The 288,358-nt window shown below is 37.3% G+C and overlaps 3 protein-coding genes across 5 annotated transcripts in view; all 3 read right to left on the minus strand.

The window, feature by feature from the left end:
- Positions 1–40,579: 40,579 nt before the first annotated feature.
- On the minus strand, positions 40,580–119,687 carry ABCA8 (ATP binding cassette subfamily A member 8). 3 transcript variants are annotated; one of them, XM_025362788.1, is made up of 39 exons: positions 119,514–119,687; positions 111,097–111,197; positions 109,907–110,111; positions 105,549–105,713; positions 101,735–101,838; positions 100,860–101,086; positions 97,750–97,891; positions 97,230–97,415; positions 96,097–96,244; positions 92,823–92,991; positions 90,322–90,380; positions 89,454–89,564; positions 88,044–88,219; positions 86,850–86,969; positions 86,469–86,607; positions 85,778–85,868; positions 76,398–76,537; positions 74,725–74,844; positions 72,026–72,224; positions 71,437–71,603; positions 63,777–63,910; positions 63,079–63,216; positions 60,856–60,963; positions 56,881–57,051; positions 56,562–56,675; positions 54,740–54,859; positions 53,872–53,937; positions 53,333–53,424; positions 52,140–52,245; positions 51,399–51,516; positions 50,656–50,747; positions 47,042–47,202; positions 46,149–46,224; positions 45,981–46,075; positions 45,134–45,253; positions 44,771–44,911; positions 43,315–43,394; positions 41,587–41,642; positions 40,580–41,468 (listed from the first exon to the last, which is right to left on the minus strand). In XM_025362788.1, the coding sequence occupies exons 2-39, from the start codon at positions 111,190–111,192 to the stop codon at positions 41,370–41,372; spliced, it is 4,851 nt and encodes a 1,616-aa protein (XP_025218573.1). In that variant the 5' UTR covers positions 111,193–111,197; positions 119,514–119,687; the 3' UTR covers positions 40,580–41,369. The 3 variants fall into 3 exon arrangements, with proteins under 3 accessions (XP_025218573.1, XP_025218574.1, XP_025218572.1); XM_025362787.1 differs by lacking the exon at positions 119,514–119,687 and adding an exon at positions 113,278–113,431 and having other exon boundaries at positions 40,582–41,468; positions 52,140–52,260; XM_025362789.1 differs by lacking the exon at positions 86,850–86,969 and having other exon boundaries at positions 52,140–52,260.
- A 17,646-nt stretch (positions 119,688–137,333) lies between these two features.
- On the minus strand, positions 137,334–215,011 carry ABCA9 (ATP binding cassette subfamily A member 9). The gene is made up of 39 exons (XM_025362786.1): positions 214,812–215,011; positions 205,079–205,187; positions 203,350–203,557; positions 198,601–198,765; positions 197,926–198,029; positions 196,919–197,145; positions 189,107–189,248; positions 188,691–188,876; positions 187,174–187,321; positions 185,558–185,726; positions 182,641–182,699; positions 182,003–182,113; positions 181,102–181,277; positions 180,788–180,907; positions 180,434–180,572; positions 179,839–179,929; positions 177,663–177,802; positions 175,247–175,366; positions 173,834–174,032; positions 171,899–172,065; positions 171,143–171,276; positions 169,744–169,881; positions 165,490–165,597; positions 161,611–161,784; positions 161,307–161,420; positions 155,395–155,514; positions 152,519–152,587; positions 151,669–151,760; positions 150,350–150,470; positions 149,319–149,436; positions 148,533–148,624; positions 146,359–146,519; positions 145,255–145,330; positions 145,087–145,181; positions 144,254–144,373; positions 143,907–144,047; positions 142,728–142,807; positions 138,628–138,683; positions 137,334–138,506 (listed from the first exon to the last, which is right to left on the minus strand). The coding sequence occupies exons 2-39, from the start codon at positions 205,172–205,174 to the stop codon at positions 138,408–138,410; spliced, it is 4,875 nt and encodes a 1,624-aa protein (XP_025218571.1). The 5' UTR covers positions 205,175–205,187; positions 214,812–215,011; the 3' UTR covers positions 137,334–138,407.
- Positions 215,012–230,928: 15,917 nt separating this feature from the next.
- ABCA6 (ATP binding cassette subfamily A member 6) overlaps positions 230,929–288,358 on the minus strand; it is a 60,131-nt gene continuing 2,701 nt past the window's right edge. The window contains exons 3-39 of the mRNA XM_025363642.1: positions 288,164–288,358; positions 286,956–287,117; positions 285,520–285,623; positions 284,527–284,753; positions 280,512–280,653; positions 279,522–279,707; positions 275,726–275,873; positions 274,072–274,240; positions 269,046–269,104; positions 266,493–266,603; positions 265,869–266,044; positions 265,538–265,657; positions 265,146–265,284; positions 264,106–264,196; positions 262,565–262,704; positions 259,493–259,609; positions 257,842–258,025; positions 257,284–257,450; positions 254,671–254,804; positions 252,623–252,760; positions 249,757–249,864; positions 248,468–248,641; positions 248,100–248,213; positions 243,321–243,440; positions 241,692–241,769; positions 240,397–240,488; positions 239,584–239,704; positions 238,860–238,977; positions 237,837–237,928; positions 237,293–237,447; positions 236,709–236,784; positions 236,538–236,632; positions 235,456–235,575; positions 235,119–235,259; positions 233,329–233,408; positions 231,438–231,493; positions 230,929–231,301 (exon numbers count right to left, since the gene is read on the minus strand). The exon at positions 288,164–288,358 is cut by the window's right edge and continues 10 nt beyond it. Of these exons, the coding sequence (XP_025219427.1) occupies positions 231,200–231,301; positions 231,438–231,493; positions 233,329–233,408; positions 235,119–235,259; positions 235,456–235,575; positions 236,538–236,632; positions 236,709–236,784; positions 237,293–237,447; positions 237,837–237,928; positions 238,860–238,977; positions 239,584–239,704; positions 240,397–240,488; positions 241,692–241,769; positions 243,321–243,440; positions 248,100–248,213; positions 248,468–248,641; positions 249,757–249,864; positions 252,623–252,760; positions 254,671–254,804; positions 257,284–257,450; positions 257,842–258,025; positions 259,493–259,609; positions 262,565–262,704; positions 264,106–264,196; positions 265,146–265,284; positions 265,538–265,657; positions 265,869–266,044; positions 266,493–266,603; positions 269,046–269,104; positions 274,072–274,240; positions 275,726–275,873; positions 279,522–279,707; positions 280,512–280,653; positions 284,527–284,753; positions 285,520–285,623; positions 286,956–287,117; positions 288,164–288,358 (4,751 nt within the window). The 3' untranslated portion in view covers positions 230,929–231,199. The remainder of the gene's footprint in view (positions 231,302–231,437; positions 231,494–233,328; positions 233,409–235,118; positions 235,260–235,455; positions 235,576–236,537; positions 236,633–236,708; positions 236,785–237,292; positions 237,448–237,836; positions 237,929–238,859; positions 238,978–239,583; positions 239,705–240,396; positions 240,489–241,691; positions 241,770–243,320; positions 243,441–248,099; positions 248,214–248,467; positions 248,642–249,756; positions 249,865–252,622; positions 252,761–254,670; positions 254,805–257,283; positions 257,451–257,841; positions 258,026–259,492; positions 259,610–262,564; positions 262,705–264,105; positions 264,197–265,145; positions 265,285–265,537; positions 265,658–265,868; positions 266,045–266,492; positions 266,604–269,045; positions 269,105–274,071; positions 274,241–275,725; positions 275,874–279,521; positions 279,708–280,511; positions 280,654–284,526; positions 284,754–285,519; positions 285,624–286,955; positions 287,118–288,163) is intronic.

Genomic DNA, 288,358 nt, shown 5'->3' on the forward strand with positions numbered 1-288,358 from the left:
TAATGTGATGTTCTGTGGAATGTCACAATGGTCTCATCCCCTTGTACTATGAGATGACAGAGGGTATGGCAATTAATGCAGCCCTGGGGACAGACTTTAAGTGAACGTAATGTGCCTCTGATCCTTCTTCCAGCTAGAAATGAAAGAGAATGCAGGTTTACCAGCACACTCCTGGACAAGACACTTTGTCGGCACCAATCCCTCCCTCATTCCAACCTCTAACCACTGCCTTCTATCGTGATAATATCCTGACTTCTATTAATTACTTGACCTACAATCTATTTATGCGACTAACTTTTCACGATTTCTCTCCATTTGCATGTCATCACTTCATTCCTTGCCCAGTTCACATGGTTCCACCATTATATCAGTCCTTGCATATGCCCTTGATATCCTTGTCTTTCTTCCAACTCTGCCTTCTGCACACCTGCTTTATGCACTAGAACATGACTCTAGAGAATCATGGAATGTGTTGAAAGTCTCACTCTAAATTCATGACCACTAATCCCAACCTGGGCCCTAGTGCTGCCGAGAAATCCTACCACCTTCAATTGTATTAGTATTTTCACTCTCCTTATCCTCTTCTTCCAAATTTATAGCACCTTTTCCCTTCTTATTCTCCTTTTCTCACTTCACTGAGGAAAAAAAAGCTAGCAGAAGAGAATTTCTGTCATCTCCCATCCCCACATCTACTCACTTACTGGATCTGGATCCCATGCCTGTGTTCTCCTTCCTGCTGTTATGGGCAAGTATCTGTGCTTTTAGCTAAGGACATCTGAGGACAGCTGAGGATAACTACTTGTATGCCAGATTCCATCCCCTCTCATTACCACAAGATGTTATGTGTAAGCCTCGCTTCTCTTCTGCTTCATCATTCTTCTTTCTTCTAGACCTTTTTTTTTTTTTTTTTTTTTTTGGAGAGGAGTCTCACTCTGTTGCCCAAGCTGGAGTGCAGTGGTGTGATCTCAGCTCACTGCAACCTCTGCCTCCCAGGTTCAAGTGATTCTCCTGCCTCAGCCTCTTGAGTAGCTGGGATTATGGGCGTGTGCCACCACGCCCGCCCGGCTAATTTTTGTATTTTTAGTAGAGACAGGGTTTCACCATGTTGGTCAACTCCTGACCTCATGATCCACCTGCCTCAGACTCCCAACGTGCTGGGATTACAGGCCTGAGCAACCGCACTCAGCCGGTAACCACCTTTCTACCCTCTGTGTCTATGAGTTCAATTTTGTTTTTATTTTTAGATCCCACAAATAAGTGAGAACGTGCAATGTTTATGTTTTTGTGCCTGGCTTATTTCACTTAACATAATGATCTCCAGTTCCATCTATGTTGTTACATATGACTGGACCTCATTTTTTTTTTTTAATGGCAGAATAGGACTCCATTGTGTATATGTATCACATTTTCTTTATCCATTCCTATGTTTGTAGACATTTAGGTTGCTTCCAGATCTTAGCTGTTGTAAACAGTGCTGCAACAAATAAGGAGAGCAGATGTCTCTTCAACATACTGATTTCCTTTCTTTAGGTATATACCCAGCAGTAGGATTGCTGGGTCATATGGTAGCTCAATTTTTAGATTTTTGAGGAACCTCAAAAGTGTTCTCCACAGTTGTTGTATTCATTCACACTTCTACCAATAGTGTATAAGGCTTGTCGTCTGGATATAAGTCATTTTAACTGGAATGAGATGATAGCTCTTTGTAGCTCTGGTTTGCATTTCTCTGATGATCAGTGATGTTGAGCATCTTTTCATATGCCTGTTTGCTGTTTGTATGTCTTCTTTCAAGAAAGGTCTATCCAAATCTTTTGCCCAGTTTTTGGATTATTAGATTTTTTTCCTATAGAGTTGTTTGAGCTCCTTATATATCCTGGTTATTAATATCTTGTCAGAGGGGTTGTTTGCAATTATTTTCTCCCACTCTATGGGCTCTCTTCACTTTGTTGATTGTTTGCTTTGCTGTGCAGAAGCTTTTTAACTTGATGTGATCCCGTTTGTCTATGTTTGCTTTGGTTGCCTGTGCTTGTGGGATACTGCCAAGAAATCTTTGCCCAGCCAATGTCCTAGAGATTTTCCCCAATGTTTTCTTGTAGTAGCTTTATAGTTTGAGGTTCTAGACTTAAGTCTTTAATCCATTTTTGTTTGATTTTTGTATATGGCGAGAGATGGGGGTCTAGTCTCACTGTTTTGCCTACAGATATCCAGTTTTCCCAGCACCATTTATTGAAAAGACAGTCTTTTCTCTGGTGTACATTCTTGGCAACTTTGTGGGAAATGAGTTCACTGTAGGTGTGTGGATTTGTTTCTGGGTTCTCTATTCAGTTCCATTGTTTTATGTGTCTGTTTTTATGCCAGTCCCCTGCTGGTTTGGTTATGATAGCTCTGTAGTATATTTTGAAGTCAGGTAATGAGATTCCTCCAGTTCTGTTCTTTTTGCTTAGGATAGCTTTGGGTATTTCCTTTTACACTTTCTTACAAAATTGTTGTTTTTAGAAAACACACACTCAAGAATGATCAAAAGTGCTTGCTTTTTTTTTTTTTTTAATTATGTTTTGGAGTAATGTTCCATAGTAAGATTCTGAATCAGTACCAGGAATGCCTTTCTTTTGTAAACCAGAAAAAAATGCAAAAATGGGAAGTGGAAAAGAAGAACTGGAAGTCCACAAATGCCTTCTCAAGCATTTTTTTAAGTAAAGTGGTCAAAAAGAGGTTGTGTGTCTAGAAGTTGAGTTCTTTAAAGCTTCTCATGCTCACATATACTCTGGAAAATCTTGTGACCCCAGGGTATGTATGGCAATGCCCTATATCAAATAATGTGCTCTAAATTATTGGAGGTTTACACAATCCTCTTATTTGAGCAAAAAAAGATGTATTTGCATGTCTCCCAAGATATTTGACAAAAGTCACCAAGCATTCTATTATCAAAAAATATTTTAATTGGTGTATCACCTGACTATTCACCTAGTTTCTGTTATAATTCGGCTGAAAGAGAACATGGAGAGAGGTGTGATAAGATCCTCATGGCAAGGTAATTGAAAAGTAATGAGCACTGACAGTCTTTACAGATAACAGCATTCCTGGGGAGGAACATTGTTGTACCTTTGGGATTTTGGTTGGTTCTATTCAAATCCTCAGTTCTGCAAAAATCCATAAAAGTTACTTCTATGTGAGTCACCAAAGGATAGCACCAAGATATCTTTCCATTTAAAAAAAAAAACATAAAAATTTAATTTTAAATTTTCTTTTATCAAAAGACTCTATGTGATGCAACGTTCTGCAGTATTGGGTTATCATTATTATTATCATTCACAACTTCTAAAAAACATGTATATCATACAAATGTTAATATATAAATATTAAACATTAAAATTAAATTTTATTGGAAATGTGTATCTTAATGAGGTGAATTGAAGTTTATTTTTCTTTTAGTTCACTTATTCATGAATGAATATTGCTAATTGCTGGAATAAGATAACTCTTAGAACAATAACTGTTCCTTTTTTTCATTATATATACCTAAATATCGAGAAAACTAACTTACACAAATAAGTAGATAGAAATAGAATGTCACTGTACTGTTACTAAATTATTTACCTTTCTCCCAAGATATTTGACAAAAGTAATAAAGCATTCTATTAATAAAAATTCTTTTAACTGATGTATCAGCTGGCAATTCAACTAGTTTCTCTTATAATTTGGCTGAAAGAGAAAATTAGACACCATGTGACTCCATGGTTTTCTAATTGTTAGCGTCATTCACCTTCTCAACAGGGACACTGCCATTTTAGTAATCCCACTGTTTGGCATTCAGATGTTTTTATACCCAGAGCAATGCTAATGGTAAGATTCATAAGGGGGTGAGGAGTGACTACAGTTTATTAAGTGGGAGAAGAGTTGTTACAAAAGAAACATTGAAAAGCAAGAATCTGCATGTTCATCATTGAAACATCCTCAAATCTAGTGATTTTAGGAAAGCAGGCATAGGGAATTGAGGACTTAGGGGTCTGTTTCCTTATAACTGTTTACTCCTTGGATAGGTTTGATATAGCCTGCTCTAATAACTGCCTGTTGAGGGTGCCTGACTCTCCCAGTTTTCCTCCTTCCCTCCCTGATCATCCCTTTTGAATTTCTTTTGCAGGCTCTTCCTCACCCTGGAATGCTCCAACCAATCCTCAAAAAGCTACATTCTTTCTCCTAGGGAATCTCTAGGGAATCTCATCCATGACTTAAGTAGCACAAATAGGCTGACAGCACCCAGAGATTTTTTTTCTATAGTGGAATCTTTTGGTGAGCACTCAATTCATATAACAAACTCTCTCCATAACATCTCTAGTAAGATGTCTAGCAGACATCTTAAATTTAAGTTGTCCTAAAGCAAACTTCTAACCTGCTCCCTGATACGGTTTGGCTCCATCCTCTCCCAACTCTCGTCTTGAATTGTAGCTCCCATAATTACCTCGTGTTTTGGAAGGACCCAGTGGAAGATAATTGAATCATGGGGGCGGTTTTCCCAATACTGTTCTTGTGATAGTGAATAAGTCTCACAAGGTCTGATGTTTGTATAAGGGGTTTCTGCTTTTGCTTGGTTCTCATTCTCTCTTGCCTGCTGCCATGTAAGATGTGCCTTCGGCCTTCTACCATGATTTTGAGGCCTCCCTAGCCACACAGAACTGTGAGTCCATTAAACCTCTTTTTATTTATAAACCACCCAATCTCAGGTATGTCTTTATAAGCAGTGTGAAAACAGACTAATACACTCCCCCTCCCTAATTTTCTTCTTCCGTAGGCTTCCCCATTAAAGTTAATTTGGAGCATTCTTTAGCTACCAGCCAATGCTGTTGGCTCTACCTTCTATTTCCAAAATTTGGTCTCCAATACTGTCTCTTATGGGTTTTTCCTGATACCGCAGCCCAATGAATTCTTTAAAAACACACAGAGAGGAGAAGAACCCTTCAGCACCTATTTCTCTCTCTCTCTCTCTCTCTAAAAGTAAAAGACAAACTCCTTAAAATTTCCACTATCCCATACATGGTTGGTCCCTACTTTTCTAAAGGCATTCTGGACTGTTCTGCTCACTCACTCCATTCCAACTCCACTGGCCTGCTCAGACATGTCACGTGGGCTCCTCCCTCCAGACCTTGCCATTGGCTGTTCCTTCAACTGGGATTCTTATTATCCAAGATATTTATATGGCTTATTCCATCCCCATCCTCTTCTTCAGGTCTTTGCTCAAATGATCAACAGTGAGGTCTTCTCCAACTTCCAACTGAATATTGCATCCAATCCTTCTTCTACACTCCCAATTCCTCATTCTTGAATCATTTTCTCTATAGCACTTTTCATTCACGATGTACTGCATGCTTTACTTGTTTATTATTATATTACTTTTTCTGTTTTCCTTCACTCTGTCTCCTATGAGGATAGCTATTTTTGTCTACTGCATCTCTAGGGCCAAGAACAATGACTGGACTCATAGTAAAAATTCAATAAATATGTGTTGAATGATAAGTAAATGAGACAACGATGCCACTAAATTGTACAACGTAATAATGTGCCTGGAGTGTATAAAGGTAAGGAGAGAAGGAGAAAAGGAGCAGACTCTGCCAGTATTTATTGGCTTCTTTTAACATCGTTTGCCTGAGCAGTCACTGATCCTGGTAACGGCTCTTCAATGTGAATTTCTCTCTAACCTAAATATACAACCTTATAGTTACTATCAGTATTGATTTTCCACTTTTCATCAGCTTCTTGCCCCTCAGTCTGCTTTTCCATGATTTGGTCATTTACTTGATTACTGTTTGTCCAAGGTGCTGGGTGCCTCACTTTCTATACGTCACCATGTAGAGATGGTCACTTTGATCTCAGACCTGGGAAAGTCAAATTTCCAAATGTTAGGCTTGCTGTCACAGGCTAGTTCTTGGCATGATATGGCCAACTATCATCTGATGTTCCCTTTGAATGGGCCCTTGTGGTATGAAATGTTTATTCTTAACTTTAAAAAATAACATTTAAAAATACCAGCTTATTATTCATTCTCAGTTGATGTAATACTCGACTCAGTGAGGCTAAACGTAATCAGAATCTCAATTCTAATATCATAGAGTGACTAGCAAGGATTTTGTTCTTTTTCCACCAGTGACTTGCCCTCCTGAAAGTTTAGCCCCGACCCACAGTGGCCTTAGGACCTGAAGCTGTAATCCCACAGTCTCAGGAATACACCCATATCCAACAGCCATAGAAGAACTAATGGTCCCACTGGAGGCTCAGTCCCTGGCTTTCATGGCATTGAGGAAAGAAGCCACTCTTCTGGCAAGGTGAGCGAATTATCCATCTAGCAGAGGCCAATGTGAGATTGCTGGTCTTGTGTTCTAAACCCTGCATGCAAAGCCCAAGCCACCCTCACAGAAATGCCTTCTGTGGCTCCAGAGGGTTTTGTATTCTGCTGTCTCATCATAGATTCTGCATTTTCTTCTGCAGTTAAGACATTTCAGAGATTTGCAACTCATTACTTCTCAGAAGAGAATAAAAGATTTAGAATATTTTCTTTTTAATTATTCATGATAAGGTTTGAGAGATGGGCCATCCTGCAAATGCAGTCAGCATATTCTTTTGGGACATCCACTAAGGTACGTGTATAAGTATTTTTTTCTTGCTTTCCTTAACCCTGTTTTGTCCCAGATCAAAAATACTGACCCTGAGACTTGCTTCCCCTATTGGGTCAGCTGCCCTGCTTCCTCATCTTGTTTGCTGATGCAGTTTTAGTCTGTTTTTCTAGGAAGAGTTGGCTCCTCTCCTTGAGGAATTGGGGCCTCTAAGAGGAGTAACCCTATGTTTGCAGCCAGATGTCTGGCCACATCTTCCAGCTAGGTCAGCATGGTGGAGCATGCAAAGTCCAAGCCGATGTGCTTGATTCCACAGCAGAAGACATTGTGACTTTATAGTCCCTATGAGTTATCTAGATTGACTGAGAACCCTAATTCTTGCATTGGTTTCAAGGCCCCTCAAGGTCCTCTATTTGGAGAAACTAATTATTCTTAATGGGGCATTGTGTAGAAAGTTGTTTTCTGTCTACTGAAGAATAGACCACAGTCTCCTTTTCCACTCCTCTCTCCACACACTGTCACACACACCCCACACTCAGGAAAGGCACGGTGTGGTATTTAAACGTCCAGAGTGAGACCATCAGGGTGTGAAACTGGTTCTATCATTTACAAACTGTAAGAGCAAAGCTTAATCTCTCTGTGCATGAGTGTTCTCATTTGAAAAATGAGAACATTCTACTTACCTGGTAGAACTGTAATAAATTAAATAATACATTATAAGCACTTAGAACTATTCCTGACAGTAATGCTAAATAAATGTTAGTTATTACTTTTATGATCACAATTTGAACTGTATTATAGGAAATTACACATTACCCATGTCTCCTGTAGTCAAGGCAACTAGGCCACCAACCTTCCAATGGTGAAAGTTCCCAGTTGGCAGAAGGGAATCGTCCTAGTGCTGATTTAAGTCTAGCATTCATTCACCTTGGCAGTGGTATGGTTAAAAGCCAGAATTCTTGGCTTCAGGTCTTTTTTTCTGCCACTACCCAGCTCTATGAACTCAGGCAAGTTACTTGACCTCCTGTGCCTTGTCTTCCTGATCTATGAAATGGACTCACAAGGTAGTCGAGAATATTAAATGAAATAATATGTGGAAAGAGCCGAACCATCAACACTGTAAATCTAACATAAGGAGCCCATTGTTTTCCATTTCCAGGTTCCTCTGGTTCCATTTGGCCCCCTTTTCTTAGTATATCTGGACTGCTTGGATCCTTCCTTATGACTTTTCCACTTCTTGGCTCTCTCAGATGACTGGGGTCAAGAGGATAGAGAATACCAGGCAAGGAGTCCTGGATTCTCCATAAAACCAAACAGTTCTAAGTCCTGGTTTGCTGGAAGCTGGAGAGTTGGAGAGATACTAATGCAAAACTCTGCCTACTTCTCATGCACTTGGCAAGTGCTTTCAGTCATGGGATCCAGTAGAATTTCTAGCTCTATGTGCCCAGCGGAGGTGGAAGAGAATGGTAGCGACTGGGGAAGTGGCTAAAGAAGGAGACTGTACTCAAGTCCGCATGGTCTTCCTACACTTTCTGTTCCAGGAAACAGAAAGTTTGAGCCAGGCACTTTCCATCACATAAAAGAGTCCCCTTTTCATTGAACCATTGGCCCTGCTCTATTCTTCAAACTCTTTGTCTTCTTCTCTAGTTTTCCAACTTCCCAACTTTCTACTCTTTCTTCTAATTTATTCTTTGGACTTAGATGTCCATTTCTCTTTTCCTAATGACAAGCCATAATTTAGAATTAAGCATATGTAAACTTAATATGTATAAAACAAGGATAACTTTATCTGCTCTCATAAATTTGGTAGCACTTATCAGCAAAACTATCTGCGTCTGGAGCTTTTTGAGTGTAAAGGATTTAATTATTATTACTATTTTTTGTGTGGGTCAATTTTGGCATTTTGGATAATTTTTCTAGAGGTGTATTTAATTTATCTTCCTTCCTTCCTTCCTTCCTTCCTTCCTTCCTTCCTTCCTTCCTTCCTTCCTTCCNTTTCCTTTCCTTTCCTTTCCTTTCCTTTCCTTTCCTTTCCTTTCCTTTCCTTCTTTCTTTCCTTTCCTTTCTAGAGGTATATTCATCTAATTCCCTGCCTCCCTCCCTTCCTTCTTTCTTTCTTTCCTTTCTTTCACCAGGTCTTGCTCTGTCACCCAGTTTGGAGTGTAGTGGTGTGATCTTGGCTCACTACAACCTCCACCTCCCAGGTTCAAGCGATCTTCCCACTCAGCCTCCCAAGTAGTTGGGACTACAGGTGCACACCATCATGCCCAGCTAATTGTTTTTGTATTTTTTGTAGAGATGGGGTCTTACTGTGTTGGCCAAGCTGGTCTGAAACTCATGGACTCAAGTGATCTACCTGCCTTGGTCTCCCAAAGCACTGGAATTACAAGTGTGAGCCACTGAGCCCTACCTACTCTAGGGTTTCTTCTCTTTTGTTTCCATTGTTGATTAGCATTAACTCAATATGACTCATGCATAGATTTATTTTTTTTTTACTATCAATTAAGGTTAGAATTTCTATGTTTTGTCCTAAAATGGTTAAATTCCTGAACCAACTCTGCTGCCTCTGTCTGCTCTCTCCTCCTGCTCCCTCTTTGTTGATGTCCTCCTGAGTTTAGCTCTGGAATGTTATAAATAAACTTGTGGGTGTGCTGGGATGGGGTGTTACCGGTTACTTAAACAAAAATAAACTGTACTGAGTTATCCACTTACTCTCACTTCCTGTATCGTTTTGCTTCCTCTGGCATTATTTTCCTCTAGTGGTTTAATACTTCTTCCAAGAATGTTCCAACAACGCATTTGTTTGGTAAACTTTGAAAGGTCTTGGATACTAAGAAAATTTTTATTTCAGTGTCATTCAATTGATAGTTTATTTGTATAAAATTCTAGCTTCGGAGTTTCTTTTTTGCTTCCACACAACCACAGTATTACCCATTATCATCTCATGTCTAATAATCCTATTGAAAGACCTTTAATAATATGGTCTTCATACTTTCGTGGTTCTGCTTGTCTTCACACAATGTGTTTCAGTTTTCTTTGTGTATCTGATGATCTGACGTTTCGTGACAATGTGATTAAATGTGATTTCATTTTTCATATCTCTCCCGCTTAGTGTTTTATGCACTTTAATTTTGAATCTTCCATCTTCCTTTAGTTCTAGAAAATGTCAGTTAATATTTCTTCAAATATTCCCTCCCTTCCTTTTATCTTGTCCTGCCTAAGAGGGCCTATTCTATTATTTGGACATTTCTCTTTTAATCTTCCAAGCCTCTCAAATTTAAAAAAATTTATTCTTATCTGTTTATTGTTTTCTGGGGCTTTGTGGGTGAGTTCCCTGATTGGACTAACGGGCTTCTTAGTTCATTTCTCAGCAGAACCCTTTCTGTCATCCAGCCCCTGTGTGCTGTTCTTTATTCAATCTTTTATTACCTCAACTCTCTAATTGGCTCTTTTTCTATTTTATGTTTCTAATATGTCTTATTTTCTCTTTGCCTATTATAATTTTTGTTATGTTTAATCTATTAATTTTTATTTCTCTGGAATGACTGTGCAGTTGTCATTCTTTTCTAAAACTTACAGTCTGCAGAATATTTCTACTTTTCCCTCTGATCTCACAGTGTCATGACTTGTAGGGAGTACCTGGGATGGCTGGGAGGAGGGGAAAAGCCCAGGTCCTAGCCTATGCTCTTTGCAGAGATATGGTGGGTACAGGGTAGAGAAGGCTCTGGGACTGGCCTGCCTGTCTCTTCCTAAATCAGGCTGTAGTGCTGCCTTGATGTTTCTCTGCCACTGCTTATTCCAGGGGCCCTGCAGTTTTTACTGTCCCATGTATTTTGCAGGAGAGAGAAAGCAGTATAACTGGAGCATTCCTTGCAGTCTAACATGAGCATTCCTTTCTAACCTATCCTCTTGCCATTGCTGTCTTCCCATTACAAATGACTGTGTGCTGCTTGAGTGTGCATTCCTCTTACCTCCTCCAAAACCAACCTCCTAGCCACCTTCTGCTGCTTTAAGAGTTTCTGAAAGTTGTGTTTCTTTTTTTTTCTCTATTTTTAGTGTATGCATCAGCACTGGGATTATTTGAAATGCATGTCAAATCTGTAACATCCCTAGGTTTGGCTTTAAGAGAGGAAGACAGGCCCTGATGCCAAGCTGCCATCTTATCTGACACTTGCAATTCTGCATTAGTTCTGTGTCTTAAGAAGGAGCTCATGACTGGAAAGATGGGATCCAGGAATGGGTGTGGAGCGTGCCCCAGACAACCGCAGAATGTTTGAGGGGAAGGTCTCATATTTTCTATTTTGATGTCTCAGAAACTGCCATGAGCCGCTAGAGGCTTCTGTTCTCTTTTCTCTAATTTTCTTCACTGTCAACTCTGACCCTGTTGATTTCTATGGATATCTACATTGTCCTATCCAGAGTGACTCTAGAACTCCCCATGTGTGACAAATACGTCACCTAAACAGTAGTAGGGTGTGCATAGGTCCTCTTTTGACACCAAATTTCTCTTTAGCTTCTCAATTAAGAGCATCAGATGTATGGCATTCAGGTCATGATCATTCTAAAACTTGTGTTCATTGAACGCCACCAGTACTTAACCTTCGATTCTTGCTAGATTTTTCTATATCATGAAAGAGAAACTAATGAATGCTAATGAAGCTAATGAATGAATTAATGTAGGAATGAGTAAGTGCATTAATAAAATGCTATTTTGCTTCCCAGATGATTATGTCATTATATGAATCATTGGTTATAACCTTAAAACCCAAGGAAAATTTCACTCTCATCCTGGAACATGCTCCTCCAAGATGGTCCATAAGTTGCCTGTGGAGCATCTGCAACCTTTTCCTGATGTTAAAATGTTTAGTTCATTTAATCATGAATTCAGTATTCAGCATTTGCTCAGTGAACATAAAATGATGGCAACTGTTTACGTTTTTGTTCGGGTCCTCCTCTACTTCTCAGAGTTCATCCAGAATCCCCCATTTTCTGAGGTTGGCACATGATCCTCTTGGAGCGAGATGTTCAGTAAATACTGTCAAGTCCTCAAGCCACTGTGTGTTCCCAGGAGCCCTCCGTGTGCCAGGGCAAGAGTGGAGAGCTGGCCATGTCCTCTACTCTGTTATTCTTTGCTTTAAGTGCACGAAAACAGTTCTGCTTCATCTGTTTCTTGCTGGGAGTTCAGAACAAACACAGCCATATATTCCCATTTAACATCTCTCAACCTCCTTATAATTCAGATAAATCTAAGTAAGAGTCACCGTGCTATACTCCATTCATCCATTTGTTCATTTCAGAAGCCACTTACTGAACCTTCTAGGTGTTAGCCATTGGGTCAGCTCTATAGGATACAATGATGATACAGTAGATAGTGTGAAAAAAAAGTAGACAAAGAAAAGAGGGAGGATTATAGAGAGTGAATGAGGGCTGCCCAGCCTGGGAAGGGAGAAATTTGTCTTGGATAGAGCTCTGTGTATCTACGGCGAGGAGGCCAGACCTGGAGTAGCCTTTCCACAGCATTTCTTTAGGTGATAGATGGGTATGAGTGACAGAATTGAAATGAGACCCCAAGGAACACACATGGCACTCCAAAATATCAACAGTACTATAAATATATGTATGTGTTAACTAGAATTAAAGCATTAAAATTAATTAAAATTAAAACTTCTAGTGAACTATTTCAAAAATTCTAAAGGAAGGAGTGTGGTAGTAATAGCCACCAAAGTATCTGCAAGTATCAAATGCTGTGTTTATATAAATGAGAGAGGGCATGGGTATTGACAAGATATGCACTGATAACAAATAATTATCCATTGAGAGCTAGGAATTGAAAAAATAGTGTGAAACTTTCTTGAGAATCTCAAAAAAGCATTAATTCCTGAAGAATTGTTGAGGTGACATTTTTTTAAAAAGATGGTTTTGTTTAGCTGGGGACCTGTAAGTCTCAATGAAATATACAAGATAAATCATGATTATCACTAAGGAAAACATGAGTTCAGAGCCCTTCTTCCCTCTCTCCTTCCTTCCTTTCTTTTGTACATGATAGAATTAGTGAATTGGAGAATTCAGTCCACACTTTGGGAAGTATTTTTTTATAAATGTGTTAATTAAATAGTGGATAAAGGCATGTGTAGAACTAAGTAAACATGTTGTTGTGTGGACTTTTAACACTCTCGCCACACTGGTCATGTTCAGCGCTGGCCACGCTCTGACTGATAGCCATGTGGTATCTTTGTTGCTCCCTTTCCTCATCAGAATCCCATTACATTGCTGAATATATTTGTTGGACAAATGAAGTCCATTTTTTAATTGTATCATTCTTATAAAAAGCAGCCTAGTTCTAGAACAACATTCTAAAGATCACTAATGTAATAATTATGGCAATAAATATAGTTGGATGAGAATTGATCCTGTGTAAAGTCATTTTCAGTGCTTCTTTTTATCCATTTTTTTGTAGCCCTTCTCTTGCTATATCTCTCCTGAGTCCCTCATTCTTCAAGAGCTATGATTGTGTTGTCTGCTCAATCTAGCGTCTGCTTCAAACAATTTACAACATTGTCCTGAGACACTGAAACAACCAGCGCTGTCGAGGACCTCAGGGTTGCTGTTTATGAAGCAGCTCCAGCAACCCTGGGCCTTTCTCTCTTGCTTGCTTCCTCACGTCTCATCAAGACTTACCTGCGAACCAGGCACAGTGGCTCACGCCTGTAATCCCAGTACTCTGGGAGACCGAGGCAGGTGGATCATGAGGTCAGGAGATTCAGATCATCCAGGCTAACATGGTGAAACCTCACCTCCACTAAAAATACAAAAAATTATCCGGGCGTGGTAGCACATGCCTGTAGTCCCAGCTACTTGGGAGGCTGAGGCAGGAGAATCGCTTGAACCTGGGAGGTGGAGGTTGCAGTGAGCCGAGATTGCACCACTGCACTCCAGCCTGAGCAATACAGCAAGACTCCGTCAAAAACCAACCAACCAACCAACCAACCAACCAACCAACCAACCTCACCTGCTACCTGTCTATGTCCTGATGGGCAAGCAAAGTGACTAAAGACGATCTCACAAATTAGTCCATAGTGGGGAGATGTTGACTGCATCTGTCACACTTCTTTCACAGTCAAAGTATACTTTATTTTTAAACAAAGTCCTTCTATGCTTTCAGTGGAGAAGGGGTAGGGATTTTAAGCAATTCCGAAGTTTCCTGGGGGCACTCAGATCCCACCCCTTAGACTGCCATATGCTCACTGGAAGGATCACACTGAGGATCCTGAAGAGCCTGAGGAGGAATTGCATGCCTTCTTCCATTGCTGTTCGCTGGGGATTGAAGTGTGTCTCTCCAAAATCCATATGCTGAAGCACTAACCCCCAGTGCTACTGTATTTGGAGATCAGGCCTTTAAGATAGTAAGTAAGTTTAAATAAGATCATAAGAGTGTAGTCTTAATCTAAAAGGACTGGTGTCCTTCTTTTTTTTTTCTGTATAGACAAGGTTTTGCCATGTTGCCCAGGCTGGTGTCAAACTCCTGGGCCCAAGGGATCCATCTGCCTAGGCCTTCCAAAGTGCTAAGATGACAGGCATGAGCCACCGCACCTGACTTAGGATTGATGTCTTCATAAGAAGAAGAAAAGGACACCAGTAGTGTGCATGCACAGAAGAAAGCCATGTGATGACACAGTAAGAAGGTGGCTGACCACAATCCAAGGAGAGAGGGAAGAGAGACCTCCCCAGAATTCAGCCTTGCCCACACCTTGAGCTTGGACTTCCAGACTTCACAACTTATTAGAAAATAAATGTCTGTTGTTCAAGCTACCTGGTCTGTGGTACTCCATTATGGCAGCCTGAGCAGACTAATACACTTGCCATTTTGAAAACAAACTCTCATGTAGGTTACACATGTATTTTAAAAGTTTAGATCATTAAATTAATTCAAATAATTAATTAATTTTAAGCTTTTACATTTATCTAGGGAAATCTGGGGGTTTAAGTTTCCCACAAAAAGCCCTTTAGAAAACTTGTTATCACAAACTGCTAAGAGTGATCTGGGCCTTGGGAATAATTGGCAATGATTGATTTATCATTAATTAGGTTCTTGAATCAACAGGCAATGACTTGGTGTTTTCTTTTTTGTGTAAGACTAGAGCTGACATTCGCACTGTAGGCTGGCTCTCCCAGCTGCTTTGCTGTCTCACTCACTGCACATTGTCCCATCCTTCTGGATGTGTGGCAGCCCTCGCCATTTGGCACGGGCACAGCTGGCTAAACTGGCAGCTGCGCTTTGGAGTTCATAACTGATGTCTATTGAGAGTAAAGATGAGGAGATTTATTAGAAAACTATCAAGATTTTGGAGTATATTGGTCACTTTTGGAAGCCTTGAAAGGTCTTGCCTGACTCTCCCTCCCCAGGGTCAGAAGCAGAGCCCTAGAAGAAAGCCAGCAAGCCTAAGCGGGGTGGGTGTTAATGGCAGAAGCCCTCACATCTGTGCCAGGCTCAGGTTCAGAGACCAAGACACAAAATGCTAGAGGCTTCTTATACCTTCCCTAGAAATTAAAGCCAAAATGTCTAGCAGCCCAATTCTCTTTCAAGGAAGCTACTTCGCTGAAGAACCTTGTATTAGTTCTCACACTGCTAATAAAGACATACCTGAGACTGGGTAATTTATGAAGGAAAGAGGTTTGATAGACTCACTGTTCTACATGACTGGGGAGGCCTCACAGTCATGGCGGAAGGTGAAAGGCACGTCTTACATGGTGGCAGGCAAGAGAGAGCCAAGTAAAAAAGGAAAGCCCTTAGAAAACCATCAGATCTCGTGGGACTTATTCACTAACATGAGAACAGTATGTGGGAACACCCCCCGCCCATGATTTAATTATCTCCCACCAGGTCCCTCTCACAATATATGGGAATTGAGGAAGCTACAATTCAAGATGAAATTTGGGTGGGGACACAACCAAACCATAACAAACCTTTACCAGGCCTGAGAAAAAGTGGCTTATATTTGCTGACTACCTCAGATGGGTCCTGATCACACAAGCTACCAACAACAGAAGATGGGCTGTCAAGCCTGAGCGAACTTTGGAAGAGAAAAACGAAAAACCTCCTCAGTGCTGTTCTCACACATGGCCATGGGGGAAATATGCAAGGCACAGAATTCTGGGGCTGCTAGATGGGTTAACCAGGATGCTCGCTCGTATGCCTGGATTGGGGACCTCCCAACCCTATTCCTGTCTTTGACATCAGATCAATGTGGGTAGAAATTAACAAATCTCCTTGCAAAACAAGACATATACATTTGAAATTAAAACATTAAATCATAAGTGAGTGTAATTTTATTGAAAGAATAGCACAATATGAGGGAATCTATTAATCTGGTTTGAAATATTAAAAAAAGCAATCATATAATCTTCTCTTTGGTCCCTTAAAGAATGCATCTGAAGAAATTCAATATCCATTCATAATTAAAGCACTTTTCTAGGAATTTAAATATAAGGGGAATATTTCGTTTTTAATTTTTTTTCTTGAGATACAGTCCTGCTTTCTCACCCAGGTTGTAGTGCAGTGGTGCCATTTCAGCTCACTGCAACTTCCACCTCCTAGGTTCAAGCAATTCTCATGTCTCAGTCTCCCAAGTACCTGGAATTGCATAGATGCACCACCTAATTTTTAGTCTGTATTTTTAGCAGAGATGGGGTCTCACTGTGTTGCCCAGGCAGGTCTCAAACCCCAGAGCTCAGGTGATCCACCCACCTCAGCCTCCCAAAGTGCTAGGATTACAGGTGTGCGCCACTGCACCCAACAGGGAGGAATATTAATCTTAAGTGTGCCTTGCTCACTTTCTACCAGAGAAACAGAACCAAGAGGATGCACGCACGCACACCCACCCCCCCACCCCCCCTCCCCCACAGAAAACCTTTGGATTATGTGATTGCTGGCATGGGCTGGCCATATCTGGTACATCTGAGCTAGGGAAGGGAAGGCTGGAAACTCTTGGGCAGGATTGCATCCTGCAATCCACAGGCAGAATTTTGTTTTCTTCAGGGAAACTTCAGTTTTGCCCATAAGATCTTTCAGTTTATTGGATGAGTCCTATTCCAGTTATCAACAATAACCTTTTTTACTTAACGTCAACTGACTGTAGATGTTGATCACATCTGCAAAACATCTTCTTAGCAACATGAAGGTTAGTATGTGTACGAATAGCTGGGTAGTATGGCCTAGCCTGTCATCAACATGTGAGGCACTTTGAGCTTTAAATAACAAAGGACTTTCAAAATAGCTTTTTCTTTTGCTGATCCGAGAAGCCTAAAAAGGCTTGTTCTGCCTAAGAAAACAGCATTCAGAGCCTGAGTGATCTTGGAGGTGAGAGTAGGGACGAGAACGGGGCCAGAAAGCTGCAGTGGCTGTGGTCAATGATAGAGGTAGGAAAAAGGAGAAAATATGGCACCTGCCTTGGGAGGGTTTTGAGACGGGGATTTCAATATGGAGTTTGAAGAAGCTTTGCTATGTGATAAGTGAGGCACCATCTCTGCTCCAGCTTCACAAAAATACCTTCCAGGCTGGGCACAGTGGCTCATACCTGTAATCCAAGCACTTTGGGAGACCGGGGTGGGTGGATCACTTGAGGTCAGGAGCTTGAGACCAGACTGGTCAACATGGTGAAACCCCATCTCTACTAAAATTACAAAAGAATTTAGGCGGGCATGGTGGCATGCGCCTGCAATTCCAGCTTCTTGGGAGACTGAGGCAGGAGAATCGCTTGATTTGCTGGGAGACGAAGACTGATCGTTCCATTCCACTCCAGCCTGGGAGTCACAGTGAGATTCTGTTTCAACAGCAACAACAACAACAACAACAAAAAACAAAAACAAAATAAAAAACCAAAAACTTCAGTACACATCTCTCATAGTCTCCAGCACTCTTGGAGTGGGACTTCACTCTTCATTTACTGACACTCTGGTTGTATGTCACTATGGTAAGGCAAGATCAGGATAGTCCCAGGACAATTACATTAGAGTTGCACAAGTTTACAGGAATCAATGAATGAAGACCAGTATTGGAAACATACATGATTGCTATGTTTGTATTACAGTATTATAGTCAAGTTTAGGTGGCAGTAAATTGAGAGGATGCTGATACCAGGGTACACATAGTCTGGATCAAAGACTAACAGCAAATAATAGATGCTTTTCCTTAAGGGATGATCCGATGAGTCTTGGTCACGTGACCTGAAGGTTCCAATTCAGACCTAATTATATTGTCTCCTTTAGCTCCTATAATTTTATTTTTACAATTCCCCAATAGTAGAACACAGAAGTATATATTGTCTTGGTTCTTAAAGCAAAACTTTCTTAAAGTTAATTTTGAAGCAAAATAGAACGATCCTTTTGTTCATCTTATTTTCAGAATGACATAAATTTGGATTTGTTAACTTTAAAATTGCCAAACCAGCTGGAGATGTGAGCTTATTTGTCATTTCCATGCAGCACTGAGAAGCAAAATACTAACGGTAGGGTCAGACTCCTCTGGGTCAGACTCCTCTGGCCGCCAGTCAATGTTAATTAGAGACTTTCAACAGCTGCAGGAAGTCAACAATTTAATAAGAAACATCACAAATACCTAATTTGCTCAGCATGACCACAACACTAAATTCCCACATCAACAGAGAGACAAATACTGATTCAAGCAATATGAATCAAAGCAGATGGTAGCTGGCTTCCTCTGTTAAACTGATTCAGAAATGTAGGACATAATTGTAAGACAAGGTTACTCTTGGTTGCACATCAATTTAGTTAGGTGTTAAGAGGGAAATTTATAGCACTAAATGTCCACATCAGTAAGCGGGAAAGATCTGAAATCAACATCCTAACATCACAATCAAAAGAACTAGGAAACCAAGAGCAAACAAATCCAAAAGCTAGCAGAAGACAAGAAATAACTAAGATCAGAGCAGAACTGAAGGAGATAGAGACACAAAAAACCCTTCAAAAAATCAATGAATTCAGGAGTGTTTTTTTTTTTGAAAAAATTACAAAATAGATAGACCACTAACTCAACTAATAAAGAAGAAAAGAAAGAAGAATCAAATAGATACAATAAAAAATAATAAAGGGGATATCACCACTGACCCCATAAAATACAGACTACCATCAGAGAATGCTGTAAACCTCTATGCAAATAAACTAGAAAATCTAAAATAAATGGATAAATTCCTGGACACACACACTTTCCCTAGACGAAACCATGAAGAAGTTGAATCCCTGAATAGACCAATAGCAAGTTCTGAAATTGAGGCAGTAATTAATAGCTCACCAACCAAAAAAAGCCCAGGACCAGACAGATTCACAGCTGAATTCAACCAGAGGTACAAAGAGGAGCTGGTACCATTCCTTCCGAAACTATTCCAAACAATTGAATTTGTTGCTTCCTAACTCATTTTATGAGGCCAGCATCATCCTGATACCAAAACCTGGCACAGACACGACAAAAAAAAAAAAAAAAAAGGAAACTTCAGGCCAATATCCCTGATGAACATTGATGGGAAAATCCTCAATAAAATACTGCCAAACCAAATCTAGTAGCACATCAAAAAGCTTATCCACCACGATCAAGTCAGTTTCATCCCTGGGATGCAAGGCTGGGTCAACATACGCAAATCAATAAACATAATCCATTACGTAAACAGGACCAATGACAAAACCACATGATTATCTCAATATATGCAGAAAAGGCCTTCAATAAAATTCAACATTCCCTCATGTTAAAAACTCTCAGTAAACTAGGTGTTGATGGAACATATATCAAAATAATAAGAGCTATTTATGACAAACCTATAGCCAATATCATACTGACTGGGCAAAAGCTGGAAGCATTCTCTTTGAAAACTGGCACAAGACAAGGATGCCCTCTCTCACTACTCCTATTCAACATAGTATTGGAAGTTCTGGCCCGCACAATCAGGCAAGAGAAAGAAATACAGGGTATTCAAATAGGAAGACAGGAAGTAAAATTGTCTGTGTTTGCAGATGACTTGATTCTATATTTAGAAAACCCTGTCATCTCAGCCCCAAAACTCTTTAACCTGATAAGCAACTTCAGCAAGGTCTCAGGATACAAAACCAAAGTGCAAAAATTACAAGCATTCCTACACACCAACAACAGACAAGCAAAGAGCCAAATCATGAATGAACTCCCATTGATAAATGCTATAAAGAGAATAAAATACCCAGGAATACAGCTTACAAGAGACGTGAAGAACCTCTTCAATGAGAACTACAAAGCACTACTCAAGGAAATGAGAAAGGACAGAAACAAATGGAAAAACATTCCATGCTCATGGATAGGAAGAATCAATAGTGTGAAAACGGCCATACTGCCCAAAGTAATTTATAGATTCAATGCTATTCCCATCAAGCTACCATTGACATTCTTCACAGAATTAGAAAAAAGTACTTTAGATTTCATATGGAACCAAAAAAGATCTTGTATAGCCAAGACAGTCCTAAGCAAAAAGAACAAAGCTGGAGGCATCACACTACCTGACTTAAAACTATGCTACAAGGCTACAGTAGTGAAAACAGCATGGTACTGGTACCAAAACAGAAGTATGGACCAATGGAACAGAACAGAGACCTCAGAAATAATAGCACACATCTAAACCATCTGATCTTCGACAAACCTGACAAAATCAACCAATGGGGAAAGGATTCCCTATTTAATAAGTGGTGCTGCGAAAACTGGCCAGTCATATGCAGAAAATTGAAACTGGACCCCTTCTTTACACCTTATACAAAAATTAACTCAAGATGGATTGAAGACTTAAATATAAAACCCCAAACCATGAAAACCCTAGAAGAAAACCTAGGCAATGCCATTCAGGATATAGGCATGGGCAAAGAATTCATGACTGAAACACCAAAAGCAATTGCAACAAAAGCCAAAACTGACAAATGGGATCTAATTAAACTAAAGAGCTTCTGCACAGCAAAAGAAACTATCAGAGTGAACAGACAACCTACAGAATTGGAAAACATTTTTGCAATCTACCCATCCGACAAAGTCTAATATCCAGAATCTACAAGGAAATTAAAAAAATTTACAAGAAAAAAACAACCCCATCAAAAAGCGGGCAAAGGATATTAACAGATACTTCTCAAAAGAAAACATTTATGGGCCAACAAACATGAAAAAAAGCTCTTCATCACTGATCATTAGAGAAATGCAAATCAAAACCACAATGAGATACCATCTCATGCCAGTCAGAATAGAATTACTAAAAAGTCAAGAAACAATAGATGCTGGCAAGGCTATGGAGAAATAAGAATGCTTTTACAGTGTTGGTGGGAATGTAAATTTCTTCAATCATTGTGGAAGACAGTGTGGTGATTCTTCAAGGATCTAGAACTAGAAATACCATTTGACCCAGCAATCCCATTACTGGATATATACTCAAAGGAATATAAATCATTCTACTATAAAGACACACGAATTTGTATGTTTATTGAAGCACTATTTACAATAGCAAACACTTGGAACCAACCCAAATGCCCATCAATAATAGACTGGATAAAGAAAATATGGTACATATACACCATGGAATACTATGCAGCCATCAAAAGAAACAAGATCATGTCCTTTGCAGGGACATGGATGAAGCTGGAAGACATCATCCTCAGCAAACTAACACAGGAATAGAAACCCTAACACCACATGTTCTCACTCATAAGTGGGAGTTGAACAATGAGAACACCTTGACACAGGGAGGGGAACAACACACTCTGGGGCCTGTCTGGGGCTGGGGGGAATGGGGAGGAAGAGCATTAGGACAAATACCTAATGCATGTGGGGCTTAAAACCTAGATGACAAGTTGGTAGGTGCAGCAAACCACCATGGCACATGTATGCCTTTGTAACAAACCTGCACATTCTCCACATGTATCCCAGAACTTAAAGCAAAATAAAATAAAATTTTTTAAAAAGGACATCAACAACAGACATTGCTAAGAACAAAAATAAGTATGTGAATTTCTTGAATGGTAGAAATGGATTTTTTGGAATTCGATATAATTGTAAACAACAGTTTCACTTCATAAAAAATATTCAAGTAGAAAAGGAATAATGAATCTTTTTCACTTTATAATTATTCAAGAATTGCTAGAAAGGTTCACATGTATATCAAAGATGATGAAATAAAACATTATTTGCCTCTATATTGATTCCCTGATTGGGGAACATTGTGGTTTTTTTTTTTGAAACATTAGGCTATTTCTGTTTCATGTTATGCATCTGAGTTCCTCACACATTACTTAGATCCAAGGAGGGAAAAACAAGTACAAATTTTTACAAGGACCTTTCCTCCACAGACTAAAGGCATGCCTACAAGCTGTATCATGCCAACTCTGGAGATCTTTCTTATGATTGTATTAGATACCTAAAATGTCTACATTATCCTAGCTGTCTAGGAAATGTGTTATAAATGGCACATGTGTAATCTTAATTAATTTATTTGGAGGGGAGTGCAGTTAGAAAGGGAAAAAACTCCTTGATAAATTATGAAATTCCTCTTTAACTTTGTATCTTTTTTCTGTTTCTTTTTCACAGTTTGTTCTTGCCAGATGAATTAGTGAAGATTACACACACACAAATGCGCACACACACACGTCTGTGTATATGTCCTGATATATACACATGTAATATGTAATGTTACTTTTGTGAACCAAGTGTCAAATTTCACTCACTGGGTGCTCTTCACTTTTATGGGTCATATTCTGTTTTAGAGAGAAAGATTTATTAAGGAAGTGACTTTCACTACAGCACACCTGTTGGCTGCCCATTCTCACATGGGCCTTTCTTTCTAATTGCTACTCCCAAAATAGCCTCATCTAATGTAATGCAGTATCCTGTGTACAACTGAAGCTCTCTGATCTCTCCTTGGCTCTGCATACTAACTTCATTTCCTCAAACTGCTTTTTTCTCTGACTCTGGAGCCGTATCTGTGGACAACTCCAAGCTTTCACCTCCTTAGCTTAACTATCACAAGGGAAGTGGACTCCTGCTTCAATTCTTAATACTGGAGTGCTGAATTTAGGTATCCTCTCTTGGATCACAGGTTCACTGCTTTGAACCAACTGCTAGAGAGAGAGGGGTGAAGTTCATGACTGTCTCAGCTTGTCAGGATCAAATAGAATGCCGCAGTTGTCATGGAGGAGATGAAATTCCTTCTAGAAAAAGGGCATGGTTAAAGAATAAAGGGGAGGCTGGGTGCGGTGGCTCATGCCTGTAATCCCAGCACTTTCGGATGTTGAGGCGGGAGGATAGCTTGAGTCCAGGAGTTCAAGACCAGCCCGGGCAACACAGCAAGACCCAGTCTCTATTAAAAAAATAAAAGAATAAAGGGAAAAGAGATGCTAAGAAACTAAAAATAACAGCTGTCTACTTGTCTTACTTAAGTTTCAAATATCTTAAACTAAGCCATTGCAAACATTTTAAAATATTCATAACATAAAAGACAAAACAATAATACTGTTTTAGGAAGGAACCTAGAAATTTTTAACCGGTTTTAAATACTTAACTAAATAATAGATATTGAGAGTTTAATACCTAGATTTATATTTTACCAAAAAATAAAGTTTTTCTATAAACCACTAACACAGTCTAAGACAAAAGCATTACAACCAAAAGAACTAGTTCAACACTTGATCATGCTAATGTGAACACATTATTCCAAAATAAATGAAAAGGCCAAATTCTTGATGAAGCTGACACAACTTAAGTCATTTAAGGGTGGACAAAGATCAAAAGTTTAATTAGAAAAAAGAAAATACACGCAATATATCCCTAGCACCTCTAATGTCGAAAATAAGTTCCCCAATGATCAGGGTTCATTTACATTCATGCTCTCAGGAAACCAGCTATTAAAACTGTTCTTTGTCTAACTATGTCATAGCATGGGTTATGCTTATTATGAACCTTAGACTGTTTCAATTCCAATCTACTTTTTAAATGTTAAGAGGAGATGCTACACTCCTGGGTTCCCCTAGCTCATTTCTCTCCCATCTGTATATCCCAATAGACACTATGTTTAAATCTGTGCCCATGTACTGCTGAGGTCCTTTAGGCATGAAGAATTCCAGTGCTGGGGAATTCCCTGTAAATTTGCATTCTGAGGGTAGAAGGTAGGGGTCCACACATGGCAGAGGGTGTGAGCCATTGGGGATATCAGGGCCAGAGATGCTGGCAGGTAAAGATTGGCAACATGCCAGGTCAACATGCCCAGGCAGGAAGTGATGCTGCTTGAGCTACCTTTTCAGAGCAGTCAAGACTGGAATATCCCCAACAAACCAAACAATCCTTGAAAAATCAGATCAGAATAAGCTAAAGGAAAAAGAATCAGGCTAGGGAAAGAAGAATGAATGGCAAAGCTTAATGACTTCAATGGTAAGAATTTATCAGTAAGAAGCAGAAACAAACCGCTCATGTGGAGAGCAGATGTTGTGGACTTGATTTAAGTAGGACCAAGTGAGGGCGAAAGCTTGCAGGAAGACATATTCAGGACCAGTCTATTAGAAATGCAGTTTTAGTCCCAATACATCCCTTCACTTGTCTTGCCTTTTTCTCTCTATTATTCCCCAGCCACGTTGCATGAACATTAGTGGTTCAAACAAGGGATATTGTGAACGGTCGACCCACTGAAAAAAAATTGTCCTGTAATTTGCCCTGCCCCCTGTCTGCAAGTGTTAAGCTGAGGGTGGAGTACCATTCCAGGCCAAGTTTCCTTTTCAAATGTGCCCTTGTTAGCCTTTTTTTTTTTTTTTTTCCAGGAACTCTTCAGTTTCTGGTTCACCATGCTCACTATACAGTTGTTTTTCCATAATCTCTGAAGATTAGAGTGGGAGGAAAGGACACATTTATCTTGAGACCTAAACCTTTCATTTAAGTTGAGATAGCAAATAACAAGGGAATACAGCATCAGCCTCTTCTTTCTCTTCTCCCCTCTCCACACTCACAAGAGTCACTGCCAACTGAAGTAGCTTCTCTGCAGGAATTCTCTTGCTTTCCGCTCCAGGCTCATTGTGGACAACTCCATACTTTGCTACTGCACATGACTTAGAATTCTACCTTGTTATAGTATACTTCCTTATTACAAGCTTCAGAGGGGATGTACATTGGTTAGGGGCAGATCACATATTTCTTACTTTCCTTCTCTTTATTCCCCCAAAGATTCCTCATAAAGACTTTACTGAACAGTAGGGGGTAACCAAGGAAAGTAAGGCCCCATTCTCCTGTTTAAGCAAACTCCTGAGCATGCATGGGAAAGATTCTTCAAGTCATCCCAGGATAGGGTGAAAACTGGATTTACTCTATGCCCAAGTCTCAAACACAAGCAAAAGATAAAATGCATTGAATTGCTTTAAATTTAAAATTTGAAAGCTAATTTATGTAAGAATCCAAGTGATTTAGTTTTCTTTCAGCGCTTATCAAGGATGTTTAATAGTTCAAATCTGAGCTTTTTTATGTATAAAAAGCAAAAAATAAGTTATACCAAGTTCTTAACGACATGACTACTGAGTTTCCCAGTTGAAATAAGTTAAAAGCAAATACGATTGTGAAGATTTTCTTTCATTTGTTTCTAATATTTAATCCAAAGTTGATGAAACGTTAGATTTCCCTCTTGACCTTGACCTTAGCTCTACTTGGCAAAGAATTCAAATTGTGGAGTATTTCTTGTTGAGGAAAGCGTTCAATGTTTGACTCAAAAATGTACAGGCACTGCAACATTTGGACTTAAGGGAGAAAAGCTCCAGGATACAGCTTGAATAGAAACATGGAATCCAATCACATTTTTGGTGTTCTGGAGAATCTCAACTCTGTATCACTGTTGTCATTAGAGATGCTCAGGACTAGAAGAACAAGGTGGCCATCAACCTTGTCAACATACAGGAAGTTATTTGAAATATTTGTAATGTCTCAAAAGCAACCAATAAAATGGTTTACAAATACAACAAAGTGGATAAAACCCATTATTTCCTGAGGTCCTTGCTCATGATGTTGGGAACTCTCAATTAACCTAAGGAATTGGTCAGCAGCATATGATTTTTTAAATTCTTCTTTCTATCATTAAAAAAATAGAGTATTAAACTAGAAAAGTTTCTGAGGTGAGAATCCTATGGCAAGTGGCTTTGTTTTGGTTCAGGGTATGTTTTTGGGTAAGAAAGAAAACCTTTTATGCAGTCTGAATATTTAAATATTTAAATTTAAGATTGATAATAATGGATGCATACCAAGAAGAGTATGGAGATCCTGGAGTAGTGACCAAAACAAACAAACAAATTAAAAAAAAAAAAAAACCACACAGCAAAGAATAGAACAAGAAACTCCTATGATAAATTTGATTCTGTTCGTCATCGAGCAATTTTTCTCTTCTCCTATACACTTCCACAGCTGTTCATCTTCCAGATGTTCTCTCTTGTGAAACTTTGTCTTTTAAGGGGTTCATGTTCCTTCAAGATAAATCATTCTTTTCCATTCCCCGAAGTATTACTTGCTTAAAACAAGCCATTCTTCTAAGCCTCATTTAAACTTTCCTAAATTTAGCACAACTCTTTTGGACACTAAACTGAACAATTTATAAAGTTGAAGTCTTGGTGGAAGGCAAAAACTGGCTGTCACTGTGGCAGCCAAATGCACCAATCTCCCTTCTTGCCTTCTCCTGTTAACCTGGGGGCAGGCAGATTATTCAAGCCCAACTAGTAAGATGCTCCTGCTCAAGTCTTTGGAAGCAGAGGAGGAGAGGTAAAGATTAAAGATGGTAGAGATTATTCACAGTAGCAAAGACATGGAGTCAACCCAAATGCCCATCAATGAGAGACTGGATAAAGAAAATGTGGTACGTATACACCATGGAATACTACGCAGCCATCAAAAGAAACAAGATCATGTCCTTTGCAGGGACATGGATGGAGCTAGAAGCCAGTATCCTCAGCAAACTAACGCAGGAACAGAAAACTAAACACCACATGTTCTCACTTATAAGTGGGAACTGAACAATGAGAACACATGTACACAGGGTGGGGAACAACACACACTCAGGCCTGTCAGGGAGTGAGATGGGAGGAGGAAGAGCATTGGGAAAGTAGCTAATGAATACTGGGCTTAATATCTAGGTGATGGGTTGATAGGTACAGCAAACCACCATGGCACATATCTACCTATGTAACAAACATGAACATCCTGCACATGCATCCTGGAATGTAAAATTAAGAAAACAAAAGATGGTAGAGATACCGTTTCATGGTGTCCATACTAAGAGCTCAGCAGTAATGACAGCTTCGAGAATTCAGTGGCCGCATCCAGTGCTGTTGGCATTGATAATCCTGTGGTAGTTGTCTGGCACTCTGACCTTGAAACAGATTGTCTCTGCAATGTGACATTGGTTGTATTTTCCAACTATCTAGCTTCTTCTAGTTCTTGACCACATTTTGAGGCTAAGTCTATAGCTTTCCCAACATTCCTGTGAACTCAATATTTCTTTACAATAACGCCTTTAACAGCTGGCAGATTTGACTCCTATTATTTCAACCAAGATTATTACACTATCTGCAAAGTAATTCTTCGAGGCTTTGGCTTATGAGTGGGACCTTTCTTGTGTTTCTGGTTTTGGCACCAAGGCATATATGTATGTATTCATGGGTCATTATGTAGAATAGTTGGCTTCTCTTCGCAGAAAGTTGGCAGAGAGAAAAGGAGATTCAGCGTGTCAGTGTACTTTGCTTTCTTAATTCAGATTCTTTTTCTATAAACTGCACTATGTAGATTAAGGGAATCAGGAAGGCAGAGGGTTATGTGTGCCCACTGACCCTTGTTGGAGCCTGTCTCCAACGAGGAACTCTTCTGATTTAGACATTCTTGTGCTTTTCTTTTCCCAATGGGTATATTTGCATACCATAAGCTGTTCCAAATTCCTGAGTTCCTGGTGAGAACCACATGTTGCCTTGTTCTGTGTGTCTTCACTGGGTGTATTTTTTACGGTGCATGCCCATCACTACCCATCCCTTAGCTCCTGTTGCTCAGACAGTCATGATTTGTAATAAGCAACTCTGTTCCTCAATCCCAATTGCCTCAAAGCAACACGAAAAACAAGGTTGAGTTGGAGCCAAGGGAGAGAGAAAACCCGCAGTAATGGGTCATGCGATAGGGCAAAACAGGCACGCAGATTATCGCTGGCTTCTTAAGGGCTTCTTCTTCAGATGCTAGGCTGCTGCTGCTTCTCCCCAGCATCTTTTTGACTGGGAAGTCAGACAACAGTTTTGGTGGAGATTACACTCTGGACACTGCCCTTATAAGACTTCTTCCTTCTCCTGCACGAGCTGTGTTTGAGTTGAGGAATGCCTTCACAGAACGGGCAGATTCTCAAAGAGCTCACATTTTGCCAGGCTCTCATGGGCATCTTGCGTGCATTCATAGGTTTGTAGAGAGTCAGGTACGTATGGAGAGTTAAGTTTCTCAGATTTTCTATGCTTGTGGACTTCCACGGTTCCTCCATTAAATTTCTTGCTGGTCTGCTTACTGCTCCGATTGTATTCCGTGCCTCCAGTTATAGAGCTGTGGGTCTTTGCTGTCAGCTTCAATCTGGCATCGCCATCTCTCCCCACCTGTAATGATGCAGGTTCTGAAGCCTGAGTGTGCTGGAAAGGATGAGAACAGCTCCAGGAAAGAAGGCCACATACTCACCACTACTATACCAGATACAGGAGCACCATTTCAAGAGGAAAATCTTTGCTATTTCTTGAATCTCATTTGTTTTTGTTAGTCATTGTTTTCAGTACCTCAAAATAATTGTTTTAAATAATTTAGTCCAGTTTTATGCTTGTTTTCTAGGCACAGGAATTATCTGACCTCATGCTGCCTTTACTGGAAATAGTCTTATAATTGTTCTGGGAAAGAAGACAAATGAATTTTTATGGGACTTTCAGTTCTCATATATGAGTGTTTATTATATTTCTCACAGAAAAAATAAAGTTGCTCTTGATAGAATGCCACCACTATGGAGTTATTTTCTGACCTACCTACAGGGGCTATTTTTAAAAATTTCCTTTTTGTTTTGTGGGGAATGTTCCAGACTGATACAGCTGTCTCTCTCTAGAGGTCTTTTGCAGCTGCAGTATTTTCAAGGGTTCATTTGTTGTTAAATCTGGCTGTCCAGAGTAGGTTAATCCCTTTGAGATACAGCTGCAGTGATTTTTAATGGCAGAAAACGACACTATTTTCTTGTAAAATCATTAGTACAAATGGAGTATCATTTTACATGTTCCTAAATTTTTCTCCATCCTTTTCCTCCTTTCATTATGTGTTTTCTCAGTATTGTTGCTGTTTTAGGTTTTTTTTTGTCATTTTACCCTTGTCCCAATAGTTTGGTTGTATGTTTTTTAATAAGGTATTTGAACTCCTTTTTATCAATATGAGAGGGTATGAATAAAAAAATGAGAGCACTATATTTAATAATTCAATCATTTTCTTTTGAAATTCTTCCATGTTTACGTTAAGAGGCACATTCATTACATGGGGCAACTAAGAACTGTGGAGTAACCCACAATCTGCTTTCTGCATCTGATACAAAAATCTCAAGAGAGTAACGGAGAAGGAGCAAATAAACGCCTCAACCTGTGTTTCTCAGTCTTTTAAAATCTGAGATCCCTTTAAATGAGAAAACATACTCTCATTGTGCTATTGATGTTATGTGAAATGTACAACAAAATATAACAACCTCAGGTAATTTGAGAATATCTTAATCTATAAGTTTAACAGTTTAACTTTTTTTTTTTTTTTTTTTTTTTTAGACAGCGTCTTACTCTGTTGTGCAGGCTGGAGTGCAATGGTGCAATCTCGGCTCCCTGTAGCCTCAAACTCCTGGGCTCAATCTATTCTCCCATCTCAGCCTCCTCAGTAGCTGGGACCACAGGCACGCACCACCATGCCCCGCTAATTTTTGCTATTTTTTGTAGAGATGTGGTTTTGCCATGTTGCCCAGGCTCATCTCAAACTCCTGAGTTCAAGTCATCTGCCCAGTTTGGCCTCCCAAAGTGCTGGGATTGCAAGCATGAGCCACTGTGCCTGGCCCAGCTTAATGTCTTTGAACCTCAATGGAGGAGGAGGTTAAAGTTCTACTATTGCCTCTTGGAACATGGCTCTACTTGTATTTTAATTCACAAATGTAATTAGATGTTCTGCAAAAGAAATGTAGCTAATTTGATTTAAGGCATCAAAGTTTCAAATGCAACGTGAATGCATTGGGAGGGGCTGAGAACCCAGATCCTTACCTGCTCAAGTGACCTGTTAGATTACTACTAACTCTAGACTGGGCGTGGTGGCTCATGCCTGTAATCTCAGCACTTCGTGAGGCTGAGGCGGGTGAATCACCTGAGGTCAGGAGTTAGAGACCAGTCTGGCCAACATGGTGAAACCTCGTCTCTACTAAAAATACAAAATTAGCTAAAATTAGCCAGACATGGTGGCTTGTGCCTGTAATCCCAGCTAATTGGGAGGCTGAGGCAGGAGAATCACTTGAACCTGGGAGGCAGAGGTTGCAGTGAGCCGAGATTGCGCCCTTTAACTCCAGCCTGGGCAAAAAGAGTAAAACTTCGTCTTGAAAAAAACAAAAAACAAACAACAACAACAAAAAACAACCAAAAAACCGAAAGATTACTACCAACTCTGTACTTACCAATACTCTATACTCTATCCCTACTTACTATTATTGCCATCAAAAAGTAAGGAAACGATTTCAGACTAAGTGCTTACCAATTCCTTGTCCTGGAACCTTTGGAGTATACACTTAAGCAGTGTGGCTTAATAAAAAACACAAACAAAAGCAGCATATTTTTTGAAGTCTGGGTCATCAGAAATAACTTGCATAGTGGTTTTGAGTAGAGAAGCAATAATGCTATTGTAGTTTTACCTTAAATTGGAATATTTATGTTAATTGCATCATCAGCTCATCGTCAGTAGTATTAGAGGTTCCAATAGCTTAATAGGCCTTTCCTGCTTCTTTAAATTCAAACTTCTCAAACTTTGGTTCTTCTCGAGGGCTCTGGCAAGTTTTTGTTGTGACTCAAAATGGCAGCCAACCAGCTCCCTTCTTCTCCAGCCTGGGATCCCTTAGCCCCATACTGTCATCCCAGGGCTCATTTTCTTCCTTTCTGGGTTCTTTGCCAACACTCTTTTTCTGCCCTGCTGGGATTTCTTAAAGGAGCCAGGCTTTTCACCTTTCTGAACTGCAGAATCCCTATTCCCCGAGACACAACAATATTGAGATTAGACCAGATAATAACCCAAATAATAATCTTACAGGGTGCAAGATTGGATTCAGAAACAACAGGGTGGAGGCTAATGCAGAAATCTGGGTACCAGGTGATGGCAATTTGGACTAGGGGGGTAGCAGCAGTTAAAAAGAAGTGAATAGATTTGGGATACCTCTTGAAAGCAAAGTCAGCAGTACCATTGGATCACCCAAGGGGACTGAGGGAGAGAGAAATAAAGAATAGTTCCTAGCTAAGCAACTAGGGTGTTTCTACTTATTGAGATGGAGAAGGCAAAGAGAAATGTTAAGAGTTCTATTTTTGATGCATTTTCTTTGAGATGCCAACTAGATATTCAACAGGAAAAAACATCCAAGTGGTTGGATGTATGAGTGAGGCTCAAAAGAAGGGTCTGTCTGCTATTTGAAAGTTTTGCTTTATTTAAGAGATTGGATTTCAACAATTCTGCCACCCCTCTTCCTGTGTGCTTTCCTGTATTGCAGAGACCTGGAATTTAAGGTGCTACAAAGCCTCCTCTTCTTAGTTTCAGAACCACCACAACCATTCCAGGGAGTCAGGTTTCAAATCAAAGCCAAAATAATCAGAACTTCTAGAGTTTGCTATGTTTTACCCTCAGTAGTTCTCTGACTGGTGGTAGCAAAACAACCTCAGCCAAGTTAGAACTTGGATACATGCCGCCGGGCACAGTGGCTCATGCCTGTAATCCCAGCACTTTGGAAGACCAAGGTTGGTGGATCACCTGAGGTCAGGAGTTTGAGACCAGTTTGGACAACATGGTGAAACTCCATCTCTACTAAAAATACAAAAATTAGCTGGGCATGGTGGTGCACGCCTGTTGTCCCAGCTACTCGGGAGGCTGAGGCAGGTGAATTGCTTGAACCCAGGAGGCAGAGGTTGCAGTGAGCCAAGATCATGCCACTGTAGTCCAGCCTGGGTGACCGACTGAGACTCCATCGGGAGAAAAAAAAAAAAAAAAAAAAAAGGACTTGGATATACGCTACCTCTCAATCCCAGCACCAAGACTTCAATCACTCAGGCTCCCAAAGGCTAAACTCTCAACTCCAGAACTTCTATTTAGTTTATGGGTAGACCTTGTTTTATTATGCTTCCCAGATACTGTTTTATACAAATTGAAGGTTTATGGCAACTCTGTGAAGAGCAAGTCTATCAACACCATTTTTCCAATTGCATAGGCTCACTTCATGTCTCTGTCTCACATTTTGGTAATTCTAGCAATATTTTAAACTTTTAAATTATTGTTGTATCTGTTATGATGACCTGTGAACAGTGATCTTTGGTGTTACTATTGCAATTGTTTTGGGCCACTACAGACCATACCCATGTAAGACAGCAAACTTAATGATTAAATTTGTGTATTCTGACTGCTCCACTGACAGGCTGTTTCCCTATCTCTCTCCCTCTCCTTGCACCTCCCCATTCCCTGAGACACAATGATATTGAGATTAGGCCAGATAATAACCCTACATGGCGTCTAAGTGTTTAAGTTAGTGGCAAAGTCACATGTTTCTCGCTTTAATCATAACATTAGTGAAGAAGGCATGTTGAAAGCTGAGATAGGTTGAAAGCTATGCCTCTTGTGCCAAACAGTTAGCAAATTTGTGAATGCAAAGGAAAAGTTCTTGAAGGAAATTGAAAGTGCTACTCCACTGAACATATGAATAAGTAAGCAAAACAGCCTTATTACCAATATGGAGAAAGTTTTAGGGGTCTGGATAGAAGAACAAACCAGCCACAACATTCTCTGAAACCAAAGCCTAATCCAGAGCAAGGCCCTAATTCTCGGCAATTCTGTGAAGGCTGAGACAGGCGAGGAAGCTGCAGAAGTAAAATTGGAAGCTAGGAGAGGTTGGTTCATGAGGTTTAAGGAAAGAAGCCATCTCCATAACATAAAAGTGCAAGATGAAGCAGCAAGTGCTGAAATAAGAGCTGCAGCAAGTTATCTAGAAGATCTAGCTAAGATAATTGATGAAGATAGCTACACTAAGCAATAGATTTTCAATATAGATGAAATAGGCTTCTACTGGAAGAAGCTACCATCTAGGACTTTCCCCATAGCTAGAGAAGAAAAGCTACTACCTGGCTTCAAAGTTTCAAAGGACAGGCTGACTCTCTTGTTAGGTGATAATGTCGCTGGTAGCTTAAGTTGAAGCCAGTGCTCAATTACCATTCAAAAAAATCCTCAGGCCCTCAAGAATGATGCTAAATTTACTCTTCCTATGCTTCATAAATGGAACATCAAAGCCTGGATGGGAGAACATCTGTTGACGGCATGGTTCACTGAATATTTTAAGCCCACAGTTGAGATCTACTACTCAGAAAAAAAAGATTCTTTTCAAAATACCATTGCTCATTGGCAATGCACTTAGTCAGTCAAGAGCCCTGTTTGAGATATACAAAGAGATGAACGTTGTTTCCATGCCTGCTAACACAACATCTATTCTGCAGCCCATGGATCAAGAAGAATTTCAGTTTTTATGTCTTATTAGTTAAGAAAGACATTTCATAATGCTATAGCTGCCATAGATAATTTTTTTTCTGAAGGAGCTTGGCAAAGTAAATGAAAACCTTCTGGAAAGGATCCATCATTCTAGATTAATTACATTTACTAATTACATTAATAATATTTGTGATTCATGGGAGGAGGTCAAAATATCAACATTATCAGGAGTTTAGAAGAAGTTGATTCCAACTGTCATGGATGACTTTGAGGGGGTCCAAGACTTTGGTGGAGGAAGTTACTGCAGATGTGATGAAAATAGTAAGAGAACTAGAACTAGAAGTGAAGCCTGAAGATGTGACTGAATTGCTGCAATCTCATGATAAAACTTGAATGGACAAGGAGTTGCTTCTTATAGATGACGAAGAAGTGGTTTCTTGAAGTGGAATTTACTCCCGATGAGGATACTGTGAATGTAGTTGAAGTGACACAAAGATTTAGAATATTACATAAATGTAATTGATAAAACAACAGCAGGGTTGGAGATGATTGAGTCCAATTTTGAAAGAAGTTCTACTGTGGGTAAAATGATATCAAACAGTATTGTATGAGACAGAGAAATCTCTGTCAAAGGAAGAGTCAATTGATGCAGCAAATTTCGTTGTTGTTATTTTAAGAAACTGCAACAGTTACCCCAATCTTCAGCAATCATCACCCTGATCAGTCATAGCCATAAATATTGAGGCAAGACCTTCTACCAGCAAAAAGATTATGATTTGCTAAAGGATCAGATGATTATTAGCATTTTCTGTTTAGCAATAAAGTACTTTTTCATTAGGATATGTGCATTTTTTGCACATAATGCTATTGCACACTCAATAAACTAGAGTGTGAACATAACTTTCACATGCACTGGGAAACCAAAGAAATTGTGTGACCTGCTTTATTTTGATATTAACTTTATTGCAGTGGTCTGGGATGAAACCTACAATGTCTTCGAGGTCTGCCTGTAGGTCTCATCTATATTTTTCTTAGTTGGGAGGAGAAGGATCAGGACTCAAATTTTAAAATATCAAAAAAAGAGTAAGGACATTCTGGAATTTATAAAAAGAATGTTAAGCCTCTCATCTTTCAAAATATTGCTATTTGCCCTCTACTGTGTGGTGGTGATGGTTTACTTTCTTCCCTCACTCCTTTCACAGCTGGAAATGGTCTTCTTATTGAAGAAGAAAAAGGATGTATCTTGAGGCACTCAGTTCCCACCATTTAAAGACATTGCATATCACCCCTGTTCTCTTTAGCATCTCTTGTTCAATGTATTTCTTGTCCTCTCTGAGATCTTAGACAATTGTACATATTTTTTTAATTGCAAGAAAAATCCTCCCTTATAGTTTTAATTCAATGAAGTCTTTAAAAGACTTTGTTGAAATTTGCATAGGCCTAGAGAGAAGGAGAGGTAAGAAACATGAAAACAGAAAAGCAATTTAAAGCACAGAAACTGGAATAAGCAGGAGCCCAGGACAGAGAGACGTAAACCATGTTTCCTTGACCCTAGTTTACCTGGTTGAAAAGTGAAGAGTTGGCTGGATGTGGTAGCTAGTGCTTGTAATCTTAGAAGTTTGGAAGGTCAAGGTGGGTGGATCACCTGAGGTCAGGAGTTCGAGACCAGCCTGACCAACGTGGAGAAACCCTGTCTCTACTAAAAATGCAAAAAAATTAGCTGGGCCTAGTGGCGCATGCCTATAATCCCAGCTATTCAGGAGGCTGAGGCAGGAGAATCACTTGAATCTGGGAGGCGGAGGTTGCGGTAAACCAAGATTGCGCCATTGCACTCCAGCCTGGGCTACAAGAGCAAAACTCCATCTAAAAAAAAAAAAAAGTGAAGAATTGGTTCATTAGGCATCAGAATTGTTTCCATCATGCCAATAAATTAATTTTAATTGCATGTATCTTTCAAATACAATTTGGTATAGTATCTACACAACCAGAGTAAAAAGAAAACAAAGAGAAGTTAAACTAATTTTATGGAAAATGAGAAGAAAAAGAAGGGTGGCATAAGACTGGCCATAAGAAGCAAAAGGAATTACCTTTCATGCAGCAATATGTTTACTGCCTTTTGTGGCCTATAAATATAACTAGTTGTGGCATACTGGGGGTAATATAATGCTTTCAGTTCCAGGTTTGCTCACTGGCCTCTGAAATGAAATCTGCCAGTCAGTCATCAACTTTTTACGGTTCACCATGCTCTGTGTGGTTCTAGGTTTGTAATAGTGGATTTCCTTTGCAGATATATCAGGTGACATCAGCACCAGACCTTGGGCTCACATAAAGCCACATGAAAAGTTGGGCAGGCTTTTCCTTGCAAAAGAGCAGGTACAAAACATCAGCTCATTTGACACAGTTGTTAGTCTCATTTTTCCAAAAATGTGTTTGTCTGTGGTATCAATGCTGGTTGGATCCCTAGGCTAAATAAAAATCCTTTTTGGTGCTGAAACTCTGCCTGCCCTGGGATGTCTCTCCCACTGACCTCCCAAATACCTTCAGATAACAAAGATTGAGCTAGTTTATACTGTTTCTTTGGATGACAGCATGAATTATTCTATTGAAATAAATTTGTTTAGCACATTATTTGCAGATATCTCAGTTGGCCGTTGGGAAATGAAGTAAAAAAAAGAAGAAGAAAAAACAGGTGCATTTTGATGTGTCACTGAAGAATTGAGGGAATAGGAGCAGGAAGGGAACCATCCAGGATGTGAGAGAACTTGGAGTTCTGGGAACAGCCAGGGAGCTGCTTGGTGCTGGTATTGCTTTTGTCATTCTTGGTTGCTATGGTCACCCTCTGAAGTGGGTACTGATATCTCCATTTTCTGGGTGATGAAACAAAGTCTGTGTAGATGATAAACGGCAGATCCCAGATTAAATTTAGGTTAAGATCTTAATCACTGTGCCATTCAGCAGCATTTACTGCAAGAAGAAAGTGAATTTTAGTCATCTATTGTTTCCCAGAAGAAAGGGTGTGCACAAAACTGGCAGAGAAAACTCAGACAATCATCTCCCTGACTCAGAAAATCTTGCTTAATTATATTTCACACATGTAGATAATCATGTATCTTGTACTTTTAGAGGATTATTCTAAGAAGTGTTTCTGCTTTCCACCACTTTTTACTGCCTTAATCATGATGCGGTGTTTTCTTTGTTTATATTTTGGTAGAAGATTGATTAAACCAGCAAACTAGCTCTAATTGTGTACTTATAAATATTCTTTAATCTTCCCAAGTGTTTACATTTTCTCTTCCTAATTTGATTATAAACATTTCACAAAGCAGAACTACACATCCAATTCATATTGAGTTCCCCAAAAAGTGTTTAATAAATGCTTGGAAGCAAAATGGGCTAATGGAAACTTCATGAACTTCAGGCTTGAGAGAGAACCCACTTGGTTCTGTCTCTTAGAGAATGTCTATGGCGATGACCTAATTTTACTACTATTGATCCTAAATAACCTCAAGATACAGTAGAAACTGTGGTCTTATTTTTAAAAAGAATAGTCTGAATGCAAATTTCAAAATTTGACAGATTCAAATACACACCAGTGTTAAATGCTAGTTTAACACACCACACACACACACACACACACACACACACACACACACAATTATGGTATTTTAAGATTCACTGTCTGTATGATCTTCATACTACTCAAGATAGTGGTATTAGAATTAAACCAGTAAAAGTTTAGCTCTTTGGAAACAGGTATACATCTTATCAGTACATAAGAAGGATTTATGACTCTGGGATAACATATTCAAAGTGCTGAAAGAAAGAAAAGAAACTGTGAATCAGATATTTGATATCCATCCTACCTACTATTCAAATGTGAAAGTGGAAAAAAATACATTTTCAGATAAATGGAAACTGAAATTATAATTTATTGCCAATAGACCTGCCATAAAACAAAACAAAAACTTAAAGGACGTTATTTCATCTGAAGGTGAATGAGACTAGATGGCATTTCAGATCTTTAGGAAGAAACAAAGAACACCAGGCTTTGTAAAAATATAAGCAGATAAAATAAATGATGCATATATTTTCTTTGTTTTCTTAATTTTGTTGATATAATATGGTTTTTTAAAGCAAAACATATAACATGATTTTGATGGTTTTTTATAATGTACATAGTTGAGATATACAACAAAATGTGGTGCAAGGAAGGGAATAAATTGAAATATACTATTGCAGAAGTTCTTTATTATGCAAGAAGAAAGTCAGTATCAACTCTGTATAGATTACCATAAGTTTAATATGTGTTGTAATTCCCAGAGCAACCACTAAAATGTATGCAAAGAGAAGCTGCTAGAAAGCCAATAGAAAAATTAAAATTGAATGCTAGTAAAAGGCAAGATAGGAAAAAAACAAGGCAATAGTAATAACTACAATATCTGAAAAAAGAAAAGAGACACAAATATTAAATGATACCATCCTATCAATAACTACATTAAATGTAAATGAACGTAACATTCTGATCAGAAGATAAAGCCTCATACTTGATATGAAAGCAAGAACCAAGTATATGCTGTGTACAAGAGATATATTTGAACCACAAAGACACAAATAGACTGAAGGTAAACACATGGAAAAAGATATACCATGAACAAGATAGCCAGGAGAAAGCTGCAGTAACTATGTTAATATTAAAAAGAGACTTGAAGATAAGGAGGGACACTACAAATGATAGAAGGGTCTATGCAGTAGGAAGATATAACAATTTTAAATGTGTATTTGCCTAATAACATGGTGAAAATATGTGAAACAAAATCTATGACAGAAAATAAGGATAAGCAGATAAATCCACAAACGTGGATGGAGACTTTAACACACTCTCTAAGTAGCTGACAGAATAATCAGATCTAAAAAGAGAAAGTCTAAATGATGCTGTCAATGACTTTATCCCAATTGACATTTACAGAACACTAAAACAGCAACAGCGAAACACACATTTTAAAAAGTGCATCTATATAGATACGCATAGTTAACACCCAGTATTTGCACTCTGAGATGCCTAGTGAGGTCTACTTACATAAAAATTAAATAATGCAAACAATGGTGAGAGGAGGAAATTATCAGCAAAGGGTTTGAGAGAACTTTTGTTGCAAATGGCAAAGTCGTATACCACAATTGAGGCATTGGATGATATACATATAAATTATATATATATACACACACACACAATTTGATGAATTTTGACAAATGCATATATTTGTCAAATGCATATATTTGTCAAAAATATATGTATCTGTGTTTGTCAAAACTCATCAAATCATGCATTTAAAATTGCTGACTTTTATTGTATATAAATTACACTGTAATAAAAATACTCATCCCCTAAAACCCAATGATGAACTCTTGTGAATGTTAAAAATGGAAGGAATAAATGGCTACAATTCATGTCTACAAAAATATCATCACCTTTCATTTAGCACATATTGCATACCTACATAGCTCCCATTTTCAATAATTGCTTTATAGGTATTTTTAATGATACTGAGCAGCCATTACTCTTAATCTTCTCTCAAGGTACTTTGCCATCAATAAGAATAGTCATTCTTAACAATTTTAAGAAGGTTGTATTGATTATAGAGTACTGTATTTTTACTTGATATTCACAAAAGCAGCCATGGGCTATAATCTAGTGGTTCTCAAATTTAGCATGCATTAGCATTACCTGGAGGGCTTGTTAAATACAGATTGCTGAGTACCATCTCCAGAGTTACTAATTCAGTAATTCTGTGTGAACCTCTGGGTTTTGCATTTTTAGCAAGTTCTCATATATGGTGATGATATTGGCACAGGAACTTTATTTTGAGAACCAATATTATGAAGACTATGGAGAATAAAGGTGATCATGGATTTTTCATGTACGTTCAAGACAGCAATTTGAAGCTATACATGGGGGGCAACATAAAGCACAGAGAAATTATTTTTTAGTCCAAGGATCTCCAGAGTCACTCACCTTATTTGAGAGAGACTGTTAGCCAAAATATATTGTTGTTATTTTAAGTATTTAATTACGTGCCTTTTCCAGGAGTGACTCAACAAAGGAATAAACTTCTTTGCTCAAGAAATACATGTCATTATAATATTAATTTCAACATTTTTTCATACTCTGGATGAAAACTCCACTAACATAAAAACCATGTCTTCTTCTTTAGCTTAGTAATACAACTAGAGTAAGCAATCCTAACTATCAATGGTGAATTACCCTATATATTGATGCTCTTCAGTTTTTCTTACTCAGAATGTTATTATTTTTTTTCCCCTTATGAACTCAATGTTTTCTTTAAAATCAAGCTTAAATTCCTTTTCACTCATAAGAATCTTCATTAGATAACCTTAGTTCAAAATGGATCTTAATTTTTGTAGACAGCACCTTTGTTGATAGCATGCCATGTAACATTTGATTATATAATATTGTTATATTTTTGCTTTCTACCAAGTATATGTAATTTCACTTCTGATTGAATCGTAAGCACATCAAGAAGCTTCCGGGTTTTCTATGTCCACTGCCTTCTGAATTAAGCTATCAGTAAGTGCTTGAGTCAGCTTGAGGTAGTGGGAAAAACATGGGCTTTGGTATCAGACGTTGTTGAATGCTGGATGGGCTAATGACCAGTTGAGTAATCTTGGTTAAGTTACTTGTCCCTTTGAACACAGATTTGCATATCTAAAAATAAGAAGGGTTTAATTCCTGAAATCCACCCCAACTAGCAGCAATGGAGTACATTAAGGCTTGACAGGGTTGTAGGATTTACTCCAAATGTATATATAAAAAATAAGACTTATATTTCTTGGTATTCCAAATCCCAGCATATTTCTGTATAACACAAAAGTTGAATTAGACAGACAAAGTTAAGCCCAAGCAAATAGAAATGTGAGTATTCTTTTCTATGTTAACTGTCTGGTTTTATGGCTGTAAACGTGAAGGAGTGCAGTACCAGGAAGTATGTAGAGTTGGTGTTTCATTGTTATACTTGGTAAACAAGGGTAATAATTAGGCTAATATCCCAAACGTTAGCTTAAATAGTATAGCAAAAAATTCTATTATGGGTCTTAAAGTCCAGTAATTATGCTTATATTAGAAATTATTTTTAATGAAATTTGTAAGTAGGAGGCCACCGAGTTAAGAAAAAGACACATGAAATAGAAAACATATTTCAAAACTACATATATGAGGTTTATTTCACATTTTATACCTACTCAGTCATGTGACCTGTTGCTACATTTATGAACTTTCTGAAACCAAGTGACACATATCCACAAAAGATCAGTTACAATATAGACATCTATATTTAAAAGTCCAATGAAAATGGCACACAGTTGGCTTACAGAAATAAAAAAAGTACAATATATTTGAAATAGTAGGTTTTTGGTTTTCAGTTTATGCCTACATCTGGTGTTAGCTGTGGAAATGTTATCAACTATATTGATATCCGATACTATGACCCACGACATTTAGTATTTTTAGCAATAAGAAACACACTTAAATCTATTTCAAAAAGTATGACATGTTAAATTCTTAGGAAAATATCAACTTTACAAAGTATCAAACACCCAGAAGAGTAAACGCATGAATTTCTGTCTAGGTTAGAAAAAAAAATGTTTAAAGATTTTTATTTAAAAAATTTAAACAAAATTTGTTTAGCATATCTACAAACTTATACCATCATATAAAAGTAAATTTGTTTATTCGGTATGAAACAGAAAAATGGAACCAGGGTGGCCTGCAGAGATACAGAGGCTGTGAGAGGAGGTTGGCTTAGTCAAATGCCTCTGTCCACACTGACACGGCACTTACCCATCACCCATATCTCCTTCCACCACACGAAGAACCATTTCTGTACTTATAATATAGTTTCTAAAAATAGAACATTGATGCTATAAAAATAAATGTATTAAAAAAGAACACCATGGGTTTAAACAGGAACACAGAATTTGGGGTTTTAAGGCTCTTCCTTGGGGAGGAGCTTCCACTTCACCGAGGAATCAAAATCCTCCTCAAAATCACCCAGCTCCTGCTCCTTGGAGAGCTCCAGGAAAACCTGAAAGGGAGGGAAGAAATAAAGAGAGGAGAATAATGCCATACTGTCTTTGCAGCTCCAAGTGAATATATTATACACATATACCATGGATGATACAGAATCACTAAGAGTGACCCACCTGCTCCAGGGTAGACTGTGAGAGGCTGTACTCCTCTAGGTCAAAGCTCTGTTTAACTGCATAGGGATGAACATGTATTAGTTCACATATTTCATATCTAGAGGTCTCATACACCAGCATATAGTGCAAAGGATATGTATTTTTAAAATCTTCAATAAATAGGTTAAGGTAATATTCATTCATGTCTTAAGTACATCATTCAGTTAAGAATACACCAATGCATTTATTTAGGTTTGGGAAAAAAAGTGCTTGGACTATGCTTGTATGTGGTGCAGTTTTTGTGAACTGTATTTAAAGGATAAAATGGTACTGAGTAAGCTTTCTTTCCTGCCTATGAGCCAGTGGGTTTTGCACATTCAACACAGAAAGAGGTGGAAGCCAGGCACATTTTGAAAAGGCTTGCATCAGAAGGTTATAGAGGAGGATTTGTGAGCTGTTTTAGAGAGCAGGTATCTTCACGGACCGCTATCCAAAAACCATTGCAGCTTCCCCTGATTGGGTTAGAAACTGTTCTTATTGACCAAAATAGACTGGGAGAGGCAGTTAGGGCTCTAATAGGAGCTCGGCAGATTGGAAATATGCCACCATAAGTTTCAGGTCAGTACTGGGCTTGTTGCCAACCTGGAGAGTGCTGTGAATGACCACATGGCCCAGAAAGTTGGATTGCTCAGATCCATCAGAGCATGAAAAGAAGATGCATTACTGTGACCACAGATGCTCTCAAGGAGAGAATCAGACCATTCCTGATGCTCTAGGAAGTTAGACAATTCCTCTAGAACTAGAAGACCTGAATCTCTTCCTTAGGGCAGGGGATAAGCAAGCAAAGATATATCACTGAGCAGTGACAATGAAAATAGCATAACAAGGGGGTTCTGACTAGCACAGTTCAGAGTAGCAGAGTTAATGAGCTAAAATTGCAAGGAAAACATGAGCCTGTGATGACAGATGCAGGGCAGTTAGTTTTTTTTTGTTTTTTTTTTTTGTTTTGTTTTGTTTTTTTGAGACGGAGTCTCGCTCTGTCACCCAGGCTGGAGTGCGGTGGCGCGATCTCGGCTCACTGCAAGCTCCACCTCCCGGGTTCACGCCATTCTCCCGCCTCAGCCTCCGAGTAGCTGGGACTACAGGCGCCCGCCACCACGCCTGGCTAGTTTTTTGTATTTTTAGTAGAGACGGGGTTTCACCATGTTAGCCAGGATGGTCTCGATCTCCTGACCTCGTGATCCACCCGCCTCGGCCTCCCAAAGTGCTGGGATTACAGGCTTGAGCCACCGCGCCCGGCCGGCAGTTAGTTTTAAAATGTGACAGATGCGAGGAGATTGTTTCAACGACCAGACAGGAGTCAGTTTCTTAATATACAGCCTAAGACAGTAAAATAATATGCTGGTCCATGAAAATTTAATTTTACATATATATGCATAGACATTTCGAAGAAAAATTTTCTTAAATGCATATATAAATGAGTTTTGACTTAGGTTGTACCAATATATGTGAAAAATATATGACAAAACCCCACAAAGCAAGTGAAAACAATCACTCTCATTATCTCCTGGCACAGCCACAGAGAATCCCTCTAGTTCCTTGATTTTGGTCTTACTAAAATTCAATTTGAGACTGTAACTTTAAAATTTAGTGCATTTTGTCACATTTCATTTTTGTCATAAAGATGATTATTTTACAATTCGAAATTATCTTCTTTCCAGGGTCTTATTTCAAAGTCATATTTCTTACCCTTCTCTAATTTGAAGAAAGCTTGGGCTAAAGGTCTCACATCTTCCACTGGCAACTTATAAACCATCAGAGAGGAGTACCTGAGAGGAAAGATCAATGGAACAGAATAGAGTGCCATATTGTTTTGATTTGTGTAGCTTTGTATATGGGTTGTTATTTCTATAAATGAGAGTCAGTTTGGTGTAGGAAAAAAGGGTAAGGTGAGTCGATATTAATCAAAAGGAAGCAGTTCACAAGGAGAACTGGGGGAAGGGAGTGTAATACTCAGACAGTTTAGTGTTGTTGGCCCCTTGGATGGAAGTGAGTAGGGACTGTCCAGATGATATTTCAAGATTTGCAGAAGTCACCTTCCACCTTATTTTCTAACTGAATACTTGATCTTCAACTTCAGCCTTCAACGAGGAACTTATACTGCATAGTTTCTTAAAGTTCCTCAAATAGGGTGGAAATCTAGATATATTTCCCACAAGTCAAATATCTCTCCTTCTCCTCCATCCTACTCAAATTGCCTACCTAATATAGGATAATGTAATTGAGCCTCTGGTTAGAAGAGCAGGAATTCAACACCAAAAATGTAGGCAACAACAATTTTTAATATTTTGTTTCTCGGATAAATGTTTGTCTTTTCATCATTTGAAAATTAGGAAGATGTACATTTCATTTCATAAGACATCACTACAAATGTTTATGGTGCATCATTCTCACCTATTTTGCTTATTCCTTGTGGCTTCATGATGTATTTCTATACAGCCAAGAGCTGGACATTGAATTATAGCATTGCTTTTCCATTTATATTACACTGTAGAAATATATTTTCCCATATTGTTATTATTATGACTTATTTCTCCTTGTTGTTATTTTTCTCACCTAACTCCTAAATTATCTATCATCTGCTATAAATTCTAGGTGTTAAAAATGATCCTAAGGCTACTCTTTAATTTTTTTCTGTCTATGAAAATAAATACATCGGGATGGTGCTGTTACCAGAATTTACATAAAATTGGAAATGTTAATTGATTTGAAATAAAATAATTAGGTTTACCTCTTGGTTCTGCCACTTGTTAACTCCTTATGTGACCTAACCTGTCTCTCGGTTCATTTCCTCTTAATAAAGATGGTAATCAATTTCAATTACAAAGGTCCCTGTAAAGGTCCCTCACAACCCTTTTTTGAAGTCCACTCACTTTTTGCTGGAATAGTTATGTCTACACTGAAAAATCTCTGTAAGTTTTGGATAAGATAACACAATACCAGGACAGTCCCTGGCACATAGTGGGACCATGACACTTGCTATATCAGCTCTTACGTCTGCTGTCTCTTCTCTGGTTTACTTCCTGCAGAATCCAACAAATAATCCCTTTCTTTTAGGTTTTCCTTTTGAATGACTATGAGTCAACGTAACTGACAAGTAACATTGAACATTTGGTACCATCTCCAAAACAACAACCACGTTTACCTTTCCTGTCGAGCAGCCTGGGGGAAAAGCCTCAGGATCTCCGCGTGGAGGGGCTCCACTTGTGCCAGGTTCTTCACCTTCATCTCCAGCAGGTAATCTTTGCCAAATTTGCTTTTCAGGTGTTGGATGGAACCGATACATCTGGAGGTAGGAGGAGGATGAGGTCATATGAGAAAGGAGAAAAAAAAAACATTCAGTATAATGTTTGAGAACCTTGATTTGCTGCTAGCATTGTCTCAAGGTCCCTATTGTTAGACCTGGCACAGTCATTTCAGCTGTTTTCAGTGATCTCTCCCTGCCCACAGACAACATTTTCCAGCAACGCACCTTGGGCTCAAGTGTGGGTCCAGGACAGGCACTCACCTCAACCTCCCGGACACCATGATGGCCACTCGGTCACACACAGCCTCAGCCTCTGCCATGTAGTGGGTGGTCAGGAGGGCGCCCCTTTCCGTGTTTCTAAAGGTGGCCCGGATGGCCTGCCTATAATGTCAAGAGATGATTTGCAATTTAGGAAATCCTCTAATTAATCAGAAAGAGATAGAGAAAAGAATTTTTAACTGGCATGCATGTGAATAATTAGCAAAAAGAGATTAAGCAAAAGAGGGTTGTTGGTAGGGCAGATAGGATGAGGAAGGGCAAGCTAGGTGAGGGCTGTTAAACTGGAATCATGCATTGGAAGAGGGGTGTTTACAGAACACAACATTCATTACAGGGTTGTATTCAAAAAGAAGCGCTAAGCAAGAGAGGCTTGTTTATGAGAAGTCTGTGTGAAGGGGAACAGAATGACATAAAATTTAACAACAGCATCTCACGACCTAGTGAGAAGAAAATAAATGCACAGCAAACGCACACAATGACAATCACCTTTACACCTTAATGAGAACTACTTTTCTCATGCTCAGTACGGAACACTATGTGATTGTGATCCAGAAATGCACCTAAAAGATCAACTGAGCACTTATGAAACTCAAGAGTGAGACCTACGGGCCCTAACAATGGTAATTCTTTCTTCAATAAGAAAAGTTTATAAAATATTATCAGGGAAAGATTTTTTTTTCAAAGTATTGGTTTTACAAGTGACATTGATAGTTTTTTTTTTTTTTTCCTCCACAAAAAAGTTTAAAGGACAATTTTTACAGAAGAAAAATGGTTCACAAACTCCATGCAAGTCATCCACGCTGGCCCTGACCGTGGTAATGTTCCTCACCACATTTGCTGCTGCCCCTCGGGGTCCATCCCGGTCGACGGTTCATCCAGAAGTACCACTGATGGGTTCCCCAGGATGCTCAGGACAAAGCACAGCTGCAACGGGAGGAAGAGCCCATCTGGTTCCCATCTATGGCACTTGCAGAGCAACACCAAGCCCTGCCCGTACCTTTCGCTTTATTCCCTCTGACAAGGTCTTCACAGGAGACTTCAGCTGGTCCTGCAGCTTGAGTGCATCCACTAACCTGAAGGAAACAGGAGAGCTGTACAGTCTTCTTGACAAGGCAGAAGTAGATAAGAGGATAACCCAAGCAAGGGTAGAGGAGCAGAGCTCAAAAACGCAGTTCTGGAAATACATGTGGTGGTGTTGGGGGCAGTATGGGGGAAGGAGGGGTGATATTACTGGCTGACTTGCTCCTCCACAAAAGATAACGTTGCCTTTTGAAGAAATAGAAGGACATGTCATTATATCCAAATAGTTGTTCTATGACAGTCCAAATTTTAGTATTTTCTATACATTTTAACAATGAATAATTACTTTTTAAATTTTAAATTTTATTATTACTATTATTTTTGGGGACAAGGTCTGACTCTATCCCCCAGGCTGGAGTGCAGTGGTGCAATCTTGGCTCACTGTAGCCTCTGCCTCCTGGCTCAAGCCATACTCCCACTTCAGTCTCCCAAGTAGCTGGGACCACAGGTGCACACCACCATGCCGGCTAATTTTTGTATTTCTTTTTTTTAAGAGATGGGGTTTCACCAAGTTGCCTAGGCTGGTCTGAAACTCATGAGCTCAAGCAATCCACCTGCCTTGGCCTCCCAAAGTGCTGGGATTAGAGGCATGAGCCACTCCGCCCAGCCTTTTTAAATGTTCTTATTTAATATGAGAAAGAAACTTAACACTTTGACATCCAGGAAAGGAGTTTCTAGTTGTAAATCTACCCAGCGTGACCTGGGTCAGCATTCAGAGTCTCCCATCCTGAATTTCCTGTGAGGGTCATCACTCCCAACCTTCCCCTCCACCTCCCTTGGGTATAGAACAGATGTGGCTCCTCTGTGTACCGTGTGATGGCAACGTCGGCATCCCCTTTCCTCAGCCCTTTCACGGCGGCGTACACCTCCAGGTGCTGCCTCACTGTCAGGTTGGGCCATAGTGCGTTCTCCTGAGGGCAGTACCCCAGGAACTCCAGGGCATCCCCTCCGCTGCTCCCTTTCAGTACCACCTGCAGATGAAAGTTCCCTCTCAGAACCTACATTATGCACTCCTTCTTTGGTTATATCCATGACATCTTTCTCTTCACAAACCTAGAAAAACTAGAGGAACTCTAGGACCTCATTGGATTTAATAATCTGTAATCATTTTGCATTGGAGAAAGGCTGTCAGAGAGCAAATACATGAAAATAAGTGTGTCCACAGCCAACAATCCTATCTCAGCTGAAAAATCCAATATCCCATAAATGTGGTGCCTGTCCATCCTGGCCAACAGTTGATATCAATTTTTTAAAATCACTGTCAAAATGAAACATATTGATTGAGTTACTATTTAACTTCACTCATGGATCAACATCTTTTGAGTACCTCCTATGTAACGAGTGCTATGTTGCCTGTGGGTACAGTGGAGGGTGGAATAACTAGTGCCTCTGTTATCAGGAGTTTTCATTCTACTGAATGAATCAGGCAATAAACAAGTAGAAAAATCAATACACAGAGTAAAGACAGATCAAAAGTTGTGCTGTTGTGGAAATTCAGGAGGCTGGGGTAGAGAACAACTGGGGAAGTGACAGTAGGTAGGGTAATTAGAAAGAGCCTGTCTGCTGAGGGGCCATTTCAACAAAGAGGAGAAGATGCTAGTCATGGAAAAAAGGCAAAAGGCAAGGAATTTGGGGCAGAGCAAAAAGCAAGACCAAAGCCCTGTGCAGGGATGAAGCTTGATGTGGAAGCTTGACGGGGAGGACAAAGATGAGGCAGGAGGGACAGGGAAGCCAGCTCCTGCAGCTACCCGCAAGACAAGGAGGGTTGTGTCTTTCCAGCCATAGAGCAGCAAGTGGTCACTGAAAGTATTTAATCAGGAGAATGCATGGATTAAGACAAACTCACACTGGCTGATCCAATTAAGCTCATTTTGTGACACTCAAATGGCTGGCTTTCTAGTTCAGATCAGACTTACATTTTAAAGGATTTCATTCCAATGTATTAATGAGCAGTTATCTCCTTTCCTCCCATGCTTAATGAGGAATAAAATACCGACTTAGAGCCCAGGTGGTGACTGAGTTGGAGGGTGTCCATGATTGAAGTTAAGGGCTAAGTTAGAATTGGCCAAGCCACCAGCAGAGAGGCATCTTCATGAACATCTGCTCTCACCGTGGCTACAGAGGGATTGTAAATGTCCGTTTTCTCTTCTTTGTTTAGTGGGATATTTGTCAATAGCATTCCAAGCTGTCTTTTCCTTTCTTGCCTTGACTACTAGCCCCTTTCCCATGGTACAGTTCCACAGCTATCTGCCTTATATTCTGTTCTGTACTTCCTCTGGACATTCTTTGTAAAAGAGTTCTTAAGGTTTTCTATTTTCTGCCATAGAATTTGGGAGAAAATGTTTTATCTCTACCACATGATGTCTCTCTTAGATAAACCTGAGTTCTTTTTCTGTTTGCCTAGCCACCTTATACAACTAAATTGCAAGTACAATTAAAGTCAATTTCACCTCCTTGTATCTCATTTTTGATATATTTCTTGAAAACACTCACAAGAAACAGTTGCATTTGCACAAAAATGTATGTTCCAATAACTAAGCACTTTGTGAAGGACAACTGTCTAATACAGGTTTTTTTTTTGTTTTGTTTTGTTTTAAAGTTTTACTAAGTATTACATACTGGAAAGACAATGCTCACTAAAAGTGCAAATCCATGTGACTGATGGCAGTATAAATAGGATTTTATGAATTCTGGCATTAATTTCATCTCTGATGCTGGACATTCTCTCTTAATGCCTTTAATAATTACCCCTTGAAGGTGGCCACAGCCTGTCTGCAGCTGCTGCTGTGAAGATGCCATCTGCAGCAAGGGAGACGTCTTAATGCCTTTAATAATTACTCCTTGATGGCAGTGACAGCCTGTCTGGAGCAGCCACAGCGAAGATGCTGGCTGTAGCAGGGGAGGTGTGACGGGGGCTGTGTACTCCAGTGGGCTGGTGGGGGCCAGAAACAGGTGGGAGCCTTGCCCTTTACTGAATTGGGGCATCCTTTACTGAATCTCAGGGGCTGGTGCATGCTCCAATTTTGGAGCAAAGTTGTGGCTGAGCCCAGGTGCTGTTGCAACCCTGCTTGGTGTGTACACACCCAGGGTGGCACCAATATGCCAGCCTCCTGCCACCTCAGCCCCCTCTGGACTTTAGGCCCTGACAAGTGTGAGAGGGAGGCCAGGGGGGTGCTGAGGGCAGCTTGGCACAGACCTGCAGGTGCCCCTCAGCACAAACAGCCTGGATGCTATAGATGGCATGTTGATGGCAGGAGGCACACAGGCTCCTGGGTAGAAAGGGGTGGTTCTCTGGTCAAACCCCACCTTCAAGACAAGGAAGGCCTGAAGTCTGGGGGCCAGGCTGCCAGTTCTAGGTGGAGTCTGTGGCCCAGAGTGAGAACTTATGGTGCTTTTTCCAGGCCTGCCCAAGGCTACTCATGGACCAGTTGGCACATACTTCCTCGTTTCTGAGCCCATAAAAATCCCGGACTCAGCCAGATTCACACAGACATAGGGACTACCAGCTGCAGAAAGGTGCTACCCACTTTGGGTCTCCTCTCTAGTAAGGGCTGGACACTCATCAAGACGACCTACCTGCAAATAGGAGACCCACTTTGGGTCTCCTGAGAGCTATTCTGTCACTCAGTGAAGCTCCTCACCTCCAGTTGTCCATATACTTCATTCTTCCTGGACATGGGACAAGAACTCAGGACCTGCCAAATGGTGGGACTGAAAGAGCTGTAACACAAACAGGGCTGAAACACGCCCCCTGCTTGCCATGTTGTGGGCAATGAGGAGAGAAGAGCTGCAGCCCTTCAGGGATCCCAGGCTTAGGGGCTCCCCGAGCCAGGGCTGTGACACCCTCTTTAGGACTCTGTGGTTCCTGGCACTTCCAAGCTTCTGGGTGCCACCACGTTTTTTGGTGCCTGCAGTGGAAGCTGCTTGCAGTATGCCTGGTCCAGCCACAGCCTTACATGGAGGTGGTGCCTGTGCCTGTGCCTGGAGCTGCCTGCCCTGCCACAACCAGCATGCCTGGCTGTGTGCAGCAACCAGACCCCATGCTTGCTCACACACCCATCACCACTCTATGCCTGGCTCACTCTTGGCAGGCTTGGGATCCAGGCTGGTGGCATGAACAGAGTGCAGCCTGCTGAGCTGAGTGGGCAGAAAGAATGCAGTGGGTCTGAGCCAAACTTGGGCAAAGGCACCACCAGCTCCAGAGGTTTTGACTGGAAAAGCGACACCCTAAGGATTCTGTGACACCCTTTCAGTGCTTAACTTTTATGTGCATTTACGTGATAATTCATGAATTTATTCTCCTGTGTATTCATTAATCACTTCAGTTATCTAATGATTAAGTGATATTTGTTGTTTTTAAGGTCATCGAATCTTATAAGTCTATTTCACCATTAAATAACATATTTTCCACATAATTCACCTACCTGTCCAGCAGTTGGTTTTGTGTCTCCAGTTATCACCTTAATGGAGGTGCTTTTACCAGCTCCATTGTGTCCTAATAATCCTAAAACTTCACCTGAAAAAAAGGTTACACTTAATATTAATCTATTTTAATGGTAACATTAAGAGTAAAACATGGTTGAAGTCTCACAATGTGACAAGCATTTGCTATTAGTTGTCATTTAATTGTTACAACCACCCTGAGAAGTTATTGTAGCGCCTTCTTTTGCTGTTGGGGCAGAAACTCTCAATGATGGGGTTACCTGTGCAAAGTCACACTGATGGGAAGTGGCAAAACCACTCTTGGAAGCCAGGTGTGTCATATTCTGTCTCCTGTGATTCTAACTTTGGTGCAATATTGGCACAAACTGAGGTCATCTAACACTTGCTGGCCAAGCCTTCAGAGTGTGCTAGTACATCTTGTCAGTTCTCTTGTGAAAAACAATGAACATTAGGAAATCGATTGTGTTCATTTAATAAAAATGTTATGACTTCAAAAGTTCATCTTATTAGAGAACTTATGGTTTCATTGTAGATGTGACTAGGCTCCTCTTCATGAGGTGAGTTAATTTAAGTTAGAAACGAAACATGTAAAGGAGGCTATCATTGTCACTCTCCTCTGGGTCTGCATGTGAACCAAGAGGTGGTATCCAGAATAATGCTCATTAGGAATCAGGAAGCTCTAAGGAGGGCTCTGAGCCAGCAGTGGAAGATCCCCATGGCCAACCTTTTCTAACACAGAAGGAGACATTTCTTGTGGCTATCTTATTCTTCCTCTTGGAAAAACAGCCTTTCCGCTTCCCCACATACTCCTTGCGTAGACAGCTGGCAATGATGACTGGCTTCTGTAAATGACAAGAAGTTATGTCAGACCTTAATTCTCTTCATTAGTTTTGAAACAAAATTCCATCTTCTCATTAGTTGGACCCTTTGTTGCCCCAGTCACGCATCAAAGAAGACCTTCTATTTGGTGACATGCTTCTTGGCCATGTCCCTAGCCTAACACTTGGTTTTGGAGAGGAGAGACTGTCATTTTCCTCTCCTGCAAAGCCAGTTTTTTTAGGAGCACATTATATTATACAGCTTGCCTGTCCTTTCAGAACAAACAGGGGCCATGAGACTTAGAGAAGCACTGATTATCCTCAAACAACAAAACAAATGCTGTGGGCTGGACCTGACCCTGAATTTGTACTGTGCACTTTCTCCAACAAGCAATGATGTTTGTTGCTTAGTTCAGTTTCTGAAATTCTTTGTTGGCTTTAATAATTTCTATTGCACTCTATTTTTAATTTATTCTAAGAAGAACAAAAGAGTTAATGTGACTTTTAGTCTGCTCATTTAATTGTAAAAATGATGACTACCTACTAAAATAGTGATCCTCATTTGTAAGGAATAGAGAAACTCAAAATCATTAAGAGAATTAGACTGGTAGACTGACTAGTGAAAAAACCTTTGTGTAATGTTTTACCTCATCAAAATTAGTAGAATTCAAGGCATTTGCTGTTCTCACTCTTTCCATCTGAACATCTTCATCTTCTCCTTCTGGTTCTTCTGGATTTTGACGCACATCACTGCTTCTTGGAGAAATTCTAGAGTCAAAACCGTCCATTTATAATTGATTTCTGGCTTTCATTTTTGTGTCAAAAGTTGCATTCTTTAAAGCTTATGTTTGAGCAGTACGAGCAATTAACAAACCATCATAATCTCCCTTCACAACTCCCATCCCCTTACAACCTCCTTGCTTATCTTATCTATAGAAATATGTTTTTTCAGTATCAGTTTTAACTTGAAACCTAATAGCTGGCAAAGAATTTTTATATCATAACTCAATGGAGTAATTTTTCTGGGAACCGTAGCTTTGACACCAACATGTTGACATCATTATGTTTTCATGGGGAAAATGGGCCAGAATATTTGTAATCAGGAGTTTCTAGCAAAATACAAGTTAGATGCTTGATCCCTCATTTCTTTGGAATATGTGGCATATTGACCTTTCCTCTCCATTCTAAGTCTGATCATAGCCAGGATATACTTATTCTAGTCTCTCTTCCCTTAAGTGCCTCCTTCATACTGATCTCAGAAGATTAAAGGTCTGCTCTCATCTTGGCAGTCTCCCATCCAACTTTCTGTAATAGCGAAAGATGAAACTGATGTGGTACGGGAGATACAGAGGGAGTAAGATGCTTATGGTTGCTCTTCTTTGTATGGTGCAAAAAATAGTCTCAGCTTTTAAGTCTCATTAATAACCGAACTGGTCTGTCATCCACCGGCTGGGATGCTCACTACCAGGAAAAGAACACAGCTATTGCTGTCCTTGGCCAGTGGATCATTCTGTTCCTTCCTCCTGGATGGACAGCATTTCTTCCACTGGCAATATACTGTTTGTTAGGTGGGACCGGCCACATTTAACTTTCCCCAGTGCTCCACTGTGGACAGTGGCAGACAGAGCCTTAATACTCCATGCTTCAGGTCTGTTTCTTCCATTAGATCATAACGTTCTTGGGTTTAGGTATCTGGATCTGCATTATTTGTATGCGTCCATGGTTCCTACTCCAGCCTATCCTAGCACACGGCACCTCTTTGTTAATGAATTGATTTATGCATGAAAAATATTTTATGATATTGATCAACAAAATAAAAATCTGATTTGTTTTTTCCAACCTAAAGAAAGGATCCTTTCTCATTGATTTCTTTCCAAACTTCCATTCCAGACATCGAAGAATAAAAAGAAAAATGATAAAATGAAGGAAAGGCTAGGAATAAAGAGAGACACATGATTAGAAACATAAAAAGATAATTGTTCAATATCAGAGATGTGCTATAAATAACTGGACTTCTACAAAAATGCATTCAGTGAAATAATTACAAATTTCTAATAACCTATCTAGCAAATTATGAAACTATCAAGTTCATTTTCAATCTTTTTTATAGGAACATAGGAAACAACTATAGTTATGTGATATCATTACTTTCTCATCTTCTCTAACAGTTGTACAGTGTCCTTAAAATTTGGGAGGCACATTAGCTAGCCAGTTGATCTTTGTAAAAATAATTCTTCCAGATTTTATAAGCATTATATCTCCTTGGGCTATAGATATCTGTATCTTTACCTTAATAAAAATGTTTCACAGTGTGTACAGGAATGAAAATTATTAAAATTAGTAAAAAGCGATAATTTTTAAAGAAGAGTGTGTTCTTACAATTAGGAATACCAGAAATGGCTGTACATCCATTCGTTCTTCAGACAAGAGAGAAGAAAAGAGAAGCTGCAAAAGAAAAGACAATTGCTAAACTGGGAGATTTTTGTTTCCTGAAATTTGTCCACATATATGTGAATTGGCCCTAAACAGCCCTGCTAACATTTGACCATGAATATCACATTAAGTGCCCTTTCTAAAGTGTAAAGCAAGGGGCTATCTTCTTTCCTCCCAAGGTCTATGAACTTTCGTTTGAAGCAATAGGATTTATCAATTACTAATCACATGGCAAGAGAATCCTGGAGATCCGTGCTAACCTCCCCAAACAGTGAGAGACAGTGTTCATTCTTCTCACACAGAACTTCACACACCTTCCCGTGCCTATTGTTTCTCTTTGTGAGGCCGCCTTCTCTACCTTTCCCCTTCCCATAGATACCTCTTCACTCATGTACTGTAACTTCCTGCCTTTTACAGAAGTACAGGTATCAGTCAGCCAGAAAAAAAGACTTTGCTTATATTGGGTGCTTCCTTAGAACTCTGAAATCCCAAAGATTAGGGACATTTCATTGGTTCCTTCTAAAGCCAAGCATATCAAGGAGGAAATAAGTCCCCACATGAGTGTAAGAACTACTCTATTTCCCACCACCCCTTAAACCCTTCCTCCCCATATATTAAGCATGACCAGATTTTCCATTACCAGTCAGCTGGAACATATTGTTTTATCTGGGAGAAAATTAATTGTATTCCATGAGGTAGAAATGTTTGAACCCCATGCACTTTAAATATGTTGTAGTAGACCTTCAACACTGGGCAAAGTTTCACAGTTGGTCATCAGTTTCAGGGGACTGGGACAGACTGTGTCATTACTTACGTGAGAAGATAAGAACAAACAGCCAATCATTGTGGCAGGTGGTATTAAAAAAGTGAAGATAAATGGAATATCACTTTCAAAGACAATGAACGCAAATCCAGCCACAGAGAATACAGTGATCTAAAAAAAAGCAAATATGAAGGTTAATCACCCTGAATTTCAATGTAAGTTCCAAATCGAGAGGCTCATCTTGAAGATATTAATAATTTCAACTTCAATCTCGCTAACCAAGCTGAAATCAGTATATCTCCATTAACAGTTTATTTTAGTGACTTAGCCAAATTCATTTGACCTAGAATTTCACAAATGAGATATCATTTGATAAATCTAGGATGTGATATGTAGAATTTCTTTCTGTTTTTTGTTTGTTTATTTTTTGTGATGGAGTCTTGCTCTGTTGCCCAGGTAGAAGTGCAGTAGTGTGATCATGGCTCACTGCAGCTTCAAACTCCTGGGCTCAAGTGATCTTCCTCCCTCAGACTCCCGGATAGCTGGTACTACAGGTGCATGCCAACACACCCAGCTAATATTTTTGTATTTTTAGTAGAGATGGGGTTTCACCATGTTGCTCAGGCTGGTCTGGAACTCTTGGGCTCAACCGATCCACTGACCTAGGCCTTCCAAAGTGCTAGGGTTACAGGTATAAGACACACCCAGCACCCATACATATAATATTTTAATTAAAGTAGATAAACTTTAAAAAATAAAAGTAGATGAGCAAAAATCTAAGAAAAAAATTGAAATTGATATCTAACAGGAATAAAACAACAAAAATAAAAGGTAAGACTTTGGTAACTATACCAATGGGGAAATAAAAGTATTTAACAACATGGAATGGCTTAAGCAGAAGTACTAAAATAGAAAATTTAGGGATAACAGGAAGTGATAGGTACACTGGAAGCCCTCATATTTTACCTTCTAATACACTGCAATGACTACTTAAAAGTTTTTGTACTTCTAATTTCTCTGCGTGCAAACCATCACCTTTATGGCTATCAAAGTATTCTTCCTGCAAGTTTATCTCTAATCCTATTTGTGTTCTGCACTATGAGCTTTTAAATTCTTCAGCACATCATTTAAGGGCAGCCAAGATTTTATTTTTTGCCATAACCAGGACCATGGCCATTGTGCACCTTGTTTTTTGTCTATATTTAGGCGAGATTATTACCAGTTCCTAGGATCAGCATGGGCTTTTCCTCTGCTGGATTTCTGTTCATTATTTCTATTTGTGCCTCATACTTCTCTCGGCTGAAATTTTACTCTTTTTCAGATTTCACCTTTTAAACAAAATCTCTACTTTCATTTTCATAAATGAATCTCTGTTTTTCATGGACCTCTTTATTATTCAGTTGTATAATAGACTTTTAAGATGGAAGATAACTCATGACTATTTTAATAAGTGGCTGCTTACTCGTCTGTTTATCTTCTGGGAGCTCTTTCAGGATTGAAACTGTCCATTTAATCTCTTTCCTCCCATTATCAGTCTTAACTTGGACACACTGCAGAAGTCAACAATTATTTATTGAATTAATAATTTACTTTTTGGCATCCTGAAATCATGGGAAATTAGAATAGATACTCTTAAATTATACACATTTTTCCTCCGAATTTAGACAAAAGAAGGGAGGCTTTATGGAATTAATTCTCATTAGGGTGTTTGGTGAAGCAATTTCTAGTTTTAACCATGCCAATAACTGAATTTGTACTCTTGTGTTTATTATAGGCCATAATATTATCATTCTACAGAGGGCAAAATTTAAAGGATTAGCTCAGAATTGTATATTAAATATATATAGTATACATCCACAATAAACATACTTACGATATAGAAACAAAACGACCAAATGCCACTATTTTTTCTCCCCTTGTGAAAGATGAAGGAGATCACGTATGTCATGAAGATAAGGGAAAAGGAATAACCGACAGCACATGGGATCTAAAATCAACAGGCATGTGAAGCTTAGTTAAATACAAATGCAATCAAGGAAAACATTTGGGATTCAAAACATTGTCATAGCCCAGAATTTTATAGTTATTTAATTTATGACCATATAAATATTGATAGAAATATTTCAAAATTTCAAATTAAATCACACAATGATTTTGTGAATATTGTCACTTACTTGAATATTGTCACTTACTTGAATAATATGAATTATTGTAAGTAGCATGTCTTCGACGTTTGAAATGTAGCTCATTAAATATATAAAAACGAAGACCAAGAAGTACAGGGAAACATCCACCAGCGCCTGTCCAAACCAGTAAGCAGAAGGGGAGAGTCCCGAAATCCGTAGCTGGGACCGAGCTCTGTTCTAATTAGCAGACAGCAAAGATACAAAGTTTGTGGCTTAAGAAAATGTGGATCATGCAAGGAACTATTCAAGCAAAATCTTTATTTGTAACAATTCTAGATTATGTCTACAAATGTAATCTGGACTAAGGGATGTGGATAGTTACAAACATAAATAACCAGTCTGCTGCTTTAATGAACTACACTGATGTTCATCACACACCTGGTAGAAATATGTAAAAGAAGACCTTAGAATAATCAAAGCATTGAACACTGCAGCAAACAAAGTAGTGATTTAATGCCTTACAGGGGGATAGGGGTGAATGGGATGGACAGTTTATTCCCTTAAACAACTACATTCTCATCACAGTGATTTCTCTCTCTCTTTTCTCTCCTTCACACACACACACAGACACATACACACACACACACATAATTGCTTTATCCTTTAATTGGAATAAAACAAATTGGGTTGTTCTGCCATAGTCCACATTCAAATATTTATCACTCATTCAAATATTTCTGTGTATCTACATAAATATAAATACATTTATAAATGTAAATGTATTTCACATTATTTGTCATTCTCTAAATAAACATACTAAATTACGTATTTTAAAACTACTTATGAAGTGATGTGGTTTTCAGTATAATCAATAGGTTTATACATGAAACTATTCTAACAGTTGTGAATTTTTTTCTTTTAAAAAATACTTAAATTGATTTGTTGATAGGCTTTGATGAGCTAAATGATGCTCCTGCCTGAGACATAATTTGACCTAAAGATTCATATCAGAGCCTGCCTACATCAGACACAGGTCTATGCAGGTAGTTGAACTGGTAAAGAATTGATGATTGACTCAACACATGAGTGGAGGCAAGAGAAGAATTAAGGATGATTTTGGGATCTTTAGGAAATGACTGAGCACGTGGTGCTGCTATTTATGGAGAAAGTAGTGAGGTGGGGGAATACATTCAAGTAGCTCTACATTCCATTCTGTTTTGGAAGCATGAAACTTGAGACATCTGTGTTGCCTACAGTGGAAATGCTGAGAACAGAGTTTGTATCAACATTGGAGGTCAAATTAGATACAATTAGAGATCTGGGGTAGAATCAGATCTGGGAGTGACCAGCTGGTAGAGGGGATTCGAAGCCATAAAGCTAGATGGGTTTGTCTAAGACAGAATGGCATCTAACATGAGAAGACAGCCAAGGGCCAATATCTGAGGATTTCCGAAATTAAGAGATTACATATAGGAATGAGAATCTCCAAAGAAGACAAACAACGGACAGTCTTAGGATAAACATGGTGAAATTACGGCATCACAGAAGCCAAAGAAAGAGTTCATGTGTCCTATGGAGGAAGTTTTAAAGCTTGGATTAACACCAGAATGACTTATAGTTATATCGTACTAGTAAATAGAATTTCTTGAGATTCCTGAATGTTCCACATGAAAAGGGAACATTATATAAATCGTATGCTCTTTTTGTGGGCACTAGAGAGACAGAGAAAACGAAACAGACGAAGATGACACAGTGAAGATGCTTACACAAGTTTTCATAGATTTTTCTCATGAAGTCACAAAAATGGGAGTTGGCCTGGGTTGATTAATCATATAAATTCATCGCCTGTGATTGCCACTCAAAATCTGGCTCCACTGCAGAACTACTGAATCAGAATCATCTTTTAAACAAGATGCTCAGGTAATTTGTGAACGCATTATAGATTCATTTGGATTAATGAGTGTCTGTAAATAAACATTTGTAAGTTGTCAGTTCAATATTGAAATTTTCTCTTATCTTTTCAAGTTCTCATATTTCCAAAAATATCATTTCCTTTTATTTCAACAATCTCTTTTTAATTTTGGGGGGTGTAATTCTCAAACAAGAAAAAGTACCCATATTAAGTACATAGTTGAATGAGGTCTGATGAATGCATATGTTTCTGTACCACCATCATAGGCAAGGTGTAGAAGAACCCCTGAAGTTTCCCATGATCCTTTGCAGTCAATAGCCTTTACCACTGGTTACAGGTGACCCCCCCATACCCCGAGCCTGCCTTCTGTCACTACAGATTAATTTTACTTTTCTAAGGATTTTCTATAAAGTAAATCATCCTAATTAAAAGTACCTAATTATTTGTGGTTATCGTTCCCTCAGTGTAATGGTTCTGAGACTTACCTGTGTTGGTGCATTTATTAGTTGTTCCTTCTGTTATACTGCTGAATAGTATTCCATTGTATGGCTATATTAGAATTTGTTTGTCAGTTCACTGCTTGGGGGACACTTGGGTATTTTCAAGTTGTTGGCTGTTATGACTAATGCTGTTCAGAACGTTAATGCTCAAGTGTTTATGTGGAAAGATGTTTTCTCTTTTTTTGAGTAAATACTTAGGAGAAGAATTGCTAGGTCATAAGAATAAGTATATTTTTAACTTTATAAGAAACAGCCAAATTATTTTGCAAAGTGATTGTACAATTTACAATCCCACCCACAGTGCATGAGAGGTCCGGTTTCTCCACATCTTCATAAACTCTTGATATTGTTGGTCATTCTAACATTATTAGTTTTATTGAGTGTGTAGAGCTATCTCATTGAGGCTATTTTCCTGATTACTCGTGACATTAACCATCTTTTTACGGGAGTATTTTCCATCTGTACATCTTCTTTGATAAAGTATATACACAAATACTTTGTCCATTTAAAAAATCAGGCTATCCTCTATTACAGGGGAATGAGAGTTCTTTACATATTCTTGATACAAATCTTTGTCACATATATAAGTATTGTGAATATTTTCTCCCAGCCTGTGGTTTGCCTTTTATTTTATTTTATTTTTAAATTAGTTAATTAATTTAATTTTTGAGATGGAGTCTCGGTCTGTTGCCCAGGCTGGAGTGCAGTGGCGCAATCTCAGCTCACTGCAACCTCCACATCCCAGATTCAAGTGATTCTCTTGCCTCAGCCTCTTGAGTAGCTGGGATCACAGGCGTGCACCACCACTCCCAGCTAATTTTTGTATTTTTAGTAGAGACGGGTTTTTGCCATGTCGGCCAGGTTGATGTCAAACTCCTGACCTCAGGTGATCTGCCCACCTCGGCTTCCCAAAGTGCTGAGATTACAGGCGTGAGCCACCAAGCTCAGCTGCCTTTTATTATTTATTGGTGTTTTACAAAGAGCAGAAGCTTTTAACTTTGATGAAGCTCAAGTTATCTTTTTTAAAATGGAATATGCTTCTTCTTCCCTATCTGAAAAATATTGCCTATCACAGGATCTGTGATTCATTTCAAATTAATTTTGTGCATGGTGTGACAGATGTTAAGAACATTTTTTTTTTTTTCAGAATGATACCAACTTGTTCCACCACAGTTTGTTGAAAAGTCTAATCTTACCCCCATTTAAGTCATTTGGTAATTTTATTGAAAATCAGTTGATATATGTGTGGGCTTATTTCTGAAATGTCTATTTCATTTAAAATATCTACATAATTATTCTTAATTAATACAACACATTCTTAATTTCTACAAGTTTGTAGTGAGTCTTGAAATCACAAGCATATTTTCCAGCTTTGCTTTTTTTTTTCAAAGTTGGTTTGTCTATTCTAGTTTGTTGGCATATCCAGATAAAGTTCAGAATAATTCTCTATTACCTATTTATCTATATATTTCAACTTATAAAACTTTCTTTTATTTTTATACCTTAGAATTTATGTCTGAATTGGCTGCTCAATTAAGCATGTATAAATATTCTTATGAAAAATCCTGTAAAATTACCTTCTGCTTCTGATTATGTAAAACAATGGAAGTTGCAATTACTCATTATTACCTTATAATCATCGATGCTGCTCATGGCAATGTAAGGTGGGCAACTCGATGTTAAAACCAGCCAGAACATGATATATGCCAAGAATCCGATTGGATTGGCCTGTCCATTCTGAAAAATCCAAAGAATACAATGAACTGAATGAAGAAATTTAAAGTTCATTTTCTGGAATACATTTTTAAAATTTTAGACTAAGTTTACATAATTCTGCCGTAGGTCCCTTTTGAGATTCCCAGACTCTTTCAATATCCTTCCAGTTTTGACACTTAACTTTTGGCTTTATACTCAAATTTACAGATAAGTGACTGAAGAAAATGAATGCACTGATAACATCTGGAAAACAATAAGAGCAAGATTTTTCTCTTTTCTTGCCTTATGATTCTAAAATGTATTTTGGTGCTAAATAATAAATTATAATTCACAGTTGACACATTCAATTTCTTAGCTGATCTTTATCTCAAATGTGGCAGCTTGACTCAACAAATATCTAACATTTTACGGCTACAGTGATGATAAATTTTTAAGTACATCATGAGATAATAGTTTTTTAAGTACATCATGAGACCTGATAAATATTGGTTGAAGATGCAAAAGTAGAGATGAAAACACTAGAAGGGAGAGCAAAAACACCAAGAAAACCTTTGCCCTAGTTCCATCTGTTGTTGCTCCTGTTTGTAACAATCTTTAAGGATAAAAGACCACAAACTCTCTTGAAAGCCAGTCCCATGTTATTTTCATGATTCACATAGTTGCTTCTTTGATTAAACACATCACTGAAGAAAGTTCTAACCAGAGCCTGGTGGTCTTCAGCCTGGTCACCAGAAAGACACTTGCTAACCATAGATGGTAAGATTACAGCTTATTGTCTGGTTGGTTCCAGAATGTTCTGAGCGCTGGGTAGGTTCAGCACTTAGTGGCTGAACTACTAAGTATATACACAAATGGTATATACAAATGGTATATATATACAAATATACAAATACTTTGTCCGTTTAAAAACTTAGGTTATCCTCTATTACAGAGGAATGAAAGTTCTTTACATATTCTTGATACAAATCTTGTCACATATGTAAGTATTGTGAATATTTTTCTCCCAGCCTGTGATTTGCCTTTTACTTTATTTTAAAATCAGTTCATTAATTTATTTTTTGAAATGGAGTCTCGGTCTGTTGCCCAGGCTGGAGTGCAGTGGCGCAATCTCAGCTCACTGCAACCTACGTATCCCAGGTTCAAGCGATTCTTGAACTTTGGGCAGGATAGAAGCAAGTTCTGAAACTCTGGGAAACTCTGACTTTGGGGGCAATGAGCAGGTAAAGTAGAATAGGGAATAAAATGAGTTGCTGGGGATATTGGTTAAAGTGACTATATTAGGCACATAAACACAAAGTCAGCTGAGCTGGTTGTTATCTAATTAACTCTAGTTGAAACAGGATATCTTGATAGATAGAAGTCTGAGGCAATTTGCCCAATTATTGTATACTGCTCTCAGAAACCAGAAAATTGAAAGATGTTAAAAATACATGATCTTTGTGTTCAAAGAACTCTCTGAAAGGGAGAAATGTATGTATACAATAACTAAAAAGGAATCATTATGAACTGTGATAGTTATTCTGGTTCTAAACTTAAAGGGCTGTATACATTTCGATTACTTGGACCTTTTTTAAAAAATAGATTCCCTCCTCTCACCACGCCCATGAGGAAAAGTGGTTTGATTGCTTTGGAGTAGGCCAGGGGAATTAATATTTTTGACAGGAATCTGCAGTAATTCTAATGTAGACAGTCTGCAATTCTAGCCTGAACTTAGTCATGAATTTCTTTTGTAAAATTTCTAAAAGTAATAATAAAGCCCCTTCCTTCTTTTATTCTTTCCTTCATTCTTTCCTTCCTTCATTCATTCCTTCCTTCGTTCCTTCATTTATTCTTTCCTTTCTTTCTCCTTTGTTTCATTTGTTCACTATTCTTGTGCTGGTCACAGTGATGTGTGATTTCATTTTTATTGCTTCATATTCTCTTTGAAAAATGTTTTGTTCGTTTTATTTTACTTTAAACAAATTGAAGCTCTGAAAAGGCATTGATTTTCCAAAGTCCCAGAACTAGAATGAGTCCAAATGTTAATTTATTACGCAGTGGTTTACTCAATTAAAACAAGATTCCAGCCCTTAAAAGGGTGATCTGGGAGATTCCTGTAAGAGGAAAGTCAGGAATTGTACCATTATATATACTTACCTCCAAAAATGTACTTCTTTCAGTTTGGATATGTATTGATGGTTTAACCATTCCAAGTAGCCCATTACTAACAATGTCCATAAGAACTGGGAAGCAATTCAATCTTTTGGCATTGCATGCTAATGAAAAGCTGTAATTCTAAAATATAACAAGTAAGGATATAAGTTCTCAAATATCTTCATTTTGTTCTCTAAAAAAGTCAAAATTTGACATTTAAGAGGTTATACTTTTCTTGTGGTGTCAAATAATCAAAGTAAAAAGCCAAACACTGTGTAAGTAAAACCAAACACTGTATAAGTAAATCAAAACATGTATATAGTAAAACTAAATCATGTAACTGATATTTAGGACACCAGATGTCTTGCTTGAGGTTAGCATCATATATTCAGTGTTTATTGTTTAAGAACAAAACAGAAGTTTTGGAATACATGTATCATAAAATCTTTGAGGGGAAACATGAAATTTGTGAACTTATGTATGGTCTTGATAGTAGGTATTCTAGAGTACGTATTTTGCTAATAGTTTGTGCCAGTAGACAATGACGGATATATGAATTATTTACACCAGTGAATACAATTCACTAATAAATGAAAACAGTATTTGCTTTTCATTTTTATTTCTTAAGTTGGAGGCCTGAGTATATTGATATTATGTTAGCTTTTCACATTTTTCAGAAAGATTATTAGAGACCTGCATACCTTTTCACTACCACACACTGTGATGGCTCCATTATAAGATGGGTCATCTGTGCCATTTCTAGTTCCAAATGCATCCACTTCTAAAGCTATGTTCTGGTGCTCCACAGAATGTATAAAGTCATCAATGCTTGCCCCTAAGGTGTAGTTAAAGATATTAGGTATCACAAAACTAAAAAAATTAATGTTAAGTTGTGTAGTCAAATTACAATTAATGTCATTAGGTGATGCAGTAATATGGACCATCAGGATATTTTCTACATAACATGCTTGTTAATGTGAATTAAAATATCTATTTATTTCTCACGGAATTCCTTCATGATATTTTTATTTGCTTATGATTATTATTAATGTGAAAGATTTTTTTTTAGTTCCAAATGTCTTTCAAAATAGATTTCTTTCTAGAATCTTGCAATGAATGGCCATAACCGATAAGGCTTTAATGATACAGATAACTTCTATTGATTAACCACCAAATTTGCTAAAAGTCATTTTACTACTGCTAGTTTATGAATTAATTTTCAAAATTTTCTTGATGCAGGAAGACAACATGTAGACTAGCAATGTGAGGAGCTCTGTAGACCTTCTCCCCAGAAAAACAATGATAATTATAAAAATTCCTAAAAAACCAACGAATTAAAATCTTTTGAAATTGTTCTAAGAGCATACAGCAAATGATGACACATTTATTTAATAAAATTTATTAAATCTCAGTAAGAACACTGAGAAATTGTGGCATTTGAGCCACAGCCTGATCCCTCCACTCCCCACTTCCTTCTCAGATCTGTGTAACAGAAGCTTCACTCTGAAAGGGTGTCAGCAACCATGCAGGGATCCTTCTTCCCCAAGTCCAGTTCAGGGCTATAGTATCTTCATGGGAGGGACTTCCCATCAACTTTTCTCATTTCCCCACATCTATGTTGCAGAAGATCAATACCAGGCAAGAGAGGCTAAGAGATCTGGAGTTCTCTTCCTCCACCCATTCCCTGATCCTAAGGTGGAAGCTCTACCCTAGGAATAAGAGGCCAAAAACACCGGGACACAATCATCCTTGTGCCATCTCATGTGTAGGACAGAGTTTCCATGACAGGAGAGGCAAGCTGAGAAGACCAGAGGCCACCACCCCTGCCAAGTACCCTGCTCATAAATCAGGGGCTCCACACCAAGAGAATCAGGCATGATCCATGCTTCCAGCTCTGAAGCAATGGTGAGATTCTTGTTTCAGGGGCAGTGGCAAGCCATAAGAACAGTACGTGCTGAAACTCTCCCTGAAGAAACTGACTTTAGTTGGAACAGAGTTTGGGGAAGTTCAGGCCTAAGAGTGCACTAAAAACCATCAAGATTTTGTTGGTAAGCAATTGACAGGAGATTGCAATTCACTCGGTTAAACCATACACCAGCTAAAAGTTTACTAGAGAGAGCAGCAAAACAGAGAGTTAAGAAGAGCCATTCTGTGGAGAGGACAAACCTCAACAACTGACCTCGAAAACTTTTCCTACAAACAAGACCATATTTATAGTAGTGCTCCCTTATCCATGGTTTCACTTTCTACAGTTTTAGTTACTTTTAGTCCACTGCAGCTCTAAAATACAACATGAAAAATTCCAGAAATAAACATTGTGTAAGTTTTAAATTGCACGGCATTCTGATCAGATGGATGAAATCTCATATCGTCCACTGTGCCCTGTGCAGGATATGAATCAGCCCTTTGTCTTGTGTGTCCACACTGCATATGCTACCTACTTATTAGTCACTTAGTAGTCACTTCTGTTATCAGAGTGACTGTCAAGACATCAGAGTGCTTGTGTTCAAATAACCCTTATTTTACTTAATAGTGGTCCCAAAGCACAAGAGGAGTAATGCTGGCAATTTATATATGTCAAAGAGAAGCCATATATTGCTTCCTTTAAGTGGAAAGGTGAAAGTTGTTGACTTAATAAGGAAAGGAAAAAAATTGTATGCTGAGTTTGTTAAGATCTACTCTGAGAGCAAATCTCTTCTGTAAATTGTGAAGAAGGAAAAAGAAACTAATACTAGTCTTGCTGTTGCACCTCAGACTGTAAAAGTTATAGCCACAGTGCATGATAAGTGCTTAGTTAAGATGGAAAAGGCAATACATTTGTGGATAAAAAACCTGAACAGAAATGTGTTCTCATGGATGGCCATTAGGTTTGCTGCTATCTATGACTTCAGACATCTGCTGGGGATCTTGTAATGTTTCAGATGAGAGGGAATTACTGTAATTGGATCAAACTGTGGAGCAATTTATGCATGTGGGCGTTTTTGAAAACAATAGGCCAATCAGCTTGCTACTGGTGGTGACTAACAACTGAATGTTATACCAGTGGAGTTAGCCAGTTTAATGGAGAGATCAGGGAAAGAGACAAAGAAAGGTCTGCCAAATCTATTGCCATCTCAGGGGAACAATGCACATGGCCAAAGTTGTGTCTCTGAAGAACAGCATCAGAGTTGTATAAAGTAAGGGAAATGAGCAAACAATAATAACAAGCTTCAAGACAAGTTGGTGATCATTATCCAAAGTTGTTACAATGTATGACTTTAAATGTTCAGTTTTCAACCAAAATTATGAGACATGCTAAAAAATAAGAAAGTGTCACCCTTATACAGGAAAAAGGTAGGCAACAAGAACAGCTTTTGGAAGACTGAGATAGCAAACTTGAAAAACAAAGACTTCAAGGCAGGTATTGTAAGTATGCTCAAAGAACTAAAAGAAAGCAAGTTTACAGAAGTGAAGAAAGGTATGATGACAATGTCTCATCAAATAGACTATACCAATAAAAAGTTTTTTAAATAATAAAGAACCAAATAGAAATTCTAGAGTTGAAAGTACAATAATTGAAATGAAAAATTCACTGAAGGAACTCAACAGTAGATTTGAATGATCAGCAGAATTACAGAAAACCTGTAAACTACAGACATGAAGACAGATTAAATGAGATTATGCAATCTGAAGAACAACAACAAAAGAAAACAGAACCTCAGAAAAATGTGAGACATTATTAATCACACTATTTCATATGCAGTGGAAGTACCATAGGGAGAGGAGAGAGATAAAGAGAAAAACAACCACTGAAGAAATAATGACTGAAAACTTACAAAATTTGATAAAAACTTTATACATTCAAGAAGTTCAACCAACTCCAAGTAGGATATATGCAAAAAGATCCAAATCCAGACACATTAGAGTAAAAATGGTGAAGACAAAGGCAAAGAAAATGTTTCCTTAATGATGTATCAGGAAACAGCAATAAGAACCCAGCTGATTTCTCATCAGAAACAAAGGAAGCCAGAACACAGTAAAATGACATATTCAAAGTGCTGAAAAAAAAATTCAGCAAAACTAGCTTTCAAAGATGAAGGTGGTAATAGATATGATGTACACTGTTTGAGTGATGGTTACACTAAAAGCCCAGACTTCACTACTACACAATATATCCATGTAGCAGAACCACACTTTTATCCTCTAAATCTATAAAAATAAAAATAATAAAGAATAAAAAATGGTGAAGGTAGAACTTTTTTTCCTAGATAAACAAAAATGAAGAATTTGTTACTAGCAGACTTGCCTTATAAGAAATACTTAAAACTGAAAGCAAATAACCCCAGATGGCAATTTGAATCCAAGTGAAAACGCCAAAGAGGTTCAGCAAACACAACTATATACTTATGATCGGTAGTACAAATGCATATTTCCCTCTTGTATTAACTCATTTTAAAAGCAATTGTATAATGCAGTATCAAACAATTTTATTGTTGAGCCTGTAAAATATAGACATGTAAAATATTTGAAAACAATGGCACAAAGGAGGCAGGTGGAAGCCTAGCTGTACTGGAGTAAGGACATCACATAGGATGATAATATGAATTCACAGGAACAAATGAAGAGAACCAGAAACGGTAAATAAACTTAATTTCAACGAGCTACAGACTCTTTCATCTTATATAGCTGTATTCACTCTTCCCTGTTTTGATGTTATCATTGCACATATTATTACACATCTAAATGTTTTAAAACCAGCAATACATTGGTACAATTATTACTCAATATGATTTCATATCTTTTAAAGAAGTTGAGAGAAGGACAGCAAGTATATATTTGTAGACTTTGTTACATTAATCTTAAATTTGTGTAAACTTTAAGTAGGTTAAAATAAGATGTATATTCTAGGCCCCCAAACAACCCCAAGAACATAATTCAAAAATATAATAAAAAAATCATTAAAAGAATTAAATCATTAAACTAGAAAATACTCAGTGCCAAAGAAAACAGTAAAGAAGAAATAGAGGAACAAAAAAGACATGAGACTTTCAGAAAACAAACAATAAACTGGCAGATATAAATCCTACATTATTAGTAAAAATATGATTTGTGAATAAAATAATACACACAAAAGGCAGAGATTGTTAGGTTGTATTTAAAAACACTATCCAACTATATACTGTTTATAGGAGACACACATTAAATTACATTTACAGGAGACACATATTAAATTTCATTGAAACAAATAGATTGAAAACAGAAGGTGGAACAAAAATACATACAAGACCATGGGAAAACTGGAGTGGCTCTTCTAATATCCAACAAAATAGATGACAACAAAAAATGTTACTAGAAATAATAAGAGACATTTTCTAATGATACAAGGGTCAAAACAAGGTCAAAACAGCAGGAAGTTATAACATTTATAAACATATACGCACTTAACAGAGACTCAAAATACAAAATAGCACTGAAGAGTGAAATATACAAATTTTCACTCACAACAGCAGAAAGCATATTCTTCTCAAGTGCACAAGGAACATTCTCCCAGATGAGCTAAAGGCAAGGACATCAAACAAGCCTCAATACATTGAAAAAGGTTGAAATTTTATAAACTATGATCTCTGACCACAGGGGATGAATTCAAACTTCAACAACAAAAACTTAGAAAATCACAATTTTTTGGAAACGAATCTTCTCCTAAATAACCAATGAGTCAGAAAAGAAATCACAAAGGAAATTAGAAAATATTTTGAGAGAAATGAAAATTAAAACATGATATACTGAAACTTATGCTTTGTAGCGAAAGCATAGCTTAGAGGGAAGTTTATAGCTGTAAACACCTATGTTAAATAAAAGAAGAAAAATCTCAAATCACTAAGTGAAACTTCTGTGTTAAGACACTGAAAAAGAGAGGAACAAGCTAAACACAAGGCAAACAGAAAGAAACGAAACCAAGAATATTGGTTTGGAAATGAGTGACATAGACAATAGAAAAACAATAGAGACAATTAAGCTAGAAGTTGGTTCTTTGAAAGCATCAACAAAATTGATGAACCCTTAGTTAGGATGACCAAGAAAGAGTAAAATAACATGAAAATTACTAAGATCAGGAACAAAAAGAGGGTATGAATACCAATCTCATAGATTAAAAGATAGCTACACTGGTACATTTCTACCTAATAAAGAAGAATTGTCAATCCTTCACAAGGTCTCAAAAAGAAAAAAAAAATAGACGAAGTGCAGGGAACATTTGCCAACTAATTATATGCAGCAAATATTACCCTGATATCTAAAGACATTAGCATAAAATAAAACTACAGACCAATATCCCTTATGAATAGAGGTGGAAAACGTTATCAACAAAACCCTAGAAAACCAAATCCGGGAGAAAATGGAAATGATTATACATCACGACCAAGTAGAATCTATCCTATAAATGCAAGGTTGGTTTAATGTCTGAAAATAACGTGGTATAAAACCCACATGATCATCTCAGTAGACACAGAGAAAACATTTGACAAATCGAACATCTGTTCATAATGAAAACAGACAAAAAAACCTAGAAAAAGACATGTCACATGTTTCTAAATGCCTTCTTGCATTTAGAAACACTAGATGACACTTCAGCACTATTCTTTGTGTCATTTTAAACAGCAAAATCACCACAGAAAAAAACACACAAAAATGTGAAAAATGTAGCATGAAAGAGACGGCAAAAAAGCATTTGTTTATAGTACGAGAGCTAAAACAAGAAAGCAGTGTCATTTTGTTCAATCTCAGTTGAAAATGCGTACATCAGGTGACTAAAAATGTTCACTTCTCTGAGCATATCTGTAAATATCATGAAAGTGCAACAGATATGTAGTTGGGGGTTAGCAATAAATTTCAGTGAATAGGCAAATTCTTAGATACAGAATCTGAATATGAGAACCTATGGCATCTGATAAAAGAATTTTATCTACAATATAGAAATATCACTTAGAATTCAATACAAAATACAATCCATTTTTAAAAAAGAAAAGAGACATTTCTACAAAGAAGATGTACAATTGATCAGTTATCACACGAAAAGATACTCAACATTACTGGCCATTAGCAAAATACAAATCAAAATCACAAGATACCACTTGACATACACTATGTTGCATGTAATAGAAAAAACAAAAAATAGGTGTTGGCAAACATATACAGAAACTTGGAATCCTCAAAAATTGCTGGTGTGGGGCCAGGCACAATGGCTCACACCTATAATCCCAACACGTTGGGAGACCAAGGTGGGCAGATCACGAGGTTAAGAGATCGAGACCATCCTGGCCAACATGGTGAAACCCCGTCTCTACCAAAAATACAAAACAATTTAGCTGGGTGTGGTGGCACGCTCCTGTAGTCCCAGCTACTAGGGAGGCTGAGGCAGGAGAATCACTTGCATCTGGGAGGCAGAGGTTGCAGTGAGCCGAAATTATGCCACTGCACTCCAGCCTGGCCATAGAGTGATACTCTATCTCAAAAAAAAGAAAAGTGAATATAAAGTGGTACAGTCACTTTAAAACACAGTTTGGCAGGTCCTTCAAAGGGTAAACATAGTTACCACATGACCCAACAATTCTACTTTTAGGATTACACCCCACAGAAATGAAAACATATGTTCAAACAAAAACTTGTACATGAACATTCCTAGCAGCATTTTTCATAATATCCAATTATTGGGAAAAATATATCCAACTGCTGATGAATGATAAATAAATTGTGGTATAACCATCAATAAAATATTACTCAACAATAAAAATGAAGTATTAATACATAGAAAAATGTTACAACACAGATCAACTTTGAAAATATGCTAAGTGAAAGAAGTCAGTCATCAAATATCAGCTATTGTATGAGTCCAGCGATATTACATGTTCGGAATAGACAAATCAATAGAAACAGAACGTAAATTTGTGATTGTTTAGGACTGGGGGGAAGGACTACACGGGAGTTATTGCTATTCAGTATGGGGTTTCTTTATGGGGTGATGAAAATATTCTAAAATGGATTGTAGTGGTGGTTTCACAATTCTGTGAACACACTAAAAACCATGGAATTGTGCATTTTAAATGGATAAATTGTATGGCATGTGAAGTATACCTTAATGAACCTGTTAAAAATGCTATTTTGGTACAAACTCTTTCATTTCGCAAGTTGCCACCAGATGTTCCTCCTTTAGAAAATATCTAATTCCTGCTTCTTTGGGGGCCTGTATTTATTATCTTTAAGTTTCATAAACTGTTTTTTAACACATGCTGAGTAAGTGAAAAGCTATTTTCTTTCATGATTATGTTTTCTAAGTACTGCTCTGAACAGTAAATGTATTTGGAAATCAAGTATCCACCATTTTACCTGTTTTATTGATGATCAGTAACTGAGTGAGAGGGTCATGTGGTTGTTGTCCAGGAGCAAGGAAATATAAATGAGGAGAAAGTTCCCAGGTGTAGCTGTTGTAATATATATTCACCATGGTATACTCCACAAGAAGAGGGCAAAATCCAGCCATTAGAATTAATAGCCTACACAAAAGAAAATTGCCAGCATGAATGCCATGTCATTTCCTAATCGAACACTCTCTGAGCAGTTTATAATGTAATGGGATAAAGAAATTATAAAAATTAAACACACAATTAACTGTCACATTTATTGAGCATTTCGTCCTTTTGCTACCTCCAAATTCAAGGTGATAAACCATAGATTTGTCCTTTGTTCATTTCCCCTGTTGCTTTCTGGCCATTGAATCTCCCATTAAAATTCATGAGATATTTGTCCTTCGGATGTCAAGCTTCTACCTCTCTCCTGTGCTTCCACTGTGATGCTTTCCCTGTCTGCTGCCTCATTCACCATATTTTTGTGTTTTTTCACTTGCCTTTATACCTTCGATTTGCTTTTTAATGCATTGACTTAAAAAAAAAAACCCTATGGCAACTCTGATACTTACAGTGCTAAAAGAGCTTTTCTTTCATACTTTAACTTTAACAAGCGAACTCTTGCAATTGCGCAGATTTGCTGTCGCCAGAGAGCCATACCACCTATTGTCTTTCCCATCTTGTTAAGTGAAGAGAGGACTTGTTGCATCTCAACAAGCCTTTCAGTGTCGTCAGCTTTTTCCACTTGTACTTCTCCCAAAATAGCAATGTCTGCAAAACATAAAATAAGCAACTCATATGTACTTTATATGGTTTACTATAGGGGATTTGCTCTGGTAAGGATATCATGATTAGACTCTTCTGTGTTACTATAGGTATAATGTGGTTTTGCTGGTTATTGCCTTAAAATAGAGAAATAGATGAAATATTTATTTCTTGAACAAAAGGAATAGAAAGGAGACCTTAGGTAATTTAAGGTCAAGATAAATAGGCAAGGTCTTCACAGTGCTTAGGAATGACTTGGAAAATTAGTAAAGGAAACAAATATCTTACATGTTCAATTAAGCTACAAATTGACATGCTCTGAACAGGGAGTAAACTGTAAATGGCAAGCTACAAACTGGGAGTTAGCTACAAATTGTTACTGCAGATATTTCAAAACTATTCAGTTTTGAATAGTTTCTGAGACTGCATTCTTTTGTGTGTTCTCTGTAATCTCTGGATACCCAGGATACTGTCCATCGTATAATGCTAAAATAAGCCTAGTATCAAACCTCAAAAAGCACACACCCATAAATGTATAAGTACAATGACAGGACGCAACAACACACTGTGAATGAAGATATAAGGATCTTAAGACAGTGGTCAAAAGTCTATTTAAAAAAGTAGCTGGGCGTGTTGGCGGGCATCTGTAGTCCCAGCTACTTGGGAGGTTGAGGCAAGAGAATGGCGTGAACCAGGGAGTAGAGCTTGCAGTGAGCCGATATCGTGCCACTGCACTCCAGCCTGGGCAACAGAGCAAGACTCCATCTCAAAATAATAATAATATTAATAATAAATTATTAATATTAATAATATTATTATTATTCAGGGATATTCTGCTTCTCGTTAGTTGCAAGAGACTATCACCTGTCTTACCAAGGGAATAAATATTAGTTATTTTTAATCCATCAGATGGGTGAGAGCACAAAGAAAGCTAAAAAATCTAACATGTACAAAGGAAGGAAACATTTTTAGGGTGAGAAGATTCCTGTGGAAGCTTTCATCTTTAGGGAAATGGCAGAAAAAGGAGAAAATCACCATAGGTAGGCTAAATGAAAGCAGCCCAGATTAAACAAATTCTATGGTTATATGTGGGCTGAAACAACTGACTAGAATCATGTGGTACCTAAGTCACAAAACGAGTTTACAGCATCTACCAACTTTTTTTCATGGAGCCCTTCCTAAGTGCATAGGACCAGTACACCAGTAGCTGGGGGCAGATACTGAGAAAAATGGAGAGAGAAACACAAGAAGCTGCATAGTGTCTTGAGCAAGACATCATCAGGGTTCATGGGTCTTTCCTTTTGTGTAATACATTAGTCCACTAGGGTCCAGTCACTGAATGAGAGAGTGGAGACATATATACTAATAAATAAATAAACAAAAAGTGACGGCAGGCTGAAAACCAGTGAGATATTTGATAGCAGGACTATAGAGAAATATATAGAATTTTTCCAGTGCTATAATTCAAAGTCATGTCTAAGGGAAAGACCTGATTCTACCTTTAAAACTTTCGAAGCTGGGAGTGGGCTGAATCTAATAAAACCTGTGCTAAAGCTCAGATACTTGCCAAATACAAATTAGATGAGTTCTGCCATCCACATCAGCAGCCTCGCAGAGGAAGAGTCGCGCCATTTGCTAGCCACTGTTTACCTCAGTGTTCCTGTTTTGTTAAAGTAATGTCCATGATAAAATACAAATTTCAAGACATATGAAGAAGCAGGGAAATATAACCCATAGGGAAGAGGGAAAAACATCAGAGTCAGTTACTGATAAGGGTCATCAGTCACATGGCCCACATGTTAGAATTAAAATACATGAGTTTAAAAATAACTATGATAAATATGTTATAAGATCTACTGGCAAATATGGACACTATTGGGAGCAGATGAGAAATAGTAAAGAACTGAAACTCTAAAATTTAAAGAACAAATGAAAATGTTAGAATGAAAAAGTACAGTATCAGAAAGAGAGAGTTTATTAGGTTCGGCTTCAAAACAGTCTGAACACAAGAGAATAAGTTATTTGTGACCTTGAAAATAGGTAGATAGATACTGTCCAATTTCTAACATAAAGAAAAAAAAAAGAAAAAACTGACACCAGAGAATCTGAGATCTGTGGAAAAGTACAATATGTCTGATTAAGACTTTGTTCTTTATCTTTGGCCTACAGGAATTTAATAGTTTCATTTTTAAAGTATTGTTTGGGGTTCTTAAGTGTTTTATATCTGTGGGGTCATGTTTTATATAAATTTGTGATTTAGAATAAATGTTCTATCTGAAATTGCCCTTAGAAGCCTAGGGCTAATATGAGTGCAGTGAGCCTTGGATGTAGAAAAATGGATTATTTTTAACTACAAGGCAATGTTGACAAGGATGTGTTTCACTTTTCCACAAGCGTGTCTAAGAAGAGCCTTAATCATGGACCCCACATTTTGCAATCCATCTTTGGAACAGTGTGCTCTTGAAACATATGCTTTTACATAGTAATTTTCATGCATTTTATTTACCTGATTCATTAATTGTTGATTTTCCTTCTAGCTTCAGGAATACTTCATTCAAAGTTGTCATGGAAACACCATAATTCTCAATTCCTAGGTCAGGATAGCTATCAAGATCCTTGTAAAGTTCTAAGGAATACATACACAGCAGTGAATTAAAACAAGAATCACAAGTGAACTGGAGACAATTTTTCAAACTAATAAGCACAAATCTATGAAATTATACTTGTGATATGTCAAAGACATTTGAAAATTAGCATTTCATAATAGATCAGCTTATTCTGCAAATTCTATATATTATTTTCTATTGTACATCATGTGTTACGATCCACATATTTCTATATCAATATTAACTTATATTCATTTGCACTTCTAGTAAAGTTTAATCTTAGTTTTTTCTGACTTCTTTTTAAAATTTAATTAACTGTGAAACTCTGGGTTTTTCAACTCTAAGCCTAATTAATTCAAGAGTCTTTTCTAGAGAACAGATATAAATGGGAGCCATTTATGCTGTAACTGACAAAAGGAAAGGAATTGATTTTTTGAGAATTAATTGGATGGTGCAGAATCTTCTATAGTTTAGAAAATATTTGTTAAAGGGAAGTCATAGAATATAAACCATTTAAAAGTTTTCTGTTTCTAATAATGGAAGATCACAAGACCTAACAGGCAGAGAATGTGGAATTGAATCGGGGAATTTTCCTGGAATTGTGACAGTGGTTATTTCCTCTGGCAATTTTATATCTCTTCATTCTTTAGTTCGTTCATCAAAAGATACCTATGCATCCGTCATTGTTCATGAAGCAATGAGCAGTACCCCAGCCTGCACAGATTGAACTACAGTGGTTAAATTGAGCTTACATAAAAACCTAATTCTAACCCTAGGGTGATTACAGAAGTCCTGAGGCTTCGATCTCGAGCTCCTGCTTGGGCAAAAGGATAAGTTAAAAGCTTTTGTCTTGACTAGAATGCCACATACAGAAAGGTAGAAAAGAAGTAAGATTTAATATGCGCCATTCTTCATTCTACCTAAAACGTTTACAAATTTTCTTTAAATTGTAATGACTGTTAAAAAGTGCTAATTAGAGTTTGCTTAACACTTTACCTGATGATTCTAAGGAATGCTTGTGTTGTCACCATAAAATGTGTATTTGAATGAATGTATATGTCTTTGTTAACCACATATACAGCAAGGTTAATTGTTTCAACCACTAATGCGGGTCTTCATAGTGCCCCATTGTTAAGGAACAGGTTCCCTGAACAACAAACATAATTAGTACGTTTTTATGCATTAGCCTGAAAAACCCAAAGTTATTGCAAAATTCTCACCGAGAGAGAGAGCCACATCACAGGGCTGTTTAACGTAGTGCGTAAGCCAGAGGTTTTCTACCATTTGGGTTTGTGTACATTTATGAATACTAGAATATTATGTCACACACTGCTAGGGAAGAAGGATTAAAAGAAGCCCTCTAAAATGTCCATGCATTACAATACAACTATTAGAATATAATTCTATTTCCCACTATACAGAAAATAATTCAGTTATTGTACTATTCTTTTGATTATGTTTCAGTACCTGAGCATACTGTAAGACCTCGATAAATGTTAGTTGTAATAATAATAATTATTATGATGATGACTATTATTTACATATTTTATTTCACAGTGTTCATATACATTACCTGGAAATTTATTTGTTCTTTCTAAGGGTAATGTATAAACAAGTTTTCCTTCACTTTTGGCTGATAATTTGGCATCAGGGATGTGCTGTTTAACAAGTGATGTTATGTTTTCCTCAACACATACTTCATTTAACTGCAAGCTGGCATTCAGAAAAAAAGACATATGTTTGACATAGTCTCCAACAGCAAGAAAATAATTAACTAGTCTCTATAGGACAAAGAAAATCAATTAAAATCTCATGCCAGAAATAGGTCAGACAAACATGAAATAAGAGGACACAAACCCAAGAAATAAGAGGACAAAAACCCAACCAAATCATATAAATGTGATGGACAAAAGAAAAGAATGAGCTAATGAGAGTTACTGGTGAGGTTACTCAGGGGTGGTGCCCAGAGAATTCTGATATTGATTCAAGTCTCTGAAGAGAGAGTAGTCACAGACTGAAAATAACCAGGGTTGCAATAGAGCAAAGGTCAGGACTATGCAAAATGGGTAACGTAGCAGATGATGTTCAGTTTTACGTTGACTAAATAGAATTGTTGTATTGCTTCAAAAGAACAGGAGATTTGTGATAAGTATAGATGCCAAACAGTTTCAGTTATTCAGTTTAGACATCCAATGCAAATTTACTAAGTTCTTAGTATGTGACAAATGTCATACTAAGTGCTGAGGATACAATGGTGACTAAAACAGCATTATTCTGCTCTTATGGAGTTGATTGTCTAGTGGGGGAGACAGGAAGAAAACATGTAGACAACTAGATGAGTAAAATAATTATCAATAGTAGTAAGTGCTATGAAGGAAAGTGGATTATAGACAGAAACTAATAATGAATGAATATGGGTTTGCTTTTCTTGTAATGCTAAGCCCAGAACTTTGACTAAGGACAAAGAATCATTGAGAAAATCAGTTTATCCATTGAAAAACACCACAGCTATTTCTCCATTATAGAGAAACAGACAAACACAATAATCTATTAATTAAGGTTATAAAGCATACAGTGGGCAAAATATCAGTAGTGACTTGGCTTTGAAATATAGTTTTGGCATTTGGAATGTGTTATTTAACTTCCCTAAACAGTTACTTTATTAGAAAACTGGAATAATGATTCCTAGCATCTAGGGTTATTCTAACAACTGAATAATAGCAATGTTTATCCTTAGCCCTTAAAAATGATAGCAATTTTATTTGACCAAATGCATAAGTCAAAGATTATTCCACTGACACATAAGGCATGTATGAACGTAAAAAATATATGCTATTTTTTAGAAGTAGTGAAATCCACTGAAGGAATGATGCAAAAAATGTCATAGTTGTTTTCCATGACACTGACTCCTGACATGAAAACAATTTAAGAAATATTCCTTGGCCACTTGTAGGAACTTGTGCTGAGTGCTAGAGGGGAATGAATGAATCATGTAGAAAGTCATTCCTTGAGGAGCCTACAGCTTGAAAGGGGAGGTTATAAAACTTTTCCTGTAAAATGTGTACTAGATAGTACATTTTCTAGGCTTTATGGACTATTAGAACTCTGTTGAAACTCTTCCACTCTGCTGTTGTAATGTGGAGGCAGCCAGAGCAGTGTGTAAAAGAATGGGCATGACTGGGCTCCAACCAAACTATATTTACAGGAAGAGGAAGTAGGCTGGATGTGGCTCATGAGTTATAGTTTGTTGACCCTTTGATTAGAAGAAAATAAGGCAATTGCACAAATAGGAGTCCATGAAGGGACTCACAAACTGGGCAGGGATCCTGACTAGCACTTTTTATTTTGAGAACATGTTATGTTTCCATGCAATGTGCCAGGCAGTCTCTTATTTATTTTTCTATAACCTTTACTTGTAAGTAGGAATTGCTATTCTCACTTTGTAGGTGAAAACACTGAATTTCAGATAGTTTAATTAATTTCCAAGAAGAGATTCAAGCAAAGTGCTATAAGAAAAAAAAAAAATTGGGACATTACACAGAAGTGGAAGATTAATAAACTTTACGTGAGATATTTTTCAAATAACTTTCTAGGACTTAAACAAGTGCAGATGAGTTAAGGAAACTGTCATCCTATTTTCTTTGTCTTGTTGTCATCATATGTTTGTTTTCTTTCTTAAGTATAGATGGTATAAATTTATAAAAACAACCAATCATATAACAAAAAAGTAGTTAAAAATATGGATTTGACTACTAGATTTAGAAGTTAAAACCATTCAGGTTCAATTTCTGATTCCAGCACTTCTTAATATAGGGAGTTTGTAATTTCATCCATAAAGTAAAAGTAACAACACTTCTATTTTAAACAATAGAAGATTTAGGAGGGGAAGTAGAGCAAGATGGCCAGATAGAACCCTCCAGAAATCCCCCCCTCTGCAGGAACACCAAATTGAACAACTGTCTACACAAGGAAGCACTTTCATAAGAACAAAAAATCAGATGAAAATCATAGTGATTTTAACATCATATAAGGAAAGAAGCACTGGAGAGGATAGCAAAGACAGGCTTGAATTGCTGACACAACTTCCCATCCATGGCAGCAGCTGTGTGGCACAGAGAGAGAATGTTGTATGCTTGTGGGAGGGACAGGACAGTGATTGTGGGACTTTGCATTGGAACTCAGTGTTGCCTGTCACAGTGAAAAGCAATGTAGGGCAGAATTCAGCCAGTGCCCACAGAGGGAGCATTCAGACCAGCCTTAGCCAGAGGGGAATCATTCATCCCACTACTGTGGACTAAAGTGCTCTGGGGATCGAAATAAACTTAGAACCACAGGGACTGCAATTCCTGGGCAAGTCTTGATGCTGTTCTGGGCTCAAAGCCAATGGACTTGGGGTGCAAAAGACCTAGAGAGACACCAGCTGGAGCAGCCAAGGGAGTGCCTGCTTCACTCTTCCCCCAACACCAGACAGCGCAGCTCACTGTTCCAGGGGAGACTCCCTCCTTCTGTTGAGGAGAGGAGAGAGGAGTAAATAGGATTTTGTTCTGCAACTTCCATACAAGCTCAGCCACAGCAGAACAGGACACCAGGCAGAGTTCTGAGGACCCTATTTCAGACCCTTGCTCCCAGATGACATTTTTAGACATACCCTAGGCCAGAAGGGAACCTACTGCCTTGAAGAAAAAGAGCCAGTTCTGGCAGAATTCATCACCTCTTGACTAAAGAACTTTCGGGCCTTGAATAAACACCAGCAGTAGCCAGGCAGTATTTGCCACAGGCCTTGGGTGAGGCCCAGGGCTCTGCTGGCTTCAGGTTTGACTTAGCACATTCCCAGCTGTGATGGCCCTGGGGAGAGACTTTCTGCCTGAGGAAAAGAGAGGAAAGAGTAAAGGGGACTTTGTCTTGCAGCTTAGGTACCACAGTAGAGTAGAGAGCACCCAGGTGGACTCCTGGGGTGCTGGATTCTAGGCCTTGGCTCCTGGATGGCATTTCTGGACTTGCCCTAGGCCAGAGGGGAGCCCATTGCCCTGAAGGGAGCTACCCAGAACTGGCAGCATGTACTACAAGCTGCCTGAAGGCCCTTGGGCCTTGAGTGAACATCAGTGGTAGCCAGGCAGTACTCACTGTAGGCCTGAGGCAGTGGTGACTATGGGGAGAGACTCCTTCTCCTTGAGGAGAGGGAAGAGTGGGAAGACTTTGTCTTCTGGTTTGGGTGTCAGCTCAGCTGCAGCAGAATACAGTGCCATGTAGATTCCTAAGATTTCTGACTCCAGGTACTTGCTCCCAGATGGCATTTCTAGACCCACCCTGGGCCATGGGGAAGCTTGCCACCATAAAGGGAAGGACACAAGCCTGGCTGTATTTGCCACCTGCTGCCTGAAGAGCCCTTGGGCTTAGAGTGAACACTGCCGGTAGCCAGGCAGTGGTCGCTGCGGGCCTTGGGAAAGACCCAGTGCTGTATTGGCTTTAGATCTGACCCAGCATAATCCTAGTGGTGGTGGTCACAGGAGTGCTTGTGTCACCCCTCTGCCAGCTCCAGACAACTCAATACACACACACACACACACACACACACACACACATGCACACACTCCATTTGGAGAAAGTTAAGGGAAGAGAACAAAAGTCTCTGCCTGGTAATCCAAAAAATTCTCCAAGAACACCAAAGTGGTACCTCTAAGAGTCTGCAAGAATCACAATGTTACTGGGTTTGAGGGTGCCCCGTAGTGCTGATAGAGCTGCAATGACCAAAGACTTAGACCATAACGTTCTATTCCCTTTGAATACTTGGAAAGCCTTCCCAAGAAGGATGGGTACAAACAAGCCCAGACTGTGACCTAACTCCTCAATGCTCAGACATTGATGAACATCCACAAGCATCAAGACTATCCAAAAAAACATGGCCTCACCAAATGACTAAATAAGGTACCAGGGACCAATACCAGAGTGACAAAGATACGTGACTTTTCAGACAGATAATTCAAAATAGTTGTTTTGAGGAAGTTCAAATAAATTTAAGATAACACAGAGAAGGGACTCAGAATCCTATCAGATAAATTTAACAAAGAGATTGAAATAATGTCTAAAAATCAAGCAGAAATTCTGGAGCTCAAATATCAATTGACATACTGAAGAATGTATCAAAGTCTCTCAATAGCGGAATTGATCAAGCAGAAGAATCAATGAGCTTGAAGACAGGCTATTTGAAAATACTCAGAAGAGACAAAAGACAAAAGAATTAAAAAAGAATGAAGCATCCCTACAAGATCTAACAAATAGCCTCCAGAGGGCAAGTATAAGAGTCATTGGCCTTAAGGAGGAGATAGAGAAAGAGATAAGGATAGAAAGTTTATTCAAGGGATAATAACAGAGAACATTCCATGCAAATAGAAAACAAAAAAGAGCAGAAATAGATATCTTTATGTTAGACAAAGTGGAGTTCAAGACAAAAACCATTAAAAGAGAAAAAGAATGTCACTACATAATGATAAAAGGGTCAATTCAGTAAGAAGATACAACAATTGTAAATATATGTGCACCCAACACTGGAGCACCCAGATATGTAATGCAAATGTGATTAAGGCTAAAGGCAGACAGAGAGAGAGAGAGAGAGAGAGAGACCCAATATAATAATAGCTGGAGACTTCAACACACTACTTTCAGCACTGGACAGATGATCCAGACTGAAAATCAAAAACATTGGACTTAATGTGCACTATAGACCAAATGGACCTAATAAATAATTATAGAACATTTTATCCAATGGCTGTGGAATACACAGTCTTCTCCTTAGCACATGGATCATTCTCAAGGATAGACGATATGCTAGCCACAAAACAAGACTTAATTTTGTTTTTCAAATTGAAATTATACCAAATAGCTTCTCTGACCACAATAGAATAAAACTAGAAAGCAATACAAGAGGAACTTTGGAAACTATACAAACACATAGAAATTAAATAATATGTGTTAGAATGACCAGTGGGTCAAGGAAGAAATTAAAAAGGAAATTGAAAACTTTATTGAAACAAATGAAAATGGAAACACAACATGCCAAAACCAATGGAATACAGTGGAAGCATTACTAAATGGAGAATTTATAGCAACAAGTGCTTATATCAAAAAGACAGAAAAACTTCAAATGAACAACCTAACGACATTTCTTAAAGAATTAGAGAAGCAAGAGAAACCAAACCCAAAAGTCACAGAATAAAAGAAATAATAAACATCAGAGCAGAAATAAATAAAATTGAAATGAAATAAACAATACAAAAAGTTGAAAAGTTTGAAAAGTTAAACAAAATGGACTAACTTTTAGCCAGACTAAAAAAAAAAAAAAAAAAAAAGCAAAGACAAAAATAAATAAAATCAGAGATAAATAGGAGAAATAACAATTGATGCTGCAGAAATTCGAATGATCATTAGTGGCTACTGTGAGCAACTGTATGTCAATAAATTAGAACACCTAGGAGAAATGGACAAATTCCTAAACACGTACAGTCTACCAAGATTGAACCATGAAGAAATCCAAAACCTGAACATACCAATAACAACTAACAAGATTAAAGCCATAATAAAAAGTCTTCCAGCAGAGAAAAGCAAGGAACCTAATAGCTTCACTGCTGAATTCTACCAAATAGTTAAAGAATAACTAATACCAATCCTACTCAAAATTATTCTGAAAAATAGAGGAGGAGGGGATACTTTGAAACTCATTCTATGAGGCCAGTATTGCCCTGATCACCAAAGACACATCAAAAAAAGAAAACTACAGGCCAATACCACTGGAATATTGATGTGAAAATCCTCATCAAAATACTAGCAAACTGAATTCAACAACACATTAAAAAGATCATTCATCTTGGTCACGGTTGGATTTATCCCAGAGATTCAAGGATGGTTCAGTGTATGGAAATCAATGTGATACATCATATCAACAGAATAAAGGGCAAAAAAGATATGATCACTTCAACTGATGCTGAAAAAGCAATTAATAAAATTCAACATCTCTTCATGATAAAACCCTCAAAAAGCTGGGTGTAGAAGGAACGTGTCTCAACAAAATAAAAGCCATATATGGCAAACCTACAGATAGTATCATACTCATTGGGGGAAAGCCTTTTCTCTAAGATCTGGAACACAACAATTATGCCCACTTTTACCATTGTTATTCAACATAGTACTGGAAGTCCTAGCTGTGGCAATCAGACAAGAGGCAGGAAAAAAAAAGGGCATCCAAAACGGAAAGGAAGAAATCAAATCATCCTTGTGGGCAAATGATATGATCTTATATTTGAAAAATCCTAAAAACTATACCAAAAAGCTATTAGAACTGATAAACAAAGTCAGTAAAGTTGCAGGTTACAAAATCAATATACGAAAATCAATAGCATTTCTATATGCTAACGTGAGCTAGCTGAAAAAGAAATCAAGAAAGTAATCCCATTGACAATAGCTACAAATAAAATAAGATATCTAGTGATAAACTTAACCAAAAAAGTAAAAGATCTCTATAGTGAAAACCATAAAACATTGATGGAAGAAATTGAAGAGGACACAAAAAAGGAAACATATTCTATGCTCATGGGTTGGAAGAATCAATATTGTTAAAATGTTCATACTACCCAAAGCAATCTACTTATTCAACATAATCTCTATCAAAATACCAATGACATTCTTCACAGAATAAAAAACAAACTACTATTTATATGGAACCACAAACGGCCCAGAATAGACAAAGCCATTCTCAGCAAAAATAACAAAACTGAAGGAATCACATCATCTGACTTCAAATTATACTACAGAGTTATAATAACCAAAACAGCATGGCACTGGCATAAAAACAGACACATAGACCAATGGAACAGAATAGAGTATGCAGAAATAAATCCATACATCTACAGTAAACTCATTTTCAACAAAGGAGCAGGAACATACCTTGGGGAAAGTCTCTTCAATAAATGGTGCTAAGAAAACTGGATATCCATATGCAGAAGAATGAAACTAGACTCCTATCTCTCACTGTTTACAGATATCAAATCCAAATGGATTAAAGACTTACTTATAAGTCCTCAACCTAGGAAATTACTACAAGAAAACATTGGGGAAACTTCCCAGGGCGTTGATCTGGATAAAGATTTCTCTACCCCACAAGCAGAGGTGACCAAAGCTAAAATGGACAAATGAAATTACATCAAGCTAAAAAGCTTCTGCACGACAAAGCAAACAATCAGTCAAGTAAAGAGACAACTCATAGAGTAGGAGAAAATATTTTCAAACTATCCATCTAACAAGTGATTAATAATCAGACTATATAAAGAGCTCAAACAACTTAATAGGAAAAAATGTAATAATCCAATTCAAAATGGACAAAATATCTGAATAGATAGTTCTCAAAAGAAGACATACAAATGACAAACAGGCATATGAAAAAGCCCTCAACACCACTGACCATCAGAGAAATGCCAATCAAAACTACAGTGAGATATCATCTTATCCCAGTTAGAATGGCTTTTATCCAGAAGACAGGCAATAACAAATGCTGGCAAGGATGTGGAAAAAAGGGAATCATGGTACTCTGCTGGTGGGAATGTAAATTAGTGCAGCCACTATAGACAACGTTTGGAAGTTCCTCAAAAATCTAAAAACAGAGTTACCACACGATCCAGCAATCCCACTACTAGGTATATACCCCAAAGAAAGGAAATCAGTATGTCAAAGAAATATCTGCACTCTCATGTTTATTGATGCACCATTCACAAGAGCCAAGACTTGGAAGCAACCTAAGTGTCCGTCAACAGACGGTTGGGTAAAGAAAATGTGTTACATACACACAATGGAGTACTATTCAGCCATAAAAAGAATGAGATTCTGTCATTTGCAACAACATGGATGGAATGGAGATCATTATATTAAGTGAAATAAACTAGGCACAGAAAGACAAACTTTATATATTCTCATTCGTTTGCGAGAGCTAAAAATTAAAACAATTGATTTCATGGAGATAGAGTAGAAGCATGGTTACCAGAGGCTGGGAAGGGTAGTGGGGTTAATGGGTACAATAATATTGTTAGTAGAATGAGATCTAGTATTTGATAGCACATTCTTCACAGATTATATTACATGTGAATATAATTATATTACTGTGACATTCTTCACAGATTATATTACATGTATAATATATTAATATGACTATACAGACTATATTAATATGTGCAATATATTGTTGAATACAGTCAACATATATTAAAATAACTAAAATAGTATAACTGGAATGTTTATAACACAAAGAGATGATTAATGCTTGAGGTGATGAATACCCCATTTATCTGGATGTTATTATTATGGACTGTATGCCTGTATCAAAATAGCTCATGTACCCCATAAATATATACACCTACTATGTACCCATACAATTACAAGTTAAAAATAGAAGATTTAAGTAAAATAATGTTAAGTATCATATCTGAGTCACTCAATAAATTACAGCTAGAATATGCTGCTATTCAAAATAAAGATAATAAAATGAAGAGGATGGACAGGAGGAGGAGAACAAGAAAGAGGAAGATCTAGGAGGAGTGGAAGCAAGTAGCCGACATAAGAATATATTAACACCCTGGGTGAGAGATGAAGAAGGTGTAAAATACAAGTGCGTCAGTTGAAAAGGTGCCCTTAATATATACCTCCGTTAATAAAAACTGTGTTGCAGATATAGATTTTTAAATCATATTTATCTAAATTTTGTTGTTATATTCTCAATATCTAAACTCTCCAGATCAATATCTCTTACATATACATACTAACTAGGTAGACACACATACGTATATATGTTTATACAAACACCTGTGTATAATAATAAAAGTTTTTCTTATGTGTTGTAATGTTTTGCTTCAAGCATCATGCCTTACACTAGACCAGTTCTCATTTACTCCCAGCCTTCTTAAGTGGCCTTACCTTAAGTGATATCCAATCCCCCATTTCTTCTTTAGAAACAAAGAAGAACCCGCACACTTTAGCTTCCCTTGGGAGAGAAATACTTTCCTGTCTGAAAAAGAAGAAGAGCAAAGAAGAAAGTTTGTTAAAAAGTGGCCCATTCATTTCCAAGAAAAGACAGGTAATCATCTATATAATCAAACTTTAATTCAGGAGCTTCTAAGGTTTTAAACGCAGGGCTTGATAACAACTCAATGAAATAGATAGATTTTAATCTCGTTTACACACCGTGTTTTGCAATCCATCCCATGAGGGAGGTTAAATTTTGTGGATATATGTTCTAATATAGAAAATTATCCCATTATATATTTTAACAGATGAAACATTAAAAATCATTTGAATATTTCAAGTGGATTTCCCTCAATTCTGAGTAAAAGGATTGATCTCTTAGAATCTAAACTTCACTTAATTTTCAATAAGCGAGTTTCCTGGCAGATCATGCTTCTATGTGACCAAATTACACAAAATTCTACAAGATACACTGAAATGGTTGCAAGAGGCTTTGTGTCCAGGTTAAATTACCACCAGCCGTTCAATTTACCAGATACAGCTAGATTGCCGAATTACAAAATATAACTGTTCAGAGAACAATCCATATTTTTGAGATCTCTTAAAGTCCTCCTCAGGGTACTTAACAGAAACCAGTGATTACCCGCCAGGATGTCAGCCTCATCCATGAACTGGGTACTGAAGAGGATCACGCGGTCTGTTTTGCGTTCTTTCAGAAGGTTCCATACTTGATGTCTTGAAAAGGGATCCAATCCAGCAGTTGGTTCATCCAACAGGAAAATCTATAAACGAGGAAAGTATATAAAGTGGTTTTCCACAAAGGTGAAGTTCTTCCGGAAAACAGTGCAAAAATCATATGAATTATATGTAACAGAATATTATGGTTAGGATTTAGATACTCTATTTAATGTTCTATTATGAATATTTTATAGCACATGTTGTTTGCAAATAAAATATTTGAACGATTACCAAAAGTTCCCATTTTTTAAAATTTGAATTCACCTGCAAATTCAGTGAGACTCACCTGAGGATCTCCTAAAATGGCAATCCCAAAGGTTAGCTTTCTTTTCTGTCCACCACTTAAGTTTTGAGCAAGAACATCCTGAATATTTTTCATTTCCAATTCCAGCAAAACTCTCTGTATCTAACCAAAAGACAGTATTTATGTCATACACCAAAATTTATTCCTTTTTAAAAAATTTATAAATACAAGGCTGTAAAGTGTAAATGGTTAAAAGCACAAACACTGGGCCAGGCGCAGTGGCTCACGCTTGTAGTCTCAGCGGCTCACGCCTGTAGTCTCAGCACTTTGGGAGGTTGAGGTGGGCAGATCACGAGGTGAGGAGTTCGAGACCAGCCTGGCCAACATGGCGAAACCTCGTCTCTACTAAAAATACAAAAATTAGCCAAGCATGGTGGTGCGTGCCTGTAATCCCAGCTATTCAGGAGGCTGAGGCAGGAGAATCGCTTGTACCTGGGAGGCACAAGTTACAGTGAGCCGATATAGGGTCACTGCACTCCAGCCTGGGCGACAAGAACAAAATTCTGTCTCAAAAAAAACCCACAAACACTGGAACCAAACTTCCCGGGTTTGAATGTCACGCACATTAACTAGTAAGTTGGTCAAGTTACTTGCTCTCTTGAACCACATGTATAAGATAGGGATAATAATAGCACCTATCTTATAGGGTTGCTATGAAGAATAAATGATTTATTAGATTAAAAGTTAAGGATATGCTTGGCACATTGTAAATTGTATGCAATGTTAGCTATTGTTTAAATCGGATTTTCTTGTCCAACAATTGTACAACGATTTGCACACAAATAATTTAAAATTAAAACTCAGTGCAAACAGGTTTTAATAATCTCATTTTGACCAACACATTAACTCTAACACATTTTGTACCTCTTTTTTTTTTTTTTTTGGAGATGGAGTCTCACTCTGTCACCCAGGCAGGAGTGCAGTGGCTCAATCTCCGCTCACTGCAAGCTCCGCCTCCCGGGTTCACGCCTTTCTCCTGCCTCAGCCTCCTGACTATCTGGGACTACAGGCACCCACCACCATGCCCGGCTAATCTTTTTGTATTTGTAGTAGAGACGGGGTTTCACCGTGTTAGCCAGGATGGTCTTGATCTCCTGATCTCGTGATCCGTCAGCCTTGGCCTCCCAAAGTGCTGGGATTACAGGCGTGAGCCACCACGCCCAGCTATTCATGTACCTCTTTATCCACTTCTTGTGGCAGAATCCCTTTTATTTTAGCAAAGAGTCTGAGGTTTTCTCTCACAGTGAGGAAGTCAAATTGCACATTGGATTGTGGGCAAACTCCAGTCAGCTTGCTGAGATTTTCTAGATCAGCCACTTCTGAAAGCTTATTGTTATAGATGGTTACTGAACCTGTAACAAAGGAAAAGTTAGTATCAAGATAAGGCTTAAGATATTTCTTAATAAAATCACTGATAATTCAATGTTGTATGTATGACTTTATCTTCATAGTTTATACAATTCAGGCATTAGAAACTTCTACTTTAGTTGCATAGTATACTGAAAAACTGTTTCCATCTGCAGCTTTTCCCATCAAGGTGTAGTCTCTTTGTCTACCCCTCACATTTAGCTTTGCCTGTATACCCCGTAGGATGCTAGCAAATGTGATACAAGCAGAGTCTGATGAAGAGCTTCTACCTAGTGATTTGTCTTTGCTTGCTGCTGGGATCATGTGGATCATTGGGTGAAGAATCCTAGTGGGCCTTCTGAAAGATGTATTTCCATGTGGGAAGAGACACACAACCATCCTAACAGAAGTCCCAGATATGTGAGTGAGGCCATGGTAAATCATCCAGCCCCAGTCACGTTGGTCCAGAATAGAAAAACTGCCCAGTCAACCCACAGAATCATGGGGAGCAATAAGACATGAAATCAACTTAAATGTCTATCAAAGGCAGGCTAGATAAAGAAAATGGGGGTATGTATACACCATGGAATATTATGCAGCTATAAAAAAGAACGAGATCATATCTTTTGCGGGAACTTGGGTGGAGCTGGAGGCTATCATCTTTAGCAAACTAATGCAGGAACAGAAAATGAAATACCGTATGTTCTCACTTATAAGAGGGAGCTAAATGATAAGAACTTATGAACACAAAAAAGCAAATAACAGACACCGGGGTTTACTTGATGAGGGAGGGTTGAAGGAGGGAGAGGAGCAAAAAAGATAACTATTGGGTACTGGGCTTAATACCTGGTTCATGTAATAATATGTGTAACAAACCCCCATGACATGTGTTTATCTATGTAACAAAGCTTCACATGCACCCCCAAACCTAAAATAAAAATTTTAAAAAAATTTTAAAAAAACCTTATTGCTAAAAAAAAAAAAGAAAAGAAAAAAGAGCTGAAAGATACAAGCTGGAATGCCAAATGGTAACTAATGACCATGAAAATAATTATTATGAAGTACTCACATTCCATATGCAGTATACCAATTAAATATTACATACTTCTGTAGAATATTACTATTAAATGAAATTCAGTTTTTCCCTAGATATGTGTGTTTGTGATTAACATTTGAAAGAACTTTATATTAACAGCTGATTTATTTGTCAGTTGACTTTGAAAACAAACTAGTTTGTACCTTTGGTGGGAGTAGACAACCCACTAAGAATGTTTAGTAGTGTTGACTTTCCAGCTCCACTGTGACCAAGTATTGCAGTGATTTGGCCTTCGTAAATGTCAAATACCAGATCTAGGAAGGAAAAAGGAAAGGAAAGAAAGATAAGATAAAGGGATGAAAAACAGAGGTGGAGAAAAAGGAAGAAAAACAATTCAAACCACAGACAAAATTCTATTATGGAGCCAATGAATCATTATTTATTTCCTTGAATGGTTGTCTTTTCTATACATAAATATAGTGAGTTGTTAAATTCAAAATAAAACATTAAAAGTTCCCTCTATAAACTTATTTCTCAAAATAGCTGCTTTTGAAATTTTGAAATGACTTAGTTTAAATGAATGAAACGTGTCTATATAATAGGTTCATTGACATTTCCTGCATATGGTAGGTCAATGTTAGTATTTATTAAATGGAAGAATAGATGAATGGTAAATTATTACATGACTAAAATTCCTTTGAGGTAAGTGACATTTTCACACAAAAGAAAAACATACGGTATTTACCAATAGCTTTTGGATTACAGAAGACAAACTTGAGTTTGTAGAAAAAAAAAAAACCCAGAATATCCTTAGACTACCTCAGTATTACCCAGTATTGATTCTAAATACATCTGTATCTAAAACATATTCATTTCTTTCTAACTTTTATAAAGTAGAAGCAATATGTTAGAAAAAAAATATTATGTAGTTCAAATAACTCTTTTCAAGCCTGAAATACCGCCACTGATTACTCACTGAAAACTGAATTAAAATCAGGAAATCAATATTAATACAATAAATATTTTCTCTCTCTCTCTCTCTCTCTTTTTTTTTTTTTTTTTTTTTTTTACCTTTCAAGGCTTCTATTTTATCAGGCTTTCCTTTATATTCTTTTGTAACATTTCTGATTCTGAAAAAAAAGGAAACATATTTCAAAGTGACAGTTTTCTACAGTTTGTAATTTCCAGTTTGGTAGACAGGATTGGATGAATCTTATCTTCAGGGTACATGAAGATCTAGGTCTTCACTCTCACGCAGTCATAGTTGTGTGACAGAATCAGCTAGAATACTGCTTGCCAACCCTGTCTGCACATCGGCATCACGTGAGGAGTTATAAGAATTTAACTGTGCTTGGGACCGATAAGCAAAGGTTCCATAGATTGGGGTATAAGCTAATATTAGTATTGGAGAACAGGATCACCTCTAAGTTGCAAAGCTAAGGAAGCTAGACCAAGAGATGACATGGACATCAGGTACCCAAAGGCTCCTGTGAACCACTGGCACAGGTTGGAGAGATCTTTGGCTATCCTGATTCAAGGTCTCCAAGGGTTCATTAAGAGCTATAGTAAGAAAGACAATCAATGTATCATAATGGCAAGAGCATGAGGTTCACAGTACTGCCCACCTAAGCTTATCCCATTACAACCACCTAGGGCTCTGTTACCTTAACCAACGTATTTATTCCAGGTCATGAAGTTTCAGGTTTCACAACCTGAAAATTTGCAGGGCTTTAGGACTGTGTTGGAAGGTAAACGAAATATTTCATCTTGCATGTACAGTGCATATAAGATGACATTGGTTACATGGTGATGATGGCTATAGAAAGGAATGAAATAAAGGAATGAAATTAACTTATGCTGGCTACTATTATAGGTCTGGAATCCGAGGCCCTTAATTCTGCATGGTTTTATTTTACCAGGTAAGTGTATAATCCATAAGCCAAATCAAATTTATGTTTCTTATTTTATCATCTACTATTCATAAAATACTCAGTCTCTATTCATACAAAGCTGTTTAATTAGATTTTTTTTTTTTTTTTTTTTTTTGAGGGAGAGTCTTGCTCTATCATCCAGGCTGGAGTGCAGTGGCACAATATCGGCTCACTGCAACCTCTGCCTCCTGGGTTCAAGCGACTCTTGGGCCTTAGCATCCCAAGTAGTTGGGATTACTGGTGTGCACCACCGTGCTTGGCTAATTTTTGTGTTTTTAGTGGAGACCAGGTTTTGCCATGTTGCCCAAGCTGGTCTCAATCTCCTGAGCTGAAGTGATCCACCCGCCTCAGCCTCCCAAAGTGTTGGGATTACAGATATGAGCCACCACTCCTGGGCAAAGCTGTTTAATTAGATATTCTTATTTTTAATTCCATTTTACCATCATTCCATAGCACCTATAATTGGGCAAGGTGTTAAAGAGATCAGAGAGGAACAAAAAGAAACACACAAACACATCGAATAAAGCCACTATTTTGCTCTGAGCTGCTCTGCTAGAGTAAACCTAGCTTAGTTATGGGACAAATAAAAATACGGAAGATAAATATGGAACAGGTTAAAATAACAAAATGAAATAGCCTCTTTAGAATTTCAGCAACCTGGGATAATCTGAGACATTTCACAGGGGGCTGGCACAGGCTGGTCATTGCGATGAGTATGACTCGGATAGTCAGGGATCTTAAGGATTTTCTTCCTATTTTCTCATATCTAGAAATAAAAGTCACCAGCACCAAACACAATGGACATTTTGTTGTCACACAGAATGAGATAAGCTTAACTCTGAAGGGCGCCTCTTCCTGAATTCCCTTTGTATCTACCTCTAGGCCTTTTCTTTGTCCTTCTCTCTTACTCTTTCATCTTCTTTTAAAGGACAAAAAATAGAAGCAAAATGAGAAGTTCAAAAAGTGGAGAGAAAAGGCCAGGCACGGTGGCTCATGCCTGTAATCCCAGCACTTTGCGAGGCCGAGGCGGGCAGATCACCTGAGGTCGGGTGTTTGAGACCAGCCTGACCAACACGGAGAAACCCCATCTCTACTAAAAATACAAAACTAGCTGGGCATGGTGGTGCATGCCTATAATCCTAGCTACTTGGGAGGCTGAGGCAGGAGAATTGCTTGAACCCAGGAGGCAGAGGTTGTGGTGAGCTAAGATCGCGTCATTGCACTCCAGCCTGGACAACAAGAGCGAAACTCCTTCTCAAAAAAAAAAAAAAAAAAAAAGGAGAGAAAAAGGAGACAGATGAGGTGAGGACAAAGAATGAATGACTGAGACCTAGTAAAGCAACGAGGGAGGCTGAGGATGAAGAGAAACAAATAAAAGACTGAATCCAAGCAAGGGTTTTGCTGAATTATCTTAGCTGGTAAAATTTAAGCTTTTATTTAGTGTGAATGTCAACAATGTCAGGCTGTAAGGGGTTGGTAAAGGGATCTTTCTTTGAACTCAAGGTGGAAAGTGATAGAAGCAGCGTAGGTGAGGACAGGTGGGAACTGTCTACAGAGCACAAAAGGGAAAACTGCTTGCCTCAGGTGCTAACTCTTAGCTTCCTGCCTTTTTGCCCTGTTCTCCACCTGCAGCCTTATTACCTAATGGCTTCTTTCCCATGGAATTCTGGAGGCACTGGTTCAAAAGAGTCGTGAGATGAGGGATCGGCATCCATTTCATCTTCAAGGGCCACGTGATCAGCCTTTTGTGTTTGAGACCAGAATGAGGACTTCAGGAAAAACAAAGGTGAACGTCGATGTCCATATTCATCTACATGGCCAGAAGACAAATATTGGTTCAATCACCACGTGGGGAGAGAGAGTCACAGTAATGATACATGGCAATGTAGCCCCTTTGTCACTAAACCTGAACATATGGTCAACACCAGGTAATGTACGTTTTGACACGTGTAGCTTCATAAGGAAAAAAAAACAATTACCAGATGTCTCTATTATAATAGATCCTATAGGAAGCAATGAAAATGTGATTTTTAAATATTTCAAAAGGAATTTAAAAAAATGTTTTAGAATTTCTTAACCTCAAGAAAGACAGATTGAATTGTTAATGTAAGATATGCAGGCATGCTGAATTCTGTCTGGAACACCAGGTGTCATTACATAGGCAAAGAAAGAAGAAATTGAGAACGACTATTGGATACCTTAAAAAGAAAAAAAAACCCAAGAGAAGACAGAATAGGATTTAAGAAAAGTAAATGACACATTTGTAAGAAAGAAAAAGAACACGATAAAATAATTAATTGAAACTTAAAGTGAATACTTTTAAAGCTATTTTGTATTTCTGCTTTATTTCATCCCCAAACCATAATTTTCCTCTTAAGCAAATTTATGATCTGCTTTAAAGATATATTACTCATAAACATCTTGCTGGAAACGAATCCAGCTGTATTAGTATTCTATCATCACTTCTGTTTTTCTTCATATTAGGAAACATTATGAAACGGAAGAATCATGCTTCACTGGTATTCTCCAACTGACCTCCACTGTAAGGTTATGGGTTTTCAAACTTCTGTGTACTTCTCACATGTTCAGTCCTTCATTCATGCAATAAATATCTTACACTCTCTCTATACCTGCCATATTGTATGTTGTTAGTACCTATCTCTCCCTTTTGACAAAAGAAAAATCTAGCAAATAAAAGCATGCCACCATAACTAGATACCTTCTGCCACCAGATTTACCATGAAATTATTCTGTCATTTTATCCAGTTATTTTTTCTGTCATTCATATTTATTATCTTTGAAAGCATTTTGAACACAGTCACCTCTGGTCTTAAATTCAAGCTTAGTGAGCAGATAACAATTAGGAAGTAAATGGAACAACTCACTTATTTGGATGAAATAAATTTTCTGGTTATAATAATAAAATACTATGCTTTTGAAATTGGAAAAAGCATGGATGTGAAAGATATTTTTGTGATGTAATGTTAAGTAAAAAATAAAATGCAGACACGAAAATGTAACAATATGTGATATAACTTGATAAAACATATACAAAGAGAATATTTAAAGTAATATCATTAGAATATGTTTGAAACAAGGACTAAAAAAGGATGGACTATATCACATCATGCACATCAAAATAAAATTTGAATTCGTTAGAGAAAACAATTACCTAAGAGGATACTAATAAGCAATTGTAAAGACAGTGACATCTGTTTGTGGATCCACTGAGAATAAACACATTGGAAAAACAAACAAAAATGAAAAATAATACAACCAGAATGTTTTATTAATTAGAAGGAGAAAAGGAAGAATTAGTAAGTACGAGGGTCACAAGAGTGAATTTCCTGAACTACACAGCACACCAGGGATATACAGTATGATAGAAACACAAAAAACAGTTAATGAGATTTTGCCATAAAAACAAAAGTGGAACAGAGAAAATTTGTTTAAGTATGTGTCTTAAATAAGCAATGTTAACAAGAGGTAGAGAAGCTTAAAATATTAGTAGGCAAAAAAGTAATTTTTCTAGTCAGTTATGTAATTTTTACCTCTACTGGAAAAAATCAAACGAAAATAGACCATATTCAAACAATTCTAATTGTATAATAAGTCTGCTAGCCAACAATAGTGGATGCTGACATCTTTTGTTCTGTGTTCTTTTAAAAGGCAGAGACAGTAATTCTTAAAGGATTATCTCAACAACAACAAAAACAAAAAGAAAAACAAAAACAACAAAACAGGATGAATTTCCTGCCTCAAGATGTGGCTTTCTGTCTTCCTGCTCACCCTTTCCCTTCTTCTCTTTCCACAAGTGTGTATTCATTGCTTTTTGAATAAAGGGCCCTTGGCATACTGTCTTAAATAAATAGAAAATGCAGAAGGGAGAATCAGGCCCTGCCTTTGGTTATAAAAGGAGGGAGAAAAAAGTGAAGCAAGCCGGACACTGTGGCTCATGCCTGTAATCCCAGCACTTTGGGAGGCCGAGGCGGGTGGATTACCTGAGGTCAGAAGTTCGAGACCAGCCTGATCAACATGGGGAAACCCCGTCTCTACTAAAAATAGAAAAATTAGCTGGGCATGGTGGCACACATCTGTAATCCCAGCTACTTGGGAGGCTGAGGCAGGAGAATTGTCTGAGCTGGAAAGGCAGAGGTTTCAGTGAGCCAAGATTGTGCCACTGCAATCCAGCCTGGCTGACAGAGCAAGACTCTGTCTCAAAAAAAAAAAAAAAAAAAAAAAAAAAAAGAAATAGTGAAGCATGCAAGTATCTACTGAGTCTCTAGGGTGCATCAGACACTGTGGTGGGTGCTTAAATTTCATCTGTGAACAAAACAAATCCCTGCTTTTGTGAAACTCATATTCTTGTATGTTGCAAGGTGATACAAATGAAAATTTATGATATACTGGCTTTCCTATTGTGAAATTCTGGGGAGATTTTTAAAAATGTAGATGCATTGATTAATTAAATCAGAATCTCTTCAGGTTGAACTGGGCTTAGAATTGCTTTAAAATTCTTCACATGATTCTGTTGTCCAGCCAGAGCTCAGAACCATTGAGCTAAATAGTTAGACATAAGCAGCTATAAATGTCCATGATTACCAGACTTGTTTAGGAACTATCTTTCTAAGATCTCCTTAAAAAAAAAAAAAAAGAAGGTTTATACTTAGAGTAAAGTGAAGTTCAAGTGAAGGTTAGTGATTCTGTAAACAAAATTCAGGCTTTAGTTCTGACAAGTCAAGTAGTGAGAAAGAAATGAAGAAATAATTTGGCCAGTGGCGACGAGATTTTTCCTCCCTTTCCTGTTGATACACAAAGTAGTCCTTAAAATATAAATACTGTGTGTATTAGGAGATTCGTCTTCAGAAATACAATTATTTAAATGATATTTGATTTTAATCATATCACTACTCACTTGGCAAAATTTTTTCAAAGTAAATCGCCAACGCCAGATAGAGGCAAGTATCAAATGCCAACATGAAATTTGTTGCTACAATGATATTTGAGCCGTCCAATGGATGAGGAAATGCATTAGAATTCAAATCATAATCCAAGTGTAAAAGCTGAAAATTGAAAAGTAATTAAGGGAAATTAGGTTTAAGGTTTATATTTAAACAGTTAGGTTTAGCATAGGAATAAAAGGACTACTAGCTGCCTCGTACTGAGAATAGAGTTATATAGGGAGATTGCCTCCTTTATGGTTCTCAAATGTATGCCTTGGAAGGCATGGACATATGAGCAACTAGAATGCAATTTAATAATTGCTATGACAAAAATATATTCCAAATGAAACTGAAACATTAGGAGGAAGTAGGGAAGTATGGGAAGAGATTACATTTGAGATGGAACTCAGATGAACTTTTACCAAATAGGACACAGTCAAAAGATGTGGTGATCCATGTAGATTGGTGGCATGAGGGAGAATTTCTGGGCAAAAGGCACTGGTGTGTTTAAGGAGAGCCAGAAGTGGGCTCATCTATTATGTTCAAGTTAATGAGCTCTTTATAATTAATAATCCTTTTGTTAACCACTAAATAATGGATATTTAATGGTTGACATTTCCATTTAATTAGAAGGCAGGGGGAATTCAATAAAGAATGATGTAAACAGAAAAGACATTTTATGAACAGAAACATAATTTACTAATGAATTTTCCAGATGTTTTAAATTTTCAATGTAATTTAATTTAGTGATTTTTAATCATGTATTCTCTTCAATTACTAGGTAAAAATATGAACTGGGATAGTTATTTAGAATTAGATTTGCAATAAGTCCATATTTAATTAATAGCCTAAGAAACTACATTATATTGCCTTTAAATAATTGTATGTTGATCCTCTTTTTTTCACTTTCTAAATGTCTTATTTTGCTGGGCTAAATAATTTCAAAGCTTTTAAAAGTTCTGTCTTTGCAACTTTACAACAGCCTTTGCTAGAATTTTAAGGCTTACAGTGCTGAATTTGTAAATGATTACTTCCAGTCTACTGAATTCCAGAGAGGACAGATGTTTCAGAAATATCATTAGTAGACATTCAGATGGTGTCTCACCTGGGCCATTCCAAGCATGAAGGCAAAGGGACTAAGCAAGCTTAAAATCCACTCCAAGGATGCAGGAAGGTATCTGTACAGTGCTGTGAACCCCAGACTGCCCCAGAAGACAGTGAGGAGGAACACGACCAGGCCAGTGAGGAAAGATTTCTTTACCAAGATGCTCATTAAGAAAGCCAAAGCTATCTAAAACGAGAGAAGATCTAGTTGGCTTATATTTCTCTAACATTATTACTAGCATAATAAAATTGATATACAAAATTATAGTTATTATTTTGTGTATATAACAGTTGCATATTATAGTTATTATTTTGTATATAACATACAAAACTATGTTCTGCAAATTGCACTAAAAATTGACATTACAAAACACCTCAAATCAAATCATACCTGTTTATAGATTTTTCACATGCAAGCAGAGTAGACAGAAAAAAGAGGCATATAGAGTAATCAATCGGAAACAAATACTTAAGTTTTAGACTATGAGGTGGATAGAGAGATATTTCATTCACTAACTCACCAAAGACAATCCGTACAGGAGAAAGAGGCCGAAGACCACCATGAAGCCAGACAAAATGATAAACAGTGTAGATTTTATAACAAGGGCCAAGAAAAGGGCCATAATGAAGATGAAACCAGCATAGAGCAAACCCCAGGAGAGCCTAATGTGGAAACAAAATGTTATTTTAATATTTTATGTTCACTTGAAAAGAAAACCTGAAATGGATTCTTTTTTTTTTTTTTTTTTTTTGAGACGGAGTCTCGCTGTCACCCAGGCTGCAGTGCGGTGGCGCCCTCTCGGCTCTCTGTAAGCTCCGCCTCCCGGGTTCCCGCCATTCTCCCGCCTCAGCCTCCGGAGTAGCTGGGACTACAGGCGCCCGCCACCATGCCTGGATAATTTTTTGTATTTTTTGGGAGAGACGGAGTTTCACCTTGTTAGCCAGGATCGTCTCAATCTCCTGACCTCATGATCCGCCCGTCTTGGCCTCCCAAAGTGCTGGGATTGCAGACGTGAGCCACTGCGCCGGCCCTGAAATGGATTCTAACGTAACTTTTCATTCACTTATTCATCCATTCATTCTCTCTTTTAACAGGTATTTATTGAGTGTTCTCATTCACTTATTCGTCCATTCATTCTCTCTTTCAACAGGTATTTATTGGGTATTCTAAGATACATAAATACACGGTAAAAGTTTTGGGCAGAATTCTTTAGGAATTAGGAATATTCTTTGGGAATTAGGAATTGTTTTTCCTAGAATTGATTTCAGAAATACACTCACACATACATGCACATTGTTCTAGGGGGTGGCGGCGGGGGAAGGAATTAGGTTTCCAGTCTAATAGATTTTGGATCGAACAATTTATTTGCTGCATTCTTGCTCTGTAACCTTGGGCGACCTCTGTAACCACCCTATTATTCCTTTATTTCTCTGGACACCAGGAATAACACTGCAACTGTGGGCTCAATAAGATGATGGCTGTGTAAGGCACTGTCTTAATACAGGGTAGCCCCTCAGTGAACCTCAGACCCTTCTGTCCTCTCTGGAGTCTCTCCATGTTCAGGACCATCACAAGTTTCCTCAGATATAAGAAATTCTTCCTTATGTGTAATTCCGTCATGCTGCTCCTTCCCCAAAAGCTGTTGTCATCTTTCTCTGGATGTGTTCACTGAAAAGTCTACATACTTGCCTTTAATTCCCTTCATTGTTTTTGTTAAGAAAGAATGTTTTTTTAAATCCCACTTCTTTTATATCAGAATAATTTACTTTCCTTTCCTCATCAATTTCTTTTATTTTGTTTTACAATATTCTTTGAAAACTATAATGAAATAATAATTTTAAAAATAAAAAGCAAAACAGTGGCAAAACCAACACAATCACTCACATACATAGCAATTAATATGTGTTGAAGAATATTTTAAGAGCTTAGCAGGCATTAATTTATTTTATTCTCCCAAAAGCGCTATTCAGGAATACTTTTATTTTCCTCATCTTATTGATAGAGAACCTAATGAACCAGTGTGTTGTGTAACCATGTTTCAAGTTCAGGGGTTTTGGCTCTAGAGTCTTTAGATTTCACTGCTCTGCTACGTCTCCCTTAAGTATTAATTCAAACAAGAGGTCAATATTGATTTATAAGATGTTAATACTGGAAGGAACTCTTCCAGACTCCTAATTTGTTGCCCTATGCACAGCCCATCTGCCTTCCTAGCCTCTCTGTTATTTAATGTCCTACTCCCTGTAAACATCACCTCCATGCCCTTTCAGTCAATTATTCATAAGTTCTCACACAGAACCTTGTCCATTCTTGCAATTACCCAACCTCTAACATTTTAAGCCCACACTACCCAGTCCCTATTCACCATCCTGTTTCGTCAGCTCATTCCCTCAGGTACACCCACCATGTTCTTCAGTCTCAAAGGAGCTCCTGGTCCTTGGCTTCTTTTTCCCTTCCAATCCCCTCCTAGCTCACATCCCACCTCTGTCTGGTACAGATACCAATGTCTATCTTGTTTATGCCTCTCTTGCCATGGTCATTCCTCATTATGCCTTCTTCACAATCACCCAGAAACCTAACCCCAGTCTTCTTCCTTAACTCGGAGAAGCACAGTAACACGCAGCCTCAGCCTGGCAAACATTACACCAATGACAATTTATACCATTCATGGGGATAAAGGATTTTTATATTTCTTTCCTTGTTACTAAAGAATGTTTAAAAGTGGCATTTTCTTATTCATGGCAACAAATTTTTTTAAATGGACACTGATGTGTGACAGTTGTGACATTATTTTTTCTGTAAAATTCTACACTTGGCTCCTTATTTGTTTTCTTAAAGTTTTTTTATTTACTTTTTAGGTTTCTTTAAAAGATTATCTTCCTCCTTTCTAAAAAAGTCAATATCATTCATAATGGAGGTTGTATTTTCTTAAATGTTAGCACGTTCTGTCCCCTTTTATCTTATTTCCTATAGCAGTTCCTTCATGGTGCAGTGAATCTGAAATAGATTTAGATATAATTGGGTCAGAGATTGTTAAATATATTAAATAACCAGCCTCTCTACTTAGTCCTGTAAAATTTCAAGAGGCAAAATACATTTCCCTTTTTTTTTTTTTTGTCCATCACTGCAGAGCATTTCTCCCCACTGAAATTAACTGAGTGGAAATTTGTTCATGATCTGAAATTATTCAGTGTAGGTATCTCTTATTTGTACCCCTTGGTTGTGGAGGAACAGGTTTTAATAAAGATGCATTGAAGAGGCCGGGTGTGGTGGCTCACGCCTGTGATCCCAGCACTTTGGGAGGCCGAGGTAGGTGGATCATGAGGTCAGGAGATCGAGACCACCCTGTCTAACACGGTGAAACCCCGTCTCTACTAAAAATACAAAAAATTATCCAGGCGTGGTGGTGGGCACCTGTAGTTCCAGCTACTCGGGAGGCTGAGGCAGGAGAATGGCGTGAACCTGGGAGGCGGAGCTTGCAGTGAGCCGAGATGGCGCCACTGTACTCCAGCCTGGGTGATAGAGCAAGACTCCATCTCAAAAAAAAAAAAAAAAAGAAAAGAAAAGATGCATTGAAGAGTCCCAGTTTTCCTGAGTTCCTCCGTTTATTTATTTGTGTTGTGTTTGACTCACCAGAATGCTGAATCCCGAAGACCCATCATTGTCATCAAGCCCTTCATCCTTTTTCTCTCTCTTGTGACATTAACAGATGCATAGTAAATGAATGGGGAAAAGGAAATAATGCAGGAAAAAAGGTATAAATCAGTTATAACTCCTGATTGACCAATGAAAGAATGCATCTTCATATTTTTTCCAGTAACTGACATCAGCTCCTCCATCACTGAGTGATTTGTTGTGATCTGAAGAAAGGCATTAATAAGCAAAATTTGTATGTTAATGAATAGCATGCTGTTTTCTTTTAACCGTCTATTTTCCTATGGATGTATAATTGGCCTATTGGGATTTGATGCTAACCTGTATTTCCACTTCTATGTCCTGCCATTGACCCACTGAGAGCTTGGGTCCAGGCAGTCTGAGTGACTCACCGTTCTCAGAATTCACTATGTGTTTCATTACCTCCCTGCCTAACATTACTTTATGATTTGCTTGGCATGTCTTTTCTGAATTTATATATTCAGTAAGCCACCCCTCATCTCAAGCTTCAAGCTAGAATGTTATTTCAATTAGGCATTCTTCCATGGCGTTCTAAGGCTGAGGTTTTTACCCATTTACTTATGAAGACCTGATCTATAGTTCTGTACTAGTCTACTTCTGTTCTAATAGTTTTCTTATATGCCTGGCTTCCCAACAAAGTTGAGTCCGTGAATGAGATGCTTTTTCTTCTGTTTGTATCTACATTCCATGGTATATAGAAACTTCAGTAAACTTCAGAGTGAGCAAATGAAATAACAAGGCTGTCCACTTACATTTCCTTTCATGAAACTTGATGCCCCTAATATCATTAACTGGCATTAAACATTAGTTTACATTGAACGTTTTGTACTCACTTCTATAATAGCGGCATTAATGGCAGCTTGAAGAGCCACAAAACCTTCCTTCCAGAATACTGAAACTTCACAGTAAACATCTTCATTTGTTTCATAACAATGAGCTTTGTGAAAAAACAAATTATAACTATCATTACATCACTATCTATGTTATTGAAACATGATTTCAATACTGATTATAGCAAACAGTGGACTTTACAATGGCCCCAAATGTTCTTATTTTGACTCAAAGCTTATGAAAACATAAGTTATAATGATTCTCAAAATGAATCAGGCAGACTCATGGGGGGGAGCGCTCTCAGGAAATGTTTTACATTAAATTATAACACTCTAAACTTTCTCATACCATGTCCTGTGCTTTTCTGCTGATCAAGAATTTTGTTGATCTCTTCTCTTTTCTGATTTGTATTGTGAAAACTACATATTTTAATGTTTTTCAAAAGTTCACAGAGCCTAACATGGATTGAGAAACACTGAACAAAAGCGTTTTCTAACACTGGATATAACACAGGCATAATAGGCAAATGGAAGTTCAAGTAAGATTACTTACTATGCTTAAATCATGCTAATCAGAATATCTTTGGAAGAAAAGAATTTATTTAAAAAGAGCTATCAGTCCATTTAATAGTAAACTATATTAAGGAGATATCCTTGAATAAGATTAATTAAAATTGAGTATAGGAATTAAATGCATATTACATGAAACATGGTTTTAATAAGATCTTGAAATATTTCAGATATACAAATGATATAAAAATACAATAAAAACACAAGGACCCACTACAAATTTGCAAAATAAATGCATCATTTCAAATACAGTTAGAAACTCTTGTGCACTTCCCCTAGCACCAAGTTGCTAACTAGCTAACTGCTTTCTTGAACATTGTGTTTATACATATGCCACTATATATCTCTAAACTACATATGTAATTTAAAAAATTAAACTCTACTAATAATTATTATGAACTATGCTCATTTATTCCATATTATGATTTTGAAATGTATATAAGTGGCCCCAATTAATTTTTTCTTCTTTTTTATGGTTATGAAATCCCATTGCAAGAATGTAAATCAATATATTTATCCATTTTCCTGTTGATGATAATTTGGTTAGTTCCTTTTTTCTTTTTGCGATTACCAGAAAAAAAATCTGCTGCTATAAAAATCTGTATATACGTCTTCTTGTAAATATATCTATATTAGTCAGCATAGTCTCTTATATGTTATAGTAATAACCCCTAAATCTCAGTGATTTATCACAGTAAAAGTTTATTTCTTACTCAGGCTACACATTCAGCAGAGGTCTTTGGTAGGAGGGTTGTGGGGTGGTACTCTATTCACATCAAATTTAGGATCCTAAGATGGAAGGCATTTCCTCCAACTGTTAGTTGCACTGTCTGTATTATACATGACTCCTTAGTTTGCGGAAGCAGGTAAGAAAAGGTGAAGAACTTATACTTGCGTTTAAATGCCTTGGGTCTAGCTATCTTATTATGGCTACAAAAAGCAATTATTCTATGTCCTCAGGAAGAAGAGAATAGGCTGCAAATCTTTAACACAGGTATGAGAGTTTCACTAATACGATTTCTATGATGATGAGTTATAGGTTATGTGCACATCAACTGTAAAATAAAATTTCTCAGTTTTTGTGGAATTTAAAAATTTTGTAAAGCTGGGTAGGTGTTCTCTTTGCTACATGTCCTTGTCCATACTTTGAAGTGTTCTATTTGCTAATTTTTGCAAATCTTATGAATGTGAAATGATATAACATGTGGTTTCAACATGCAGTTTCCTGGTTGCTAATGCGGAGAAACACCTCTCCTAGTGCTTATTCTTGATCTGTGTTGTTTTACGAAATTATTTTTAATTATGTTGTTTTATGAAATTATTATTTTTGTATTTTTGATCTTTTTCCTATTTATTCAAAGTAAATCTTTACATATTCTGGAATTAATTTTTTGTTAGATTTTTCTTTTTTTTGGAGGTGGAGTCTCACTCCGTCACCCAGGCTGGAGTATAGTGGCGCGATCTCTGCTCACTGCAAGCTCCGCCTCCCAGGCTCAAGCAGTTCTCATGCCTTAGCCTCCGGAGTAGCTGGGACTACAGGCGCACGCTGCCACACCCGGCTAATTTTTGTGTGTTTGTGTGTATTTTAGTAGAGACAGGGTTTCACTATGTTGCCCAGGCTGATCTTGAACTCCTGAATTCAGGCAATCCACCCGGCTTCGCCTACCAAAGTGCTAGGATTACAGATATGAGCCACTGTGCCTGGCCACTTTATCACAATTTTTGCCTTTATTTTTCACTATCTCTATGGTGTGTTTTGATAATGGGAAGTTCTTACAATTTATATCTAGTCAAATTTATCAATATTTTAATTTATGGCTGAGTAGTATTCCATGATATATATATATCATATTTTCTTTATCCAGCCCTCTGCTGATGGACACTTATGTTAATTCTCTATCTCTGCTTTTGTGACTAGTACTGCAATAAACATATGAGTGCATGTATCTTTTTAAATATAATGTTTTTTTTTTTTTCCTTTGGGTAGATACCCAGTAGTGAAGTTGCTGGTTCAAATGGTAGTTTTGTTTTAATTTCTTTGAGAAATCTACATACTGTTGTCCATAAAGGTTGTACTAATTTCCCCTTCTACTAATGATATATAAGTGTTATCTTTTCTTCGCATCCTTGCCAACATCTGATTTTTTTAGACTTTTTAATAATTGCCATTCTGACTAGGGAAGATGGTTATCTCCTGGTTTTAATTTGCGTTTTCTGATAATTAGTAATGTTGAGCATTTTTTTATGTTGGTTGGCTGCTTGTATGTCTTCTTTTGAAAAAAGAAGAATTCAAACAATCCAAATAACACCATTGAAAAATAGGTAAATGGGTTATTTGTTTTGCTTGTTGAGTTCTTTGAATTCTTTGTTGAATGCATAGTTTGCAAATTTTTTTCCATCTGTAAGTCGTCTGTTTACTCTGTTGATTGTTTCTTTTGCTGTGCAGAAGTTTTTTTTTTTGTTTTTTTTTTTTTTAGTTTAAGTCTCATTTGTCTATTTTTGTTTTTGTTGTATTTGCTTTTGAGGACTTAGTCATAAATTCTTTGTCTAGCTCAATGTCCAGAAGAGGTTATTCCTAGTTTTTTCTTCCTGAATTTTTATAGGTTTGGGTCTTATGTTTAGGTGTTAATCTATCTTGAGTTAAATTTTGTATATGGTGAGAGATATGGGTCCAGTTCTGTTTTTCTACATAAGGCTATTCAATTTTCCCAGTACCATTTATAGAAAAGGATTTTTCCCCCAGTGTATGTTTTTGTTTGACTTTGTCAAAGACCATTTGATTGTAGGTATATGGTTTCATTCTGGTTTGTCTATTCTGTTCTGTTTATCTATACGTCTATTTTTATACCAGTGTCAGGCTGTTTTAGTTATTATAGCCTTGCAGTATAATTTGAACAATTGAGCTTATTTAAAGAGAAGTTTGTTCTATCTTATCCATAAACAACCTTGTTTTCTTTTAACAATCATATATTCCATATAATATCTATGTGTGTACATATGAATACATATTAAATTTACATATATAAATATATATATGTAAATATATGTCTATAACTATATATAGTGACCATTTATCAGTATGTTCTTATGCCCAAAAATGAATATTTTTTTTAAACGTTGAGGGACATGTATACATCATTATGACAGATAGTGAAGCTCCAATTTGGCATACTAACCTCTATTCCCACACATGGTTTATGACATAATTGAAATAGAGAGCAGTGAAATTTTAGAGCCAGAAAATTACCTGTGTGGTCCTTGTGTTCCTTTTTTGCTGGCATTTCGTGTCCTAGCAAGAACTTCAAATGATATGAGTATGTATTAGTAAAGATGACTCTTACTATTTCTTCAGGATAATTTGCTGTGAATTCTTTAATACTTTCTTCATCTGGCAGTCCCAAGACCTCTTTACCTTTTGTTACAAGAAGGGAATATTATTGTTAATAAATTACTAGGAGACACAACTTCAGAATGTCATGTTGAATTGCTTTTGCTAGAGTTTTCTATGGAAGTAAAACATAATCAAGTATTAACTTTCAGAAAGGTAGACTAAAATGTTGGGTGGGAGAGAAATTTCTAAAGCTCCATCTAGATACAATCAGAAGAAATACATGAAAATTAGTTATTTTATTTTCATATGTTGTGATTACTGAGCCAATTTCAATCACAAACAGTGTCATACTATACCAATTAAACTGTTAAAAAATAATTAACATTCCTATAAAGTTGAAATGGTAAATAGAGAGGGATAGATATTTAAATTGCAATTATGCACTGTTTTATATCAGGCGGACGTGCCTATACAAATTTATTTTTCTTTAATAACCTTGATGGTATGGTTAATAAGCTAAAAAAGGTGATAAATTTAAAAACGTGTAAGAAACTATGTTGACATCACTGAAAGAATCCCTCTTTTCTGTAGGTATTGTGTCCAAGGCCACATGGCTGTTTTATTAATACTGAAAAATGAGACGAAATACAAGAAAAGTTCTGGATTGGGGTGGAAGTGTTGAAGACGAATGTAGAGGGAGCAAGCAGTATGTATTTTGATAGAATTAATTTTATTCTCAAACTTATGTCATCATGAACGAATACCTTTGTTACTCAATTTCTATATTTGTAAAATAAATGTAATAACCATTATTATTATTATAGAATATTAATAGAGTGCAGAATATAGAATAATATCATTACAAAATATGCTCTTTTTACAGAATACAGTTTTTATAAAAATATGCCATCTTGTAGCATTTAATGAATATTTATTATTATAATTGCATGTGGTTTGGAATGAGGTAATGTTGAGAAGCTCAAGTTCCTGACATTGGGACTTGTTATGGACGTCTGTGAAACAGCAAGAGCAGACACATCTCAGGGCTGTTTAGGAAACTGGACCTTAGGTAGATAGTTCATATCACATTATAATCTTGAATCAGAAGTGGATTCAGTGTTGGTAGGTAAGATGCACAGCATAGTCATTAAAATGTATGTGGAGCTAGCGGTGTGATGCTTGGTGAGGTGCCACTGGAAAGCAAGTTCTGGATGGCTCACAGGAAGGAAAAGTCCAACATACTCTGGAAACTGTGGCCACAGAGACTCCAAATAACCAGTGCATGAACTGGATTACTGGATACAGAATCCAGTGAAGGGGTCAGAATCCAGGCATAAGATTAATAATTACTTAAGTGTGGGGAAAAGAAAGAGATCAGCCTGTTACTGTGTCTATATAGAAAGAAGTAGACATAAGAGACTCCATTTTGTTTTATATTTGAGATGCTGTTAATCTGTGACCCTACCCCCAACCTTGTCCTTGCAAGAGACATGTGTTGCGGTGACTCAAGGTTTAATGGATTTTGGGCTGTGCAGGATGTGTCTTTGTTAAACAAATGCCTGAAGGTAGCTTGCTGGTTAAAAGTTATCACCATTCTCTTAATCTCAGCTACCCAGAGACACGTACACGGCCAAAGGTCGCAGGGACCTCTGCCTAGGAAAGCTAGGTATTGTCCAAGGTTTATCCCCATGTGATAGGATGAAACAATGTTGCTAAAAGGTTTATCTCAAGGCACAGGATTTTCCTTTGAACTTATTCATATCACAGAGGTTTTTGTTCTTATGTCTTACTGCTAATTTCCTCCCTAAAAATGATCCTATTGTCCTGCCACTCCCCTGTCTTTAAGATGGTAAAGATAATTATCAATAAATACTAAGGGAACTCAGAGACCGGTGCCGGCGTGGGTCCTCTGTAAGCTGAGCGCCGGTCCCCTGGGTCCCCGCTTTTCTTTCTCTATACTTTGTCTCTGTGTCTTATTTCTTTTCTCAAGTCTCTCGTTCCACCTTACGAGAAACACCCACAGGTGTGGAGGGGCAGGCCACCCCTTCACTTAAGCTGGAGTGGAATTTGGACAGAAGTTGACAAAGAAGGAAAAAAAGAGGTTATGCAGGCTTCCAGTGACTGGGTGGAGCAAGATGTGTAGGTTTTCCTTAGAAGAACGCCCTTGGTGGGAATTATGTTGCTTAAAATGAATACTCAGTACCTTCTAAGACACATTTTTATATTCTTTTAAAAATTGAGATGTAATTCACACACCATAAAATTCACCCTTTTAATAATGTCCTGGTTTTTAGGATACTCACACAGTTGTACAAGCTCAAAGTCACTTTAAAATTATAACTCAACTCATAATAATTCAATTCATCAGATAAAATCTCACTTTACATCCAACCGTCATTTCTGATTTGAAGCTGCTGCCTGATACTGACATCCTGTGGATATAGTCTGACTGTTCCTGTACCTCTATCTCCATTCATTAATGAGAATCTTCTTTTAGTATTAGCATAGTTGGCTTTCAATCAGCTGGGTTTGGTATAATCCAAAACAGAATAACTAACCTCCTATTAACTTTATTGACAAATGCATTGCTAGCATTATTTTTTGTAGTTATTCTGATTATAACAATTAAATATTTATACAGAAAAATCATGCCCATATGAATGTGTGTCTGATCCAATAGGATACACCTATCTGCCATTCTCTACAAAATTCTTAGTAACCATTACAGTTTTACTCGCTGATGTAGAAATCATTCTCCTGTTACCATTACCATGAGCATCTCAAATAAAAAGCTTAAAACTTATACTCATTATAGCACTAATTTTAATCTTTATCTTAGCCCTCGACCTAACCTGTGAATGAATGACAGGGCAACCACCACAGGTTTCCCTTTGAAGTATGCATTTATAGTTGTAAAGGACATATGTTGTTTTCATCTGTTGACATCCAGTTCTTTTTCTAGTAAAAACACACTGTGATCCATTTGGGATACTTCCCTTCCTTCACTCACATATCCTGTGGTTTTGATGTGGTCCATGACCTGGGAGCTCAACAAGTGGGCAATGAAAATACTGCATGTCCCCTATCCAAAGAGATTAGTTCTTGGTGAGCCAAGATCAACACTAACCCAAAGTCACCTATTTGTTCCTGTGGATAAAATCCTTGAAGTTATTGTGAACTATCAGAAATGATCTGTAATCTTTTCACTGGAGTTGCTAATCTGGGAGGGCTTAAATCTGGAGAGTCTGCAGACCAACTCTGCCTCTAGTAGAACCAACCTGTGAATGAAGCCAGCACACAAAGCTATAGATCTGAGGGGCAGAGACGTACCTCCGTTGATGATAAAACTCTATCCCGCATTAATACTCTGCTCCTTTAAGCTAGACAAAGGATTCTTTTTCTTAAGACAGATTGAGTTGGCCTCTTACTCTCAAATGAAATATTTGTGAAAAATGTAGTGTTATTTTTTACAGATTATTGTTAACTAGTCACCCTATTGACCTATCGAACACAAGGTCTTATTTCTTCGAACTGTAAAAGTTTATTGTTGCATAAATTCTTATTCTTATTTTGCATATGCTAATAATAAGGCTAAGAGAAGCTGATGGCTTTCAAAATGCACTCCAGACACATATATATTACAGCAGTTCTCAGTGGACTCTCAGAACTACTTTTAATCAAATGTCCTCTGACTCTAAGCTTAGTTCTCTTGCCTTTGTACCAGGCTGCATCTCCTCTAATTTCAGAACATTGCTATAAAAATGATTGTTACAAAACTTATTGTTACAAAAATGATCTTTACCCTTCAGCTTTAAGGTACTCGTTAAGTAACCTTAACCTTAACTTGACTTAACAACTACTTAACCTTAACTCGTTAAGCACCTTAATGCTGAAGGATGAAAATCTGAAATATGGAATACTCAAAGGAACATTCAAATAGAGCAAGGACATGTTTTTGGTGTTAAAAGGTAAAGTTAAAATTCCTATAATCAAATTTAGGAAAGGAAGAGACTGGTTGTCTTTGTCTATAAGGACAAGAAACACTATACTACACTACAGCAACGATGTCATTTTGGTGACAATGCTTTCACAGTCACAGTGAGTGGTGAGATGTTACTTCCAACAAAGGGAAGATATATTCCCAATTTATGTACTTCAGAGAGTTTGACCATTAAGATTTATCAAACTGAAATACAAATTAAATGCATAAATTTGCAGTCAAATTAACCAAATATTCACACCAGATGTTCCTCTTAAGTAACTAGAAAACTTACCTGCCAGGAAGGGAGCAGAGGCTACTTTATTCATTATCTGTTGGGTTGTGTTGGTGACAGGTGTGTATGCAACAGAAAATCTGGATTCATTAAATGTATCTACCCGTCCCAGGTCCATGGTAAGCAGTGAAGAAAAATCATTTACTTGATGACTATGAGGATATATATACAAACAAAGTAGTAGGAGAAATGAGTTCAGCCATTCCTATATAATACAGGAGAAAGGATAAAGAAAAGTCTTATTTAAAATTAGTCATCCACAATCATTTTGTCGTAAAGTTTGTCTCTTTTATACTTTTCTAGCTTCAATATATCCCATATTATAAACTGTTTAAAGTCTGCTGAAAGTCTATGTGTTTTAAGAGATAGTTGCAAGGCATTGCTAGCTTCGTAATGCTATACTGGTTACATGCCAAGATTCTGGAATTACAAACTCAACAGTATACCAGTTTGTAAGGGCATTCTGATAATTCTAATAATAAGATAGTGTCTGAGGGACAGTATCTTAATTAGTTATAAATCCTGATCACATGCGAAGTCCCAATAAGAAATCACTTTATTTCCAAAATGCATGATCTTAGGGAAAGAAAACTTTAAAATGTATGTATAGTGGAATTCCAATTTAGTTAAAAATGCTACTTAGCTATATCTATCTGATTTTTAAAATATATCAAAGTTTAATCAAGATTTTTTACATGGTAAGATTATAAGAGCTAATGCTAATTTTCCTCTTGGACTTAATACAATTTCAACTTTTCTATTTTTTTTTTTTTTTTTTTTAAGAAAACTAATTGTTTCAAGAAGAGAAAGAGATCCCAAAGAGAAAATGCCAGTTGCCATTGTGGTGGGTTGGATTGTTTACCATATCTTTGGAATGTCAGTATCTTAACCCTAGTCTCTATGAGTGGGGACACTAGTAACAAATGTGACCATTGGCTTTTAAAACATGTATTGGTTTCTCAATTGCTACCAGATTCAGTGGTTTCAGACCTCAATTTATGAGCCCATGTCAATTGAAATGTCTTCAAAAACAGATTCATAGCCTGAAGAATAGTATTTTCTGTTGTATAAAGGTGCTGTATTTTAGTGTTTTTGGTGTGCCGGGGCAGATACACGTGGCATAGATAACCTCCCAGGCAACAGGTATTTTCCTATCATAAATAGAGAACAACATATATATTGAGTCATACCATTAAGGACTCTCTTTTCATTCTCCATTTTTTCAGAAAGTTCTTGCATAATAAGGCCCAAGTTTGTTGACACACACTGATCTCTCTCTTCCTCATCTTGTCTTGTTTAACGAAAAAGAAAGAAGATAAAATTAATATGAAGTTCTTAATAAGAAGAAATATCCTGCAAACAACAAAAAAAGAGTCACTGAATACTCCAATGTTGCAAATGAGTGCAAAGAGTCTGAGTGTTTCCCAGTCAGCAATGCATTACTCCCATGCTCTCCTTCCTTCCCCACTTGTAGACTCTGTTCCATCATTTATTTGTGATGCCCTGTGCCAGTCATCAATTTACTGTCTCAGCCCTAAATTCACTCTGCATAGCCTGCTCTATAAAAATGGATCTGAATCCTTTAAGTACTTTCCTTTGCCAGTGGGCATAATGCTATACTGTTTCAGCAGAGAGGATAGTAGAGACACTGCAGGCATCTGATGCCATCCAGGTATCAGAATAGTTCATTTGCCGGGTTTCTATAGAATGTATTTTTCTCCACTGAGTAAATTGTTTTCTCCAATGCAAAGTACCTATAGTGTGCAGGATTCACTGTGTGTTTCCTCTAGCTCTTGACTTGGGTAGCAGTAGTATATCTGGGAGCCCCCAGATAGCTACAGCCCTTTCCTCAAAGCTCTGTTTCCTTTGGCCATCCTGTTGCAAAAGCAGTGCACTCCAGTACTGGTGTCCACAGCTTGCCATTCAGGCTTCTCTGACATTCAGTGCGTTTCAACCACACCTTATCCAATTATGAATACCTTATCTCCGCATGTTTATTCTTCTTTGGATATTCTCCCTCAACCCTAGGAAGGCCTCTTGAGCTCTCAGTCCATTTTTATAGTTATTCTCCTGCCACTATTCAATAGTACATATATTGAACTTACTTTGTTTAATTACTGGGTAGTTTCTGTCCCCTGATTGCACCCAGACCAACACCTACACATATACCACTCTTTTTGTTGTTGTTGTTTTTTTGAGATGGAGTCTCACTCTGTCGCCCAGGCTGGAGTGCAGTGGTGCGATCTTGGCTCACTGCAAGCTCTGCCTCCCGGATTCACGTCATTCTCCAGCCTCAGCCTCCCGAGTAGCTGGGACTACAGGCGCCCGCCACCACGCCCGGCTAATTGTTTGTATTTTTAGTAGAGACGGGGTTTCGCCGTGTTCGCCAGGATGGTCTCGATCTCCTGACCTCGTGATCCGCCCGCCTCGGCCTCCCAAAGTGCTGGGACTATAGGCGTGAGCCACTGCGCCCGGCCATGACTGGACTTTTAAGGAATCCCCTGTGTGGGGACAAGGACTGTAGCAACAAATTGTTGCACAGAACTCTTTTTTTTAGTAGGTTTCACCTAGTATTATTAAAAAAATTACAATAGCAAAGACTTGGAACCAACCCAAATCCCCATCAATCATAGACTGGATAAAGCAAATGTGGCATATATACACCATGGAATACTATGCAGCCATAAAAAGGAATGAGATCTTGTCCTTTGCAGGGACATGGATGAAACTGGAAGCCATCATCCTCAGCAGAATAACACAGGAACAGAAAACCAAACACCTCATGCTCTCACTCATAAGTGGGAGCTGAACGAGGAGAACACATGGATACAGGAAGGGGAACATCGCACACTGGGGCCTGTCAGGGGATGAGGGGAAAGTGGAGGGAGAGCATTAGGACAAATACCTAATGCAAGTGGGGCTTAAAACCTAGATGATGGGTTGATGGTGCAGCAAACCACCATGGCACATGTATACCTATATAACAAACCTGCATGTTCAGCACATGTATCCCAGAACTTAAAGTGCATATGCAAACAAGAAACCTGAGAGACCCCCAGTGGCTCCCAGGCCACAAAATACACCCATGTCTCAGAATAGTTTTTCCAAAGGGCAAATCTAGAAGCCTTGGTGGAAGGACAGGAATCCCTGTCAGCCCCACAAAACAACCTGTTGTTGCATCTTGGGGAGGAGTTAAAGCAAAAATCAGCAGCTAATGGGAGGCAATCTGTAAAGCACCAACTACCCCTTCCCCCAACCCTTACTACTGTTCCAGGTAAACTTCTACTGCTGCTAAGTTATGGGCAGAAGCAAAAAGCCACTTTTTGGAGGGAGAGGAAGGAAACCACGTCGCTCTATGATAAGCCTTGCACCTAGTAAAAAGCAACAGCCTGCTACCACTGCAGGTGGGGTGGGAAACTTCCAGTCCCCATTCCCAAGCAAAGATAAGTTGCAGCCGAGATTTGCAACAAGGACCCAGCATGGATACAAAGCAGAGACAGGCTCTCACCACAGGAGGGGAAAGGAAACTCTCATAGGTCCAGAACCTCTCAACAGATACAAGTTGGGAATCGGCTGGTATGTAGGGAGAAAAACATGTTGAGGAAGCCTCACCTCAAGGGCCAGATCTATAGTATCTAATACTGAAATTGGAGCAAGAAATCTAGAGTTCCTCCTACCCATATCTCAAGCACTGCACTGAGCAAAAAGCTATAGTAGTCTATGGATGGGGGAAGGGTAAGAGAATGGAGAGGGTCTCCTTTATGGCTTGGGTGCACAAGGCCTTTGAAAGTTGAGGTGGAACAGGAACATACAGAAAACAATGTACAGCTTCCCAGAGCCAAATTATGCACAAACATAGAGTGTGTAGGGTATCTCATTATTTAAATTTGCATTGTCTTGTTTTTCATAGAATTTGAGCATCTTCTTATATGCTGGATGGTTATTTAGACTTCTGGAAATAGATTTTTGTACCCAGTTGATTTTTTTTTTATTTTTGGTCATACCTATTTGTAGGAGTTCATGATGTATTCTAGATATTGGTTTACTGCCAGTTATTAATTTTGTCAATCTCTCATTTTCTTTTATTGTATTCAAGTTTAAGTTTTGTTGTAGTCAAATTAAACAACCTTTTCCTTTGTGATTGTGTATTTGGTGTGTGTATGTCCTGTTTAGAAAGCACTTTCCTTTGCAGAAATCATAAATACACATTCCTTCGTATTCTTCTAATAATCTCAAGTATTTTTCAAGAGTACATTGAAAGATGTACTCTTTCATACGTCTGAGTTTATTTTGTGACCTGAGTCGTTGGTGACGAGTTTTTTCTTTCTGCAGTTCTCAAGCAAATTGTTCCAACATGAACTACTTTCTGGTTCCTTCTTTCTGTATTGATTTGTTATGCCTTCTCTCTCAAAGAGCAGATATGTGTGTGTTTGTGTTTGTGTGTGTGTGTCTGCATATGTATATTATGTGTATATGCACTTTGAAGTATCCTATTTTTCAATTAATCTCTTTGTATATTTCTTGCACATATTCTACTTACTAGTAGTTACTAGAACTTCATAATAAGCCTTCATAAATGCTAGAACAGGTTCTTCATCTTATTTTTCTTTTCAAAATTGTCTTGGCTCTTCTGGGAGCTTACTATATGTGACAGAAACTGTTAGCTTTTTACAAAAATTTATTTATTTATTTATTTATTTATTTATTTATTTGAGATGAAGTCTCAATGTGTGGCCCAGGCTAGAGTGCAGTGGCACCATCTTGGCTTACTGCAACCTCTGCCTCCTAGGTTCAAGCGATTCTCCTGCCTCAGCCTCCTGAGTAGCAGGGATTACAGGTGCCCGCCACCATAAAATTCAACATCCCTTCATGTTAAAAACTCTCAATAAACTCGGCATTGATGGAACATATCTCAAAATGACAAGAACTTTTTACTACAAAGCCATAACCAATATCATACTGAATGGGTAAAAGCTGGAAGCATTCGCTTTGAAAACTGGCACAAGACAAGGATGCCCTCTCTCACCACTCCTATTCAACATAGTATTGCAAGTTCTGGCCAGTGCAATCAGGCAAGAGAAAGAAATAAAGGGTATTCAAATAGGAAGAGAGGAAATCAAATTGTCACTCTTTGCTGATGACATGATTCTATATTTAGAAAACCCCATCATCTCAGCCCCAAAACTCCTTAAGCTGGTAAACAACTTCAGCAAAGTCTCAGGATACAAAATCAATGTGCAAAAGTCACAAGCATTCCTATGTCCAACAATAGATAAGCAGAGAGCCAAATCATGAATGAACTCCCATTCACAGCTGCTACAAAGAGAGTAAAATACTTAGGAATACAACTTACAAGGGACATGAAGGACCTCTTCAAGGAGAACTACAAACCACTGCTCAAGGAAATAAGAAAGGACACAAACAAGTGGAAAAACATTCCATGCTCATGGATAGGAAGAATCAATATCATGAAAATGACCATATTGCCCAAAGTAATTTATAAATTCAATGCTATTCCCATCAGGCTACCACTGACTTTCTTTGCAGGATAGAAAACAACTACTTTAAATTTTATATGGAACCAGAAAAGAGCCCACGTAGCCAAAACCATCCTACGCAAAAGGAACAAAGCTGGAGGCATCGTGCTACCTGGCTTCAAACTATATTTAGATTTATTAGCATGAATTTAAAATATCTATAACTAAAAATACTTTTGAAAACCTATTACATATGGATGTATTTTTTTCTTCTATTTTTAAACTTTTTTTATTTCTGTTCATTAGTCTTGCTAGAATTTTGAATTTATTAATGGCCTTTTAAACAAAACAGAAGTGTTACTGTTTCATCATTTTGATTATTTAGTTTGTTTTCTAATTTTTAAATTTATCTTCTTACCTTTTATGATTTTATGTATACTCTTTTTGGGGTTTGTTTTGCTGCTTTTTCCTTTGGCTTCTTGGCTGAAATAGTGAACTAATGTTAGCAGAGTGGCTGAGAAAATGGATTCTGGAGTTCGGTGATTGATTGCATCAGTGACCCAATTATCCACCTGTGCCTGTGTCCACCCTTTGTCTGGTAATTTTGGAGTTTTTATCATCAAGGCAGGCCAGTACTTGGGCCAAGAGAAGAAGGGAGGTGTGATGACGCACAAGTTCTGAACCTCAGCCTCCTGAGACCTTGAGTGTATCTGCTTGCTTTTTTGTGTTTCTTCCATTGCTGTGAGAGCAGACCTGGCCTAGCCTACTGCAGAATGAAACCATGCTGAGTCCTCTTAGTCATCCAGTTGAGAATGCTAGCCAGTCCCCTCCCAGAGATACGATCAAGCCTGTCCAAGATCAGCAGTCTCTTAGCAGCCACTGCACACACCGCAGCTACAAATGCTTATTGCTGCTTGTTATTGTTTGGGTTTGTTTCCTTTTTGCTGTGTAACATAAATGTGACAATAGACAATACATATGTTACTTAGGATTGCCTCTTTAGCATCCACTATATTGAAGTTTGTTTGTTTTTAGTGACTTTTTGTTTTTGATTTCTAACAATTATATTGTGATCAGAGAAATGACTTCTCAGTAAGATACTGCTTCTTTAAAATTCCTTAAGACTTCCTTGGTGGTGCAGCATATTTTAATATTTGAAAGTGTTCCACGTGCACCTAACCTGTAACTTACTGTTTAGGTGAAGTGTTTTGTACATATCTATTCAATCTTTTTCATTGTGTTCTTCAGATCTTCAGCATCCTTTCTAATGTTATATTTACTAGATCAATCATTTCATAATAGAGTTCAATTAAAAATTTCCACTCTAATAATAGGTTTGGCAATTTGTTATTATATCTGTTAGTTTTCAGCATGTGCATTTAAAGGCTAGGTGGCTAGGTGCATAAAACATTGCTTTTTTATGTTTCAGTAGTAGATTGCTTCTATTTCTGATAATAACGTGGAGACACTAGGTTTCTATAGGTTAATATTTGCCTAATGTATCTGTTTCTATCTCTTTGTTAACCTTTTGCACTTTTTAAAAATATTTGGTTAATGTATAAAAAAAACTCATCAATGCATTATGTTTAGAAATCTAAACTGATAGATAACTGTATTTTAAGAGATGCATTAAATCATGTATGAATTTTTGTCTTGGATGATCTCTCATTGTATCTTATTCTCATGTTAAACCTACTTTTCCTTTGCTTCTAGTTTTGTCTACATCTTTACCTTCTATTGAATTGAAAATGTTTTCCTCCCCTTCTCCATTTCTTCTCCTGTCCCAGAGATATAAAAGGTGGTTATATGTCTTTTATGGTTACTCTTAAATACTTTTCTAAGGAACTATAACTCATTTTATGAAAACTCAAAAGTATTTATTATCTCTGTTCTCTTCCTACAAACAAATGTCTTCTAGATATTTTAATACTCTGCTGAATTCCAACCTAATTATCCTGGTTATTATTGTGTAGAAATGTGATTCAATTTTCAATTTAAAGGACATACAAAGTAGATTCATTTTTTACCATCAAATGACAATTAAATTTGCCAATGAATTATGCATTTCTGTAGAGAGGCTGTGATATATCTGGGCTTGTGCACGAGGTGGAATGTAGAAATTCCTCCTGTACAGGGGTTGGATTGGCTGCAGCTGCTTTAAGAACCCAGAAACTTTTGTCCTCTCCATAGGCTAGCTCACTGTGAAAATATCCCATGGATTTTACCTAAAATTGCCCACAGAGAGCAGCATTATACTTCTATAGATAATTGCATCAGTAGCTAGAGAGAAGTATGGCAGCAGACTACCCTCTACCCTCCTGGTAGGAGTAGCACATCACAGTCTCAGCATGTTCAGTCTTGAGCAACAAACATGATGTGAGTGTTTGTGAGTAGGTCTGTACATGGGGGGTGATTTTGTAGGGGAATTTATATATACATTTTATTGCAGCAGGCACATAAAATACTTCCCAGAAAAAGATTCAGTGCATAATAAGAACACCACATCTTTCCATAACTTCACTCAACCACTGCTACACAAATACAATTTGCTAAGCCACTTCTGAAAACTGTAGCACTAGAGTACTCTCAAATGGTCTTTGCTGTGGGAGAAAACAGGGTACCTAAGCTGAATTATAGAAAGTAAAGAGATTCTGGGAGGTACCATCATCAGTTTTCTGGGAAGCATGTGAAGGACATGACTTGGAAGAATGGGTACAGACTTTTGAGCACAAAGCCAGCAGCTCCACCCTGAAGACCATCATTTGGCTCATAAGTCCTGACTCCCGAAGCAAGTGACCCCCCTCCATATGCATGCCATGTTGGCCATGCGGTTTCTATGAACTCCTCCATAGTGATGAGAAGTGAATGAGCCCCAACTGAAGCCATCATCCCATTTATGGGACAGGATCACACAAACAGGGTGGTGCTACTTCCTAGAGCCAAAGCTCAAGTAAGGTGTCCAGGGGTCAGTTGCAACAGAAGGCACATTAGCCATGGCAGTCTCAGAGAACACTGCTAGAAGAAGAACCTACACATGGCCATGTAATGAGGCTGAAGGGAAGCCTAAGTAGAAGCAGACTAAGTTAAGAGGTCAGAAAGTCCATGGAAAGAGAAGAGGGAAGGACAGTTCCAAGAGTAAAGCAGCCTAGATTAAGGTGCAGAAAATTCAGAATGGATACTTTTAGGAGAGCTGTGCTAAGGATGCACAGGACCATGAACTGGCCAAGAAGATGATCTCCTCACTATGGAATCAGCCACAGTCTTAGGTAGCATGCAAACTCCAGTCTGACTCCAATCCCTTATATCTTCCATTGTAAATTATTATTGCCTACTTTGTTTCTTTCCAATTTTTATATGTTCTGCAGTTTATATAAAGACTAGCAAAAACATGAATTCTTTATTATACATATGGCAAATAGTCTCAAATTGTAATGACTCATTTTTATCCTTTTATATTATTGTAAAATTCAGAACAAAATATATTCACGCTAGGAGCATGAAAATTCTTTTTACCAAAACAATGTACATTTTAAATAACATTGTGATAAAGAGAAGCTACATGTTTCACATTCTGATTCAACTCACTGTAACCAATGAGTAAAAGATCCTAGAAAGAATCTTATGTTTCTAAAATTCTTATAGTCCGAGTGAGAGATAGGAACAATACAAATATTTCTGTAAGTGCTCTTGGTAAACAGTCTCAAAATCAGAAGAACACTTATCCAAAAGGCCCTAAATTATTGTGCAATCAAGATAGATAACTTTAACTTCAAAAACAGCTCAGTCTTCCAACCCAATTCCTAAAACTGTAAGATGTTCACAAAATTTTTATAGCCAATTTAAACTTATTTCTACACTCAGTTATGTTTAAAACAACATAATGGTTGCATAATTTTTAAAAAACATTCTAACTCAATATTTTTATCTATCTAATATTAATTACCAGATATAAAATCTTCAAAATAGCCCAGTATTTTTCAAAATAATTTCTCCATAGATGATTTTCATTCAGTTTATAAAGCTTTATTTATAATTTTGTCATAAGAATAAGAAAAGACAAAGCCTCTGAAACAAACACACACACAAAAACAAAATACAAAACAAAACAGAAAAAAATACAATGAACTTACTTCTGGGAAAATTGAAGCAAGGAATCTAGAGGTATGTTTTATCCACTGATCTCCTTGTTTAGAAGAAAATTATTCATATTTTCTCCTTGTCTCTACCACGTATCTAGAATTTGCTTTAAATGTTTGACTTCTGTGAAAAGTTTCTGTGAAGACTGCTTTCAGAGTGGAGGTTATGATCTCAATTCTGTTGGCCCTGCCAAACATCGCATTCACGTGATCGTGCTTGGACTGTTTGTCTTCTCATTGATATTCGGCCAGTTCCTGCAGAGCAGTGGCATTTATACTGGGTTGCCTGGCTATATCATATTATAGGGAGCAATTTCTTTTTTATGTCCAAGATGGTTGTGGCTAATATCAAAATTTAAAGTGCTGTCTTTAAGCCACGAGAAAGTAAACAGCTTAATCAGAGAAAAGCTCTTCTCTTTACCCAGAGCTCTAGTCTGCTTAATTGACAGCTTTACCTAGATAATCAAAATTTTCATTCCTCTGTTTCCCAGCTTCATTTTCACTCAGTTCAGATTGTTTTCCAATTTATTTGACCCATAGATTAAGCAGAAATGTGCTTAATTTCCAAGTGTCTGAGGATTTTCTTATCTTTGCTTATTGATTTCTAGTTTAATTATACTCAGAAAAAATATTTTGTATGTCAAATTTGTTAAGGCTTATTTTGATGACCCAGGATATGATCTATCTTAGCAAATATTCCACAGGCACTTGAAAAGTTATATTTTTTTGGTATTGAGTGGAATATTATATAATATCTATTATATTTAGTTGATTGGTGATATTGTTCAGTTTTTTTCTATATTTTTCCTAATTTTCTGTCTCCTAGCTCTGTTGATTACTAAGAGAGGAATGTTGAAGATTTTAACAAAAATTAGGGACTTTTAAATTTCTCCCTTTAAAACTATCGTGTTTTCCCTGATGTATTTTGCAACATTTGGAATTGTTATGTCTCCTTGGTGAATTGACCCTTTTATCATTATGTAATGTTAACCTTTATCTTTAGTAACTTTTGTGTTCTAAAGTCTACTTTGTTTGATATTAATAATATAGCCATTCTTACTTTCCTGTGATTATTGTTTTCATGGTATTTTGTTTTCATCCTTTTATTTTTATCTACACACACACACACACACACACACACAATATGCTTTCAGAGTGGCAGTTATGATCTCAATTCTGTTGGCCCTGCCAAACATCATATTCATATTATACATGTGTGTGTGTGTGCACATGTGTGTTTTATATATATATATATATATATATTTTTTTTTTTTTTTTTTTTAAGATGACTGTCTTGCTATGTTGCCAAGGCTGGACTTGAACTCCTGGGCTCAAGTGAGCTTCCCATCTCAGACTCCGGAGTAGCTGAAACTACAGATACATGCCACTATACCCAGCTCTAAATTGTATTTCAAGTGAGTTTCTTGTAGACAGCATATAATAGACTCATATGTTTGGTTTATAAAATCCAATTTGACAATGCATGTCTTGTAATGGGTGTGTTTAAATTATTTTCATTTTATGTAGCTATTGATTTTTTAAATTCAGGTCTGCCATTTTGTTATTTGCTCTCTTTTCTCTCAGGTTTTAATTATCCTATTTCCCATTTTCTGCTTTCTTGTTGGTTATTTGAAATTATTTTTTAGTATTGCATTTCAACTTATCTATTATGTTTCTTAACTATATCTATTTGTATAGTTATTTCAGTGATCACCCTCAGGATTGCAAAAGACATACTTACCTTGACATGGTCTACCCAGAATTAATGTTTCTTCATTTTAAGTAAAATATGTAAACCTTACTATTATATACAGACAAAATAGGAAGGAGGTCAACAAAGGTGCTGCTCAGTAACTACAACCAGAAGGGGAAGAAATAGAGGAGTAAGAGGCTCAATATGGTCTCCATCACCCCAATAAAAAGTCATGATCTCTTGCTCAGCTCCTAGTCCTAAGCTACTTTTCAGATATAGAACCTATTGATTGAAAAACTAGTCAGACCCCTAGAAGAAAAGATCTTACAACATCTTGACAAGTGTATACTGTGATGATTATACTTCCTAGTCCTCCCTCAAAGGGACCTACAGCCTTTTACTTGGGTGATTATACACTGAAGAAAAAAAAATCCCCAGACATGTCAAGAGTTGTTGGGCATAGAGTCAGAGTGGACATTGGTAACAGGAAACCCAAAATTTCACTAAGGCCCTACAGCTAGATTGAGAATATAGAGCCAAGGTCATAAATGGAGTCTTGGTTAACAAGCAGCTCTGCATGGTCTCACTGGACTTATGGACATACACAGTGGTCATTTGTCTATCACCAAATGTGCTGTTAGAGTTGACATATCTGGTAGTTAGAATAACTTCCATGCTGAGTCCTTGGCCTGTAGGGTGAAAACTATCATAATGCAGAAGGGAAAGTGGGCACCTTTGACAATTCTCCCAACTTTATCCCCAACCATGACACTTAATCAAGAACAGTATTCCACATGGGGAGAAGGAACGCAGAGACCAATGCCACCATTATTGACATAAAGATGAAAGGTAGTGGTGCCTAGTGCACCTTAATTTGCCAGCCTGATCCTTGCAGAAGCCAGAAAGATACTAGAGAATGCCTAGACTATCTCAAGCTCAAACAACTAGTGGTCTTAGTTGGAGTTGCTTTGTCAGACATGGTATCTATTCCTAGAGCAGGTACATGATTTTTAGCTAGTGATTAGTTAGATGCATTCTTTTCTATACTGATTAGAAAAGAACACCAAAAACAGTGCACAATCAGATAAGTTGGGTAATATTATTTCTTTATGGTTTTCCCTCAGTGCTCTATTGACCCCCTAGCTTTTGTTATAATACAGTCTTAAGAAGTCTGGACCATGTAGACATCCACAGAACATCATATGGACACATTGATGGCATCATGCTGATTAGACAAGATGAGCAAGAGAAGACTAGTACGCTGGAGGTTTTGGTAGGACACATGTTTTAGAAAGTGAGAGTTAAACCCTGTGAAGATTCTGGAGGTTTTCACTTCAGCAAAGCTTTTATGGATCCAGTGGCTAGGGGTGCTTTGCCTACCTCCTTCAAAGTGAAAGACAAATTACTATATCTTGCAGCCCCAACCAATAGGAAGAAAGGTCAGCATCTGTGATGTCTCTTTAGATTCTAATGGCAACACATTCAATGGCTGGATATGTATATGTATATGTATAATATATATATCCATATATATTATATATACTGACTCATAAATATACATTGACATATATACGTGTGTGTGTGTGTGTGTGTGTGTGTGTGTGTATAAAGACTTTGGGGTACTGTTGGGAAGGAATGACTGGTTTTGAAATGTAAGGATATGGTATTTAGAAGGGGCCAGGGGTAGAATTATATGGTTTGATTTTGTCCCCACCCAAATTTCATCTTGAATTGTAGCTCCCATAATTTCCATGTGTCATGGGAGGGACCCAGTGGGAGGCAACTGAGTCATGAGGAGCAGGTCTTTCCCATGCTCTTCTCATGGTAGTGAATAAGTCTTACAAGATCTGATAGTTTTATAAAGGGGACTTCCCCTGCACATGCTCTCTTGCTTGCCACCATGTAAGCTGTGACTTTGCTCCTCATTTGTCTCCTGCCATGATGGTGAGGCCTCCCCAGCCATGTGGAACTGTGAGTCAATTAAACCTCTTTCCTTTATTAATTACCCAGTCTCAGGTATGTCTTGAGAACAGACTAATACAGATACCATCTCACACCAGTCAAATGGCTATTATTAAAAAGTCAATAAATAATAGATGCTGGCTAGGCTGCAGAGAAAAGGGAGTGCTTCTACACTGTTGGTGGGAATGTAAATTAGTGCAGCCACTGTGAAAAGCAGTTTGGAGATTTCTTAAATAACTTAAAAAAAGAATAACAGAATAACCATTCAACCCAGCAATGTCTTTACTAGGTATATACCCAAAGGAAAAGGAATCATTTTACAAAAATGACACATGCACTTGTATGCTTATGGCAGTGCCATTCACAATGGCAAAGACTTGGAATCAACCTAGGTGTCCATCAACAGTGGTTTGGATGAAGAAAACTTGATATATATATACACCATGGAATACTACACAGTCATAAAAATGAATGAAATCATGTCCTTTGCATCTACATGGATGCAGCTGGAGGCCACTATGCTAAGTGAATTAACACAAAAACAGAAAACTAAATACTGCATATTCACACTTATAACTGGCAGCTAATCATTGAGTACACATAGACATAAACATATTTTGACACATTAGTATTCCCACTTAGATTTTCTATAATATTTAACCATTTCATTACATCAATAAATAAAAGCCTTTAGAAATTGATGTATCTAGCACAATTAAGGGGTAGTTTGTTTATTATTACAGGAGTCATTTCATTTACACTAATTTGATGTGAGGAGACAATCAAATTCCTTTTTTCCTATAAGAAAAACTTAATTCCGGGAGGTTTAGGCTGAAGAATCTCTTGAACCCAGGAAGCAGAGGTTGCAGTGAGCTGAGATTGCACCATTGCACTCCAGCCTGGGCAACAAGAGTGAAACTCTGTCTCAAAAAAAAAAAAAAGAAAAGAAAAGAAAAAGAAAAACTTAACCCTCCCATTTTTTTCTTTAAAAACATTACACTATTGAAATAGAACAGTATTTTCAACCTCAATGTTTCCGTGCTTTGTGACAATGTAAAGATTATACCAAGAATAATATTGACTCCTTGTGCACGTGTGAAACTATGTCTAGCTGATGTATCCAGAAAGAAATTGCAGCAATATTGAGTATAGAATTTCCAATTGCAACCTCCTTCTTATTGTGGAATAGAAATGTAGTTCCACCTTCTCTGTTCATAACACATAAGAGTAGATAACCAGATATGAGGTGATTAGATATATAAACTGATTTCACAGTTACCATGGAAAGACCATAGCATGTCTGGATGAGGTGGGGGAAAGAGTCTCCCTCTGAACTGGGATTTGAATAGGCTTTAGATAGACTAAAAACCCATGGCCTGTCTTCTTCAGCTTCCTGTCATTGATCATCTGGGAGAATCAAAATGGCCTGGATTATAAAGTGATTACAATTAGTAGGGCAGGCATACAAAATAAAAATGGAGTGAGTGTGCTTAGATGGGAAAAACTGGGGTGGAGAGAAATGATATTTCCTGTTTTGAAGTCTTAGTTCATAGCAAGGCTGAGGATGCAGGTAATATGGAACATGAGCCACACTAGGATATATATCCTCCTGCACAGTCTTCCCCATCAGTGCTGTTTATTGCCTTAGGATCTTAGGAGGATAGAGATAGCAAATAGAGCTATAGATATGAAAGAGAGAGAATGAGACAGATTTACATTAAAGAATTGGCTCACATGATTGTAGGGGCTGCAAATCCTACATCTGTAGAATTTGCTGGCAGGCTGGAAATTCAGGTAAGAGTTGATAGTCCACAGGGCAGCAAGGTTTCTAGGTTGCAGTCTTAGGAAGAATTTCATATTCTTTAGGAAACCTCAGTCTGTGTTCTTAGGGTCTTCAACCGATTGAACGAAGCACCCACATTGCAGATGGAAATCTGCTTTACTCAAAGTCTGCTGGATAAAATGTTAATCCCATCTAAAAAATGCCTTCACAGCAACATTTAGACTACTGTTCAGCTGAGTAGCTGGGCACCATAGCTCAGATAAGTTGACATATAAAATTCACCATCACAAGGGAGGGATTTATATATACATTTTGTTGCAGCAAAAACTTTACAGTTTAACATTTTATACTATTCCCAGAAGGAAACGTTTCAGTGTGGAGTTGAATATTGGATCTTTTCATAGCTCAGACAAATCCCATACAGCTTTGATTTGCTGAGCCTCTCCTGAAAACTGTACAACTTAAGTGTTCATGAAAGGTTTTAATTGCTGAAGAAAATAGACTGTTCATATGAATTACAAAGAAAAAGGATTTTAGAAGGAACATCGGTGTTCTGGGAAGCAGGTTGGGGCAAGGCTTGCATAAATGAATCAGAAGTTTTGGGCATGAAGTCAGCATCTCTGTCATGGCCTATGTCAGTTGAGTCTTAAGTCCTGATATTTGAGGGAAGTGGCCTCCTCCTTTTACATCATGTTGGCCAAGAATGGTCTACACAGTCATCATGGAATATTGCATAGAGGTAAGGAGTGGACGTGCCCCTGCCTGAAGCGCTTATCCCATTCATGAGGCAGGATGACCCTCAAGGCAGTGCTAATTTCTAGAGTCAAAGCTCAGGTAAGGTTATTTAGGGGGCAGTTACAACAGGAAGCACATCAGCCAAGGCAGTCTCAGAGAGTATTGCCAGAGGAAGAATCTACACCTAGCTGTTTAATGAGGTTGAGAGGCAAATCTAGGTCAAGCAGGCCAAGTAAAGAGGTCAGCCCAGCACTTTGGGAGGCAGAGGTGGGTGGATCACCTGAGGTCAGGAATTCGAGACCAGCCTGACCAACATGGTGAAACTTTGTCTCTACTAAAAATACAAAAATTAGCTGGGTGTGGTGGTGCACACCTATAATCCCAGCTATTCAGGAGGCTGAGGCAGGAGAATTGCTTGAACCCGAAAGGTGGAGGTTGCAGTGAGCCAAGATCACGCCACTGAACTCCAGCCTGGGTGACAGAGTGAGACTCCATCTCAAAATAAATAAATAAATACAAAAAATAAAAAATAAAAAAGAGGTCAGAAAGCCCATGAACAACATTTGGAGGGAAGAAGTTAGCCCAAGAATAAAAGCATTAGGTCAGGGTGTCCAAGATCCCCAAGGATTGGTCCTGGGTGTGTAGACACTTAAAGAGATTGTGCAGGGCTGGACAGGAGGGTGAACTGGCCAAGAAGGTGATCTCCTAACTGTGGAGTCAACCACTGCCCAATGTCCTGGATAACTGAGTCTGACTCCCAGTGGTTCGGCTTACCGTTGTAAATCAGCCCTGAAGTATAAAAAGTCCATTAAACTACCCCTCCTGTTTACATTTCCTTTTATTCCCTGATTCATGTAATCTCTGTAGCTCATATCTGAATAAAAAATGATAAAATGGACTAGTTATTATGCATGTCGTGTTTAATTCTAACTGTAAAGTTTCTGATTATTCTCCCGTCATGCTGATCTTCATGTCAGAAGAAAACGCTTTGCTGTTCACCATGAGTGCAGAAAACTGCTTACTAGAAATGATTCTAAACAGCAAAGGATTTATATTTGAAATAATACGGTTGTAATGAAAAAGTACATATTTCTCAATCTCATTCAATACATTGCACCCATAGAGTAAAAGATACAGAAAAACTTCTATGTTTTAAAAATGTAAGGCTGAGAGCAAAAAACAGAGACGATAAAAACCCTTCTCTAAATATTATTGGTGGAAAAGTCTCAAAGCAATAGAAAGTATATATAAAATGCCTGTGAATTGCTGTGCAATAAAATCACATATATATGTGTGTGTGTACATTTGTAACTCAGACTTGTAAATGCAGCCACATTCATAGCCACACATCAAATGCATCAAAAAGATTTACTAAGTTCTTCATAATAAACCCATAAAATCTCCAACTTCTTCACATATTCACATTTTTTGTCTTAACATGATATAATAGTTTAAAAAATCAAAAATTAATTCCTAACCAAGTTTTTTTTTTCTTGTAGACTATATCAGCCATTATTCAGAAACATTAATTCGTTGTTTTAAAAATAATTTCTCTAGAGATGTTTGGCACTTGTATACGGAATCATTTATAATTGCATAATAGAAACAAAACAGAAAAAAGAACTTACTTTTGGGACATCTGAAGAAAGTGACCTACAAACTCTGCTTTCCAGAGAGATTGTGATCCTTGGCCTGTTGAATATCAAATTTACATGATCGCTCTTGGGAAAAATTCCTTTTTTAGTGACTACAAGCCAGGTCCTGTGTCAGAGAGGCGTCAGCTGTACTTGGTTGACTGACTGTACTAGTTTGTTCCCATGCTGCTGATAAAGACATACCTGAGACTTGTCAATTTACAAAAGAAAGAGGTTTAATGGACTCACAGTGTCGAGTGGGTTGGCGGGTGGGGGGGGCTCAAAATCATGGCGGAAGTTGAAAGCCATGTCTCACATGGTGGCAGACAAGAGAAGAGAGCTTGTGCAGGAAAATTTCCTCTTATAAAATCATCAGATCTCATGAGACTTACTCACTATCACAAGAATAGGATGGGAAGGATCCATCCCCATGATTCAATTACCTCCAACCAGGACCCTCCCACAACATGTGGGAATTGTGGGAACTATAATTCAAGATGAGATTTGGGTGAGGTCACAGCCAACTATATCACTGACTTTCATCGTGTTATAAAGAACTATCCTACAAAGAGAATCTGTTTTCCATCTCTAATAATTTGTTTATTCTGGATATTTCATATAAATAGAGTTATAAAATATATGGCCTTTTGTTGCTGGCTTTTTCATTTAGTGTAATGTTTTCAGGGTTCATCTATGTTAGAGTATGTACCTCTGCTTCATTCCTTTACATCATTAAATAATATTTGATTGTATGGATGTACCACATTTTGTTTAATCTCTTATCAGTTGACAGGCTGTGGGGTTTTTCTACTTTTCGGCTACTATGAATGATGATACTATACGAACATTCACACACAAGTTTGTGTGGGCATATGTTTTTATCTTTCTTGGGTATATACCTAGGTGGGGGATTGCTGTCATATGGTAACCTTATGTTGAACATCCTGAGGACCTGCCAAACTTTGCCAAAGTGGTGGTACCATTTTACATTCCTACCAGCAATACAGGACTATTCTAATTTCTCCACATTCTCACCAACAATTGTTATTTTCTGTCTTTTTGATAACTATCTTAGTAGCTGTGAAGTGGTCTCACATTGTGGTTTTGATTTGCATTTTCCTAATGTCCAGTGATATTGGGCATCTTTTTATATGCTTATTGACCATTTGTACAACTTCTCTGGGGAAGTGTTATTTAGATGTTTTATTGAAGTGGATGCTTTTTATTTCATTTCCTTAACTAACCACCTAGCTAAAATATTGAGTGCAATGTTGAATAGAAGTGGATAGCAGACATCCCTTTATTGTTCTTGATCTAGAGGAAAACATTCATCCTTTGATCAGCATGTTTTTAGATATAGATTTTCCAAAGGTTTCCTTTATTAGGTTGGAAAAATTCCCTTCTGTTCCTACATTGCTGTTGTTCTTATCAAAGAATGTTGAATTTTGTCAAATGTTTTTCTGTTTCAATTGAAGTGACTGTAGTTTTGATACTTATTTTATTTTTAACTTTTTTTTTATTTCCAAAGGTTTTTGGGGGAACAGGAGGTATTTAGTTAGATGAGTAAGTTCTTTAGTGGTGATTTGTGAGATTTTGATACACCCATCAGCTGAGCAGTATACAGTGAACCCAATTTGTAGTTTTCATTCTTCGCCCCCTTCCCACCTTTTCCCCCTGAGTCCCCAAAGTCCATTGTATCATTGTTATGCCTTTGTATCCTCATAGCTTAGCTCCTACCTAGGAGTGAGAACATTCGAGGGTGGGTTTCCCATTCCTGAGTTACTTCACTTAGAATAATAGTCTCCAGTCCCATCCAGATTGCTGTGAATGCCATTAATTCATTCATTTCTATGGCTGATGAGTAGCCAGTCATATGATGGAATATATGCCACAGTTTCTTTTTCCACTTGTCGACTGATGAACATTTGGGCTGGTTCCACATTTTTGCAATTGTGAATTGTGCTGCTATAAACATGCGTGAATGGGTATCTTTTTCATGTAATGACTTCTTTTCCTCTGAGTAGATACCCAGCAGTGGGATTGGTAGATCAAATGCTAATTCTATTTTTAGTTCTTTAAGAAATATCCACACTATTTTCCATAGTGGTTGTACTAGTTTATATTCCCACCAGTAGCGTAGAAGTGTTCCCTTTTTACCACATCCACATCAACATCTATTTTTATTATTATTACTATTACGGTCATTCTTGCAGGAGTAAGGTGGTATCACATTGTGGTTTTGATTTTCATTTCCCTAATCATTAGTGATGTTGAGCTTTTTTTCATATGTTTGTTGGCCATTTGTATATCTTCTTCTGAGAATTGTCTATTCACCTCCTTGGCCCACTTTTTGATGGGATTGTTTGTTAATGCATCTGATTTTGTCTGATATTTATTTTATTAATGCGATGTATTATATTGATTGATTTTTTGGATATTAAACCACTGACATTTATGAGATGGATCCCACTTGGCCATTGTGTATGATCTTTTTTGTATGTTGCTGAATTATTTTTGCTAGTATTTTGTTGAGGATTTTTGCATCTATACTCATGAAAGATATTGATCTGTCGTTTTCTTTTTCTCGTGATATCTTTGTATGGTTTTGTTATCAGAGTAATACTAGCTTTATAAAATGAGTTGGGAAGTTGGGAAGTATTACTTTTCTTGTATTTTTTGGAAGAGTTTGAGAAGAATTGGTATTAATTCTTATTTAACTATATCTTTGAATTTACCAGTAAAGTCAGCTGGGCACGAACTTGTTTTCTTTAGGAAGTTTTAAAATTACTAATTTAATCTCTTTATGTTATAGGTCTGTTCAAGTTTTCTATTCGACTTGAGTCAGTTTTGCCAGTTTGTGAGTTTATATGAATTTATCTGTTTTACCTTAGTTATCTGATCTGTTGGCAAACATTTACTCATAGTATTCCCTTATAATCATTTCAATTTATATAAGATAGTGATGTCCCCTCCCACCTCCTTTTAAAATTTTTTTTTTTTTTTAGACAGAGTCTCACTCGTTGCCCAGGCTGGAGTTCTGTGGCATGATCTTGGCTCACTGCAACCTTCACTTCCTGGGTTCAAGCAATTCTCCCGTCTCAGCCTCCTGAGTAGCTGGGACTACAGATGCCTGCCACCAAACCTGGCTGATTTTTGTATTTTTTGTAGAGATGGGGTTTCACTGTGTTGGTCTCAAACTCCTGACCTCAGGTGATCTACCCTCCTCGACCTCTCAAAGTGCTGAGATTACAGACGGGAGCCACCGCGCCCAGCCCCACCTCCTTCTTTAGAAAACCACCACCCACCTGCCAGCCAGTACTGCCATATCCCCCTTTGCTGGTGCTCTTGCAGAGCTCTCCAAAAGGACTGTAATCCTAGGGGTAGCCCTGGGTCTAGTGGCCTCCATTCTCCGCCTGCCAAGCGGTATTGATAAGGGCTGGCCATCAATTTGTGACTTAACAACACACAATCAGGTATGGGATCCATTTTCCCAAGGGGGAAATCTTTAAAAAGCATGAAAACTAATACCCTGTGGGCTAAACCTTATACAACAGGAAAATAGAAATAGGATATTGCTTGGAAGATAAATTTACTTTTCTTTCTTTCTTCCATGGACTACACCTGCAAGTACCCACTTGCAGCCATTCCAGAGAAATCCTATGAAGTGAGTGGACATACTGGCTTAGCAACCGGCTTGCTTTTTTCTCAGCTCATGATGGAGTAGTAGCCAGCCAAGCAGCACACATAAAATCTGTTTCATGTCTTTCCTTACCTTCTCCGCCTTTTTCTTAAGCTGACTGCCCTAGGCTTACACCTTCCAAATGAAGTTGAATTATTAGCTAAGGCTCAGCTGTCTGTGGTTGTCAGATGGGTGGGATTGAACAAAGTGGAAGACAAAGATCTAAGGATGAGAAGACTACATGAAGATAAGATCTCTAGTGCTGATGGATAATCTGGGAGTCTTAGACTTTTAATGATGATTTCAGTAGACAGAAACTTGATGTGGTTAATTAGAAAGGGTTTGCTTTCTTTCATTTTTTCTTTTTTTGAGACGAAGTCTCACTCTGTCACCCAGGCTGGAGTGCAGTGGCACAATATTGGCTCACTGCAACCTCCACCTCCCAGGTTCAAGCAATTCTCCAACCTCAGCCTCACGAGTGACTGGGACTACAGGTGCCCGCCACCACGCCCAGCTAATTTTTCATATTTTCAGTAGAGACAGGGTTTCACTGTGTTAGCCAGGATGGTCTTGATCTCCTGACTTTGTGATCCACCTGCCTCATCCTCCCAAAGTGCTGGGACTACAGGCGTGAGCCATCGCGCCCGGCCTGCTTGCTTTTTTTTAGTGGGAGGTGCATAATCAGTTCTAATTACTGTCTTTGAGAAGATTGTTTCTTAGTTTGTGGTAATGGAGTAGGAGTAGGAGGGAATAGCTGGTTTGGTCTGCAGCACATGAAACTCCAGGTGTATGCCTAGAATCCTGCTGTGGTCTAGACTTGTTTTGGAAACATATTTTAAAGTCATAGTTCCTTTGTTTTATTACTTAGTGTTCATAAACCTAACACATGTTCAGTTGAGCTTTAAGAATATCAATCTTCGGCCGGGCGTGGTGGCTCACGCCTGTAATCCCAGCACTTTGGGAGGCCAAGGTGGGTGGATCACAAGGTCAGGAGATTGAGACCATCCTGGATAACATGGTGAAACTCCATCTCTACTAAAAATACAAAAAAAAAAAAAAAAAAAAAAATTAGCCGGGCGTGGTGGCGGGTGCCTGTAGTCCCAGCTACTTGGGAGACTGAGGCAGGAGAATGGCGTGAACCTGGGAGGCGGAGCTTGCAGTGAGCCAAGATCGCGCCACTGCTCCAGTCTGGGAGACACAGCCAGACTCCGTCTCAAAAAAAAAAAAAAAAAAAAAGAATATCAATCTTCTGATTAGCAATGTAGAATACCTACTCTCTAGGGTGTTGAGAAAGATTTTCAACTTGAATAATAGGAGGAAAATTTAATCAGAATCCTAGTTGATAAAAATGTTTAACATGGTACATTTTTAAAGAATGTAGAGTTTATTTTTGCGAAGCCAAAACAACATTACCTATACAATTTCATGTGTCCTGAATCCCCAATGACATTAATCCTGCAGGATATTGACAGATGCAAATTAAATATGTATACATACTGTCCTATCTATTGCATGATAGATGCAAGCATGATAAATGATTTTTTCCAACAATGCTCAGCTCCATGACTGGAAAAGTGGAAAACTGCAAGACTCGGCTTTGGGAATTTAGGATGGGTTTGGTGGAAGGTAAAATGTGGCCTTGAAAGTATAGTTTAAGTGATAAAGAAAGGAGATGAAGTTAGTTAGGGTTGGAAGGCAGGTCAAAGTATGGATGGGCCTTGAAATTGTAAGTTATCTTTTGATTATCTAAAATGAATGACGTAATTACCAGGACAGAATTTGAAAATAGTGAGGTAATGACCAAATATTTAGCAAACTGAGCTACTTAAACAAAGTGTTAGAATAACACATGAGTTTAGCAGGAGATAAATGATAAAAAGGACAATATGAAATCCACATTATCTGATAGAAACATTTTTGCTTAAATTTTCCACCCTTTTTTTTTCTTTTCTTTTCTTCTTTTTTTTTAATAGGACAGTCTTTTCCACCATTTTCAGCTCATTGCTTCCTGGACTCAACACTGTCAGTCAATGGGCTCCACCTTAAAATTTGTTCAGCATTAAGGATCCTAAATGAAGGACTGGGCAGTGTGGTTCTAGGAAAGCATGAAACTAGACAGGGAAGAGTAAAAATTCAAACTAAGCCAATCATAAAAGAGACTCTTCTCTTGGTCAAACTCATTATGATTTACTGTGCATCTATTAGTGAGGGAAGAACTGTAAGCCATTATCCAGCCTCTAGTTACAGTCTTATATTTTATTATATGTAAACAGAGATATTAAAACTGAGTTTATATTCTATACTGCATTTCCCAAAAATAAGTCTGCAAAAGTTTACTGTGACTTGAGATAAATGTCTCTCTATTCTGTAAGAGCAAGTAATAAAATCTGTCAGGTTCTACATTTGTGAAACAAGTAAATTACAGTAGGATCGCTGAGGTCCTTTATTTTTATTTTTTAAAAGACCGAGTCTCTCCTATTGCCCAGGCTGGAGTGTGGTGGTGCAATCATAGCTCACTGCAGCCTCAAACTCCTGAACTCAAGCCATCCTCCCACCTCAGCCTCTGGTGTAGCTGGAACTACAGGTTCACGCCACTGTGCTCAGCTAATTAAAAAGGGGTGTGTGTGTGTGTTTTGGTAGGGATGGGGTCTTGCTATATTGTCCAGGCTAGTCTCAAATTCCTGGCCTTAAGCAATTCTCCCACCTCAGCATCCCAAAGTGCTGGGATTACAGGCATGTACCCAGCCTTCGAGGTCCTTTTCTGCCAAGAATTCTAAGATAATTTTGTAGCGCTGGCTTAAGTGCACTCCCAGGGTTCATGTGAGGAGTCAGTGCTGAGTCAGGATCTTTTTTTCCCTGTAAGCTAACACATCTGCTTCAACATTAACCTTTCCTGTCAAGACAACTCAAGGAATGGCTTTTTACAGTGCCACCCCAGAAAGAGAGACCTCATTTTATTTTCAACAGTCTTTGCCACACTTGCTTTGTCAGAAGTTTTGCTGATTCAGTATATGCTACAGTTTGTTGAGGTCTTTATTTTTCCCTCACAGAAATAATCCACAGATTATTATGTGACCTTACTGAGGCCTGTGCCGTCTTGAAAAATTCAAAGGGACATGAACTTCAAACAAAATGTATTCCATTGTCTATAGGCATTTCTATTAATTACTGAACATTTGTATTGCTAATTTACTAGATTTGTTCTCAAAGGACAATTTTTGCAGGTTGGCTGATTGTGCTAAGCACAGAAACCAAAATTCCTAAATAAAGGAGATCAACTGTTCTGTATTCCTCATTTTTTTTACTCAAGATAAAATTATCAAGCAGTTGGTTTAAGTAACATATAAATATAGCGGATTAGGCGAGATTTTAGAAATTTCTGGAAATATTTTGGGTTGTAACACTTGGGGGAGTGGTACTGCCATCTGGTGGATAAGAGACCAGGGATGCTGCAAAATATTTTACAATACACAGAACAGCCTCCCCAACCACCACTCCAACAAAGAAGTTTCCAATACAAAATGTCAATCGTGCCACTGTTGAGAAACTCACATCTCATATAAGAATAAACTAAGTATCATTAAAATTATTTCTTTATAATCCTTGTAATATTTTCATCTATTGAGGCCTCAAAATAAGTTATTCTTACCTTCTATTTCAAATACTCCAAACATTTGTGCAATATAACTTTTAATCGAGGTGGGGATATTTCTTCCTAGTTTTTTTATATTAAGTTAAAGGATAAACTCATCCAAAGGCATTGTGTCTTGTGTTTGATTGTGTCCAAAGAGGGTTTTGGAGGAGATACTAAAATATTTCCACCAACTTACGATAAGAATTTCATTTCAAGACAGTGATTTTTTTTTCTTTTTGATGGAGCCTCACTCTGTCACCAGGATGGAGTGCAGTGGTGGGATCTCAGCTCACTGCAACCTCTGCCTCCCGGGTTCAAGTGATTCTCCTGCCTCAGCCTCCCGAGTAGCTGGGACTACAGGTGTGTGTCACCACACCCAGCTAAATTTTGTATTTGTAGTAGAGACGGGTTTCACCATGTTGAACAGGATGGTCTCGATCTCTTGACCTTGTGATCTGCCCGTCTCGGCCTCCCAAAATGCTGGGATTACAGGTATGAGCCACCACACCCGGTCAAGACAGTGATTTTAGCACAAGATTTCAACTCTTTTGCTTTGAAATTTCTGTGAATATAACTCAGTAAATCAAAACGAGAAGATAATTTATTTTAGCACTAGTAATAGGCAAGTTACTATTGCTTGGCTAGACACTTTCAGGTTGATGCAATGTGAATACACTGAGAATGAAGGAAGTATCCACCAGCCAGAGAGTCAACACAGATAAACACGTGGGAAGACAGTAGGAAGGATCACGCTTGCAGAGATCTGCACCAGGTAAGGATTGGCAATAGGAAGCATGGAACAGTTCAATTGCAATTGCATCAGTGCCCTGCATGCTTGAGAAATTCTTACCCTAGGTTTTTGCTTTCATTGTTTTCTTGGCATGAACTACTATACTAGTCAATGTAATGCTGACTATCTGTTGTAACCAACCCCTAAATCTCAACAATCTCTATATCTTAATACCTCACGGTGGTCTGTGGCAGTTCAGATTTTTTTTTTCTTTTGCTTGTTTCTTTAAGTTACTACAGTAGAGGATGCCCACTTTCCTTCCCCATGGCCCTCCCATCTTCAAAAACAGACACAGAGCAACAAGTCTTCATGTTTCAGATCTCTCTGACTTCCCCTTCTGCCACCATGCTAAGAAAGCTCTCTGCATTTAAGGGATCCGATGATTACATCAGGCCCCACACAGATAATCTTTCTTTCCTAATGTCAAAGATGTCATGAAACATAACAGAGACAACGGAGCAATATTGTGTCATATTCTTAGTGTCCAGAGATTAGACAGGCAGATCTTTACTGGGCCATTTTGGAAATTCTGCCTCTCACAGCGCCAAATACAAATAAGAATATTTGTTGGTAATGTTTTTATGAAGATTGCATAAAATAATCAATATATGTTCACAACCCAATTATAATGTGTATTCTTAGTCTTATAAATAATGATAATATTGCCAGTATCATACTATGCTTCCAAAATTACTATAGCTGTAGAATTTTTATGTGGCTCAAGTTTACTGTTTCAGTTTCTTTTATAGAACTGTTGGATATAAATCCTTTGCTTAACACACTTTCACTGAGATTATTATTAGCTATTTTTTAGCTTTGGGAACATACTCTTAGAATACTGAAATGATGTAAGCATTTCTTCATCAGCTCCCAACATATAGCACATTGACATGTTCTTGTTGAAAAATGCTTCACTGAAGCCCTGAGTCTGAGTGTCATTAGTATGCATGAACTCAGTTTTATAAAATCAAGTCTTATTTAAGGCACAGGCCTTATATACAATGATAATGGCACAGTCTTTGGCAATTTGGCTCATTGCAAGAAACACTTACTCTACTACTAATATATGTAAAGTGAAGTACAGTTTTCAATGTATTGACTTGTATCAACTCATCTGTGACTTATAAAAATCAAGTGACTCAGTAGGATCAGTACTAATGTCTCTTTTTAAAAAAAATAAGAAGTCTGGGCCGGGCGCGGTGGCTCATGCCTGTGATCCCAGCACTTTGGGAGGCCGAGGTGAGCAGATCATGAGATCAGGAGATCAAGACCATCCTGGCTAACACGGTGAAACCCCGTCTCTATTAAAAATACAAAAAATTAGCCGGGCATGGTGGCAGGTGCCTGTAGTCCCAGCTACTTGGGAGGTTGAGGCAGGAGAATGGCGTGAACCCGGGAGGCGGAGCTTGCAGTGAGCCGAAATCCTGCCACTGCACTCCAGCCTGGGAGACAGCGAGACTCTGTCTCAAAAAAAAAAAGAAGAAGTCTGGGGCCCTTGGCCCAAGGTCTCATACGAATATTCTCATGGGTTGATGGAAGCATTTTATTTTTAAAAACTAGGAGAATGTAAGAAACAACTAAAATCAAAGCCAAGGTCTTTCACACAACTGCCTTCAAGTGTTCAATTAGATAGCAATAATAATAGTATTAACAACAACAAAAACTCACCTAAATAAGAGTATACACATATATTGTGTTTATTTTAAGGTGTTTATAGGGTTACCAGTTGGATAGGGTCATAATATATAGAGATATGGGAAATTAAGACCTATGAAGTTTTAATTCTTTGCATAAGAGTATACCCTTGCATCATAAAAAAAAAAATAGAAAAACAGAAATATGTTTCAAACTTGTATATAACATATATATATATGTGTATATTATGTTCAGCTTGATCATTTAGGTTCTTACTGAAATTATTTATTTATGTATTTATTTTTATTATACTTTAAGTTCTGGGGTACATGTGCAGAATGTGCAGGTTTGTTGCACAGGCATACATGTGCCATGGTGGTTTGCTGCACCCATCAACCCATCATCTACATTATGTATTCCTCCTATCCCTCCCCTAGCCCCCTACTCCTCAACAGGCTCCAATGTGTGATGTTCCCCTCCCTGTGTCCATGTGTTCTCATTGTTCAACTCCCACTTACGAGTGAGAACATGCAGTGTTTGGTTTTCTGTTCCTCTGCTTGTTTGCTGAAGATGATGGTTTCCAGCTTCATCCATGTCCCTGTGAAGGACATGAAGTAATCCTTTTCTATGGCTGCATAGTATTCCACGGTGTATATGTGCCACATTTTCTTTATCCAGTCTATCATTGATGGGTATTTGGGGTTGGTTCCCAGTCTTTGCTATTGTAAACAGTGCTGCAATAAACATACGGGTGCATGTATATTTATAGTAGAAGGATACAGATTTCAAATTTCCTTTAAAGGCACAACAGACAAAACATGGACTCACAATCTAAACTCTGAAAAATGACAGAAAAGGAAAACCAGTGAATTAAGAACAAGTATTTAAAAAGTGAATTATAAAAAGCAAATACTGTGCTGCTGGGTAATCAATTGACTCCCCTTACCCTGAAGTCAATAGGATGTCTTAATTTATACTTTAATTAAAAAATAAGAAAATATTTAATATTTTGAAGTTCAGAGAAAGAAAATTAAGCATTCTCCATGAAATCCTCAGAAATGTAGACAATTCTATAATGAATGTATTTTTGAACTTAACACAGTAGGAAACACGGGATTTGGTTGCTGGCACAAAGGCTGTGTGGTGTGGCTTAGCCTTATGCCCTACCATCGCCCTCACTGACATCCCCTGTTGTCTCACTGTAAGAAATACTATTGAGGATAATTATTGCATGAGTTTCAAAGGCATTTTGTACTACCTCTGAGATAAGGTATATTAAGGCTATAAAATATTATCTTTTAAAGAGTCACAAGATTAAAGAAAGACATAGGGTATTTGGAGCTTTAAGGCTCTTCCTGAGGGAGGAGCTTCCACTTCACTGAGGGATTAAAGTCATCTTCAAGATCACCCAGCTCCTGCTCCTTGGCGAGCTCCAGGAAAACCTAAAAGGAAGGAAAGCAGTAAAGAGAGGAGAACAATGCCATACTGCCTCCTGCAGCTCCAAGCGAATGCATTATACATGTATATTCTATGGATGATATAGAATCACTAAAAATGACCCACCTGCTCCAGGGTAGACTGTGAAAGGCTGTACTCCTCCAGGTCGAAGCTCTGTTTAACTGCATAAGAATGAACATACATTAGGAATTCTATTTTTTTTTTTCAGTGAGTTTTACCAAGTTATGAACCAAAATACATGCAAGTAGATCTTAAACATAAAAGATAAGGTAATAAGTATTCTTAGACTAAATATGGGAAAGCAAATGCATGATATAGTCATATAACAGGAGGGAAACTCCACCCCATTCGTCTAGAGTATTGGTAGAGGCACTGCAAAACTAGAAAGCAGTATCAGAGGTTCCAGAGCATCTGTGCAGAACAAGCTAAGAGATGGTACCCTCTGTGCTAGACGATGACCACATACCCCTCTATACCAGCCCTCATTCTTGTCTACTCCAAAGGCTGATGTAACAGATGTCTTCTGGTGGATGTCACCAATGGCAAGCCCATCAGGAAGGACAGGGGATACAGGAGGTCAAGGTATTTATTCTTTCACTTCCTCCCTGACACGAAGTGTGTGCCTTGTTTCTCTCAAGGTAGTAGGTTCTACATGACTCTACCCTCAAGTTCAGGTCACTGCTTCCTCTCTTAGTCCCTTTGGACATAAGAATGGTAACACTTCTACCATTTCTCGTCTCAGGTAATTGCACTGTTTCATGTACCTTTGCAAAGAGTCTCATTGCGGGAAGTCAGGGACCCCAAACGGAGGGACCAGCTGAAGCCATGAGAGAAGAACATAAATTGTGAAGATTTCATGGACTTTTATTAGTTCCCCAAATTAATACTTTTATAATTTCTTACACCTGTCTTTACTGCAATCTCTGAACATAAATTGTGAAGATTTCATGGACACTTATAACTTCTCCATCAATACTCTTGTGATTTCCTATGCCTATCTTTAATCTCTTAATCCCATCATATTCATAAACTGAGGAGGATGCATGTAGCCTCAGGACTCTGTGATGATTGTGTTAACTACACAAATTGTTTGTAGAGCATGTTTGTTTGAGCAATATGAAATCTGGGCACCTTGAAAAAAGAATAGGATAATAGCAATGTTCAGGGAACAAGAGGGATAACCTTGAACTCTGACTGCCAGTGAGCCGGACAGAACGGAGCCATATTTCTCTTCTTTCAAAAGCAAATAGGAGAAATATCACTGAATTCTTTCTCTCAGCAAGGAACATCCCTGAGAAAGAGAATGTGCCCCTGAGGGTAGGCCTATGAACGGCCCTGTGGGGGCGGCCATCTTTTACGGTTGAAGCCGAAGTGATGAAATAAGCCCCAGTCTCCTGTAGTGCTCCCAGGCTTATTAGGACAAGGAAATTCCTGCCTTAATAAATTTTGGTCAGACAGGTTGTCTGCTCTCAAACCCTGTCTCCTGATAAGATGTTATCAATGACAATGTGTGCCCGAAACTTCATTAGCAATTTTAATTTCACCCCATCCTGTGGTCCTGTGATCTTGCCCTGCCTCCATTTGCTTTGTGATATTTTATTACTTTGTGAAGCATGTGATCTCTGTGACCCACACCCTATTCGTGCACTCCCTCCCCTTTTGAAAATAGCTAATAAAAACTTGCTGGTTTTACAACTTGGGGAGCATCACGGAACCTGCCAAAATGTGATGTCTTCCCTGGACACCCAGTTTTTAAATTTCTCTCCTTTGTATTCTTTCCCTTTATTTCTCAGACCAGCTGACACTTAGGGAAATAGAAAGGAACCCACATTAAATATCAGGGGTGGGGTTTCCCTCGATAGAGTCTTCTGACAAACACAAGTTCTTTGAATTATCCTATTTTGAGTTTACCATCTGATACCAGTTTGAACTATGACTGAGACCCCAACCATGTACATACATAAGAAGAGGAAGATAATGAATGGAAAAATGAGACTGGAAGGCAAATATTTCTTTTGGACAGTGTCAGACTGCTGTGGCATTTTCTTTCTTCTTTCCTTACACACAGGACTAGTCCCTATCTTATATCTGGAAACATGTGAAGAAGAAATACAGTGGGTGGCTGACTTCCCTGTACTTGTAGAGTTTAGAGAAGCAAAGATGCTTGTGTATTTCTCATGGATTTCAAAGGGGGAGGTATCTTGAGAAGATCACCTGGAAAAGTAAAAGGGTTTCAAGGAAGGGACTCAGGGGCTGCCAGGTGGTCACAGGAGCCAAAAGCAGGATGCATCACCCACCCCAGGGAGTTATAGTCACAGGTAATAGATGACAGGGGAAAGAAAGTCACCAAGAAACCCATAAAAGCACCCAGTGAAAGAAAGGGCCAGCAATTCTTCATTTCTACACTGGAGACCCCAATGTGATATCATAGCTCTAATGATCAGATCAAGCTCTGATGCCATATTATCTTTTCTTTTTTCCTCTTACACTACACCCTGGAGAGGTCCAAAACATTCATTTATGATTCATGGAGGAAATAGAGAAAGAAAAGACATAAAACTGATCATTTCACCTTCCTAGCTGTAGGTCTCCAAATTTGAGGCAAGTCTGACCTGGAAAGGGCCTGTGAAGCTAGGGTTTTGCTGGAGTTTACATTACCCAGAAGAGATTGGTGGTAGGAAAGAGTGAATCTATGCAACAAGGCAAAGGGATTGCCATAGAGCAGGCATTTTGCTTGGACGACACTGTGCCTAGCCCATTCAATAAGTGTATCGCACCTGAGAATGTAACGGTGTCCAAGAACATTTGGAGGAAAAAATGCTAGCTTACATCTCCACATTTTGTACTTTGTGTCATCTTCACATATTGGAGCAAGAAATTCTGATAAATAGTTGTTTTTTCCCCTGAATGAGGACTTCACTTTTAGCAAATTAAGTACTGCAGAGGGAATCTGAGGTGGGAGGGAACACTTTTGAAACAGAAACATCTACTCATGCAGGCTGTTTTTTAAAAGCCTCTAGGGAGGCAGCCTTCCTGAAACATCAATCTCTGCTCCTAATCCATTATAAAATACTTCCTGTTGGTCTCACTGTGGAATCCTTCCAGCTGGAAAGATGCCAACCAGCCATTGGGACATAATGGTCAGTGTGGTCAGTGTAAAAAATGGCCACATAGACCACAGGGTGAGATTGACCAACAGGATGAGAAAGTGAAACGAAAACCTATTTGGGTGATCCTAACCCTGTCTCAAGAAGAATCTCATTAAAAGCTAGGATGACCATCCTGGCCAACATGGTAAGACTCTGGCTCTACCAAAAATACAAAAATTAGTTGGGCGTGCTGGCAGGTGCCTGTAGTCCCAGCTACTTGGGAGGCTGAGGCAGGAGAATTGCTTGAACCCAGGAGGCAGAGGTGCAGTGAGCCAAGATTGTGTCACTGCATTACTCCAGCCTGCCAGCCTGGTGACAGAGCAAGACTCTGTCTCAAAAAAAAAAAAAAGCTAGGATGCTTGAGGCCTCTGATGAAGGCGGGTGACAAGCCAGAAAGTATACCTCAAGAAGAGGCATGAGGTTTCATACACTAACTCATCAGATTTCATACACTAACACGACAGGGAAAAACCAAGCCCCTGATACATCGATGCAGTATGCAAAGACCAAAATCCAAGGGTCTAAAAGTAGTCACAGATTAACACACCTAAACAGAGACAGGAACCTCCTTATCTGCATCTATTAATAGACGGCTATCAAACAATACATAGGGGCAAAAAACAAATTCATATGTTTCTGTTTGTATGAATTTGTGGATAATCTATGCCTGAGTGTCAATGGCAATGGTCTCTTTCTCCCAGAGCCTTGTTCAATTACAGTAGGGTTCCTTAGCCCCAGCACTAATGACATTTTGGTTGATCATTCTTTCCTGTGATGGATGACCAATGCGTTGTAGGGTGTTTAGCATCATCCCCGGCCTCCACCCACTAGAAACCAGTTGCATCCAACCTCTCTGTCCCCACTTGTAAGAACCCCAAATCTTCCTAGATATTGCCAAATCACCCCTTATTGAAACACACTGGATTAGCAGTCTTAGTAATGTATTAATGATGTGATAGCATAATTCTATGTTTATGTATTTTTTAAATACTGGTTTTATGTCAGATTTAGGTTTATCCATTTCCCGGAGTTTTGTCTCTAAACAGTCACTCTTACCTATCTCTAATTTGAAGAAAGCCTGTGATAAAGGTCGCACATCCTCAACAGGCAACTTATAGACCATCAGGGAGGAGAACCTGTGAAGGGAAGAGAGTGAGGCTGAACTCAGGTGTCAAGGTTGCAACCCCTGATGGGTACAAGTCTAAAAAGGGCAACAAGGCTAGGCACAGTGACTCATGATTCCTGTAACCACTGCAATTTTGGAGGCCGAGAGGGGAAGATTGCTTGAGCCTATGAGTTTGAGACCAGTCTGGGAAACAGATTGAGATCCCATCTCCACAAAAAAACTTAAAAATTAGCCAGGCATGGTGATGTATGCCTGTATTCCAAGCCACCATGGAGGCTAAGGCAGGAGGACCTCTTGAGCCCATGAGATTGAGGCTGCAGTGAGTGGTGATTGCACCACTGCACTCTAGACTGGGTGACAGAATGAGATACTGTCTCAAAAAATAAAGATATTTTTATTTTAAAATAAAGAAATTAAAAGGAGCAACAATATTGTCAACAACTTGTTTAAATATTCACATCTGCATGGTGTTAGAGAGACACTCATAATGTAAGTGCTCTTTGATCAACAAGAAGTCAATCTACTAAGAGGAGGAATGAAAGACAAAGGGAAGGAAATTGACAGCCCCTGTGCCTTATGAGGGGAAGAAGCAGAACTACTGACCCTTCTTCTTAGTGGAAGAGAGTAGCATTTCAGTAAAAAGAACTAGATTCTACTCCTGTCTAGGATTCTACACTTTGAGCCTCAGTTGATTTTACTGATAATAATATATAGAAATGTTAAGAGACACCATTCACTGAAACTTGACTGATGCCTGGCACTCTGGCATGGGCTTTATGAAGGTGACTTCCTTTAATGAGGGATGGTTTTACCCTCTGGAAGGAACCCCTGAGATGACCTAAGTGCATGCATGCATCAGGAAGTATGTGGCACATGTTAGAGCCCCCATGCATGCTGATTCTCTTATAAGAGTCAGCTTTCAAATCGGCACTTTGTTCTCTTATTTCCCTCTTGTGGGAGCCCTTGGAATTGAATTTTCTCTAAGTAAAGTACTTGCAATTACCATAGAGTAAAGAATGAGAAGATAAAGCTCTTACTCTGTCATCATAGTGGAAATATAGAAACAGAAACCAAGGACTGTGATAATAAAACAAAACACCTGTGTCTACCTTTCCTGCCGAGCAGCCTGGGGGAAAAGCCTCAGGATCTCTGCGTGGAGGGGCTCCACTTGTGCCAGGTTCTTCACCTTCATCTCCAGCAGGTAATCTTTGCCAAATTTGCTTTTCAGGTGTTGGATGGAACCAATACATCTGGAGGTAAGAGAAGGATAAAGTCAAGCAAGAAAAGAGAAAAATGTATGGCTTGTGATGTTCAGCCTCTGGAGGCCAGAGTAAGGCCACATAGAGTTGGGAGTAACCATGCTAGCTCCTCACAATGGGTAGGCTGGTTCAGGGAAACAAACTTTGTTCATAGCTCACAACCTGGGGGTTGAGTGCCGGCTTTGACAGGCACTCACCTCAGCCTTCCCGACACCATGATGGCCACTCGGTCACACACCGCCTCGGCCTCTGCCATGTAGTGGGTGGTTAGGAGGGCGCCCCTCTCCGTGTTTCTAAAGGTGGCCCGAATCACCTGCCTAAAGTTAAGTCAAGGGAAAACACAAACTCATGGGTATACTCAAGGTATCTGGAATTTTTTAGAAGAAGTTTCCATCAATGCACAGATGAAACATGCAGCGAATTCAGACTAGACAAAGAAGGGGTGTGTGTAGGGATGACAGGCATGGAAATAACCAAACTATTGGTTAGAGTATATAATTCAGAGCATAGAAAATGATATTGGGTAAGATACTGTTTATAAAAATACTAAGTTCAGGAATATTTATGAGAATGCAGTGGGAGCAACGAAAATTAGGAGAATTTACTAAAAAGCTAGATAATCATGACATACTCTCTATAGGTACAAAATGACAGAATTCAGAAATTTCCCAAAAATAATTTAAAAATATATCGAAGATTTGGAATTTTTTTTCCTCTGTAAGAACTGTATATTAGCTGATGTTGCAGAAAGATTTAAAGCTTAATTATAGATTGATTTGACTGTATAAAAATGTTCCATGTAGGAACAGACACAAAAATTATTCGAGCAAACATTAGGGTGAGATAATATAGCTTTTTCTTCTGAATAAAAGCTGGTTGTGATTTGAAATCAGATAATTTTTTTTTCCTAAAATACTGCTTTTCCTGATACTGTGTGTGCCTTTCCCTTTCTACGTAAACAATGATTTTGCAGGCCAGTTTTCACAGGATCAATACACTCATGCAAAGGTTGCTCATGATAGCACCTCACCACATTTGCTGCTGCCCCTCGGGGTCCATCCCGGTTGATGGCTCATCCAGAAGCACCACTGACGGGTTCCCCAGGATGCTCAGCATGAAGCACAGCTGCAACGGGAGGAACAGCCCCTCTGGTTCCCATCTATGGCACTTGCAGAGCAACACCAAGCCCTGCCCATACCTTTCGCTTTATTCCCTCTGACAAGGTCTTCACAGGAGCCTTCAGCTGGTCCTGCAGCTTGAGCGCATCTGCTAATCTGAAGAAAACAGAGTCAATCCACATGATCCCAACACTGACGAATGTACGTGGGAGAATGAGCAAATCAGGAGAAACATGACGGTGGGGAAGGTGTTTACGAGTGGTCAGAGTGGTCATAAAATTTAAACCATCTAGGTACTTTATGAACCTTTCATAGTCATCAAACTCATATTTTCAATGATGTCTTTCCATATTAAGAATAATCAGGCTGGACTGGGCGCAGTGGCTCACGCCTGTAATCCCAGCACTTTGGGAGGCTGAGGAGGGCGGATCACAAGGTCAAGAGATCGAGACCATCCTGGTCAACATGGTGAAACCCTGTCTCTACCAAAATTACAAAAATTAGCTGGGCATGGTGGCATGCACCTGTAGTCCCAGCTACTCAGGAGGCTGAGGCAGGAGAATTGCTTGAACCTGGGAGGCGGAGGTTGCATTGAGCCGAGATTGCGCCACTGTACTCCAGCCTGATGACAGAGCAAGACTCCGTCTCAAAAAACAAAACAAACAAACAAAATAAAAACCAAGAATAATCAGTCTGGGCGCGGTGGCTCACACCTGTAATCCTAGCACTTTGGGAGGCCAAGGTGGGCAGATCACCTGAGGGTCAAGAGTTCAGGACCAGCATGGCCAACATGCTGAAACCCCGTCTACAAAAATACAAAAATTAGCCTGGCATGATTGCGGGTGCCTGTAATCCCAGCTACTTGGGAGGCTAAGGCACAAGAATCGCTTGAACCCAAGAAGCGGAGTTTGCAGTGAGCACTCCAGCCTGGGCGGCAGAACCAGACTCCATCTCAAAGAAAAAAAAAAAAAGAAGGAAAAGAAAAGAAAAAGAATAATCAATAAACATTTTTCTCTCCAGGCTGAAAGTGAGAGAAAACAGCACTGAACGGAGTTCTAAATGACCAAGTCTGTTCCCACAAGCATGGGGTCATCAATTAGAACCTCCCTGTCTTCATTTTGTGTGTATGTCATTAACACAACATGCCCTCAGCAAAGAAGGGGAGTGCCCCCAGCCCCAGGTACCGTGTGATGGCGATCGTCGCATCCCCTTTCCTGAGCCCTTTCACGGCGGCGTACACCTCCAGGTGCTGCCTCACTGTCAGGTTGGGCCACAGCGCGTTCTCCTGAGGGCAGTACCCCAGGAAGCCCAGGGGGTCCCCTCCGCCGCTCCCTTTCAAAATCACCTACACGAAATAAGTTCACTCTCAGATTCTATCCCAAATGTCACGTATATGTGTGTGCATGTAAGTGTGTACTTCAGTGATGCCCTTCTCTCCACACACACAGGTGCTAAGTGCACAAACACAAATCAGCAATCACTTAGTTCTGGGGAAAAGGTGGTAAAAGCCCACTTTAAAAGGCAGACATTCCATGGTTGTCCATTATAGTGTAGACTTTATTACCAATTCCATGACCATGATTGAACTCAAGGTTGCTGATTTGAGTAGCTTTTACTTGGCTTCATTCATTGATCCAAATATTCACAGGAATAGATACTTGTTGAGAAATCAGTTTCGCCAGTGATGGTTAAAATTATAGGATTTATCTTGCAATAAGGCAGTGGTTCTCAGCCAGGGGAATCCTCTTCCTAGGGGATATTTAACAATGTCTGGAGATACATTTGGTTGCCACAATTCATGCATATATGCATTGGGAAAACAATATTACTGGCATCTAGTAAGTAGAGGCAAAGGGTGCTGCCAAACATCCTAGTATGCACAGAACAGCTCTCCACAACAAAATGACATTATCAAGTCCATAATAATCAAGGTTGAGAAATCCTGAACTAACATATGAACAAAAAACTTTTAGCACTGTGTTTAGCCCATAGGAACCAATATATACATGATAGCATCTATTATTTTTATGAGGCAGACTATGCTTTACAATAATAAGAACGTCTAATGTGTCCTCAGTACTTGCTATGTGCCATTATCTAAGCATATGATATATGTTTAATTACATTATCCTATCCTTACAGAACCCCTGTATGTGTTAGGTGTTCATTTTATCATTGATGTTTTACATACAGAAAATTAACACAAGCATGGATTATGAAACTTGTACAAGGTCACAACAAGGTAAATCTGGGACTTGAAGCTGGGATCTACCTTTCTCCATATTGGTCAGGCTGGTCTCAAACTCCCAACCTCAGGTGATCTCCCCACCTAGGTGTCCCAAAGTGCTAGGATTACAGCTGGGAGCCACCATGCCCAGCCCTCATTTGCATTTTTAAAGACTGTTCTTGCTGCAGTGTGAGGCAAGAGTGGAAATGGAAGGACAGGAAACCTCTGTAGCAGTGAACACCACTGTGCGACTTTCGTTCGTAAACACTCCCTCTGACATTGACCTCGTGTTAAAGGTCAACAGCATTTCCTCTTCGAAGTTGTGGTCCTTTGGCTTCTGCCCATCATTTTCCCCAAACTTGGCCTAGACATATCACCAAATGGTACTCATATATTATTCTAGTTTTTGCTTTGCAATTTAGGTAATCATCCATTTTTTTCATTACATCTGATTTCTCTTGTCTTAATAAATCCTGGATCTTTTACCATTAGCCCAGAATCACTATTATCCTTCAAGAATGTCAATGTATCTGCAATAATACCCTCAACTGCTCTGTCACTACATTACATAATCAGGGCCAAGAAATGTTTCAGTAATTGTAAGAAAGTTTCTGTGGTATACACCTTCTTAAAGACCTATGAAGTTTTACTAGCTAATGGACTCTTACTGTTACACGAGTCACACATAATCTTTAATTATATCATATAGGTAGAGGACAGTCATTAAATATGAAGACTCATGACTCTGCAACCACATAAGCAGGAGTTGTCATTATTCTGACAGTGATTTCTAGTGTCATGCTGGGTGAGGCCATTAAATTCAACAAAGTTCATGGGATACATAAATCAATAAAGCAAAGATATCTGACTTTGAGGAAGATATATTTCCTTTTAATATCTTTATTTCTCACTCAATAAAAGGCGTAGTATATATGATATGTAGCCCTTCTCAGAAACAAACTGTTTTTGGAATTAAAGACATAAATTTTTAATCAATCCTCTTTATTCAATGTATAAATCACACTAAGTGATTAAGGATCAACTACATAGTCTATTATTGCCATCAATGTTCGTTGTAAAATGTTTATCTGAGGTAGCACTAATGACCACATTCTTGTGCGTTTTACTGACCTGTCCTGCAGTTGGTTTTGTGTCTCCAGTTATCATCTTAATAGTTGTACTTTTACCAGCTCCATTGTGTCCTAACAACCCTATAACTTCGCCTGAAAGAAAGTGGTATGCTCAGAAATATACAAATAATTGCAACAAAAGTAAAAGCAAATACAATTTGAGGGCTCACTGTGTGTCAAGTGCTATGTGAAATGTGTTGTATACATTATTTCACTTATTCCTCTCTCTCTCTCTCTCTCCCTCACACACACACACACACACACACACCCCTGAGCATTATAGCTAGCTTCATTTTACAGGTGAGGAAGCTAAGACTTAAAGAGGATAAATAACTTGCCCCACGTCATACAGACAGTAAGAGGCTGAGCTGTAAGTTGTAACATATTTTGATTCCAAAGCCTGTTGCACTGAACACCCCCCCACCACTTTCACAAAATGTGCTGTTTGGGGGGAATGAAGAAAGCACTGCTATGCCTCCGTTGGCTCCCTTCTGTGTAGTATTCGCTGCAATAAAATTATCTAAACACTATACCATCCTTCTTAACAGAAAGACCAACTCTTTTCATTGTTGTTGTTCTGTCTGTTTGTGTTACAGAACAGACATAACTGTCTTCCTATGTAAAGAAAAAACGTCGTTATCTTTTCAACTGAGGCTTTCAAGCAGAAGGAGCAGCCTTAGCCTGCTGTGTTTGTCAATAGATGCCCCAGATTCGGACATTCTTATTCCCTGAATAATCCAGTCTTCGGATTCAAGATTGCTCTACTAACAGAATTACTGTTTCCAACCTTTTTTAACACAAAAAGAGACATTTCTTGTGGCAATTTTCTTCTTCCTTTTAGAAAAGCAATTTTTCTTTTTGCCTGCATATTCCTTCCGTAGACAGCTGGCAATGATGACGGGTGTCTGTAAAGACAAGCAAATAGCAACAGGACTTTATTCTCATCTTGAACTGAGAGAATGCTCCACACTCTTGTCACCAAACATTTCCTTATACAGAATCATGAATCAAACCACTTCTTCCCCTAGAAACTGCCATTTTCAAGTGAACTCTCACAGTCTACATTCCTACAAGGAAAGGACATTTGCACCATATTCTGGGATTTGTTCTTTGGAGAGCAGGAATAGACAGTCACTGAACCAACAGATTTGATAAGACACACACTCCCATAAACAATCATGCACACAAACACATATACACCTCAGACAAGCTCTCTGAATGACTTGCATTAAGCTTTACTTTGGTTATAAAACACAAAATCTTACTTAAGTTTTGTAATGTTTAGCTGTACTTATCAAAACCATGACCCTGAAAAATAAATCGATATAAGTCAAAGTCTCTGTGTATGTGTGCACGTGCGTATGTTTCTTGAGACAGGGTCTTGCTCTGTCACCCAAGCTGGGATGTAATGGTGCAATTATAGCTCACTGTAGCCCTGAACTCTCAGGCTCAAGTGATCTTCCAGCCTCAGCCTTCTGAGTAGCTAGGACTACAGGCACATGCCACCATGCTCTTCTAATTTTTTTTTTTTTTATATTTCATTTTGTAGAGATGGGATCTTACTTGTTGCCCAGCCTGGTCTCAAACACCTGGCCCTAAGTGATCTTCCCACGTCAGCCTCCCAAAGTGGATTGTGTGTGTTTTCTTTGCTCTCTTAGATTTGTGGGCCTTCCATACCCACTGAAGTCAAGTAATAAGCTGTATGTGTAAGAGTGAAAGAACCCAAGTGTTTTTCGAAAACTAAACTTAGAAGATTGCTCACTTTATCTGTCAGTAAAAAAAAAAAAATATTTGATGAAGAACATTTCTGAGTTCTACCTCATCAAAGTCTCTGACAGCCATAGCATTTGCTGTTCTCATTCTTTCCATCTGGATATCTTCATCCTCTCCTTCAGGCTCTTCTGGGTTTGGAAAAACAGCGTTGCTTCTTGGAGAAATTCTGAAATCAAAACAGTGTGATAATGATAAACTTCAGGTTAAAAATCTTGTATCAAAATTAATGAATTTTCCTTGCACTTCCAATTTTTGGTGTAGATTCATTCCTCTCTATTCTTCTACTTGCACCATCTGCCTTTCAAACAGCCTAGTTTCCTTCGATGAGTAGAGTAATTATATCCTACTATCCTTTTTGCTTTTTACCGAAGCTTAATCCTCCTTGTTGATGGTGACAGTTTTCTTTCAAAGAAGAAAGTGGTATACACCCTCTGCCAAAGGATTTTGAAGAAGAGTTGCATGAGGAAAGGAATCTAGGAACTGTAGTTTTGACAACAGTTATTTTGGAATTCTGAGGTCTTTGTGAGACCATGTGTCCAAAGATTTGGAATCAAGGATGTGTCCCAGAGAACCCAGGGTATCTAATCACCATACCAATGTTTAATTAGTTACTGAGCACAGTCACTTCTTGGAAATGTGTGACAGAATCACTGTTTCCTTTCTGCTAGAGACTCGTTCTTGCCTTCATCATCCCACCACTGATTCCTGCTCATTCTTTTACCTCTCCCTCACACCACACTCTGACATTCCGGTTGCCCGTTGGTTTCCTAAAACATGGCTGTCATCTTGTCACCCTTCTCTGCTACCACAAAAATTAGACTTAAGCTTGGTTTATATTTTGTATGGAAGGCCAAGTGTTCGACACAAATTGGTGTCTTCGTTTCCCATTATGTAATTTGCAAAACCTTCCCTATGCTTTTCTGTTTCAAGATCCTCCAATATCCAGCCTCACTTTCGTTTTTCATTATCCCCCAGCACAAGCCTACAAAGGAGCTCCTGGTGCCTTCATCTCATCCTTGTTCTTATTGCACAAACTACTCTTCCTTCCTGGATTGGCTTAACTTTCCCAATGCTTATCTGTATTTACCCATTATTTTAGAGATTCTACCTCTTACGTAGAAGTTTCCTCTACAGTAAAATTATAGTCTGCCTTAATTTTCCAGTGCCTCATGTGTGCTAATGTGGTCTCTCTATCTAGATTGTAAGCTCAGTATATATTCCTATACTATCGGTTATAAGAATTTTATATATTACAGTCTTTAAAACTCATCCTCTGAAGTGCCTTTTACTTAATTCAGCATATTAAAAAGTTCTTAAAAATGAATATCAAAATGAAACATGAAATTCTATTTGATTTTCTCAACCTGAACACAGGATCTTTTCTCATTAATTTCTTCCTGCAGTTCGTTTCCAGACATCGCAGAATGAAAAGAAAAATGAGAAAATGAAGGTAAGGCTAGGGAAAAAGGAAGACAATCAAAATTAGTATCACTATAAATACAATGACTTCAATATTAGAATTAATTTAAGGAGTTTGATTATATAAAAATTTGATTTGATAACATTCATTTTTACAGGGCTGAAAGACAACCTATTTAATATTCTTTGAAACTGTCAAAGTTAGCCTCACTGCTGCTATTCAGAGAGAGCCCTAACAGAAATATAATAGTAGCAAGTGAAACCAGTACTACCCATGACAGATGATTATTGTAAAGACAGGGGTCCAGCGCCGGGCGCATTGGCTCATGCCTGTAATCCCAGCACTTTGGGAGGCCAAGGCAGGTGGATCACATGAGGTTGGGAGTTCGAGACCATCTTGACCAACATAGGGAAACCCCATCTCTACTAAAAATACAAAATTAGCCACACATGGTGGTGCATGCCTATAATGCCAGCTACTCGAGAGGCTGAGGAAGTAGAATTGCTTGAACCCAGGAGGCAGAGGTTGAGGTGAACTGAGATTGTGCCATTGCACTCCAGCCTGGGCAACAAGATCGAAACTCCATCTTAATAATAATAATAATAATAATAATAGGGGTCCAGGTTAAAAGCCATCGTGTGTGTGTGTGTGTGTGTGCAGGCACGTGTGTGTGTGTGTTGCTTCAAATGCCTAAAATGTCCAAATCTTCTTAATTTGATGAAATTCAGAGAAACTCAAAACATACAAAGGTTGTGTTTCCTCATGCAAGAATGTTGAAAAAAATGTCTTCTTACTATTAGCAGTGCCAGGAATACAATTTCGGATTCTGAAGCTCCTAAGTAATCCATGGAGTCAGGAGATATCTGTAAAATGAGCAGTAAGTGTATTCAGGTGAACCATCTTTATTTATTCAAGGAATTTATCCCACTTAAGATAAATTGATGCCTATTCAATGGCCTTACAACCATTCTACCTGATGCTCCCTTGGGTATCATGTAAAAGTTAATTTCAGACTGTGCAGTATGTCTTCTTTGCTTCCAGTGTGTCTCTAGGCTGGGATGCCTTTGTATGTAACACTTTGAGTCAGCAGGATTTGCTCTGTTAGAAGAATCCTGGGCTGGTGCTGGCAGGACTCTTTGAAGCAACAGCAAGACTGTCTTAAGACAAACCCTCTCCTCTAACCTTACCTGTATTTCTCTCTTCATTTGTGGTCTTCCCTTGATGATGCACCCAAGAACCCTGAAATCTTTATGTTGCTCTTGCCCTCTTACAGCCACTTTTGAGAATAATCATGGCAATCTTTTTCAAACTGAAGACAAAGTTCTTCCCCTAGAGTTCCACATGTATACATATAAGTGCATTTTTCCAACATCCTCCACTCTTTTGCAAATAAAAGGCAAACGGACAATTTTCTTTCTTGAGCTATATTTACCAACACATTTCCTGAGCAATTTTAAGCCCTTTGCAGTAAATTTCTAACTATCACAGCCAACCACCATCTAGAGAAGATGACTTTCCCACATTGGATGGCATCATTTCAAATGATTTTGTTTTCTTAAGTGCCCCAGTTGCCCACTTTCAATAATTGCACTTCATTCAAACTGAACCTCAGGCTCCCAGATCTCTACTCTCTCTGTTAATACTTTTTTTTTTTTTTTTTTTTTTTGAGACAGAGTTTTGCTCTGTTGCCCAGGCTGGTGTGCAGTGGTATGATCTCGGCTCATTGTAGCCTCTGCCTGCCGAGTTCAAGCAATTCTCCTGCCTCAGCCTCCTGAATAGTTGGGATTACAGGCAACCACTACCACACCCAGCTAATTTTTGTATTTCTAGTAGAGATGGGGCTTCACCATGTTGGCCAGGCTGGTCTCGAACTCCCTGCCTCAGGTGATCCACCTGTCTCAGACTCCCAAAGTGCTGGGATTACAGGCTTGAGCCACTGCACCCGGCCTCTGCCAATACATTTTAGTTTTCCAGCATCCTTATGCTAATGTTCTTACTCTGTAATTTGGAGTTGGAGAACTTCTAACACACCAACTCCTTTTCCGCTGTCCATAATCACCCTCACGTCCTTAACTTCATTCTCTAGCTTAGAATCCATGATATCTTCAATTCCTTTTTATATAGAACTACTGCTGACTTATTCTTTTCTTTGTCAAATTTGACTGCCAAGCATCCAACTCTTATTGAACCCAACTCTCTGCCTTTCCTAAACTGCATTTGAGAAGCAGACTGTAATAAGAAAAACTCTACTTTGCTGACTTCACTGAAAAGTAGGGCAGAGGGTCTTTGGCACTGTCTGTCCATCCTACTGACCTATGCTCTGAAATAGTTTTTCACATCAAATTCTCAAAATCCTAAGCCCTCTTGGCCACTGTTAGTTAATGACTTCCCTTCTTACTTTCTTGAAAAATGTAGAATCAGTCAGAAGAGAATCATCTCATCTTTCTACCAGCAAAGCCACAAAACTATCTGCCTCCGGTGTCTGTATTACCTGATTATAATTTCATGTTCAGTATATGGAATGTCCCTGCTTTTATGGACAGCATCCCTCCACTTGTGGACTTTATACTATTTTTTCTCAGCTATTCATGGACTTGACTCATAAGATAACCTCTATCTCTTTTTTCCAGTGTAAATTTCTCTAACATCAACATGGTATTTTTTTCTTAGCACAAACAGACAAAAATCTATTCTCCCTATTCATTTATTCTTGATTTTTTTCTGCTACCATTTTTACCAAATCTCCTAGAAATACTTACCTTTACCCACAGTCACCACATTCTCCCTTCACATTTTCTACTAAGTTCACTCTTACTGTGCTTTTGTGTTGACATTTTCATGAAAATCAACCTTGTTAAGATCACCAATGACGTTCGGGTAGTCAAAGCCAATGGTCTCTTTTCAGTTGTCACCTTTCTAGAGCTCACAGTAGCATTTGATGGTTTAATCATTCCCTCCTTCTTGAAATGTTCTTTATTGCCATCTGGCACATACCCTTACGAGCATCTGAGAGAGCTTCCAGCACACAGAAGCCTGCCATTTTTGTTCTCTATCTCCCTGGCTCCATCTCAAATGAATTTGCTGGTTCCTCCCCTTCACAACCTCTAAATTTTGGAGTTCAAGGTCATGCATTTGCTTTCCAATCTCTACATTTTGGAGTTTAAGGTCATGTCATTGGCCTTCTTTTTATTTCTATTTCTACTCACTGCGTAGGTCACATTATTGTCACATGGCTTTCATACCATCTGTAAATGGATCAATCTCAAATATCTAGATCTAACCCCAATCGCCACACACCCTGACACATTGAATTCCCAACTCATGTATCTAACTGGCTACTTGACATTTCTCCAACCTAATGTATCCAAAACCTAACAAAAAAAGGGCATCTCTTCAGCCTCCCAGTAGGGCTCCCAACAGTGAGCGTTCTCATGAGAACTAAACTTCTACTCCCCTGGAATTGCCTTTGACTTTCATAAGCCAAAGCATGGCTTCCTACTGAATCAGACTATGCCCCTTACCCAGGCGTGGCAAGAGAACTGACTTTCCAAAGACAGAGACCTTTAAACTGTGTACAGCTGAGGACTCTACCTATAATTTCTGCAATATTCATGGCTGTCTCAAATGGTCACACATTTCATGACCCCTGGACAGAAGTGGAACTACTTACCCCAGAAAAAATGAAGAGAGAGCCAATCAATGCGAAGGGAGGTATTAAAATGGTGCCAAAAAATAGCCCTAGAAATCCATATTCATTTAGATCAGTAGCAACTATCGAGAAGATGACCATCTAAAACAAAAGCACAGTATAGCATCACTAAAGTGTAACAATCTGAATTTTAGGATGTTTTCTAACAGGGTGGGAATTCATCTTATAAACATTGTTATTTTCAATTTCACTCCCCAAACCAGTATTTATGTCATTTCTTTCCTTTGCCACATGGGATTTTATTACAGTTTTGTAGTGGATTTATGATTAATTTTTTTAAAGACACAATAACGCTTCCCAATCTCAATGGGCGTACAAATCGGGTGAGACTCTTGCTAAAATTTAGATTTGATAAAGCGATTACTTATTATATATTACTCTGCATTTTTCTTTTCTTCATTTTGCAATAGTTCATAGACATCCTTTTAGGCTTAGGCATACCAGCTATTTGTTTTCTTGGCAATTATTTGTTTGAATGGATGTGCAAAATTCAACAACTTTGCCCTCAGAAAACATGTTTTTAATTTTTCTGCTCCAACGAATGATGGTCTACATAAGTCTTTATGTATGGACACTTTTAGTCTTGAAGGAGAGATTCTGAAAAGTGCAACTGCAAGTTAAAATTTATGTGCATTAAAAGTTTAACAGTTACTAACATTTTGTTTAAAGTTTGTGACATTTATTCTACAAACCATGAATTAGAGTACACGTTACACCACACATCACTGACATAGGAGGTCATAGTTATTTATTGTAGGTATCACTGATTTTATTGCTGATATTAAGTAACTAACTTTATAATTTTACCATTTGATATGATATTTACCATTGGTTTGGGTAATTTGTCCTTCTTGTGTTACTATTTTCTTTATACTAGGCCTTTTTAAGGAACTATATGATCTTTACTTGACTCATACAGCTTTCTTCCTTTAGCTGCTAATACTGAACCATTATTGTGTTCTGAAATAAATCATACTTGACTATTTTTAAATGATTCTTTTCTTTCTTTTTTTTTTTCTTTTTTTTTTTTTCTTTTTTGAGACAGAGTCTCGCTCTGTCACCCAGGCTGGAGTGCAATGGTGCAATCTCAGCTCACTGCAACCTCCACCTCTTGGGTTCAGGTGATTCTCCTGCCTCAGCCTACCAAGCAGCTGGGATTACAGGCACGTGCCATCACGCCCAGCTAATTTTTGTATTTTTAGTAGAGACGGGGTTTCACCAAGTCAGCCAGGCTGGTCTCAAACTCCTGACCTCAGGTGATCCACCCGCCTCGGCCTCCCAAAGTGCTGGAATTACAGGCATGAGCCGTTAAACCCGGCCAAATTATTCTTTTTCAAACTTACTTCTGTGTTTGCTTTCTTTCTATTTAGAGAGTTGTCTTTAATTTTTCCAGGTGAATTTATCAACGGGTTTTTAAAGCTTTTTAAAGTTTTATTATTAAAGTTATGCTTGCTTTACAAAAGGAACTCTTCAACTTTATGAATTTTTTCTATTTAAATGTTTAAGTATTCTATAACCATGATTCCCAAAGTTATCTGAACTTCCTAAATGTTTGAGTGAATTAAGCAGTCCTTATCAGTGCTTTTGCAATTTTGCTTTTCTTGAATTCTTTATTTCTTGGTTGGATTAATTTTAACCCTAAGTGGTTCATCTTTCATGTGGCTGTAATTTGGTCCTGGGTATTTTTCTTTTCTTTTTTTTTGTTAGAACGATTTATTATTTATTTATTCATTTTTTTTTGGAGCAGTTTTAGCTTCACAGCAAAATTAAGTGGAAGGTTAAGAGATTTCTCATACACCCCCTGGCCTCACACAGGCACAGCATTCTCCAACAAAGCAGTACATTTGTTAGAACTGATGAGCCTTATTGACACATCTTTAACACCCAGAGTCCATAGTTTACATTAGAGCTTACTCTTGTTGTTGCACATTCTATAGGTTTGGACAAATATTTAATTATATGTATTCACCATTATAGTATCATACAGGCCTAAAAGTCCTCAGTGATCCACCTGTTTATCCCTCACTCCCTATGACCCCTGGCAGTCATTGATCTTTTTACTGTCTCCATAGTTTTGCCTTTTCCAGAATGTCATTTAGTTGTAATCATACAGATTATTAAAAGTGTATAGACTTTTCAGATTGGCTTCTTTCACTTAGTAATACACATTTAAGTTTCCTCCATGTCTTTTCATGACTTAAGAGCACATTTCTGTTTACCCAAAATAATATTCCATTGTCTGGATGTAACACAGTTTGTCTATTCACCATCTTGGACATCTTGGTTGCTTCCAAGTTTTGACAATTATAATTAAAGTTGCTATAAACATCATTGTGCAGGTTTTTGTGTGGACTGACTAATTTTTTTCAGTAGGGCTTTTAAAATGTTTACTTCCTGATTTTATATTTGATTATGTCTCACCTTTCCTAGAACTGCAACTTGGTAGATATAATTTTGGAAGAGAGAAATTCCATTTCCTTTCCCTCAGATGTTTGAAAACTGACACACAGAATTGCAGGAGATAAATCTGGGGCAGCTGGAAGTTTTCTCTTTTATGATTGGTTTACATTTACTTCTTGGGTGCCTTTATTTGGAAGTTTCATATCGTAATGAATATTGATCATTCCATAACAGTTCTTTCTAAATTTAAGAATTTCTTCTATTATATTTTTATACATAGAAGTATAATAGAATTATATTATTTTAAAAGAATTATACATATGTGTAACAATGGATTTGCTACATAAAAATATTAATTATTCTGTTGTTGGATTGGCTTTGTATTTACATCTTTTTTTATTGTTGTCTTGCTGATTCATGGGGATTATCTTAATCATTTATTTTATATATGTAATTAGATTTTCAGCCTCTTCCAGAATTCATTATTAATTCTGAAATTATACTGATGGTTAGTGTGTTTATGTGGATCTAAAATTTCTTTGTTTTTACATTCAGGATGTTTTATTATTGTGACTCTGAGCTTTTGTCTTATTAAATGTGTATTCTTTTAAAAAATCTTTAGGAAAAGCTGTAACGGAAGTTTTATTTGTTCTGCATTGTTTTGGAATACTTTATTAATTTCTTTGCTATTGGGATGCCATGGAGTACCTTTTTATCTTGGACATATCTAACATATGCAAGTCTACTGAGATCTTCTATTTGCTCTGATAAAGCGCTTATCATTTCTGAACACGCTTTCTTTCTTGGCTGATATTGGCTTATCTTTTTCTCTGAGTAAATATTTTGATGTAGGGCATTGCTTTCTATCAGTATCTTTGAAACCTGGAGGCCTAGATGTATGCAGTGTGCTTAGCTTAGGCTGTGTGTGGCCTTATTGCTTTCTCCTGTAGGTCATGTCAGTGTTCTGCACCAGTTTTCACTCTACCTAGTAGGCAGTGAATCTCATTGTCAAGGAGTGCACACACTATTAGACCTCAGGCCACAGTCCAGTTCAGTTCAGAGCCCTGTAAAATAGCAAACCTCAGCATCCCACCTCTCCAGCTGAATCATTCTTCTCTCAAGGCTTTTTACTTACCTGTGCTAGGATGTCAACTCAGTCACTCTTGTATACCTTTTTGGAGCCAATTATCAGTATTTTATCAACTAACTTTTCCTCATCAAAATTGCTTGTTAAGGACGGAAGTGGACTTAGGAAAAGCTCCGCATTAGGGACTTCATTCTTTGGCCACCACATTTCCACTTAGATTTTCTTTGTTTCATTCTACCCTGCTCTATGAACAAAGAGGTTCTCTCTCTACATAACTAATCAAATACAGCTTGTATGATGTGTAAGTTAAATTTCTACATGCTGGCTCATTTTTTTTCCAATGAATCTTCCGGTTCTGAAACAGGTGATTTAAGTTCCACTTGCATTAAATTCCACTTGGATCTTTAGAGATAATTATGTATTTTGCTGTTGTATATTATTTGCTAAACAAATTAAGAGACTTCCATTTTCTTCATGAATTTTGCATTTTGTCAACATATTTCTTTCCTTATTTAAGACTTTTGGTCTAGAATTTGACTTCATCTGCTATTTGTGTAGACACTTCTAATTTCCTCATTTTAAAAAATGCCTGTCATTGCCCATGACTTACATGTGTTTATTGTAAATAACATATAGCTAATTTTTTAAATCCAGTCTGGAAGTCATTGTCTTTTCTTCTTATTTTCTAATTTATATTTACTTGTGGCGTTTTATTTTAGTTTCTTCCAAATGTGAGGCATCCCCCATATTATCCTCTGGAATTCTCATACTCTGTGGGTGGTTCCACCTCTTTGAAAAACTGTTTGGCAAGGTCAACTAAAGTTGAACATAAAGTTGAATACACTATGACCTAGTAATTCCATTGCTAGGTTTATGTCTCAAGACACACACACACACACACACGCACCAAAAGACATACAAGAAACAAAAAAGTCATGGCGGTGCTATTTATAACAGTGCAAAACAAGAAGCCACTTGAATGTCCATCAACAATGAATAAATAAATTATAGCACATTCATCAGTAGACTGCTACAGCAATGAAAAGAAATAAACTATTCTGGTTGCTATCAAATGCAACAGCATGGATGATTCTAAATAACCTGTTGTCAATTATGTACAGATATATAATTATGCCTTCTACATGATTCCATTTTTATTAGGTTCAGAAACTGGCTACACTAACCTATGTGAATATAATAGGAGTAATGATTTTTACAAGGAGGAGGGAAATTGGAAATGGGATGGAAGGGGGCTTCTAGGGTTCTAGTATCATTTTATTTATTGATGTACCTGGTAGTTTTGGGGAAGTGCTCAGAAAAACTACCAGACACATCAATAAATAGAACATTACTAGGTGTGCTTAAAATGTGCATACTTTTCTATAATGTAGGCTGTACTTTCCAACTAAAATTTATTTTAAAAAGGTCTCATTGGATATTATGTAGAAAACAGTTAACAGGAGGCAAGAGTAGAAGCAGAGAGACCAGTTACAGATATGTTGCACTACTCTAGATGAGAGAGGATGGAAGGTTAGGCAATGGATATAGCGGTGAAGTTGGGACACATCAGGCCAACTGGGAAATGTCTAGAGTTTAAATGACATGCATGTGGATTGAATACTGGAAAAAATGGAGGGTGATTAAGGATGATTCCAAACTTTTGGAATGAGAAACTAGCTGGGTGGATTCTGCTGCAATAATGTAATCTATTCAGAAATGACGAAGGCCGGGCGTGGTGGCTCACGCCTGTAATTCCAGCACTTTGGGAGACCAAGGAGGGCAGATCACCTGAGGTCAGGAGTTTGAGACCAGTCTGGCCAACATGGTGAAACCCTGTCCTTACTAAAAATACAAAAATTATCTAGGTGTGATGGTGCACACCTATAATCCTATCTATTCAGGAGGCTGAGGCAGAAGAATTGCTTGAACATGGGAGATGTAGGTTGCAGTGAGCTGAGATCATGCCACTGCACTCCAGCCTGGGTGACAAAGCAAGACTCTGTCTCAGGAAAAAAAAAAAAAAAAAGAAGAAAGAAAGAAAGAAAAAAAGAAATGAAGAATAAGATTGAGGCGACAATTATATTTCAGGTATGTGATCACTAAGGTCTTCTTTAAATATTCAGGTGAAATTGCAAGTGAATTGCTGGAAGCAGAAGTCTCCACTCAGGGGAGAAGTTAGACCTGGAGACACGTTCGAGGATCATAGTTTATAGATAACATACACTCACTCATAGAGTAGACTTTAAATAGAACCGTGATTATCTTAGAGTAATTAAAATTTTCTAGAGAGCAGTATTACTTTGCCACTCTGCTTAGTACAAAGATTAAAATATGTTCTTGGATTTATGAAAAATGATAAAATAATAGTTACTATATGCATACTTACAATTAAGAAGAAAAATGACCAAATGCCACTATTTTTTCTCCCATTGCGAAAAATGAATGAAATCACATATGTCAAGAAAACAAGAGATGAGACATAGCCAATACTACACAGGATCTGAAAATAGAAACGTTAAAGTCCAATAAGGTAAATACTGTCTAGAAGAGTACTCATACATACTCCTCAATTCTCCAAAACTATACAGCAGCACAGGTAATCTGAAGTTCTTTGGTTTAAGATTAATAATATTACTGCATTTATGAAAAAAATAGTCTAATAAAACCATTTCATAATTGCTGCCACTTACTTGAATTAACAGGTTTTGAATTATAAATATAATCTCCTCTGGGCTAAAAATATAATCCATTATTTGCATTAGCAGGAGGATCAAGAAGTATAGGGAGACATCCACCAGTGCCTGGCCAAACCAGTATGCAGAAGGGTAGAGGCCTGAAATCCGTAGCTGGGAATGAGCTTTTTTCTGATAAAGAAATAGAAGAATCATCAAAAGCTTCTGAAAAGCTGAAGTTTGGGAAATTGCAAATACATAGTCATGAAAACATTCATTTTTGCTTCATCTTTTAGAAATACTATCCTGATTTAGCAAATGATACCACCACTCACCACACCCTTGTTCAGAGGCATTGATAATGCTGCAAGCCACGTCATGATTTCATCGTCTAAAGGGAAAATGCACCAACATAACTAGCTAATGTTATGTCACAGAATGATTGGGCATGGCCTCAATGAGAAGACATCTTTTCTTTTTGAGACTGTTCTTTCCTTTGTCATGAAAACTTGCACATTGCACAAAGGTTCAACAGAAGTGGGATTACCATTTCTTGTAAGATACTTAAAATTTATACTGAATGTAAACGGTGCATTTATCATTGGCATTTTATTTTAGGTCTAAGAAATGGTCCTCTAGTTGATTTCATTTAAAAACTCTTTAGGTTGGAATCGGCAAGACTGCCTTTAAAATGTTGCACTACTCTTATTGTCTTGCCGTAAGTCATATTTTCCATTATCGCACCGTGAAAACTAGTGAGTGGATTTTGCTATTGCGACTACTATAAGTCACATTATTACAGTGATTGTCATAACACGAGGTCTTGAAAATATGACCTGAACTATTTTAAACAGTAAAGCATAAAGGCAATTAAAATTTCATATCTAAAATTGAGTCCATATAAGGAGATTCATTAGCAAAACCTGGAATGCAAATAATTTTGGAAAGGAGAGTACATCTGGAAGGAAGTAGGAAAGAGGATGACAGTGAGGACTGTTAGAGAGTTGATATTTTCTATTCATTAACTTATTTAATATATATTTACAGAATGTATACCATAAGACTGACTTCGTGTTGGTCATGGGGCACTTAAAAGTTTAAGTTGCAGGGGAAGAGGAAATAGAGGCAATAAGCAAATAAATATAGTGATAGCTACCTAAGCAAAATTGTGCATGTGTTAAGAAGAATTCAGGGTTGTATTATAGCCTTTCAAAGAGAAATGAATTGTAACTCGGGGGTCAGGTCAGAGAAGGTTCCCTTGTGAAGTCATGGGCAGTGAATAGGATAGATCCGGGTGACAGGTCAGAAAGTACTGTGGGCAGAGAACAGTGGGAGAGAAGACCCTTTCGTGGAAAGAGGTTGATGTTCTGGGAAACTGGAAAGAAGCCAGTGTGGCTGGAGCATAGTTATCAAGGTGGCAGTGGCATCAGATTAAGGGAGAAAGATACACCTGGGTCCAGATCACCCATGGCTTTCAGACAATGGCAAGGATTTCAATCCTGCTCCTTGGTATATTGAGAAACCATTGAAGGAATTTAGACAGAGAATTAACAAGGTCAGCTTTGTGTTTCTAATTACTCTGTCACACTGGATGAAAAATTAAGACAGCTAATGTGGACTTATAGGGTGGCTGCTGTGCTCATCCAGAAGAGAGATGATGATGGTTCTGGCTGGTGTATTGTAGCAGAAATGGAGGAAAGCGGAAAGATTCCAGAAATATTTCAGAAGTATACTCTGTGACTTCACCATTAACCAGCTATGAAGACGAGAGCGAAAGAAAGACATTGACATCGTGGGGCTGCCAGTTAAAATTTTAGATAAATAACCTTTTTGAGTATAAGTATGTCCCATGCAATATCTGGAAAATGCTTACACTGAAAAAATTCATTGTTTCTGATATTAAATTTTAACTGGGTGTCTGTAATTTTATTTGCTTAATTCTGGCAATCCTAAAAAAAATAGCTCTTAGGTTTCAGTTAAGATAAAAGAATGAAAGGTGAGCCATTATTTATAGAGATAAGTAACCATGAAGTAGGTAAAATTTAGAAAAAAATATTCCTGCGCTGATGATGTTTATGTTTATTCTTAGTTGACAGAGACAGTTAACAAAAAAAAAAAAAAGCAAAGGTTCAGATAATGATAAGCCACATGCATAGATTTTTAAGATAGGTTCATATAATAGTTATGGGAAATCTATTTCAGACTGGTTAAGCAGAGAAAGGGTCTTGGCTGAAATATTTAAATATTTGTGCTGAGATCTGAATTACCGAAAGCCAGCTGTAGAAAGAATAGAAGAAAGAGCATTCCAGCCAGAAGAAATGGCCAACGCAAAGGCCCAGATGATATTGGCATATTTGAGAACCAGAAGGAAAAGTGGGGTAGCTAGAGGAGGAGAGTACAAGGAGGAAAGGTAGAGAGATAAACAAGAGACAAATGAGGGAGGGAGCATTCTGCCAGACAACATAAAGAATTAGAATTTAATTCTACCTGCAAAGAGAAACTGCCGGGGTCGTTAAACAAGGTAAAGAGATGATCTAATTTAAACTTCTGAAAGTTCATTCTGGTTGTATGAAAGGAATTAATTGCAAATAAGGAAACCGATGGGTAGCTCTTGCAGTGGTTTAGGCAAGGAATGACGATGGCTTAGACCAGGAAGAAAATAGTGGAGAGGGAGAGAAATGGATGGATTTGAAGTAGAACTTTAAAGAATTTCCAATGGATTAAATAAAGGAGATAAAGACACAATGATAATGCCAGAATTTTATGCTAGAGCAACTGTAGACAATAGTGCCATTTGCTGAAATAAGAAAGTCATGAGGTGAGCATATCTGGTCAGGAAAATAAAAGTTTTATTTTGCCTATGTGTGAAATATCTATTACTCAGCTATATGGTAATATCACAGAAGCAACTGTATATATAGAAGTCAAGAATTCTGGAACTAGTTGAAAAGGGTCCTAGAACAAAAGCCTGGACATTTAGGCATCAAACATTAACATTTATGGGAAAGTTACTATATGGCAAATATGGTTCTAAGTAATTCATTGGTATTATTTCACCACATCCTCACAGAAACCTATTTCAAATAGATGTAACTAATGTCTCATTTTATAGGTGATAAAAATGAGGCATAGAGTGATTAAGTAACTTTTGAGGTTCATGCAGCTTGACAATGGAAATATTGACATTTGAACTCAGAAGAGTTTACCCCCCAAAAAGTGTGAGAAAGAGTGTCAAGAGCAGGAGGAAAAAGACAGTGAATGTGTGGTCTTATAAGAGTAAAGGAAAAATAGTATTTTGTGTTTCCCATGGGAGAAGTCACTAAAGATAGGGACAGTTTAAGAGCAGAATAAATAAAAATTAAGTCAAGTCCTTCAAAAACATGTCCTGAGCATCAGTGGATGATGGCAAGGACATGAAGACATGGGAGAGTGGCAGATAGACTCTGTTACAGGTTCCTTGAATTTTATTTTTTAAAAACTCACAAAAATGGAGCTTTAAAGGGACAATATTTTCCAACAACAAGTCAAAGTTCTGTGGTGAGTTGGTCAGGGCTTTTAAACTGAGTAGCTTTACCACCATTTGGAAGGTAGAAACCACCACTGAGAGATGAGATGTGATTATGTCTGTGGGTAAGTGTCATAAGTAAAATTTTAAGTGATATAAAGTTGAAAGTTGTCATTCCCTGTTAGCAGATGACTGTCCTTTCTCAGGTCTCACGTTTGTTTAAGAAAGATAGCATTTTCTTCATATTTGGCAATTATTATTAAAGTGCTTGATTATTCATTGCATCAAGTACAAAAATTAGATTTACCACTTGCATGTAAATTTATAGTTGTAAGGGTGGGTGAAGGGTTCTCTAGATATAAAAAACATATGAAGACTTTAACTCTTCTTACTTTGTAGTCACTGATGCTGCTCATTGCAATGTATGGAGTGAAAGAGGCTGCCACCGGTATCCAGAAGAAGGTGTTACTTCGGTACCCATACTCATAATCCATATGCTCCTGAAATCATGTGGAACATGTTGAGCTGATAGCGATCGGGCATCTGTTTCATCTGTACTTTCTTAACTAAATCACTCAAATAAATGAATTGGGCTGATCACTCAAAGCACTTCTCAAGGTCCTATGTGCAACTTCTTACCCACATTCATTTTCAGTCCTGTGTTGCAGCAACTAGGACCTTCTGAACATGTAGCCTGATTTACCTATGAAGAAGCAAATTCAACCAAGTGGTATGAATTGTCTAAGGTCACACAGTTAATAACTTGTAAGGTAGGCATGAAACGTCTGCTCTCTGACTTTACGGTTACAGTCTTACATGCATTGCTTATATACATCAAGGCTGATGTTTTAAGAGACAATAGAGATTGTGGACTGTCAGTGGAGGGGCTAGGAGAAAACTGGTCAGCACGCCCTCCATGTCAGGCGTTATATTTTTTAAAAAATCAAAACCCTATACATGTTAAAGAAGATCTTGAGTTTTGCTACAAGCCTTAATTTAAAAAAAATTAAAATTTTTAATTATTGTGGGTACATAGTAGATGTATATATTTATGGGGTACCTGAGATGTTTTGATACAGGCATGCAATGTGAAGTAATCACATTATGGAGAATGGGGTATCCGTACCCTCAAGCATTTATCCTTTGCGTTACAAACAATCCAATTATACTCTTTTAGTTATTTTTAAATATATGATTAAATTATTATTGACTATAGTCACCCTGTTGTGCTGTAAAACACTAGGCCTTATTCATTCTTTCTGTAACTATTTTTTGTGCCTATTAACCACTCCCACTCCCACTCCCCACTCCCTTTCCCAGCCTCTGGTAACCATTGTTTGACTATGTACATGAGTTCAACTGTTTTAATTTTCAGATCCCACAAATAAATGAGAACATGCAATGTGTGTCTTTCTGGGCCTGGCTTATTTTATTTATCATAGTGATCTCCAGTTCCATCTACGCTGTTGCAAATGACAGGCTCTCATTCCTTTTTATGGCTGAATAGTACTCCACTGTGTATATGTATCTCATTTTCTTTATCCATTCATCTGTCAATGGACTCTTAGGTTTCTTCCAAATCTTGGCTATTGTGAACAGTGCTGTAACAAACACGAGAGTGCGGATATCTCTTTGATATACTTATTTCCTTTTGTGGGGGTAGCAAAGGTGAGATTGATGGATTGTATGGTAGTACAAACCTTAATTTGATCTGTCATCAGTCACCTCACTACATTGCAAGTCATCTGGTATGATGAGTTTTGATTTCTTTACTTCTCTGTTCTCTTACTCCCTCCTAAAACTCAGCAACCCTCTGAGATATTACAGCATATGAAAGTTGCTTGACTAAAGATGTATATGTGTAGATAAGACCCTGGGAGGGGAAGAAAGACTACACGTCCACCAAAGACTACACGTCCCATCTCATATCTTTGTCTGTGGATACCGTGGTTGATTTTTCCTGATTCGGAAGGCCTCTGAGGGAGGAAAAATCACAATACATCTGGACAGCCAGCTTCCTTACTCATGACTGGGTTCATAAATGACATATTATGTCCATGTTAGATCATATCCACCCACACTCAGAGTTTTATGTGACTCAGCCTGATGGGGTCCTTCCTAAGCTGACAGACACTTGATGCCTCCTGGGTAGTTCGGCCAGGTGAGGACTTGCAGGAGTGGCTGGATGGGAGCACTGTAGGACACTCTAATAGATGATAAAAATTATTGAGAAGGAGTCAGCACCAAGGCCTGAGTTATAGTGAGCCTGGTACTTTAAGATCAAGTAGAATAGGCTTACAGAATTGTAAGAGAGAATGCCAGGAGCTGGATGGGGAAACCAGAGGTGGCAATTCAAAGAGAGAATTTGTCTACCTATGAGCTCGAGGTCAGCTGGGCTGGTGGGTAGCAAATACTCTGTAGTGAAGACACCTTTTTAAAGGTGGGAATTCAGGTTACTTGCTTATTCTTGGGAACATCCAATTCTTTGTTATCCAGATAATTGGCTAGTCTACTCAAATATAATAGATAATGAAACACAGTGACACCTCAGTGGGCTACAGTTTCCCCAGCTGTCTAATAATAACACAAGTTGATAATCCCTAATTTGAAAATCTGAAATCTGAAATGTTCCAAAATTCCAAACTCTTTGAGTGCCAACATGACAGACACTACAGGTGGAGGATTCCTTACCCGACCTCCTGTGAAGGATCACAGTCCAAACATAGGCACACAACACAGAGTTTATTAAAAACATCAACTAAAATTATCTTCAGGCTCTGTGTATAAGGTGCACATGAAACATAAATGAATTTCATGTTTAGACTTGGTCCTATCTCCAATATACCTCATTACGTAAATGCAAGTATTCCAAAATCTGAAACAATTGAGAATCTGAAACACTTCTGGTCCCAAACATTTCAGATGAGGGCTGCTCAATCTATAATAGGAATAGTAATAACTATCTCAAATTCTGCTTGGTACATTTAAATATGCTACTACATATAAATCACATGGGAAATATCTGGTTTTGCCCTAGAGATTTTTGAAGGAAGGAGGACTGCTGAAACGTGTCTTGAAAGGACAATGGTATGATGTGCTTTGGAGAAAACAGGGCAACTTCCTTGACATCCCAAACCTTTGTAGCTTTCAGACAGCATGCAAGAAGCACTCAACAGTTCTCATAGCTCTTTCTGAGGAAGCACAGATGTTAAAGCAAGACAGAAGTTGTTGAATTACTTGGAAGATGGACACATCAAACAATGAACAATGTAGACTGGAGAAAGTTTGACGGTGTGGACTTTCCTGCAGCAGCCTACAGAGACTCTGCAACCCTGAGTGTGTCATCACCTACAGAAAGGTCTGGAGCCAAGCTAACCACCGCCCCAAGACAATTACATGGGTCACCTGGGCTATGGTGACCACATATGTAGAAACTACTAGCAACTAGAGAAAGCATGATATCTCCCCAGCACCAGTTCCATAGGTAAAGCTCCATCTCTCCATTCTTCCATTCTGCCTCCAGCACAGCAGTGCTTTACTCAGAAGGGGAGGGAAAGGGGATAGTTTCAGAGCTAGGACACTCTCCCTTTTCTATTCCAAGGTGTTAGACTGCAAAGGGGGATGGAAGAGCAAATCACACCACGACCACCCACCCACTTCCATGCCCCCTTAGGCCTCAATTTGACCCTGCAAAGTTTAAATTGAATAGAAAATTGAAGTTTAGGACTGCACTAGAATGATTCTTCATAACAAAAAGTGACCAAGAAGCTATAGAATATGCCCAGGGTGTCATTTAAACCAGACGAAGGGTGTTTCAACACAACAAGATGAAAGGTGACCTGAAGACACAGCAGTGCACACCCACATCTCTATCCCAGATCTTCTGCCTCTGGGCATCTAAGCAGGCCTGAGAAACTAGATTTTAAAAAAGAACTGCCTTAGTTCCCATTCAGCCAGTCCCCAGATCTAATAAAGCTGAACATTCTTTAATGGAAACTTCTTTTGATGCATCCCAAGAAAATAGTTTTAATAGCAATAATAATGAGAAATATAATTTATTCAGCACCAGGAGTTGTCCTATTTTATGTGCCTCATCACTCATTCCTACAATAACTGGTCCAACTTAGCCGGGTGCTCACATTGCCTCATTTACTTCTTAAGAAAGTTTTGTGATAAAGTCTTTAATCTATTCTTTGCAGATTGATGACTTCTATATCCTATAGAAGTCAAGTTGCTTAAGAAGGTCACATAGTCTGACCTTTAAGTCTGTTTCAACAATGTCCCACTACCTACGGCCACAGATGGTGACAGATCTAGACCAAAAACCATAATGAGTTTTATTTTCTGTTGCTCCATTGACACCAAGTCATCTAAATAAGGTTAATGTTGTGTGGTCATTTCTAAATATGTGTGTGTGTGTGTGTGTGTGTTATAATGTTGTGTGGTCATTTCTAAATAGTGTGTGTGTATATATATTACATATACAGTGATTTATATACATAAAATATTGCACACAGATATATATATACACACACACAAGTTTAAGAATAGGTTCACAAAAAGTAATGTAATATTATTTTAGCATTTCAAGAATTTTCTTGAAAACTTATCATGACACAGTATAAGTGAGATACAATTAAACTTACTTCAAAAAATGTGCTTCTGTCAGTCTGAATGTGTCCCGAAGAATTAAAAATTCCAAGTAGCCCATTGCTAATGACATCCAGGAGGACAGGAAAGCAATTCAGCCGTTTTGTGTTACATGCTACTGAAAATCTGTGATCCTGAAATACAGCAAGCACCAATTGTAAGTCTTCATAAAGCAAATACAAAATTTAATGAGTGAACGTGTTGGAAAATCATTCAAGTTATTGATAATATAATTAGGCCCAAGCACTGAGTGTGATTAATATCACTATCACTCATAATATTTGATTAATTCTTAGTATACTTAAAGAATCCGGTATTGTGGTTTCTACCCACCATAACATCAACCATGTGACTATTTATGCCCAAACATCACAAAACAAAATACTTCAAATGATATTTAGCAGCAACACTATGAAATTCCATAGTGCAACCTCAGTTTAACCTGGCTATAGACTTCGTTTCAAAATGTGACACATTCATTTTATAAGTATATAATGTTTGGATACTTGAGAAATGGGAGGCAGGCAGAAAGTTGTAATGAAAGCATAGGTTTTCACAAATTCTATACTTACTTGTAAAGTCTCCCTTAAAATAACGTGTGTGTGTGTGTGTGTATAATGTGATTATTTTTCCCTCAGAGAAAAATATAAGTAAATTAATTATCCATATTGCCCAAAATGTGGGAAAGCTTTGAGAACACATTTTTGCAATCATAAACAAATCAAGTGTATTGTATTTAACCTAATTACCTAAAGCAATGTTTATTGATGTTAAAACTACTTTACTGAGCATACTGAAAAATAACTTAAGATATAATGAGAACTATCTTGAAGGTAATTTCTTACTTTATTGTTGACATGGAATTTATTCCTGAAAATTAGCTGTGATAAATTACAAATGGCCACACTTTATGACACCTAACAGCTGTGATTTATGCATTTAACATAATTATATCATCTTTTCCATTTGCCTGCTGTAGAGATCTCTGACTCAAATTCCTACAGGGTCTAGGCAGGGGATATGAATGAGTGAAGCAGTATGCAGACACAGAAAACAGAAAAGCAAAGGCCAAGTCTACAGTGGGCAGTTGTCCTCAGTTCCAACTGAGAATGAGATTTAATTATTGGAACAGAATCCAGTTGATAATAACGATCTAAATAAATTAATTATAGCAGTGTATTCAGCTTAATCAGGAATAAAATCAAATAAATTTCATTACATATTGTCATGCTGGAGGTTATGGGGAAATAATTGTAGTTCAGCTTCTCCTATAAAAATGAGAACTATCCCATTTGTTTGTGTGAAATTGGCCTTTCATTCAGTTGATATGCATTATTCAAATTGTACTCCCATAGTCCATCTTTGGTGAAATACAGCAACTGTAGTCCAGCATACCTTTTCATCACCTGACACAATGATAGCACCATTGTAAGATGGGTCATCTGTGCCATTTCTGGTTCCAAAGGCATCCACTTCTATAGCTATGTTCTGTCGCCTCAGTGAATGTAAAAAGTTATCAATGCTTGACCCTACCATGACGAAAAAGATTAAAGGAAGCAAAAATGAAATAAAACAATAGTCAAGTAATATTAAAAATACATTACATCACACAAAGCACATCATACAAAAGGACTGTCTAAGGATTTTCTTAATAAAGCAGAATTGATGTTCTGGTACTCAAATCCAGTCTAATATCATAGGTATGACAAAGTTACTTTATCTAGAGCCTAGGCATTTCATTGTAATTTCTATTAGTACAGAAATAAGAATTGCCGTTAACATTATAATCCTTGAAGCTATTAATAGTCTATCTTTTTTTAATTTGAAACATTTTTTCCAGAAGCCAGCACAGCACAGATTTACAAAATGATACACAAAGACCTCAGAGGTGAGTCAATGATTTACCTCCTTACATCCTTTTTAGTTGCTTTGTGCAACAAACATTAAGGTTAAGTAAACTTGCAGAATCTATTTCTAAAACAAACACTCCAATGTTGTATTTTTCATTTTTAAATTTATTTTCTGTTTGGCCTCATATATACTTTCTAAAATATATAGAGTTTATTTTTTTTTCCTAGCAGTTCATGCTTTTTGGGGGGAATCTCTTAACAAGAACAACATTTAGCAGCTGCATTTCAGTCCCATGTTCACCTGTCTTATTGATGACCAGTAAATGGGTCAGAGGATCCTGTGGTTGTTGTCCTGGTGAGAGGAAGTATGTATTTGGAGACAGTTCCCATGGGTAACTTTTCTGATATGACTCATAGAATAGATGCTCCAAAAGTTGAGGGATAAAGCTAATACAAAAAAGCAATAATCTATGCAGAGGAAAATGTAAAAGAAAAAAAATTTTAGAAACTTTTGTGGGTTTTTAAGTTTGAGGGGATAATGAATATAATAATGGAAATAAATTATAATCAGTAACCAAACATTTGAATCATACTTTGCCCCATTTTCTTGTTTCTAAAATGAGATGGGTCATATGTATCTACCTTTAGTCTTTTGCTCTCTCTCAAGTGCCAAGTAGGACAGCTTGGCTTTGGGTTTATGAAGTCTGTGGATTATGACTCTTAAATCTCTCTTTCCAATCCCTACCTCATTGCCTTATTTCAGTCCTGCATTTCTTTCTTTTTCTGCACTATTGAAATTGGCATATCACTAACATGCATACTTACTACACTCTGAACTTTATCCCATCCTGTTACCAATTTCTGTAAATTACAGCATTTTCTCATTCCCCTGGCCACAATGGCTCAATCATTTTCCACCCATTTCTCTCCCTTAAATTTCTTTTCTAATATTTGGAAATTCATATCTATCATAGCATCCTTATTGCTTGCCTCCAAACCTTGTTCTTTCTTCCTCTTCTTAAGTTGGGCTTTTATTAACTCCTTCCTGACTCTTTTCAATATTGTTCTAAATGTTTGTTTTCATTGTCTCCATATTCTACTATCACCAAACAATTTTGCACAATTGCCCAATTAAGCTTCTTAACATTTTGTTGAAATTATGTCAATTACCTATTGAAAATAAAAAATAAAATCTTAATAGTTCCTTAGTATTCATAAAATGCAAACTCTTTAGCTCTATGAATATATTTCAAAAATATTTTTACTTTTTCATACACTATATGTTGCAATTAACTCAGATTAATAGTTCTTTAGATTTCTCATGTATCCCTATACTCAGTACTACTCCCTCAGCCTGAATTTCCATTCTCCTCTCTCTTCTTCACAATCTCCCTGAGCTTCCTATTTTGACATAATCTCCCTCCTACTAAATGTCATAGTTCACAGGATTGTCTGTTGTTTACTGTATGTCTAATCACCCTCAAGGGTGGACTTTCAAGTCTGATTTCTTTTGATATATGTTATAATCAGTTAATAATAGAGTGTTGCATAGAGGTGCTCACTAATATTTTTGGATGAATGAACATTCTCAGTGAATGAGTGTTCCTGATGATGAGGCTGAAGCTCTGGGGGTACATGTGAACCTTATAGTGGGTTCCAGATATGATCGTGAAGCCAAGGCAGACTCTTTTACAGAGCCTCAAGACAGTAACATGGAAATTATGCCTAAGTTTCCAGTCTTCCAACTACAACATTAACTCTAACCCAAGTTTCCAGCCTGACGTTCTGCCTTGTGGATTTCAGACTTGCCAGGCCTCACAATTACATAATGAAATTCCTTAAAATAAGTATGCTTATATATGTATATCCTATTGTTTTCATTTCCCTGGGAAATCCTGACAGCTACAGGTTTTGATACCTTGGGGAAAGAGTAAATGGGTCTTTAGGATGGGACCTAAGTACTAATATCCACATGCTTTTAAAGAACTACTTCAACCCATTGGTAAGAACAAAACGTGTGTGAAATTTTAAAAAAGAACAATTCCAACCCTTATCTGTTTTAATTATATATCCACATGATTAACAATGGGTTATTTAATTAAAAAACGATTTCTTTGTTTAAAAGACAATGTGCATCTACTGAAATTTATTTTACCTGAGTTTCTTTTATGTTTTGCTCTCTTAAGTTTATTTTTAGTTCACAGACAAATCAAATCTGAAACACTCAGATACTCACATAGCCAACAGGCTTTTTCTTTCGTTCTTTAACTTTAGGAAGCGAACTTTTGCTATTGCACAGACCTGCTGCCTCCAGAGCGCCATGCCACTGATTGTTTTCCTTGTCTCATGGAAGGAAGAAAAAACTTGTTCCAGCTCAACAAGGCTTCCTATATCTTTTGCCCCATCAGTTTGTAATTGTCCCCAAATTCCAATATCTAAAACATAAGATCAGTATTTTATAAAGTGCCATTTTAATTGTGCATTATTTAGCTTTTCCTGTGATAAATTTTCCTACAAAGGTGTCAAAGTTACCCTCTTGGGCCAAGATACAAGTAATCTAATGTATGACATTATTAGAGCAACTATTGAAGAAATGGGAAAGAAGCAGAAAGTATGGATATAATAAAAGAAAATCAAGTGTTTTCTGATTTTAAACATCTTCTGTGTGCAACTTTACAGGACTTTATTTATTCTAAGGAAATCAATGAAAAAAACTCATTAAGAAATCCATTTGTTGTAAAAGATAAACCACTTAGAATTTCTGACCAAGATAGGAGAGTTAGTATATATAGAACCCCTCCACTCCCCTTCAAGAACATAAAAATGGGAAAAACTGTATTTTTAAAATATAGCCATGGTTAAAAACAAGATAAAAGTTACCTGTTTTGAGGAGAAGCCTAAAGAAAATGACTAACTCTGGCTTCTTGAAAGCTATAAAACATGTACATACATTAAAAGTTAAGTATAACACTAAAAAATGTAACAAGTATATAACTTCAAAAATGAATAAAAGAGGAAAAGGAGGATTAAAGAAAAATATTTGATCAATCCAAAAAGACCCCCAGAAAATTGCAAAAATGAAAATAAAGATCATGGTAAAGAGTAAACACCATAATATGATAGTGAACCAGTAAAAAAAAAATAGTTTAGCAACAATAAGAGAGAAAAGACAGAATGCTTCCCAAGGAATAAAGATGAGGCAGAGAGCAAACTTTCCAAAAGCAACAACTAAATCCCAAATACATTGGAATAATATCATCGAAATGCTACCACAAAAATAATTGTCAATGTGAACTCTAATTTTCTTTTCTCTAATGTATATTCAGGTAATATCATACCATATATTTATTGTTTGCTGCATAAGGAACTAGTGTTATACATGGCTATATTCCACAGAGATATATTTCTTCTCTAAGTTTTCCCAAGACAAGCCTGAATCACAGCACCAACAAAAGTATATAATCTCATAATTTGGGCATATTTTCAAGATAAAATACTGCACACAAAAATAAAATTCTTTCTTTCTTTCTTTCTTTCTTTCTTTCTTTCTTTCTTTCTTTCTTTCTTTCTTTCTTTCTTTCTCTTTCTTTCTGTCTCTCTCTCTTTATTTCTTTCTCTCTATTTCTTTTTCTTTCTTATTTTTTGTTACCTGATTCATCAATAGTTGATTTTCCTTCTAATTTCAGAAACACCTCATTCAAAGTTGTTACGGAAACACCATAATCCTCAATGCCTTGGTAAGAACATCTATCGAGATCCCTGTAAAGTTCTAAAAGTGGACACAAAAACAGATTATAAGAATATAATTTATAATGAGAACCACATTTCTCAAAAATATAAAATATTGGTGATAGGCCAAATGTACTAACTAGAAACAAAATTGTGACACAGATGTTCTCATTTCTAAAATGATCTATATGGTATGTTACTTTTCATGTCTTTTTGAGATCAAAGTCTAATCTAAACATCTATTTTTTTCATTCTTAGGAAACTACATGTGCTTTTTTGAAAAAATTATGTTTTACTTAATACATTTTTTAAAATTTACTTTTGTTATATTATAAGGAGTGTTTAATTCTAAATTTCAACTAATTAAAACATATTTTCCAGAGAACAGAGATTTGTGCTTTCTTGTTGGGATTAATTATTAGGGAATTATAATAACAAATGTAAAAGAACTAATGTTTATAGAAAGAATTAAGAATAGACTCTTCGCTAGTTTACTTTGCTGTCCAGGCTGGAATGCAGTGGTTCAATTTCAGTTCACTGCAAACTGCACCTCCCAGACTCAAATGATTCTCCTGCTTCAGCCCCCTGCGTAACTGGGATTACAGGTGCGTAACACCATGCCTGGCTAATTTTGTGTGTGTGTGTGTGTGTGTGAGAGAGAGAGAGTGTGTGTTTAGTAGAGACGGAGTTTCGCCATGTTGGCCAAGCTGGTCTTGAACTCCTGACCTCAAGTGATCTGTCCGCCTCGGCTTCCCAAAGTGCTGGGATTACAGGCATGGGCCACAGTGTCTGGCCCATAAGTATGTAAAGCTTTTGAAAGGACAAAATACTTATGTAACTTTGCACCTCCTCTCTCTCAGTCTCTGTCTCTCTGTCTCTCTCTTGCTCTCTATTTAAGCTTCTGACCATGGTATGAAAATTCAGGAAAACTGAAAGGTGGATAAAAGATAAACTAACTCAATATTGGGATAAATTAAAGACTTCAATCTTAAGTATGTGTTGGATAAAGAAAAATAGAGATGTAGAGTCAAAATTTCTAATGAGTCCTTAAATCTACCTAAGGGTTAATTGTTGTTCAGTCTTTCTCCAAATTTCTCATCCCCTTTGGAATGCCTTTAATGAACAATCAGCTAAAACTTTGCTGTGTGATCTTCACAAAGATTTCTGTTTTTATAAGGATACATATCTCAAAGATGTTGTGTATGCATTGTGAACCATTATTTCACTTATTCTAAGAGATATATTTCATCACCTTTTAATATATCTGATATAACAATGGATCCTAAATGATAGCAGATCATATTTTAAATGGCAGCACTTTTTCTTTGTGTTTCTTTCTTACATCCTGTAGTTGAGGGTTTCTGACACCTGATGAAATACCATGGGTTCTACGTGTCAGGTATCATTCCAGGTGCTTTATTTATATTTAATATTTTAATAAATTTGAAAGTATTAAATCATTTAATCCTCATAACAATGTAGAGTACTATTTCAATTTTCTTTTCACAAGTAAGGAAACTGAGATACAGAATAGTATAGAGCTAATAATGGCATAGCTGGTGTTTGAATCTAGACTGTCTAGCTCTAGCACTGAGTTTCGATCTCTGCACTTTAATGTTTGGTTCTGTGTTTCTTTATGGACCAAGATTATGTCATGCTTATTGATTCAAGCACACAGCAATGGCCCTGGTATAATTTCTTGAACTTGATATGGCAAACACATTTTTACAGAGTAAACTTAAAAAACAGTCTACCTCAAAACGCTTAGGAAATGAAACTGCATTGGGAGATACCATGGAAAAGTAATAACAGCAGTGGTTCTCCAAGCTTCTGTGTTTGCAGCAAAGTTGTGAATTAGAGTATTTGGCAGAATGCAGGCCAATCCAAGTTATGTTCAATAACTTGGATTATATCATTATGTGATGGTGTTTCTAAAACAACCTATTTATTGTGTACAGTTCTTTCAGCTCTTCTTCAATAGTCTGCCACTGTATTTACATACCTGTTCCTGTCCTGACCACACTCTCTTGTTCATTCCTGAAACAAATTTTCCAAATATTTCTAATTTTATTTTGCTGCTAGCCTGTGCCTCTTAATTACACATGTTGTGACGTGAAGCATATTTAACATCTACATGTCTTGATTTACTCATAAGTAACATGGAGATAATACTAGGGGGTAATATTATAAGTGACCTTGGAGTTGGGAATATTAAATGAGTAAATGCATTGTGCCATTCATCTAGCAAGCATTAAAACTAGCCATCATTCTTATCACTGCTGTTATTGTTAATAACACCATTCCCAAATCATTCTGTGGTTTCTACATTTTGTTACCTGGAAATTTGTTTGTCCTTTCCAAAGGCAAAATATATACAAGTTTTTCTTCACTTTGTGCTGTCAATTTGGCATCAGAGATGTGCTGCTTAACCAGTGAAGTTATACTCTCTGGATCACACCTTTCATTCAGATGCAAACTAACATTTAAAAAGAATAAAAGTTATTTTTATCCAACTCTGTCTCTAAAACAATTTCCTAATTATGTAGTATGTGCTTCTCACTTTATTAATATTTATGAGACAAAACAATGTATAGTTTACTGGACAAAGTAAGATGTAAAGCTACTAATAAAGTCCAAACCATTAAATCTATGCAACATGGCAGAAGAATTAGTATAAGGGATGCTTAGAGTGGGAAGAGGTAACTCAAGGACTCTTATCTGGAGAAAAGAGATATTAAGCCAGATCTTGCCTGGAGTGAGGTAAAGGGAAATGCTTAATTTGTCAGCATCTATTCAAAAACCCAACCTCCCAACCTTGAATTTTCCCTTTGTAGTAATGTATGAGTTCTGCCAAAACTCAGAATTAAGCATGAGAAAACAAAAAATGGAGGTAATGTTATATAGTCATTAAGAATATGGCCCCATGTCATGCTAATGCAGGTTCTGCTAAAGCTAATTTTATCATTTTGGGGTCCAAAATTTATTCAAGTGAAATCTGGCCTGTCTTTATTAAGAATATATAAAGTTACTCATGAAATTATTTGATTTTTGAAAAGCCACTGTTAATCACATACACTAAAAGGTGCTGAGTTGACAGAGTGGTGAGAAGATCACAATTGACTGATGATAGAAACCTAAAAAATCAGTTTGAAAAAAAGACTATTCTGTACTTATAAGGCCTAGTACTTACAAGTGCTATCAAGAATACCAAATAGGAAGAATGCAGTACCTTCTCTAAAGAAGCTTACAACATACAAATAATATAAAGCAGCGTATGACAGAAGATGTGAGGGAGAAGGAAGTTGAGTTAACTCAGTTGAGTACTTTGCAGCTTGTCAAGTATTCATTCACTCAATGTTTGTTAGCCTTAACTGCAAAGTACGTATTATTACTACTATTACATAAATGAAGTTACTAAAGATCAAAGAAGTTAATTTAGTTGCCTAAGGCAACAGTTCAAAATAGTGCTTTCAGGATTCCAGAAAATAAGATACTCATTAAGGAGAAAATATTCAGAAAATACTTTCAGAAATGGTTAAGACTTGGACATGGTTAAATGGGTTGAAGAAGAACATGTTTGACAGACGTCTTCCCTCAAGCAGAAACAAGACAACTGAACTATGAAACATACTTAGAGAATAGCGAGTATTCAATAGAGGGTATTGATTCTATTAGATTGTAACAAGTAATAATGATAGATTGGTAGATTTGTAACAAGTAGTAATGATAGATTGGTAGATTTGATCAGATTAGGCACTTTGAGTAAAAAATGGGGGGATCCATTTATCCATCAGGATGAAGTTATTTGAATCATTTTTTTTAAAAAAATCAACATTGTAGTGCAAAATATAGGAAGCCATTCATATCACACCTGTAATTTTGATCCAACGACTACCATTTACAAGTCGTGTGAAATTGGCAGATTATTAAAACTATCTGAAGTGGTATTTTCACTTGTCAAAGAGGAATAACAACAGTATCTTCTTAGAGTTATTTAGAGGATTGAATACAATAATATGAATATTCTATATGTAAATATCTTAGCAAGTACCTAAAACATAGCCAATACTTAAAAAGTAGTAGACATTACTCAATGATAATAATTATTATCAGTAAGAGAAGAAAAACACAAAAGGATGGTGGAAAGAAATGAAGTCAGGGAGAACACAGGGTATTGAAATTGTTAAGATGAGCAAAAGTAAACATATGAAATATGAGAAGAGAAAGGGTCAGAATATCAACAAATTACTCTTAGCAGGCAACACGTTGTGAAAATATTTTTCAAAAATTTTATTTAAACCTAGATTAATCATCCTTGCATGCTCAATGTCTATAATCTCATATATCCTGCGTTCTAGCTAAAAAACAAAGCAATTATGCCTTAGTTCTACCATAGCTCTCTAGAAATGAACTTAGTGGTTATAGGACCTGCTTTTACCCATTGATGCTGATACCACCTGCCCCCAGCATTTTCAGCTTGTGTCAACATGTCTCCAACATTCAGGGCTGTACCTTAAATGGTAGCCTATGCCCCATTTCTTCTTCAGGAACAGAGAAGAGCCTGCACATTTCAGCTTCCCACTGGATATGAACACCTTCCTGTCTATTTAGAAATAATCAAAAGATAAGTTACACAAAGGACTTATTTCTTTACTATTCACAAAATGCAAATCCATTAACGATGTATTGTAGCAGCATGACACACTAAAATAGATACATTCTAATTCTGGCCGTACGTAAACCACTTTTTTTTGTCATCCAACAGCTCGATTGATAAATTAGGTCAACTTATTCTCTAGTGTATTGAGAAAAATTATACATCTAAAGGATCTGTTTCAGTTAAACTGACATCAAGACTGCCTAAAACAAATTATATCTTAGAGGGTGTGATATGTATTTTACAACCAGAAAGCTGCTCTGCAATGAACTCAGAATATTTCCACGGGGCCAAGTACTCTGGGATGCAGACCCACAAATGAGTAAGAGCAAAATTCTCCTGTCTTGGGTCATGGCGGTTCCAGGGAGACACAGCTGTGGAGCATAACTGTTCATATTCCACACTGTCTCTAACTTCTCATGAAGATACATAAGGGAAACAAAACATTACCTGCCAGAATGTCAGCCTCATCTATAAACTGGGTGCTGAAGAGAATTACTCTGTCTGATTTCCCCTCTTTCAGGAGATTCCATATTCGGTGCCTCGAAAGAGGATCCAATCCAGCAGTCGGTTCATCCAATAGCAAAACCTGGACAGGAGGAAAGTCCTAAAGTAATTCTACCCTTTCAGATAAGATCTTTTTAAAAAGCACTATACTTTTAAAAGTATTTGGGAGAAATTTGTTAGTGCTTAATATTTCATCCTAGACGTTCTCTTATATTTATCATTTGCAAATTGTTTGACCTAATAAAATACTTTTATAGTCTTCAATCTGATTTCACCAGTAATTTTTGTTTGACTTACCTGAGGATCTCCTAAAATGGCAATCCCAAAAGTTAGTTTCCTATTTTGTCCACCACTTAAGTTTTGAGCAAGGATGTCTTGAATATTTTCCATTTCTAAGTCCCGTACAACTCGTTGTACCTAACCAAATAAGGAATATTTAGTCCCAAACCCAGAAAGTTTATTTTAAAAACACTATCATTTTTCTGTTCTTTACAAAGGGCCTTTTTGCCTAAAATTTAGATGAGGAATTATGTCGAAATAACTTAGCACAACATTTTCTAGGTAAACAATCTCGTTTTCATGGCTGTGTGACATCTAATATGCTCACATACCTCTTTCTCCACTTCGCGTGGCAAAATCCCTTTTATTTTAGCAAACAGCCTGAGGTTTTCTTTCACGGTGAGAAATCCAAATTGCACATTGGATTGGGGACAAAATCCAGTGAGCTTGCTGATATTTTCTACATCAGCCATTCCTGAAAGCATGTGATTATAGACAGTGACTGAACCTGAAAGCAGAAGGCAGAGAGTGACCATCAGGAAAATATGTCATGCTTCACTGAAGATCTTTTAAAATGGAAAACACTGTACGCCAATTTTTAGATTCATTTCAACATTGTTTACTTGTAAGGAATATGCAATGAACTGATTAAAAATGTAATGATATTCACAATAACATCTGATTCAGCTGGAATGCTACTTAGCAACCGAATAATCATAAAACTACTTATGACATATTTAAAACGTGAACAACATTTTTCTAAATAGGTATAATACAATTCAATAAAATAATAAGAGAAACTTCTAAAATTTTTCTCTTAAATGCCTGGGTATAATGGGTAATGAGACTGTTGAATTAATGAAACCAATTAAATAACTTTTTTTTTGGTGTAGTCTCGCTCTGTTGCCAGGCTGGAGTGCAGTGGCGTGATCTTGGCTCACCGCAACCTCCGCCTCCCAGGTTCAAGTGGTTCTCCTGCCTCAGTCTCCTGAGCAGCTGGACTTACAGGTGCCCGCCACCATAGCCAGTTAATTTTTGTATTTTTAGTAGAGACGGGGTTTCACCATGTTGGCCAGTATGGTTTCCATCTCTTGACCGAACGATCCACCCGCCTTGGCCTCCCAAAGTGCTGGGATTACAGGCATGAGCCACCATGCCTGGCCCCAGTTAAATAATTAAATGCATATTCATGTGTTTGCCCAGGTACTTGTCCTTGAATAACTGTCTTCTTACCTGATGTTGGAACTGACAGCCCACTAAGTATGTTTAACAGGGTGGTTTTTCCAGCTCCACTGTGACCAAGGAGGGCAGTTATCTGGCCTTCATATATGTCAAATACCACACCTGGCATGATTAAAAAAAAAAATTACACTCAGAGCCTACATATTAACTTTACAGTCTCTGAAACTGTTGTAATAATTTTGCAGCATGAATAGATTGAGCTAGCAATATTCAAAATAAAATTCATCTTAAAATTCTTTCTTTTAAAACTGTATTTCATCATTTTATAATGGTAGTATTGTCAATATGTTATTATGCAATTAATTTTTTGATAAAAGCGGTTTTATCAATAAAGACAGGCTAACTAAAATAAAGACAGTTTTAGAGCTGGAGAATAAGATGAGTTGAAAATAAAGAATTTCATAATATTATCATATATCTTTCAAACCCACACGATTTTTAATGATACATCCTACTTTTTAAAATTGTTATATGGTTTTTTTATTTTTTTACATTGAAGGAAACATAATGCGTTCAAATAAAGGAGAGACATATCCGGAATATCTGTGCTTAATCCCTACCCAGAAGTTACAACAGTGAGGCAGCCACTAAATCAAGCAGCCCCATTAAATAAAATATTATTTTGTTACCTCTCAAAGCTTCTACTTTCTCATGCTTCCCTGCATATTCTTTTTTAAGATTTTTGATTCTGAAAAAAAAAAAGAGGGAAATGTTTTCAGAGAATTGTGAAAATGTGCAGAGGATTGATAAGTCAAGTCTCTGAGGCTTAATCAAAGCCTCAAAGAAAATCTGGGATTCTTTTCTTTCAAAGCCTCAAAGAAAATCTGGGGATTCTCTTCTTTCACACAGGCACTGGCAGAAGCACCTAGGGTACCTAATTAGAAGCAGAATCCCTGATCTTTCCAAAATGAACAGGCTAAAATATGGAGGGCACAGCTAGCACATGGAAATATATTGCTAGAAGAATTGTGACAAATGACTGGATATGAGGAAAGCTGAAGATAAAATCAATGGTGAATAGATACTATGGTGGAAAAAAGAAGAGAAGAAACACACCATAATAGAAATAATAGGCTTCGGAATCTAATCATTAAATGATTCACAACTGGTGATGTCCCAGTTGTGCTACACACTAGCTCTGTTATAAATGCTGTGTACTCAAGACTCATTGAGTTCAGTTATTCAGCAGTGATGGGGGGATGACATTAATTATCATACAGAGTTGGATTGTAGATAAATAAGATAATATAAGCAGAACACAAAATACTTGAAACCAGTAAACTTCCAAAGAAGATGAGAGAGGAGGAAAAAGACCAGGAAAAGGATTTAAAACAGAGAAAAATTTTTAAAAGAGGGCATAGAAAAATATTTTATCAGGAAAAGTAACTAACGGGTACTAGGCTTAATACCTAGGTGATAAATAATCTGTAGAACAAACCCCCATGACACAACTTTACCTATGTAACGAACCTGCACATGTACCCCTGAACTTAAAATAGAAGTTAAAAAAAAGAAAAAAGATTTTAAGTGAGTTGAAAGACTACTTACTATAAGCCAGATCCAGAGCATTTTGTCTACATTTTTACTTACATTATCACAACAAACCAGCAGGTAGGTTGCTTTCTCCTGCTTGGGCTGCTATAACAAAATACCAAGAATACACATTTATTTCCTATAGTTCTGAAGGATGAGAATTCCAAGATTAAGGTGTCAATAGATTTGGCTTCTGATGAGGGCTCTCTTCCTGGCTTGCAAACAGTTGCCTTCTTGCTGTGTCATCACATGGCAGAGAGAGGGAAAGAGTGCAAGCTCTCTTGTGCCTCTTCTTATAAATACACTAATTCCATCAGGAAGGCCCCACCCTCATGATCTCATGTAACCCTAATCACTTCCTAAGACTTTATCTTCAAATACCATCATTTCAAGGGTTAGGGTTTCAATAAATTTTGAGGGGTATAATTCAATTTATCAAATAGGCACAATCCAGTTAAATACGGAAATAACTAAAGAGGCTGCGCATTCAGATGCAATGACTTTCAAGTTGAGCACATATGGATTCAAATACTGTTTCTCTTTAAACTTTGTGGCCTTGGGCAAGTCGCTTGGTTTTTCCTAGCCTCTTTTTCCCTATCTTTTCTTTTTGAGACAATAATAGGTATCAGCTTGCTTTATTCCTTCATTTCATCTAAGCAATAGAAATTATAGATTTTTTCCATACATTTTGATAACATTTAACTTTCATGTTTAGATAGTAGATTATAGATTAGGTAGAATCTACTCTGTGGTTGGTATAATAATACCTTTTAATTGACATTTCACTTTTCTGCCTTCTATACTGAGAGGCAATTATGAGCCCAGCTGGCTCGACCTCTGGGATAGAATGGCGCAGGCTTCAGAACTCTGTGCACTGGTCTGTTGGATGCAGCGCCAGCCACAGTCATGACGCAGGACTGGCAGTCTTGAGCAGCCATGCCACAGATGAAATCTCCTACACTTTCCTAACCATCAGCTATGTGAGACCCTGCTTCCAATCTCCACCTGTTGCTGGGGATAATTTTTCTAGACCATAAGACTAGTCTTAGTACCCTCAATTTGCAAATCTTCAATACCCTCCTCCTTGCCCACTGAGTAAATGAAAACCCCTTATTTCGTCATTCAAGGTTTTCTATGATCTCTCTGATAGGATCTAATTCTGATATAGGCACTGGAAAGAACATAAAACTTAGAGTTCCAGCTTAGAAAGATGTCATGATTCTTGAAAACATTGCTATGTTTACATGCTCATAAGGAATGAGCAAATACTGCTCTTTGTTGTATGTTCATATTGGACCTGTGTTCAGAGACTGTATCATAAATGTTCTGAGTTAAAATATTACTGAAAGAGATATATCAGAAAGGTATTATTGAGGAGTGAGATTAATACAACATTGAATTATGAACGAAATTTGAGCAAACATCTGGGGTAATATTAGAGATTTCTAGTTGTTTGGAAATCAAAGAATTGAATAAAGCATGTCCATCATCTAAGAGGGAAGATAGGCATGAAACTAACAGTCCTGACTTCTCATGTTTCCTTCCCATCTCTCTGGAGTGTCTTCTTCCCATGCCTGCATCGCTTGCCTTTTTCTCCTCATCAAATTATAAACCAGGAAGGGAAGATGAGAGGGACAAAGTGAATTAACAAAAAAAGGAGGGTGAGAATAAAAGCAAGGGAGACAATGGCAGTGTTTGTCACAAAGAGAACAACCAAGGGGAGAAAAACACAAAGAGGAGAAATGAGAAAGATAATATGGAAAATGGAAATTCAAAAATTATTTACTTGTGGACGGTTGTTACTATATCACGAAATATTAGTAAATGTAAATGCTGAGAATGTGAGAAAATAGTGTGCTATGAAGAGTGAGTGTAGCCTTTGATGAGTGCAGCAGGCTGGATGTAGGTGGGTATAGAGGGCACAGAAGGTGATCTTTGCTCCTAGTGTGCTGCCTGACAGATCCCTGGTCTTGCCTGTTCTCCATTTGTGCCTCTAAGTAATTTATTGGTTACCTGATGGCTTCTTTCCCACAGAATTCTGGAGACACTGGTTCAAAAGAGTCATTAGGTGTAGGATCAGAATCTGTTTCATTCTCAAGGACCACATGATTAGCCCTTCTGTGTTGAAACCAGTAACAGGATTTCAGGAAAAACAAGGGAGAACATCGATGTCCATATTCAGCTATGTGAGCAGGAGGTAAATGAATACGGGGTCAGTCATCACTTCAAGGATACCATCATCATATCCATGCAGCCCTTTTGACATTAAACCTGAACCCACATTATCGTATTAAGGTATTACTGTTTTAATGTGCTTTTGACACACACAGAACAGTGAGGAGAAAATAACAGAGATGGCTAATATGACGTTTTAAACATGAGAAGCATGTAGCATTGTTAACTAACTAAAAAGCTCCTCAAAATGCAGAGAGATGTCTCAGGAGGAATTTAAATCTAATTAAGAACAATTTTCTATCTAGCTGTACTTATGTGCCCTTTTTATTTTTTATTTTTTAAGATGGAGTCTCACTCTGTCACCCAGGCTGCAGTCCAGACGCATGATCCTGGCTCGCTACAACCTCTGCTTTCCGGGTTCAAGCAATTCTCCTGCTTGTGATTTCCTCCATTTGGATCAGATAAGGTCAATACACCAAGAATAATCATAAATATCATAACACTAATGATACATTCTGAAATTTCTTTCTTGGGAGGTTTTAAAATAATCAGCGAGTCATTATTCTGTATCAGTACTCCCAGAAATGTGATGAATAAACTATTTAGAAGGTCCCTTCTTTCACTTCATTTTCTAATTTCCCTTTCTGCCTCTTCCTTAGCACTTACCTAGTACATATGAGGAATTGACAGACAAACCCCAGAGATGCACAGAGAAAGATTTTGTTTCTCTACAGAAAAGATTGTACATAAGGGTGGCACGGTGGTTCACGCCTGTAATCTCAGCAGTTTGGGAGGCCGAGGCTGGCGGATCACCTGAGGTCAGGAGTTTGAGACAACCTGGTCAACATGGTGAAACCCCATCCCTCCTGAAAACACAAAAATTAGCCAGGAATGGTGGTGCATGCCCGTAGTCCCAGCTGCTCAGCAGGCTGAGGCATGAGAATCGCTTGAATCGAGGAGGCGGAGGTTGCAGTGAGTCGAGATCATGCCACTGCATCCCAGCCTGGGCGACAGAGCTAGGCTCCTTCTCAAAAAAAAAAAAAAAAAAAAAGTAACAAAGAAAGGAAAGATTGTACATCGATTACACAATTATAATATTTTTACTAACAACCTGCTGTTGTCTATCAAGTGAGTTAAATAGGAAAAGCACTTACAGATTTCTAAGATCAAGTATCAAGCACCAGCATTCTTCATCTAGTTCTGATACAAACACTAATAGTATAATTATCCATAATCTCTCGCAAGTGTCTCTTTATAAAAAGAAACACCCTGGAGTGTTATAGCAGAGCCAAGTCTTAGAAAGTGATTCTATAAACAAACTACAGAATATCATTAGGCTTGTTGCAGAAATTTTGAAAAACTGCTTGCTAATTTTTATTTAGTACAATGTAGAGTTATTTTCAAGACATGCAATTACTGAAATTGGGTTAAGTTACAGCCATGTTAGTACTTACTGGGCAAAATTTTGTCAAAATATAATGTCAATGCCAAATACAGAAGGGTGTCAAAAACCAACATGAAAAGCGTAGCTATTATTAGGTATGGATTGTGTGAAGAATCCAAATGGGCATTAGAATTCACATCATAGTCCAAATGTATAAGCTGAAAAAAAAAAGATACAGCAAATTTTTAAAGAATTAATATGGCATTAAGAATTATTATTGTCTTATTTATGCTACAACTGGGTTTGCAAAGATAAATAAAATTAATCTTGTCTCTACAGAGCTCTGTCTACTATTATAGAAGATAATTTTAATAGCAATGAAGTGATGTCAATTTGGGAAATGAATGGAAGTTAGTACTGAGCACTAAGAAACCCACAGGCAGCCCCAGATACATTTTCTAGGAGGAAGTACAAACTCAAGAAAGGTGATACTTGAGCAAGACCTAATAGAGTTTACAGAACTCTCTATGTCAGTACAAGAAGTGTTTTAAAATTCTTTTTTGTTTGTTCTTTGTTTTTTGAGACAGTCTCACTCTGTTACCCTGTCTGGAGTGCAGTGGTGCTATTTCAGCTCACAGTAGGCTCAACCTCCTGGACCCAGGTGATTCTCCCATATCAGCCTCCAGAGTAGCTAGGACTACAGATGCACTCCCACCATGACTGGCTAATTTTTTTTTTTATTTATTATTTGTAGAGATGGGGTTTTACCATGTTGCCCACGGTGGTCTCGAACTCCTGCCACAAGTGATCCACCTGTCTTAGCCTCCCAAAGTGCTATGATTGACAGGTGTGAGTCACAGCATCAGTCTTTAAAAATTCTTTTTGATGGATGCACACTTTCCATTGTATGGATGGACCGTAATTTATTTAACCAGTAATCTACCAATGGACATTTACATTGTTTTCAATCTTATTACAAACAGTGCTGCAACAGGACTTTACTGAACTTAGAATGGGAAAAAAGGAGGGAATTCTCAACAAGGAAATCCACTTCAGAGTAAAAACATGAAGTAGTAAAATATTTCAGTAGCTGGGCAGAAGACAGAAGAATAATGTCTTAACTAGACTGCCGTAGGATACAATGAGTTTATATCTAGCATAACTTTTCATTTAGCATTTTATAGTTATGATATCATAACTAAAATAAACTTTTCTGAGACAAAGTTCAGTAGAAATTAGCAATTAAAAAATAAAGATGTATTTATTCCAAATTCCTGGTTTTTAAATGCTTTTGATAACATTAAGGGTCATGTTTCCTGAGCATTGAATGGGACAAATGTTCTTTGGGATAATCCATTAGAAGTAGAAGCTGAAACACCTCAATAATAAGAGTATGATCCTATATTTAGTGACTTGTGGGGAAACTAATTACACTAAGAGAGAAAAATTAAAGTCACTCCTGTCTCATAAATGTTTATTTTTACAAAAGTTATAGAATGGAATGCTTAGAGCATGTTGCGTGAATTATTAAGAGGGAGTCTGTGTAGAATGGTTTGTAAAAAGTGAAATTGTTACCTTAACTCTTACCTGGGCCATCCCAACAGTGAAGGCAAAGGGGCTAAGAAGACACAAAGTCCATTCCAAAAATGCAGGAAGATGTGTATACAGTGCTGTGAATCCCAGGATCCCCCAAAAGACGATAAGGAGAAACACAACCAAGCCCGTAAGGAAAGGTTTCTTTATCAAGACACTCATCAGGAAAGCTAAAGTTATCTGAGAAAAGAGAAAAACTTCAGCTGGTATATAATTCTGTGAGAACCATTAGTAGCACAAAAAAGGAATTTTATATTATAAAAGTATATTTTATCAGTTTTCCACCCCTAGACACTGTCTCATGCAAATACTACAAAGAGAACAAAAGAGGTGAGACCAGAATTAGTGACAAATGATTGGCAGCAGAGAGAGAGAAAGAAAAAAAGCTGAGATGAAATTCACCAACTCACCAAAGACAGGCCATAGAGGAGAAAGAGGGTGAAGACCATCACAAAACCAGTCAGGACAACAATTTGTGCAGATTTTACAATAAGAGCCATTAAAGTGGCCATGATAAGGATGAAGCCAGCATACATCAAACCCCAGGAAAGCCTAGCAGAGAAACAAAGCAGTCAGTTAGAATGTTGTTACTTCATCACTTCCTTGATTCATTTATTCAGCAAACGATTTGTGAAGCTCACCATTTATCAAGGGTAAAGAAAATGCAATAACTAACTTATCTCCTACCCTCAAGATCACATAATATAAGAGAAGGTAGGCAATAAACAAGTAGAGAGGCAAAATAGATAGCTAATTGCAAATTAAGTAAAGCTGGGTAATACGATGGATGTCACTGGGAGAGGTTTCCAGAGAGAGCTTTCCTGGGAAGACATCTATGATGATTTCTCAGCTCTGGACAAGTTTTTTCAGTAAAGTTATTGTATAAACAATATGGACAAAATGGTAGATAATGAAGCAGGGTTCAGCTTTTTTTCTAAATAGCCACACTGTGAATATTTTCAGCTTTGCAGGCTGTATAGTTTCTCTTGCCATTGTAGCACAAGCACAATCATAAACAACATGTTAGTGATGTGTGGCTGTGTTTCAATAAAATGTATTTATGGACAACAAAATTTGAATTTCATGTGTATTTTCACATGCCAAAAAATATTATTGTTCATTGAATTTTTTCCCAAGCATTTAAAAATGTAAAAGACATCTAGCCAAACTAAGCTTCATAAGTGAAGGAGAAATAAAATCCTTTACAGACAAGCAAATGCTAAGGGATTTTGTCACCACCAGGCATGCCTTACAAGAGCTCCTGAAGGAAGCACTAAATACAGAAAGAAAAAATCAATACCAGCTACTGCAAAAACATGCCAAAATAAAAAGACCAATGATGCTATGAAGAAACTGCATCAACTAATGTGCAAAATAACCAGCTAGCATCATGATGACAGGATCAAATTCACACATAACAATATTAACCTTAAATGTAAATGGGATAAATGCCCCAATTAAAAGACACAGATGCCAGTATCCAATTTGCCAAATTGGGTAAAGAGTCAAGACCCATTCATATGCTGTATTCAAGAGACCCATCTCAGGTGGAAAGACACAAATAGGCTCAAAATAAAGGAATGGAGGAATACATACCAAGTAAACGGAAAGCAAAAAAAGAAAAAAGAAAAAAAAAGCAGAGGTTAGAATCCTAGCCTCTGATAAAACAGACTTTAAACAAACAAAGATCAAAAAACACAAAGAAGGCCATTACATAATGGTAAAGGGATCAATGCAACAAGAAGAGCTAACTATCCTAAATATATAGGCACCCAAAATAGGAGCACCCAGATTCATAAAGCAAGTTCTTAGTGACCTACAAAGACACTTAGACTCTGACACAATGATAGTGGGAGACTTTAACACACCACTGTCAATATTAGACAGATTAATGTGACAGAAAATTAACAAGGATATTCAGGACTTGAACTTAGCTCTGGACCAAGTGGACCTAATAGACATCTATAGAACTCTCCACCCCAAATCAACAGAATATACATTCTTCTCAGCAACACTAGCATTTATTCTAAAATCAACCACATAACTGGAAGTAAAACACTCCTCAGCAAATGCAAAAGAATGGAAATCATAACAAACAGTTTCTCAGACCACAGTGCAATCAAATTAGAACTCAGGATTAAGAAATTCACTCAAAACTGCACAACTACATGGAAACTGAACAACCTGCTCCTGAATGACTACTGGATAAATAACAAAATCAAGGCAGAAATAAATAAATTTTTTTAAATCAATGAGAACAAAGACACAACACACCAGAATCTCTGGGACACAGCTAAAGCAGGGTTTAGAGGAAAATTAATAGCACTAAATGCCCACAGGAGAAAGTGGGAAAGATCTAAAATTGACACCCTAACATCACAATTAAAAGAACTGGAGAAGCAAGAGCAAACAAATTCAAAAGCTAGCAGGAGACAAGAAGTAACTAAGATCAGAGCAGAGCAGAACTGAAGGAGATAGAGACATGAAAAAGCCTTCAAAAAAATCAATGAATCCAGGAGCTGGGTTTTTTAAAAGATTATCAAAATAGACAGACTTCTAGCCAGACTAATAAAGAAGAAAAGAGAAAAATCAAATAGACACAACAAAAAATGATAAAGGGGATATCACCACTGATCCCACAGAAATACAAACTAACATCAGAGAATACTATAAACACCTCTATGCAAATAAACTAGAAAATCTAGAAGAAATGGATAAATTCCTGGACACCTACAACCTCCCAGTACTAAACAAGGAAGACGTCGAATCCCTGAATCGACCAATAACAAGTTCTGAAATTGAGGCAGTAATTAATAGCCTACCAACCAAAACAAAGCCCAGGACCAGACAGATTCACAGCTGAATTCTACCAGAAGTACAAAGGGGAGCTGGTACCATTCATTCTGAAACTATTTCAAACGATAGAAAATGAGGGACTCCTCCCTAACTTATTTTATGAGACCAGTATCATCCTGATACCAAAACCTGGCAGAGACACAATAAAAAAAGAAAATTTCAGGCCAATATCCCTGTTGAACATTGATGCAAAAATCCTCAATAAAATACTGGCAAACCGAATCCAGCAGCACATCAAAAAGCTTATCCACCATGATCAACTTGGCTTCATCCCTGGGATGCAAGGCTGGTTCAACATACGCAAATCAATAAATGTAATCCATCATACAACCAGAACCAGTCACAAAAACCACATGATTATCTCAGGAGGTGGAGAAAATACCTTCAACAAAATTCAACATCCCTTCATGCTAAAAACACTCGATAAACTAGGTTTTTATGCAACATGTCTCAAAATAATAAGAGCCATTTATGACAAACTCATAGCCAATATTATACTGAATGGGCAAAAGCTGGAAGCATTCTCTTTGAAAACCAGCACAAGAGAAGAATGCCCTCTCTCACCACTCCTATTCAACATAGTATTGGAAGTTCTGGCCAGCACAATCAGGCAAAAGAAAGAAATAAAGGGTATTCAAATAGGAAGAAAGGAAGTCAAATTGTCTCTGTTTGCAGATGACATGATTGTATATTTAGAAATCTCCATTGTCTCAGTCCAAAAACTCCTTAAGTTGATAAACAACTTCAGCAAAGTCTCAGGATACAAAATCAATGTGCAAAAATCATAAGCATTCTTATATACCAGTAATAGACAGAGAGCCAAATCATTAGTGAACTCCCATTCACAACTGCTACAAAGATAATAAAATACCTAGGAATACAACTTACAAGGGACATGAAGGACCTTTTCAAGGAGAAATACAAACAACTGCTCAAGGAAATAAAAGAGGACACAAACAAATGGAAAAACATTCCATGCTCATGGATACGAAAAAATCAATATTGTTAAAATGGCCATACTGTCCAAAGTAATTTATAGATTCAATGCTATTCCCATCAAGCTACCACTGACTTTCTTCACAGAATTAGAAAAAACTACTTTAAATTTCATATGAAACCAAAAAAGAATCCACACAGCCAAGACAATCCTAGGCAAAAAGAACAAAGCTGGAGGCATCATGCTACCTGACTTCAAACTATACTACAAGGCCACAGTAACTAAAACAGCATGGTACGGGTACCAAAGCAGATATATAGACAAATGGAACAGACAGAGGCCTCAGAAATAACACTGCACATCTACAGTCATCTGATCTTTGACAAATCTGACAAAAACAATAAGTGGGGAAAGGATTCCCTATTTAATAAATGATGTTGGGAAAACTAGCTAGCCATATGCAGAAAACAGAAACTGGACCCCTTCCTTACACCTTATACAAAAATTAACTCAAGATGGATTAAAGACTTAAACATAAGATCTAAAACCTTTAAAACCCTAAAAGAAAACCTAGACAATATCATTCAGGATATAGCCATAGGCAAAGACTTCATGACTAAAACGCCAAAAGCAATGTCAACAAAAGCCAAAATTGACAAATGGGATCTAATCAAACTAAAGAGCATCTGCACAGCAAAACAAACTATCATCAGAGTGAACAGGCAACCTACAGAATGGGAGAAAATTTTTGCAATCTATCCATCTGACAAAGGTCTACTATCCAGAATCTACAAGGAACTTAAACAAATTTACAAGAAAAAACTAACAACCCATCAAAAAGTGGGCAAAGGATATGAACAGACACTTCTTAAAAGAAGACATTTATGCAGCCAACAAGCATATGAAAAAAGCTCATCATCACTGGTCATTAGAGAAATACAAATCAAAACCACAATGAGATACCATCTCACACCAGTTACAATGGTGATCATTAAAAAGTCAAGAAATGACAGATGCTGGAGAGGATGTGGAGAAATAGGCATGCTTTTATACTGTTGGTGGGAGTGTAAATTAGTTCAGCCATTATGGAAGACAGTGTGGCAATTCCTCAAGGATCTAGAACTAGAAATACCATTTGACCCAGCAATCCCATTACTGGGTATATACCCTAAGGATCATAAATCATTCTACTATGAAGACACATGCACACATATGTTTATTGCAGCACTATTCACAATGGCAAAGACTTGGAACCAACCCAAATGCCCATCAATGTTAGACTGGATTTTAAAAATGTGGTACATATACACCATGGAATATATGCAGCCATGAAAAAGAATTAGTTTATGTCATTTGCAGAGACATGGACGAAGCTGGAAACCATCATTCTCAGCAAACTAACACAGGAACAGAAAACCAAACACATGTTCTCACTCATAAGTGAGAGTTGAACAACGAGAACATATGGGCACAGGGAGGGGAACATCACACACTGGGGCCTGTCAGGGGTAGGGAGCAAGGGGAGGGATAGCATTAGGAGAAATACCTAATGCATGTGGGGCTTAAAACCTAGATGACAGGTTGATGGTTGCAGCAAACCACCATGGCACATGTATACCTATGTAACAAACCTGCACATTCTGCACATGTATCCCAGAACTTAAAGTATAATTTAAAAATGTAAAAGAAATTCCTAATTTGCAAATTGTGCAAAAACAGCTGATAGATTACCAATCCCCAGTATAGATAATTAGATATAGATACACATTTATACATACTCACAGGACATAGATAGATACAGACATGTAGATGAATATGAAGATATCTTTTTCCTTGCTATCAATGCCAAATAAACAGGAAGAAAGTTCTTTAAAGGAGAAAGAGAAAAAGCTTTCTAATCACAGATCTGAGTTAGTTACAGTTCCTCCTGCTACATTGTAACTATATAACCCTGAGAGGTAGTTATTTAATCTCTTCAAACTTCAGTTTTCTCTGTTGGAAAACAGGAAAAATAAATGAAATTATTTATTTTATGGGTTTAATATGGCAACTGGCTTATAATGTGTCCACAATGAACAGTTAGTTTTTATTTAAAGTAGAAAATGCCATCATGTTTTCGGATGACTTATTTTTAATGGCTAATTGTAATAACTCCCTTTGCACAGTACACTTTGATTCTTCTGAAATTGTTCATCTATATTCTACAAACTCTCCTTAGTTCCACTTAAATGCTGCACAAGTAAAATGCCTCAGGCTTTTCTTACGAGAGGGAAAAAACTGCCCTGATTTTTAATCCTTTCTCACTGGATTATTATTTTAAAAATCATCTTGGTTATTTTTCTCTAATTCTTTGTATATCATTTTTTAAAAAGCAGGCTGGGGTGGCGGCTCACGCCTGTAATCCCAGCACTTTAGGAGGCCGAAGCAGGTGGATCACTTGAGGTCAGGGGTTTGAGACCAGCCTGGCCAACATAGTGAAACTCTGTCTCCACTAAAAGTACAAAGATTAGCCGGGCATGGTGGCACTTGCCTGTAGTTGCAACTACTCGGGAGGTTGAGGCAGAAGAATCACTTGAACCCAGGAGGCAGAGGTTGCAGTGAGCCAAGATCTCACCACTGCACTCCAGCCTGGGTGACAGAGCAAGACTCTGTCTCAAAAAAAAAAAAAAAAAAGAAAGAAAGAAAGAAAAGAAATATCTATCTATCTATCTTGACTAAATTTTTTTAGTATTGAGTCACTCAATTTTGATACAGAAAAAGACATCAGAGAAAAACTTTCATCCTAAACCGAAGAAGTAATTCATCTTCTCCACTTCTCCACCTGGTGTATTGAACACTTGTGTAGAAAATCACATAAACTTTATTTTTTTCTACTCAGTAATGTCTAATATTCTTTGAAAGGCTATGTAGCATATGCCCAGAACCCTTATATACATTCTACATATCTTATTTAACACTGAGGTAATATCACAGTGTGCAAAGGGCAAATTCAAGATTCAAGCCATTTCTTTCTGACTCCAGAAACTCAGGCTTTTACCGCACCTGTCTCTAATGCATCACTTGGCTAAACTCTTGAAAAGATCTTGCCATTATGACAATTCAACCCTTGTTTCCTAACTTGCCTCTACTGTCCTCTCTGGCCATAAAGCTCCCCATAGCTCCATCAACTGACACCTAATATCGAGTGTTTATTCTTAAGCACCATGTAAAATATTTTAGATATATTTCTTTCTTTTAATTATCAGGACCAATGAGAGGTACATATAATTATCCATGTTTTACAGAAGAGAAAACTGAGGTTTAAAGAGTTTAACTAATTTTCCAAGATGGTAGATACTGAATGCTGAGATGGAGACAACCCAAGGCTTCTCGCCTCCCAGGCTTACCACAGTGCTCTACGGCCTCAACTAAAATATCTCAATGTTTAAAGAACATAAAAGGTTTTCTTTTTTTTCAGTGTCATAAAAGTGATGACTCATCCAACACTGGGTCAAAAGTCAATCACCATTCCTAACATAGGTATCTGAAACATGTATTTTACTGAACATTGGAAACCTCAAGCATTTGTGTATTTGGGTTCACCCATATATGGTAACTAGTGACCAAGTAATCATCTAGCACCCTGAGTATTGGCAAACTTCTACAGGATGAGGCTTTCTTTAAGTCAAATAAATTTAGAAAGTTTCAAGTCACCAAGTCTGTAGGGTCATCTGCTCCACTCATTTATAACGTACTACTTTATGAAAGTAGTAAGTGTATATATGACGCTTTAGAGATCTAAGGCAGCAGTCCCCAACCTTTTTGGCACCAGGGACCAGTTTCATGGAAGACAGTTTTTCCACAAACAGGAGTCGGGGGATGGTGTTGGGATAATGCATGTGGATTATATTTATTTTGCACTTAATTTCTATTATTATTACATTGTAATATATAATGAAATGATTATACAACTCACTATAATGTAGAATCAGTGGGAACCCTGAGCTTGTTTTCCTGCAACTAGATGGTCCCATCTGGGGGTGATGGGAGACAGTGACAGATCATCAGGCATTGGATACTCATAAGGAGCCTGCAACCTAGATCTCTTGCGTGACAGATCATCAGGCATTGGATACTCATAAGGAGCCCTAGATCTCCCGCATGCATAGTTCACAATAGGGTTCGAGCTTCTATGAGACTCTAATAACACTGCTATTCTGACAGGAGGTGGAGTTCAGGTGGTAATGTGAGTAATAGGGAGTGGCTGTAAATATAGATGAAGCTTTGCTCACTTGCCTGCCACTCACCTCCTCCTATGTGGCCTGGTACCTAACTGGCCACAGACCAGTAGCAGTCTGTGGCCTGGAGCTTGGAGACCCCTGGTCTAAGGTGTCAACCAGCTAAGTTGTTCTGTTTGTGCTGCATAATGGATTGGAGTCATATGATTTACCAGAATGCCGACTCTCGGAGTCCCATCATTGTCATCAATGACGTAATGTATTGTCTTTCTTGCGTAACATTGACTGATACATAGTATATAAATGTAGAAAAAGAAATAATGCAGAAGAAAATGAAAAAATCAGTTGCAACTCCTCCTTGGGCAACAAAAGGTAACATCTTCATATGTATACCAGTAACTGACATCAGCTGTTCCATCACTGAATGATTTGTTGCGAACTAAAGAAAGATATCAATGAACAAATTGTTATCATCAATCTAATTCCAACCTTGGGCTTTTTCTCTAAATTATAAGGAATCATGTACATTCTACATTTACATGTTTTATGTATATATGCCCTTCATGATCTGGCCCCCTGTGGTTCCTGAAACACTTTAGGTTTTGTCGTGACTCCTTAGAACATCATCCTCCTCACTGGACAAAACACTATTCTATTTTAAGATTAGCTGGAATGTCACTTCAATTAGTAAATTTTCCCTGATGTTTCTTATTAGAGTATATCCTGCTTTATAGTTTACCTCGTACACCATTTTAAATTCCATGATAGAACCAGGCATGGTGGCATGTGCCTGTAATCCCAGCTACTTGGGAGGTTGAGGTAGGAGGATCACTTGAGCCCAGAAGTTTGAGGCGGCAGTGAGCTATAATCATGTCTGTGAATAGCCACTGCACTCCAGCCTGGGCAACAGAGTAAAACTTTGTCTCTAAGGAAAAAAAAGTTAAAAATAAAAAATTCTATGATAGAATCTAAACTCTTATTATGACTATATATCCATGTTTCTATCTCCCCCAGTACCAGTATCCCTGGAGAAAAGTGCCTGTGTTTTACTTATTTTCTGATCTTCAGTACTTAGTACAATGGTTTTAATATGGAAGTTGTTCTGTATATTGTGCCTCATTAATGAAGTAAATAAATGACAGAATAAGATAATCCATTAAATCACCATCCAGCAAAATTCAAATGTAATGCCATTAGATTCCTTTAACTTTATACTCACTTCTATGATAGCAGCATTAATGGCAGCTTGAAAAGCTACAAAGCCTTTCTCCCAGAACTCTGAACCTTCACACTTCATTTTCTCATTCATTGCTTGACAGTGAGCTTTAGAAGAAGAACATATCCATTATTATGGAATGATACAATCTTGGCTACAGAAAAAAACAAAATTTCAAATGTTTCAAAATGCAAAGTCCATGATGATATAGTGGATGGTAAGTCTTCTCAGGTGAGATTTGCAGAGCATACCCAAACGGAATATAGCAGAATTACTTTACGAATATTTTTAAGACCAATTCTCAACGATTTTTCATTATATTTTATAATTCTTTCCATTAGTCAAGATTGCTTTCCTTGAGCTTGGATCTTCTGTTGCTTATGTCAAGAAAACACTAAACTTTAAGAAAATGTTTGGGAGTCAATGAGCAACATCATTTTGTTCAGGTGTTTTTTAGGAGCAACTTACAAATAATAGTAAATATAATTCCTTAATAAAACAATGTACTTAAGCACATAAGCTTCATTTAATAAATACGAATCTCCTTTATGTTCAGAAATTAAAGGTATATGTTGTGGTTGTATATGTTTGTATAGTTTAACCTCTGCTATCAGGTATGGCCCCTTTGTGGCTACTGATACAATAGCAAAAAAAATTTTTTTCTTCTGCAAAAGTTACCTGAATGGTCTCTGTGCTCTTTCATCATGGGGATTCTATGTCCCCAAGAAAACTTCAAATGGTAGGAGAAGGTATCAGTAAAGATGACTCTCACTGCATCTATTGAATAGTTCAAATCCAATTCATCCATGCTTTTTTCATCAGGCCACCCCATGATTGTTCTTCCTGTCATGTGAAGAAAAAAAAAGAAATAGTTAAGCAAGAAGATGTCTACCTGGCCATATTCAATTATGCTGAGGTTATTTTATGTTAAAGCTATTTCCTTCCTAAAGGCAGTGCTGGGCCTGAATAAGACACGGAGGGGAAAGGGGTGGGAATTTCTGATGTTCTAGATAAAATCAGAAATGTATGGCGAACATTTGTATTTCAAATATTATTTACCCTTCCAAATAAATCATTTGAACAATGTATCATTCTGTTCTTACATTGCTATAAGAAAATACCAAGACTGGGTGATTTATAAAGAAAAGAAGTTTAATTGACTCACAGTTCCCTATGACTGGGGAAGCCTCAGGAAACTTACAATCATGGCAGAAGGTACCTCTTCCCAGGGAGGCAGGAGAGAGAATGAGTGCAAGCAGGGGAGATGCCAGATGCTTATAAAATCATCAGATTTCATGAGAACTCACTCACTATCATGAGAATAGCATGGGAGAAACCACCCCCATGATCCAATCACTTCTCACTGAGTCCCTGCCTTGACTCGTGGGGATTGTGCGGATTCTGGGGATTACAATTCAAGATACAATTTTGGGTGGAGACACAGCCAAACCATATCGAACAATAATTTAAGGCACAATGAATTTGAAATAATTATTGGTATTGGAAATTCCAATGGTATTGGAAATAATCATGGGTATTGGTACTGGTATAAATATTGACATTGGAAATACCAATACATTGATTTAAATTCACATACAAACAAACCTATCTAAAGTTGGAATATATGCTGCAATTATAGTACACATTTTCACTTGGAAGTGGTATCAATATAGCCAAATTTCCAAAGACAGCATAAAACTTTCATTTAGATAGTGTTTCCTTAAGAGACTTTGTTTATTCTAAAATATATAGTGCAAATGGCTAACTCTTACTGATCTAACCCAGGCCATTTAACCCATATAAGCCCATCCTCCTGGTGTAATTCAACAAGTTCTTTTGTCCTCCGTATTTTCTACAATCCAGCAGCTAGATCCAAAGGCTTAATGAGACTCAGGTCTAATTCTGTTTTGCCAGCTGATAGGTGTTGATGTGTTGTTTTATGAGAGGCTTATAATTGCTAATTGTTTTTCTTTTTGAGACATTAGCAGCTGTTGACCCTCAGTGCCTAGGTCCATTAATTCAATGGGAGTTTCAAAATGATGATGTTTTATTTCTGTCATTTTTTTCATCTACTAATATAAAACGTTTATAAAATAACATTTTCCATTATCTATTTGGTTGTGCAATAGTTAGTTCACGTGGGATATATGCTTGTATTTTCTCTTTATTTGCTATTTTTCATAATAAGAACTCATTACAATAGGCTGAGTATCTCTTATCACATGCTTGAGACAAGAAGTATTTTGGGTTTCCATTTTTTTTTAAATTTTATATTATTTTCATATACACAATAAGAAATCTTGAGGATGCCACCCAAGTCTAAATGTGAAATTCATTTATGTTTCACATACACTTTATACACATTGCCTGAAGGCAATTTTATACTCTCTCTCTCTATATATATATATGTGTGTGTGTGTATATGTATATATATATATATAATTTTTTTTTTTTTGAGATGGACTTTCACTCTGTCACTGAGGCTGGAGTGCAGTGGCACAATTTCGGCTCACTGCAACCTTTACCTCCTGAGTTCAAGTGAATCACCTGCCTCAGCCTCCCAAGTAGCTGAGATTACAGGCACATGCCACCATGCCCGGCTAATTTTTTTATTTTTAGTAGAGGTGGGGTTTCACCATGTTGGCCAGGCTGGAACTCCTGACCTCAGATGATCCACCCACCTCGGCCTCCCAAAGTGCTGGGATTACAGAAGTGAGCCACCACACCCAGCCTATACAATATTTTAAATGATTTTGCGCATAAAACAAAGTTTTGACTGCGTTTTCACTGTGACCCATCACATGAAGTGTACTGGTCTGTTTGCACACTGCAATAAAGACATACCCAAGACTGGGTAATTTATAAAGGAAAAAGGTTTAATTGGCTCACAGTTCTGCATGGCTGGGTGAAGCAGGAATATAAGAAAAATAAGTAAAGGGAAAACAAGTCCTTCCCTGACCAGGCTGACTCACTCCAAAGTCCAGCTGGAGCTATGAATACATTATCTGCAATGCTAGGCAGGGGCCCCAAAGAAATGGATTCCAAGAGCAAGGACGAGAAAAGCAAGTTCTTATCAGTCTCCCCATGAAATCCTCTCCCCACACTATGCTCTTATAACTACTTTTGTAACTATTTCTGCAAGTTTGCAAGGATTTTGTAAGTTCCTATTTTTCCATTTGTGCAGGATGGCAAAGGTCACAAGACATGCCTAAGTTGCAAAACCTGTCACGGTTTGATTAACTGCCTTTGTTCTGCTTCTGTAAGCTCAGTTTCCCCATTCCACAAGTTTCACACCACTGGCTAGCCACCTGCCTTCAGCTGCATGAATAAAAGTCAAGCCCTGTCTTTGTTCGTAGCTCAGCCTCTGGATATTAATCTGCTGGGCCAGTGGTCACCTAAATAAAATACTCCTGTTCCACCCATCTGGTCTCTCTGGTCTCCTGATTCCCACAACATGGGGAGACCTCAGGACACTTACAATCATGGCAGATGGGGAAGCAGGCACCTTCACAAGGTGGCAGGAGAGACAGGAAGCAAAGGGGGAAAAACCCCTTATAAAATCATCAGATCTTGTGAGAACTCACTATCATGAAAACAGCATGGGGGAAACTGCTCCCATGATCCAATCACCTCCCTCCCTCAAAACATGGGGATTACAGGTACCTTCCTCTACATGTAGGGATTACAATTAAGATGAGATTTGGGTGGGGACACAGAGCCAAACCTTATCAAGAGGTCAGGTGTGGAATACTCAACTTATGCATCATGTCAGCGCTCAAAAGTTTTCAGATTGTGGAGCATTTCAGATTTTGGATTTTAGAATTGGGGTGCTCAACCTGTATCATCCTCTAATGGTAAAACAGTTACTTTGGTGGGATTGTAAACTAGTTCAACCATTATGGAAAACAGTATGGCGATTCCTCAAGGATCTAGAACTAGATGTACCATATGACCCAGCCATCCCATTACTGGGGATATACCCAAAGGATTATAAATTATGCTGCTATAAAGACACATGCACACGTATGTTTATTGCAGCACTATTCACAATAGCAAAGACTTGGAATCAACCCAAATGTCCATCAGTGACAGATTGGATTAAGAAAATGTGGCACATATACACCATGGAATACTATGCAGCCATAAAAAAGGATGAGTTTGCGTCCTTTGTAGGGACATGGATGCAGCTGGAAACCATCATTCTTAGCAAACTATCACAAGAACAGAAAACCAAACACCGCATGTTCTCACTCATAGGTGGGAACTGAACAATGAGATCACTTGGACTCAGGAAGGGGAACATCACACACCGGGGCCTATCATGGGGAGGGGGGAGGGGGGAGGGATTGCATTGGGAGTTATACCTGATGTAAATGATGAGTTGATGGGTGCAGCACACCAACATGGCACAAGTATACATATGTAACAAACCTGCACGTTATGCACATGTACCCTACAACTTAAAGTATAATAATAATAAATAAATTTAAAAAACAAAACAAAACAAAACAAAAAAACAAAAAAAAACCCAGTTACTTATATTTTTCATTTAATAACTTGATGAAAGCATGGACTTGTGCCACATTGGCTGCTGAGTTCTTTTGGCATAACCGATCAGGTCTTGATGGCTCTCTAAGCTATCTGGAATGACAAAGTTCCTCACCTTGTAAATGTCCTGCCCTAGATCTTCTCTTCCATACTGTGACTCCCAAGTTTTAACGACACATGGGTGAGAGAATGAGACTATTCCATACTTACTTATTTGGTCTATCACACTTTACACATTTAACAGTTTCAATTGCATTCCAAAACTATACTAGTAATATAATTTCTGAATATGGTTTCAGTTGCTATTCTCAAATTGGCCCTCTCTGCTTTCTGGTGGATAATTATGAACTCTTAAAGAAGTTTTTTTGGACCATCAGATACCTTATTGTTTCTCTTTGTTCTCTTCCTACACCCAGAGAGAGAAACCATGCCAATTTTGTGGCTTTTAGAGCTTCATCCCACCCACATATATACTTTGTGGTACAAGGAAACATGTCACCTCTTTTCATTGTAAATATTGCCCATGGGTTTTTGAAATGATGTCTAGTTTCTCTCTCAATATTTATGTATTTGAAAAATCATGCTGTCACTACAGTTCAATGTTTCCAGAATCTTTTCACAAACATACATTTAAATAACCCTGGACTATCTCATTTCGATATGTACAATTATGAGGATAACCCTTTTAATATGGAATTTCCTAAATGGGACACTAGTGAACAAACCAGAAAAAATCTTGAGACTTGGAGGGAATATACTTTAATGTTGTTAATAAACTCTAGAAACTTGAGCATTCAATATAATTTATGAAGGAAATCTCAAAATGAATTTGCACCTTTTGCAAATAAGGAAATTACTATGAACAACCAGGGAACATACCTTTTAGGAATGGGGCTGAAGCCACTTTGTTCATTATCTCTTGGGTAGTTTTGGATTCAGGTGCAAATGCAATAACATAATTAGTATCATTAAAATTATCTACACGTCCCAGATCCATTGAAGGCATTTGAGGAGAGTCATGAACTTGATGTAAATTGGAGAAAAATAGGTACAGAAACAGTACCAGAAGAAATGAAAAGAGCCATTCCTATACAGCAATAAGAGAAAAAGGAAGCAAACTGGTAGATGTTATACCACAGATAAATCATCCACAAACAATTTGAAACACTTAATTCTGTTATTCGGCTTGCATTGCATTTGTTCTTTCTCCTAGTTTTTAAATATCCTGATTTTCTTTTGCTCATTAATCTGCATATTTTAAAATATGCACATTGTGTACCAAGACAGAATTGTAACATCAATTCCAATTATAATTGGGAATCTAAGTTTACCACACTTTAGTGCAAGTGATAAAGGCTGGATTACTTTATGAATGGCCCAACAGTTTAGTCATGTTAAAATTTTAGTGACAGTGATAAATAAATAGTAGGAGACATGGAATAGGTAACCAGCTTCCGTCAACAGGAGCAAGATCATATTTTTACCTTCTGTTGCTGGTATGTGGAAGAAGATAGTCCCAAAACGTTGTCCCCCCAAAAAATGTAAAAGTCTTTGTCATTGTGACCACATTCAGGAATTGGAAATACAGCAGAATGCAATTGAAACCCAGTGATAAGAAACTAGTTAATTAGTTATAATTCTACACATATGTCATTTTTAAAAGAGCTATATGTCATCTTCATCAGATGATCCTTTTTCAGCTATGTGTGTTGGTCTATATCTATACCTATTTCTATCTTAATAGAAAAATAAACATAATGCTTATATAAAAAAGGTAAAAGTTTAAAGGTAAAACACCTATATAGGGTGGGATCTCAACTTTTACATTTATATAATCTTTTCCCTATGCAGGAATTGCTGTATACTTTATTCCCTGCCAATCCAAGCATTCAATACATGAACACACATGTATTGACACATGCATGAACACACACACACATACACATACACACACTAGTTCATAAGATCAGATGTTAATATAACTTTTGAACTATGAGTATTCTATGAGTGATTTTATTATATTTTTCTGAGTTTACTAAATTTTTTGCACAAAGCACATCTAGTCATTCTTATGATCAGAAGAAAATAAGTACTATTTTAATAGAAGTAAAAGTTCACAATACCATTTTTCCGTTTATTTACACGACCATTATTTCTTTCAAACTGACATTGTCTGTGTCTATAGCAACATTGTGTAGAAGTGCTACAATTTGCCTTTGGATTGTTTCTTAAATTTTGGATTCCCTGCCTCTTTTTTACTTTGGCCCTAAACTTCTCTATACCAATGTGTTCATGAGATTCAAATGAGCTCAGAGGTTAAGAATTGTTATCTCTGCAGTATAAAGATATGGCTTTATTTTTCAAGGAGTTTATGAATTTTTAAAAAAATGCCTCTAGTAAGACAGAAAACAATAATACATACTGTAATTTGGAAAAATAAATTTTACTTGAACAAATAGCAAAGCCCAGAATTTGAAAAACAAAAATGTAGGTTGTTAATTAGACCACATATGTGCAATATTAAATAATGAAAATAAAGTGTTTATGTTGTCTGATAAAATACTTTTTCATCCTCTAAATATGAGAACGCATAGACTCTGAACCATACCAACAAGGTCTGTCTTTTCATCCTCCATTTTTTAAGACAGTTCTTGCATAGAAGAGCCCATGTTTGCTGACTCACACTCATGCATCTGTTGCTCATTTTGACTTGTTTCCTTTAAAAAGATGAAAAAAACGAAGTAAATGTGAAGGTCTAAAGCAGAAAACATTGTGCAATCACACATGAAAGAAACATTTTAACAGCTGTTTCTAGTTGCATTCCTCGAGAAGAAGAAAGTCAAAAGGCTAAAATAAAAACATATGAGGCAATGTTTAAACCCAATATTGAAAGAAATAAGAATTAAAACAACTATCAGATATAATTTCTCCATCATTGGATTGAGAAAAATCAGAAGAGTGACTAGTGTCAATCGCTGCTATCTCCTCAGCTGTGGGTGTTGTTAAATTGTCTAACCGGGAGAAAGGAACTTTCTGCTCTGTTGTTGGGGGTACTAACTTACCCAGTAACGTGGGTGATTCATTACTAATTCATTACTACTTAGCAGTATCCTACCATCAATCAGTTCTGCTCCTGGATATGTAGCTCAAGGAGATTCTCACATGGGTTCATGAGGGGACCAGTGCAACAATGTTCTTTATAATGTAGATTATTGTGGCATGGTGTTATAAAACAAATTTTTATGGATACAGCCCTAAGATTACTATGTAGGATTCAGGAGCACTGGATTGGCATACACCCATCCACTTGAAGAGATCTTAAAAATATAGCTCCAGTTCAAGGAAGAAAGAAAGAGAAAAGGTTGAGCATTAGGTCACAATATCATTGGTATCAATTCACATTACATGTGATACACATATTCCAAAAATATTCAGGAACTAAAGTATCATCATCCCTAATACAATAAAAAGGTTATCTTTGGAAGTGGGAAAGAAGAATGGAGGTTGGGTGAAAAGTGGGAATTGGAAATTAAAGAAAATAAGTAACCAAAACAAGATAGGAGCTTTGTTTGAATCAATTATTTTGTGTGCCACAAACTTAAGAGATTAACTTTTACCCAGGACATCATATCCAGCTACCAAGAGAAAATTACAGCCTGCATACAGTGGCTCATGCCTGTAATCCCAGCACTTTGGGAGGCTGAGGCAGAAGGATTTCTTGAAGCCAGGAGTTAGAGACCAGCCTGGACAGCAAAGTGAGACCCCATCTCTATTTTTTAAAAAAATCAAAAAATTAGCTGGGTATAGTGCCTGTAGTCACAGCTACAAGCTACTTGGGAGGCCGAGGCAGAGGACTGCTTGAGCCCAACAAGATTGAGGCTGCAGTGAACCATGATCATGCTACTGTACTACAGCCTGGGTGACAGAGAGAGACCCTGTCTCAAAAACAAATAGAAAAAACTGTAACACATACTAGAATGCAAAAAAAAAAAAAAAAAAAAAAAGAATTATAAGGAGGGCAAGTATCAGAATCAAATTCAGATATGGCAGAAATGTTGCAATTATTAGACTAGGAATTTGAGACAACTATGTTTAAAATACTAAGGGCTTCAATGGATAAAGTAGATGACATGTAAAATGCAGCGGGGAGCAGGGGGAAGCCCACACCTGTTTTTCTACATAAAACACTTTTGATAACAAAAGCGTGGGTTTTTCCCACCAAGAAATTCTCCAGTTCTCGGTGGACACCAACTGGGTGTCCTAAAATTCAATTGATTTCAATTCTGACACTGTCCACTTGGAGTTACAGCAGATCCCACAGATTGAGGACTCAGTCCCAAAAGACGGCCCCCCACTTCAGATGCCAGTTACAAGCCTGGGTCTTTTGTACTTCTGACTAACTGGCTACATATTAGGGGTTCCCACATCCACTCCTTGGGTTTGATAATTTGCTAGAGTGGTTCACAGAACTCAGAAAAACAGTCTACTTGCTATTATCAGTGTATTACAAAGGATAAAGCTCAGGAACAGCCAAATAGAAAATATGCATAGGGCAGGGTATATAGGACGGGACGCTGAGCTTCCAGTAACTCTCTGGGTGCACCACCTTCCCAGCACCTTGAGATGTTCACCAACCCAGAAGTTCCCCCAAACTCCTACAGTTAGGGTTTTTATGGAGACTTCATTACATGAGCATGATTAAAAAAATCATTGGCCATTGGAGATTAACTTGAACTCCATCTCCTCTCCTCTCCCTGGACATTTGGGGATGGGGCTGAAACCTTCTAATCACATAGGTGATTCCCTGGCAACCAGTCCTATCCTGAAGCAATCTAGGTTATTTCTGCCATCAGATATCTCATGAACACGAAGATACTCATTTCACTTCAGAGATTCCTGGTCTTAGAAGCTCTGTGTCAGGAACAGGGACCAAATACTATAACAAATGCTATTCCCATCACCCCCATGACTCTGGAAATTACAAGGGTTCTAGAAGCTTTTTGCCAAAACTAGAGGGCAGAGACAAAATACATATTTCTTATAATGTTGCAAAATGCAAGAACAGACGGGCAAGGTAAGAAGGGAGATAAAACTTCTAAGACAGAACCAAAAATAAATGCCTAGTATTAAAAAAATACTATCAGATATGAAGAATGCCTTTGATCTTTGATGAGTTTATTAGTAGACTACACACAGCTGAGAAAAGAATTCAAAACTGAAAAGAAAACAAAAAAAAGACTGAAAAAAAAAAAAAACAACAGAGCAGAATATTTAAGAACTGTGGGACAATTAAAAATGTGTAACATATGCCTAATGGGAATATCCAAAAGAAAGAAAGGAACGGAAGAAATATTTTAAACAGTAATGACTGAGAATTTCCCCAGATTATGGCTAGACACCCAACCGTAGATTCAGGAAGGTCAGAGAACACCAAGCGGAATATTTGCTCAAACAATTTCACCAAGGAATATCATTTTCAAACTCCAGAAAATCAAAGATAAAGAATAAAAATATTAAAGAAGCCAGAGGAAGAAAACATCGTTTCTATAGGGGAGCAAAAATAAGAATTTTATCTCACTTTTCTTCCGAAATCATGCAAACAAGAAGAGAATAAGGTATTTAATATGTTGAGAGAAAAAAACCCCACCAACTTAGCATTCTACCCTTAGTAGAATGTACTCTGTGATATTATCCTCAAAAAGCTAAAGAGAAGTACTTTCTCAGACAAACAAATAATGAGAGAATTTGTTGCCAGTAGACCTGCCTTGAAAAAATATGAAAAGAAGTTGTTTCAAAAGAAGTAAAATGATATGTCACAAATCTATATATAAGGCTGGGCACAGTGGCTCATGCCTGCAATTACAGCATTTCAGGAGGCTGAGGTGAGAGAATGGCTTGAGCCCAGAAGTTCAAGACTAGCCTAGGCAATGTAGGGAGATCCTGTCTCTACAAAAACAAAATTATTGAAATTAGTGAGGCATGATGGCTTATGCCTGAGGCCCTAGCTACTCTGGAGACTGAGGTAGAAAGGATCACTTGGGTCTGAGAGGTTAAGGCTGCAATGAGCTGTGATGGCGAAACTGCACTCCAGCCTAGGCAACCATCTCAAAAAAAAGAAAAAAAAAAAAATCGGCTCTACATAAAGAAAGAAAAAGCATCAGAGAAAGAAATAATAAGTGAAGGTACAATAAAAACTTTTTCTTATTTTTAATTGATCTAAAACATAATAGGATATAATAGCAATGTATACAATTGTGTATACTTATGTACATACATGTATATAAATGCTGCATATATGATATATGTATTACATTCATATATAATGTTCATGTATACTTATTTATAAGTGAAATGAATGACAGTAATGGTATGAGAGACAGGAGGGAGGAATTGGGGTTATGCTATTACTATAAGATACACTACCGGTGAAGTGGTAGAGTGATATTTGAAAGTTGACTTGGATTAATTGTAAATATATATTGCAAACTCTAAGGCAACCATGAAAGAAAGTAAAAACAAAAAACAAAAATAAATGACATTCTAAGAAAGAAGGAAAAATGAAGCTATATTAAATGCTCAATTAAAACCACACAAGGCAGAAAAATTGTAGCCCAAAAATAGAATTGAAGAAAAGAACAAGAGCAATAAATAGAAAATGGTAACAAATTTGGTAGATACTAATCCAATATGTCAATAATCACTTTGATCATCAATGGTCTAAATGCACCAATTAAAAGATAGAGATTGTCAGAGTAGATGACAAAAAAGATGTAATTACATGTTGTCTACACGAAACCAACTTTAAATATAAAGACACATATAGATTAAAAATAGACGCACAAATATAGATGGACCATGCTAACACTAATCAGAAGAAAGCTGAAATAACTATATTAATTTCATATGGAGCAGAATTCTGAAACAGAACAGACTTTTCATTGAAAAGAAGGAAAATTATCAGGGATAAAGAGAGAAGTTACATAAAGATAAAGGGGTCAATTTTCCAAGAAGTCATAGCAATCTTTAACATGTGTATGCTAACAACAGTGTCAAAATACTGAGAGAACTGCAAAGAGAAATAGACGAATCCCCTCTTATAGTTGGAGACTTCAGCACCTCTCTTGGCAGAAATGGGTAGATCCAGCAGGTAGAAAACAAATAAAATCAGAGTTGAACTCAATAATATAATCAACCAACTGGATAAAATGAACATTTCTACACACTATTTCACCCAACAATAGCAGAAAATACATTCTTTTCATGCTTACATGGAATGTTCACCAATATAAACCAAATTTGGGCCATAAAACACACCTTAGAAAATTTAAAAGAATAGAAATCATACAATACATGCTCTCAGGCCATGGTAGAATTACACCAGAAAGCAGTAATAGAAAGATAGCTGGAAAATCCTGAAATACATGAAGGTTAAACAACACACTTCTAAATAACATAAAAGTCAAAGAAAAAAATCTAATGACAAATTAAAACTTATTTTGAACTAAATAACAATGAAAACACTTATCAAAATTTGTGGCATACAGTGAAAGCTTTGTTTAGAGAGAAATTTACAGCATCCAATGCATACATTAGTAAAGAAAAAAGATCTAAAGAAAGCAAAATAAAAGAAATAGTAAAAATTATGATAGAAATCAATGAAATTGGAAACAGGAAGTCAATAGAGAAAAATCAGTAAAACCAAATGCTGGTTCTCCGAGATCAATAAAATCAATAGGCCTCTACCAAGGCTAACTAGGAAAAAAGAGGGAGAGAACACAAGTTGCTAATATTAGAAATGAAAGAGGGGGCATCACTACAGATCTCATAGACATTAAGAGGACAATCAAGGAATATTATGAACAACCCTATGTTCATAAATTTGATAGCCTAGGTGAAACGAATCTGTTCCTTCAAAGAGACAATCTGTTGAAACTCACACAAGAATAAACAGACAATCTGAATTAGCCTATATCTGTAAAAGAAACTGATTTAATAATCAAAAATCTTCAAAACAGAAAGCATCACTGGTGGTTCCCCAGTGAATGGGTTCACTGGGAAATTCTATCAGACTGTTAAGGAAGAAATTGTATCAACACTCTACAATCTCTTTCAGATGCTAGAAGCAGAAAATGAAATAAAAATCTCAATCTCTGTTCTGTATCTTTTAACTCCTTGTCCTTCATCCCCTGGGATATTTACAAAGCCTACTTCATAAGGTGAAGCCTAATTAGATACGATATACTGTGTAAGAGATAATGAGCAGAAGGAACTAGAGTAGAGTGATGGTGGTAATAACTATTTTGGAATAGTTGAATATGTGGTGATGAAGAGGCACAGAAATAAAATCCAGACCTATGTCACTTTGTCAGTGGAGATTTGCCTATGAAACATTCCAAGAGGTAGAGAGACTTGGAACTCATAGTTTTAACTAGCGTTCAGTGGTGTGAAAATGCATTTTGGGGGGACAGTATGGGCATAAAAATGTAATTATTGTAGAAAGGACTGTTGAGTCAAGGAACAGGTTTCATGTTATTACAGACAAACTTTATTCTTGCAAAGCAGATAGCCCACTTTTACTGTTGGTAGAAAAGAGCACCGAAACTAATCTTCACATCTATGATGGCTATAACCTGCCTACACATATGTGGATAGGCGGGAGGTGGAGTGAGGGATAATGAATCAGCTGAATAGAGATAAACAAATCCCATAAAATTGTCCTTGAAAGTACTTAAACAGATACCCCATTCTACTATTGTATTATTGAAATCAATATAGGGATAACTATTTGTAGGCACCAATGTTGCTCTGCTATTTTCAATGAGAGACAATCACCCATGCCTGCCTGCTTATGGGCTCAGCCTTGGCCTTGAGGGTAACCCACATAAGGGCCTAGGCTTACAAGAGAGAAAGAGAGAGAGAGAGTGACCTTCAGGCTTGCACACAGATCCACCAGTCAGCCAGATTTCCACTTTCTAAAACATGGGCCAAGGCTTTAGTAAGTCTTTATAGAACTGTTTGCAGAGAACAAACAAAGAATTCAGGACATGTCTGTCCAAAAGTCATTAACTGACCTACTACGAAGGTAACTTATTTCAGATATGACAATTTCAGTCTGGTAGTGCAGGTATAATGTAATTATTTATACTCTTTCATGTTAGCACAGCTCAAAAACTATAGTCACTCATTTCTATTTGTGGGTTCTGCACTTGTGGATGCAACCAACTGCCGGTAGATAATGCTCAGAAAAAAGGATGGCTGGGTTTGTACTGAACATGTAGAAGCTTTTTTTTTCTTGTCATTATTTCTGAAACAATAAAGTATAACAATTATTTACATAGAATTTACATTGTATTAGGTATTGTAAGTAAGCTAGAGATTATTTAAAGTACACGGGACAATATACGTAGGTTAAATGCAAATATGACACCATTTTACATAATGGTGCCATATATTAGGCAGAATAACAAAAATGGTCTGAAAGTTGTAGAGCTTTAATGACCAAGATAACTGATAAAGAAAATGTAAGACCTAATCTTAGCTAACAAACCCAACATTCTAGGATGGGAAACTCACCCAGGAAATGATTCAAAGGTAGTAGTTCAAGCCTTGGTACGGTGGAGCACAAGGCCAGTTGACTGATAAGGCCTGTGTTTTCACGTCAATACCATTATGTTGCACATTCCTTTTATCCTCTTTTGGCGCCATATTGAACAGGAATGGCAATCATAAGATTGCATTGCCCGTTCAATGGTTTTACGGATGAGGGTGCTCCTGGATCCCAGGTTCATGGTTCATCCTGCCATATTCATGGCAGGAGCAAAGCTGTGAATATGCTGACCCCTTCTGGTATTCAAGAGACAGCTCAAGTGGGAAGATGATTTATTCAAGTCAGCCTCAAGGAGGTAGTACCAGAGATGAAGCCTATTCATGGTCTATTGCAGGGAATATTGTGCTGCGATTGAAGTCTGAAGGGCAAGGTGTATTAGTCTGTTCTCACACTGCTAATAAAGACATACCTGAGGCCGGGCACGGTGGCTCATGCCTGTAATCCCAGTACTTTGGGAGGCTGAGGCAGGTGAATCACAAGGTCAGGAGTTTGAGACCAGCCTGGCCAACATGGTGAAACCCCATCTCTACTAAAGATACAAAAAATTAGCTGGGTGTGGTGGCAGGTGCCTGTAATCCCAGCTACTTGGGAGGCTGAGGCAGGAGAACCACTTGAACCCAGGAGGCAGAGGTTGCAGCGAGCTGAGATCGCGCCACTGCACTCCAGCCTAGGCAACAATGTGAGACTCTGTCTAAAAAAAAAAGAAAAGAAAAAAAAAAAGACATACCTGAGACTGGGTAATTCATAAAGGAAACAGGTTTAATTAACTCACAGTTCTACATGACTGGGGGGGCCACACAATCAGGGCTGCAGGCAAATAAGGAGCAAAGTCACGTCTTATATGGCACCAGGCAAGAGAGTTTGGGTAGGGGAACTCCCCTTTATAAAACCATCAGATCTTGTGAGACTTGAATACTATCATGAGAACAGCCTGGGAAAGACCTGCCCTCATGATTCAATTACCTCCCCCTGGGTCCCTCCCATGACAGATAGGGATTATGGGGGCTATAATTCAAGATGATATTGGAGTGAGGACAGAGCCAAACCATATCACAAGGCATAGTTGAAGAGGAATGTGATAGGCAGAATAATGGTTGCATTCTAATCCTGGAATTTGTGAATATGTTACAATATATGACAAAGGGGAATTAAGGCAGTAGATGGAACTAAGGTTGCAATCAGCTTACTTTGAAATAGGGAGATCATCCTGGATTATCTGGGCAGACCCAGTGTAATCACAAGGGTCCTAAAAAGTAAAACAGGAGGCACACGAGGAGATCAGAGTGAGGCAGTAGAAGAAGGGTTTGATATGCTGTTACTGGCTTTGAAGATGGAGGAGGAAGACCATGGACCAAAGAATGCAAGAAACCTCTAAAAGTTACACAGGGTAAGAAAACAGATTCTCTCCTATAGCCTCCAGAAAGAGACACAGCCTGGCCAACCCCTTGATGTTAGCCCAGTGAGAGACCCGCCTCACACTTCTAACCTCCAGAGCTGTAAGATGATAACTCTGTTTTGTTCTAAACCATTAAGGTTGTGGCCTTTTTTTTTTTTTTTTCACAGCAGCAATAGAAAGTTAATATGGGGGCAGGTTTGGGGAAAGGGGTCCGAGAGCCTGAGGCCTGAGAACAAGACGGGAAGACATTGTTGGACATTCCTTTTATGACGCACCTCATCAGCATAACAAAGGAGGGCATGGACTTATGGTTAAAAACTGTCCAAAAGTGACCAAAGAGATTCACCAGTGATGCAGATGAGTTCCTGATAATCATGCCATCAGAGCGGGCTGTGATAGCCTGGAAATCCTGACTGAAACCAAACTGCTACATTTCCAACTAAGAAATCAATGCTGTGAAAAACCTCAGTATCTGAAAGGGTTAAATATGGTGCCCACGTGACTACTCTTCTTTCTTTCTGTGAATTAATGTGTGTGCCAGAAAATATTTTCGAATAAAAAACAATTACATAATCCCATTGTCATGAATGTGGTTATTTGTCTCCGAGCGTTAAGACTGATTTTTTTCCACCACTGAACATCTTAGTGTAAATATCAGAGAAAAAATATACCACCCACCGTAATAATATAAAACATCTAATTAGCTTAAATTGTTCTCAATAGGAAATTGTATAATTTGGAAATAATAAATTGGTTATAAAAAGCCAATCATTTCTCAGTCAGATAAAATTCCTGTTATTCACAGAACAAATTTTTCTAATTTGTTGCACTAGGCAACAAATTAGATCAAAATTTTTAAAAAGTATAATAAATAAGATCAGTGAAAATCTTTCTGTAAGTTTTCTTGATGAAAATATTCTCAAGCCATTTAAAAACAATTCAAAACTCAGAAAATTGTGCAACCTGCAATGCTTACAATTCCTCTGGCAGTAAAATTAAAAACAAAGAAGAGTAAGTAATTCAAATAACTTTGGAAATAGTTCATACTTATAAAGAAGCATCATAATGTTACATTTATTTTTATTTATTCAATAGCCTATTAGATAACGTCACTGTTTGTCCAAACATGCTTTAGTTATGAGGTAAAAATACAAATTCTTAGTTCTTCAATTGGTTATTTAGTCATACAAAATAAAACAGATGATTTGAAAAGTCAAAATGACTCATTAATAACTTACTACATTTAATGGTTTCTACGTAAATGTCTGGCATTCCTATTTATAGTCTTACGTTATATTTCTATATGCAAAATAACCACAATTTTAGAGGTTAACTTACTCTCAGGAAAGCTGGAGGAAAAATCTAGAAACACAGTTCATCCATGGGTCTCTGCATGTTCTGGAGAAGAATTCACATTCCTTTTGGGTCACTACTACATCATGCTTTTAATTTCACGTTCATTGTGAATAGTTTCTGTTTTATACTGATTTCCAAGGAGAATTTGGTCTCAGTTCAGCCAGGCTGCCAAAATATCTTCTGCTCACGTGGTGATTTCTTTGCTGTTTTCCATTTCTTTGTTTCCTGCTAGTTCCTCAGCAGGGAGTTTGTCATTGCAGATGGTTGGCTGGACATATCAAAACATTAGGAACTATTAAACCAAGAAGAATCTAGCCTTTCTCAATCAGTCTTTTCATACAAGGCCCTAATGGGAGAATTGACCCCAACACAATGATTTAAGCAAAGATAAGTGAGAACCTAATCCAGAGAAGAGTAGAGCAGAGCAAAGTGGAAAATACACACACACACATATATATATGTATAAAGCGATAAAGCAATGTCATTTTTTTCAGGGTAACAAAGGAAACTCTGAGTTTTCATCTGCACCTCAGTTTCATTGTGTGCATACTAATTATAGCATCTTTCATGGTACTGAAGCGAGGAGAATCTTTAAAGAAATCTCACATAACAATTATCTGTGTTCGCAAAGCCTCCAGGTTTGTCACTTCTGCAACAGTTTCCATGAAACAAACTACTTTCTCCACCAGTAACTACTGAATTTTAGAATGTCCTGCTTTCCAGTATTGTTAGAGAAACATTTTTAACTGGTAATAGATGCCATTCTGTCTATTTTTGAGCATCTTGTGTAAGTAGAAGAAAAGACTGTTCCAAAATTCTTAAAATTCATGGAGTTTATCTTTGGCTGAAGAGGATGGGGTAAAGGACCACTATCTTTCTGCTTACAGCCGGTAAGTCTGTTAAATTCTTCTGTACTGTAATTTCTTCCTGAACACACATCTGAAAGGGAAACAATAAATGCATGCAATTCTTAAATCAGCCTCTTATCTGTGTCCCATGGACCATGACAACCAAATGAAATCTTCCTCACCCATTTCCCATTCTCTCAATATTGATGCAATTATATTTATCCTTTTTCTAATTATATGGGATCCAGAATTTGCTCAGCAAGCAGTCTGTGGAAGTAGGCTGAACTCCTGAATCCATGAGACTGTCAAACTTAAAAAAAAAAAAAAAAAAGACTTCTGATTGTTTCCGTATGTCTACAGAAAAGGTTGGATGGTTGTATTTTCTGCAGAAAATACAAAATTATCACATTTAACAACATCACCAACATTTTGTGCACAGAGAATATAATTTAGGAATTTTTTTTTTTCCAGTAACTTGTTTCCTAGAAGAACTTTGTACCTAGGTTAGAGCTCATGAGTTCTGGCCCTAGTGGACTTTGACTTTCGGTTCTAAATTCTGTTTTCAATATATTTCCTTCAATGTACCACACTGTAATCTCTGTGGCACTATAACAGAGCAAGCTCCCTCTCATTGATCTTCTTTTTAATATTTTCTAGATTAAATAATATTTATTTACTTTTTTTTTTTTTTTTTTTGGAAACGGAGTCTCCGTCTGTCGCCCAGGCTGGAGTGCAGTGGCGCTATCTCGGCTCAATGGAACCTCCGCCTCCCGGGTTCAAGCGATTCTCCTGCCTCAGCCTCCACAGTAGCTGGGACTACAGGTGCCCGCCACCACAGCCAGCTAATTTTTGTGTATTTTTAGTAGAGACGGGTTTTCACCATTTTGGTTAAGCTGGTCTGGAACTCCTGACCTCAAATGATCCGCCTGCTTTGGTTCCACATAGTGCTGGGATTACAGGCGTGAGCCACTGTGCCCGACCTATTTACTCTTCTAAAGAAGCTTTTGAATCAATTTACCAATTCAAAAATAATCCCATGGAAGTTCAAAAATGAAATGGCACTGATTTTAGACCGTAATGTATACTTTTTTTAGCAAGTACATATAGCATTTATCGTGTCTAAGACATACTTAAATATTAAAACATTTAATCCACATAATAATCCCAAGAGGTAGGCATTATTCTAATCACCCCATTTTACGAACCAGAAGGGTGAGGCCCAGGGAGTTATGTAACTTGACCAAATTCACACAGATGGTGAGTAGCGGAAACTAAGTTAAAACTCAGACTATCTGTAGAGTCTATGAGCTCAAATTACAAATGCTATGCTGTCTCATTTGCATATGTCTCTGTTTATTCCATTATTCTTACTTTATGTGCACATATTTTACAATTTTCCTGGCCTTTTGTTTCATTTATTTTGCAGCAGTATTCTCCAGTGCCAGAAACCTTACGAATTTCATGTGATGTGTTTTGCACCACACTAAAACATTCTTCTTGGAATCCTTGAGAGGACTTGTCACCCCATGACCTGTGTGCAGCCCTTCTCAACACTGTGCAAAAACAGAAAACTTGGTCTGTAAAGTAAGAAGGATGAAGGGGTCCAGCTGCCTGATAAAGAAAGACTGAGAATGTCTGCTTGTTTCCCAGGGGCTTTTATCTTCTTGCTTTCAATTCTTTCTCAGATCCGGCTGCACTGACTGCATGTGAGTTTTATCAGATATCCTCCAAACATTTCTCTTTGTTTTCGCTCGCTCTCTCTGTCTCTCTCTCTGTCTCTCTCTCTCTCTTTCTTTTTTGGTGGCGTAATCTCCACTCACTGCAAGCTTCACCTCTCAGGTTCACGCCGTTCTCCTGCCTCAGCCTCCCAAGTAGCTGGGACTACAGGTGCCCGCCACCACGCCCTGCTAATTTTTTGTATTTTTAGTAGAGATGGGATTTCACCATGTTAGCTAGGATGGTCTGGATCTCCTGACCTCGTGATCCACCCGCCTCGGCCTCCAAAGTGCTGGGATTACAAGCCTGAGCCACCGCACCTGGCCCTCTTTGTTTCTTAAAAATGTAATAAATTCTACTTGGTCTTGTTTTGTGCTTTTATTTTTGCCTTGAAATATCCTTTGTGTGACATATTCCTGCCCTCCACTTTTATTTGCAATTTGCATTTCTCAGATATATTTTGACAGACTCTTATTACACGCCTGAAGGATGCCCGTTGAAATAGTATAACTGCATTTCTCTTTTTACCTTATCTGCCAATCTTCTGCTTTCCATGGGCAAGGCAGGGAAGGGGACGTAAGTCCTTAGGTTACCCAATCCTTTTCTTCCAATCATCTTATTTTACGGTCTCTTTAAATTATGCTTTCCTGTTATTTCCCATGTATCCATTTCTATAGTGACTGTGTTTTCTCTGTTCCTTTTTTCAGGTTCCCCTTTTCCTTTTTCCCCACCTGTCATCTATAAAGTTCTGGATCAGTATTTTGTTCTACTAGTGATTGCCCTCAAATGTTAACAAACATATCAGAATCTACACTACTCTAGCAATATAAAAAATCAGCCTATGTCTCTATCCATCTTTCTCCCCTATCTTCCTGTTCCTTATAGGATACACCCATTAGCATATTTGAACTTAAAACATTAGCTCTACTCCTTGCTAACTGCAATGCAGGACAAGTAACTTACCTTAGAGCCCCAATGATTTACGCAGGGAGCTTCAGTTTTCTCATCTGTGAGATCCAGAGGACACAATAGTATTTAACAAGGGTTGTTTTAGAATTTAGAAATTTAGGATTGGGGTGGAGGGGAGATGGTAGGGATTAAAGAAAATAACATATGTAAAGTATTGAGTGCAGTACCTTGCAATGAGGGATGACTCACCAAATGTTAGAGACTATACTCTCCACGGCCGTGTCAAAACTGGACATTATAGGTGTTTGGAAATTTTACCAGTCTGATTAATAAAAATTAGTACCACTTTGATAACTTATATTTCCTAGTGTTGTCAAGAATATTTTAATATAATTTTTGGCCATTTGTAAATTTGTTTTACTATAACGAATCTGTTCATTTTCTCCATCTGTATTTTTGTTACTCTGTTATTCTATTATTGTTTTCTGTTTTTGTTTATGCTCTGACTGAAAATGTCTTATATTTCTCACTTTAAAAATAGCATGTTATTGCTTTCTCAGCCAGATATGATGATAAAGTACTTTTGGTACTCGTAAGTTTGAGGTTTTCTGTTTTTCTTGAGTAGACATCTTAGGGTTTTCTCTTTAACTACAAGTGTAGGGAATTTCACGACAGTGTGCTCAGGTATAGTTTTTTGGATTTTGTCCTACATGGCACTTTGTGTTCATTTGTACCAAAATACCACACAGTAGAATTTTGTAAGATAATAGCAAAATTTTTATTGCTATTTCTATTTCTATTGTTGAACTATGCTAATGTGAATGCTCCTTCAACAAGGATATAAATAAAATGGTTAATAAGAAGTAACAAAAACAGAGATCACATCCAAAGAAAAATAAATATCCAGATGCCAGAAATGAAACAGGAAAACAAAGCTAAAAGGAGATTGCTATTTTAAGCCAGTAAGTTTTAGGGTGTTTTGGCAAAAGCTGATTGACAAACCAGCTAAAATATAACTCATGTGTAAGGATAAAATAGATATATCTTTATCCCAAAAAACTGAGATTTCTATTTTATGGACGTATCTGAAAGAACTACTAATAAATATCCTCCAAGAAGGAAAAAAGACTGAATCCAGAAAGAAGTAGTTGAATGCTAACAACTAATAAATATATTAGTGAACTAAATACATATTGATTGTGCAAACTAATGATGATAATGACTAATGTGTGCAGGGGGCAGTGTTAAACACAATGGACAACTCAAGTATCAAACAACAGTTATATGGGAGGAGAGAGCCATGATCAGAACTAAGTTCCCTAAAAATCTTATAGTTTAGGAAGAGGACAAAGATATGATTAACTTTAAAACTGCATTCTTCAATAAGGTAGCCCAGGTGAGTATTTAAATATAATTTTTAATTAATTAAAAATCAAAAAAAATTAAAATTCAATTTCTTCACCTCCAACATGTAAAGAGCTTGGAAGTCATTATTTCCTTTCTTGCCATAAGAAAAAAGCTAAGCAAACTGAAAATCAGTGATGTTTCTTGGACCCATCAGAGACTGAGGTTCCAGGGCAAGCTATAACCCTAAAATCCAGAGAAACAAGTGAATACAGAGAATCACAGCCAAGATCAGCTTACTTGGAGCAGAAGTCACTAGAGCCAGAAATTGGTAGGACGAAATGCATAAATGGTAATTTTGATGAACTGCTGGAGGTCGAGTGTGGCCTGCAGTGGGGGGAGCCATTCCTGGGGTCAGTACCCTTAATGGGCAGAAGCAGGTGGGTGTAACTGAAGGAGGGGAAAACCTGTGGGCGTCAAGGATCCATTCAGCACTAGATCTGGCACCAAAGCAGGGGAGGAGGGTCTGACCTCCCCATTCTTCTATCCTCAATCTGTTGCTGCTACTTCCTGTTGGATTAATCAAACCCAATCGGAATCCAGGCATCAAAGAAGAGAATTGGTGATGCAATACACAGTGGTCAGCTTCTTCTACAAGCGGTGTGTTAGGGAAATAGGGAGTAAAGCCAGCACTAAATCTCTCTACAACAGAGTTGAAATGGTTTAGTTCTTTTTCCATTTTTCTTTTGGTCCCTTCTTTTGTTTATTCTGATCTTCCATTTTCATATTCATGAATCTGCTCCTAAATGAAATCCTAATAAAACCCAAGTTAATAGCTTCAAAAACAACAATATTATGATATTTTTGCAAACTATGTCCATTTTAATACTTTTAAAACATTTATACTATATCTGATATTGGTTATTCGGTATCTTGTAAACATTTCCATAACACTTAAGAAAACTGAGTTTATCAAAAATACAAGTGAATATTTCACCTATTGTTATCTAAAGTGGTTATATATATTGTCATGTTATTCATTTGAGCAAGACAGGAGAAGGTATTGCTTGGGTTTTAGAAATAATTTAAATAAATTCAATTATCACTATAAAACAAATTTACATTTATAAAGCAATAATGGTTCCAGAATGAACAAAGTATAGGTTATTTATCACAGGTTTAGAAATGTAACTTTTCAGATACAATTATATCTGTAAAATATACAGATAAAATATTTAATTACATAAAATGCTTATATAATTGATAAGAAAAAAATTAAAGCACAAATATAAATGAACAAAAAATAAAAAAATTTAAAAATAAAAGGCAGCTCCTGGGCAAGATGGCCAAAAGGGAACAGCCCTGGTCTGCAGCTACTAGTGAGATCAGTGCAGAAGATGGGTGATTTCTGCATTTCCAACCGAGGTACCCGGTTCATCTCATTGGGACTGGTTAGACAGTGGGTGCAGCCCACGGAGGGGGAGCAGAAGCAGGGTGGGCCATCACCTCACCCAGGAAGAACAAGGGGTCAAGGAAGTCCCTCCCCTAGCCAAGGGAAGCCGTGAGGGACTATGCCTTGAGGGATGGTGCACTCCAGCCCAGATACTATGCTTTTCTTATGCTCTTCACAACCCACAGACCAGGAGATTCCCTTGGGTGCCTACACCACAAGGGCTCTGAGTTTCAAGCACAAAACTGGGTGGCCGTTTGGGAAGACACTGAGTTAGCTGCAGGAACTTTTTTTGTACCCTGGTGGTACCTGGAATGTCAGTGAGACAGAACCATTCACTCCCCTGGAAAGGGGGCTAAAGCCAGGGAGCCAAGTGGGCTAGCTCAGCAGATCACACCTTCATGGAGCCCAGCAAGGTAAGATCCACTAGCTTGAAATTCTCACTGCCAGCACAGCAGTCTGAAGTCGACCTGGGATGCTCAAGCTTGGTGAGGGGAGGGGTGTCCGCCATTATTGAAGCTTGAATAGGTTCCTCTCACAGTGTAAACAAAGCAGCCAGGAAGTTCAAGCTGGGTGGAGCCCATCACAGCTCAGCAAAACCACCATAGCCAGACTGCCTCTCTAGATTCCTCCTCTCTGGGCAGGGCATCTCTGAAAGAAAGGCATCAGCCCAAGCCAGGGGCTTATAGATAAAACTCCCATCTCCCTGGGACAGAGCACCTGGGGGAAGGGGTGGCTGTGGGCACAGCTTCAGCAGACTTAAAACATTTCTGCCTGCTGGCTCTGAAGAGAGCAGTGGATCTCCCAGCACAGTGCTTGAGCTCTGCTAAGGGACAGATCACCTCCACAGGTGACACCTGTGCCTCCTGACAGGGAGACCTCTTCCAGCAGGGATTGACAGACACCTCATACAGAAGATCTCCAGTTAACATCTGGCAGGTGCCCCTCTGGGACAAAGCTTCCAGAGGAAGGAGCAGGCAGCAATCTTTGCTGTTCTGCAGCCTCTGCTGGTGATACCCAGGCAAACGGGGTCTGGAGTGGACCCCCAGCAAACTCCAGTAGACCTGCAGAAGAGGGGCCTGACTGTTAGAAGGAAAACTAACAAACAGAAAGCAATAGCATCAATATCAACAAAAAGGATGACCACGCAAAAACTCCATCCAAAGGTCACCAACAGCAAAGACCAAAGGTGGATAAATCCACGAAGATGAGGAAAAACCAGTGCAGAAAGGCTGAAAATTCCAAAAACCAAAAGGCCTATTCTCCTCCAAAAAATCAAAACTCCTTGCCAGCAAGGGAACAAAACTGGATAGAGAATGAGTTTGATGAATTGACAGACGTAGGCTTCAGAAGGTGGGTAATAACAAACTCCTCCGAGCTAAAGGAGCATGTTCTAACCCAATGCAAGAAAGCTAAGAACCTTGCTAAAAGGTTAGAGGAATTGCTAACTAGAATAACCAGTTTAGAGAAGAACATAAATGACCTGAGGGAGCTGAAAAACACAGCCCAAGAACTTTATGAAGCATACACAAGTATTAATAGTCGAATCGATCAAGTGGGAGAAAGGATATCAAAGGTTGAAGATCAACTTAATGAAATAAAGCATGAAGACAAGATTAGAGAAAAAAGAATGAAAAGGAATGAACACAGTCTCCAAGAAATACGGGACTATGTGAAAAGACCAAACCTACACTTTATTTGTGTACCTGAAAATGACGGGGAGAATGGAACCAAGTTGGAAAACACTCTTTGGGATATTAACCAGGAGAACTTCACCAACCTAGCAAGACAGGCCAACAATTTCTTCACAGAATTGGAAAAAACTGCTTTAAAGTTCATATGGAACCAAAAAAGAGCCCGCATCTCCAAGACAATCCTAAGTCAAAAGAACAAAGCTGGAGGCATCACGCTACCTGACTTCAAACTATACTACAAGGCTACAGTAACCAAAACAGCATGGTACTGGTACCAAAACAGAGATATAGACCAATGGAACAGAACAGAGTCCTCAGAAATAATACCACACATCTACAGCCATCTGATCTTTGACAAACCTGAGAGAAACAAGAAATGGGGAAAGGATTCCCTATTTAATAAATGGTGCTGGGAAAATTGGCTAGCCATAAGTAGAAAGCTGAAACTGGATCCTTTCCTTACTCCTTATACGAAAATTAATTCAAGATGGATTAGAGACTTAAATGTTAGACCTAATACCATAAAAATCCTAGAGGAAAACCTAGGTAGTACCATTCAGGACATAGGCATGGGCAAAGACTTCATGTCTAAAACACCAAAAGCAATGGCAGCAAAAGCTAAAATTGACAAATGGGATCTCATTAAACTAAAGAGCTTCTGCACAGCAAAAGAAACTACCATCAGAGTGAACAGGCAACCTACAGAATGGGAGAAAATTTTTGCAATCTACTCATCTGACAAAGGGCTAATATCCAGAACCTACAAAGAACTCAAACAAATTTACAAGAAAAAAACAAACAACCCCATCAAAAAGTGGGCAAAGGATATGAACAGACATTTCTCAGAAGAAGACATTCATACAGCCAACAGACACATGAAAAAATGCTCATCATCACTGGCCATCAGAGAAATGCAAATCAAAACCACAATGAGATACCATCTCACACCAGTTAGAATGGCGATCATTAAAAAGTCAGGAAACAACAGGTGCTGGAGAGGATGTGGAGAAATAGGAACACTTTTACACTGTTGGTGGGATTGTAAACTAGTTCAACCATTATGGAAAACAGTATGGCGATTCCTCAAGGATCTAGAACTAGATGTACCATATGACCCAGCCATCCCATTACTGGGGATATACCCAAAGGATTATAAATTATGCTGCTATAAAGACACATGCACACGTATGTTTACTGCAGCACTATTCACAATAGCAAAGACTTGGAATCAACCCAAATGTCCATCAGTGACAGATTGGATTAAGAAAATGTGGCACATATACACCATGGAATACTATGCAGCCATAAAAAAGGATGAGTTTGCGTCCTTTGTAGGGACATGGATGCAGCTGGAAACCATCATTCTTAGCAAACTATCACAAGAACAGAAAACCAAACACCGCATGTTCTCACTCATAGGTGGGAACTGAACAATGAGATCACTTGGACTCAGGAAGGGGAACATCACACACCGGGGCCTATCATGGGGAGGGGGGAGGGGGGAGGGATTGCATTGGGAGTTATACCTGATGCAAATGACGAGTTGATGGGTGCAGCAGACCAACATGGCACAAGTATACATATGTAACAAACCTGCACGTTATGCACATGTACCCTACAACTTAAAGTATAATAATAATAAATAAATTAAAAAAAAAAAAAGACAGGCCAACATTCAAATTTAAGAAATACAGAGAACACCACAAAGATACTCTTCAAGAAGATCAACCCCAAGACACATAATTGTCAGATTCACCAAGGTTGAAATGAGGGAAAAAATGTTAAGGGCAGCCAGAGACAAAGGTCGGTTTACCCACAAAGGGAAGCCCATTAGACTAACAGTGTATCTCTCAGCAGAAATCCTACAAGCCAGAAGAGAGTTGGGGACAATATTCAACATTCTTAAAGAAAATAATTTTCAACCCAGAATTTCATATCCAGCCAAACTGGATTTCATAAGCAAAGGAGAAATAAATCCTTTACAGACAAGCAAATGCTGAGGGATTTTGTCACCACCAGGCCTGCCTTACAAGAGTTCCTGAAGGAAGCACTAAATATGGAAAGGAAAAACTGGTACCAGTCACTGCAAAAACAAATCAAAATGTAAAGATCATCAATGCTATGAAGAAACTGCATCAGCTAATGGGCAAAATACCAGCTAGCATCATAATGACAGGATCAAATTCACACATAACAATATTAACCTTAAATGTAAATGGGCTAAATGCCCCCAACTAAAAGACACAGACTGGCAAATTGGATAAAGAGTCAAGACCCATCTCACATGCAAAGACACACATAGGCTCAAAATGAACGGATGGAGGAATATTTACCAAGCAAATGGAAAGCAAAAAAAGAAAAAAAAATTAGGGGTTGCAATCCTAGTCTCTGATAAAACAGACTTTAAACCAATAAAGATCAAAAGAGACAAAGAAGGGCATTACATAATGGTAAAGGGATCAATGCAACAAGAAGAGCTAACTATCCTAAACATATATGCATCCAATACAGGAGCACCCAGATTCATAAAGCAAGTCCTTACAGACTTACAAAGAGACTTAGACTCCCACACAATAATAGTGGCAGACTTTAACACTGCATTGTCAATATTAGAAAGATCAACAAGACAGAAAATTAACAAGGATATTCAGGACGTGAACTCAGATCTAGACCAAGTGGTCCTAATAGACATCTACAGAACTCTCCACCTCAAGTCAACAGAATATACATCCTGAGAGCACCACACAGCACTTATTCTAAGCTCGACCACATAATTGGAAGTACAACACTCCTCAGCAAATGCAAAAAATGGAAATCATAACAAACAGTCTTTCAGACCACAGTGCAATCAACTTAGAACTCAGGATTAAGGAATTCACTCAAAACTGCACAACTACATGGAAACTGAACAACCTGCCCTGAATGACTACTGGCTAAATAACAAAATTAAGGCAGAAATAAATAAGTTCTTTGAAACCAATGAGAACAAAGACACAATGTACCAGAATCTCTGGGACACATCTAAAGCGGTGTTTAGAAGGAAATTTATAGCACTAAATGCCCACAAGAGAAAGCAGGAAAGATCTAAAATTGACACCCTAACATCACAATTAAAAGAACTAGAGAAGCAAGAGCAAACAAATTCAAAAGCCAGCAAAAGACAAGAAATAACTAAGATCAGAGCAAAACTGAAAGAGATAGAGACAGCCTTAAACTCCTGGGCTTAAACAATCTTCCCACCTCAGCCTCCTGGGTAGCTTGGACTACAAGCACATACCACCATACCTAGCTAACTTTCACTTTTTTTTTTTTTTGGAATTTGTAGTGATAGGGTCTTGCTATGTTGCCCAGGATGGTCTTGAACTCCTGGTCCCAAGTGATCCTCCCACCTCATCTTCCCAAAGCATTAGGATCATAGGTATGAGCCATCATACCTGGCCTCTTTCCTTATTATGCTATAACCAGGTAGTGTGATTTATCACCTGGTTTTCTTAGCTCTTGTGAAGATCTTTTTGTGGACAGTTATTCAAATAGATGTTTTTATAGAAGGACAATCAGTAGTAAGAACTATTCTACTGTCTTGCTCCATTCTCTCCTTAACATCATGGTGATTCTTTTATTCAATTTTATTTAATTTCTATATTTTTCTCTATTATACAAATTTTCTTCATTGATCATAAAAATATTTTTATTTTTATAATTTCAACTTTTATTTTAGATTCAGGAGGTACATGTGAAGCTTTGTTACATGAGTATATTGTATGATGCTGTGTTCGGGATACTAATGATCTAGTCACACAGATCACACAGACAGTGAGTATAGTAAACAATTATTAGTTTCTCCTTGCCTCCTTCCCTGTCTATTAGTCCCCTGGGGGACTATTGTTGCCATCTTTATGTCCATGAATACCCAATATTTAGCTGCCACTTATAAGTGAGAACATGTGGTATTTGGTTTTCTGTTCCTGCATTACTACACTTAGGATAACGGCTTCTAGCTGTGTCCATGTTGTTGCAAAGGATATGATTTTGTTCCTTTTTATGGCTGAGTATATTTTATGGCTGGGTGTTCCTTTTTATTCCAGGGTATATATGTACTACATTTTATTTATCCTATCCACCACTGATGGGCATCTAGGTTGATTCCATGTCTTTGTTATTGTGAATACTGCTGTGATGAACATATGAGGTCATGTGATTGTTTGGAAATTTATCCATTTACTCTAGGGTTTCTAGTTTGCGTGCATTTTCCTTTGGTCATATACCCAATAACGGGATTGCTGGGTCAAATGGTAGTTCTATTTTAAGTTCTTTGAGAAATCTCCAACCTCCTTTCCACAGTGGCAGTGTTCCCTTTTCTCCACAGACTTGCTGGTATCTGCTGTATTTTAACTTCTAAATAATAACAATTCTCTCTGGTATAATATGGTATCTCATTGTGGATTTGATTTGCATTTCTCTGATGATTAGCAATGTTGAGCATTTTCCATGTTTGTTGGCTGCTTGTATGTCTTCCTTTGAGAAGTGTCTGTTCACGTTTTTTACCACTTTTTAATGGGATTATTGGTTTTTTGCTTGTTGAAATAAGTTCCTTATAGATTCTTGATGTTAGACCTTTGTCAGATGAATAGGTTATGAATATATTCTTCCGCTCTCTAGGTTGTCTATTTACTCTGTCAATAGTTTCTTTTGCTGTGCAGAAGTTCTTTGGTTTACTCAGGTCTCACTTGTCCATTTTTTGTTTTGTTGCAATTGCTTTTGAGGACTTAGTCATAAATTCTTTCCTAAGGCAGATGTCCAGAATGGTGTTTCCTAGGTTTTCTCATAGGATTCTTACAGTTTGAAGTCTTACATTTAAATCTTTGATTCATCTTCAGTTAAATTTTGTATATGGTGAAAGGTGGGGGTCCATTTTCATTATTCTGCATATTGCTAGCCAACTATCCCAGCACCATTTATTAAATAAGGAGTCCTTTCCCAATTGCTTATTTTTGTCTGTTTGTCAAAGAACAGATGGCTATTGGTGTGTGGCTTTATTTCTGCATTCTCTATTCTGTTCCATTGGTCTATATGTCTTTTTTGTACAAGTATCATGCTGTTTTGGTTACTGTAGCCTTATAGTATAGTTTGAAGTCAATACTGATGCCTCTGGCTTTGTTCTTTTTGCTTATGGTTGTTTTGGTCATTCAGACTTTTTTATATAAATTTTAAAATATTTTTTCTAATTCCATGAAAAATGACGTTAATAGTTTGGTAGAAATAGTGTCAAATCTGTAGATTGCTTTGGGGAGTATGGCCATTTTAACTATATTTATTATTTCAATCCATAAGCATGTTATATTTTTCTGTGTCATCTATGATTTCTTTCAGCAGTGTTTTGTAATTCTCCTTACAGAGATCTTTCACCTCCTTGATTAGATAAGCTAGATATATTCCTTGGTATTTATTTTTTGTGTGGCCATCTATTTGCATACTTTTTATTTCCTTTTCTTGCCTCATTACTCTGGCAAGAACTTCAGTACTATGTTGAACAGGAGTGGTGAAAGTGAGCATCCTTGTCTCGTTCCAGTTGTCAAAGGGAATGGTTCCATCTTTTGCCCATTCAGTATAATGCTGGCTGTGGGTTTGTCATTGATAGCTCCTATTATTTTGAGGTAAGCTCCTTCAATGCCTATTTTGTTGAGGGTTTTTGTCATGAAGGGATGTTGGATTTAATCACAGGCTCTTCCCACACCTAATTATATACTCATATGGTTTTATTTTTAATTCTCTTTATGTGGTAAATCACATTTATTGATTTGTGTATGTTGAACCAAGCTTGTATCCCAGGAATTAAGGCAAGTTAATCATGGTAAACTAAATTATTGATGTGCTGTTAAATTCAGTTTGCTTACATTTTGCTGAGGATATTTGCATCTATATTCATTGGGGATATTGTTCTGTAGTTTTCTTTGTTGTTGTGTCTTTGCCAGGTTCTGGTATTAGGGTGATGCTGGCTTCATAAAGTGAGTTAGGGAGTAGTCCCTCATCTGTGAATTTTTAGAAAAGTTTCAGTAAAATTGCTGAGCTCTTTTTTGTAAGTCTGATAGAATTCAGTTGTGAATCCATTTGGTCTGGGTCTTTTCTTGGTTGGTAGGTTTTTCATTACTGGTTCAATTCTGGAACTTGGTACTGGTCTGCTAGGGTTTCAATTTCTTCCTGGTTGGATCTTGGGAGATTGCATGTTTCCAGGAATTTATCCATTTCCTCTAGATGTTCTAGTTTGTGTGCATAGAGGTATTCATAACAGTCTCAGAGGAGCTTTTGCATTCCTGTGGGATCAGTGGTAATGTTGCCTTTGTCATTTCTGATTGTGCTTATTTGGATCTTCTCTCTCTTTTTTTTTTTTTCTTTTTTAGTCTAGCTAGTTGTCTGTCGATCTTGTTTATCCATTCAAAAAACCAATTTTTGGTTTCATTTATTCTTCGTGTGGATTTTTGGGCCTCAATTTTGTTAGTTCTGCACTGATTTTAGTTATTTCTTTTCTTCTGCTAGTTTCGGGCTTTTGTTCTTGTTCTTCTAGTTCCACAAGGTGTTATGTTAGAGTGTTAATTTGACATCTTTCTAACTTTTTAAGGTAGGTATTTAGTGCTATAAACTTCCCTCTTATCACTGCTTTTGCTGCATTCCAGAGATTTTGGTATGTTGTATCTCTGCTTTCATTTATTTCAAAAGATTTTTTTATTTCTGCCTTAATTTCGTCATTTACCCAAAAGTCATTCAGGAGAAAGTTTTTAAATTTCCATGTAATTCCATGATTTGGGGAGATCTTGGTATTGCTTTCTATTTTTATTCCACTGTGTCTGCGAGTATGGTTGGTATGATTTCAACTTTTAAAACTGTATTGAGACTTGCTTTATGTCTGAGCATGTGGTCAATCTTGGAGTATGTTCTGTGTACAGATGAGAAGAATGTGTATTCTGTGGTGATCAGCGGAGTATTCTCTAGATGTCTATTAGGTCCAATTAGTCAAGTGTCAAATTGAAGTCCAAAATTTCTTGTTAGTTTTCTACCTCAATGGTCAGTTTAACACTGTCAATGGGATGTTGAAGTTCCCTACTACTATTGTTTGTCTCACTAAGTCTTTTCGTAGGTCTAGAAATCATTGTTTTAACAATCTGGGTGCTCCAATGTTGACTGCATATATATTTGGGATAATTAACTCTTCTTGTTGAATTGAACCCCTTATCATTATGTACAATATGTGAACACCAAAAAAAATCACAGAAGGAATACTGCTTGGTCTTTGAATTTTTGGGGGGTGATATTCAGAATTAAATAGCTATTTTTAAGGGAAAGAATAAAGTAATATGTTAAACTGACAGATATTTTAAAATTAAATAATATAAAAGATATGTGGAAAATATATAGATATACATACATGCACATACACTTATATAAGGGAGAAATGATTTTAAAATAATATCAAATCCCATAAAACTATTCAAAGACGACAAGGAAAATTAGCACCCCCTGAAAACAATAAGTTAATGTTGTTCAAATACTACTGTGACTCCCTTTATTTTCAAAAGGTATCGTGGAACTACTTTTCAATGTGAGTAGTTGCCTACTTGTATGTCTAAGGACCTCTCAATACTTGGGAGGTGTTTTTTTTTGTTTTGAGACAGAGTCTCGCTCCGTCACCCAGGCTGGAGTACACTGGCACGATCTTGGCTCTCTGCAACCTCCTGGGTTCAAGCAATTCTCCTCCCTCAGCCTCCCGAATAGCTAGGACTACAGGCAAATGCCAACGCCTGGCTCATTTTTGTATTTTTATTAGAGACGGGGTTTCACCATATTGGCCAGGCTGGTCTTGAACTCCTGACCTCGTGATCCACCTGCCTTGGCCTCCCAAAGTGCTGGGATTACAGGCGTGAGCCACAGCGCCTGGCCCCATACTTGTGAGTTTTAAAGCAATTTCTGGGACATTTTCAGAAGACTCTTGAGTTGTACTTGCTTATAAAAGAAAACCTGTATACCTGTTGTATCATGAACTGGTGTGAAGTAGTCATGCAACTCTTGGCTACTGAATATACCCTTCACATATTTCAGCAAGAGAATGTTTTTAGTAAAAGGTAAAAAAGTCATTTTTTAAAAAATTCTATGTTTATATAGTTTGATTTCCACAATACCCAGTGCCTGACTCTTTGGGTGGCTTTACTAATATTTTGTATTGCCTTTATCACAGGTTTGCTATCACCTCTATGTTTAAGAGGAAGAAAAATTTTAAAATTTATGTATTTATTAACTAAATATACAAAATACACCTGATGTTAATTTTAAATGATCTTTAAAATCAAATGTACTACTAATTATTACATAAAACATAAGTTTATAGGACACCAACAAAAAATTACTAGGTTTGAGGTTTTAAGGTTCATCTGAATGAGGGAGGAGTTTCCATCTCATTGTTGTATCAACTTCTTCATCAAAATTTCCCACTTCCTGCTCTTTAGAAAGCTCTAAGAATACCTAATTAGGAGACAAAGAAGAAAGAAAGAAGGAAGAGAGATTATCAAGTTGTTGGTCTTCCAAACGAATAGGAAAATGCATGTTGCTTTCATGTGAAATTTACCAGGATGATACAAAGTCAAACCAGTTGACTTACCTTCTCCAATGTGCACTGAGAGAGGCTGTATTCTTCCAGGTTAAAGTTATGCTTCACTAATGGAAAAAAAAAAAAAAAAGACTAGTATTAATAGTAGATGCTTACGATTTATTACCAAGAATTTTTTCAAAATCACAAATAATAAAAATGTAAATCATTAACATAAATAGATAAAGTTGAATAAGCAAATACTTGATATAAGGATAAAATAATGAAAGCCACACAGATTTAATGTAAATACATACTATATTAATATTGATGTTATCATTTTCTCATATTATGTTTCAGTAATATTTGTTTTGGTATTGCATGCATATGTATTTGGAAGATACATATGTTCTTTGAAGAACTAATCATTGGTCAAAATATTGTTACACATGAGGAAGATCCTATCCCATCCTCTTTAAGAGAACTCGAAACTCCCTTCATCCAGTTCATCTGTTGTATCACCTCTCTGCTGGACTTCCCCACCAAAAAGTCTGTGTGACAGTTGTCACCAGATTCACATATCCATGTGTGCATACTTCACCATTTATACACTAAGAATCTGCTAGGTGTGAGGCACTCGTAGATGCCAGAAATAGAACAGTCAAGAAAATAGACAAATACTCCTGCCTTGATGTCAAATACTCCTGCCTTGATGTCGTTTGCATTTTAGTGGGAGGAATTAGTGACATTAAATACACAAACACTTAAATATATGATAAAGTTAATGATAGTGGCTTTAAAGAAAAATAAAGCTGATTAAAATAAATAGGGAGCACTAGGCACTCTTTTTTGCCAGATAGTCAGAGAAGGCCACAGTAATCAGGTAATAATTGAACCAACGCCTGAAAATGGGAGGAAGAAGCCTGGATGTTTAGGAAGGAGAATTCCAGGAGGAAGGATTAGCAAGTACAAAGTCCTGAGGCAGGAGCTTACATGTCTGGCAGCATTTAGGAAGAACTAGAAAGTCATCTGTCTAGTGTGGAAGGAACAAAGCAGAGATATACATTATGACATACATTATGTCAAACATAATGAGCCAGGCATTGTTCTAGGTGCTTAAAATATTTACTCATTTAATCCTAACAACCTGGCCAAGTGGGCACTAACAGTATCCATCATTGTAGAGATGAACCATCTAGATATGCAGGGATTGAGTACCTCACCCAACGTCACCCAGCTAGTAAGCAGCAGCCTGGGCTGAGAACCCAGAAAGATGGGCTCTAGAGTTTGAGTTCTTCACCATTATGCTGTGCTGAGAAACTACACCACGATGGTCTGCTGTTGGGAATGATGGGGTCGAAAGCAGAGAAAATGATGACAGGAGAGAGAGTGTGGACAATTTCAATTAGCAAGAGGAGTTACACACAATCCAGGGGACGGTCGAAGTTATCATTCAAATAGGAAGGCCAAATACACGTGCACAGACACAAGGAGGTTGATGGATGGATGGAAACATTCTCTGTTGCTTCTATTTTATTAGTGAAATACAAAGCAAGGGCATCTACTGAGGGAGAAAAGTGGGAAGGAGGTGGATATGTAAGGAAAGAAAGGGAGTAAAGTAATAATTTGGGACACTTGGTGTGAATGGATTTTATATATATGTAGGCAAAGCAGGCCACACACAGGGGCTTTTAGGGTGGGATGCCATGGCTTCACAGTAAGAACAGTCAAGCATGTGTGTTTCCTGCAGCTTCAGTCCCTGCACTGGAGATTAACCTCTTTTCATAGAGTCAGATTAACCTAAATTGGGGTTAAATCACACCATTACCTACCATTAGGATTCTTAAAAATCATGCCCTACGGGCCTGTTTTAAAAAATTGTTACCCAATTAGCTTCCATTAAATTATTATTTTAGTGTGAGTTAATTCTTCAAAAGATTTATTTGAATATGGTCACACTTACCTGCCTCTAATTTGTGAAAGGCCTGCGATAGAGGGTAAACGTCTGCCACTGGCAGCTTATAGGTTAACAAGGAGGAATACCTGAAAATAGGAAGATGTCGTATTCAATTCTGAGTTTCAAGGGGAGAAAATGAGCATCAGAACAAATATGGATATTACCAACAATTTTCTTCTTAAAATAAAAGTAATGCAAATTAATGTATGGCTTAAATATGAAATCACAGCATTGTTTTGAAATGATTTTTGGTATCTGGCTGTTGCAGACAGCTCTCCTGGTAATAATTCAGCATAATTATATATGTGCTCAGCTTATGCAAAACCTTTGCTTGTTGAAAATCTGGTATTCTGAACTATTCCCTCTGATTATTTCAAATTAGGTTGGCAATTAACCCAAAATAAGTGTTCATCTTTGTCATCAGAAAGCTAATTCATTGTTTTGTTTTTTTTAATGAATGAATTTTTTTCTTTATTTCTTACATTTCCAGCAATTTGCATTACATTTACAATGGAAAATATAAACATTTAAACAAAAGTAAATTCAGGACTATTTTGTAAAACCATAAATAGTGGCAAATCTTGGAGATGGAGGTTGATATTGGCAAAAGATCTGTAGGGAAGACATATTTACTTTGAAGGCTTTCTAGGCCCTAGGGCCATCCAGAAGTAAGGAAATCGATAGAGCTGGGGCTGCCAATCAAAAAACCTCAGAATCTCCTTGATTCCCCCTCCTCCCAGAAGTCTAAGTTGTAAAGAATAACATGAGGTTGGGAGAGTTGGAGTTAGCAGTAGAGGAAGGACACAAAATACTTTAACTAAATACTTCCCTGACCTCTAAGGAAGAGCTGTAATTGATTTGGGGCATCTTGCTTCTGTGTGCTACTTCTGGCTGTAAACCCTCATGCCCTATTCCCAAACAGGGGTTTGGTGCTCCCAGGTGGCACTAAGGTTGACCAGACGTCCAGGATTGGCCCTTTTCAGACCAGCCCCTGCTCTTTCTGTCTTATCATTTTCGATCTTCCCACCTATATCAAAACCGCTTCTCTGATTTGTGACACCAAACGTCTGGGAATGGGACGAAGTTACATGTTCTGATATCTATCTTAGAAAATTTAATTACATTTACACTGGGCTAAAATAAAATAGTAGCTTTTATGTCCTATTTTTTGATGTGCTTATCCCTCCACGGCAATTTCAAATTCAGTTTCTGCTCCACCTTCTTGCCCTCCCCCAAACAACATACAGACGTACACAAACACACACACACATACACACACACACACACAGATATGTGGGCATGCACACACACATACACACACCCCTTTCCGGTCTCCATTTTAAGGTATGAAAATTCCGTTAAAGAGAGACTCTTTGATTATCTCAATTGCCATTTGTTTCCTATGGGGAAAATTCACCCTAAATATTTACATCTTTTACATTTTAAATATTTATATATGTCAAGCATTTATAAGGAGGCCCAGGAAGGACACCATTGTGGTCCTGTGTGGGTTTCAGTCATGAGAAGTTCCTTTCCCCAAGTCTTTCCAAGTCCCCCTCTAGAGCTGGGGATCAGCCTGGGATGGCCAAGGAGGGTGTGCCTGGGCTGCCCCGGGGGGACACAGCTTCCTGAGTACGTCTCAATCTCTTATAATCTGGAATACTGAACAAATCAGTTTCTGCGGTCCCTAACTTTTATTATGAAGTAAAATCACTATGAATTTCTCACCCAGCTAAAAGGAAACCACTGAGTGGATAAAGCCTCTGTATTTCTTCATAATCAAAAGCCCCTCTCACCTTTCCTGCCCTGCTGCCTGTGGGAAAAGCTTCAGAATCTCAGTGTGGACCAAAGTCACTTGAGAAGGTTCCTTCACTTTCAGCTCTAGAATGTAATCCTTGCCAAGTTTGTTTTTCAGGTGTTGGATGGAGCCAATGCATCTATGGGCAAGAAAGAGAATATGTTGGAAAAAAAAATTGCCCTTAATTTTTTAATGTTATTCTTAAATTTCAAATGTAGAAGAAAAGGTGTCACCAAGGAAGCCAAACGGAAGGGCTCCAGCCACACAGGGATTTTGCCCGTTCCATGGGAAATCTCATTTTGGGCATCAAATGCAGGCTCTGGAGAAACACCCACCTAAGCCTTCCAGACACCATGATGGCCACACGGTCACACAAGGCCTCTGCCTCAGCCAGATTATGGGTGGTCAGGAGGACACCCCTCTCTGTGTTTTTAACAACTGCCTGGATTGCCTGCCTGAAGTGAGCAAAAAAATTAACAGTATTTAAAATAACTAAGTGCAGAACAAAAACAAGATAAAATACAATATATGAATCACATTCAGATCCTAAATTCAAAAAAAATAGTGCAATGTAAGCACTGACTAGGTTTTTGATAACATAAAGAAAAATTATTAAATATTTTTAGATGTGCTAATCATATTGTAGTTGAGTTAAAAACTCTTTTTTTAAGAGTTAACAAAACTCCTTATCTTCTGAAGATACCAACTGAAATATTTATAAATTAAAGAATATGCTGCTTTGTATTTCCTTCGAAATAATTGGAAGGTGGAGAAAGGAAGTAGGTGAAGATATAGATGAAAGGAGATTGGTTCTATTGATATCTGCTGAAACTTCTCCTTGGGAATAATGGATTCATAAGCGATTCTCTATGTTTGTATAAAATTGCCATAACAAAGTTTTTGTTAAAGTTGGAAAAGTATTGGACAGTGACAAATATGAAACTAGATTGAAGATTTTGTTATTCCAAAGGGTAAATCCTAGATGGGAAAGTAAGAAAAAGAATAAATCTGAGAAAAACTGGAGGAACTAATTTGACAGGTCACATTAAAAAGGAAAAAAAAATCGGAAAATTGTGTCAGGAAGTTAATAGTCTCCAAGGAAACAAAGTAGAAGGAAAAAAAGAGGAAACAGTTATAGACATCTCAATAATTAAAAGGCAAAATATTTTTCTATTTTAACAGTCCACATTAAAAACCTAAAACCCCAAGAAAATGTGAGGTTTTTTAAACCTGAATACCATGTGAACATCATGCAGATTAGATCATCTATTGGTTAAATATTTGTTTTCCTGATAATATAAATTATGTCCACTGAATCAGGAACCAGTGGGTTTGAGGACTGATTTTCCAAGATCAGTTAAAATATGCAACATTCCCTAATGTGCATCTCGCAGCTCTGGGGTATAATGATGCTCACCACATTTGCTGCTGCCCTGTGGGGTCTATGCCCGTAGATGGTTCATCCAGGAGCAAGACAGGTGAGTTTCCCAGGAGGCTCAGCACAAAGCACAACTGCAATGCAGAAAAACACCCCTGTTTGCTGCCACACCACACCAGCTCTCCATAGAGCATCAGACACCACACATACCTTTCTCATGGTTCCTGTTGTTAATTTCTGCACAGGAACATTCAGCTGCTCATGCAGTTTGAAAGCACTCACTAATCTGATAGAAAACAGAATGAGGACATCTGGTCAAGAGAAGGTTTTTGGAAAATCCAAGCACACAGAACAGTAATGGCATTGGAGGGAAGTTTAGCAATATTATTTTCAAAATCCTAACAATTTTAAAAAAGAGATTGATTTTGGAACATGAAAGATTTTTTTTTTTTCTTCATAAACAGTTTTAGGAAAAACTAGAATTCTGAATGAGAAACTGAAAATGGATGATTATTTCATGTCCAGGTTTTTTAAATTAGAAAACTGAAATGGATGATGACTTATGGTGATTCATTCACTTATTCCTTGTCAATTATTTTATACAATCATTTTTTAAAGATCTCTCATTCAGGGATGCAGGAAGTCAGGTCTTGTCCCTCACCCCTGCTGTGCCACTGACACTCCGGAAGGGTGGAGATATCATATTCACTCTCCGTTCTTTATTAGTGAATTCATCATCATTGCAACAGTCTCCCTGCATTCTGACACAAAGGAATCGCAGGTCCCATCTGTACCTTGCGATGGTGAGTCTCGCATCCACTTTCCTGAGCCCCTTGACAGCAGCATACACCTCCAGGTGCTCCCTCGCCGTCAGCATGGGCCACAGCACGTTCTCCTGAGGGCAGTACCCCAGGTGGCCCAAAACTGAACTGCAGCCTTTCAGTTCCACCTAAAAAAATAAAAGAGCTTTAGAAAGGCATGCAGCCTTTTTTCCAATAGTGCAATTACTCCAGAAACCGACATATATAAACGCCTACATTGTTTAACCGTCAAATAAATACTATAGAAATTACTTCATATATTTATTACAGAAAATGATTTAAAGTACTAATATAAAAGTATAGTTTTACATGCAAAGGAGAAAAGAGACCTAATAAGCTCAGGTAGTTCCTGAGAAACCGATGAGGAGAAGGTAATTGGTTTCTGGTAATATTCCAAGTCCTGTTATAAACACTTGATGCCCAGTAAAAATTTTAAGAGGGGTATAGTCTTACAAAGATGGACTCTGTATGTATCATGGAATTTCTGTTTGGGAAATGGAAACCATTTCCTCACTACCTTTCCAGCAGTTGGCTTTGTGATCCCAGATATCATTCTAATAGATGAACTTTTTCCAGCACCATTGGGTCCCAGCAATCCCAAAATTTCACCTGAAAGAATCAGACTATCAATATTGGAAGTGAAATACTGAACAACATAAACCTTTTGCTCCAGTGAAATCTTCTAAGATCTCTGCACCCTTCAGTTAGTACCATTTTGAGATCGATAACATATATGTAATCCATGTCACCAAAGCATGTTCTTTATTTTCTGTAATTATGCCAAATGTTACGGCAAACCTTGTGAATTTGATGTCAATACATCTGTCCTTTCCCCCCGCCCCCAGATTACTTGTTTCAGTTGGAAATGTGCCCAATTGTTTTCCATAATAGATGGCTGATGCACTGAGTGCATGTATGAATGATTGTCAAACTTGAGAAGTTAGGGATATTTTCTTCATCCCAAATTCAACCACCTGTGTCCAAGTTACCATCATCTTTCATCCCAACTGATATAAAAGCCTCTGAACTTGTCCCCCCACAACCAAACTGACAAACAAACAATAGCCAATCTGTAATCTTTTCAAAATATAAATTAAATGTGACACAAGTTCACTAAAAACTCTCCAATGGTATTCCGCTAACTTGTACAAAACACAAACTCATTGCTGTTTTCAAAAGCTGTACCTAATCGGGCACTGCTCAGCTCTATAGCTTTATCCCTTCCATTTATGGATGCATCCAGTGGCCTCTTGGCTGAAGACCTTTCCAAATGTGCCTGAGTCCCTGCCCTCACTGTTTCCTCTACCTGGATTCTCTTTGTCTAGTTCCTTCATAATTGTATTTCCAGAGTCTAAAACACTCCCTGGCACACTAAAAAAAAAAAAAAAATATATATATATATATATATATATATATAGAATATAAATATATATAGAATAAATGAATGAATGCTTCAGCAAGTAAAACTGTGCCTATGACATAGATGTTCAATAGGTAGTTCTAAAAATAATGGTGAATTGTAAAAGGGATTATTACAGACCTTCTTGAACACAGAAAGAGATATTTCTTGCTGCTATTTTCTTCTTCCTCTTTGAAAAGCAACTTTTCTTCTGGCCTGCATATTCTTTGTGTAGACAGCTGGCAATTATAACAGGTTTCTAGGAGAGATGACAGCATGATTTTCCTCTTAAATTTCAGAGACTTTAGTTCTCTGCTGGAACCATTCATGCCTTATGTCATAAACCAAACCATATTTTGAGTTGAGAGTAATTCATGCTGCTAAAGGTAATACCCTTTCATTAATGTAGAAAATATTTCTTGCTTCTAAATAGACTGAATTTCATGGAAGCAGCTCATTGTCTTGCCAGAAGAGGGATGGCTAACCTCATGGAACCATGTCAAATAGTCAGATAGAGTAACCCTGAAAATCTTAATCTCTATTTAGCATTCTTCGACAAATCTAACTTAAATTCTTTAACTCATGAGGTCTTGTTTGATCTTGCAATTACAGCCCTAATTATGAAAGCCCACTTTTCTCAAAAGAAAAACAAAACCATTAGGTTTTGTGTTCTTTTTAGCTTCTAGGACACTCCAAATAAGTGAAGTGCCTTGATTATGCAGGCACTTCTTTGGAGTATCCTGGACGCATAATACAGAAATGCACCAAATCCAAACTTTCAAAATGAAACCCAGCGTATCACATCCTGTTCTTGACAGTTCTTGAATATCTCCATTAACATCCATTTTGCCCCTTGCTTTTTTACCTCGTCTAAGATTGAAGTGGTCAGAGCAGTTGCTGTTCTTACTCTTTCTGCTTGAACATCTTCATCTTCATCTATGGGTTCTTCTGGATTTGGTTTAGCATCTCTACTTTGGGGGGAAATTCTACAGAGAAAATGAAATGTTTTACATGTGGTATTCTAACTGTTAAAAGATGTGTCAAAAATCAGCATTCCTGTGATTTTACTACTGTCCTCTTCTCTAACATGCAGGTGATGATGTGATGATAACTGTCAACATCACTTCTGCTTTTGCCAAGAACTCCTGTCCCACTAGCCAGAATCCCTTTCTTGGTGTTCTTGCCATTCTTCCAGTAAGAATCTTTGACCCTTTCAAATCTATCAGCAGGTATTGCTCCTTTCTCTTTAAAATCCATGTCACTTTCATTTTCTCTACTCAGTCTGAGCCCATCTTCATCACACCAGATTTTTTTTCAACATCATTTACTGCTCACCCTTTCTACGCCCTCCATTTTTAAAACACTCAACTATGTTGCTAAATCAATTCCTTCCCATCTTTTCTCTTCAAGGATGCACAATTATCTCGGAGGAGAGAATGGCATATTTGGGTGCTTACTAAATTTTGGATGGAGTGAAGGTTTCTTACAGCTGCTTACAGCCAGAACTCTGCCTGGGAATTCTATCTCTTGGCAGTAAGGCAGCAATCCACCTCCCCTCATGACAATCAACATGTGCTTCCCTTGTAGATGTAAATCTGTATTAACAAGATGATAGCGCAGATACCATCTAAGAATGTTAAAATATGATATTAAGTATAAAGTTAAATTTCATCCCAACCTGAAAACAGGATCTTTTCGCATTCTTTTCTTTCCATATTTTAGTTCCATACATCTTAGAACAAAAACGAATAGCAAAGTCTGAAAGTAGGGCTACGAGCAAAGAAATACAGTTATATTTAGGCATAGGTTCACAAATATTATTTAAACATTTGAATTAAGTTGGTGGTATTTTGTCTTTGGGTAAATAGTTATGAATCATTCTCATAAGTTGGCGGAGAAATGTAGCTATACATTCACAATCCAGGTTAGTGAAACCTGTCTCCTTTCTTCTTGCCACCCACATTCAGTTTGTAAGTAAATTCTATCTGCTCTATCTTCAAAATTATCTATAACCCAGTTATTTCTCACCCCTACTCATGGTACTCCTACTCAGGCCTAGGTCATTATAATGTCTCACCTGGATGGTTGCAACCCCTTCCTACCTGGGCTATCTCTGCCCCTCTTGCTCTAAACATCTGTTCTGAACACAGTATCCAGAGCTACTTTTTAAATACATAAGTCTGAATTTACCACTGTGCTTAAAACCCTCCAATGACTCCTCCTCCATCACTCAGAGTAGAGTCAAAGCCTTTAGAGTAATCTAGATTACCCTGTGCAACTCTTTCTCCTGGCCTCTCACTTTATCCCATGAATTCTGTGGCCATCTTTCTTATCACTCTTTTCCTTGGTCATTCAGTCAAAACCACACTGGCCTGGCTGACCCTGGATTGAGCCAGGGTCACTCTTACTACTTCCTACTGAAGTGCTCTTCTCGAAGCCTTTCCTGACCACCCATCTGATACCACACATATAATCCATTTAGTTTATTATCCGTCTCCTTCCACCAGAATATAAGCTCCATGAGGGCAGGGACTTCTGTCTTTATTTTCTCCTGTGCCTAGAAAAGTACTGACACATGGAATTCAAAGATAGTAGTTTCCTGCAGCCTAAATACACCAAAATAATCATTTTCCCTTTCACTTGTATTATTCAATTTTTGCCTTTTTATCTATTATTCAAAGAAAGTAAGTTATATTGCATCTCTATCTTTTATAAGCTCTCTCAAATTTAGAGGAGGGACAGTAAACAGGATAAGTAAACAAAAAATTAATTTAATATTAAATTTTGGACATATATAGCCAATCCAAGCATGTAAAAAGTAACTCTGAGGGTTAGAAACATGTCTGAAGGTAATTGCTTTATCAAGATCATATAAAAACATTTTTAAACTGGCATATTTTGGACAAGATCAATTGTTATAGTGAATGACAGTCATCCAAAAGAATGTGTGCTGAGGTGGAAAGGTCTTCTTACTATGAAGCAGACTAGAAAATCAGTGGCACTCAATTTGAAATTTGCCTCTGGAGAGTCTCTGTAGTGCTGCTGGTCTCTCTGAAAAGACAAAACAAAACACACACACACACTAATGATAATTCATCTGCTTTATGATTTGCATTTAAATAATATAAAATTCACATATTGACTATTTTCCTTATCAAGCTCAATTTCTCTGGGTGCACTAGTGACAAAGTAATTCCCCACAGAGAAGGAGAACCTCCTACTCAACTCTTGCTGTCTCTCAATAAGCAAGTAGCCTATGTCTGTTGCTCTCTTCCAGTTTTTTTTTTTAATTTGGTTTTAACATTTGCAGAAAGTCTACTGAAAGTATAGCAGAGAGAGGTGTTGGCACTGGTAAAATTTCTGGAGGTTGACAATATTTTTCTTAAGTGGCCCAGACAAGCCTTTTCAGAGCCCCTTCTTATCCCAATGGTGACTATCTGCCCATAATGATAATTAGTTCCAGCATGTTATTCTTTCTTCATCAATCAATTCATTCAGAAAGTTACTCATTCCTCCTAAATAATACATGACAGACCTAGATGAATGTATTTCACCTTGCAGGTCTACTTAGGAGGAAAATGCTTTAAGCAAAGGGATTCGTTTCTAATCAAGAACTTCAGGCATTGCTCAGCCAATGGAGATGTATTTTTGCAAATGGAAGGCTTTTCCAGTTCGCCAAGGACATCCCCGATTACGGAAGCCTTCTTTACTTTCCTTAAAGCCATTTCATCCAGGGTGGTACAGAGCTCCAAAAAGTGTGTTCTCCACTGAACTATCTTGCCCTGGCCTCATCGTATACTTTTCTCCACTTGAACCACATTCAGTTTCTTTAATGCCTCCTGGCTTTTCCTGATTTGGTGCCTTTGTTTTCTTCTGCAGAACATGCTTACCTCCTGTCCCATTAACTAATTCTTATTCATCCTTTAGCCATGTATTTAAATATAATGTCCCCAGAAGAATTGTCTGACTTGCTAGAACACACCAGCTGTGCTTTGTGTGTCCTCCCTTGGCCCTTTGCCCTTGTGCTTTGTAACCTTTAGGTTCCTTGTATTGACTTGAGTAAGTTCGGTCTGTCTTTGCCTCCACTAAGCTTTGGGAAAGTCAGGACTGTGCTATCTTGCTCACCAGGTGTCCCCAATTACTAGCACAGTGACTAACAGAGAATAGTATTTGATACATATTTTTGAATGATTGAATGGAATCGCATATGAGTTTATCCTCAGTGGCTAACAAATACCTGTCAAACCAGGCACATTTTTCCCCCAATCTGGCATTACCCATATTTGAATGGCATTTGACAATGCCTATATTTGGCAAAGTGAATAGGGCAAAAGTTTAAATGTTTTATTGAGATTTAATTTTGCATGTGATAAAATTCACTCATTCTGAGAGTAGAACTCAAGGATGTTTAGTAAGCTTACAGAGTTGTGCAAGCATCACCACAATTCCCCTTTTGAACATTTTCATCATCTCCCCAAAATCTCTTATGCCCGTTTGCTGTTACTTCCCAGTTGCACTACTATCTGTCTCTCTTGATCTGGGAAAAGCACTTTAATAAGCTACATATTCAAAATTAATGACACAGTTGGTAACATTTCTTACCGTTTCCAAAAAAGTTTTAAATCCAAGCAAGGTATATGAAGGAACCAATACCATGGTGGTAATTAATATACTTAGGTCAAAATTACTGATTAAAGTGGTAACAAACATGATGATGGAGGCCTACAAGGGAAGTTCAAATATATTGTATCAGACATATTCAATCCATTGGTATTTTGTAAAACATTTAAGATACAGGTGTTCTCATGATGTATATCATAATGTTCCTATACGCAGATATACTCATTTGGCAATGATAGTTTCTACTTTTAGAGAGAGTAGGGAAGAAGCTTTTGTTAACAAAAATACATATGATCCCCAATAGAAAATTCTTAATAAAGACTGGCGACTAAGGTGACGGCTAAAATAACCAAATAGACTTCTTGCCAGTGTATTATTAAATTTAATCCAAGACAAGAGGATAGAGGGATTACCTTTTTATAGCTAAGGTAACAATATTGCTAATGAATAAAAACCTGTATATGTTGAAAGTTACATGGCTATCATAAAAAAATGAACAATCCATACTGTCTCTCAACCAGACTACTGTGGAGCTTTCTCATTGTCCTTCCTGCTCCATTTCTTCCCCATACCAAACAAAGGACTTTTCTGAGAGTGTGTATTTTTATTGTGATGGATTTATTTTATTTTATAAATTTTTATTGGCAAATGGGAAGGAATAAGGATAATTATTTATTTTTTTGTTTTAAGAATCAATTGATCAGCCAAGTATGTATTGAGCACTACCCTTTGCCAGATCTTATTAATGTACCGATTATAATAAAAACAGAATCATAACTGCTAAATTCACTAAATATTACATAAATGCCAGGTTTTAATAATTTAGCAGGAATTATTTAATCCTCACAACTCCATAATGTAGATACTTTTATCATCTCTCCCCTTACAAATGAGAAATCTCGGATTTACTCTAAGTCCTTTAGTTCACTTAGCTGACTTCTCTTATTCTACCAGACCTCCACATTTCTACAATCTTTCCTCTCTTCTCATCCACTGGAACAAGAGAGGAGTCTAAACTTTGACAGTGCGAGCGGTTACTCCAGGACTCAATGTGCTAAGATGTGCTACTATACCTCCACCACAGAGCATAATAGGCTGAAAAGGTACTTCCTTATCAGACAGGGGTCTGGGGTGCCCATGAAGCACCACAACCCTGGAGGTACGGAAGTCCACTGGACTCTAGAAACAAATTAACTGCTGACTGTGGCTTCACTCAACGATGGAGAGACATCACCTGCACTGTCCTTCCAAATGGATCCCAGATCACCAAAGGACAACTGCACTGAATATCAACATACTATACCTTCTGACATACGATCCTGTGAGGAGTAAACAAATTACCTTAGTCCTAGGACTAGCTTGGTTTAAGTTGATACTAGCTGTACGATGAAAGACAAATTCTCACAACATATATTTTCAATACATATTTAGAAATAAATTATAAGTTATCTGTATGCAAATGCAAATTTTAGTGCAAACTGCTTGAGGTCTTTGTGAAGAGGTATAATTTTGAAACTTTTTAGCCTACTGAAATCAAGATGTGTTAATCAGCACAAGTTTTGAATCAGTATTTCCAACCATGCTACTGTCTCATATTTTTTAACATAAGGAATGACATAAGGTCTGAGACTCAAGTTTATTCCTGAGCCTGTCACTATTCTTCGTGTTTTTCTGAGCAAGTTACTTAATTCTTTCCTCTATTGAAGTAGGAAATTAAGAAAATAACAGAATAATAGTATAAGTAATAATAGTAAAAATTATAGTAATAGTAAGAAAAATAACATTGGCTCATGGAATGAATTGCTGTATTAACCAAGGCTGAAAAGAATTTATGTGGCCTCCCTCCCAGAAGTTAAAGTTAAGAGAGAATACTGTCTGTACCAAGAAACACTAACCATATCTCTTTCCCACAAATTTGTAAGTTCTGTAAGTCCCTGTTGTTCTTGCTGTGCAGCTGCAAGGTCACGAGATAAATAAGTGAAAGTTGAGTTGCAACTCATATTTTTCCTAAGATGTAAGTCATGGCATAAATGACTAACAGCGTTTGTTCTCGCTTCTGCAAACCTGCTTCCTGCTTCTCGTTTTTCCCACCCCAAAATGCTTAAAAGTTGCTCACTTTCTTTGTTCGGGGCTCAGACTTTCAGGACGCATGTCCGCTGAGCCGATACACACCTAAAATAAAAGCTCTCCTGCATCCCGATCAATCTCTCTGTTTCCTTAATTTCCTGCAACACTATAAAATTAGGTAAATCATACTAGACAATTTCAAATTTCTTTCAAGTCTGACATTCCACCATTCTAGAAAATGTAGATTCCTTCCAGTGACAGAAAAATGAAATAAATAAATAAATACACTGAAATAGATAAGCATAAGAAGGACAAAGGAAAAATAATCGGAAATTACAAATACACAAATACATATTTTACTATTACACTGCGGTGTAATTTTGTTTTTACATTTTGGACAGTCTTTATTTTACAAAACATACCTTGCCTCTGGAATATTGTCTTGCCTTATCTGAATCCATAACAACTTAAGCATAAATGGCAGCAAAGGATAAAAGGCATGCAATCATATGTATATGTGTTTTGATTTTAAAAATACAGTGTTTTTCAGTGTCATGTTTGATTTTCTGCTGTGATCTTTTATTTGTGACAATTTTTTTCAAATCACAGTGAGAACACCTTAATCACCACCTTAGTCCACAAGCCTAAGAAGCAGTTCTGCATTATCATCTTACTTTAGAAAGAACAAAGTTAAATTTCTTCTTTTGTTCATCTATTCACTTGCTGCCATATATACAAGGCAAATTCATAATATGATAACGCAGATTCTGCCTTCTGCTGTGTTGTGAAGGAAAATTGCTCTCACTGGACTCCTACTCCTTACTCCACAATGGGAAAATGGTTTCTGCTTTCTAAGTCTAGAGATGAAACTTATTGTTTTGGAAGATTCTGGCATATTAAGTTCTAGAAGGTCTGTCACAGTCTATGGAATTGATGCGCAGGTTTGAACTCCTGGAACTTGGCTGAGAAAATCTTGTCTATAATATTTTCCAACCCAAAGCATCACTACAGAGCCTGCAGCCGTGAGGAAATCAAATCAGATCAGCTTCTCCACTAAAAGCTAAAAGGCAAGGGCTGAGGTATGTTTCTACCACTGATGTTGAATGCTCCCTTGTCTGAAAAATTTCCAGCTCTATACAAACTGGGATAAGTTGTGAGTATACAGTAACCAGGGGCAACTATTTCGTGAGGCACAAAGCAAAAAAATGTGTCCATCTAGATGTGCATTTGTTCCAGTTTGTAATGGTTTCTGTGTAATAAGGGTCAACACAAAGAGTGGCAAAAGCCACAGAAGGAACCATGATTCTAGTACGCTGTTTACCTAGGACTGAAGCACAAGCTGCTGAAAGAGCGTCTATGAGGGGCACTCACTAGGGCACTGGCAGCATCACTCAGGCTGGCAGGAGCAGACCCAAGTGCAACCATGTTGGACAATAACCCTGACATTTCTTGGCTATCACCTCCAAGGTAGACTTCATTCAGAGCTAAAACTACTGGCAAACACAAAGAATGAATGTGAATTCTTTGTTCATCTTTGCCAGACAGATGCAAGAGTGCTGGCTGAAAAGAAACCAACTGAGTGTCAGTAAGACTCTCTTCTACAGACATCTGATCTAGCACCTGGGATTACCCTGGACATGGCAGTAAGTCTGTTGGCTGAACAAAAAATAGTCTCCATGGAAAGGATAAATGGAAAGACCTTTGGTGCACCAAATCCTCATGGCTGCCTGAAAGCCTGAGTAAGGTAACCCTAATGTTCTTTCTGTAGCTTCTGTACTTCCACTGGATTGTGCTGATGGTGGTGAGAGATATAGTTATAGACACTACTTGCTGAATACAAAGAAATACAACCCAGAGAAGTCAAACCCAAGTGCTGTCCACTGAGAAGGAACAATAGCTACCTGCTGGCCAAAAGAGTCCCAGACTAATTTCTTGTAGAAGTCAGCAGGTGATATAGGTTGGTGCAAAAGCAATTGCAGTTTTGACATTACTTTAAATAGCCAAAAAAACACAATTGCTTTTGCACCGATCTAATATTAAATATATCATTTCTTACAGATGATCTTTGGTTGGGTTCTTCTCATGGGTTCAAGATTCCCATTCCAAGAGTTGAGAGCTGTTTTCCAGACAGACATTCAATCACCAGTTGAGGATATCAGTTAACGGAGGCCTGAAGTGTAGGACCCAAGGCACTCTGGTGTCTCTAGAGTTTCAGCAAACATTTCCAGCAACGTTTTCCGTGATCTCGGACAAGCTCTTTACTTTTATACTAATAAGTAACCTGGCATAAGTATAAAACATCTTTGGTATCTGAAACTATCAGCAGCTAAAGTTAAAAGAGGCCTTCTTGAAGACCGTAGAGATGGGTTGTACTGTCAACTGTCAGGAAGCCAATTTTCTAGTGTTGGCAGGAAGCCCTGTATTCTGAAGGAGACATAAACTCAACAGGATGTTTTAGACGTCAGGTCTTCTGTAAGATTCTCCATAACTTCCGTTCAATGGGTAGCACCTGATTTCTTTAGAAATATTATTGATTCAGTAACAGTGTTGCACTTCCCTCTCTTTTCTATGGTACAATTTTAAAGTATTATTAATTTTCCCTACTGCTTAAGGCAGACATCTGTATTTAAGATTACATCGGAAGTTTAAAAAATAACTCTATTTTTCTATTTGTATGTATGTATATGTACTTACAAAAAAGAAGTAAAATGACCAAAGGGCACTGTTTTTTCTCCTTTTGCGAAAAATAAATGATATCATATATATCAAGAAGACAAGAGAAGCTGCATAACCGGGAGTAACTATAACCTGAGGATAATACAAATAATAACACAGTCAAAAAATAAAATATTACTGAGGAAAAAATTAGATTACAAATTCTAAAACACATTTTATCATACAAATATCTAAAACACATTTATATCATACATAAAACTTTCCATGTTTTATGTTTTGGTTTATTAGAAAATATGAATTAAAACATCTTAACTACATAAAATAACAATGTTAAAATTTATTATTAATTACTTTATGAAATTTGGTTTATGTACTGTGTTACTTACCAAAGCAAACACAATTTGGCTTGTAATAAGAAGGTACTGCATGTTTTCTATGTAGAAAATTAAATACATTGCAAGGAGAATTAAAATGAAGAAGCTGACGTCCACTAGTGCCTGCCCACACCAGTAAGCAGAAGTGTAGAGGCCCGAAATCCATAGCTGGGACTTAGCATTTTTCTGATTAAAAAAGAAAAAGAAAGAAATGTATATAGATTCAATTAAAATGCAAATCTAAAATAAACACAAACACATTGGAAGAAATTTTAAGATAAATAAAATCTAATCTTCTAATATAACAAAAAAATTATGCATATACGGCTTAGTAACCTGAGGCTTATAGAGCCAGTTCCATGGTTTACCAGTTGTCTATTTAAAAAAAAAAAGAAAGTACAGTGTGATAGGTTTGACTCGCAACACTACTTTAGCTCCTGCATAATGAATAGAAAAGTAACCTCATAATGTTCAAGGCATTAAACTCTATAAAAAGAAGTATTGGCCAGCATGGTGGCTCAAGCCTGTAATACCAGCACTTTGGGAGGCTGAGGTGGGTGGATCACAAGGTCAGGAGATTGAGGCCATTCTGGCTAACATGGCGAAAACCCATTTCTACAAAAAATACAAAAATTAGTTGGGCGTGGTGGTGCAAGCCTGTAATCCTGTCTACTCAGGAGGCTGAGGCAGGAGAGCTGCTTGAACCCAGGAGGCTGAGGTTGCAGTGAACCGAGATTGTGCCACTGCACTCCAGCCTGGGCGATAGAGTGAGACTCCATCTCAAAAAAAGATGTATTATTTTGTGACCTGGAGGACATAATACATTTACCTTTACCTAAATATCTTGGAGAGTTTCAAGGTCAGGATGGTGAACACTGATATATGTAACTGTTTTGTCTGAATAATGGGCATAATTGAATACAAATATAACATAAAATTGCAATTTCCAGAGTGGAAAAGGAATTCAAGTCTTAAATTTGGCCTTCAATTTCAACATCAATGATTTCCTTCTTGTGCTTGGGAAATAATGTGGTCAAAAGATTTATAATATTTCCCTTTGAAGGTTTAGACTAATTGGAGTCTCTGAAAAATCATTGTACTTTTCAGGTGACATTGGAATAAAAAAGCATTTTGAGTTTTTATAAGTAAATTATCTGACTTGCTAAGAATAAGGTTTAGCTACAATATCTAAATTAAACATACATTCAAACATTTTTCTCAGAAAACATTTTGAACACATAGCATTCAAAATACAGATATTGAAATTCCTGAAATTTCTTCTTTTCCCCGCTTTTTCTTACCTTGTAATCACTGATGCTGCCCATGGTGATGTAAGGAGAAATGCTACATAGAACCAAAAATAAGAAAAAGGAACCATCCGGCAGCACAGTCCAGAGTCCTATGTGGCTCTGAAAATATAAAGCATAGCTTAAACTAGTGAATATTTGTTAAATGAAACAAATAATTATAGCCACAAAAATGCACTTTTTTGAAATGTTGAAAAATCAAAGTAAACGTGTAGCTCATCACCATCGATGCACAGAGGTGGGAAGGAAAATGACTCTGATCTTCAACTCAAAGAACAAAGAGAAGTCAAAAAGTCATTTAGGACCTATTTCTGGGGATATTTCCAAAAGAATTGAAAGCAAGCTCTCGAAGAGACACCCACACATTCATATTCACACCAACAATACTCACAGGGGGAAGTAACCCAAAAGTCCAAATTAATGGATGAACAAAATGTGTATGTATATACAAACAATGGAATACTATTCAACCTTGACAAGGATCACCTGAGGTCAGGAGTCCGAACCAGCCTGACCAACATGGTGAAATCTATGTCTACTAAAAATACAAATTCGGCCAGGCGTGGTACATGCCTGTAATCCCAGCTACTTGGGAGGCTGAGGCAGGAGAATCGCTTGAATCCGGGGGGTGGAGGTTGCAGTGAGCAGAGATCACCCCATTGCACTCCAGCCTGGGCAACAAGAGCAAAACTCCTTCTCAAAAAAAAAAAAAGGAAGGAAATCCTGTCACATGCTACAACGTAGACGAAACTGGAAAACATGCTAAGTGAAATAAACCAGTTACCAAAAGACAAATATTCCATTTATATAAGGTATGTAAACTAGTAATATTCATAGAAATCAAGTAGGATGATGGTTTCTAGGGGATAGGGGGAGGGGGAAATGTTTAATGGGCGTCGAGTTTCAATTCCGCAAGACGGAAAAGTTCTGGAGACGCATTTCACAACAGTGTGAGTAGACTTAATACTACTCAACTGTACACTTGCAAACAGCTGAAATGGTCATTTTATATCATGCATTATTACCACAACACAAACATAATAATTCAGAAGTTAGGACCTTTGATGAACACGTAATTCAGGCCTGAGCTGCATGTCTTTCTGAGCAAACCCAGAGATGGAAACCTCAGGAGCTGGGTGGATGTGTTCTGAAGCACAGAACGAAGAAGAAAACTTGTTGCTGCTTGTCTTAACTTCAGGGAAAGGAACTTTAAATCACTGCCCCCAAATCATCATCCACTCGAGGCTAGGCCAAGTGGACACTCAAGCAGCATCTAGGATCACCTCATGGATATAATTAAAGGATAGCCACATAAGCCTGTCTCAGAATAATTCTGTAATTCTTTAACTTTATTTAAGGTTTTGAGGGCTATGTCTGCAAATCCATTTTTCATCATAGGAATGAGGGAGGAAAGGTGTGTGCCATGGGGAAGTGGGAGTGGGGAACAGGTTCCTAATAGAGTAGCTATGGACTTCAGTCCATTTCCATCCTGAGCAAACACAATGGCATTAGGAAGCTAATAATTCAGAAGTTAGGACTTCTGATGAACACATAATTCAGGCCTGAGCAGCACGTCTTTCTGAGCAAACCCAGAGATGGAAATCTCAGTAGGTGGGTGGATGTATTCTTTGGAAGGATAGCAGCATGAGCCTGTCTCAAAATAATTCTGCAATGAGACAGGCTTATGCTGCTATCCTTCCAAAGAGGAAGGGTAATCACTGTCTCTTTCTGCTACTCCTCTGGTGCCACGTTCTAGAGAATTCCCTTCAGACACCCCTTCCCTCAAGTCACCCTGTGCAGCAGACCCGTTTACATGATCAGTTGTTCATATTCAACTCACGGAGGTATATGTCTGTCACGAACATCTCAAGTACTGTATATTTCATCCCCATTGTCCCCAAGGCTTGCAGAAAATCTGCGCTTGCATATTCTCCCAGCACCACTGATTCACTGATTCAGTGAAGCCAAAACTGAACTTCACACTTTTGTCACACAATGGACTTCGCTTTGGATGGCTTCATTTCTAATCCTGCTTCTTGATGTTTTAAACTTCTGGTGTGAAACAGTTAGAGCCAGCTTTGAGAGACCCCTGTTGGTATCAGGCAGGGTCTAACCAGAAAACCGTGACTACATTAAGTACTTAGAGTGCAATTCCTTAATGACATGGTTAGGTGGGTGATGAGCATCCCACAAGGACGGTGAAGTGAGAAGCAAGCCATTGTTGCTCCTGGGCTGCAGAAACAACAGAAGGAGGTGATGTGACTGGAGCCCAGCGTAGGGGGTCGTCTGCTTTTCTGTCTCCCATCACTGCTTTCTGGTGTCTAAACTGTCTGAAGCCAGACTACAGCCAACTGACACAGAATCCAATGCAGCCTGTCCCTCGCAACATAGAGCAACTATGAGTAGGTGAAGAAATAAATCAACAGATAGCCTCAGAACTGGCAGATTCCCCTTCATATTAGTCTGTCTACTACACATTTAGTCAATGGAGGGTCCACTAACTAATTATAATAGATTTATAAGTAACCAGGGTTACAAGTGCTCCTGATTTCCAAGTCAGTGTTTTCTTGCGTCTGTTTCTCTCTCTCATACACTTCCACAATCAAGTATGTACAACTTTTCAAAACATTCCCTAGAAGACTGACAAAATATTGAAAAGTATTCCCTCATGATAATTATCTGATAACTTGGCAAGAAAAAGAAATCCTGTTTTGTTTGCTACGACTCATTTAAAATATTAGGACAAAATAATAATTTTCAGGCTTAACAATCACTTGTAGATATTTAAAAGCTAAAGAGAGAAAACATAGGCTATTTGTCCAATTCTTAATTGTTTAGACTCAGTAAATCCAATACTTACAAGAGGAAATGGGCTTGACTCAATTCGAATATGTTGTGTGTGATTAAGCATTCGAAGTAGCCCATTGCTGATAATATTCATAAGAATCGGAAAACAGTGCAATCTCTTAGTATTACACACAACTGAAAATCTATAATCCTTAAAACAGAAACAAATAAATAATGTTAATACTAAATTCTTAAAGAACAAAGGCAAGGTTTATGTATAAAAGATCCTCACAGTGCCACATGCTTGCTGTGTGTCCATCTTCAAGTTAACGAAACTTTCTGAGCTTTACCTTCCTCATCTATGAAAAGGAGATACTAAATGGGTTGTTGCAGGGCTTAAATGACACTCTATTTATGTGCATTAAGCGCTAGCACGGAGTCAGCATACAATCAATATGAATTTTTCTTAGTATTACTAATTTTAGATAATTTTGTCTTCAATTTGCTGATGGGGAAATTTCAGTTAGTGGAGTTTAAAAGTCTCCCTGACAAGGAGACGTTGTCAGTTTATGATGAAGAAGCAAAGGAAGATCGGGCATGGTGGCTCATACCTGTAATCTTAGCACTTTGGGAGGCCAAGGCGGGCAGATCACTTGAGGTCAAGAGTTCGAGACCAGCCTGGCCAACATAGCAAAACTCCATCTTTACCACAAAATACAAAAATTAGCCAGGTGTGGTGGCACACGTCTATAATCCCGGCTACTCGGGAGGCTGAGGCAGAAGAATCACTTAAACTCGGAAGGTGAAGGTTGTAGTGAGCCGATCTCACACCACTGCACTCCAGTCTGGGCGACAGAGTGAGACTCTGTCTCAAAAAAAAAAAAAAAAAAAAAAAAGCAGCAGCAGCAAAGGAACACTGGCCTTCTGGAGAGGAGATAAGTATGGAGTTCATTAAATATTCATGCTTACCCTGCCAAAGAAGCATTTCCCCACTTCCTAAAGCAATCTTTATGTTTATGTACTTTATGTTTAGGAAAATGTTCATGCGTCTATTAGGAGGTTTATTGTTTAAATCTCACCACTAGTTCATATAGTAAATATGTGAGGTAGGTAACATAGTAACTGACAAAGTAATTTCCCAAAACTGGCACAAAGGGATTACATTTTTTATAGCATATTTAGTTTACATAGAACTGAATTCAGTAATACATCTTCAAAGGCTTTTCTTTTTTAAAAGTTTATTTTGTAGCAAGAAATAAAGAGGTAGCTTCACTTAATTAGGCCCCTTGCTTTTATTAGAATGCAAATAAGACTGAAGAGTTCTTAAGATTAAGATGTATTTTGAAGCCGAGCATGGTGACTTAGGCCTGTAATCCCAGCATTTTGGGAGGCCAAGGCAGGAGGATCGCCTGAGGTCAGGAGTTTGAGACCAGCCTGGCCAACATGATGAAACCCCCTCTCTACCAAATATACAAAAACTAGCTGGGCATGGTGGTGCCTGCCCATAGTCCCAGCTACTCTGGAGGCTGAGGCAGGAGAGTCACTTGAACCTGGGAGGCAGAGGTGTAGTGAGCCGAGATCGTGCCACTGCGCTCCAGCCTGGGTAACAGAGCAAGACTCTGTCTCAAAAAAAGTATTTTCAATAGTCTTGTTCTCTGATGAATCTCTATGGCTTGACTCTTTTACCCAAATTGACATATGCTAAGGTAGCAGATCGAGAATAATTTTTTCTCAGGGATTTCATGTAGATATTATAGTATCTAATGTATTTTCTCAATATATAAAAACAAACATTATTCAGGTAGTTAGCTACTGAATAAAATTCCTTAGATCCATAATTATATTGATTGATAATTATAAGCTATAATATTTTTATTGAGTTTAAACAATACAATTAAATTTAGATCCTTTCAAATGTAAAAATTATTTAACTCAAAACAAAGCTAAGATAGAAAATGTTTTACAAAAACTTGGGTAAACTTCACAGTTTATTAAATAACAACCCAGAATGGTTTTTCTGAGTCAAGTTGCTGTATACTAGCACTAATTTTCTGCAGTTTTAAAACAACTAAAATGTAGTACTTTTTGCTTATTTTCATAAAAGCAAAAAGGCAAACATACCTTTTGTTTACCGGAAACTATGATCGCTCCATTGTATGAGAGGCCATCAGTACCATTTCTGTTTTCAAAGTCATCTACTTCCAAAAGTATATTTTGATGCTTCAGTGATTTTATAAAATCTTCAATATTTGATTCTAATATGAAGTTAATAAGAGAAGGCCATAGAAAAGTAAGAAAACACATTTCAAACTTTTAAAATAAATCATACACATGATTAAAGTTAATATTTATGGAATACTATGTATAAATATCTTTCTTTGGGTATCACAATAATAATATTGACCCACACTCTACCATCTTCTTTAGCAAATTTTATACCACAATGAATTCGCTTTATAAATCTGTTTAATGCAAATTAACATGTAATCATAAAAATAAGCTAATTCTATTGTATGACTTTTGGTAAACAACAACAACAACAACATTTGAATTGAATAATCTGTGGAGATACAATAATTTTATGAGGAGTACTTCAGATTGTCCAGCTTAAAACAGCCAGTGATAACACTCTTCTCTCTCCCTTGTTCTTCTTCCAAAGAATGGACAAGTAAATATATATGTGTCTGTATAACACATACATATGTTTTACTTTGTTTTAAATATTTACATACATATTACATACATGTATATTATATAAATATAATCTTTCTTAGGAAGTGAAAGAGGATGTCATCATCAGATCAGGGTTTTGGATATGACCCTAAAGAAGAAAGCAGATGAGAACGTCTGACCGCGAAATATGAGCTGAGAAAAATTCACAGCCTAGAGCACACCGGAGCAAACAACTGAAGGTAAAACCAATTTCCAGGATACCTGAACTCAGAGTGGATGAATGCAACAGGGTAAGGTGGGCTCTGAAGCTACAGTCAGGGTCGCGAACTATACCTGAAAAAAGATGACCTGTCAGGCCCCTCCCCACATTCGGCACAGAACACACAGTAGCCGCAGTTGTCCTCAGGGTAAGAGTCCCATATTTACTTACTAAGAGACATTATCTGAGGAGCACAGCTGGGCAAACCTGATGTAACTGCAGACAATAATTCAGGCAAGATGGAATGAATAAGAGGATAAGAAGGACTTTATTTATTTATTTATTTATTTATTTTGTCTTTGAAATGGGAGTTTATAGTGGGCTCTGGGATTGGAAAAATAAGGTCAAACCTTAGATGAATTAGGATCCCTCCACCAAGTGATACAGGGACATGCACATAGAAAATAAGCTTTCCATACACCTTGAGCAGCCACACACCCCACTCCACCTCCAGTCACTTGAGGTGCAGTGCCATATACTGACCCACATCCACTTAGGGAGACAGGGATTCTCACATTAAAAGATAAACATGTTACCAGTAATTGTCAGATTTTGAGAAAGGAGGAACAAAATGGCACAGAAGCTTCCAACTTAAACCATAAAATACCTAAGTACGGAGGCAAAAAAATAAATAAATTAACACAAGTCCACTGTCCTCAAGAGTGACCAAAGAGGAAAAGAGAGACCTGATTTACTTATCTTATGAGCTCATAGGTAAAGAAACCTTTCTAGATCTCGGAAATTAAACGTACAATTAGCATTTAAGGTAGTGAGGTGAATAAAATTTACTTTCCAAAACCCAAATGGAAAACAAGAAGAATGAGAAACAGAAAGGAAAAGACCATCTTTGTTTAAAGACCATACACTGCAGGCCTGAATCGCAAATCCATGGGAAAATCAAATGAGTGAGGAACTCGGCAAGGGAAGACTCTTACTGTAATTTTTTTTTTTTTTTAACGTCTGAGGTACTAACATAAAAGTTCCTTCTTCAAAGTTAATTAAGTGGTTAGAAAAATATATATATATATATATACCGGCTGGGCACAGTGGCTCACATCTATAATCTCAGCACTTTGGGAAGCCAAGGAGGGCAGATCCCTTGAGGCCAGGAGTTCAAGACCAGCCTGGTCAACACGGCAAAATCCCGTTTCTACTAAAACTACAAGGAAAAAAAATTAGTCAGACGTGATGGCACACGCCTGTAATCCCAGCTACTCAGGAGGCTGAGGCAAGAGAATCGCTTGAACCTGGGAGGTGGAGGTTGCATTGAACCAAGATCGCACCACTGCACTCCAGCCTGGGCAACAGAGCAAGACTCTGTCTCAAAACAAAACAAAAACAAAACCAACTACCCATTGTGTGGGATAACAAAATAAGGCGTCTTCCTGTATCTTGTACTTAATGAAGGGGCATGGGGGATAGATAGCCCATCTTCACATGGTGACCAGTGTGTGTTGTCTTTGTGGTATAGGTTAGGCTGCTGTGTAACAAAGTGATCTCAAAATAGAATGGGTGCGCCAATATAGAAATGTGTTTGTCACGTAATAGCTTAGTGTAGTCAGGTAGATAGACATCTTTACTCTTCCAGGTTATACAGTGACCCAAGTTCTTTTTCTCTTGTCCTCATCATCCCTGGCATCTCCAAAATCAGAGTAAATATGCACTGTTCCTCATAAGGTGTTTTCTATAAATGAAGTTTAAATACCCATTTTCTTCTCTTATGATTTACTTTCCCCTCCTCCTGTGCTATTCAACAATAAAAATAACTTATTTCTGGATTTAAATTTTATTTTTCTTTTCACCTGTGTTATTGATGATCAACAGGCTGGTACGGGGTTCCTGGGGAAGTTGTCCAGGAGACAGAAAATACAATTCGGTTTTAAATTCCCAATCGATCTTTTCACTTAACATAGCATATATTATATTTTCGACAATCAAAGGGAATATTGCGATTCCAAATACCAATAATCTAAACAATAAAGAAACATTAGCATATGAATCTCTAGGAATTTCATTTATTTAGTAAGACATTCCACAAATATTTGTTGAGTGCCAAGCCTGCCTTATGCCTATCATGATTTGGTACTAAAATTCTGAAGGTAATACCCTAGCATGCTACACAGTACCAGAAGGTATTACTATATAAACACCAGGTTATGAAACCATGAAAACAAAACACACCTGCATGTATAAGCCTAATCGAGTGTGAACATTCAAGTATTCCCACTGTCAGAAAACTTAAATGCTGAATTTGTCCACCCCGTGGCAGGAATGTCAGATACTGTGTTCAAAATTATCTTCTGGTTTGAACCTCTTTTGAAACTCATGATCTAACAAAACCACAGTACTCTGCTACTCACAGGGTCAATAAAACTTTCGTTTGACGTTTCAACTTTAAGAAACGGAGCCGCGCCATGGCAAAGACTTGCATTCTCCAGAGGTGCATGTCACTCACAGCTGTCTGCATTTCAGAGAAGGAAGAGTGAGCCAGCTCCATTTCATTGAGGCTTTCAGAGTCTCTTATCATCTCCACTTGTTCGAAATCTATATACACACACACACAAACACATATTATAATATTAATGCCATCCTGGAGGCATCACAGATTTTCCTTAGTAATATTAAGAACAGTATTACATGGCCAGGCGTGGTGGCTTACGCCGGTAATCCCAGCACTCTGGAAGGCTGAGATGGGCAGATCACCTGAGGTCAGGGTTTCAAGACCAGCCTGGTCAACATGGCGAAATCCTGTCTCTACCAAAAATACAAAACTTAGCCGGGCCTGGTGGCGGGCGCCTGTAATCCCAGCTCCTCAGGAGGCTGAGGTAGGAGAATCGTTTGAACCTGGGAGGCAGAGGTTGCTGTGAGCCGAGATTGTGCCACTGCACTCTGGCCTAGGAGACAGAGTAAGATTCTGTCTCAAAAAAAAAAAAAAAAAAGTTTTACATTTGTTTTATTTTTATAACCAATTCAAAGGAATTATTTAGACATCATTTTTCAATATTTATTAAGTTTATACTTCACCACTGCCATCTATATTTTCTTCCTATAGTTAAGTTTGTAATTACCAATGGTGATAAAAAAGTAAAAGTTTAAATCAAATAAAGTTTTAGATTGCTTATGGTTACAGTGCAAACAATATAAGAAGCATGTTATGATGCCCATATTCTATACTTAGTGAGAAAATATGCTGAATTCATACCAAAAGAATAATTCACAAAAATGGTGATCTCATTGTGCCCAATATTTGAAAAGCAAAGAAATTTCCAAGAGTATCATTACTTGGAGGGATTTTTAAGAAATCTTCTGCATAAAAATATCCAGTCATTACCACCTAAATATCTACTACTAAGGTATCAATCATTTAGTAGTATAGGGGTAAGATCATCAGCTCTGAACTGCCAGATCTGTACATGAGTCTTACATCTGTGATCAGGGAAAATCACTTAACTGCTCACAGGTCTGATTTTCTCATTTGTAAACCAATGCCAATGACACTTCTTGGAAAGGTTATTATAGGAAGATAATGTTGAAGGCATATATATCAATGTATATCCATACATTAAGCATAAGAGGAGCTCCATAATGACAATGATTATTATCACCCATTAAAATATACAAGAGAGGATGCTGAGAATTCTCCCCACTAAGACCTTAGTGGAATTTTGTATATTAACAAGATAAGAGCAATTTTTATCTTAAAAAAAATCTGTTCAGACCTCATTCCCCTAATTAAGAGCCTTTCACAGCCTGAAGGTATCTAAGAAGCAGGGAACATCTGAGGATAGGAAATAGTTTCCAAAAGGAAACTTGGTAGACTCCATGAAGGGATCTGTGATCAGTCGTAGTAATGATGCTAAGAAATAATGACAGCCCATTTCAAACGGCAGAGCCAAATTTGGAATGAAATCACATTTCTCAGTGTGAATCACCCACAAGAAATAATAAACACTAAATTGACACATGATCATTTGGGAATTGGTTTTCTATGAATTACACAAATGGCTTTACCTTGTTCGATAGTTGATTGTCCTTCCAGTTTCATAAAGATTTCATTTAGAGTTGACATGGAAATGTCATAACCTGTCACTCCCTGGTCAGAACACTTATCCAGATTACTGAAAAGATCTAAGGCAAAAAATATGAATAGATACTTTGAAAAACCACATCGAGAACTAAACCAAGTAAATTAATACTTATTTAAAAGATGATACATAATATTGTTAAGAAAATTATGTCTTTGGAGTATCACAGTAGTCAAAAGCAAAATTTCATGAGAATCCTCTCCTTCTCTGAAATAACTAAGGAAGACCTCTTCCTCCATCCTCAAACTGTCTCACTTCATCTTCCATTCTCAGTTTATGAGCTTCCTGTAGATTTCTCTGCAGAAATCTGAACAATCAGAAAGACCATTATCTTCTCACCTCCACACTACAAACCCATGTATATCTCTACCTATATTCTGGGTCTTCTTTCTGTATAAGTCTTTCAATGGTTTCTCAATGCATTTAAAATAAAAATCAAAGTCAATAACACAACCTCTGAAGCTCCGAAAGAGCCTGTCTCCATCTATCCATACAACCTTACCCACCTCCACTTGCCATTCTGCTCCCTCACTCATTGCCCTCCAGACATCCTCCTTTCCCCTTGACTTGGAGTGTTCTTGACCATTTTCTTCTTGTGGCCTTCAGTGGCCACTCTACATAAACCTCAGCCAGACACCAGTCATCACTCTAACTCACTGGCCTTGTTTATTATTTTAGTGTACAATTGTTGAAAAATTTGTATATTTTGTGTGTCTACTTTTCCCTATCTAGTTAGATGTAGGCTGTGGTATTTCTAGTTGCTGGAGCAGTGCCTTTTATATAATACTTTCCCAGTACACATTTATTGGCTAATTCTTTCATGGAGATACTTGGATGAGATGGCAGGATTCTAGAAGACTCTTAGATGCTACTTTCTACTTTGGGTGGGAGGATGGGCCAATGACATTATTGAGAGGAACTAGGTGGATGAGACTGTAGCATACACTGTGTTTCCCCATGACCTGCACACGGCAGCAAGGGACCTGGGAGTCCCATGTCCTGAAAAGGATATAAGCATGCCATTCGACTAGCAGAGGCCTTGAGTCTGTGTAAAGAGGCTGCCATGGGCTGGGACGTCAACAAAGTAACTCTGGCAAAGTAACATATTCCAGTAGTGGTACCAACATATAAATCCTTATTCTTCTTCTCTGACCAAAAATGAAAGTGGACCAGTTGCACCTCACAGGGCCTTAGTCCAAGAACAAAATAACATGGCGTAGTCCACTGATCTGAGAAGAACACCATCTTCTATGCTACTGCAGGGACATAGAGAGCTGCCACACTGGGGAGTGAAGCTAAAATCTGGGAATTCCTGCGTATTTGCCTAATGAAACTGAATTATGTAAAAGAGCTTATTTAAGGCAGGTATATAGGGAGTTATACCTTTAACAAACTAAATGTTTAAACCAAAGGGAAGCTGTTTAAATCAAAAGACACTGAAATACATTTCCTCATTTGTAAGATAGGGCAAGTTATAGCACCCATCTCATAGAAAAAACAGTTGTGAGAACTAAAGGAGTTAATATATATGAAACCATTAGAACAGTGCCTAACATGTAGAAAACATTACACAAAGAGCTAGTAATCTTTAGGATTGCTTATCAAACAAAGTCAGAATGGGTGCTGCTACCCAGTTGGCAGGGAACCGAGGGTTGAACACTTTTGTAGACTATGTAAGTTGTTTTTCTCTGCAAAATAACACATGCACAATTAAAATAGAGAAATCCTGCCTTATCCACAGTTTCATTTTTCACGGTTTCAATTATCCACCGTCAACTGCTGTCTAAAAACATAAAATGGAAAATTCGAGAAATAATTCATAAGTTTTCAGTTGTGTGCCCTTGTAAGTAGTGTGATGAAATCCTTCACCATCCCACTCCATCTTGCTCAGGCTCAGGACACGCATCATCCCCTGTCCAGCAGAACCATGCTATACCCGCCTGTCACTTAGTAGCCCTCTGGGATATTAGAGCAACTGTCATGCTATTGCAGTACAAGGCACCCCTATTTTACCTAATAAGGCTCCCAAAGTGCAAGAGTAATGATGCTGGCAATTTGGATATGCCAAAGAAAAGCCATAAAATGCTTTCTGTAAGTGAAAAGGTGAAAGTTCTCAACAAGGGGAAAAAAAAAATCTTAGGCTGATGCTAAGATCTAATGTAAGAATAAATCTTCTGTCTGTGAAATTGTGAAAAAGGCAAAAGAAATTCATGCTACTTTTGCGGTTGCACCTCAAACTGCAAAAGTTACAGCCACAATGCCTGTTAAATGCTTAGTTAAGATGGAAAAGGCATTCAATGTGTAGGTGGAAGACATGAACAGAAATGTTTTCGGATCGATGGCAATTAGGTTTGGTTCTATCCACGGTTTCAGGCATGAACTGGAGATCTTGGAACTATCTATTCCTTGTGAATAATGGGGGGCTACCTTACAAAGAGAAACTTGTAGCAGAAACCTTTCTGCCCCACCAACATCTCTTCTGGATTCACCTGGACACGGTAAATCTACTTATTAAAAGCACCTGCCTGAGGTCCTTTTTCTGTACTTGGAAGTATTCTAAGCTCATGTTCAGAGTAAGCCAGATGGATGAGAAAGTTAATGCTCTCGTAGGCATCCCTTAATCAACAATGGATGGGGAACAGTGGGTAAGAACCCCAGCTTACTCACCCCTCTGGTGACAAAACGCTGAACCCACTTATTTCATTTATTTCCCTTCCATGGGCATTGCACCTCAATTGTCTACCACAGTAATCTGTTCCAGAATTCAGACTTCCCTGGCTGCCTTCCCTTCCCTCTCACCTGTCCCCATTATCTGCTGGTGCTTCAAGGAAGCAACTACCCAATAAATCAATGGCACTCAATCCTTCCTCTCGAGTTCTGCTTCTCAGGTGGCCAAAACTAAGAAAAAGTCTAAATTAATTAGACAAAGAAAATTGCTATAATAATAAAGTGAACATTTTTTCCCAAATTTCATGTATTGTAATCATAGTTGAGTTACCTGGAAATATGTTTGTCCTTTCCAATGGCAAAGTATATACAAGCTTTTCTTTGTTTTTTGTTTTTAATTTAGCGTCGGGGATGTGATGAGTAATGAAGGATGTTATTTGTTCTGGATTACATATTTCATTCCTATGTAAACTAATATTTAAAAGAAAAGACAAGTCATTTGCATTTTCTTTTTTTTTACTTTTTAAATTATTATTATTTTATTTTTTCCTTAAGTTATTGAGGTAAAGGTGGTATTTGGCTACATTCATAAGTTATTTAGTGGAGATTTGTGAGATCCTGGTGCACACGTCACCTGAGTAGTATACACTGCACCACATTTATTGTCTTTTATCCCTCACCCACAAAAGAAGAGCTTTAATTGAACACCTAGCTGTAGAGCACTACTTTGCTTGGCTTTATGAAACAAAAAGATGAGTAAATTATAACATGATAGTAATCTATCAGTTTGAACATTTTATAATCTATATATAGAAAATGTATAAGCTCAGAACAATTACAAATATACAAACAAATATATAATGTAAATTAAACGATATAGAGTTTTATATGTATAGTTATAGATAAATGGAGGAAGGTGAGAATGTTAGGAAGAAGAGACTTCTTAGGGAAAATAATTATTATACCAGACCATATCATTAGCTAGTAGAGAAAATCTGGCCCACATGCATGCTTTGTTTGACCATAGAGTTTTTTAAAACAATATTTTAGCCTGGATATACACTGATATGGTTTGGCTGTGTGCCCACCCAAATGTCATCTTGAATTGTAGTTCCCATAATTCCTACATGTCATAGGAGGGACCCAGTGGGAGGTAACTGAATCATAGGGGTGGTGACCCTCATGTTATTCTCATGATAGTGAGTTCTCATGAGATATGATGGTTTTATAAGGGGCTTTTCCCTGCCTTCACTCTGCATTTCTCCTTGCTGTCACCATGTGAAGAAGGGTGTGTTTGCTTTCCCTTCTGCCATGATTGTAAGTTTCCTGAGACCTACTCAGCCACGCTGAACTGTGAGTCAATTAAACCTCTTTCCTTTATATATTACCCAGTCTCGGGTATGTCATTAGCAGCATGAGAACAGACTAATATATACACTTTTTTGTTAGCCACAGTTATCATTACTCTCTGCCCCTAGATTTCTCCTTGTTGATACTGGCTTCTGAAATTATTTGCCTTTTTGCCCTATGAAAGAATGAAAACACATTCCAGAATTATACGGATTGGCTAAGGAAAATGACAGTAGGAAGAAGGTAGAGGTTTAGGCTACACAGAACAGCTACCTGGAAAAATGGCACATGAAGTAGACCTGCTGTGAAAAGTCAGGCTTGGTTTATCATGTTGAAATGTTGCCAATGATTAACATTGTAAAGACACAGGAGGAAGGAAAGTAGGAAAAGTATTCAGGAAACACTGATCAATCCAGTTTGGTAGAGATGAAGCATGAGGCCAGTTCTGTTTCATAATTGTCCAACTTTTTCATATACCAGTATTGAAAACACATAAATCCAATCTATTCCCAAAGCCTTTACCTTAGGTGATATCCAAGACCCCACCTTCTTTTCAAAAAGATAGAAGAACCTGCACACTTCAGTCTCCCATTGGACATGATCACTTTTCTATCTGAATGAAAGAAATCAAGTGAGAAAAGACATTCGGGGTCATTCATTTCTTCCTTCTCTAGTAAAGAAAGATGAGGAGCCAATGCTCAGAAGTGCAAAGGAGATGTATTCAACAGGGTATAACTAGATCTAGTGTGCATTTTAACATTTGAAATACACATTAAAATTGATGCATTTAAAATGAACTCATGATATTATTCAACCATAAAAAAGAATGAAACCATGTCTTTTGCAGCAACATGGATGGAACTGGAGTCTATTATGATAAGTGAAACAACAGAGAAACAGAAAGTCAAATACTGCATGTTCTCATTTATAAGTGGGGGCTAAATAATGGGTATACATGGACATACAGTATGGAATAATAGACACTGACGACTCGGAAGTGTGGAAGAGTCAGAGGCGGATGGGGAATGAGAAATTATTTAATGGGTACAATGTACATTAATTGGTGATGAATACACCAAAAGCCCAGACTTCACCACTACATAATATATCCATGTAACAAAACTGTATTTGTACTCATTAAATTTATACAAATAAATTAAATTAAAAACAAGCTCATGAACACCAGTCTATCTGCATCTTCCAACACTTTCTGAAAAAAAAACCACATAAATTACATGGTATACTGTATACTCTGATGCTAAAAAATGAGTGACTATTTTTCAGCTAAGTATATATAAAAGAAGATTTGAATGTTTAAATTAATTGATAGCTGACCTAAAAAAAAAATGGGTAATCAGAATTTTTCATTAGTTGTCACTACCTAGCAAATGTACAACCAGAAAGGAATTCCACAGTGGAACTAGATTCCTGTCATCCTCCTGACTGCTATGGAATGTAAGAACATTGCTATCATGAGAGCAGGGCTCTTACCCTGGGAATAGACTTCGCTTCTAAATTCCCCAATTGCATCATGGTAATACTGAGATAAAACCAACAATTACCAGCCAGGATGTCAGCCTCATCCATGGACTGGGTGCTGAAAAGGATCACATGATCTGCTCTATGCTCTCTCAGGAGGCTCCACACTTGATCTCTGGAAAAAGGATCCAATCCAGTAGTTGGTTCATCTAAGAGCAAAATCTACAGAGAATGAAGATACATAAAATATGTCTCTCATATTAACTACATCCAGATGATAGCATGAAAAACAATAAATACCATAAAATAATAACCATCCAGTCATTTTTCTCCAACATATTTCTATTTATAGTTAAACATAGCAGGCTCTCTCTTGATACATTACAATGAAAGCTCTATCACCTTTAGTGGTAAAAGAACTTGACATTTTGCAGACATTCAACCTGCATCCTTCCCCATGCATAATCTAACTTACTTGAGGATCTCCTAAAATGGCAATCCCAAAAGTCAGCTTTCTTTTCTGTCCTTCACTTAAATGTTTGGCAAGGTTATCTTGAATGTTTTGCATGTCCAATTCCAGTAATATTCGTTGTACCTATATGAGAAAATATACAACTTTTAAAATCCAAAATGGTTCATATTATGCTATTTTAACCGCTCATTAAAGCAGTCGATATTTGTTATGGGACCTCTTTGCCTAAATTTTATTCATAACAAGGCATATAAATCATTGAAGAGAATTCTGCGGTCATGATTTAATTTGGTAAGTGGTTAGCAGGTCAGTTAATCCAAGCATGCCCTCCTACCTCTTGTTCCACTTCCTGTGGATGAATCCCTTTTATTTTAGCAAACAGGCTGAGGTTTTCCTTCACGGTGAGTATGTCAAATTGAACATTGAATTGAGGACAGACACCAGTTATCTTTCTGATTTCCTCCAAGTCTTGCATTTCAGAGAGATTTTTATTATAGATGGTAACTGATCCTAAGAATGGAAGTTAAAAATAAAATTGGCAAGATAATACATTTTATTAATATTCATAGATTTCATTTAAGAAAATATTGGCATATATTCACAAATGTCTAAAATGATTTGTGAACAACTACTAATTATTCTTGACATAAATATATGCTTACAGAACTGCACATTTGTGAACACAATTTGTGAACAACTACTAATTATTCCTGACACAAACATATGCTTGTAGAACTGCACATTTACCCTGAAATATCACACGATGGAATAAATAAAATAATTTTATAAATATTGCAGAAATATGAAGCATATTCAAAATTATGTAGCTCTTGGAAACAACTTTAGATAAACATTATTTCTCTTAAGCCATCAAATTTAAAATTTAAAATGAAAGGCATATGCTTGACCTCATTTTATTATAAGACATCTTGCCTTTGAGAAATTTCTTCTTGCTCACCTTCTGTTGGAACAGACAATCCATTAAGAATATTTAGCAGTGAAGATTTGCCAGCTCCACTGTGACCCAGAATTGCCGTGATTTGACCTTCATATATGTCAAACAGCAAGCCTATTTTTAGAACAAATTATTAGAACAAATTGTTAACAAATTATTAACAGTATAAACTGAGGGGCATTAGACCAGTCTGGTCCCAATATAGAACAAGGCTATTTAGTTTAGTGGTGTATTTCTCAGCATTTCAATACTTTAAAATACACAATGTTCAATATTTTCCTAACTGCCAAAATAATATGTGACAAAACTGTAATATTTAAAATAATAGGTCACTGGTGCAGGATATAGTGACCGATGGAACAGAATAGAAGTCTAATGTGGACCAAAGTAAATATAAAAATAGAGAGTAATCAAATGACCTTTCAAACTTATTAAAAAGATGGTTTATTTAATGAATAATTTTGGGACAACTAAACAAATAAATTAACAAATTGTATGTTTGTAATTTTTTTTTTTTTTTTCTTTTTTGCGACAGGATCTCATTCTGCCACCTAGACTGGAGTGCAGTGGAGCAAGTGGAGCAATCACAGCTCACTGCAGCCTCAATCTCCCACGCTTAGGCAATTCTCCCATGTCAGCCCCCTCTAGCTGAGACTACCGGCCCACGCCACCACACTTGGCTAATTTTTGTATTTTTAGTAGAGACAGGGTTTCACCATGTTGCCCAGGCTGGATTCAAACTCCTGAGTTCAAGCAATTCACCCACTTTGGGATTTACAGGGATGAGCCACCATGCCTGGCCTGTAATTTTTAAATGGAAAGTATACAGTGTTTTCCAGGGTAAGAGGGAAGTGATACTGGCTGTTGGGACTGACACATAGTAACAGGAAAAATAAAATAGAAGCCTCAGTTTTCTCATCTGCAAAGTGAGAGATGTATTAATATGTCTTTCACAGGCCAAAATGTAAAATGGTACATGTAAATCACTTAGCATAGTTTCCAGCACATACCAAGTCCTCAATGAAATCTAAGTGTTTATTGCTATTGTTGTCATTGTCATTACTATTCATTATGTATTGCTTCTGGGAGTATGACTTTTTATAATTCTCACGGGAAATAATTTGAAATATGAATCAAGAATCTTGAAAGTATGCTTCCTTTGAATAATTCTGCTTCTAGAAATTTATATTCAAGAAACAATTTATGACATTTACAAAGACTGAACAAGGCTGTTCATTCTAGTATTTTTTATTACACTAAAAATTGGAAACAAACTGGATCTCATACATTGGTGTGTTAATAAGTTAATCCCGGTATCCATATAATGGAATGCTATTTGGCTTCTGAAAAATAGGCCATAGATAAAAGATTTCAAAAGTGTGTCCCAAATGTGCTGCAGATGTGCTCCAGAAACTAACTCCATGAGGAAGGAAGAGGAGGCTAAGGGAATGCAACCACTTCCCTGGTTTCCCAAAGAGCAGCTACACTTGGTTTGAATTTATATTCACATTTTAATGTATTGATGTCCAATGCTTTTAATTTTTTAAGGTGCTGCTATTTTTAAAATGAACAAAATGCTTAAAGACGTTTTCTGTTTAGACAAAAAGAAGTTCATGACTTGATGGAGTGCAAAGGTAGTTCAAAATGTGTTCCAAAACTTTAAGTAATTGATTTAAAATTATTTCAATATATCCTGAGCTAAAATTAAAGAACAAAATCACAGATCTAGATGGTATTTAATGAGAGAAACCTAGAGAGAAAATAAAATTGCTCATACAAATACATTAAATTCTCAAAGACCTAATCTAAAAGTAATGAATAAGACTGAATTAAAGGATGCTGCATTTATTACAAAATACATGCAATATAAACACAATGGTTGGAGAACTCTCCACTTCTGGAAGGTTCATGGCTCTTCTTTTTCAGCTTTTAAGGCTTCCTTTATAAAAATCATTTTTATTCTTCCTAAAAATCATTTTTAATAAAGCAAATTGACCTCCATGAAATGTAGCTACTCACTTTGATATTTGCTTAAATGTCTGTTATAGAAAACTGTATGTTAGAATATTTTGTATCAAAATGTGTTTTTTCATTTCAAATGATAAATTATGTTTGTAATAGGATATTGGCTTGTGAAATTTAATTCATAGTCAATGGTTTTATTCATCTTGCTTCAGTTAACCTCACCAGTACATATAAACTATGTAAATTCACCAGCTAGTATAAAACCTTTATCAGATTTCAGTTTAGATGTTCTTTCCTCACAGTGACAATATATAAAATATTGTTCATAGCAGATTAATCTTTAAAAGCAAAGATAAATTGCATCTTTCATTGTATACCATTTTTATAAATTAATAGATCCATGCAATATCTGGAAGAATTTTACAGTGTATTCTTAATCATGATTAATGTCCAAGTGATAGCATTGGGTTATTTGCATTCTTTTTTCTTTTGCTTATCTATATGCTTCAAATTTTTTCACATCGAATTGTTTCCCTTTTTTATAATAAAGAAATAAGTGAAAGAATGAAATGTTTCAATGTTTTTCTTTACCTTTCAATGCTTCCACTTTTCCAGACTTTCCTTTATATTCCTTCTTAACATTTCTGATTCTGAAATAACAAAAAGGGTGCTTACTTAGCCAACACAGAAGTGAAAATAGCACAAGCCATTAATAGCCCTAGTCATAGTGACAGCTGCAGCCAACCACTTTATGTGAAATAAGGGATGGCATAGTCTATTCAGAAAGAAAAAGACCTATTTTTGATTAATCATTTCCCCTGAGGTAGAAAATAAAGGAGTCTCTCTCAAGTTACAATTAAACTACTAGTATTTTGTCTAGAAAAGTAGAATGCTGTGTAATTATCCTCACTTTCTTCCTCGAGTTTTAGAATAGTTGGTTCTTCCCCCTGTTCAAGATCAGCTCATTTACCTGGGGCCTTAAACTGGCATCCTGCATCCTCTCCACGTCTTGTATATTGTTAGTTTATTAGTCAGACACTCTGGCACCTGCATCTTTTACAGTCCTCCCTAATAGCTCCTCTTTGAACTCAGCTCTACTTTGGACACAATTTGATTTCTCTCCTCCCTGTATTGTACAAAATTCTCAAAATAAACTTGCCATTTTCACTTCCTGACCTTTAATTCCTCTTCAATTGCACTCTGATTTCTGAACTCACCACTCCAGTGAACCACTTCATAATGAAATCATTAGTGACCTCCTAATTATAAAATACAACAAATACTTTTCTATTCTTACGTATTGGATTATAAGTCACTGTTGATGACTTTCTCTTTGTTAGTGGTGACTTAATTGCTTTGCTTCTTATTTTTCTAAATGTTCCTTTTCTGTTTCCTAATAAAGTCCTCTTACTTCATCAGACACATCAGCTTGATGTTCCACAGGGTTCTCCATGTATATGATGGATCTTCTCATTTGAGACTCTCTCCAGAAGTTTTCTTATTGGATTTTTTGTTTTAGCATCAACCTAATATTGACCCCACCCTTTTCATTGATCTTTAGACTCACACATCTAATAGCTTGCTGGATAGATAGTCTCTCTCTGTCTCTCTCTCTCACACACACACACATACATACACACACACACACACATACACACACACACACTGCTCTTAATCAGTAGTTGTCAATTGTGAATACACATTAGAATTCCAAAGGGAACTGATGCCTGCAAACAACCCTCAGAGATTCATATTATATTCACATTAATTACTTCTCTGCAGAGTTCACAGAAAAAAGATTCACATTAACTGATCTGGGGTGATGAGTTTTTCATGGCAGTAAAGGCTGAGGATTGGGATATATCAAATGTTCTTCCAAATGAGTCTAATGTGAAGCTGGGTTTGAGAATTAACTGCTCTAAAACTGCATATCCAGAACAGACTTCATTGCATTGTCACCTAAACCCATTCCCCCATCACGCTGGATCTTACTTGGCAGCATGGACATTCAACTACTCTCTTCTTGATTCTCACTCAGATTCATCACCCATCCAGCCTGGTATCATTTTTGTAAAATTTAACTCTAAAATAGTTCAAGTCTTGGGTCCATTTAAAAAATTTATATTTTAAAATCCATTTTATTTACTCCTCAATGTTCCTCATCAGCCTCAAAGGGAAAGTCAAGGCTACTTTGTACCACATGAAGCAGCCACTCATGGTCTGTCCAGTGACATCTTTCGGCATCCTCGGCCTTATGTTTTATGTGTCAGGATCACCAAACCACCATTTATATCCTGCATAAAGTTTAGCGCTTTTTGTCTTTTCTGCTGGGTGTGTCATACACATATACGTATACACATACACATGCACTCACATGCACATATGTACATATGCACAAATGAACCTTTTTATCCTTTTTATCTGTCTTATTCTTAAAAGAATGTTCATTGCAACATCATTTGTCAGAGCAAAAAATTAGAAACAACCAGAATATTCTTTAATGTAAGAAAAGATAAATAAAAATGGTAGACTCATATCTTAGAATATTTTTATATAAAAATTAAAACCAATGCATTAGCCCATAGTCAGCACTATGAATAGATCCCAAAAAGCAAAATGCTGAGTGTAGAAGCAATATGTAGAAACTTAAGTGAAGTCTGATACTATTTATAGATTATAGGAGATAAAAACACACAGAGTTATATCACATATATCTATATCACATATTGTTTAGAGCTATAAGTGTATGGTACAATATGTAAATATATGAATGGAAAGTGGGAACACCAAATCCATTATAAAGGTCAATCCTGATGAAGCAGGGAGAAAATATTTTAAAGAGATCAAAAGGGACTTTAAATAAACATATAATATATCCATCAAAAATACAAAGCAAATATGACAATAATGTTTATATCTGTGTAATATGACAATAATGTTTATATCTGTTCAACCCGGATGGTAAATATGTCAGCTTTAAAAGCCTAAATTTATTCAGTAATTTTTAACTATTTAAAAGAAAAATAGATGTTCTCTTCTTCGATTTCCCTGAACTAGGGTAGTTAACACTTCTATTGACTAAATAACAGTAGTTAATATCTCTATCCCTACATTTATCACATTGAATTTCATGTACCTATTTATCTTCTTCCCTAGGCTGTGTGCTCCTTGAAAGACAGTTTATTGTTCATCTTTGCAGCCCTAAAGATTAGTAAAGAACCCAGCAGCAATATGTTTGTTGAGTGAATGAATTAAGCAAAGTTAAAAGGTGATGAGTCTCACCAGGTATTTTATTTCAGCATTTCTTTGTAAAATGGAATCCCTGTTGAAGTGAAACTTTAATGTTTTGTTTTAATAAAGAAAATTCCATTTAAGAGGGGCTGGTGACATGAAATCAGACATTTACATCTGGGGCAGGCAGACATCCTACCTGTGTTCTGGGAATATTGCCTGAATGGTCTATAGTTATAGGAATGCACATATGTGCACACAGTTGCCCCCAGAGAAAATGTGACTTAGGGGTTATGAATGAGGAAGAACCAGTTGTGAATAAAAACTGTATATTTTTACAAATCCAGAATCATGATTCTGGTTAGAATTCTACAAGCTTTCATCCATATCCCTGATACATAGAGCTTAAAGGTTACATATCCTGTAAGCTCTACGTATCTTAGGGGAAGAGTTCCTTTGTATATAAAGCGCTCGTATATAAAGGAGAAGAGTTCATTTTTATATAAAGCAGACCACATAGGAAGAAAAAAATCAATGCCTTAGTGCCTTTTGTATTCATACAAAATAGAATTCACACGTTGGAACTGATTGGAAAAGATTTGACATTGTCTAGAGGTGGGGAAGAGTAATGATGCTACTAAGAAATGATCATTGTGAAGAAAGAAGAGATAAAACTTGTGGATTGGAAACTGCATCTACTGTTGGATGGTCGAAAGGCAGTTTTAGAATGCCTTGCAGCCCCAGACCTGCTTTAACAGTCAGTGAGTGTGTCCCACCTTGTCATTAAAGAGCTACAACATTGACTGCCTAAGCCTACTTTCTCGCTTTGGTGTGGATCAGGGGTGAGGTGCCCCACAATGGAGCCAAAAGCTTTAGTGAATAGTACTTGCATCAAATTACTTTCTTTCCCTGGTTTGCCTTGGGTCTCCACCTGAGCTAAGAATCCAGACCAGGTGACAGGTATGCCTAGTCAACATTGTATACATTGGCTAGGTTTGGAGGCACAGTGGGGGTGTGGGAGAAGAGGGGAGAAGTCAGGGGAAGGTGGGGCTGGAGGACATTTTACTTTCTCTCCTAGGCCACTAGGCAGCAGTAGAAGAACAAAGAAAATTTTGAGGTCTTTGTAAGTAAAAGATTTTGTTAGAAGATTGGATCTGAGAATTACTATAATTTGAATAATAATATAATACAATATGATTTTGTGCCCTCAACTGGTAAAGAAGGATTGATGACACTATAACTGAGTTTTACAGAATTATTCCTCACTTTGCCTTTCTTGTTTGGATGGATATTTTCTATAGAGCTGGTATACTCCTAGCTAGAGCAGAGGAAGGGCTGTTGCCCCACTCAGAAAACTTAAATGGAAAACTGGTTAAGAACTAGATGGAGGAAGCCTAGGTATATGGGTTAGGTCTCTTTGTCTTGGAAAGATTTCACTTCCTAGCTATGGTTCTCTATTTATTCATTTTCTTTTGCCTCCTGACATCTCAATAGTATGTTAAGAGCATAGACTGTAGAGCCAGACTATCTGGATTACAATTCCAGTTCTCCACCTGTGAGTTGTGTGATACTGGGTAAAAGGCTTAAGCTGTCATTACTTCACTTTTTGTATTTTCAAAATGGGGAAAATAAAGATACCTGCCTCATAAGCTTTTTGTGCGAATTATGTGCAAATCAGGTACATAGTCAGCACTAAGTAAACATCTGTTAATAAATAAACGATTGCTATTTAAAGCTCTGATTCATTAACTTTGTACCAAACTTTGTAGAAAAATCTACAAAGCTATTTTGAAATCCATGATACTTGGGTTCAATTCCAAAACTGCTGAGTTAGAATCCCTGGCTAAAAACAGATATTCTAACTGTTCCTCATACAATTCTGTTATATGCTAAATCTCATAACAACCCTACAAAGTCAATATTAATCTTGTTTCATAGAAGACACTGAGACTCATAAAATTTACTCATTTTTCCGAGATTACACATCAAATGAGAGACGAGAGTATTAGGATCTAAGAATTTCTGATTCAGAATTTCTTACTTCTTCCAACTTACCGTATAAAGCCAGATGAAATCACAGAGAGAGAGGTTCACAGAATGAAAGGAGCAAGTATAAAAGAGAGGTAGGCACAAGAGAAAGAGGCAGAAAGGGGGACAAGATAAAGTGTGGGTGGATAATATGATATGGAGCTGATAATCAAGGATAATTTTCCTTTCAAGTAACAGAAGAAATTGATGGTGATGGAAATGGAGCAATTCGAAGTAACATTGACAAAAACAAGTATCTTCTCCTTCAATATTTTGCCTCAAGCTCACCCTGATGCTCTTGGTTAATAATTCTTTAGCCTTGTGCTCATGTATTAGTATTAATTATAAGTGTGATTACCTGATGGCTTCTTTTCCTTGGAATTCAGGAGCTACTGGTTCAAAATAATCATCAGAGGGATGCTCAGCATCAATTTCTTTCTCAATAACCTTATTATCAGTCCCTTGGTGTTGGAAACAAGATGATGAATTCAAGAAAAATAATGGAGAATAACGGCGCTCATCTCCATCTAAGTAATCAAGAGGCAACAAAATAGGATCAGTAATAGTAAAACAATGAGCAAAGAAGCCTTGCTCACAACAATGCAGAATGCCTTGAAGTTTTAAGCATCATAGAGACACTTTTTTCTTCTAAAACTCTATTTATTATTAAGAAGAAAACTTGATAATGAAGTAAACAATCAGAATTCAAAGGAAATAACATATTGCAAAAGTTAAACAATATAATACAGCTTTCAACAAAGTATAAATAAAATGTGATCAAAAAAAAGAAAGTCAATATGAAAGTGAGGTTCAAATAAAATATTAGGTGTATGACCAGCTGAGTTGGACTCCAGCTTTTCTCTGATCAAGACATTAGTACAGATCTTAGAGCCTCTGTTGTCTACATCTGTAGAAAAGGACTCCCAACAAGGAAACCCATTATATCTCCTTTTTTTTCCAGTCTTAACAATGGGTTGCATTATCCTTGATAATAGGCTCATGAGAAAGAGATTTGTATCACCCAATAAACATATTTATTAAAATTTTTTTTAATGTGGCCTAAAAGGTATTTAGGTGAATGAATGAAACCAAATATTTGGGAAAACACAAAACCTTAGCATAGTACATAAAAATAATTGTAGACATGTTTGTGAACTTAAATAATTTGACCATAGCAACATAATTGAACATAATATTGAAATCTATATATTCCTGCTTAGGCATGAATACATGGAGAAACTGTATTTGTTTAGAATACATTTATAGTAACATTTTAAATATATTTTTCCAGTTTAAAAAATGAGGTTGAATTTATTATTAAGGGCCTTCACATATCAACCAGAAGTCACAGAAAGACAGGAATATGTACAAGTAAATACAGAGAAAACCTATAAGACAACCTTAAATAGTGGAAGGAAGGTATAAAATAAGAGGATAAACAAGAAGATTGTGCCAGAAAAAAAACTTTCTCATTCTAGAGTGTGTGAAAAAATTCTGGGCTTATGTGAAATTTTTGGTTGTTTGCAAGATAATCTAACAGGGCAATCAATATACTTCTGCAAATATGAACAATATATAAAACATTTTGAGAATGATGCTGAACAAATATTCACGAGAAAGCACTTCCACAGTATAATGGCCTCCCACCAGCCAAACAACCATAAGAACTAATTTATTTTATCTTGTTCTGACACAAGTCCTAATATGACCCTTTCAAAACACTTTCAGGGATCCGTGAATACCTAACATTATTCAATTACCACATAATTATAAGATGTATTATAATTATTGTTGTCATACAATTATAATATACTGTTATAGTAAAGTCATAAGAATTGTTTTTACATAAAAATTTCATTAGACCATTAAAAACTATGAAGTAGAAATAATGAACTTATTAGTTTGAAATGGGAAATATTTAATATTCATTTTAAAAGTCTATATAATCTTAAAAAATATATTCAATGTAATTAATAACTATAGAGGTCAGAGAAAAACTCACTATTACTTACAGGGTAAAATTTTGTCAAAGTATAATGCCAATAGCAAGTAGATGAAACCATCCAAAAGCAATATGGAAAAAGTTGCTATCATTGTATATGAGTCTCCTGAAGGGTCAGGAAAAATTACACCATTCAAGTTATAATCCAGTTTGATAATCTAAGATTCAAAAAATAAAAATAAATGTTTAAAATAAATAAATAAATAGCTTGGCATAGCAGCAAAAAGTATTAATTTATTAACTAGCTTTTTCAAGAGGCACTTAGTAGTTACTAGTCAAATATTTAATTAAGTAAATAAAGGTATTGGTCAAAATATTTCTATTTTACAGTGAAAAATAATTAGAAATAAACATGTATTTAATAAAAACAATGTTCTAAGTATAAGAATTTAAATTATAATTCATTTGTTTGTTTTCATAAAATCATTGCAATATTACAAATATCTATTCTGGGCAACAAAGGAAATACAAATGTTGGAAAGAATATAATAAATTTTTGGAAGCCTCTAATTAGATAAAAAGAGAACTTACCTCCTTTTCTAGTTATTATTTCAAATAAAAGTTTGTATTTAGAATTTTGCCATATAATAACAGCAACTATGTTCTAGGCACTGTTCTAAGTGTTTTATATATTATCCCATTTAATCTTCCTTAAAACTCCATCAGATAAGCAATAAAGCTTATAAAAATAGTAAGATTTTAACCTGCATTTTACATATGATAAAACTAAGGCACAGCAAAGTTGAGTAGCCAAAAGCGGCAAAGTGAAATTAGAACAGAGAAAGTCTTACTCCTAAGTCCAGTTCCTTACCCTGCACACTATACAGCTTCTCAGTCTATGTTAAAATGTTAACATTTTCATGATAAAGTTGAATTTATTCTAGGAATCCAAAATTGGGTCAACATTTGAAAATCAATCAATGTAATTAAACATAAAACAGATTAAATAGGAAAATAATGTGATCAATATAATAGACACAGAAAAAACCATTTGATAAAATATGATATCTATTCCTAATAAAGAAAATATCTTCACAAACTAAGAAGATGAATCTTCCTTAAGCTGATGAATTACATGCACCAAGACCAACAATAAGCATCATATTTAATGGCACAACGTTGAAAGCTTTTATTCTGCCTGCATTTCTATTCATTATTGTACTAGAGGTCTGGACCTGTGCAGGAAAGTAGGAAAAAGAAATAAAAAGCATAAGGATTGCGATGGGAAAAATATAAGCCATCATTATTTGAAGACAACATGATTATATATAATTCCAATATAAAACTCAGAAAAAATATTGAGTTTAATAAGAGAATATAACAAGAATGCTGGATATAACACCAACATACAGAAATCAGTTGCATCTCTCTACATTAACAACAAATGTTCAAAAATAAGAATTTAAACATAGATGCTATTTATAATAGCATGAAAAATATCAAAAGTGTCGGAACGAATCAAATAAAAACGTGTAAGACCTCTACAGTGAAAACTAAAACAGGCCAGGTGCATGGATCACACCTGTAATCCCAGCACTTTGGTAGGCTGAGTTGGGAGGATCGCTTTTTTGAACCCAGGAGGTTGAGATTAGCCTGAGAGACACAGTGAGACCAACTCTCTACAAAAATTAAAAATGAGCCAGGTGTGCTGGTGTATGGCTATAGTCCTAGCTACTCGCGAGGCTGAGAAGGGAAGATCACTTAAGCCCAGGAGGTTGAGGCTGCAGTGAGCTGTGTTTGTACACTCCAGCCTGGGTGACGGCAAGATCCTGTCTCAAAATAAAAATAAAAATAAGATAATTATTAACGAAAATTGAAGATCACTTAAATGAATGCAAAGATAGATTATGTTCATGGCTGAAAAAAAGATGACAATTTTCTTCAAACTGATCAAAAAATTCAACTGCATCACACTCTTAATAGCTTTGCACGGGCATCTAAGTGTGTGATTATGTAACTTGATAAGCTAATTCTAGAATTTACATCATTGCAAAGAAATTAGAATAGACAAGGCTCTCTTGAAAAAGAGATTAAAGAGGTAAAACTGTTACTGCCAGATAACAAGACATACGATAAAGCAAAACAATTAAGACAATGTGGCCACAGTGCAAGGGTAGGCATTTTGGCCAATACATGATTGGTTGAGTTATAATAAAAGAAAGATTGCAATTCATTCAGGGAAAGGATAGTCTAGTTGATAAATTGAACTGGAGAAATTGGATATTTGTGTAGCAAAATTAATATTGTCTCTACCTATACACACACAAAAGTTATATTGAAATGGATTTTATATCTTAACGTAAAAGCTGAACCAGTCAATATTCTAGATAAACAGTCAGAAAATATATTTGTAAACTTGGTGTAGGCAATGATTCCTTAAATTGATTTTAAAAAAGCATTCTACATAAAAGAGAAACTTGAAAAATTGGACTTTATCAAAATTATGTATCTCTGTTCATCACAGGTACCATTAAGAGAGGAAAAATGCTAGCAACAAATAATGGAAAAATGTCGGATGTTCAACATGTATAAGGAATCCTAAAAAAGCAATCAGGAGAAGATAGAAAACTCAGAGGAAAAATGGGTCAAAGACCTGGATAGGTAATGTAGAAAAAAGAAAATTCATAATCCACTAAGCATATACAAAAGCATTCAACGTCATCAATAATTGGAATCGGGAAAATGCAAATTAACACTACAATGATTATATCATTGCATAACCATCAGAATGACTAAAATGTGAAAGATTGACAATACTAAATCCCAGTGAAGTGTTAGAAAAACTGGAATTCTGAAACACTGTTGATGTAAAACTAAATTGATGCAACCACTTTGGAAAAATATTTGGTGGTAGCTACTAAGATTAATATTTGTATACTCTCAGCCCCACTATTCTGTTTGTTATATTAACATAATGAACAGAATGGAATGTCCATATTCAGTAGGAAATGTGTACTAGAATGTTTGTAGCAGCTTTATTAAAAATGCTCAAAAACTAAAAATTATCATAATCTATCGATAAGAAAATTGATAATATATTAACACAATAGGATGCTACATAACACTACACTATAGCTACACAAAAACTATGCTGCCACCTAAAAACGTCACGTTGAATGAAAAAAGAGAGATTTTCAAAAATACACTTTGTGCAACATCACTCCTATGAAGTTTAAAATATGCAAAACCAAAAATTTTATTTAGGAACACATACTTAGGTGGTAATGAAAAGCAAAGAAGTGAATATCATAAAATTTTTACCTTTATGAAGGAGTGTTCTGAGGGGTTTGTGACTGGTGGCGACATTCTATTCCTTGATCTAGTTCATGGATACTTTGATTTACTTTTTAATTATCTGTTAAACTATGCTTGTGTTTGGAAAGTTTTTCATAGTTTATACAATAGTTTATACATACAATACAATAGTTTATACATACAATAGTTTATTCATAGTTTATACAATAAAAGTAGGTTCATATAAAAATTTTAATAAACTAGCAGATATTTTCATTATGTTAAATGAATAGTAATAAAAGTAAATATTTGTATATAGGAATACAACCTAGAAGAAAATACTTCAAAATGAAAATATATCTGAGAGGTGAAATCTGGAGGATTTTTTAAATTTTAAGTTTCTTTGTGAGGTGACTTTTTTTCTACAATGTAATAATAACATTTTAAAGTTTAACTTTAGAAAAATTGCTTAGAATAAAAGTTCATAGTTTGAGTAGTGTTGATCCTTCAGGGTATGAAGTTATCTACTTCTTTTGACATTTCAGTAATAAACCAATTAACTAGGCTCGTACCTGAGTCATTCCAGCAGTAAAGGCAAAAGGGCTACAAATACTCAAAATCCACTCCAGAGATGAAGGAAGTTGTTCATAAAATACAGTGAACCCCAGACATCCCCAAAAGAGGGTAAGGAGAAATACAACCAAATTGGTGAGGACAGCTTTCTTTAACAACACACTCATCAGGAACACCAAAGCTACCTGCAGGAGAGAGAAGACGTTCAACTGCTATAAAATATATTTAACTCACTGAGAATCATTGGCAGCCCAATCAAATAAGGATTTTTATGTCATGACATAAATATTTATCAGTGAGAAAGTGGTGAAAATATTAAGGTATAATGAGTCTGTTCTTTCCTCAACTTCTTTTGAAAGAGGATCCTTATTTGTCCTACTCAAATGCAGGGCTTTTGTTGCTGAGTAAAGGGTGGGGGGAAAGCTAGAATAAGAGCTGAGGATAGGGTAGAAAAGCAGACTTGGGTCTAAATTAATGTAACGAAACTAAATTAATGTAAGAAGGAGCATCTACGTACTTTCTGCAGAAAACATCCTGGTGGGTAGAAATTAGAGGACTTTGTTCAGAGAAGGGAGACGGGAGCGAAATGAGAAGTGCATATGAGACAGAATATTAGAGGGAGAAGAGATATTGTGATCAGCTATCATGTGATGGGCACCCTTAAGGGAAAAAAAAAATGGGGTCCACCCCTAAAAAACAACATCAATACATACAGAAAAGCCTTTGATATTTTATAGTCAGCATCATTTTTTCTTTTTGATACATCATTTCATTAGTTCAGACCTTCATGCAAAAGGCAGGTCAAATTTTATTTGGATTACATAATTTTTTCACTCCATAGAAACTATCTCGAGTACACACAAGGACACACACATGCACACACAATGGACATGAAAGTAGTGATTGCAATAACCTACTAGGGCATTAATATTAGCTACATATAGCGAAGATCTAAAGCAGAGAAAGTGGTAATAAATGTATGAACTTACCAAAGATAAGCCATATAAGAAAAAGAGTATAAATATGACCATGAAGCCAGTCATTACTATAATTTCGGTGAATGTTATGATAATTGTAATGAATATGGAAATAATAAAGATGAAGCCAGCATAGATTAAACCCCAGGAGAGCCTAAATAAAGACAAAAAGTTATATAAATTATATTAACTTATTTACAAAATAGTTAATATACACAAAAGCATCTAAAGAACAAAATATAACTACCTTTGTACCTTCTAGATTAATAACTATACTGTAAATCCTACAGCAGAAGCTCACTGCATATCCTTTTTCAATCGCAATTTTCCTTCTTTATAATTGTCATTCATTTTCATTGCCTTTACCACATATGCACACAGAGATGATATATACTGAACACTGCTACAGGCACCAACCAATAAAAAAGGATGCCAAGGCTAGGCACGGTAGCTCACGCTTGTAATCCCAGCACTTTGGGAGGTCAAGGCAGGTGGATCATTTGAGGTCAAGAGTTCCAGACTAGCCTGATCAACATGGTGAAACCCGTCTCTACTAAAAATACAAAAAAATGTAGCTGGGTGTGGTGGTGCATGCCTGTAGTACCAGCTACTCAGGAAGCTGAGGCAGGAGAATTGCTTGAACCTTGGAAGCCGAGGTTGCAGTGAGCCGAGATCACGCCACTGCACTTCAGCCTGGGTGACAGAGTGACTCCATCTCAAAAAAAAAAAAAAAAAAAAAGACAAAATTAATTAAGCTACTTGTAAGCACAGCTGGGCCATTGTGCCTTGTTTGTACCTACATGTTAGGCAACAGCTCTGTGTGCGTGTGTTGTATATAAATAGTATGACTATTTATTAAACAGTATCAACAATATCATATGTATGTATTCTTCTGCAAGCTGTCTTTATCAATCAGCATTAACAGTATTATACACTGCTGTATAATATTTCATTATGAGAATATGACCCAAAATTCTGCTGCCCATGGAAATTTAGGTTGTTTCCATTTTTTTTTTATTACAATGCCAAGAACATTCTCGTACTTGTCTTTTTTGAGAAAAATGTACAAGAGTGTTTCAAAGCATTTTGTACCTTCAGCTTTGTTAGATATTGCCATACCATCCTAATTGTAGAATTGTAAGCAACTTAAAAGCCTCTGATCAATCAAGTACCACTAAAAACACTGGGGCAGTTGATCATTTGACTATCCATGAGAATCTCAGCAGGCAGCACCTCCAGTCTCTTTCATAGTAGAAAATTGAAATTTCACAACTCTACTAAGCCCATTCTATTCTCTCTATTCCTATTTATGATTTCTTCACTTAAATTTGTATAAAGTATGCTGCACCCTTAAATATTTGCATGATTTTGCCTTAGAGGTGCTAGTGTTGATATTTTTATGAAGTGATTATTAAGAAAGAGTATTCAATCTTAGATCTAATAAGACTATAGCGTATTTTAGCCCAAGTGTCTCATTTTACAAATGAGGAAACTGCAATCCCTATTATTAGTTAAGGGATTTATCTAAGGTCACAAAATAAATTGGTAACAGAGTTCATGAAGATGTAGGCTTTATCTCTGTCAAGAGACCTTTCCTCTACTTAACATTGACTAATAAAATGAGAATTCAATAGCTGAAGCATATAGCACAAGTATTAAAATCAGGACTTTGCATCAACATGTCCCAATAGAACATGTTTACACTGGATTTATTGGTTATTTGACTTCTCTTTAAATTTCACGCCATTACAATGATTAAGTCTGTGTTAGAAACATCAGCATTTTTAAAAAACATATCACATTCTGTAAAGCCCACTTCCTGAATCCAGAAGGGAACTACTTTAGGTAGGAATTGAAAAACCACAGGATATGAAAATTATAAATGAAAGAAATTACCTAGAAATTGCCACTACTTAGAAAAAGGAACCACTTGCAGGGGTGGAGTGGAATAATAAGTTATAAAAACCATCTTGCTAAAAACAAAGCAATTCAGGCATTATACTTAAAGAATACTGATCACATTTCACATTTATTACATTAGTAAAAAGAACCTGTCATAAAGTTTATTTCCACTAGATACCCTGCACTTAGTAGAAACATTTCAGAATCTTTTTTCTTCTTAGTTTTAAGGATGCATATATGAATTTATTTTGCTAAGTTTTTAGGTCGCATACATACTAAGAATCACTTATCCTGAGAATGAATTCACACCCAAATGTCCCATACCTTTCTGACTTTAATATAGAGTTGCTCATGCCTCCCTGGTCTCAGGTGACTGCAGGGACACTGCCCCATAGGACATGCCCTGGACAGAAAGCAGGTCCCTTTTACAGAGGTTCCCTCCTGACTCCATGGGAGGCTCTATGTACATTATTTTGTATTTCCCGAAGTTCCACTGCAAAAACTTCTCCTTCTCTCTTTTTTGTTTGAAGACACAGGTTCCTCTTTTTCTATCTTACAATTTATGTCTGTTAGAAGTAAGATTCTCTCCATTAATAAAATATATTTTATAGAAAATTAAAAATTTACTGGACCGTAGTTTCATTTCAGGTAACACGTGGCTCACAAGGAATTGTTCAATTCATAATTTCTCATCCATTCCAGGTAGTTCCAAAACCGTAAAGAGTATTTGCTTCATACGGGGAGTAGATAGAAGAAAATCTCCCAGGATTTAATGTAACAAATGTTATATTTCTTTTGGGGTAAAATTAACAAATTATTTTTCCTTTTTTACTTTCTCTAGGCAGACAGTATGAATTTTGTCACTGATAGTATTGCAAAAGCCTTTTGGAAGCTTGGAGCTTGTATGATTTGCATTCCTATCTGCCAATCTTACTTACTGATTATTTGCTAGGTCCTTCTTTTTTTTTTGAGATGGAGTCTCACTCTGTCACCCAGGCTGGAGTGCAGTGGCGTGATCTCAGCTCACTGCAACCTCTGCCTCCCAGGTTCCAGCAATTCTCCTGCCTCAGCCTCCCAGTCTCCTTCAGCCTCCTAGCTGGGATTACTGGCACACGCCACCACACCCAGCTTAGTTTTGTATTTTTAGTAGATATGGGGTTTCACCATGTTGGTCATGCTGGTCTCGAACTCCTGACCTTAGGTGATCCGCCTGCCTGGGCCTCCCAAAGTGCTAGGATTACAGGTGTGAGCCAGTGTGCCTGGCCTATTTGCTAGGTCTTTATTTCTACTTCAAATTATTTGTCTTTATTATAATACAAATACATATCTATCTACCTACATACATACATGAGTGTGTGTGTACATATATATGTGTGTATGTATGTGTACACCTGCTCGTGTATATATACATACATAATGTATGTAAATATGTACCTATAGCACATATATATGTATACACACACATTATTTCAAAATCACTTTAAATTATATGTGGATTGGGGCAAGATATAAATATCAATATATAAAGCAAATGCCCTTACTAAGGCCTTCTTACATGCCAGCCTTTGTGTTGTATGTCCTAGGTATATTGTGTGAGCTCTCTCATTTAATTCCAACATATAGTATTTACTTGCTCCAAAAAATCTATGCCTTGTGGCCAAACCCCTGTACACAAGTCATCTTTTATAGGATTATAGGATTATACTCTCTTCAACATGAGAAAATCTGGAGAAATCAACTATTAACTGTAAGGAGACCAAGGCGAGCAAACAAGTTGCATTCAGGGCACTTGGGTTGGAGTCTCAGCTCCAGCACTTACCCTTCATCTCACATTGGGCAATTCTCTTATTCTCTTTGAACTTCATTTTCCTTGCTTATAAAACGAATGACAGTTCCTCTATGTCAGGGTTGGCTTAAGACATTCATGGCACAGAAAAAGTGCTCAGCACATTATAAGCACTATTTTGCATGACAAAATTCAACAGACTAAATAAAAAACTCAGAACAAAAGAAAAAGTAGCCAATGCATCAAGTTTAAACCATGATGCTCTGCAACAATAACACTTTTTCACTGCTTCTTAATTTTCCTGTTTATTAACTTGTGCTACTTGAATTAGTCACTCACCAGAATGCTGAATCTTGGAGACCCATCACTTTCATCAAATTCTTAGACTTTTTTCTCTCTTTTGTTACATTGAGCGATATAAAATATACAAGTGGGGAGAAATGAAGCAAGAAGAAGAAAATAAATATCTCATTGTGAAGAAGATCTTTACTTCTGAAAGGTAACGTCTTCATAGTTATAGCAGTAACTGACATCAACTCCTCCATCACAGAGTGATTGGTTGTGATCTAAAGTAGAGTTTAAACAAACATAATTATTATTTAAAAGATAGAAACTGGTGAACTATGAGTAAGCTCTGTGTATTTTACTAATGTCAGTTCTCCAATTTTTCTTACTATATTGTAGTTATGCAAGATGTTCCCAGTAAAGGCAACTGGATGAAGGCTACATGCACTTCCCTGTACATTGTATTTGCAGCCTTCTGTGACTCTACAACCACTTCAAAATTAGTTTTAAAACCAGTAACATTGGCTTTAAAGTTTTCAAATAGATATGCAATGTGTTCCTTGGTCTGAATATCTACTTCATTATATAACCATAGGAAAATCTGATTATGTATCATTGCTACGGTTTGAAAGTGGTCCCTCCTAAATTCTTGTTGAAACTTAATTCCCATTGTGATGGTATTAGGAGGGAGGGCCTTTGGGGTAGTGGTTGGGTCATGAGGGTGGAGCCCTCATGAATGGATTAGTGCCTTGTAAAAGGCTAGAGGGAACTAGCTGAGGCATGTTTTGCTCTCCGTTCTTCCATCATGTGAGGACACTTAGTGCTATCTATGAGGAATGGACCTTCACCAGTCTTTCAGCCTGCCAACACCTTGATCTTGCACTTCTCAGCCTCCAGAAATAAATTTCTGTTCTTTACAAATTACCCAGTCTCAAGTATTTTATTGTAGCAGTACAAACAGACTAAGACAATTATCTTTCATCAAAATCTTAAGGTCTCTGGAAGTAATTGACATTAATTAGTAGAATTTTTCAATCAAGCACTTACTTCTATAATGGCAGTATTAATAGCTGTTTGTAAAGCCACAAATCCTCTATTCCAGTATTTGGTCAATTTACATGGAAACTCACCATATCCATCCCAGCAATGAGCTGTAAGCACAAAGAAAAGCACAGCCAACATTATGGGATGAGGGCAGTTGGAGAATATGAAACAAGTATTGGAAAGAAAACAATCTAGAGGAGACTCTACCAGTAAACTTTTTTGGTGGTGGTGTTTTGTTTTCGTTTTTGTTTTTGTTTTTGAGATGAAGTCTCACTCTGTTGCCCAGGCTGGAGTGCAGTGGTGTGATCTCAGCTCACTGCAAACTCCACCTCCTGGGTTCATGTGATTCTCCTACCTCAGCCTAACGAGTAGCTGGGAATATAGGCACAGGCCACATTGCTAGCTAATTGTTGTATTTTAGTAGAGACAGGGTTTCACCATGTTGGCCAGGCTTGTCTTCAACTCCCGACCTCAGGTGATCCATGCACCTCGGCCTCTCAAAGTGCTGGGATTACAGGCATGAGCCACCATGCCTGGCTCACCAGTAGACTGTTAACCACACAGAAAAAGGAAGAAAATAAATGAAAGCTTTTAATAAGGCAATTTTATTTTTGCAGACCACAGCCTGCTTAGAAAGTCTTAGAAAATAAAAAGGAGATGAAAGCAAACACTCTGCTCCAGTCATAATGGACTCCTTGTTTCTTGACATTCTCCAGAGCCTCTCGTCAATCTATTCTCCAGGCTATATCTGGAGTGCTCCCCTAATCTTGGAAACCAAATTACATTTTTGCCCTGATTAAAGTGACTCCGTGGCTATTCCTTGCCTAGATTTACAAGATGCCACAGGAGGTAGCACTTGAATGACTTCAGCTTCACTCTCCCATTACATTCCTTTTCATGTTCCTTGTTCAGCTATACTGGTCTTCTTCCAGATATAGGAACAGATGTCCTTTCTCACCTCAGGGCCTTCACAATTACCTTTCTTCTATCTGAAACACAATGCTTCTAGCACCTCACACCTGCTATTCATTCTGGTCTCCCTTTAAACATCATTTCCCCAGGTAAGATTTCTCTAATCCCACTATTAGGAACCCTTGGCCTGAGTGCCCATGAAACATTTTTTCTTGTACTTGTTCAATGTCTGTCTTTGCTGCTAAACTGGAATCTCACCTGAGGCTGGGGCCTGTCAGTCTTGGTTACTCATGTGCCCTTTGACACATGCATGTGCGTGCTCAAAACATACATATTGGGTGACTCTACAATTTTTGCAGTCATCCTGTAGCAGGAACATACGATTGACCTTGAAATAAGTTCAGTAATGAAATGGGCTTTCTTTATTTTCTCATGTGTCATTGAAAGCATCTCTGTTGCCCACCCTCACCTGTTCTTTATGCAGAAAACATGAAAAATGCCATAATATATTTGATACGGAAAGTCACCTGAGAAACCTTCTTCTTTCGAAAGTGGAATGTTATATCCCTGTAAAAATGTTAACTTATAAGAGAAAGTTTCATTAAAGATGATTCCCATAGCATATGGAAGGTTTTCCAGAAGTATTTCATTCATGTATGTTTTATTGGGTGCCCCAATGACACTTGTTCCTGTGAATTACAAGGTAAAAATAGACAGAAAATTGTAACAGAGTTTTGCCACAACATAATGTGATATTCAGCTGTTTCCCCATATAATTTCATTAGACTTAAAATCATTTTCCATTTAAATCAAACTTGAACCCAAATGCGAGGGGGGAAATTTTCTTTTAATGGTTTAGATTCTACAATCAGAAGACATGCATAAGAATTACATGTTTTCTTTTCATAATGACAAGTATCAGGGCAAGTTTTAAGTACATAAAAAAACATTGTGCCAGATTAAGTATGCATAAGAGAATCGGAGTACAAAAACAGAAGTAATTGTTGTAGTTACTATATAGTCAGGGATTCCTTATTTCAGATTTACTGAAGCAAAGACAATTTACATGACCTTTGCCTTCTGCAGAAAACAAGATTTTTAAAAAGTGACTCTACTTTCAATAGCTAGGAATTTCACTTGTCAGGAATGGAGGATTAAAGAGTAAATAGCCAAACTGAACCCAATTTGCCCATGAATAAAATATGCATTTTGCTTATTTTGGTTACATCATAATGATCTCATTTAGAATAAAGACTTTTAAAGATGTTTACTGATTGTACTACATTCAGAACAGAATAATCATCAGATTATTCATTTCTACTTTTCAAAGTTATGAAATTATTGTTCAATAACCATGACCTATTTTATTTATTTAGATGTTTTTCTCCTGAAATACAAATCTTAATCATTGTATGACATGCTAAAAGCACACACAATTTTCAATGACTATATTCCTTCTAGATACTATCCTGCAAATCTAAAAGTATAAATCTAGGTTTAGTTATATTCCAATAGAAATATAGACTTCCCTAAACTGGACTCCCATCAAGCTGAAAATATTTCAAAGACTAATTGTTGTGAGAGAAAGCAATAACCTAACCAGATTTGTATGCTATTTTAATACTTAAGTTATTAGCATAACATATGGCTGTAACTTCAAATTAATGTGTAGACAACTTATCAATAGTATATAAACTTCTATCAGTAATTCTTTTTTTGCCATGAGTATACCTACCTTTCAAAAGAGGAGCAAGTGCTGTTTTATTCATTATCTGCTGGGTTAAATTAGATATTGGTGTATACACAACCTTTAAAGAAGAGCTATTAAATTTATCTACCCTTCCCAGATTCTGAGGAGCCATTCCAGGAAACTGGACATTTCTCATGGAACTGGAAAACAGAGCAATACACAGTCCTAGAAGTATTGAGA

Source organism: Theropithecus gelada, chromosome 16, assembly GCF_003255815.1.
Source record: "Theropithecus gelada isolate Dixy chromosome 16, Tgel_1.0, whole genome shotgun sequence".
In the NCBI taxonomy this organism is placed as follows: domain Eukaryota; kingdom Metazoa; phylum Chordata; class Mammalia; order Primates; family Cercopithecidae; genus Theropithecus; species Theropithecus gelada.

Excerpts from the sequence above, each read along its gene's own strand:
- ABCA9 (XM_025362786.1), bottom strand. The coding sequence starts at position 205,174 with ATGAGCAACAGATGCATGAGTGTGAGTCAGCAAACATGGGCTCTTCTA. Across the intron at positions 181,278-182,002 it reads GCTGTCAGTTCCAACATCAG|GTTCAGTCACTGTCTATAAT; the intron begins GTAAGAAGACAG and ends TTCTGCTTTCAG. Across the intron at positions 142,808-143,906 it reads CAGGCTGCTCGGCAGGAAAG|GTTCTCCTCCCTGATGGTCT; the intron begins GTAGACACAGGT and ends TTCCCTTCACAG.
- ABCA8 (XM_025362787.1), bottom strand. The coding sequence starts at position 111,192 with ATGAGGAAGAGAGAGATCAGTGTGTGTCAACAAACTTGGGCCTTATTA. Across the intron at positions 92,992-96,096 it reads CTTTGAAAAAATTTTGCCAA|ATGAATATGGACATCGACGT; the intron begins GTGAGTAGTGAT and ends CTGGCCATGTAG. Across the intron at positions 54,860-56,561 it reads GGTCGTTTTGTTTCTATATC|ATCACTGTATTCTCTGTGGC; the intron begins GTAAGTATGTTT and ends GCTTTTTTTTAG.